The 288,358-nt window shown below is 39.9% G+C and overlaps 1 protein-coding gene and 1 long non-coding RNA gene across 8 annotated transcripts; one reads left to right on the top strand and one right to left on the bottom strand.

The window, feature by feature from the left end:
- Positions 1-83,975: 83,975 nt before the first annotated feature.
- Positions 83,976-227,221, bottom strand: HIVEP1 (HIVEP zinc finger 1). 7 transcript variants are annotated; one of them, XM_067751997.1, is made up of 12 exons: positions 223,082-223,357; positions 221,794-222,046; positions 220,597-220,730; positions 219,903-220,045; positions 154,034-154,087; positions 153,293-153,352; positions 115,674-121,642; positions 112,319-112,452; positions 111,429-111,604; positions 106,787-106,888; positions 87,319-87,830; positions 83,976-85,729 (listed from the first exon to the last, which is right to left on the bottom strand). In XM_067751997.1, the coding sequence occupies exons 4-12, from the start codon at positions 219,940-219,942 to the stop codon at positions 84,551-84,553; spliced, it is 8,226 nt and encodes a 2,741-aa protein (XP_067608098.1). In that variant the 5' UTR covers positions 219,943-220,045; positions 220,597-220,730; positions 221,794-222,046; positions 223,082-223,357; the 3' UTR covers positions 83,976-84,550. The 7 variants fall into 7 exon arrangements, with proteins under 7 accessions (XP_067608098.1, XP_067608097.1, XP_067608099.1 ...); XM_067751996.1 differs by lacking the exons at positions 220,597-220,730; positions 221,794-222,046; positions 223,082-223,357 and adding an exon at positions 227,055-227,221; XM_067751998.1 differs by lacking the exons at positions 220,597-220,730; positions 221,794-222,046; positions 223,082-223,357 and adding an exon at positions 223,600-223,737.
- Positions 84,678-101,913, top strand: LOC137231562 (uncharacterized). Its single transcript, XR_010946657.1, has 5 exons — positions 84,678-84,852; positions 89,368-89,488; positions 94,437-94,551; positions 99,674-99,765; positions 101,582-101,913. It is a non-coding gene; the product is annotated as an uncharacterized lncRNA (long non-coding RNA).
- Positions 227,222-288,358: the final 61,137 nt, after the last annotated feature.

Here is a 288,358-nt window from a genome sequence, read left to right as displayed (position 1 = left end):
AGATCCCCGAGCTATTGTTAGACCCAGGAACTTTGCAGGTGAGCCATAACTTTAAAACATATGGTCCTGCCTACCATTCTAGTTACATTTCTCACCAGTGTCTCAACACATCCCTTTAAAAGAAAAAAATATATATTGCTAAGTTTCATGTTGTCCTAGTCCACCTTTATGGTAATAGCCCTCAAGCATATGTGAATCATGTAGAAGATTCCCAATATGCATATATTGATGTTTGCTATTAAAATAAAGCCACTTTTGAGTTCTGAGAGAAGCACTGTGGGTTTCTTCCCTTGTGCTTCCTCCCACCTCTGAGAAAACACAAGATCCAGAAATACTGTTTTCTACCCCAGCCATAATAACCTACCTGTAGTTCCACAAGTCATGCACTGTCATCTCACGAACTTTTCACAGGCCTGAAAGACACCTCCACCTCTCTCTGTATTTGCCTAACCCCTGCTTTTCTCATAGGATTTGGCTTGGACATCACCTTTTCTGGGGAGGCTTCCTCTGATCAGCCCAGCAACAGGCAAGGCGTCCCTCCTCTGTGCTCTCTGTGCTGAACACCATGTGTTCCCGTCTTAGCACTTACAACACTGTAGTCAAGCTGCAGTTTATTTGTCAGTATTCCTCACTGGACTGGAAAATCCTTGGGAAGATGAGCTGTGTCTTTTGTGCCTGGATCCCCACTAAACAAATGAGAGCAATTCAAGGGCCTATAATAATAACTGGATCACCACCACTCCCATGACATTATTCTCTACAGCTCTCCTCTACATCCTTTGCCCATCTGGCAAAGCTCCCTCGGGCCACCCCTGACATTTAATTTAGAGCTTCCACAGTATCTTCTCCACTTGCTTTCAAGGCTATCTTTGCTACACAGTCCCCAAAGAGTACAACTCAATCATTATTAGCTCCCTTTTCTGCCTTGATGTTTGTTCTGAATTATTTTGCATATATAAAAATGCAGGAGGCAGTCACATGATGAATTTTCCCTGACTCCAGCTCTTCCTCTGGTCTCCTTATTTCCCGAACCAAGGCCCAAATTCCAGCTTCTCATCATCATCACCTCCCCCCGGTCCCATATGTGAAAGAGTGAGCTAAAACGATGGTCCCAATGTCTGCCTCCTCTTCAAATATGAGTCAATTCTCTAGGAAAAAATTCTGTCAAGCAGTGACCAGTCTCTGAGTCATTGGAAAAGTGTGGAAAGTGTTCCCTCAACTTTATATCCATCTCAATTACATTTTTCTGCTCCCCATTCATGTATGTCCCTATTTCTTCAACTTAATTTCTTCAACTCTCACCTAGCTTAGTCATTTAGAATGTTAAAAAAAAAAAAGTTGCTACCATGGGGATAGACAACAAATATAACTAAGGCGTAATTGTCATCTGGAGGGATATTAAATGAGAGGCGTGGTGTATTAGTTTACCAGGGCTGCCATAAACAAGTACTGCAGATTGGATGGCTTAAACAACGTAAGTTGTAGTCTTGCAGGTCTAGAGTCTGGACGCCCGAGGCCAAGACATCTGCTGGGTTGTTTAAGGAGAGGCCTCTCTCCTTAGCTTACTGATGGCTGCCTTCTCACTGTGTCCTCACACGGCCACTCTCTGTGTGTGCACATCTCTGATGCCTCTCTCTGTGTCCTGATCTCCTCTCCTTATAAGGACATGCTGGGTTAGGACTCACCCTAACAATCTCATTTTACCTTAAAAGCTCTTTAGAAGCCCTACCTCCAAATACAGTCACATTCTGACTAATGGGGAGGTGTAGGGCTTCAACATATGAATTCGGAGGGGACACAATTCAGTCTTTAACAGGTAGATTCTTATTTTCATTCATGCAACAAACTCAGAAATTATTACACGTCAACTCAGGCACCTAGCTTGGCATTGGACAAGGTCTGGTACAAAGCTTCCTATAATCCAGGCAGAGCCAACATCAAGACCTCCCATTTCTGTTGGCATCTAGGCAGCTTCCTCCAAAGCTCCGTCCTCCTTGGAGCCTGCTGCAATACTCCATCCCATGCTCATCTCCAACTCTGCATTCCTATCACCTTCATCATGAGGCTAAGTGCTACAGCCCTTTGTTCCCTCCTTGTTCCCTCGGTGATAGACTTTTCTCTTCCGATAAATGAAATCGAAATGGAGCACAGTTGAGAATATGGCTCACAAAGGAAATCCCCAGTTAGGAAATCAAGTTCTCTATGATATTAAATTCTACTGAAAAGATGTCATTATTCATATTATGAAACACGTGGGCAGAGAAGATGGCCTTAGTCACATTTTACTTTCTTCATCTCCTCCTATTCCCAACTCATCTTCCCTCCACTTCTCTCATGGTCCATGTCTGAGGCTGCTGACATGCCACGCCCTATATCTAGAACCTCCTCTCTTTAGTCACCTCCCTTCCAACCTGCCCACTGAATTTAAACAAGAAACTCAAATAATATCCCCTTTTAGATATTCTGCCCTCATTGTTAGAAAAGTGGTTCTCCTGTTCTTCAGGACCATTACCCAGAATCCACTTGACCACATCTCATCTCTCACACTGAAGCTCAGAGAGGCTAAGAAACTTTTTCAAGTTTATACAGTTATTGGAGCAGTGGATTCAAGCCCAGGTTGGTCTCACACTCATCATGATCCCATGCTTCTAACCACATTACTTCAGGTGCCTGGTTTCTTCTCTCACTACAGTCATGGGGCTCTTGATGAGCAGAGACCTAACCACAAGAAAGATGAGAATATTCGTACCATTATCAGAGCTTACCTACATCTCAATGTTACATTAGGACTTACTCTTTATTCTTTACTCAATAGAAACTCTTGGGTGTTACAGGTAAAAATAGTTATATAAGAGCCATTGTTAAATGATATTTTGTTTCTTAAAGAAAATAATACTAAATGTTCCAATGAGTTCAAAAGAAAAATTGTTCAGTAAGCTCATACCTAAGATTAAGGAGAGTTAGACCTTCATGATTACTTCTCCTTCCACTCATTTTAGAAATCAAGGCAACAGAGCTTAATATGCAAAGGTCAGTTCACAAAGACAATTTCTAAGAAACACATTTCTTTCTTTTTTTTAACAAAGAGCTGGACAGGATAGAGAAAATGATTATACTGAAATTAAGAAGCCACTCAGAAAAGGAAAACGCAGCAGAGAAATGTGAGGAGCATGTAACTGTCATGAAAGATGTCCAGAATTAATCCATTTAACCCTCTCTTCCAAGATCTCATAGTGTTTGTGTAACTTCAGGCCAAGCATCAATAACAGCCAAGTTGATTTATGGTGGTGCAAGATTTTTCCATGAGACCGCTGATGATGGAAGTCAAGTATGAGGAAGACAGAAGCCTCTGTGCAGACCTAGAGTGGTGGGCTGGACAATGTCAAAGGGGTGAAAAATGAGGCCACTCTGTGAATGCCCATACCGTGGATGAAGGCAGAGGTAACACACAGAACTTGGGTGTATTTTTGTTCTCTTTCAATCATTTGCAAATGTACCTCCTTTGTAACAGGTTTCTTTTGTGCTAAGCCCTCAAGGAAATTGTTCCCATTGGTTCTGGTAGATGTGTTTGTAGGTAAATGATACAGAATACGATTTCTTTCAAACACTGGACAAACTCTGCTCTGTAGATTTACCAAAACATATATTTACCAAGTCAAATTCAGAACTCAAGTGCAGCAGCTTAGGATTCTGGAATGAGGTCACATGCTGGTCCAAGAGGGTTTGAGTTGCTCTGAATCTTCTTTGTCAGAAGATGCTGTGCATTCGCTGTTATCTACAAGAACAATTTCTCAACACTTGGGCAAACGAAACTTTAACAATGCTAATGATTATAAGATGATAGGACTGTCTTCTTCACAGTTATATGGTTACTCTAAAGATAATTGTGCACATTGACCCTTTATAATCAGCCAGAAATATGAGAACACCTGTAAATATACCTCCCACCACCACACCCACTTTGAATTATGCCCTAGGTTAAACCTAAACACTTCGGGGAAGTAGGAAGGCAAAACGTCACCAGATGGGTGACTGAAACTTTTGTGTGTCTACTTCTAAAGCATGAATCCTTTTTGCTCCCTTTTTCGGTCTTCCTTTACTGTGTAACAGTTGCTCCTTCCTTTAGTCCAAAAGGAGAGCCATTTCTGAAAGATTTTTCCCTCAACAATGGGGTAAGTTCCATTCTGCTAGGAAGACAGATCCATACCTTGCTCCACCCTGACTCAGAACTAAGCCCAGATTTCACATAGTCCCAGAATATTCCCATGCAAGCACCCAGCCTGTCCCAGCTATCTTGAGCCAATGCTGGATTTTCCACCTTTTACAGGTGCACCTCGAACACTCTCTCATCTGTGCTTTTTCCTTTAATAAACATATAATCCTACAAACCTCTTAGATAGCCTCATCCACCAGAGGGCAGACAGCAGAAGCAAGAAGAACTACAGTCCTGCGGTCTGTGGAACAAAAACCACATTCACAAAAAGATAGACAAAATGAAAAGGCAGAGGCCTTTGTACTAGATGAAGTAACAAGATAAAACCCCAGAAAAACAACTAAATGAAGGGAAGATAGGTAACCGTCCAGAAAAAGAATTCAGAAAAATGATAGTGAAGATGATCCAGGACCTCGGAAAAAGAATGGAAGCAAAGATCGAGAAGATGCAAGAAATGTTTAACAAAGACCTAGAAGAATTAAAGAACAAACAAACAGAGATGGACAATACAATAACTGAAATTAAAACTACACTACAAGGAATCAATAGCAGAATAACTGACACAGAAGAACGGATAAGTGACCTGGAAGACAGAATGGTGGAATTCACTGCCATGGAACAGAATAAAGAAAAAATAATGAAAAGAAATGAAGACAGCCTAAGAGACCTCTGGGACAACATTAAACGCAAAAACATTTGCATTATAGGGGTCCCAGAAGGAGAAGAGAGAAAGGACCTGAGAAAATATTTGAAGAGATTATAGTCAAACACTTCCCTAACATGGGAAAGGAAATAGCCACCCAAGTCCAGGAAGTGCAGAGAGCCCCATACAGGATAAACACAAGGAGAAACAGGCCAACACACATAGTAATCTAACTGGCAAAAATTAAAGACAAAGAAAAATTATTGAAAACAGCAAGGGAAAAATGACAAATAACATACAAGGGAACTCCCATAAGGTTAACAGCTGATTTCTCAGCAGAAACTCTACAAGCCAGAAGGCAGTGTCATGATATACTTAAAGTGATGAAAGGAAAGAATCTACAACTAAGATTACCCTACCTGGCAAGGATCTCATTCAGATTTGATGGAGAAATCAAGAGCTTTACAGACAAGCAAAAGCTAAGAGAATTCAGCACCACCAAACCAGCTATACAACAAATGCTAAAGGAACTTCTCTAAGTGGGAAACAAAAGAGAAGAAAAGGACCTATGAAAACAAACCCAAACCAATTAAGAAAATGGTCATAGGAACATACATATAGATAAATACCTTAAACGTGAATGGATTAAATGCCCCAACCAAAAGACACAGGCTTGCTGAATAGATACAAAAACAAGACCCATCTTTATGCTGTCTACAAGAGACCCACTTCAGATGTAGCGACACATACAGACTGAAAGTGAGGGGATGGAAAAAGATATTCCATGCAAATGGAAATCAAAAGAAAGCTGGAGTAGCAATACTCATATCAGATAAAATAGACTTTAAAATAAAGAATGTTACAAGAGACGAGGAAGGACACTATATAATGATCAAGGGATCAATCCAAGAAGAAGATATAATAATTAATATATATGTACCCAACATAGGAACACCTCAATACATAAGGCAACTGCTAACAGCTATAAAAGAGGAAATCGACAGTAACACAATAATAGTGGGGGACTTTAACACCTCACTTACACCAATGGACAGATCATCCAAAATGAAAATAAATAAACAGAAGCTTTAAATAACACAATAGACCAGATAGATTTAATTGATATTTATAGGACATTCCATCCAAAAACAGCAGATTACACTTTCTTCTCAAGTGCACACAGAACATTCTCCAGGATAGATCACATCTTGGGTTACAAATCAAGCCTTGGTAAATTTAAGAAAACTGAAATCATATCAAGCATTTTTCTGACCACAACACTCTGAGGTTAGAAATCAATTACAGGGAAAAAAACATAAAAACCCACAAACACTTGGAAGCTAAACACATGTTACTAAATAACCAAGAGATCACTGAATAAATCAAAGAGGAAGTAAAAAAATACCTAGAGACAAATGGCAATGAAAACACGACGATCCAAAACCTATGGGATGCAGGAAAAATAGTTCTAAGAGGGAAGTTCATAGCAATAAAAGCCTACATCAAGAAACCAGAAAAATCTCAAATAAACAATCTAAACTTATGCCTAAAGGAACTAGAGAAAGAAGAACAAACAAAACCCAAAGTTAGTGGAAGGAAAGAAATCATAAATGTCAGAGCAGAAATAAATGAAATAGAAACAAAGAAAACAATAGCAAAGATCAATAAAACTAAAAGCTGGTTCTTTGAGAAGATAAACAAAATTGATAAACCTTTAGCTAGACTTATGAATTAAAAGAGGGAGAGGACTCAAATCACTAAAATTAGAATTGACAAAGGAGAAATTACAATGGACACCGCAGAAATACAAAGCATCATAAGAGGCTACTACAAGCAACTCTATGCCAATAAAATGGACAACCTGGAAGAAATGGACAAATTCTCAGAAAGCTGTAACCTTCCAAGACTGAACCAGGAAGAAATAGAAAATATGAACAGACCAATCACAAGTAATGAAATTGAAACTGTGATTAAAAATCTTCCAACAAACAGAAGTCCAGGACCAGATGGCTTCACAGGTGAATTCTGTCAAACATTTAGAGAAGAGCTAACACCCATCTTTTTAAAGTCTTCCAAAAAATTGCATAGGAAGGAAAACTCCCAAACTCATTCTATGAGGCCACCATCACCCTGACACCAAAACCTGACAAAGATACTACAAAAAAAGAAAATTACAGACCAATATTACTGATGAATGTAGATGCAAAAATCTTCAACAAAATACTAGCAAACAGAATCCAACAACACATTAAAAGGATCATACACAATGAACAAGTGGGATTTATCCCATGGATGCAAGGATTCTTCAATATATGCAAATCAATCAATGTGATAAACCATATTAACAAATTGAAGAATAAAATCCATATGATCATCTCATTAGATGTAGAAAAAGCTTCTGACAAATTTCAACACCCATTTATGATAAAAACTCTCCAGAAAGTGGGCATAGAAGGAAACTACCTCAACATAATAAAGGCTATATACGACAAACCCACAGCCACCATCATTGTCAATGGTGAAAAACTGAAAGCATTTCCTCTAAGATCAGGAACAAGACAAGGATGTCCACTCTCACCACTATTATTCAACATACTTTTGGAAGTCCTAGCCATGGCAATCAGAGAAGAAAAAGAAATAAAAGGAATACAAATTGGAAAAGAAGAAGTAAAACTGTCACTGTTTGCAGATGAAATGGTACTATACATAGAGAATCCTAAAGATGCCACCAGATAACTACTAGAGCTAATCAATGAATCTGGTAAAGTTGCAGGATACAAAATTAATGCACAGAAATCTCTTGCATTCCTATACACTAACAATAAAAGATCAGAAAGAGAAATTAAGGAAACAATCCCATTTACCATTGCAACAAAAAGAATAAAATACCTAGAGATAAACCTACCTAGGGAGACAAAAGACCTGTATGCAGAAAACTATAAGACACTGATGAAAGAAATCAAAGATGACACAAACAGATGGAGAGATATACCATGTTCTTGGATTGGAAGAATCAACATTGTGAAAATGACTATACTACCCAAAGCAATCTACAGATGCAATGCAATCTCTATCAAATTACCAGTGGCATTTTTTACAGAACTAGAACAAAAAATCTTAAAATTTGTATGGAGACACAAAAGACTCCGAATAGCCAAAGCAGTCTTGATGGAAAAAAACGGAGCTGGAGGAATCAGACTCCCTGACTTCATACTATATTACAAAGCTACAGTAATCAAGACAATATGGTACTGGCACAAAAACAGAAATATAGATCTATCGAACAGGATAGAAAGCCCAGAGATAAACCCATGCGCATATGGTCAGTTAATCTATGATAAAGGAGACAAAGATATACAATGGAGAAGAGACAGTCTCTTCAATAAGTGGTGCTGGGAAAACTGGACAGCTACATGTAAAAGAATGAAATTAAAACACTCCCTAACACCATACACAAAAATAAACTTAAAATGGGACTAGACGGCTTCCCTGGTGGCGCAGTGGTTGAGAGTCCGCCTGTCGATGCAGGGCACACGGGTTCGTGCCCCTGTCCGGGAAGATCCCACATGCCGCGGAGCAGCTGGGCCCGTGAGCCATGGCCGCTGAGCCTGCATGTCCGGAGCCTGTGCTCCGCAACGGGAGAGGCCGCAACAGTGAGAAGCCCGTGTACCACAAAAGAAAAAAAAAAAAAAAAAATGGGACTAGAGACCTATATGACTAGAGACACTATAAAACTGTTAGAGGAAAACATAGGAAGAACACTCTGACATAAATCACAGCCAGATTTTTTTTGATCCACATCCTAGAATAATGGAAATAAAAACAAAAATAAACAAACAAAAAATAAATAAATATATAATCCTAAATCCATCCTCCTTACTGCTTCATTCTCTTGCAAAGCATTCATTCAGATGACTAAGCCATAGGGTTTTCTCCCAGATATTTGTGCATGAAGTCATCCTTAAAGCCCTGGTAAACAATCTGGTGGACCTGAGAGAGTTGAAACAAAAGTTTGTGGAGGCATTTCCACAATTTGTTCCAAAGTTTCAGTTGGAATCCTGGGGCTGTCAGTTCCATCCTATTGGTTCTGTTGATGCCCTGGGTCTTTACCCTCAATTCCCGGAATTTCTCATCTTCAGGGGCGCTATGGGACAAATTTCTGGTGGCCCACCCTTATCTCTGCTCTTCATTCCATGCAGAGCATGGAATTCCATTCATGCTCTTCATTCCAGCCTGCCTGTCCTCCAGCACATCCTCCCCTCTGACCCTCGCTGCACCCTGTTCTGATAGCCAAGAAACTTTCAGAAATTTGGAAACTTTGCCTCAAATACACACTCCTCTGCCTCACCCCAGCTGAAACTTGGATTTCCCCCAATGACATAATTTCCCTTATCATTCTCAAGGTGAGTGTACTCATTCCCCACACACCTTTGCCCAGGACCTTAGAGCTTGGGCCATTGTTTGCGGCTCCCTGTGAACTTTCAGCCTTTCTCCAATAATACCTCTTCCCCTCCTTGTCAGTTTCACATACCTACCTAACTCCTCATACCCATTCATTCTCAGCTGTCTTCCTCGTTGTTTGGAAGCCTCACTACCATCATTAAATTAAAAATAAAGCCCCTGCGACCCACTTGGGGCGTGCATGCTGCAGAGGGTTGCCCACGTGAGTAGCCACACTACAGTGATTCAGGACTTAGGACTTGCAGACTTTCCTTGCTCTATCTAGGTTTTCCCGATGCGTGAAACACAGACCCACTGTTTGACAATCACGTGGTTTTCTTATCACATCTCCCTTTATTACAGTTTTAATATACTTCAATATACCTCAGTTTTAGATGCTTGAAGATAGCCACTTCTCTCTTTGAGGTGTTTCCCAAAAGTAGATTTCAAAAGCTGTTCTACTGATAAACTTCAGTAAATCCAGAATACTCCATAATCTATTAATAATTCAGGAATAAATGGACATTTAAGTCACTTCCAATATTTCACATAAATATCATTGAGTAGTTGTCCTAGAGCATAACTCTGTATTACGTCTCTGGTTGTCGTCTTGGAAGACATTTCTAGAAATAAAACATGGGGTCAAAGTCTTTGATTGTTTATAGCTTTTGACACGTATTGACAAGAGTGCTCTCAAGAGTGTTGTAACAATGTACACTCCACCAGGACTACTGGAGTGTCTCACCACACCCTTTTTTTCTATATAACCTTTTAAACAAATCTTTGCAGAGCAAGCAGCCCAGATTGGAGTAGAAAACTCTAGGATTCTGGGAGGGTAGTTTAAGTCCAGGAGAGGATTTGCTAGCATGCCTTGAAAGTATAAAGAGTTTGAAAAAACCTTGAGAGTATGATAAAGGCAATTACTGCCATAAAAAAATAAAAGCAATCAGAAATTCCAGGGGATCAGGGGGCAAAACTGTAAAAGACATATAATCATAAAACATTGCCTGGTTTTGCAGGGAATGACATTTACATGGTCATAACAATGTAATGATTTAACTTTAAAAAGTGATATAATTCCATGGGTAGGAGAGGAGAGGAAAGTGTATATTGTAAGAGAGCTGAAATTGTATTTGTTACTGTAGCGATCAATAACTGAGGTATAAAAATGATAAAAATAGGGAAAGCAATGTAATCTTATTACTCAGAGATATGAACATTAATATGAGAAGAAACAAAGAGTTAAGTACTTGCCTTCAAAGAGTGAGACTTGGAGTAAGGACGAGAAGAAAAGAAGCCTATTGATTTTAATTATGAGACCCTTTTAACCAGGAACATGTTTACTTTGATAAAATATATTTTAACAGTATTCTAAAATGTTGAGATTATTGGAAGTCTTTACCAATTTTTAAAGTTTTTATTACTTTAAATTCGTATTCTTATAAGTATCAGAATTTCATATTTCTTTTGTAACTTGTCTGCTCATGTACTTATTTATCAAGAGATGTTACTGGTTTTCTTATTGATTTGTAAGAACTTTTTATATATTTGTCTACCATGTTTGCTAGGAAATATTTTACCCAGCTTGTTGTTTGTTTTGTATTATGTTTCTGATGTTGGACAAAATTCACCAAGTATATCAATATTTACATTTTTGTATAGAAATTTCCAAATTAAATTGTATTTTCTTTATTTCTAAAGGTTTGATGCTTTACTTCAAGTTCTTAATTTATCTTGATATCTTATGCTTGTTTTTTTTTAATAGAACTACTATGTGCCAGGCACTATTATAAGCTCTTCTTAAACATTGATTCAGTTAATGGTATATGAGAGAGAGAAGGCACTTAATTGTTTCTCCCCAAAGAGCTAATTTTCCTATGGTATTAGCACAAACACCATTCCTTCTCCATAGGTTTGGGATATATTTCTGACTCTTTTGTTTCAGATCTATTTTTCAATTTTTTCAGTAAAATCACACTATTTTACTTAATGCTACTTTATAACATAGTTTATAGATGATAGAGCAATTTCTGCCCATCACTTTAATTTTTAAAAATATTCTTAGCCAATTTACCCACTTATTCTCTAGCTGATCTTTTGACATTTTAAATGTCAAAATAAATTCCATTGCAAGTGTGACCAGAACTTTGTTAAACCGACAAATTAATTAAGAAGTATTTACTCTTTACAGTGCTATTTTGTGTCGATAAAGTTATATCCTTCTAATTATTTAAATCTTATTTTAAAACTCTAAGCTGGGCTTCCCTGGTGGCGCAGTGGTTGAGATTCCGCCTGCCGATGCAGGAGACACGGGTTCGTGCCCCGGTCCGGGGGGATCCCACATGCCGCGGAGCGGCTGGGCCTGTGAGCCATGGCTGCTGACCCGCGCGTCTGGAGCCTGTGGCCCGCAACGGGAGAGGACATAACAGTGAGAGGCCCGTGTACCACAAAAAAAAAAAAAAAAACTCTAAGCTGCTAAAATTTTGAGTTGCTAGTGAACTCACGTTAATTCTAAGAATATTTCAGTTGGTGCTCATAAGATTTCTACCATTATATTTGTATCATCTACAAATAATGGTGACTTTACCTCCTCTCCTTCAGGAATTATACTTCATTCCTATTTCATGATTTAATGCCTTAACCAGTATTTTCTGAACCATATTAAATAGAGGGATACCGGCTACATATTTTGGAAGAATATAGAAAAGCCAAGTGTTAAAATTTGTTATTTACCCAAACCATGGCAAAATCATATATCATCAACATAGAACAAATTGCAGGAGTACAAAATTAATCTAAAATTTTTTTTTTTTTTTTTTTGCGGTAAGTGGGCCTCTCACTGTTGTGGCCTCTCCCGTTGTGGAGCACAGGCTCCGGACGCGCAGGCTCAGCGGCCATGGCTCACGGACCCAGCCGCTCCGCGGCATGTGGGATCTTCCCGGACCGGGGCACGAACCCGTGTCCCCTGCATTTGCAGGCGGACTCTTAACCACTGTGCCACCAGGGAAGCCCAAATCTAAAATTTTATTTTAAGTTATCATTATAATTTTATCACTAAAATTTTTAGTAGTTTTTTAAAATTTGATATTACAGTTTAGAACTGGTAATTCCTCAGCTCTGTTGGACACTACATTCCTCCTGTACTTACCACACTGCACATTGATGATATTAAATAAGTGCTCAGTTTCACCAAGACTGGTAGAGGAGAGAAATTTTCTGGGTAGTTATACAAGAATAGGCACTGCTGGTGGACATGTTGCCACCAAGCTTTCCTTCGTCTCTGACAGTTACAGAGTAGGCAGTTTCCTTCCCTTTAGCTCCTGGCCTTGGAGATTTGGTTGATCATGATGCTGTAGTTTCACTAAAACGATTGCACCAACTTAAGTTTTGTGAACTGCTGGAGTGAGAGCTTTTGAAATACTTCCATAATCACACTTGAGATTTTTACATTCACTTATGCTACATTTCTAATATACTTTGCATTCAGATAAATCATTTGATAAAAATCTGTCTTCAAGCTTTGAATCTAAAAATGCCGAAATGGAATGTAATCAACTTATGGGATAACAGAATAATCCCTGATTTTCCCTCTGCATCTCAGCTTCTATTGCCTATAAAGAAATTGCAACAATCTTTTCTGGAGTGGAGTAACAGGAGTATTTTTATAACAGGAATCATGTAATAAGTATTTGCACTCTTAAGACTCACCAGTTTGATTATTTCTTGAGAATGTTCCAAAGAACAAACTACTTTCTCTGAATAAAAAAAAAAGTTAGCAGCTAGTACCCCCTGCTAGGCTGGTATCATTAACTGTAACCTGCAATACTGAGGCTTTATTTGGTTCAAGCAGCCTTTTTATACATAATAGCTACATTCTTATCTTTTTAAACACAGCAAGCCTGTTCCAGAATCTCTTAAACATCATGAAGTTTGTCTTTGATTAAAGAACAAGAAGTCTTGTGGTCTTTCTTCTTGCGTAGATAATTCTGTTAAGATACACTGTGCTAGGATCAGTTTCCAAACATAACTGAAGGTTATGAATAAAAGAGTGTATGCCCATCATTCCTAAGTCAATCATAGCCTTCATCATGTCTGTCCATCATTGGTAATAATTATATTTACTGATTTTTCCATTCTATAAATATTTCTTCATCAGATTCATTAACTGTGTCCTCACATCTCTCATTCAGCACATAAAAGAGAAACATAGCTAATTCAGCATGAACCCACCACATTGTCAAATTTAAAAGGACTTCTGGTGGCTTCTGCATGTCCCAATAACTGAGAAACAAGATGCAGAAGTAGCACATTTAAAATGTCAATAAACTTGTGCACAGTAAAATGGAATTCCGGGAAATATTTCTTAGTAATATACATCCCAAAAGTGGACATTGTACCTAGGATTCGTAGATTGTGGAAATCTGAATAATCCTTCTTTTTCACATCCTGAAAATGATAGCAGTCTAGCAATCATTTCAACAAGATTTATAGTAAAACTTTTACCTTTGGAGACTCAGAGACATGAAGGATTATCTTCTTAGAGCATTCTTGTGAAATCTAGTTTTTGAAAGTAGATTAAACCACCATCAGTAGATTAAACCAAACCACCATCAACTGTGGTTTGGTTCCTCATTTTTCTCTTACATTCTTTTCTCATACTCTTCACTACATTATTCTAAATCATCAATATTATTGTTGTCCATGATTTTCAAGATTTACCTCCTCATGAAAATTTAAGGCGGTAGTGCTGACATTCTGCTGTTAACTCATCTTCACAAGAGATGAAGAATTCCTAAGCAGCACATTTCCTGAAATACCCACAGCTTACACAAAGTTAAACAACTGAAAATTCAGTACAGTTCTTTTTTTTTTTTTTAAAGAAGATGTTGGGGGTAGGAGTTTATTAATTTATTTTATTTATTTTTGCTGTGTTGGGTCTTCGTTTCTGTGCGAGGGCTTTCTCTAGTTGTGGCAAGCGGGGGCCACTCTTCATCGCGGTGCGCGGGCCTCTCACTATCGCGGCTTCTCATTGCAGAGCACAGGCTCTGGACACGCAAGATCAGTAGCTGTGGCTCGTGGTCTCTAGAGCACAGGTCCAGTAGCTGTGGCTCACGGGCCCAGTTGCTCCGCGGCATGTGGGATCCTCCCAGACCAGGGCTCGAACCCACGTCCCCTGCATTAGCAGGCAGGTTCTCAACCACTGCGCCACCAGGGAAGCCCAGTACAGTTCTTCATGATTATTTTATTCCATGATGTGAGTACTAGTATGCAAACAATCCAATGAGGATTACTAGCACTATATAATCTAATTCCATTATTCTCCTTATATTGTTATTTATTGTTTTTTATAGAATAGCTAACCAGCTAAGGCTGGTTCAAAATGGCTACCGTCACGTCATAGACTCAGGTAAACTATAGCCAGGATCACTCGGTGAAGGATGGAGCTCACAGGAAGAAAATCAGCAGTTTCTTATCCATCTTTTTGGCCTCTTGGGGAAGAAGATGCTTTCCCTGGTCACAGCTGCATGCACCCTGGAACTGTATCCCAGCAGAGGGACCCCATGCTTTGTTACTCTCTCTTTATTAGGTTGATGTTTCCTTGAGGAATGGAGTGAGTTGTGGGGAAGAATATTTTGAGTTCAGAGGACAAGCAGTCTCGTTTTGTGCCAGATTTTCAGGGGAGGGTAGGGAAACACTGGTTCCTAAGCACGCGGGTAAGAGAAGCTGAGTTTAGGTATAGACCCCTCCTTACCACACACCTGCTAACAATTTCTGGTTCACTCGTGAATTCCTGCTTATCTCCACAGATATAATGCTCTCCCTAAAGTTATTTAACAAACATATTTCTCTTCAATACTTGTATTAGACTAAACCATAAAAAAAGGCTGCCATTTGAACATTTTGACCTACAAGTGAAAAATCTCATAATCGCAATATTAACTGTCAATCATTGATTAAATGTGATGGTCATCTACATAAACATATAATTTTTGATCAGGCAGGATCTCAGGATGCCAGAAGTCCAGTTGAAGCAGGTATTTATCTATTCAGTCTTCCAAAACCAAAATCAAAGCAGAAGCATACCAGCAGATTTTGGTCAATTTTAAGTCAAAACTGATGTTCTGGGCATTTCTGCCCTGTGTACGGAAATGGTGATATTAGGCCTTCTAGTCCTAATCCTGGTTTCTTTTTTTTTTTTTTTTTTTTGAGGTACGCAGGCCTCTCACTGTTGTGGCCTCTCCCGCTACGGAGCACAGGCTCCGGACGTGCAGGCTCAGTGGCCATGGCTCAAGGGCCCAGCCGCTCTGCGGCATGTGAGATCTTCCCGGACCGGCGCACGAACCCGTGTCCCCTGCATCGGCAGGCAGACTCTCAACCACTGCGCCACCAGGGAAGCCCGCATTCAGTTTTTAAATCACTAATTTCACTGTTCATTGGCAATCTGTTTCTTACACAATTTAAGCTTTAATTTTATTCAATTCTTGGTTGCTATAGCATGCGTTCAAGCATTTTCTTCTTCTGAAAGAGAGTGGGGACATATTTTCTGTATTCTCTCACCAGAGAGACTACATATAGAGTGTGGTTTGATCACAATTCTATAAGTTGCTCCATTGTCTTTGGCATTTACAGTTTTGAAGAAAAGTTCTGAGGTTATCTGGATTTCATTTCTTTTTTGTACATTTATTTTATTGAAGTATAGTTGATTTACAATGTTGTGTTAGTTTCAGGTGTACAGCAAAATAATTCAGTTTGACACACACAGACATATATATATATATATATATATATATACTCTTTTCCATTATGGTTTACTACAGGATACTGAATATAGTTCCCTGTGCTATACAGGAGGACCTTGTTGTTTATCCATTCCAGATATAATAGTTGGCTGGATTTCATTTCTTTACACGTGACCCTTTTATTTTTCTTCTGGGATGCAAGCTGGATATTTTTCTTTATCTTTTAACTTTAAAATTACTGGTTCCTCGAGGACAAGTTCATTCATGTTTGTGTATCTTGCAGATCATATGGTTTATGGTAGCTGTGGAGTGAATATTGGATAAACACACACGAATTATGTTTAGGTAAACTTAAAACCGTGCCACCATTTCTCTTCCTGACTATCAATCTCAAGTTCAACTGACATTGATACAACTTAAGAGGAGTCAGGCATGCCACCTTCTGTTCCTGCAGAATTACCAAAACCCGAAAGTTCTGGAAAGCCATTATGACCATGCAGAAAGCTTCACCGCTCTTGGAATCCAAATCAAATTAGCCCCTCTTTCGATACCTTTATTATCTAATAAACTTCAGAGACCTACTCAAAATGCTTATTTATTTATTTATTTTTTAGCTGTACACGGGCCTCTCACTATTGTGGCCTCTCCTGTTGCAGAGCACAGGCTCCAGACGCGCAGGCTCAGCGGCCACGGCTCATGGGCCCAGCCGCTCTGCGGCATGTGGGATCTTCCCAGACTGGGGCACGAACCCATGTCCCCTGCATCGGCAGGCAGACTCTCAACCACTGCGCCACCAGGGAAGCCCCAAAATGCTTAATTTTTTACCTTAGAGAGTTGACATGATAAGGGACAGAAATGGAACCTAATTTTTTATTGCTTTTATGATTTGTATGAAACAAAACACTGTCCATGACACAAATTACGTGTGAAATTAAAATATCTTTCTCTTGTTTTCCTTTTTTATTCTTCCCTTGGCTGCCACGAAGTTGATTTGTGTAGTAGGTATAGAATCCCATCAGGATCAGCAGCGATCATTTATATTTACACAATATACCAAGAACTTTTTGTTACCGTCAGATTTTAGGAGCAAATGAGTTGGAGAACAATGCAAACTGAATCCACATCAAACAACACCTAACAGGTATATCAATCCGACCTACTATAAATGCAGAAAGCTAAAAGGCTACTTTAGTGGCATACTCATACGTGCACAACTGAAGACGTGTAAATGTAAAATGCATTTGTCAGTCATCTAATAGTACATTCATTTTAGACAATATAGTAATCTCTCCTAGGAAATCGAAAGACAGAAATCGCAAGTACGTCTTTTTGAGTAACACCTCAAGTTTGAGTGATATGCATCAAAGGCATGTGATCCACATTCATTAGTGTGATACGTGGTTTTACTTGCTTTATCGACTTTTCAGCAAGACCTATGTCATTTATGGCTTTCGTCGTGTAAGACTTTGCAATGTTCCTACTAAAGAGATATTCATCACTGGTCTATGCATTATATCAAATGATGAAATAACTCGTCAGTTGAATAGATTTTGTTGAGGATGGCTGAATACATCTTTTGGTTTGTTTTCATTTTAATATCTTTTGAGTTACATGTGAGTATTGTGATATGTATCCACCTAATATTTAACTTCAGAGGCACAGAAGCTAAGACGGATCTTCCCTAATTATGTTATTTTGCTGATTTTTGCCTTTCCTCAGTCCACTATCCTTTTATTTTGTACTTGCAGTAATTTTCGAGACATCTGCCCTAGTCAGATTCATGCTAACCTTTCGGTCTCAGGAAGCATGGCTTGATCTGTGTTACATCAGTTAGGCAGGAATGACTTGCTGGATTTCATTATATGTTTGAATGGTATTATAGGCAATGATTGTATGGATAACCTGTTGGTATACACACATGTGCTAGGAGCCATTGGAAATTTGTGCTTAGGGAGCCCTGGACTTACAGAAAAACAAGGGTAATTGGTCTCATTCTTTAATTCCATCTCCTAGAGAGAGAATCTTTTGAAAGAAACCTTTTAAAGGGGTACTATATTTTTTTTAAGGAATACTTTTATGAAGAGTCGAAAGGAGTACTTTTATGGTAAAATGAAATTTGGACATAGAGGAGATTAAATTCCTTATTAACAGTTGAAAAGTTTGTTTAGATGTATGTTTAATGTTTAAACGCTGTTTAACATTAACAGCGTTCCTTATAAACAGTTGAAAAGTTTGTTTAGATGTAAGCAGGAACAGGCATCCCCTAGGTTATGCAATATGAAACTTCCTCAAAGCTCAATCTTACCCAAAATTTCTCTCACAGAACATAACAACTTTTAGCAATGCCGAAAGTTTCTACTCACTGATAATGACAAACCACCCAGAACTTTGGAATCATTTGAGCAAAGAGTTGAAGTGAGCTGAGCCTGAAGATGCCTGCTCCCAGTCAATCATCTGCACAACTTTCAGTTGTTTTCACCACTGGCAGGTGTCATAAAGACCTCTTGGTAGAGTATCAATTCCAGGGTCAAGTCTAACTTACAAAAGAAAACAAAAACAAAGAACGACAAGCAAAATACAAAAAAAGTGCACCACCTTTATCCAACTTAAGCCACTGACAACAAATGTGACACCATATTATTTCCAACATTCAACAGTCTTACTTATAATCTGTGAAACTGATTTATCTTGTATACCTCTGAGGAATCTGGTTCAGTAGGAGTAGGAAGATAAAGCACATTTTTTTTCTGTCAAAAATGCTCTTAAATTTCAATTTTACTTTATGAATTATAATCTCTTACCCAATACACATACATACATATGTGTATGTACAGGTATACAAATTCTGAAAGGGTACAAAAGATTGCTTCATGGAGGAGTTTTAGCCTTCCCTTGACCCCTGGGAATTTCCTTGTTTCACCCACAGGCAAGCCTGGTTCTGGCAGTCCCTAGTGTCTGGAGGGAAAGAGGTCCCAAGTAGGCCATAATCACCAATAGGTATAATCGGCAATAGGAATTTGCTTGTCATAAATCACAATGAAATAAGCAATAACACACCCATATGCATACCAAACCTTGCAGATAAGGACTCCAGCTTTACTAGCTCTTGCCAAATTTTTCAATGCCTTTCCTTCACTCCAGGAGGTACCCAGTCATAAAATTATGAAACAAACCTTCCTTACCGTTTCCTAAACTAATTGCTCACACCAAGTGAAGGACTATTTGCAAAGGAGCCGTGGTGCTAGTCTCAGATTCGTCATGCTTTCTCACTGGCTCTTGCAGTGTTAACTTTGTCTTGTCTCTAAACGCACAGGTCTCTAGAGCCCCTACATAGGGATGTGTCATTATGTATCACTGGGAGACATTCATCACACATCTCTGAAGATCTACTTTCCGGAAATCAACTAATCAGTAGGTATGAAGCGGATTTTCACATCAAGCATTTGAAGCTCAAATCACTTTACAATCCCTATAACGTAATTCTTCAAAGTGGAAGGTTTGAACCATTCTTAGAGAGGAATTATGATGTACTACAAAAGAGAACAACAACTCAAGCTCACACGGTATTTTATTCATGGAGAAAAACAATACAGTTCAACAACATTCTGTCTAATACACAGTATACGTGATCTTCACTAGATCAGCGGCAGCAACAGAAACAGAAACTCGGAAATGCAGAATCTGGGGCTCCATCCAAAACCCACTGGATCCGAATCCATCTCTTAACAAGCCCTTTGTGTAATATGTAGGAGCATTAAAGTTTGAGAAAGACTGTGAGAGACTGACTCATTTATGTCCAACCTTTTCAATATTTGTGCTAAATAATAAGACTGTAGCAACAATCTTTCAAAAAAAGTTAAAAGTGGAGGTTTAAACCCGAGCTCCAAAAATTCAGTCTTCACACTTATTCTGTTACCATGTTATATAAAATACACCTTTTTCACTTTCCCAGATAATAATTTCCGTGTGCATGTACGCTACCAATACCACCTAGCTATGGCTTCAAGTAGTGATAGCAGTGGTGTGAGCAAAGTTGATTTGTCACAATTAACTTTGGTTCAAAAAACCTGATGCAAGAGAAAGTCATTGACCTTACACATGTGCTCTTCAGAAAATTCCACAGGCTACCTGAAACAATCTTTCACTCTCCTGAAGTTTAATGAAATATACCCAAATTATCTCTGGCCAGGCAGGTAACAGAGCTGCCCTCAATTTACTGTCATTCAGTGGATTGTAACTGTTCTCCTCTTTTCCATCATGCTTGGATCACAAGGATATTCTAACATACATTCAAGTCACTCCTGGACTGCAATGTGACTTTGCATGTGGGATGGAGACAGAGCTGTCAATTGCAGAGAAACTACTCACAAGTGAGCTGGAGAAACCGAAGGAGAGGAGGATTGTCTTCGTCCGCTCAGGCTGCCATAACAAAATGCCACGGACTGGGTGGCTTAAACAACAGAAATTTATTCCTCACAGTCCTGGAGGCTGGAATTCCCAGAAAAATGTGCCGGCCAGTTAGGTTCATGGGGAGATTTCTCTTCCTGGCTTGCCGACAGCTTCTTGAGTGATTCTCACATGGCTTTCCCTTTGTGGCACAAAAGTGGGGGGATTTGTGGGGAGAAAAGGCTGGAGGAGGCAGGAGAGAGAGAGAGAGAGAGAGACATGTGGAGTTCCTCTTCTTATAAGGACACCAGTCCCATCGGATTAAGGCTCAATCCTTATGACCTCATTTAATCTTTATTATCTCCTTATAGAAACTGTTTCCAAATACAGTCACACCGGGAATTAGGGCTTCAATATATCGATTTGGGGTTGGGTGGCAGGGAAATACTGCTCAGTCTATTTCACCCTCTGGCTTCCCGATACTCATGTCCCTCTCCCAAGCAAAATACATTCACCCCATCCCAACAGCCCCAAAAGTCTTAATTCACGCCAGCATCAACATTAAAGTCTAAAGTCCAAAGTCTCATCTAAATATCACCTAAATTAGAGATGAGTGAAGCTCGAGATATGATTCATCCTAAAGCCAAATTCCTCTCCAGTTATGAACCTGTGAAACCAGACCAATTACTTGCCTCCAAAAGACAGTGAGACAGTCAGAAGATAGACATTCCCATTTCAGAAGGGAAAAACCAGAAGGAAGAAAGGGACGTTAGGTCCCAAGCAAGTCCAAAACCTAGCAAGGCCAACTCCATGAGATATTAAAGCTCAAGAATAATCTTCTCTGGCTCTGTGCTCATCCTTCCAGGCCTACTGGGGCAGCAGTGTCATCCCCATGGCCTTTGGTGGTGGCCCTGTCCCTGAGGCTCCGGCTCGTTAATATCAAGACATAGCCCCACCCTTTGAAAGCGAGAAGGAACCAGCCCTGCTCCCCGGGCCTCTGGTGCTAATCCTGGTGTTCTCTGAATCACCTTTGGTTCCATTCTTCCCTTTTCTTGAAGGATAATTCATGTTTACAACTGACTAGCTCTATTGTCCCGTCCTGCAGAATCCCAGAAGTCTGACAGCCTTCCTTCACTCTGTTCTGTTTCTCTGTTTCATTTAGTCCCAGCTGGCAGTATTTCTGATGGTATAATCCCATTTCTATGCTGGGTTTCTGCTGAAATGGCTCATTAAATTTGTGTTTTACACCCATACTAATCTCCTTATCAAATGAATAAGAACACCTATCGTGCTTTCTTCAGAACGCCTTCCTCATTTTGTGCAAAATGGATAGGCTGAGAATTTTCCAAATCTTGAAGCTCTGGTGCCTTTTGCTTAACAATTCCTTCAACTCACCTCTGTCCTCTTTCATTTTACTATAAACCATAAGGAGCAAGTAAGCTACTTCTTCCACTTTGCTTAGACATCTCCTCAGCTAAATACCCAGTTTCATCACTCACAAATTCTACCTTACACAAAATACTGAAACAGAATTGAGCCAAGTTCTTTGCTATTTTATAAAAAGGATGGCCTTTCCTCCAGTTTCTGATAATAAGTTCCTCATTTCTGTCTGAAACTTCATTAGAACGGCCTTTAATATCCATATTTCTGCCAACATTATATTCCTGATGAAATATGTATTCCTTAAGATGATAGAGGCTTTCTCTATAGCTCTCCTCTTTTCTCTCTAAGGCCTCATTCAGAATTGCCTTTAATGTCCACAATTCTATCAACAGACCTTTCAAGGCAATCTAAGCTTTTTCTAGCATGCACCCCAAAACTCTTCTAGCCTCTACCTTTCACCCGGTGCCAAAGCCACGTCCACACTTTTAGGTATTTATTATAGTAGCACCTCACTTCTCCGTACCAAAATCTGTCTTAGACTGCTGTAGAAAAATACCGTAGACTGGGTAGCTTAACAGAAATTCATTTTCTCATACTTCGGAAGTCTAGCAGTCCCAGATTCAGATGCTGACCGAGTCACTTCCTGGCTTGCAGACGGTTGCCTCGTGGCTCTGTCCTGTCCTCACATGACCTTTCCTCTGTGGCCCCCAGGGGTGGGGGCTGGCATGGGGAGAGAAGGAGCTCTGGTATCTCTTCCTCTTCTTATAAGGACAAGTTGTAGAGGAGAACTAAGCCCTTATGACTTTGTTTAACCTCAATTACCTCTTTATAGGCCCTATCTCCAAAGATAGCTCCATTGGGGTTTAGGGCTTCAACACAGAATTTAAGGGGAACGGTATTCAATCCATAACAAGTGTGTAAGTAGGAATTCTTCATAAGAATACTTCTAAAATTCTTCTTTTTGCCATAATCCTGGTATTTACTATTGTCCCTTTTTTGATCTGGAACTCCCTTGAAATTTCCCAGACTAATAAAATTCCCACTGCCAGTATCTGTGTCATTCTGTGTTATATGAAAATGTGTTATGAACGTGTAAGGCCAACCCTCCTGGGGACCACCCTTTGCCCTCCAGCAACACATTTACATAGCAAATGTCCTTTATCGCAATCTGCTGGGCAGTGGTTCAGATCCACATGAGGAGATGGGATCTCGGAAGACAAGCAGATGCCATGGCCTGGAAAGAGATCCCTGCAACCCCAGCCAGGGCAGGACCCCGCCGGCTCCCGCACCACACATCACAGAAACAGGGGTCTAGAGCATTGCCCCCTACTAGGATAATCTACAAGAAGTATAATAAAAACCTTGTACAGTGCTTACACACTTTACAAAACATTTCTGAAAATAGTCATTCATTTAACTAATGTTTATTGAGCACCAGCTATGCACCGTTCTTGGTACTGGAATGAAGCAAATAAACAATGTCAGATAGTGTTACATAATATTACACAATAACAATTGATTCTTACATAGATCTTGGAAAGCAGACAGAGTAAGGATCATCATGCCCAGTTTAAGGTGGAAAACTGAGACGAAGAGATGTTAGTGGCTTTGTGTAAGCTAATAACTGACAGGGTAAAGTCCAGCCTGGGTCTTTTGGACCATGGTCCAGAGCCCTCTCCTTTATACTGTAAGATGCTTCTCGATCCTGCCCAGATTTTATATCACCGTTCATCCCAAAGGGCTTACACTTTTAAACTGAGAACAGTAAAGCTAGAAACAACAGAATCAAGAGATGGGGGGGGGGGGCGGGGGAAACGTCAAGAGATAACGTAAAAGGGGTGAGGGTGGAGGATAGAGGAAAACCAAGTACTGGCAGAATAATTCCAATATTCCTCCTTGACATTCACACTAGCACCAAGCATAAGGATTACACATGCTTGTACGGACATATGCCAAGGATCTCAAGAGAGAGGGAATTCTGAACTGACTGACATTCTTGGCACAGAAAAAGAATGTCCTTGCAGCTCCGAGGCAAATTGCTATCTGAGAAAATAGTTTTCCACCCCGGCAAGCTGTTTTTCATCGGTAAGAAGTGATTGCATCCGAACAATGTGTATTCTTGTGATCTCTCTCTGACCCCTGAGACGAAGGCTGCAGAAGGGCTCTTAGATGCTGCCCTGCCTGCCAGCCAGCTCGGGTCAGGCAGGTTCCATTCAAAAACACTTCGCCTGTGCCTTCCATTTATTTATATGTATTTATTTATTTATCTGTTTATTTATTCATTTATTTACTTATTATCTTGGCGGGGTAGGTGGGGTAGGTGGCCTGCGGGATCTTAGTTCCCCGACCAGCGATCGAACCGGGCCCTCGGCAGCGAAAGCGCGGAGTCCTAACCACCGGACCGCTAGGGAATTCCTATGTGCCTTCCATTTAGGTCCAGTGCTAGGATTTAGAGTGGAGGGAAAGATGGAAATAAGAAGGAAAAGTTACGGGTATTTTCAAGAGGAAAGGGCCGTATGACTTGGAAGAGGAGGGAAGACAGTCGTTCTTCTCTGCACACAACTGGAGGTCTATGTGTTTCTTTAAGGATTTTCCTCTGCCTTTGGGAGGTAAAATATGGGTCACAAATACAGCGTTGTTATGGCAACTACTCACTGGTGACAGGTAGGAAAGATTCTGTTACCTGTAACAGGCTAGGAAATTACGAACCTGACCACTTTAAAACTGCTCCTGCTTATAGGACCACCGGCTCCCATTTCCTTGTCTTTCACTCATCACCTGTCCCCACCCACGTCCCCTTCCCATTCAACACATTCTGCCTATATCTCGACATAGTGTCCCCATCACTCCCGAGGGCCAAGGGCGGCAGCCGTCTTAGCCAGGTTTGCCCTCTGGTTCCAAAGGGGAAGGAAACATGCATCTGTACTTTCAGAATGAGCATCTCCAGGACATCAGGAATGGAAGGCTCAGTCAGCTGAGGGTGTTTCTCTAATCTGGAATTCCAAATTTAGCAAGTGATGTGACCCCGGCTGAGAGAATTTCTTCCTTTCTATGAACTTCTGCCTATCAGCAGAAATGGAAACTGGAAAAATCTCATGGGAGTCACACTTTCCCTGCAGGTTTTCAGTTATTTGGCAAACTCCACCTTAGGGATTTCTATGGTCTCTGAGTTCATTGGAATCATCTCTTTTTATTGAAATGAAATATGGCTGCTGAGGATGGACACACCAAGTGGTTCAGGGTGGTGAAAAGGAAAGGGCTTTAAAATGTTAACCAGGAGGACCCCCCTGGTTCCTCCCCTCTTTCCCATTATGACTGTGGCTAAGTCTCATATTCTTAGACTCTTCACCTGCAAAATGAAGCTGATACAAAGCCCTGTGCAACCACATCACAGAGATGTTTTCAAGTTAAAATAAAATAATGTAAACCTTTAGGAAAAGAGCTGCTGAAAATGCACTCAAAGGGGATTTTGTAGTTATTTATTTATTATTATTATTGCCTCTTAAATTCTGAAATGTTTTCAGGGGTAGAAATTTTTTAAAATGTATTCTGAGGCTGCTTTTTTACATTAGTAATTATTGGTAGGATATTTCTTGTATGTTGATCAATTTTAGATCATAGCAGTCATCATAAACTTTTGTTAACAGTTTACTCTTGATTTGCTCCTGATGGGGTAGACAGTGCAGAAAAGACGCTTAATTAGAAGACCCTATTGTTGTAAATTTCATCCATGTAATGTTGATGAATCTTAATTTAATACTAGAATCGTCTACCACAGCCATTCTCAAAGTGTAGTCTGTTTCCCCCGGGATTCCCCGAGATCCTTGTGTGGGTCCAGGAGAGGAAAACTATTTTTATAATAATACTACAATGTTATTTGCTTTTTTCATTGCATTGACGTTTGCATTAATTGTGCAAAAGCAAAACTAGGTATAATAGCTGCTGCCTTTGTACCAACCGGGGCAGGGGCTCCAGCCTGCATCAGTAGTCACTGTATTTTTTTTTATCACCACAAACTTGTAGGAAAAAACGGTGGGGGGACTATTTCATGTCCTCAATAAAACAGGGAAATGATTAACTTAGTTAATCTTGACCCTTGACCAGATGTCTTTTCAATATTCTATGTGATAAAATAGGCAGTCTGCATAAAGCACGTCGACAACTATACTCCATCATGCATGCAGTCGTTTGAGTTGCAAGCTGAAATAGCCTATTTTTTCATGGAACACCATTTTTCCCTGAAAGACAGCTGACGGCAAACTATTGTTATTTGAACTTGTCTTTTGACTTTTTCCTGAGAGTGCATAAAGAGAGCTTGTCACTTCAAGGAAAATGACAGACATTCTTTGCTGCCAAAGATAAAATTTGAGCCTTCAAGCAAAACTTGGAATTTTGGAAAACTTGTACCTGCTAAATGTAAACCTGATAGCCTCCTCATGATTAAAGACTTTCCTAATGAGCTCAGTGATATTAACAAACGAGATTTAAAAAAAATATTGTATAGCCCGTATTTGGAAGCTCAAATATTCACTCAGTGAAACAATAGTTTCCAGTGACTGATGCATTATACGGCAAAATCATGCTTGGGCGAATGATCCATTAGGAAAAAATAATTAACTTCATTAAAATGGGTTATTTTTTGCTAACACGCACTGAGTTTGTCAGTTATTTGAAACAAATAAATATCTTAAATTTCTTTCAGTTTTAATAGCATTACAAATTATTTTATTTTAATGTACTGGGTTTCTTGTTATTTTAAACAAAAAATTAATATTTTAAATATTCTTCAGTATTATTTCTAATATGTTAAATATAACCCACATAAACAAAAGCTTTTGGGGGTCCTCAATAATTTTTAAGGGTATGAGGGATTCTGGGTTAAGTCAAAGCCCCTCACCACTCTTCTTTATGTCCACTTCTGTTCCCTGGGTTGGAAATCAGCCTGGTGAAGACTGGCTGTGAAACCGCACCATCTACTGAGAAGCATTTTCAATATCTTGAAAGATCGCCCACCTCCAGAAAGTGTTTGGTATAAGACGGGTGAGGGATTCCAGGTTTCCTCCTATGTCTCAACTGATGTTTCAGGGATAGCTTTGCAGCAAAGAGAAATATGCTCTTGAGGAAACTCTTTCAAAGCTGAGTCTCTCTTCCTCATTCCCCATAAATTATATTAATGCACAGCCTATTACCTAATGGGGTTGCAGTTTAACTTCCTTTTCTCAAGCCTTTTATGGGAAAGCAGTAAAGATAGGGGCGGCCCACAGCATACACTCGACTGCTTCAGGAGCAATTCCCACCACCACGCCCTTGCTTTCTTTGGTTTACTGAATTTAAATTTGTTTCAAGCATGTGTGATGATGCAATTTGTGGAAGTTGCTTAAGAAAATCCTTTGCTAGGGAATGTAAGAGAGTGGAAACAAGGATTGAGTCTTCAAAAAAGTGTCACTCCCGTGATTGTCTCCTATTGAAAGAGCAAGAGAAGAAAGACCTGGTTTCAATTCTGAACTATATTTAATTTCTGAACGAAGACAGGTGAGCAATTATATCGGTATTTCACTCACCATAGAGCAATGGGCAATCTCATCAGGAAGAAATGTAGACCCATGATTCTTGCAAATAATTTTTATAATGTGAGCGCTGAGCCTGCAGCCTTTTCTGAGCCATCTCTCCTCCCACCATGATTTTTCAAGGTGTCTGCTCAATATGTATATCCTCAAGTCTTCATAATGAAAATGTTTTCTTGGAGGAGTTGGGATCAGGTTCAACGGAGAGTGATTGAACAGTTAAAATAAAAGTGGCTTAAATGAGACGAAAATTTATATAATCTCTTTTGTGAATGCGGCTGATCCAGGACTGGAATGATGACGCCACCATAATCAGGGCATCCAGTGCTTTCTACCTTGATGTTCCATTCGTCTCATCAGGACCCAGCGCCAGCCATCACATCTGCATTCCAGGCAGCAGGATACAAAAAAAGGAGGCAGGCTAAGGCTACAATATCTCCTTTAGTGACACTTCCTAGATATCATACACATTACTGCTGTTTACAACCCTTGGTTCTTTCCCTGAGGATGATGGGGAAAACAGATATTGGAAGACAAGGAAATAGAGGTTGTCTTCTAGGTGGTCATGACTACTAGCATTCAGAGGTTTTATTACTGAGGAAGAAGGAGAACAAGAACATTCAGGAAAGATTAGCTGTTCTATGTGTCTTTTTAAAATGAGTTTAGGGAAATGAACAATTACTGCAGAGACTCTCATGTGTATCACGGCAAGAGAAGAGCAAGCAGTATTGAGGTGACATTCTGAAAGACATGCTGCTTACTTAGTTTGCCTAATCTGTGCCCAGAATTTAACAGTCATGGTTGATCAGGGCTCTTCAGCCAACCTGGGTCTTGCCATGCATCTAATTTATCCTGAAGAAGTTTCTAAAAGCTAGAATGTTATGCCAACTACTCAAAGATCAGTCGAGGATGGTTCAGCTGACCTAATTGAGATACACAGTTTTCCATACAATTGGCCTGTGCACTGTATATATTAATCGAGAAATGATACAGAGTATGGTTCTCACGTAAGTTCTAATTCCTCTTCACTGAGGAACTGGGAAGCTTTTAGTCAGGTGGACCCTAAGGAAATGCCTCTCGCAGCTCTCGCTGGCACGGTGTTGCGTTTTCCTCTTTGATGTCTCGTCTGCGTTAACACTGGTGAGTTCCTCACATCTAGGCTTGCAAACTGATTGCAGTAAAAGAGTCTCAGTATCTCTTCCTACGAGAGCTAAATGGCCCTGCTTCACCCACGGTTGGCATCAACCACAGTTCTCAGAGGAGGTTTCCTCTCCTCCTACGAGGATTCTCAGCAGCCTGAGGATCATGTTAGTCAACCCTGGCAAGGGTTTTCTCTCCCTGTGTGTTCTCTGGTAAGTCTCTGACAAGTGCTGTTGACCAACTTCCTCATGGCTCTGAGGGTCACGGAGTCCAGGGCAATTCCTGTCCGACGGTGCTGAATATTCCCTCGTCCGCTGCAGCCACGTGAGTGGGTGTAGAGTGGGCTTGAAGGGCTCTCCGCTTCCTCTACGTCGGACAAATGACTCAGGGCTTGGGAAGGGACCCCACCGGGGTATCGTCTGGTTTTTATCATGGCGTAAATGTGCCTTCAGACGCCAGTGAAACTTCTACATCCTCTCAAGTACAAACTCTCCTGAAAAACAAATGACAAAGAAATAGGGCTTCCCTGGTGGCGCAGTGGTTGAGAGTCCGCCTGCCGATGCAGGGGACACGGGCTCGTGCCCCGGTCTGGGAAGATCCCACATGCCGCGGAGTGGCTGCGCCCGTGAGCCATGGCCGCTGAGCCTGCACGTCCGGAGCCTGTGCTCCGCAACGGGAGAGGCCCCAACAGTGAGAGGCCCGTGTACCGCAAAAAACAAACAAACAAACAAAAAAGAAATAGAAGCATGGGCTACCTTTGTTTTTCTGCAGCAATTTGGCTTATTTTAAACTCCTGAAGTTGATTTCCATTCATTTGTATTTGGGCACATAATACATGTTTAATCCCAGGAAATGCAGTTTGGGGGTTTTAAGTCACTTTCTGGAGTGGGGATGATTTTCTGCACCAAGGTTAAAAGTGTAGGAAGAATCCTTCAGATAGAGCTCTGGTCCCCTAGGATAACGGTGTCTGCTTATTATCATCATAAAGCCAGGACAGGCCCAGAGCAGCAGACCATCGTACGGTCCCAGCTTGACAACTTCATAATGGAGGGGACAAGGAAAGACACTAGGGGTACCGCTCCTTCGTTGCAGGGGACAGAATCTCTTGTTTGCTCGTTGCCACCATAGACTCTGAAATGCATCAACATGCTTTCTCACGAGCGCTTCCGTGCATTTGTCAAAATTATTTACAGGACGTTTTAGTCTTCTCTTCCGATATAGGAGTCACTTTCTCAGGACTGTCACCTATCTGAAAACCTCTTTATATTTTTGAGGATAAAGGCTTTATTTTGAGATTAATGGGTATAATGTTACCCAATCTTTGTTCCAGTTGAGAAATACTGGACTAATTAATTAGAAACATACTTGGAATGTAACGTGAGCTTATTCAAGATAGGAGTTATATAATAAAGCATTGAGAATTTCACCAGTTTTTTTTTAATTTCATCCTACAGATCAAATATTTTAGGAAAAAAATACCTTATATATAAATCCCTACTTCTAAGGACAGGATCTATTTTTATTATTAAATGTTTGACATCAAAAATACTCATTAACTGGAAGATAGTCTAAGATTACATTCAAATTTATTCCATTATTAACCGGAAAAAAATCTACAGAGTGAGAAAATACTTCTTTTTCTACTTAAACTAAAGAATAATTTCTATTTCCATGGAATCAAACCAGAATTCTTTTTCTATCATTTAGGGTAAAATTAAGAAAAATTCAGTTATCTCAAAGATAGATATTTTACAAAGACTAATATACCATTACATTTTTTTTTTTTTTTTTTTTGCCTCTCACTGTTGTGGCCTCTCCCGTTGCGGAGCACAGGCTCCGGACGCGCAGGCTCAGCGGCCATGGCTCACGGGCCCAGCCGCTCCGCGGCACGTGGGATATTCCCGGACCGGGGCACGAACCCATGTCCCCTGCATCAGCAGGCGGACTCTCAACCACTGCGCCACCAGGGAAGCCCCCATTACATTTTTGAAACCCTGTTTTCAAGAAAAACAACACAGGAAAAGAATCTTTTAAAGGTCTGCTTATAGAGCCAGGATTAAGGATAGCTCTGTTATAATATATGCTTGATGTCCTAGAAAGACCACAGAGTCTGAAGCAAAGACCTGTGTCATAACAATGTTATAGAGCTGTACTCATCAATGTGGTAACAGCAGCCATATGTGGCAACTTAAATTAAGATTTAAATAAACTAAAATTAAATAAAATTAAACATTCAGTGCATCGGCTTTCGAACCTCATTTCAAATGCTCAGTAGTCACCTATAAACTGTTGGTTTTTGACTGACTGCCACATTGCAAAGCACTCATTACATTTTCAACATTACAGAAAGTTCTATTGGACAGCCCTGTCCTGGGGTCTACGCTAGTACAGATTACCTGTTAAAAGAAGGGCTCAACAAATAGACATCCAGAGTGAGAACACAGGAAGGAAATAGAAGGTGAGAGGCTTTGAAACGAACAGGCACAGTGTTGGTGTCACATAGTCCCTCCAAGGGAAGAAAATCCAGAGCAGTGCTTCCTCTTTTTATAGAACTTTAAAACACTGTTTGGATTGCTTTTTGGTGGATGAAAAGGGACTAGGAGGTCATAAACTATGTGGATTTACCTCCTCTGGAAAAACAGACGCATATGTCTCCCCAAGTCATCATCATTAGAAAATGTTATTGACCATCTCTGTGTGCAGGTCACTGTGCTACCAACATTAGCAGCAGATTCAGTTGAAAATAGGAAGGGAGCATGGGCAGGATAGACTTTCTAAGGAAATGGAGAAAGCTGAGGTTCTTGACTCAGATCTTCCACAGTTGCGTTGTGCACTATTTTAGAGCCATCTACCTTTCAGTCAACTCCAACTCCCTGTTCTACAAATGAGATCGTTGAGAGCCCGAGACAAGGAAGTGACTTGCCCAAAGATACTCACAACGTCACAGGAACAAGTCTGGGGCCAGGTCTCCCTTCTAAAAGTATTTTACCTATATTACTACTACCTACTCACCTTATATACTAACCAAACAGACTCTCCAACCCTCCCTTTAAAACAAACTACATGATAAAATAATGACTTTTTAAAGAAGATAAACTATCATGGTTCAGGAAAGCACTATAATTGTACAAGCGAATATTTGCCAAAGATCTCTTCCTGGTTTTGTTTCTTCGTGAAATGGTTTCGGGTCTGGTTGCTTGCTCAGCCACTTTCTGGCTCATCCTCAAAATCCCTCACCTCTGGCCATCTCAGAAGGTGGATGGGCACCAGTGGAGTCTCCGCGTCTGAGTACAGACTTTCCTTACCAAGTAAACCTTGGGGAATGGGTTACTTCCAGCCCCCTGAGTGAATTTCAGGTAAGACTCTAGCTGTTTCTGATTTGAGTCCAGAACCACAGTCCCCTAGGAGAGAGAGCTTGAAGTGGACCCTGGTCTTGGTCTTGGTCTTGGTTTGGGGATCAGCAGAGCAGTGGTTAAGAGCAGAGACTTTGTGTCCGAAGGGCTTGACCCCTAATCTAAGCTTTGCACTTAAGTGCGGTTGGATCATGCAGTGACCTCAGCTGCAACCTCTAAAGTTGAAATATTAAGACTCATTTCCCTGTGGTTTTGAAAGGATTAAATTGGTTACTCTATGTAAATAACATAGTATTTTAGTGTCAGAAACGTGAAACTCACGCCATGGAAGGTGATGCTGTTGTTACCTGATCCGAGAACCCCCAGAAGGAGCAGAAAGACATTTTGGGGCTCCTGCTACCTTCAGCCACCCTGGAGTCAGCTTTCAGAACTTGGCTTCTCTGCTGCCAGGTGGGGGAGCATTTCCAGTCTCAGCTCTCAGATTTTTGCCACTTTAATAAATGCATCAGACCACAAGGTGGTGCTTTATTCTAATGTATGATATTAGGAGGATTTTTCCAACCACAAAAAGTGAACAGCAAAGTGCATTCAGCATCACTACCAAGTGTCAACTTCCCAAACCTAACACAAACATCCAGATAGGCTCCTGTCCTCTGTGACTGATGACCAAGGAGCACAGGGCACTAGGGAGTACCGGGTCCTCCCCATTCTTCCATCTCCAGCTGGGAGGGAGGGGAAGACAGCCCCAGCAAAGCTGACAGTTTTATGGGGTTTCTTTTCCTATAGCGTTATGTAAACTCTCGTCAAACCGACACACACACTGTGTGATTTTCCCCGGTTTCCGTCTTACTCAATCTCCTGGTGAGCAGTGGTTCACAAAGTGCAGTGATGAGGGAGAGAAGGAGGGTCTCTTGGCGACATCCACCCTGAGGCGGTGAGAAGTCCGCTTCCGCCTTGTGGTGCAGTGACTGGAGCCTTTGGCCATGAGTCCAGATCACGGGGCTCTGGGTGCAAAGCGGAGCCACCCCTCTTCATTTACAGCTTGCCAACACGCATGCCACCCTGGTCTCATTGAGATGGCGTCAGGACAAGAACAGCAATCTTGCCCACTGGTTTAACTGCCTTAGATTAGGAGAGCAGCTGGACTATATAAAGGACTTTGCAACCAACGTGCAGCCATTATTAGAGGCCATGGAGAATGAACAGTTCTGAGTCCTAGTCTACGCTCAGCCACCACCTGGCTGTGTGACTTCGGGCAATTCCATGAATTTTGTTCACCTATAACATGGTGGACAAACAAGGCAGGTAGACCAGATGATCTTTAATACCAGCAATCTGGAAGTCAGTGTCTTTTCTCCCTCAGAAGAGGTTCTGCCTCAGCTAAGGTTTGGGCTTTTGTGGAGGCTAGGAGGGCTTTACAGGGAATCCCAGATAAAACCAAGCAAAGACAGTAAGAGGTCAGAGAAAGGCAGGAAGAGGACAGAGTGAGGAAGGAAGGGCTAGCCTTGGAGACCAAGATAGTACTGAGAAAAAGTGAGAGAGCTGGAGAGAGAAGGACTCGGATCCTGTAAACCTAGGCTAAGACATCAAGGCAAAGTGAGAAGCTTTTGTGGAAGATGACTTCTGTAAAGGGAAAAAAATGGCGGGGAAAAAAAAAGGTAAAGGGTTTTCTTTGGATCCAGGCAGAGGATTAGCTGGAAGATTGTTTTCTAGCTGATCCTCTGATAACAATGTTCTAAAGGCTTGTGTAGACGTCCCTTCACCAAGACCTTTGACCTTTTAATCCTTCTGAAAGTGACGTGCCCTCTCTTTTCCCTGAAGAGAACAGAGACAAATAAAAGAAAGTTTGCCAGCAGTCATTCCAAGAACATTCTGTTGATTTTCTCATTGCTTTTAAGGCTGCACCCAACAACCTTTCGTTATAAAATAACGAAAGAAAGGCCGATCCAATGAGTCACAACAGCTACAGTCAGTAAGCCACATCACTAATTCACATCTTACAGCGGTTTCCTCCAGTCTATTTATTCATAGTTTGAGTGAGAGAATCAGAATCAATTAGGATCAACTTCATTTTCATAGACTCACTTTCATTTTAACTAAGAAATCCATAAATTTTTCTCCCAACTATAAAAACTAACACTTGGTGGAAGGCACAGGAGATGAAAGATGAGCGTGACAGCACCAGGCTGCTTGGCTCAGAGGAAAGACAAGGCAAGATTGCTACATTCCACGAGTTACTGAATTTGGAGGAGAGCTGCATTTGTCCTTGTAAAATGATCTAACTCAGCTTCTTCGAATCTTATGAACACTCTGGTCATGTTATTTGGGAATCATCTGACCCTTATTTATTTGATACTGGACATTTTATTGTCTGTGAAAAAAAAATAAACTCAATTACTAAAAATATGAACAGACTTCCCAAACAGTGATCTAGTCTAGTATTAATGGAGACTGTGATCGTGTTACTAGAAATTATATATATATTGCATATATATGGCATATATTAAGATATATAATATATATTGAGATGCATATAGTATATATTAAAATATACATATATAAAATAAGATATATATATTAGACGTTATATTCTAAGAGATTATATAAAGAAGGTGAAGAACTGCTCTCTCTTGGAGGAAATGTCAGGATTTTGCCCTTTCCTTCTTTAATGCAAGGGTTAATGTGTTCTTTGTAGTTTTAAGTCTATGGATTTTTTGGAAAAACTTCTTTTAATCCAAATTCATCACTGAATACATCAGACTTTTATGAGAGATAAAACCTTACCAAAAAGAAGGGGTTACCACTGGTGTGCATGTGATATCTCTAAGTAAAAACTAAAGGAATAAATCAGACGAGAATATTATTCCAAGAAAACAGGGTCAGGGTTACAGTGTCTTTAAATTTCACCCATTCCCTTTCTGTTTAATAAAATAAATTTATAGCTTTAACCTACGACTCCACAGATAACCATGTGTTTTCTTTTGCAGTGGTTGTCAAATAAGCCCCTGAAATATTTTCATTTTGTTTCTGTTCAGAGCACAACCCTGGAAGAATCTAGAAATCAAATTATAGGCTAGTTCCAGTAGGAGGGAAAAAAAATAACTTTTACTAGTCGAGCTTGAGCAGCAAATGCATATGGGAACTACGAGAAGTACATGGTTTTTTGTTTGTTTGTTTTGCGGTACGCGGGCCTCTCACTGTTGTGGCCTCTCCCGTTGCGGAGCACAGGCTCCGGACGCGCAGGCTCAGCGGCCATGGCTCACGGGCCCAGCCGCTCCGCGGCATGTGGGATCTTCCCGGACCAGGGCGTGAACCCGCGCCCCCTGCATCAGCAGGAGGACTCTCAACCACTGCGCCACCAGGGAAGCCCAAGAAGTACATGTTTTGAATGGATTTCATGACATGATTTTTCCATCAGTTTTTAGCTTTGGGTCATCCCTTTAAATCAGCGATTTTTGTCTTTTCCTGTTAAGTATGGATTTGGCTTTTGATTTACTGAATTGGAGTTTTGATGTACTGTCCTTCAAGTGAAAGTACCCAGCAAAGAATGTGGCTCACAGGAGCCCTCACAGCCCATTGTGGGTCAGCGTGTCCGATCACCCAGCACCGGGCAGAAACTCAGGGCTGCCGTAGGGGCAGGAGGGCCGGGGTTTGATGGCTGAAAGTTCACAGCAGCTTCTGGGCTGTATAATCTCATGGCTCACTGTCGAGCTATTTTTTATTAAAATATAATTACACGTACAGGATGACAAAACTTGCATCTTATAGCAAGCCATTTTTCACACTAGGAGATCTGCAGGCAGATTGCTGGAGATGTAAGGAACGATATGCCTCCACCTCAGGCCATTTAGCTACTGTCCAGGTGCAATATCTCTCACAAAATCATTTTCAACAATCTTCTGGATCTCCAAAACAATGCCCAGTTCCCTCCTCTCACCCTTTTTTCTACCATCTGTAAAAGGCCCTGATCACTTAACAGAAAGGAACCAACACAGTCAAATCTACCTACTTGCTAAAATGTATTTGCAACCCCCAAAGCAATACTCGCAGCACTTTCACAGTGATTTATGGACACAGGCAGGACAGGGAAGCCTATGAGTTACCAATGTGCACGTTCCCAGCTTCTTGTTTCAGCTCCCATACTGATAAAGTGTCGTCTTTGCTATCTCTTTAGTGCCACGTTCTTCGCATTTCTGGGTCTTTGGAGTGGTTTCACTGTTTAAAATGTCCCCCAGGCATAGTGCCAAAGGGCCATCTAGTGTCCTAAGCACAGAGGCTGTGTGATGTGCCTTATGGAGAAAATCTATGTGTCTCATAGGTTTCATTCAGGTGTGAGTTACAGCTCTGATGGCCATGAATTCAATGTCAATGAATCAACATGATACTTGACATAAAATGTCTTTCGACAAAAACACACATAAAACAGGGTTAGGTATTGGTAGATTGATGAAAACATGACCAGAGGCTCACAGGAACCTAACCTTTATTTCCCCTGGGAGCAATGGTTCAGTCTTCATAAATTCAGTGTTCACAGCAACCCTGTAGAACACAATACCACCAAGAACAGGAATCACTCGTAACTACCATTGCTGGCTTTTCTGTTTCCCAAAACTCATATTCCTGCTTTTTTTTTTTTTTTCCAGAAAGGAAACTGGAAAGGAGACAGTTCAGAGAAGAGAAATGAACACTTTATAAAGAGAGAAAATGAATCCTAGGGTAAACTTTAAAAGGAACTGGGGTTTGTCCAGTTCAGAGAAGAAATACGTTTAAGAGCCTTTCCGACCTCCCTTCCAATAGAGGACCAAAGAAGGGAGAGATGGTCCCATACTCAAGATTGAGTTTGAACTCAGTGGAACATTTTACTGATCAGGCTGATGCAACTTTGGAATACAGAGTTCCTCCCCTAGAGAGCTTCCAGAAAAGAAGAGAAAACTGACATTAATTCACAAAACTGCTCAACTGAATTTGAGAGTTCCAAATCGGGTACTCCGACCGGCTTTTTACAGCTCTGGGCTCCTATGAATAGCATTCACTTTCGAGGGGCCCTGCTAAGCTGAGAGGCAAGGTCTGTGATTATGGAATGTTTTCACCCAGGACGGAATTAACTTGTCTGAATAAGTTCATATAGGGTTTAAAGCTAGGCCCCTGGCCATATTCTGACCAATACTTTCCAGACTGCATTTTCTGGAAAGTGAGGTTGTATTTCACTAGTGTGTGTGTGTGTGTGTGTGTGTGTGTGCTCAATTAGTGATTTATCTTGCTTATTTTCACGTTTAAATTTTTTTAAGGACATATACTGTTCAGCATTTTGCTTTTTTCTCTGTAGTGCCAGCCTGTGGGATTTATGACCGCAAGATATGAGTTGGAAACTGTGTAGCAGTGGGTAAGTTACTTCACCTCCCTTCCTTCCATTTTCTCATCTGTATAATGGGGATCACCATGTCTGCCTCACAGGGTTGGTTATAAGATTCTCTCTCTAGTTCAAGAGGCTCCTCCTACCTGCTGCCGTCCCCAAAGCCCATTTTCTCACCACTAAACTGTAGCTTCCACCAGTGCAGGTAGCTATCAATGTGAGCCTCTCACATAAGCAGGAGTTCAAGAAGTGTCTGCTGAGTAAAGTTCTGTGGCAGCGTCATTCCCAAGTTAAAGTTCTTCAAAAGCTCATTGCTCACAGAATGAAGTTCAAACTCCTTGTGGGGCCAGAAAGGCTGCCTGTGGGTCTGTCCCTGCTTATTAGAGCTAGCTCGGTTCTGGCCACCCACCTACCCATTGCCAAGGCTACTGGGCCAGCTGGACAAGGGGAAGACACAGTCAATCATCCTGGAAGAAAAGTGTCTTTTTTCTAATTGGTTGGTCTAGGGAGGGGGCGCCTTCCGGCAACTTATCCACCTGGTGATGGCGCCGTTTTCTGTTTTGCACTAAAATCCGTGGACAGAGCAGCAGCTCTGAGCTCCAGCTGCGCGGGTCCCAGTTCCAATGGGATGCGCGCTGAGCGGTCTCGCCTCCCGGACTTTAAGGGGTTTGCTCCTTCTTGTAGAATTCAGGCTTTGGTCTTCCCCAAAGCCTCCCTGAGCCCCGGGATAGAGTTAATTGTCCCTCAGGTCTCCATGCTTGCCTCTCTTCTAGCATTTGGTGGTTTCCTCGCTCGGATATTTAGCGATTATTTATTAAGTGCCGTGTGGAGCGTCTGCAGGACGGACTCAAGCCCTCTGCCTCTTGGAATAACAATAGATCAGGGGAGGCGTGTATGAAACAAATCACTTCCCCAAAAAGGTCTTTGGTTTCAATTTTAAGGAGGCTCTAGGATGCTGTGAAAGTGTGCATTAAACTGACATAAAAATCACACTTTTCAGACTGTGTGATAACTGCCTGATTTCTTGTCTGTCCCTCTGGTAGACTACAGTGTTTGTGAACTCTAAATTTCACTTTTTCTCAGAGCTGAAGCCCCAGAGCTGAGCGCAATACACTTCATATGCACTCAGTACATTATAAATATTACTAATAGCAATATTGCTATCTTGGAAACAGCTTCTAGAAGGCTCAATTGTGACAGCATGGGATTTGGAGTGCCTCTGTCCACAATTTTCATGTGTCCCTGAATAGATAGATAAAAGGGGCACAGGCATGGAAAACATTGTGTGAAGCTCAGCTCGGGGCATTTGGTTTTAGAGTTTCTGAGCCCCCTTTCTCCCTTGCCCCTCCCCCCAGCCCCCTGCACCTACAAAGCACGGGGCTGTCACCATTTAGGCTTTGCCTGAAGCTCATTCATACCAATGTGTCACCTCTCTCTGGTAGCTGCGTTTTTAGCCTTCCTGTCAATGTCTAGCATGAAAGCTTTTGTCTTCTATGAAAGGAATTTCAGGTAATTGTGAAAAGTTAGTGGAAACTGAGTTACAAGGTCCTCCATGGACATGTGAATCTCAGGCCCACAAGTATTTAGGTTATCATTTTGTGACAAAACTTACTTGAGTTGCACATATTCTTTCGCATGAGTTGAATACTACAAAAGATACAACTTTTAAATGAAAAGACCCCCAGAGCCTGAAGGCAATCTTGGTTTAGCAAGTTCAAGGTAAAAGGGTGTGAATTTTGGGGAGTCCTGAGCTGCAGGTGCTGGAGAATAACTGCGTTAGTTCCTCTCCATCATCCTTCACTGCTCCCTCCCTTCCCTCTCCCTGGTTCCCAAACACCCCGGGCTCTGGGGCTCAGGGTCTCTGTGCCCCCGTCTTTGTGAATTTTACCTTCACTCCTGCAGCTCAGCATGTGTGTGTCATGCCCTCAGGCAGGCTTCTGAGAGCACCCTCTAGATTCCGAGATCCCTGGGGAGCATGGACTCAAGGACAGGTGAAGTGAGTGTGTGTGTGTGTGTGTGTGTGTGTGTGTGTGTGTGTGTGTGTTGGGAGTCATGTGAAAGAAGATGGATGCAATGGGAGGACGAGGGCAGATGCAGGGTCCTCAGCTCTGGGTCACAAGAAAGAACATCAGAGCATTTCGGGACTAGGGAATCTCAACTATTGGTGGCATGAAGTGAGGATGTGATCATCTCTGCATTAATGGAAACTCCTAGACTCAGTGGAGATTTGGGGCACAAAAGCCGATTATAAACATCAAAGAAGAGAAAATACATTATTGATTTGCATAAATGAGCTCCACGTCATACATGCCTACTGTGTGTAGGATGAAATGTACTGCAAATTGGATTGGATTAAAACGGTAAAATCTATACTTATTAACGTAACTTATAGATCAGTAAACAAAACAGAATTAAACACAAGAAAACATGGCAGAAACATGTTTTTTTCCAGCCAACACCAGCCTTTGAGTAGGAACGTGTGACCACAGTGAAGAAACATGAACCTCTGTTTTGTCTCCTGGGGAGATGATCTTTCTGGAGGGCTTTTCTGAGGTCTGTGGTTTCTCCCCTTTTCCCTCTGTCCCCTCAGTTCCCACTCCCTCCTCTCTAATATTTATAATGGTGAGAGTCAGTCACCCAGGAACAACTCCAAACAATGGGTAACTTCAGAGCATATGAGCTTTCAGTTGAAATACCAGATAGAGAGCAGACTCAGGGAACAAGCCCAGCTACGGGGAGGGAGAGCAAAGAGAGCAAGAGATACACTTATTTGCTACTTTTAGTAGTTGATGGAAAAAACCACAGTAAAAGAGAGAGCCTACTACAATTAAAGAAGACTGTGTAGGCTGTAGAAAATATATTTTTACATATATGAGACAGGGATTGTGCGTTTATAATGTACATACACCAATAAGACGTAAAAAGAGATATATGATTCATTGATGTAAATATAACACTAACTTTAGTCCTTTATGAAACTCCTCAGAATTGATGCTTAAAAAGCATGCAGCTCAATCTATTTATTTCCTGGGTGCTGATTGTGTGCTAGGCACTGTGCTAGGAAGCATCAGGAACAGTGATTACTCAAGCCAGACATGGGTTCATGCCCTCATGGATCTGATGGTCCACTGGGCATGGCATGGCCAGTGTCTAATCAGGGAATCACCCAAGAGAGAAGGTGAGGCTGCGTCTCCGATGGAGCGTTCCATGGTTCTATGCCAGCATCTCAGATCAGAGTGTAGCTTGTCCTCTTGGGAGGGATTGGAAAGGGCCAGGGAAATCTCCCTGAGTAAAATTCCATATCCTTGGGAACATATGTATATATATAACTGATTCATTTTGTTGTGAAGCTGAAACTAACATACCATTGTAAAGCAATTATACTCTAATAAAGATGTTAAAATGAAAAAAAAATTCCATATCTTGAGAAACAAAATCATTATGGTCAGGATTATTATTTTATTTCATAACAGAGTTCATGTTCCCTGGTCTTCAGTTTGTTTGTTTGTTTTTTTAATTTGGCTGTCATACCCATGAGTCTGCCAGGTGAAATCAGCAAGTTGGAAATTCACTGTAAATGTTAGCTTCCTGGCTTCTTACACGTGGCTAGAGTTTCAAATATCATACATGTGACTTCAAGACATTATTTTTTCTTACAGCTTTATACGCAATGTCTGGTGTTTTTAAATCATTCATTTACCCACTCAATAAATAACTGTAGCCCTAGATACGTGCATACCCCGTGCTGATTGTTCAAGGCATAGAGGCTAGCAGGAGATACCAGGTAACAAGGCAATGTATGAATAGATATAAAATTACAATCACGGTGAGTATTTCTTTATGGGTCAGGTTCTTAATTACAGACAACAGGATCCACCCTAGACAACTTAAGCAGAAAGGGACGTGTTAAAAATTATAGCTGGCTCCACATTTGAAAGAGACCTAAAGAAACAAACTCTTCGCAAACATTCCTACATCAACGCCCCAAACCATATTGCAAAACTAGGCCACGAAGGGACCTGGTGCCTTTGTCAAGGTGAAAATCACATTTCCTCCTCCAGGTTCCCAGCCAGCAAATAGCTCCTCTAGCCACCACTCTCTGCTCATGCAACAGCGTGTGAAAACCATCTCTGCATGTATGTCTGATAGGCAGAATCTCAACCACTTCTAGAACCCAGCTTCCAGGGAGCCTGGAAAGGGCAGTTTCGGTCTCAGTCCCTGCCTTCTAGAAGGAGGTTGGAACGCACATTGAGGGAGCGCACCCCGTCAGCCATAGTCACCGAGGAAAGAGCAGGGAGCAGTCAGAAGGCATAGCATGCGAGATCTGCTTTAGATTGGGTAACAAAGCAAGGCTGTTATGAAGAAGCTGCCTTAAAGCTTAAAGCTAGGTGTAGAGGAAGGAATAGGATAGAGTCAATGTGTGCAAAGGCCCTGTGGTAGAAATTTGGCCAGGATGGAAAACAAGAAAGAAAAGGAGGATGTGGGTAGGGAACATAGGACAAAGTCTGAGTCCTTGGAGAGGTGGAGGGGTTGATGCACAAGGCCTGGTAACCCAGGTAAGGACTCCATACTTTATTCTACCTGCAATGGAAGCCCACCCAAGGGGTCTATAAAAGGGCACTGTGATTACACATTTCATTACTACATGGCATAATATGTTGCAATTTATCATGTTTTTTAAACATCTTTATTAGAGTATAATTGCTTTCCAATGGTGTGTCGGTTTCTGCTGTAATTTATCATTAATACTCTCTGCTGCAGGAAATAAAATATCTGACTAAAAAGGGCTTAGACAAGTTCATCTTTCTTACCTAACAAGAAGCCTAGAGACAGGGATTTCCAAGACTGGTTCAGTTGCTCAGCGATGTCCAGGATCTGGGTCAGCTTCTTCATGATCTTGGGGCTGTTTCCACATGATCACAAGACAGTGGCTGCAGTTCCAAGCATCACACGCTTCTTCTACGGAAGCAAAAAAACAAAGAGAAACCTCTCTTTGGAATTAGGAAACGTAAGATATTTTCCTGAAACATTCAAGTTCCTTTGGCCAGAATTGGGTATGCTTGCTCTGCTGAGCTGCAAAAGACACAGGGAAAATGATTATCTGCCATTGTCAGATGCTATAGTGGCAGGAACACCCTGCCATGAAACGGGGAGGAAGGAGTGGTTTTGATGGGGAGCTGTAGTGAATGTCAGAGCGGGATTTTATTACAACAGTACCCGCCATACAGCCGGGTCACCCACAGAGGATGAGCGTCACGGGGTGAGAGACGACCAAGACAAGAGCGATGGTAGCCTAGACTCACCTGGCTAGAGAAAGGCATGGAATGGGATGGTTAAAATACATCCACACTTGCATAAGTCGATCATTTTTGTTTCCTGTGTAGTTGTGCTACTTAGACACTTTGTTCATAAATGTCTCCATAGACTATCATACAGACTGATGTAAGTCAGAAAGAGAAAAACAAATACCACATGCTAACACACACATACAGAATCTAAAACAAAAAAGAAAATGGTTCTGAAGAACCTAGGGGCAGGACAGGAATAAAGAAGCAGACGTAGAGAATGGACTTGAGGACACGGTGAAGGGGAAGGGTAAGCTGGGATGAAGTGAGAGAGTGGCATGGACATATATACACTACCAAGTGTAAAATAGATAGTGGGAAGCAGCTGCATAGCACAGGGAGATCTGCTCGGTGCTTTGTGACCGCCTAGAGGGGTGGGATAGGGAGGGTGGGAGGGAGACGCAAGAGGAAGGAGAAATGGGGATATAAGTATACATATAGCTGATTCACTTTTTACACAGCAGACACTAACACACCATTGTAAAGCAATTATACTCCAATAAAGATGTTAAAAAAATAAAATAAATGTATCCATAGACATATCTGTAGGTGATGCAAATCAGTGATGTGGTGCTTGCAACACACTCTCCCAGGCAGTAGCCATAGGCCTGGGCAGGGCCAGGCTGACCTGCACCCGTGTCTACCTGGGGGCTTACGGACGACTCCCCTTAGTCTACTGCATTGCTGTTTGGTGCACACATATGTATGCCGGACGTCCTATCCCCTCTCTATCTGCCAGGGTGCCAGTGTGAGAGGATTCTACCCGCACGATTGTACTCTTCGCAGTTGATCTTAATAAAAATGAATCATTTCTCTTTCTCAGACCAGGAACAGCATTTGAACCTCTTCATCTAGCTCCATTCTTTCATCATCTCTTTCATCAGAACAGTTCCAAATTTCTCCCTCCCCTGTGGGATTGGGGGGAGTCATATTTTCCAGTTGTCTGCACAAGAGAGAGGCAGGCAGGCGCACCCCCAGGTACTTGTCACTTTCTGTTTCTTTCTTGTGCTTATTGGAAATATGCTAATGACCCTGCCAGACCCCAAGGTGATGACAAATCTGGAATGCTACACTCTTGCCCTCTAAGATGGAGTGGTGACCAGTCATCTGCCTCTTTTGTTCTCATCACAGACTCTGCCTAATGTATTCCCATCTCCCTCCACCAAATCCCTGCTCGGGCTGCTCTCCATCTGGGAAAGCAGGGTTTACAGCTGTCTCCACGTCTGACTGTGGTTTTGTGACTCCAACTGCTAGAGGGGCTTATTGTTAAGTAGAATAGACTCCACTCCAGAGATTTGTTTGTGAAATGTCCAGTGGAAGGTGTAGAGAAAAGGGAAGAGGCAGAGGGAGAGAGGACCAGAGAGGAGAGTTTCTACAAAACCCTTCAGTTCAATGAAAGATAAATCGGAGGATATCATCCTATGTTTTTAATGTTGCAGTGTAAGCGTTAGGTCTCCTGCTCTCTCCCCAGCTTGCTGCACTACGATTGGAAGCTTTAATGCTCAAAACTCAACCTGATATCCCCCCGAACTCTGATTCTGGAGGCTGGTGTGAATGGTGAAATGGGGGTAAGAGAAAGGAAAGAGAAACTGGAAGAGAGGTGAATAGAGAAGGGAAAATAAAAGGATGTTATCAAAAAATACAGTCAATGTGCCAGGAAATTTGAACTTAAAAGCATGCAAAACTAAACAATAGTGTGTAGAGGGATCTGCAAATAAAAGAATAAAGACATGAGTAGGAAAGACAAGCACAAAGTTCTGATAGTGTTTATCTAGGGTTACGGTTGGGAAGGCTACATAGTGCTGTTCAATGCTACTGGTAATGTTTTATAGTTTCACCTGGGTAGTAAAAATAAAAGTGTTGTATTTTCTTCATACTTTATATATATATATATATATATATATATAAAATTTATTTTTGACATCCAAATCCTGATATATTGCTACATTAAAGAAAGATACTTTCTCAAATAGAAATGTGGATGGTGAGGGTACAAAGGGGATGACAGACCCCCCCATAGACCCTGATTGTAAGGGCTACATACTATTCCATCCTATGGATATATCACAACTTACTTAGCTAACCTATTATTCCAAGAATTTAAGCTATTTCTTTATTTTTTGGTTATAAATAACAATGCAATGAATATTGTATTTTCCTCCAACAGTTTCCCTAGGATAAATTCCTAGAGGTGAATTATGAAATCAAGAATATAAACATTTTCATGAAACTTAGTTCAAAATACCCTATGACTATCAGATAGATACAGTGTGTACTCCACGGTAGGTGATTCCTTTCTGTATGCTTCCTCCCCCTCCCCCAGCCCTGACCCTAAGACGGGCTCTTGTCCCTTTCTGCTCTGCTTTGCGTCCTAGAAAGTTCAGCAACAACTTGATTACATCACCTGGGCTTTTTTGTATATATGAAATGTTTCATGATATATTTTAAAATAATAATAAAACATGATAAAAGAACACAAAGACCAATGGATTGATGGTATCTCCTCTTCGGCGTTCTGCTATATTGCCCCTTGCTAGCTGTATATGATCTCGAGTGAGTTACTTAAGCTCTCTGTGCCTCGGTTTCCTCAGCTTAAAAATGGGGATAGATGTGCCTAACTTCTTAGGGTGATTTAGGAGGATAAAAAGAAAAAAAATATATGTATACGTACTTAGACTAGTAGCTGGTTCCTGGCAAGCACTATGTAAAAGTTAGTTGTCATTATTATCATTATTACCTCTTTCTGGGAAATTGCTCAAAAGATTGGGAGACATTAGGTGATTCAAAGCACTCATCTAAGTTAATGGAAGGTGTCAATCAAGAACTAGAAAAAAGTAATTACTACTGTCCTGTGCCTCCTATTGAAATATCAGTATTAATGAAGCATCGACTTAAATAATCCTTATGGACTTTCCTTCTTTCAGGGAATCAACAATTGCTTCTTCAGAGGCAAAAAAATTCTATAGCCTTTCAGTATTATTATTGAGGGGAGCAATGGCTTCAGAAGGTATTTCTAAAAATATCACATAGTAACACCCTGTAGTGAGTAATAGCTGCACTAGCTACCTACCAGTTGAAGAGTGCTTGCTGGGTGTCCGGCACTTTATGTGTACTATCTCATTTAATTTTCAAAATAATCCCGACTGAAATATTATTATCATCCTTATTTTACATTTGAAGTAACAGAAGCCCAGAGGGATTCAATAACCTGACCAACAGCTCGTGGGTGGCACAGCTGAATTCAGATCAAGACCTGCCGTATTCCACACCATGATCCTTAAATCTAGATTGTTGATTACAAAGTAGTTATGAAATTACTAAGCAATGGATCAGACCTTAAGTTGTCCGCCCCAGTCTGCTTCAGAGGTTGCTTCTCAGCAGTTATGGGCAATGTAGTATGCATTTGTAGAAGAGTGTGCAAACTATAGGAATTCAGTGGAAACCTCTGGTTTATTAGTAACACAGGGAATTTAAATTGTCTATGGGAAGAGATCAAGGTTGAGGGAAAACATCAAGTGTAATAATGAAAATGATATTTATTGAGCACTTATATGCCACCATACTGCACAAACATTTAAAAATTAAATAAAGGCAGTGTCCCTGACTAGGTCTTTTTAATGGAGAGTTTAGTGTGGTTAACTCCATCTTCAGCAGGTGCATGACCTCTCGGTGTGCATGCTGTGGAGATCAGTTGTGGGAATTAAGATCTCAGGCTAAAATGAAACCACACAACAGGCAATTAAAATGAAGCGACTTACCAGGCTATCTACCCAGGTGCGGGCAATCTCTACTCATCAGGGATGATTTGTCCTACTTAAAAAGTCAGCAGAATCAGAACAGATTTTAAAAAATGCTTCTGATACTTTGATGTGACATTTTTCCATAGGATCCAATTTCCTCACGTTTTACTTGATCAATGTTGGCAACCCCCTAGGTTTATTAACAGGTGGTGTTGACTGGGTAATTACAGGAGGAAATGAGAGCACGTCAGAGACCTAGGTGAACGATGCCACTCGCCATCACCTTTAATTTTAAATGATTGGCTACAGCTTCTCAGTCACCTGTTGGACAAAGGGTTTGGACAGCAATGAAGTTGGATGCAACTCAGGCCTCTTAGCTGGGCAGGGAGTCCAGCACTGGGCCTTTGCTAGAAACTTGGCAAGGATTAATTCGAGCATATAAAATATTAAAGATAGCCTAAACACAGGGTATTAGTCTCCTATGGCCGTTGTAACAAAGTACCACAAGCTGACTGGCTAAAACCACAGAAATGTATTGTCGCACATTCTGGAGGCTAGAAGTCAGGATCAAAGTGTCGGTGGGATGTGCACCCTCTAAAACTGCTGAGGAAGGATCTTCTCCAGGTTCTCTCCTGGCTTCTGGTAGTTCCTGGGCTTGTGGCTGCAAAACTCCAATCTCCACACAGCCTTCTCCCTGTGTGTGTGTCTCTGTGTCCAAATCTCCCCTTTGTATAATGACACCAGCCATATTGCATTAGGACCAACGCTAATGACCTCATTTTAACTTGATAATTTCTGTAAAGACCCGATCTCCAAATAAGATCACACTCTGAGGTCCTGGGGGTTAGGGCTTCAACACTGGAATTTCGGTGGGGTGACAATTCAACTCATAACATGCAGTGTTACTACCCCATTAATGATGGCTCTAGCAGCCTGGGTTGCGGAGGGAAAGAGGCAGGTACCGTGTTGTATGGTAAAGTGTGGGCGTCAGGCTCATGCAGACCTGTATATAAATCCTGACCTGGTCACCTGCAAGTTTCGGCCTTAGGAAAGTCACTTGTAGTAATTGCTGAAAAATAGGTCAAAACTACCCTGCAAACGTTTTTAAAGAGATCCTTTAAAAATACATTTAGTTTATATATTTAACAAATGCATAGTTTATATACACATTAATTTATAGAATCCTTATAACAACCCCAGGGGGTGGGTAAAGTTATCATACAGAAAGCACTAAAGTAACTTATGCTCAGTCACAAAATTAGCAAGAAGCAGAGGCATGATTCAACACTGGCAGCCTGGCCTCAGACCTCAGGACTTAACCACTGGGTGATACAGTAGATCATATCCTACTTGCATTTGCTCAAAAATTTTTACTGGCTTTCCATCTGATTCAGAGGGAAAGTCGAGGTCCTTACCATGGCCTGCAGGACTGCGGGAGATCTCACCCCTGCCTGCTTTGTGACCTCGTTTCCCATTATCCTTCTCAGCCCTTCTGCTCTGGCTACACTGTTGTTCTTGAACACCCAGCCACTCTCTGACTCAGGGCTTTTGCCTTTGCTGTTCCCTCTGGCTACAATGCTTTTCCCCTTGGCTTCCACAGGACGTGTTCCAGTCTTTGCTCCAAAGGCATCCATCTCTCCACCGGCAACTCTCTATGCATCTCATGCATAGAGAGTTTTGTTTTTCTTTGTGTCATTCATTCCCGCCTGATGTGATATATGTTTACTGATTGTTTGTTTGTATATTACTTCTCTCTCCCACCCCCTGAGCTTCATGAGGATAGTCTTTGTTGTTTTTCTACTGCTGTAATCCCAGAGCTTAGTGGATAACAGGGGCATGATAAATATTTGTGAATGGAAAAATGAAGCAATGAATTAGGTGGCTACGACTGGGTCTGATCATGCTGAATATATAATCATTGCCAGTTTTAAAATGCAGAAACCGGGCTTCCCTGGTGGCGCAGTGGTTGGGAGTCGGCCTGCCGATGCAGGAGACGCGGGTTCATGTCCCGATCCGGGAAGATCCCACATGCCGCGGGACAGCTGGACCCGTGAGCCATGGCCACTGAGCCTGCGCGTCCGGAGCCTGTGCTCCGCAACGGGAGAGGCCACAACAGTGAGAGGCCCGCGTACCGCAAAAAAAAAAAAAAAAAAAAAAGCAGAAACCAAAATGTATTGAAAGTGGCACAGAAGTGGGCTGAAAATAAATTGCTTTGGCAAGGGATTTTTTTTTTCTTAAGATTTAGGAGGATGCCTGTTGCTGAAATTCACCCTGCATGAGGCTTTGCAAATTGTTCTTGAGCACAGTGCCTGGGATAGAAGGAAAGGAGTGGGCTTGGGGTGGGGGTGGGGGGTGGGCGGGCATGGAAGGAGAGAACAGGGAAGGAGGGAGAGAACAGCAAAGGAGGAAGAAAGGAAAGGGAGGAAGTTTGAACACCCACCATGCACTGAGCTGTGTACCAAGAAGGCGGCGACAAAGATGAGAAACGAGGGGCGCCCGTGAGAAGTCTGGTAGCCTGGGATGTGTCCTTGTCCCAGATGGTACAAAATGACAAGGCCACCTTACTTTGTGCTGGTTTGGCTGTCTGCTTGGAGCGCTCTGAGTGCCCCTGCTCTTCATTCCCATTTACGAGGAGAAAGGATATTCTCTGAATCCCTGAACTTCACTTGCCCAATAGTAGCAAGATGAGCAATGAAGCTTCTAGATGTGCGGTCACCTTCAGAGGCATCTTCTGTCCTCAGGACACAGTTGCTCAGCTCACTGGTTTACAAATGTCTGATACATTATTTTCTGAAGGGCTTTTTTATCTCCTCCTGCTGTTCTCAGCAAAGGAAGCAATAGCTCGCTAGTGACTCTGTGTACCAGCGTCACCCCTATAATAATAAACGGCCGCACTGAAAGGCACACTCACTCCATGGGATGCATATTGGCTGGCAATTCCAAACGTTTCAAAGGAAAATGGGCCCAGCCCAGGTCATAGTGTCTATGATGAATGAAAACTCTGCTGCTACTGTTCACGGGTCTGAAACAAGGACTATGTTTAATGGGTGATGGTGCTGCAGCCATCCTTCCTCAAGCCGACCCCAGCATCCATCCTCCTGTGGAATGTCCTTATCAGCAGTCGAAGTCATCACATTCCAAACCGATCTTTCCAACACTGGGAGTGTGAAGCGATGCTACTATATAAGGTCATTTCCAGCTGCCAAAGTGGTGCTCTCGGTGACAAAGCTTCATGTGTCAGACCGTCCTCCCCACAAGTCAAGGGCAAGAGGGAGAGACTTTTTCTTCGATGAGATCTTTTGGGAGTTGGACTGCAAAATGCAAAAATGTGCTGCCATTAATGATGTCTGACATCAATGTGCATTTGACATCCAAAAATGCATGCCCTTTTTTGGAATTTAGAAAGACAGATCTTTGGGGTTCGCAGTTCACAAATGCACTTTCTGTACTTACATTCATTACAGAGATTTGAAGGGGTGTCCCTGTGATTACTTCATTTTCAGAAAATTGAAGGAGGAGGGAGCGCTGATTTCCACGTAATTTCCTAGTAACTGTAACTTTTCTGACATTTAATTCAAGGTTCACACTGTAGACGATGGATCAAGGGAGACAGAGAGATGCAGCGTGTTTGGTGCAAGTGGCAGGGTGGAATGCACTCACCTTCCTTGGGATGCGTTTTTAAACAATATTACAATGAATTTGCATATTCTGGGTATGCGTCAACTCTTTGATATTACAATGAATTTGCATATTCTGGGTGTGCGTCAACTCTTTGATATTACAATGAATTTGCATATTCTGGGTGTGCGTCAACTCTTTGATATTACAATGAATTTGCATATTCTGGGTGTGCGTCAACTCTTTGATATTACAATGAATTTGCATATTCTGGGTGTGCGTCAACTCTTTGATATTACAATGAATTTGCATATTCTGGGTGTGCGCCAACTCTTTGATATTACAATGAATTTGCATATTCTGGGTGTGCGCCAACTCTTTGATATTACAATGAATTTGCATATTCTGGGTGTGCGCCAACTCTTTGATATTACAATGAATTTGCATATTCTGGGTGTGCGCCAACTCTTTGATATTACAATGAATTTGCATATTCTGGGTGTGCGCCAACTCTTTGATATTACAATGAATTTGCATATTCTGGGTGTGCGCCAACTCTTTGATATTACAATGAATTTGCATATTCTGGGTGTGCGCCAACTCTTTGATATTACAATGAATTTGCATATTCTGGGTGTGCGCCAACTCTTTGATATTACAATGAATTTGCATATTCTGGGTGTGCGCCAACTCTTTGATATTACAATGAATTTGCATATTCTGGGTGTGCGCCAACTCTTTGATATTACAATGAATTTGCATATTCTGGGTGTGCGCCAACTCTTTGATATTACAATGAATTTGCATATTCTGGGTGTGCGCCAACTCTTTGATATTACAATGAATTTGCATATTCTGGGTGTGCGCCAACTCTTTGATATTACAATGAATTTGCATATTCTGGGTGTGCGCCAACTCTTTGATATTACAATGAATTTGCATATTCTGGGTGTGCGCCAACTCTTTGATATTACAATGAATTTGCATATTCTGGGTGTGCGCCAACTCTTTGATATTACAATGAATTTGCATATTCTGGGTGTGCGTCAACTCTTTGATATTACAATGAATTTGCATATTCTGGGTGTGCGCCAACTCTTTGATATTACAATGAATTTGCATATTCTGGGTGTGCGCCAACTCTTTGATATTACAATGAATTTGCATATTCTGGGTGTGCGCCAACTCTTTGATATTACAATGAATTTGCATATTCTGGGTGTGCGTCAACTCTTTGATATTACAATGAATTTGCATATTCTGGGTGTGCGTCAACTCTTTGATATTACAATGAATTTGCATATTCTGGGTGTGCGTCAACTCTTTGATATTACAATGAATTTGCATATTCTGGGTGTGCGCCAACTCTTTGATATTACAATGAATTTGCATATTCTGGGTGTGCGCCAACTCTTTGATATTACAATGAATTTGCATATTCTGGGTGTGCGTCAACTCTTTGATATTACAATGAATTTGCATATTCTGGGTGTGCGTCAACTCTTTGATATTACAATGAATTTGCATATTCTGGGTGTGCGTCAACTCTTTGATATTACAATGAATTTGCATATTCTGGGTGTGCGTCAACTCTTTGATATTACAATGAATTTGCATATTCTGGGTGTGCGTCAACTCTTTGATATTACAATGAATTTGCATATTCTGGGTGTGCGTCAACTCTTTGATATTACAATGAATTTGCATATTCTGGGTGTGCGCCAACTCTTTGATATTACAATGAATTTGCATATTCTGGGTGTGCGTCAACTCTTTGATATTACAATGAATTTGCATATTCTGGGTGTGCGCCAACTCTTTGATATTACAATGAATTTGCATATTCTGGGTGTGCGTCAACTCTTTGATATTACAATGAATTTGCATATTCTGGGTGTGCGCCAACTCTTTGATATTACAATGAATTTGCATATTCTGGGTGTGCGCCAACTCTTTGATATTACAATGAATTTGCATATTCTGGGTGTGCGTCAACTCTTTGATATTACAATGAATTTGCATATTCTGGGTGTGCGTCAACTCTTTGATATTACAATGAATTTGCATATTCTGGGTGTGCGTCAACTCTTTGATATTACAATGAATTTGCATATTCTGGGTGTGCGTCAACTCTTTGATATTCAGCGCGCATTTACCTACAACCTACTCTGCTGACATAGAAGGTTTTGAAAGAAAGAGGGAAAATGCAGGAAGGGGAGAAGTGATCCAGAAATGTCCTAACTCAATTATGGGGGTAAATTAAGAGCAGACAATACCAAAAACAGTCAATAATTTTGCATCACTGGAAACATAGCAAGAAAATGAGAAATGTGCTCCAAGTTATGAAATAGAATAAATCTTTCAAAGTCATAAAATATGGAAGAAAAGACTCTCCATGTTAGAAGAGAGTAGACTATAAGAATTGTCTACTGTAGTATTTAAAGTTGTTTAAAATTTTTTTGACTCCAAGAAAATATGGATTTAGATCAGTGTTTTTCCCAATATCTGAATTCTAGAAAAATAACTTCTTAAGTGCAGAGGGGACCATTTTTGTTGGACACATTTGGATTTCTTCCCACTACCTTTTATCCTCCAAGTCAGCAAAAGCTTATTTTAGTGTCATTCTCATGAGACCCCTACACATAGCCATAAAACCAAACAATAAAAAGTTTACCAAAAAATCTTAGAAAGAAGCAATTAGGAAAAACTTTTTTAAAAGTAACTTCTCATATTGGAGATATATGAGTTATTTTTTTACCTCCACAAACTAAGCTTTCTTCAAGTTACCATAATGTGGGTGGGCCTCATCCAATCAGTTGAAGGCCTGACAAACAAGACTGACCATCTCTGAAGAAAAGGAGGATAATCTGCCAGCAGACTCCTTTATACTTGAACTTCAACCCTTTTCTGAGTCTCTAGCCTGCTGGTCAACTCTGTAGATTTTTGGACTTGCCAGCCTTCACAATTGTGTGCTCCAATTCATTAAAATCAATCTCTCCCTCTTTCTCTTTCTGTCTCTCTCTCCATATAAACACACACACACACACACACACACTCACACACACGCACACACACATGCACACACACACATGTACACACTCACGCACACACACACACACACACACACACACACACACACACACACTCACACCTTACTGGCTCTGTTTCCCTGAAGAACCTTGACTAACACAGCTTCCAACAATCTGTCCTCAGCCTCAAAGTGACCCTTTAAAAGCTGTCAGACCCTGTTCCTCTTCTGCTCACAGCCCTGCAGTAGATTCCCATCTCACTCGGAGAAAAGGCCACGCTCCTTACAAAGACCTACAAACTGCCAGCTACGTGATTTGTCCACAAGGCACCTCCCTGGTCTAATCTGCTGCCCTTCGTCTTACTCATTCTGCTGCAGCCACACTGGCCTCCTTGCTGTTCTCTGAGGCTCAGGGTATTTGCACTTGCTATTGCCCCTGCCCAGAACACTGGAAGTCTGCATGACTCTCTCCTTTACCTCCTTCAAGTTTTTGTCATCTCCCCAGGAAATTCTCCCTGATCATGCTTTAAATCACATACATATACTCTCCCCACCCCCACCCCCATCCTCCTAATGCAGCCTTATTTTCCTCTGTAGCATTTGTCCCCTTCTAACATACTCTATCACTTACTAAATTTTTCTGGCTGTCTCTCATCACGGTTGGAATGTAAGCTGCATGAGGGCAGGGGTCTTTGATTCCCAGCTTCGAGGAGGACTTCAGCAAATACTTGTAATGAGCAAATGAATGAAAACCTTCTGCTCCCTCCGGAAAATCACTCTGCACTTACCTGCTCTCTTTTGCCTCTTCAGACTTTCTCCTTCGGCTCTTTCCTCTCAGCATTAAAAGAAAAAAATCTACAAAAAAAAAAAAAATTCTTCAGGGGTTTCCCTGGTGGCGCAGTGGTTGAGAATCTGCCTGCCGATGCAGGGGACATGGGTTCGAGTCCTGGTCTGGGAAGATCCCACATGCCGCAGAGCAACTGGGCCTGTGAGCCACAGTTACTGAGCCTGTGCGTCTGGAACCTGTGCTCCGCAACAAGAGAGGCCGTGATAGTGAGAGGCCCTCACACCACGATGAAGAGTGGCCCCCGCTTGCCAAAACTAGAGAAAGCCCTTGCACAGAAACGAAGACCCAACACAGCCATAAATAAATAAATAAATAAAATCAAACTGCTGAGTTCCAACCCTGGCTCAGCTGCCTGCTTAGCCTTGGAGAGTTTGCCTAGCATCTTGAAAAAAAAAAAAATCTTCAAGAGGACCCATTTTAATAAAACAAAACAATAGAGACCAACCACAAATGTTTTCCTAGGGCTCCATCCTCAGAGGTCCTCTGACCTGATCACTCTCTACCACCTTCCTGGGTGATGTCATCAAAACCCAGGGTTCCAGCCACCATGTCTACGCTGGCCATATCTATTTATATCATTCTCTCTAGCCCAGCCCACTCATCTGGAGCTGCAGGTGCTTTAAGACAACTGCCTGATACGCTTCCCAGCCTCACACCCCACGTTTCACGAACATCTCAAACTCAACATTTCCAACGCTGAAGCCATTGTCATTCCCCGAAACCTACCCTCCTCGTGTATACTCTCTATATGACATCCTCGGCCACCCAACTTGCCGAAGCCAGAAATCCAGGTTCCCTTCTATCTCCTCCCTCTTCCTCATCCCCGTAGACAAATCTTCATGAAGTTCTTTGTTTTACCTCCTACGTCACTCTCAAATCCATCTTTTCTTCAGGAGCCCTATTCAGACCCCCACCACGTTTTGTTAACATTACTTCCTAACCCCTTAATCGTCCTTCCTTCCTCTTGCCTTTTCCCTACTGTCTCAACCTTCCATGGCTGCCAGGAGTGGTCCCTCCAATATGCAAATCAGACCCTGTGGTTCCCCAGCCTAAAACCCTCCCTTGCCTCCGCACAGCATTAAGACGTAGTCTAAAGTCTTTTAGGATCCAAAGCCAATCTACCTTTCTCACCTGCTTTCCCACCACATCCCCCCTGCTCTGTACCCTCCCTGAGCCAAACAGAATGCAGTTCCCAAAGCTTCACCTCCTCAGGCCTTCTTGCCTTCGTTCACATTGACACTTCTGCCTGCAACACCCATCGCCCTTTTATGTACACAGCCAACTGGTACTTACTGCTAAACATTCACCCTGTGGAACTCCCTCACCTGGATGATTTAGATCCTCTTTCTAGGAGTGCTCACAGCATCACCTATATACTTCTCATCGTATCTAGCATCTATGACGCTGAATTGAAGTTGATTTACTCACTAACTCCATCTTCCTAAACTTAGCATTTTTTGAGGGCAAGGAATATATCTTTCTATATTTTTATCCCTTGTTCTTAGCTCCATTCCTGGCATAGAAGTGTTCAATAAATCTTATTTAAATGAAATAGTTGCTTTTCTTGTCAGTTCCCAGCACAGCATAAAGCTAAATAAATCTTAATTAAATGAAATAAATGGATTGTGACAGAGCAACTTGAGATTAAGTAAAAGACTGAGGCTACTTTCACCAGGAGTCTGGGAAGAGGATTCGACCACTGGTCCTCTATCTCTACCGGGGCAACGCGCCAGAAGTGGAAAGAGCGATTCAGAGCTGTGATGGGGGATGGCAAATGCTGGTGCGGAAGGGGAGAGGAAGGAATGATTTGGAGCAGGGACTTGTGTCGATGTGACAGAGACTAAACCCAAAGTCAGTCTGATGTCACTTCCCTTTAGCAGGAAAAATAACAGAGCAGTGAAGATATTCCAAAGTGGTGCGATACAGAGAACAGGACCAGTGGCGGAAGAGAACGTGAATGCTTACCTCAGACAACACCTGGTCCACGCCCAAGAATTCTTTTTGGAGTAATGATCAAAATGAGGAAACTACGATTGTGCTGATTCTTTCTTGAGGGCTAAAGAGTGAAAAATTCCATTTAATGTGTGCTTAAAAATAAATGGATTAAATGCCTAAATATAACACATCGAGGTCACTTCTTGTTCTACTAGAGGAAGAAGTAGAAAAGAGGACATGTGTAATGGGAGTGTATTGGTTAATTGTCCATGTGTAGGAATTAATATAAAATCGTGTGATCAGATAAAAATGGGAATGTTATTACTTTCTCCAAGTCACTGACATTCTTTAACGCAAAAAGATCAGGAACAGAGCTTTATTCCCATGACTTCCTATGCGTTTCATGTCAATTTATTAATTCACACTACTCAGATCAGTGGTTCTACATACTGCTAATTGGTCTGAATGTCATAATCCAGCCTTAGTTGCGAAACTATTATAAGTGACCTTTATCAAATGCCCAGCTGAAATCTGATTATATGTTGTTTATGACAGTGGATTATACCATTCTGCAACGGTGAATGGATGGCTTTTTTTTTTTTCTTTTTTTTTTTGCGGTACGCGGGCTTCTCACTGTTGTGACCTCTCCCGTTGCGGAGCACAGTCTCCGGACACGCAGGCTCAGCGGCCACGGCTCACGGGCCCAGCCGCTCCGTGGCATGTGGGGTCCTCCCGGACCTGGGCACGAACCCGCGTCCCCTGCATTGGCAGGCGGACTCCCAACCACTGCGCCACCAGGGAAGCCCCATTATTTCCTTTTAATATTAAATTAATTCCCTTAAACTAATTCATTTAGTTTGTAAAAACTTTAACAAAGGATAAAAGTCCCTTAAGATCTAAAACTGAGCCAGGGTGAAGTAGTTTTTCACTATGAGCTCAAGTCTTATGACTTTTGTTTCCTCTTTTTCTCATAACCTGACTATTAATGTACCCGACAATATAATCTGAGATCATCATCACCTTGGTAGGGGTCGCTGTCACTTCTGCCTCTGTTTTCCTCATTTCTTGCTCTTCATTCTTTTTCATCTTCAGTGTCATAGCTTGCCTTAAAAAAGTATTAGATTAAGGCTTCCCTGGTGGCGCAGTGGTTGAGAGTCTGCCTGCCAATGCGGGGGACGCGGGTTCGTGTCCCGGTCCGGGAAGATCCCACATGCCGCGGAGCGGCTGGGCCCGTGAGCCATGGCCGCTGAGCCTGCGCGTCCAGAGCCTGTGCTCCGCAACGTGAAAGGCCTGCGTATCGCAAAAAAAAAAAAAAAAAAAAAAAAAGTATTAGATTAATCTAGGCTTAAAAGATATCAGGTAAACAAGTTGGAAAGTATTTGAGCTCAATAACAAGTAAATAAATGCAAAATAAAAGAACAATTGGGAGCTATTTGCCTATTAAATTAGAAATGTATTTTTAAATGAAAATACCCAGTGAGAATAAAACCTAGGGAAATGTTTCTCACACACTCTTGGCGATATTATCACATCCTTTGAAGGAAAACCCTTTGACAATGTGAGTCAATGACTTTAAAAATATTCATTTTATTTGGTCCTGTAATCATCTTTCAGAGAATCTGTCCTATAGAAATTATCAGAGGTATTGACCAAGGTATTGACATGGAATGTTTACTTCAGAATGGTTTGTAAAAGCAAAAAGTAAAAACAACCTCAGTGTCCAAAATAGAAAATGGAATAAGTAAATTACAGTACATTAATTAGGCAGCATATTAAATATGTATTAAAATTATGATTATGAAGACTTTTCAGCACTAAAAATGAGATAATAAAATGTTAAGTGAAAAGCATAGAATGAAATTTTATATACCTTTTAAATATATATTTTAAGATATGTATTTTTAATATATAATATTATTATATAATGTTACTGATATTAATGTATTTATGCAAATCAGAGAAAGATACTAGAAAATAATATCCCCAAATGCAAACTATGGTTCTATCTGGGTAATAGGATATAGATGATTTTTTTATTGCACTGTGCTCCATGTTTTAAGAGAAAAGGGTGCAATTTATTTAAATAAATAAATCTGTACATTTTTAAGGTCATTTGTATGATGTTAAGGTGTTGCAGGTGCACATTCAGTCATTTTCCAGTTGCCCAAGAAAGGACCTGGGTCCTGATCCTATTGAGCTGTGAGACTGGAACACACCTTTCTAATGCTTCTTGGCCTCAGTTTTCTTACTTATAAACTGAACAGAACTACATGACATTGTAAATTTCCCAGGTCTAAAACTATGATTTTACAAAAGCAAGGGCCAAAATCATCTCTGTTGCGTTTTTATAATGAGGATCTAATGAGATAATATTTATGAAAGCAATTTAAAATATGAAAAGCATCATGCCATTTACATTGGTACTACTCTCAAAATTCAGCCCTATAACTACACTGTGAGTTGAACTTGGCAAAAATAATCAAACAACATTGCATGTTAACTTATGTACAAATTTTATGGTTTCCTTTATGGGTTGGGCCACGTGGAAGATATTTCAACAAATTGATGTAGATGAAGTAACAGCCCCCCTACACAAGTGTGGTTCCTCCACATCTTATATGCACCAGCTTGCCTCTTACTTAGTTTACTGTTATAAGAAAAATTAGTTGAGAATTATGCTTCTTAAGAATTTTTTAAAATCACCACTGGAGTTAGTAGTCCATTTAGTAGTTGCTAAAATTACACTTTTCTGTGCTTTTCTTTTTTCTGATTTGGTTGTCAAAGCACTGAGATTGTTAAGAAAAATGAGCAATGTGCATGAAAGTTGAGTGTATAAAGCAGTAGAAAATATTGGACATCATGGGAGTTTTAAATACTAAACATAAGGGCCACATTTTTACACTTAAATACCAATCAGTAAGACAGTTCTTCTAACTTGTAATAAAACTTTTGGTTTTTCATGAATGAGTTAATTGACTCAAGAGATATTTGCATTCCAACCAACCTGCAATGTGTCAGGCACTATCATAGAAGTTGCTCAGAGAATAAAATAGAAATGGTACCACAAGGAGTTTACAGTCTTGAGGAGGGGTGTAGAAAGATACTAAACAAGCCAACACACAGATAAAGAGTAAAAAACTACTACCTGTGATAAATGTGACTACGAGGAATTAGATGTCCCATATACACACACAAAAAAGAACCCTACTTGAGAGTGGATGGTTCAGGTGGGGCCTCTCTGAATAAGTGACCACCAGAGATGAGACAAGGAGGTAGAGACAAGCCTGCCATGTAGAGTTGGGGGAAAGAAGTTGAGGCAGAAAGAAAGCAAGTGCAGACACTCTGAGGGGGATGACTGAGTCTGTTCAAGCAACTGAAAGAAGATAAGTACAATCAACCCTCCATATCGTTCCACATCCACACATTCAACCAAACACAGATTAAAAATATTTTTTAAAAATTCCAGAAAGTTCCAAAAAGCAAAACTTGAATTTGCCACATGCTGGCAACTATTTGCATAGCATCTGCATTGTATTTACCACTATTTACATAACATTTATATTATATTAGGTATTCTAAGCGATCTAGAGATGATTTAAAATATATAGGAGTATCTTTTTCCATACCTTCACTTTCAGTCTGTATGTGTCCCTAGGTCTGAAGTGAGTCTCTCGTAGAAAGCATATCTATGGGACTTGTTTTTGTATCCATTCAGCCAGTCTGTGTCGGTTGGGGCATTTAATCTATTTACCTTCAAGATTATTACCGATATGTATGTTCCTATTACCTTTTTCTTAACTGTTTTGGGTTTGTTTTTGTGGGTCTTTTTCTTCTCTTGTGTTTCCCACTTAGAGAAGTTTCTTTAGCATTTGTTGTAAAGCTGGTTTGGTGGTGCTGAATTCTCTTACCTTTTGCTTGTCTGAAATGCTTCTGACTTCTCCACCGAATCTGCGAGAGATCCTTGCTGGGTAGACTAATCTTGATTGTAGGTTTTTCTCTTTGATCACTTTAAGTATAACCTGCCACTCCCTTCTGGCCTGCAGAGTTACCCCTGAAAAATCGGATGATAACCTTAAGGGGATTCCTTTGTATGTTATTTTTTGTTTTTGCCTTGCTGCTTTTAATATTTTTTCTTTGAATTTAATTTTTGTTAGTTTGATTAATATGCGTCTTGGTGTGTTTCTCCAAGTGAAGGGATGGAAAAAGATATTCTATGCAAATGGAAATCAAAAGAAAGCTGGAGTAGCAATACTCGTATCAGATAAAACAGACTTTAAAATAAAGACTGTTACAAGAGATAAAGAAGGACATTACATAATGATCAAGGGATCAATCCAAGAAGAAGATATAACAATTATAAATTTTTATGCACCCAACATAGGAGCACCTCAATACATAGGCAAATTCTAACAACCACGAAAGGAGAAATCGACAGTAACACAATAATAGTAGGGGACTTTAACAGCCCACTTAAACCAATGGACAGACCATCCAAACAGAAAATAAAAAAGGAAACACAAACTTTAAATGACACAATAGATCAGATAGATCTAATTGATATTTATAGAACATTCCACCCCAAAGTGGCAGAATACACTTTCTTCTCAAGTGCACATGGAACATTCTCCAAGATAGATCACATCTTGGGTCACAAATCAAGCCTCTAAAAATTTAAGAAAATTGAAATCATCTCAAGCATCTTTTCTGACCACAATGCTATGAGATTGGAAAACAATTACAGGAAAAATACCTGTAAAAAACACAAATACATGGAGGTTAAACAGTACGTGACTAAATAACCAAATAAATAAATAAATAAAATAAATCAAAGAAGAAATTAAAAAGTACATAGAAACAAATGACAACAAAAACATGACAAACCAAAACCTATGGGACTCGCCACTCAAAAGCAGTTCTAAGAGGGAAGTTTATAGCAATTCAAGCTCACCTCAAGAAACAAGAAAATTATCAAATAAACAACCTAACCTTACACCTAAAGCAATTAGAGAAAGAAGAACGAAAGAAACCCCAAAGCTAGCAGAAGGAAAGAAATCATAAAGATCAGATCAGAAGTAAATGAAAAAGAAATGAAGAAAACAATAGCAAAGATCAATAAAACTAAAAGCTGGTTCTTTGAGAAGATAAACAAAATTGATAAACCATTAGCCAGACCCATCAAGAAAAAAGGTTGAAGACTCAAATCAACAGAATTAGAAATGAAAAAGGAGAAATCACAACTGATACTGCAGAAATACGAAGGATTATAAGAGACTACTACAAACAACTATATGCCAGTAAAATGGACAACCATGAATAAATGGACAAATTCTTGGAAAGGTAAAACTTTCCAAGACTGAACCAGGAAGAATTAGAAAATATAAACAGACCTATCACAAGTAATGAAATTGAAACTGTAATTAAAAATCTTCCAACAAACAAAAGCCCAGGACCAGATGGCTTCACAGGCGAATGCTATCAAACATTTAGAGAAGAGCTAACACCAATCCTTCTCAAACTCTTCCAAAAAATTGCAGAGGGAGAAACACACCCAAATTCATTCTCCAAAGCCACCATCACCCTGATACCAAAACCAGAGAAAGATATCACAAAGAAAGAAAATTACAGACCATCATCACTAATGAACATAGATGCAAAAATCCTGAACAAAATACTAGCAAACAGAATCCAACAGCACATTAAAAAGATCATACACCATGATCAAGTGGGATTTATCCCAGGGATGCAAGGATTCTTCAATATATGCAAATCAATCAACCACATTAACAAATTAAAGAATAAAAAACATATGATCATCTCAATAGAAGCAGAAAAAGCTTTTGACAAAATTCAAAATTCTCCATCAAAAGATGGAGAAATATACCATGTTCTTGGATTGGAAGAATCAATATTATGAAAATGACTAGACTACCCAAAGCAATCTACAGATTCAATACAATCCTTATCAAACTACCAATGGCATTCTTCACAGAATTAGAACAAAATATTTTACAATTCGTATGGAAACACAAAAGACCCTGAATAGCGAAAGCAATCTTGAGAAAGAAAAACGAAGTTGGAGGAATCAGGCTACCTGACTTCACACTATACCACAAAGCTACAGTAATCAAGACAGTGTGGTACTGGCACAAAAGCAGAAATATAGATCAATGGTAGACGACAGAATGCCCAGACATAAACCCACGCACATGTGGGCACCTAATTTATGACAAAGGAGGCAAGAACATACAATGGAGAAAAGACAGCCTCTTCAATAAGTGGTGCTGGGAAAACTGGACAGCTATATGTAAAAGAATGAAATTAGAATACTCCCTAACACCACACCCAAAAATAAACTCCAAATGGATTAAAGACTTAAATGTAAGACCAGACACTATAAAACTCTTAGAGGAAAACATAGGAAAAACACTTGTTGACATAAACCACAGCAAGATCTTTTTTGACCAACCTCCTAGAGTAATGGAAATAAAAAGAAAAGTAAACATATGGGACTTAATTAAACTTAAAAGCTTTGGCACAGCAAAGGAAACTATAAACAAGACAAAAATACAATGCTCAGAATGGGAGAAAATATTTGCAAATGAAACAACAGACAAAGAATTAATCTCCAAAATATACAAACAGCTCATGGAGCTCAATATCAAAAAAACAAACAATCCAGTTAAAAAATGGGCAGAAGGGGCTTCCCTGGTGGTGCAGTGGTTGAGAGTCCGCCTGCCGATGCAGGGGACACAGGTTCGTGCCCCGGTCCGGGAAGATCCCACATGCTGCGGAGCGGCTGGGCCCGTGAGCCATGGCCGCTGAGCCTGCGCATCCGGAGCCTGTGCTCCGCAACGGGAGAGGCCACAACAGTGAGAGGCCCACATACTGCAAAAAAAAAAAAAAAAAAAAAATGGGCAGAAGACCTAAATAGACATTTCACGAAGGAAGAGATACAGATGGCCAAGAGGCACATGAAAAGGTGCTCAATATCACTAAGTATTAGAGAAATGCAAATCAAAACTACCATGAGGTATCACCTCATGCTGGTCAGAATGGCCATTACCAAAAATCTAGAAACAATAAATGCTGGAAAGGGTGTGGTGAAAAGGGAACCCTCCTGCACTGTTCGTGGGAATGTAAATTGATACAACCACTATGGAGAACAGTATGGAGGTTCCTTAAAAAACTAAAAATAGAACTACCATATGACCCAGCAATCCCACTACTGGGCATATACCCTGAGAAAACCATAATTCAAAAAGAGACGTGTACCACAATGTTCACTGAAGCACTATTTACAATAGTCAGGACATGGAAGCAACCTAAATGTCCATCGACAGATGAATGGAGGGAGACGCAAGAACCTAGTTGCAGGGCAGGAATAAAGAGGTAGACATAGAAAATGGACTTGAGGATGTGGGGTGGGAGGGCGAAGCTGGGGCAAAGTGAGAGTAGCATCAACATATATACACTACCAAATGTAAAATAGTTGGCTGGTGGAAAGCAGCAGCATAGCACAGGGAGATCAGCTTGGTGCTTTGCAATGACCTAGAAGGGTGGGATAGAGAGGATGGGAGGGAGGCTCAAGAGGGAGGGGATATGGGGACATGTGTATGCACATGGCTGATTCGCTTTGTTGTGCAACAGAAACTAACACAGTATTGTGAAGCAATTATACTCTGATAAAGATCTATTAAAAAATATATACACATACACAGGAGGATGTATGTAGGTTGTATGCAAATACTACGCCATCTTATATGAACGACTTGAGCATCTGTAGAGTTTGGAATCCAAGGGCGTCCTGGGACTAATGCATAGCTGGAAACCACAGAGTGTGAGGAGGACAAAGGAATAAGAAGTGATTGAAGAAATGGGGGAAAAGTCAGTTCAAGGAGGGTTTGTAACTCTGGAAAGAAGTTTGACTTTTATTTTGGGTGCAATACTCCTCCACCCTGCTTATTCAACTTTGAAATTTTTTATTTTCTATTTTTTTTTAAGTAATGCATACAAATAGTAAATATTGTAATTCAAAGGGAGCAAAAGGTTATAGAGTAAAGAGCCAGCCTCTCCCATTTCTCCTTGTCTCCAATCCTGAGTCCCTGCTCCAGAAGATACAAATGCTATCAGCATTTTGGATCTGTGTATGGGGCAGGGGGTGGAGATGTGGGCCTACAAACATGTTTATAGTTTTTCTCAAATGGTAGCATAATATATACATTGTTCTGCACTTTGCTTTCTTTTTTATCTAATATGTCTTAGTGAGTGTTCCATATCAATACGTATAGATTTGCCTCATTTTTTTCTAGTGGCTGAATCGCATTCTATTGAAAGAGTATCTCATCATTCACTTAGTCTGTTTTTCATTTGGACATTTCAATTGTTTCCAACTGTTGCCATTACACATCAGGACACAACAAATATCATTGTTCAATTTTGTTCATGTGTGAATATGTAAGAATAAATTCCTACAAATAGGATAAATTCCAAGACATGTTATTTTTAATGTTGGTATCTAGTGTTAAATTGCCCTTTGAATTGGTTGGAACAATTATTTTATTCTAATTAGCAATGTATGAAACTAATGGTTTCTCCATATATTCCCTCAATCAGCCTTCTTTTTTCTTTAATTTTTTTTATTGTGGTAAGAACATTTAACATCAGATGTACTCTCTTAAATTTTTAACCATACAGTACACTATTGTTGACTGTAGGTAAAATGTTGTACAGAAGAGCTATAGAATTCATCTTATTCACCTGAAACTTTATGCCCAAATGACTCTCATTTCCCCACTTTTTTCAGCCCCTGAAAACCATCATTCTACTCTTTGAGTCTATGAATCTATAAATAGAATCATGGAGTATTTGTGTTTCTTTGACTGGCTTATTTCACTTATCATAATGTCCTCAAGTTTTATCCATTTTGTCACATATTGAAGAATCACCTTCTCTTTTTTTCAAGGCTGAATGGTATCCCATTGTATGTATAAACCACATTTTCTTTCATCTATGGATGGACGTGTAGGTTGTTTCCTCACCTTGGCTATTGTGAACAGTGCTGTAATGAACGAGTGCTAATATCTCTTTAAGATCTTTATTTCGTAGTGCATTATCAACCACTTTTGTTCTTATCGGTAATCATTTGTGGGGTGTAGTGTACAGTAGTTTTATTTATTTATTTTTATTATTTTTTAAATTAAAGTATAGTTGATTTACAATATTACATTAGTTTCAGGTGTACAACATAGTGATCCAATATTGCTATAGATTATACTCCATTTAAAATTTTAAAATATTGACTCAGTTCCCCCATGTTGTAAAATACACCCTTGTATCTTATTTATTTAAGAGGTACAGTAGTTTGTACCTCTTAATCCCTACCCTGTATCTTGCCCCTCCCCCCTCCCCTCTCCCTACTGGTAACCACTAGTTTATTCTCTATATCTGTGAGTATATAGTCATTTTAATTGACATTTCACTTATAAGTGAGGTGGAACATTTTTCATAGGTGAAAAATTTATATGTATTTCTCTTCTGATCAATCATTTCTTCATGTTTTTTTGCTGATTTTTCCATCAAGTTATTGGCTTTTTCTAATTAATGTGTAGGTGTTTTCTCCATTTATTGTTTATAACTTACTTTGCATGTTGTATTTTTTACCCAAGCAAAATTTTCTTTTAATTTTTATATCATCAAATTCACTAGTCTTTTCTTTTATAGTTGCTATATTTTGTATTATGTTTAGAAAGGGCTGTCTTACTCTCATATTATTAAACATACTTACACGTGTTATACCACTTGATATGTCTCATACGTCACTTCATTTTTAAGAAATCTTTCTCTATACTTAAGTTTTCTGTTGCCCTGCATTAAATTTACCGTTACGTCTTTCTGTATTTTCCAATCTGCTGATCAATCCGCCCAGCAAATTTTTCATTTCTGACTTTTCGTTAGTTCCAGATTTGCCATGTATTTAATTTTTATAGTTTTGATTGCTCTGCTGAAATTCACTGTACCTTCACTCAAAATGTCTGTGTTTTTCTTTTAAACCTCAGACAGATTTATAATACTCTTTGAAGGTTTTATTGCATAATTCCACCATCTGAATCATCTCAGGTCTGTTTCTATTGACATTTTCTCCTCCTGGCTATGGGCCACATTTTCTTGTTTCTTTACCTGTCTAGGAACTGTTTATTGCATGTTGGACAGGGCAGCTGCTATGTTGCTTACAGTCTGGATTTTGCCTCCCTTTAAACAATTGTGGGTTTTATTTCAGAGGCAGTTAATTTACTGGTGGAGCAGCTTGAATTTGGCTTTACTAGGAAGGCTCTAGATTGGCACTTACTCTATGGTTAGTATAGCCCGATTTTTTTTTTTTAACAATTCAATGATTTTATAGAATTGTGTCACCATCACCACAATCCAGTTTAAGGACATTTCCATCATCCCCAAAAACTCCTTTGTGCCATTTACAGTCAATTCCAGCTTCTATCTTCAGTCTTGGGCAGACACTGACCTGCTTTCTGATGATAAAATTGCATTTTCTAGACATTGCAAATAAATTAAGTAGCCCCTTTGTTTCTGGCTTCTTTCATTTAGCACATTTTTAACAATATATTTTGTAACATGCATCAGCAGTTCATTCCTTTTAGTTGCTGAATATACAGTTTCATTGTATGGATATATTCATTTTTGTTTATCCAGTCACCAACTGAAGAACATTTAGATTGTTTCTCATTGGTTGGCTATTATAAATAATGCTGCTGTGAACATTTGCGTACATATCTTTGTGTAGACCTATGTTTTTATTTCTCTTGGGTAGATTTCTAGAAGTGGATTTGCTAGGTTGAATGGTAAACTTATGTTTAACACTTTAAGGAACTGCCAAAATGTTAGTCATAGTAGCTGTGCCTTTTCATTCCCACAAGAACACATGAAGTTTCCGTTTTTCCACATCCTTGTCAACACTTGGTATTGTCTGACATTTTATTGCAGCCATTTCAGTGGGTGTGTAGTGGTATGTCATTTTTGTTTCAACACATATTTCCCTAATGGCAAATTTTACTCAACATGTGCTTATCAGCCATTCATGGATTTTTTTTTTTTTTTTTTTTTTTTTTTTTTTGTGCTATGTGGGCCTCTCACTGTTGTGGCCTCTCCCGTTGCGGAGCACAGGCTCCGAATGTGCAGGCTCAGTGGCCATGGCTCACAGGCCCAGCTGCTCCGCGGCATGTGGGATCTTCCCGGACCGGGGCACGAACCCGTGTCCCCTGCATCGGCAGGCGGACTCTCAACCACTGCACCACCAGGGAAGCCCCACGGATCTTTTAAAAATGAAATGTGTATCAAATCTTTTGCTCACTTTTTCGTTCGGCTGTTAGCCCTACTTTTAAGGTGGCTTTCCTATGATTTCAACAGAATGCCTGGGGGATTCAGTGAAATGACTCCACTCTGGTCAGAACTCCAGTACCCCCTTGCATAATGGTACCTCCAGGAGCCCACCCATTGCAACTGTCAGCCTGTCAGTGGCTCTTCTCTGCTGGTAATCATGGAGTGTCGCTCTGAGCACACCCAGTTTAGCACCTGGCAAGAGACTCGCTCAAAGGAACGTCGTCTATGAGAGGCTCAAAGGAATGTCTATGCAGGTTTCTGAAGCCACTTCTCTGTGCAGCTTTCATCTCTGGATACCCTCCTCCATGAATTACAGATGACTCAGCAGCCCTGAACTCTGGTATCTGTTTCCTCCACCCAGAAGACCACTGCTCTCAGCCTGGGTTAAATTCCTTGTACTACAGTTTGGACAGTGCCCCAGGCAGAAAGATAAGGTGAATGTAAGATGTACCTACAGTCCTGTGTTTTTCTTCTCCTAAGAACAGTAGACCTGTGTGGTATATTGTCCAACGTCTGAAAACAATTATTTCATATATTTTGTCCAGGTTGATAGTTGATTACTCAGGGAATTAAATCCAATACCTGTTACTTAGTCATATCCATAACCAGAAGTCCCTTCTTTTTAAATACTAAAAGGTTTATGTTTATCCTAGAAATTTTACTTTAAAAGTATGTATTCATAGAGAATATAAATATGTATCTCCATCTCCACATACATCAATTTTAGCCTGAAATATTTTGAAGACCTCCACTGCTTTTCTTTTTTTTTGCGGTACGCGGGCCTGTCACTGTTGTGGCCTCTCCCGTTGCGGAGCACAGGCTCCGGACGCGCAGGCTCAGTGGCCATGGCTCACGGGCCCAGCTGCTCCGCGGCATGTGGGATCCTCCCGGACCGGGGCACGAACCCGTGTCCTCTGCATCGGCAGGTGGTCTCTCAACCACTGCGCCATCAGGGAAGCCCTGCTTTTCATTTTTAAATAAATAATACTTTCTTCTAGGAAGATTTTTAATTTTTAATTTTTTTGGGCCATGCCACGTGGCATATGGGATCAAACCCACGCCCCTGCAGTGGAATCACATTGTCTTAACCACTGGACCACCAGGGAAGTCCCTAGATTTTTAATTTTTAATTTTTTTAATGCAATAAACTAATAATACATATCACCTTTCGCTGAAACGTCTACTGTATGGAACGATAAAATAATCACTTATAAAAGTTTTGGTCTTGGGGCTTCCCTGGTGGCGCAGTGGTTGAGAGTCCGCCTGCCGATGCAGGGGACACGGGTTCGTGCCCCGGTCCGGGAGGATCCCACATGCCGCAGAGCGGCTGGGCCCGTGAGCCGTGGCCGCTGAGCCTGCGTGTCCGGAGCCTGTGCTCCGCAACGGGAGAGGCCACAACAATGAGAGGCCCGCGTACCGCAAAAAGAAAAAAAAAAAAGTTTTGGTCTTATTGATGGAATTTAGTGAGTGTGAAGAGATTTTTTTTCTAATTCTAACTGCTTCATAGAAACAAAAAAATGCATGCTAAAAGATTCCATCTGTGACAACAGTTTGATGCACAAAAGGGCCACAGTTCAAATTGAAGAGGCTGTTCAAAGAGAAAATGGAAACATCAATAGCCTCATTATTCTGATGATAATGAAATTAAAATGTAAATTTAGTCTGCCAAAACTGGATTGTTAGTGAATGCCGTACTAATAGAGGACCACGAATACAGATCAAAATATACCTCGTGTGCACGGCTGCAATAGTGGATGTTTGTCCTAGTCTGTATTTGGTATGATGATACATGATTGTAAGTACGTGGTAAAGAAAAAAAAATTTTATATTTACGCCAAGTGTTATTACAGGGATTAATATCTCAACTTTGGGTAGCTAACATTCTAGAAAATTCCAGATTAGCCCACAAATGGATCAGCTGTCTTCTCAATACAAAGGTTTGCAGAGATCCCAAACTAGGATCTTTGCTGAAAACACTCTGCCTATAGTCTCTTGAAGGCAAAAAAAGCAAGGCAATCCCATTAAATCTGTAACTGTTTCCCAACTGCAAGTACTTGACGGGAGGATGGTAACAGTCCCCTTTTAAGTTCTGACAAATAGCTCACACATCCCCAAAAGATTATCAATGAATTCATATCAATAGTGTGATTTAGCCTACAATCCCTGCCAGTGTAATTTCTTAAAGTTATACTGAGCTTAATCATCTGAAATTCTTTAAAATTTATTTTTGCTAGCTACCTGGAGTTCAAACCTTTTTCGCTTCACATCAAAAACTATGAGCACAGATTCTACCCCTCGTGTTTGTATCTCTAATTTCAAGGGATGTAAGAAAATTATTAAGATTATACTTCACTTTTATTCATATCCCTATATAAGCAGTGTGTGCTGGAATATGATTCTGAGTGGTGGTGGTTAGACAGGGTTTCCAGAAATGAGCTGAAATCACTGTCCAATAATTAAAAGATCTTATCTTGTAAAAGTGAAAAATGATGAAAGTCGGCAAAAAGATTAGGAATCAGGGAACCTGAATTCTAGTCCAAGAAGGACAAAATTAAATTAAGTGATTATAACTTAGTTATCTCAGTATCCTTCTCATCTAAAAAGTGAGGGCTTTTATCTAAAAGATAATAGCCAAGAACTCCATAATGCAGCTTTGCAACCCAGACGTTTGCACAGAATATTTAATAAACAAGAGAAGTTGCTGGAGCCAGTTTGCTCCACGGCAGTCATACCCTTTAAATGTGCCTTTCTGTCTGTCTGTCTGTCTGTCTGTCTGTCTCTCTCTCAGCTTGCTTCCTGAGAATTTTGTGTCAATGATTAATACTGCAGAGGACGTTAAGACCAGTACCAACAGCAGCTTTGTTGCACCATGTTTATGAATTCATCAGCTCTCAAGTACTCTTGCTTCTCAAAATGATTAAAACTGGACTTGGTAGCCTCCCAACATTTCTTTTGTTTTCCTTTGGCTTCATACTTTCCTAAAAGTGAAAAAAAAAAATCCTCTTAGCTGTTCTAGTTGAAAGTATTTCATCTTTTTAAATTTTCTCTTTTTAAATGTCCTGCAGCAAAGTCTCCCCCATAGATAACATTATACTGCAGTTTGGTCTCTGGCATTGTTCCTTGTTTCTTCACTTTAAAAAATTAGGTCTCCTTCTGTGCTAAGATGTATATCATTTTCTGAGTCACTGGGGAGGGCCACTATCTGAGCTGACACCTCATCCCCGCGGCAAGGACTCACACAGTGCCACACTCATTAGTAATCACAAGGAAATTCTGATACGAATGGTGGCTACTTCTACTTATACAGCACTGCTTATTTTATTAGGCGATTCTAATACATCTTCATCAGCTCTTCCTCACAAGGCTCTTTCGAGGCAGGCATGACAGGCATTTCCTTTCAGAAGGAAGAAATGAAAGATCAAAATAGTGGGGGAGTTGCAGGGAGGACCCATTTTCTCCAGCCCCTGGTCAGGGACACAATCCACTAAGCCATTCTTCCTCCCTGAAGAAATAGGCGTTTCCTTCAGCTCTGAATTCAATTAAAACTTTGACATCTCTATGAAAATACTTGGCTTCATATTAATTCACACATGATCAGAACTTTTGCTCCTCGTTGGAAGAAGAACAAAAGATCTCTTAGAGGCGCCAATCATCTACCAGCGTTATGACCAGTGCACTGATGATTCTGATTTTTCTGCTTCACACCCTGAGGCATGGGATGAGGAAGTAATTTCTCAGTGTGATTCCTCAAATACCTTTCTTTGGCTCTTCTTTTTTCCTTTTTAAATGAAAGGGGAAATTTAAAGAACAAAATAGAAAAAAAGGGGTACGGCTATTACATGTGAATTGCTTTCTCTCTGACTTTTCAGCCTGACAGTTTCCTAGAAAAAATTTCTAAATATCTGCTTTAATCAGCATCTTAAATTGCTTTTCCCTTTGAAGTGATATTTTATTCCCTATTGTTAATACAGAAAGCACTTACGCTTTGTTCCTGGTGTATGGACTGTCTAATCCCCAAATCTTAGGAGCTGTGAATAAGCTACAGAATTACTGGATTTGGATATCTAGGGAATCAAGTTTTGGGAAAAGAAACACGAGGTATCTCATAGTTTCTATATCTTGGCTTGTCATAATCTCAGTGTGTTTCGGCAGATTTTAAAAAAAGCAGTTTTTCTTGTCTGTACTATAAAATACATTATCATTATCAAAAGAGGGGAAAAAAAGGATTTTTAAGGTGAGTCATCAAGATGTCAGCTTTCCCGTTTTATGACATGAGAAGAATCAAATCTGCACTAGACAAATATAGACTCTCACCTTTGCACACTTGCGTTAGCCCAATGGCATCCAGGATAATGCTCACATTTTCATGTGTTGATTTTAGCGAGGAAGTCCATGCTTTGGCATGTGGCTCTATTTCTGTTGGCTCAAGAAGCTACTGGAAGTCCCCAAATACTTTTCCTTTGCATTACCTCAGTTCTCTGCAGTAACAGCTTGGATCAGGTTCACAAGCCAAGCTAAACATACATACAATCAGAAGTATAAATAGTCTCCACATTCGGAGTATCAGCTCTTACCTTGAATCTGACCCAGTTGCCAGCATTACTATACTATACTTACTACTACTAAGGAAATCGTATGTTGTTTATACCTGTACTTGATATAGCCTTTCAAGCCTATTCAACGTTAAACAGCATTTACAATTTAAAACAATCCTTTGCTGCAAATGAAAACAAAGATATGTTCATGTATTTAAATATAAATCTGTGTAAATTTCTGACATTGCAGAGAAGATCTGTAGTAATCTAGAAGGAAAAGAATCTGCGGCAGCTTCCGGGATAGATTGGGCCCCTGGCGCGGCCTAACACTATTGCATATCACAAATGGAAATTGTGATGAATGGAAATTATGTGGTGTTTATGAAATACAGGAAACACTGAATATCTTTTCTCATTTTTCATACCCAAACATCTATTTATAATTACTTGTTAAGAAATTTAGAAAACAATAGTAATTTGGGAGAAGCTGACAGGGCAAATCTGTAAGTGCTTATTAAACACCTAGTATAAACAGATACATTTTTCCCTCTAAAAATATTGAATGCTTATAATTATAGTTTATAAGAATAAAGGACTCTCTCTTCTCAGTAGATGAAGGTTCAAGTTTGTGAATCACTGCAAAAGTATATAAGAAAACAATTGAACTTACTTGAATTTAATATGCATATATTCAGCTTACCCAGTGTTGGCCTGGCAGCTGGAAGAGTATATGGGTGAAGAAAAGGGAAGACAAATACACAGTTGAAATGGGCTTACCTTTTCTAGAACCTTCGGCAAATATTTATCCATCCCAAGTCTCCGTTTCCTTAACTGAAGAGGACTGCTCACCCCATAGTGCTACTAAAAGGATTAAACAAACAAACAAACAATGTAAAGTGAATAACAGAACAACTGGCATGCAGTAACTGTTCATATATTTTAATAATTATTATTTTTATTATTTCACAAATGCTGCTCAATTCTTGAATGTATATTGATGTTGCTGTAAAGCTTATTGAAATTCTACATGTTAAATTTCATAGAAATAATTTCTAGTCTTTTCAAAGAAAATTCATGTCATAGCTCATTAGCCTCCCATTCTGTTTTCTATCTTAATTTTTATTTTATTACATGAATGTAACATGAATACATTTTCCATTTTGGAAGCCTTAAAACATTACCTATAAGTGACTACTGTTGGGAGAAAAGCCTAAAGTCCATTGTAGAATTCTACTCAAATTTTGGTTTTGTTCACTTGTGCTACAAGAACACATTCCTTTCTAAACACATTACTTGTTAGTAATACTGTTAGAACAAACACCCACCATTCTCATGGAACAATAGGAAAAGTAACAATAAAAGCAGCAATCACGGGCTTCCCTGGTGGCGCAGTGGTTGAGAGTCCGCCTGCCGATGCAGGGGACACGGGTTCGCGCCCCGGTCCGGGACGATCCCACATGCCTCGGAGCGGCTGGGCCCGTGAGCCATGGCCGCTGAGCCTGCGCGTCCGGAGCCTGTGCTCCGTGATGGGAGAGGCCACAACAGTGAGAGGCCGGTGTACTGCAAAAAAAAAAAAAAAAAAGCAGCAATCACAAGAGGGCTCTTGGTTTCACACCCTCGCTGCTTCCTCCCTTCCATCCTCACCTCTCCAGAGGATGACAAGGAGAAGTAAGCTTGGTGGTGACAGTGTTGGTCTGTATTTTTTAAGTAAGGTGGGGCTCATCTATTAAAAGGCAATGAGACTAAGGAATCAGTCTCTTCACTTTCCCCTCTGGCTCTGACCAAGATGAAATTATGCAGAACTAAAGTTCCCTTCTCATGGACTGTCCCAAAGCCTGGCCTGGCGGGGGGACGGGACAGGCAGGGCAGGTGAAAGTGATGGGAGGTGAGGGAGCAAGACCCCCACAAGCCCATTTGGTTGTGAACCTAAGCCACCTGCTCTGCCCCAGCCTTTATAAGTCATAAAGTTGACATTTTTGTGTCCATCCATGTATTCATGTTTTACATAGTGGAAAACAGGTGTATTCTTTGCTGGCCCCATAAAACCCAAGCATCCCCTAAAAACCTTCCCCACAATCCTCAGCTCCTCTCCAGTGATGCCCAGTATCATTCCATGCCTTTTCCTGTGCTTTTCCATAAAGAGCTATGACTCCAAAAATCTATACTTCGTTTGTTTATGTCTCTCTATACATAATTTTAAAATAGATTTATTTATTTTATTTATTTATATTTGGCTGCGTTGGGTCTCCTTTGCTGCGCGCGGGCTTTCTCTAGTTGCTGCGAGCCGGGGCTACTCTTCGTTGCGGTGCACGGGCTTCTCATTGTGGTGGCTTCTCTTGTTGCGGAGCACGGGCTCTAGGCGCACGGACTTCAGTAGTTGTGGCATGCGGGCTCAGTAGTTGTGGCACACGGGCTTAGTTGCTCCACGGCATGTGGGACCTTCCCGGACCAGGGATCAAACCCATATCCCCTGCATTGGCAGGTGGATTCTTAACCACCACGTCACCAGAGAACTCCCACAAGCATAACTTTTATATCTCTTCTCTCAAGTACTTTGCTGACTTGGGAGACACACAAATTAAAAACAAAACCAAATACTCCTAAGCATAAAAATTCTCCTTATCATGTAGCCAACTCATTAGAGGTTTAGAGTGAAGGGATGTTGGATTGTCCGTCATTGTCTACTGGTGTCTAACTTTCATTTCCCCCAAATAATACCAATAAGTATAATAGTAATAATAGTAAGAGGTAACTGTGATTGAATGCTTATTACAGGCTAGGTAGGCGCTTTCCCAAACACCCATATGAGATCTCATTTAATCCTCACGCTGACTTCTGAGGCTGGTGTTCTTGTACCCATTTTATAGATCAGGAAATTGAGATACAGGGGGGCTCAGTGACCTCACATTTAGAAAGCTCATAGGTGGAGGGGGACAACTATAATCTCAGGCACCGTCTCTCCAGATCCCGTGCTGGCAGCCAGTGCGAATGTGGCCACTTTGTACTTTTTTAAAGGATGTATTTTTCCTGTTTGGACATTATTCTCCACATTTATTAAATGAGGAGATTGAAGGAGTTAGCTTGAGTTTGCTTTTTACACCTAAAATTCTGTGATTCTTAAAAACACACCCAAGACTTAAAAAAAAAAATTACCTAGAATTGAACCATATCGCTCTCTGACTAATCAGCTGTTTTCAATCCCCACTTAAGCATCTAATTTGAATCTTCTCCTATCCTACTCTGGAGTAAGCTGCCAGGTAATGAAAAACGACCCCAATTCCAGAATAACTAGAGATGCTGAGAGACACCAGCCTAATTCTGCTGATGGGTTCCTCAAGCCTCTGGGAGGTTTAATCTTTATCCTACGCTGGTCTCTGGGCAGGTCTGGGGACGCCTGGGCCCAGCTGTGATGTCTGCAAAGAAAACCCTTGGTGCCCACTTGCTGCTAGGCCCTACCAAGGATAAAGGTGACCACAGGACAGCCCGGGGAAATGGGTACCTTCCCTTTGGGAGTGTGCTCCATCATCTGCAAATGTCACACACACCTTTTTTGCCAGCTGACAGCCCCTCTTCTCCTTGAAAATGAACAGGGATAACTTCCCCTTTTTGAACGTTTAGACAGAAGAGTTCATGTAAGCTGCTAGAAATCACCTATTTGGTTTATTCATCTTACTTCGGCTTTGTCTGGTTTTCCTGCAAAGCAAAATGTTAGAAAACATTTTTAGCCTAATGCAGCATTTTAAAAAGGGTATCAGTGGTTTTCAACATAGTCACAGATAAAGATCTGACCATGGTCTTGCATGTGGTAAGTGCTTCATAAGTATTTGTTGGATGACTATCAGTATCTGTCCTATTGCAAAGCATTCAAAATCACTGAAAAACTCTAACAGTCAGAGCTAACATTTATTCAGATAATGTTATGCACCAGGAATTAACCGTTTTACATACTGTCTGCTTTAATCTTCCCCCAGACCCTGTGTGGTGGCTACTCACTTTTGCCCTAAATGTCAGATGAAAACCTTGAGGCATAGAAAATAAATCATTTGACAATTAGCTGATAAGTCATTGACCTGGAATTTAAATTTAGGCAATCTCTTCTTAAGATTGTCTGTTTCCGTATGCAATATGTTACTTGTTTCCATGTGTAATATTTAAAAATAAGAACAGAAAATTAAGCTTATGTTTTGATTGACAAACAAACTATAGGACATCAGTACTATCTGTGCTAATAACATTGTTGCAATGGGTAGATCATGAACCTGAGATATGTTCTGCAAATCCCTTCTCCCTTGTCCATACCCCACGTGATCATAAATTTGTAAGATGATTTACAGCAATAAGGATACAATCTTATGGCCACTGAACTAAGCCTTGAGCAGAGACTGAACCAAAATTCAAACACATTTCAGCCAACAGATCTAAGGTTCCCTAACTCTGGACTGAATTAATGAGATGTGGAGGTTTTACAAATCATTTATTTACAAACCTTTCACATCACAGATCATTTACAAATACTTTCAGCATGTATTCTACATGCCGCAGAGAGAGCTATTTAAATAGCAACATAAAAACAACAGCAACGAAAGCTTTAAGTGCCTCTGAGAGACAGTAATGAAAGTCTGTTATGAAATATTTAATCTATTTTGGCTGAAATTCTAAAGAATATATGTCCTTACCTACCTATAGCAGAAAGTTTAAATGTTTTGATGCCTGAATCTGTTTTGTCTTCCAAACCCCTCTTTTTTTGAAGGATTTAGAAAAATGACAACAAAGAGTTCGCAGGAATTTGTTTAGCTACAAAACAAAACAAACAAAACATTTTCCAGGATAGGCCCCTGGGGTCCCTGTGTCAGTTCTGATCTTTATCTCCATTTAAAGGACCTTCCGAGCATTGACCTGAAGGCATTCAGGGCTGCTTAAGCATCAAAGAGGACTGATGCACCATGTACTGAACATTTTACAACTATTTCCAACAGAGGCCGAGACAAAGAAAAATATATTTTATTAAACATTTAACTTCATGGCCATTAACAAAAAAAAGTCATTAATAATTTGGATCTGAAATTCATCTTTAAAAAAGTAAGTTTAAAAAATTATTTTATTTTTCTCCTCATAGATTAGTTTTTGGAATTCAGTTTCTTATCATCAAAATGATGAATTCAAAAGGTTGGAGCCCCTTTCTTACTATGAAGTGATGTCAGTTATTTTATTAGAATAGTTAATATATTCTTAATGAAGACTGGATCTTTCAATCAATAATGATTACGATTATACATGGCTGGTTATAAACGCAGACTCTGCTTGAAATCTTAAACTACTTCTAAGGAACCACTTTTAAGGAATATAAGTGTCAAAGTAACAAAAAATGTCTCACTGTATAAGGTATAAAGATGTTCTGAAATAACTAAATTCAAATGTATCAAAGGATACAACTGTTGAATCAAACCCAGTCTTAACATTTGACCCTTCAGGGGAAAAATAAGCCTTGCTATTAGCAAAGAAAACTAGGCATGCCTGGCTAATTGACTGATCCCAAAGCTGGCTTTTCTTTCCATGACTGACCTTCAGGAATGTGAAGTCTTCTTGTCTTTCACCTACAAGGTTTCCTTAGATCCCATTTGGCAACATTCATAGGTAAATAACTAAACACGCTGTCTTTCAAGTAACTGAAAACAATGAATGCAAGATGTCTTGTCTCAAGCAAAACCAACTTCCAACAAGTGTCTATTGGTCTTTATATCTTTATAAAACCCACGAATATCTGAACATCATAAAAGGTATCTAATTTTTCACTTCTATATTCCAGATACCAAAATTAAGAAAAAAAGTTAAATTTTATATAGTTAACCTCTATTGGTTTATCCTGAGATATGGAATCATTTGCTAAATAGATCAATTATTTTCCTCACGGCTTTTGTAAAAAGAATTTATAAATGTCTTCATTTCCTTTTAAATTCCTATCTTTGCTTTCTTTACATTATTTTTAAATCGGTACCTTGGAAAAATAGTACAATTTGATGTCCCCTCTCATAAGAGAAATATATTTAAATAATTTTCCTTTCTATCAAAAGTAATGGAAAATTGTTCTATTTCTTTCTGGAAATATTTCTGAAAGGATCAAGTTCAGAGACTTAATAACATTATGTTATGCTGTGCTCAGACCTTGTCTACACCCTAAACAATGTGAATCCACACTCAACTCTCCTCCTTTCAATTTAACTTTTATCATCATAATATGATATGTAACAGACTTTTTTCTCAATAATGAGTAATAATTGAAACCTAATACACTTTGGAGATTTACATATTTTATGCTTGATTAGAATTGTCACTTTAGATTGCCATTTATCTCCTGCTATTTAAACTAAATATTTCCTCACTAAATATTTTTATGACTCCTATTATATCAATTATGAGAAAGGGTATAGAAAAAGGTTATAAAATCTATTAGCTATACAAATATGCCTGGCACTGGACATGTTCATTTCAGTAAGAAATTTAAATGGGATGATTTATGAATACTAAGTAGACTTTCACCTAGAAATGAATACAATACAACCCAATTACTATAAATCATTACTGAAAGCAGCATGGTAGAGTGGAAAAAACAGACCTAGTTCTAAATCACAGCGTCACTACTTAACTAGCTTTGTGACCCTGAGACATTTTCTCAAACATAAAATGCGGATAACATAATATGGTATTCTTTGCAATTGTTAAAATTAGAAATACTGCGTTATATATAATGCGATTTACCCATAAAATACCATTATGGTGTCAATGGAGCATAACTGTGTATAATCTCAAAACTTAAATCTATACGAATACCTTTAAAGAAAATTTACCTAATTTTGAAAACTAATTTATCATATCCTGTTAAACCAGGAGATTTTCACATTTCATTTGAGGTTTCATCATAATTACCTGAATTCATTACGTCTTCTCAGAATTAGGTGTATCACCTGAGTGTGGGAGGGGGGAATAAAATTTTAAACTTCCTAGATCTTTAACTTCCGTTCTTCCATCATTTCCCCAACATGCACTCCCCACCTCTGCCACAATCAAGTGCCTCAAGAGAATAATTCTTCAGCGCCCTGAAATAAATCCTTATTTTCTAATGTAACCCTCAAGCATTATGGAATAAGAGAGCCCTAACTTCTCAGACAACAAAAGCAAGGCAATAAGAAAACTTTTGTTATTTTTCAGGGGGACTTTTAATTTAGAAAAGACTCAAACTACAAACTAAGCCACACTTGATCCATGACTTTGACAGAAACATCGGCTTGGTCTTTCTCCCTGATGTTAAAATGTGGGCGGATCACTGACTGGTCAGACTCTTGGGCTCTTCTTAGCTGCCTCTGTGCTTTGCCAGAGTACATCTGGTCCCCAGCACCCGAGCTCTTGGAAGTCGTGCTCTTTCAGAACTGGCTTCAGAATAAACTGGAGGGAAGAACACTTACACGTTTCCTCCCTGGTCGATCCTGCTATATCTTAAAGGATTGCTGTGAATAATACTAGAATTTTTAATCTTGCAGTCTCCCTTGACGATAACTATGTTCCTAATATTTATTCCTGGTTCTTATGCAAATGAGTTTTAGTTTGTGAGCCCTGAATGCCCACTAGCTGCTTGCTGTGAGGTTAATCCTGGTTTTACACAAAAATTAAGGGAGACACAGGATTTCCCTAGTAGTCTGACTTCTTTTTTGATAATCCCCAAACTCTCTCCCTTACTGAAAGAAAAGGTAACTTTCTTATTATTAGTTACTACAATTATTCCTTATATTTCTGCTGCTGGGACTCTCCTGATGTGACTTCGTGGCTGAACCATCAGGGTGAACCATCTGGGCTGTTCTGCCTCCAGGACTTGGTGGCCTGGAAATGCACTCATTTGTCTCTATCTTGTTCAAGCTTGGAGTCCAGAAATCCCCGTCAGAAAGGATACTCCCATGATGCTCTGTTCATGAGGGTATAGAGTGTGGATGCTTTTTACCTGGGTCTAAGTATTGTATTTCTAATATCTCCAAAGTGATGCTTTGGGGAGGGGGTGAGGATGGCATGTGCTGAACTTTGTATAAAGGAAACGGCAACATTTAAAGATACAGTTTAATTTTTCAACACAAGTGGCAGAGCATCTGCTCATGTCATCTCTCCAGTAAGTCCAGTCTTCTTGGATGCTGGTCCTTATTTATTTGGATCATCAACAAATGTCTCCTATAATATATTGAGTTCACCAATTAAAGAGATACTGTGGCCAGCGTGGCAATGGATAACGTATTTGCTTTTCACGGTCGCTGCATTACTCCCCTTTCCTCTTCACTTTTGCTGTCCTATTTCCCCACCCCCCATAAATTCTCAGCACATTAATGATATGGCACTCCCTTCCCACCAACTCTGACCCACTGAGTGCCCTTTTCACATGAAGAGCCCCTGCCTTTCTAATCATCTTTAAATTCAGCCCTTGTTCTCTATAATGTTATCATGGCTTAGTTACATGCTGTGCTAAGCCCCAATAATGTTGTCTATTCCCTTTGTCTCCATACTCCTTTAAGCTTCTTGCACCTTTCCTTGTGTGTAATGCTGTTGTGCGTACAATCCTGGATTCGAGTACCAGCTCCAGCACCTGCAAGACCAAGTTTCATAACATTGTGAGATGCAGCCTCCTTGTCTCTAAAATGGGAGAATAACACCCGCCTGGAGCATTGATGACATTACAAATGACACATAGTAAGGATGAATATTGGTCCCCTTCCACAACCCTTCTGTCTGGAGTCCCTTTCCCTTCTATTTTTCACCTTAGCAAAGCCACTTCAAGGTCAAGAGTAATGTCACCTGTTCCATAAGCATCCCCGGATCTACTCAGCCCCGAGCTCTCCCCTCTGTGCTCACCTCCTGCTCTTGGTTGTAGCACTTTTATGCCCCTTATGATACGGTACTTTGTGCCTGGTTGTGCTCCTCCACTAGAACATAAGCTTCCTGAGGGTAAACACCATTTAACTTGCATTAAATTAGCATCTCCAAAGTGCTTCCTACCTCGTTGGTGCTAAATAAATATTTGTTGAAAGTCTGAATGGATCCTCTCTCTTCCACTTAGACCAGTTCCCGGGCATAATTTTAAATAACATATTCACCTCCACCTTCATTACTCTATTGTTCTGCTGTTTGGCATCATCTCTGTTCTAGAGTCCCAAATCCTACATCATCTCCTTCAAAAAGACAGCAATCCCCAACATACACAGTTCATTCTTTAATTATTAAGGCAATAACTTTTCTACCTTTCGAAATGTTTATAGTCTGTGGTTTCTGAGATGTATGTGGTCTAGTATTATCCTCCAGTTTCTATGGCCTAAATCTTAAGAAGGCCTGCTCCTCTAGGGTAGAAAGTGTGCTTTCTAATTCCTTTTGTATCTTGCATAGTAATGGAGTTGGTTTATACTTAAACTATTCCTGGGTTTTGGATGCCTGAGTCTTCTTCAAATCCACTCCTGATTCAGAGAAGAGGGAACACCTGAGGGCAGGTACCTCTGCTTTAACTCATGCCTACACTGCCTTGCACAGAATCTTATGTATGCACGGTTCTAGATGAAACCAATATACGTAACAGCCTCATGATTTTCAGATGATACAATCTGTAGAGAAAAATATTTTACTATTCTTGCTTTAAATTTATTCACTGCATATCTTTGGGGAGTTATGACAGCAAGGAGTTACTGTCATTAAAATACATATTCATATTATATATTAAATATATTATATATATATACAATAACCTTTATTGAATATTAAATAGATAATTCTCCTAAGTCGTGAGAAGTCAGTTTGGGAGAAGATTCTTATTTTAGGGACATTTAATATCCCATGTTTCGAATGTATAGATGGTTTGGAAACAAAACTACTCCAACGAAAGTCACCTTTCTGGTGTTGATCTCAAAATGATCTCAAGTCGATCTCAAACTTCACCCTAAAACGTAATGCTAAAAACAGAGAAGTGAAGAAGAGCATGTACTTTGCCCTGAGCACGCATCATGAAAGAAATGTTACTTATCTTGACCGTCTTCCAAGGAAAATAATGATCCCTAATCTTTGTTAAGCCCCACCATTTAAAATTCAGGTCAGAGATCAACTAATAAGAAAAGTGTTGTTTATACCTTTTCCGTGAAAGGAAAATCATGCCTATATTATGAAAAAAGATGAGAAACAAAATCTCCATATAAATATTATCAGTTGATCATCTCATTCTGAAATAATTATTGCTGTAGCCTAAAACTTAGAGAATAAAAATAACTACTTTAGTGCCATTGATTTATGTTAACTCATAGCAAACATTCATAAAACAGATGTACTAATCTGTAAAAACTAGACAAATGAACTTTTGTTCTTTTGCTATTTCCGACACGTCTGATGGTTTCAGTGGATTCATACAAGAAGGTATTGAAGTTGTTTCACATTATGGGTTTCACCTGTTTTGATAATAATTTAAAGAGATTTGCTGGGTCCTTGCATTCTAGTTCTCTACTGACCTGGGTCTTTCATGAGAGTACAACAAAATAAAAGTCAAATGTAGTTTCCCAGCTCTCTGGATTACTTGTAAGTAATTTATTCAAGTCATTATTTGTAAGTCATTAATATCTGAGAATGACTTGCTCCTTGGGAAAAGAAGACTCTGGAGAAACAGTTCAGAATTATCCCCTTATGTTTTGCTCACGGGACTATTTCAAAATATAATGGCACAAACTTTGATAATGTTTCTGAGTTAGCTGCATATTTCAAATGCTAGCAAAATATTTGAAAGCCACATGAAGGCATTATAGCCAGTGATACTAAAGATATGTGTACAATGTGATGAATCTTAAAAAGTCAAGAGTACAAAGTAAGCCTATGGTATGTTACGGCATTCTGAAATTTTCAAGGGAGGATCCAAGCATATCACAACATTTAGTATTTGGTTAAATACAGGAATTCTTCAAATTAAGAAAATTCTATTTATATAAACTAAAAAACAAACAAACAAAAAAAACCCTCAATGCCAAAATTCTTAGCATTACTTTTGAATTTAGAGAAGTCATATGTACCTAAAATGTGACTAGGAAACAAAAATATGTTTATTATTCTGCTTTAGAACTTTAGGCAACAAAATTGTAATAAGAGGTGTGACACAAAGTTAAAACTTATTTTGAGAAACCTGACAGATAATGGACCTCATTTTCAACAACTCTATTGTTAGAGCAATACAATTCCTATGACAGAGTGTCCAGAATTCTTTTCAAATACATCCTGGAATATAAAACGTAGTTTTATTGTTTTTGAGAATTTTGTTACTATCTGTGGAAAAGTATAAATGTAAATTGAAGCAAGCATCAAAAGCATCACTGATCTATCACAGCCTACTGGGGTGGGGCACATTTTAGAGATCATAATTTAGATTAGAGCCCGCAGGCCCAGATGACAGGCACTTTTCCCAAAGTCCCAGATTTGAAGCAGGGGCTGGCTAAAAGGAGGACTCCAAATTCCTTAGAGTATTTCCCTCATGCACTGTTGTCTCACCAACTTCATATTGCTGAAATCTTCACAGCGTAGGCCTTTAAAAACATGAACACATTGCCTTAATCACGTGCTAAGTATTCAAATTCCAACATTAAAACATTTTTTTCACAAATGAAGCATCTACAATGCTCAGGTAATAATGCAAATCACTGCAGTGGTAATTGTGGGTACCCTCCCCATTTTTCTGAATAAGTTAAGCCTCTCAGGACAGGGAGTAATCATTTCTAAAGAGTCAACTGAAGTAATTTTGAAGTCTGAATTTGGTTCTTCTGTAAATCCCGGACCCCCTGTAGTTTGGTACTGGACAGAGGTCTCCGGGTGTAACGATCAGGGCTGAGGGAAAGAAGAGGCCAGGCTCAAGCCCAGACCTGGGGTGATACCTGAGGTACGGGGTTTCATGCACCTCACCCAAGCCGAGCTCTCCGGACGACTGTTTTGTAACTTAATTTACAATTCCCAGAAGCTGTCATATTCACCCTTAGGAACTTTGCCCATTTCTGTCCGTATGCTATGTATACTTACAGAAAGTGTTCTCAAGTACTGAATCTCCTCATAAGTTAACAGCTACAGAATTACTCCTCACAAGTTGGAAAAATTGGTCACTTGGCTAAATGGATTTCAGTGAGTTTCACACAGCAGTAACACCACTATAAAGCCCCCATTTCTCAAAAATACGGGTGGAGGGGGGCGAGTGTGGAAGGAATGTTAACCTAGGGCTATCTTCCGAATGTAGGTTGCTGGCCCCTACATGACATAAAGAAAGCACGACTAAAGCGATGGTAAAGTCAGTAAACGATATTTTACTGAAACATAACACAGAAACTCTGTCTGAAGTGTAAAGTTACTGTCTTACGCAAGAAGGACAGACCCATTTTCAAAGACTAATATGAATACAATAAATATGGAGCTCACGTACTAATTTATACACAGAAACTCTGTCCCACAGCCATAAAAATTTATATTTAACAGTGCAACATATAATTTAATCATTGGATTTATTTGACAGGTTTTTTTGCTAAACACAAATAACTACCTGGTTTTCATATACATATATAATATATATTTTATGTATATAGATATTCAACAATCTGTACAGTCTCTAAACATAAAACTCCTAAAAGGCACAACTGTCTATACAACATGTACAAAAATGGCTGGAGCTGACACAAAACAACGATTATTGGTCAAAAGTTCATGATTGCACAAAGATTAGTCATGAGTTTATGTCAGAAAAATGTGCTTTAAGGAAAGGAGGGTTTTCAAAGAAACCTGTAAGTGTTCTATAAAAAAAAAAAAAAAAAAATTCCAGAAAACCAAAACCCAAACAAAACCCCAAACCCGCAAATAAAACGCCCCTAGGTTGCGATCACGAGCCTGTCCTCGTCCTCGTCGCTGCTCACATCGCTGAACTGCGCGGCCTGCCTCCGGGCCGGGGGCGGGGCCGGGGCCGGGGCCGGGGGCGGGGCCGGAGGCCGGGCCGCGGGTCCCTCCCGGTCCAGGGGGCGAGGCTGCCGGCCGGACGGCGGGGGCCCGGATGCTGGTTTGCCCGGAGCCGCAGGGAGTTCGTGCCGGGGCTTCGGGTGATTCCCGGAGGCGGCCGTCCCCGCGTCCAGGCGACTGGAGCCGTCCCGCCTGGCGTGGTCTCTGGCCGGGGCAGGTGGGTCTAGACCCTTCGGTGCGTTTTCCCGAGGAACTCGGGGCGAGCCCTGCGGCGACGCGCTCCCACCGCCCGGGTGCGCAGCGGCGGCCGAGGGCTGCTTGGGCGGCGCCTCCCGGGCTCTGTTTGGGGGAGCGGGCCTCTCGGGGGCTCCCTGGGCGTCCACGGTGACCTGGCCGACGGAGGGGATCAGCGTGGGCAAGGCGATGTTCAGGATCTGGAGGCCCGGGATGGGGGGCGGGGGGGCGGGGCCGCTCTGGGAGGAAGGGCTGGCGGTCACCACCTGCAGCCCCACGGCGGCGTTCAGAGCGAGCCCGGGCGGGCGCACCTGCGGGCCGAGGTTCGCGCTGGCCAGGCCTAAAATGTTGACGGTCTCCATGCTCAGTGCCGGCAGGGGCTGCAGGGCCGGCGGACTCGGGTTCTGCAGGCCCGGCACGCGGATTTGGCCGATGGGAATACAGGGCACCACGCTGCTCAATTCAGCCACTCCGGAGGGGCTGGTAGCGCTGGACACTTCGGCGGTCAAGTCCCCGGGGGTGCCCACAGTTCTGTGAATGACGTTGACAGCGGGGATCGTGAGTTGCACTGGCCCAGCTTGGATGGGTACGAACGTGGAGTATGTGAGGCCGGCAGGGACCGCCTGGATCCCCCCGACCGGAAGCATATTATACGGTGTCCTTGACTGTAGCTGGGAATGCAGAGGAAGGTGGCTGAACAGATGCGTCTGGGGAGAAGGCAGGCCTGGAGGCGGATGGAGAGCGACTTGCTGCTTCGGCTCCTGAGCGCCGGGCCGAGGCGAGGTCGTGCAAGGAGGTGCCCCTGCCGGCTGAGGGCTGCGCTCAGTGCCCCGCGGAGGAAGGCTCACGGATGACGGGCCCTAAAAGACAAGACGGAACGGTCCTTGATGGCAGAGCTTCCTTATTAGTCACTGAGCTAAAATCTTTAGCTCCTGTAAAGTCTATTCCTCCTGAGGTAAAAGTATGTACACTTGTATTTTATAAAAATGATAAACTTGCTAAAAGTTGTATTTTGATTTAAACAATAAATTTCCAACTTAAAACCTATTACACTCTTCATCTCTTTCCAAAGGTCAGCAACAAGTTTTGTAGAGTACTTTACATTTTTCAAACAATTTTCCTGGATATCATCTCAGTTATACTGAAATTAACCCTGAGAGGGGCCATAATTCTTCTTCCATTGTTGTTGTTTCTATTATTGCTGCCACCACCGGCTCCACCCTATTTTAGAGATTAGGAGTTACTGAGAAATTCTGAGATATTAGTTGGCTATGAGTATCGACTCGGGGGAAAATTAACTGGAGGACTCTCCATTTATGAAATAAAGAGCTGCCATTAACGGAAAGGTCTGCAGTTTTCATTTGTTCATTTATTCTAAGTGTATGAAATGTCTACTGGAAACCAGATTTCCAGCCATTGGCAGGTGTGTGAGCGATTTGGGGATAGAGAAGGTTAGAGCACAGGTGACTAATGTGAGAGTAATGAAATGTTAGTAGAAGGGATAAATCTCACCAATCCTCCCTTCCACCCAAGATTATCATATAAATATTAGCTTTTTCCTGATATATCCGTATTATGGAACTACATTAATGTACATACTAATTTAATTAATGTTACTTAAATAGGAACGTAATTTAATTAAATTATGTTAATGTAGGATAGGCTACAGAAATCCAATCTTTTCACAGTCTTTTTAGTTTTCTCCAGTGATACCCAGCAATCCAAAATCTGCCGCATTTAGAAATAAATCCTATTACAATTATCAGTCCATACCAGAGGTAAGAGAACTGTCAATGAGAGAGAAGAACGGATTCCTCACAAGCCCACCAGGGTTTGTGAAAGCAGGAAATCATTCACAGCACACATGGAGGGTGACTTTCCCGAGGCCTGAGTCTGGCCCTGAGCTAGTTCTTGGGCAGGAAGCTTTCCTAAGCTGTCACAGCAATTTGATCATTCAAGCAAAGTGAACTTCTTAATACGTTTTTTGGGTCACATTAACTTTGTCATGGAAACTGGTAGCTGCCTGCTAACAGGGGCAAAATGCAAAATGTTCAGATAATTTAGTGCAAATCCACCACATCGATGCCAGTGGAAGATCATCTCAGAGGAAGCCGTGGAATACGTAGGTCCCAAGACTCACATTCTCTGTTGGCACACACATACTTTTTATTCCAAGATTTTTTAAAAAAAATCCAAATAATAACAAATGAGTATACTGTAAATATACTGGTTCTTTTACAGACTTATAATACAATATACAAACTCTGACTAAAATACCTAACAAGAATCCAAAGGACATAAATGTCCTTTGGCCTTAAATCAAACAAAAAAATAAGGTTAAAGAAACTGCCTTAGCTGTAAATGAGTAATTTAAGTGCACTGATTTCTTAAGTCAGTAGGTTCCCCATATTCAGTAGGTTAAACGAAAAGAAAACCACCAAGTTATTACCTGTGTTAAAGCAACAGCCTTTCCTGCCACAGAACTTCCCAGGACCTCTTCGGATTCGGGGTAGTCCACAGACATCTGGTGACACGGGGACCTGGGCGCAGCCTCTGGTGACCTGGCAGAGTCTCCAGGAGCGGCTGCCTCACCCTCGTCCCCCGCAGCCCGCTGCCTGGTCCTAACCGGAGACCCCGGCTTCCCGCCGTAGTCCGACTGCACTGTGCTAAGCACGGTCATCTTGGTGGGCAACGCTCTCGGGAGAACATCCATTGGGTCCGTGTGTCCCCCAGAAAAGCAATCAGGAATCCTGACGTCCTCGTCAGCACCCCGACAGTCCTGGAGGCCGCTTCTAGCCGGAAGGCGCTGCGGGCTGGCCGTGGCCGAGGGGGCTGCCGACAGGACCGACTCGGCCTGGCTGTCTTCATCCTCGTCTTCGTTCTCGTTCTCGTCCTCATCTGGGCCATCGGATTCTTCAAGATCATATCCAGACCGCTCGTAACTGAATCTTTGTTTTTCATCTGATAAAAACAACCGGGAGGGTATGTTACAGAATGTTTTGCAAGTGGTCGAATGCAACCTTTTCTTTTTTATAAGCTTGGCAATACTGTGAGGAATGTTCAAGGCAAGGGCTCTACCCATAAAAAGGCTACGGTTTAGTCGAGGAGAATGACATGCGGAGGTCAGTCTGTGCAGCAGGAATCAGAGGTGTGAGGCGCCGACAGAGTGGGGCGTGGCCAGGGAGGCTTGTTAGGGATGCAGAACGTGAAATGAACCTCGCGGGAGCAGACAGGCAGAGGGTGATACACAACGAAAACCAGAAATAAGGGCCTCAAATATTATACTCGTAAAACCTGCAAAAGAAAACTGAACTATATAAAGAAAATTAACAAAGAGTTCACTGCAACTCTTTTTCTGAGCTCTTTTTCTCTATATACTTGTTTGTATCTCCCTTTTATTGAACAAATGAAAACAAAACCAAAAAAATGATGGTATTTCATATTTGCAAACAGAATAATTTTCCTTTATATTTGAATAGTAGTTTAGGCATATTTCCACTGTCCTCTGAGTAGTAATATTCTGTAATATTTAATCCTTGTACATTTTTTTTTTTTAACTGAGAAAGGTACTAAATTTTCCCATCATTTTTTTCTATAATGACTCAACCCACTTCTCACAGGAAGGGGAACATTAATTAAAAGTCATTAATATCAGCCTTATAATGTCATGTGAGACTATGTTTAACAAGGAATATTCAAGATAATCTAGGGAGTAGTTTCAGATATCTCATAAGCTCATGGGAAATTGGATTTAAAACCTTATCTATTCAAAATCTCGCAAAATTAGAGGTGCTTTCCCTTCGAAAGCTAAAAAAGTTTAAAAAGTTAAATGGACGAGGAGTGCAAAATCCCTACCCCAGCTCATTGTCACTGAGCCTCAGACCAGGCCCAGCTGAGCTGTGACACAGCCTGCGTCGACATGTTCTTTTTGAAGAGAAAAAAACGTGAGCAGAGATAATTAATAGGTATATTTCCTGGGCTTTCCAAATGGTTTGCACAGTAATTTACTACTCTTTCTATATTACAAAGATGAGTTCTTAGAGAAAAGTCTTGAAGCACCAGCACCAACACCAACACATTTGAGGATGTTTATTTCTAGGAGATAGAACAGACTAGAACTTTTATGTTTTGTTTAATCTCAAGCATATATTACTTTTATAATTAAAACATTCAAACAGAAAACATATACGTTTAGATTCCTTTAATATGTGATTTCATGTCTTTTGATTTATGGGTTCTACTATTTTGCTGTAAAATCATACATAAAATAACACCAATCTGTTGAATCCCACCAGATGCCCATGCTGGACGTGGAATGGGTGGCTTCCGGGTAGATGCCCTGCCTCCTGCCTCACAGATCCCTCTCTGATACCTTGTCTGATGTCTGAAATGCTAAAATTAGAGAGTCATCCCCCATATATTTTGAATTTGCCACATGAATGCCGAATCAGATGTATTTTTAGAGATTTTAATATGAGAAAAAATTTTTCTTTCAAAGGAGAAAGTAAAAAAACTCAAAACAAAACAGAAGAAACCGGATGACTGACGAGAGGGAACAGGTTACTGGAGAGGGGGGCTGATTTCATCAGAGGCCAACCCTGCCGCAAAGCCTGACTAGGGTGAGACTTGCTTTATCGTAAAAGCTATTACTTCTTTTCTTTTTTTTTTTTTTTTTTAAATAACAGGCCTAACTTTAAATTTATGACTTTCCTTAAACCCATTATAAGGTTGAAGTCCCAGGCAATCAAACAGCCCAAACTCTAGAGACAGTGTCTGTAGGAAGAGAGGAGACACATGCTTGTGTCATCTGGGGCAGATGCAGCAGGACACGGGTCGGGGGAGGTCACCTAAATGGTTGACAGACTGGTTAGAGCCAAGCGTGGGCTGGGAGGGCTGTGTGACTCCTCTGGGGCTACGTTCTCTTGCAGGCTCTGTGTCATGAACACCATTCAAGCACTCACAGAAAAGAGCACTAAGTATCCATTGTGGTCCAGATCCGGGGGAGAGCAGCAGCATTTAGGAGGGGCAAGGAACTCCCCCTAGGTCCCTCTCCCCTCTCTCCACTAGGGAACAAACACTTTGTCCTGTGAAGAGGAGGGCAACAAGCATTGCTGCCCTTGGGAACTTTGGTGAAAACTTACTGCAGTAGGGAAAGGGAATGAATAAGAGAAAAAACACAACTCTACTCCTTAAGGAGGGACAAGGTTGCCAGCTGAGTCCACCACAACAGCTGAGCTAGGGAAGGAGAACAAGAGGGCCACAGTCCAGAAACCTGAGAACATGGTGCACGTAGAAGGCTGAGGCTGCATCAGAACAGAGGTGGCATCCCATCCTCCTCTTCACCCCCTAATGCCAAGTTAAGGAGCTTGAAATGAGAGGTAACAGCAAAATACTGCTGGAAGAGGACCAGGAGAAGAACAGAATGTGTAGAGCACCCTCTCTGAGGCATAGCACAAAGGAAACACCTAAAACTGGAAAGGAACAAGCACTTCTCTTATAACCCAACCCCCACCGCAAACAAGAAGTGGCTCTATAGGAATCTGAAGGCTTTGTTGCTCTGATGGTAGCCTTAACAACAACAAATCTCTCCAACCCAGTCCAACTCTTGACTAGAAACGTTCTAACTCCCACACAAAGGGCCTTGCTAGGCATAAAAACCGTTTACATTAGTCTCTACTGTCTTATGCAAGATGTCTAGCTTTCAACAAAAATTACAAGGCATACAAAAAGGCAAGAAAAAACATACGCAGAAGAGGAAAAGCAATCGGAACCAGTCAGATATGATACAGATGTTAGAACTTGCAGAGAATTTAAAATAATTGACCAATATGTTAAAGGCTCTAACGAGAAAGGTGAACAATATATACTACCAAGCGGGAATTTCATCTGTGAGATGAAACTATGAAAAAAAAAAAAAAAAAAGAAATGCTAGCAATGAAAAACACAGTAACAATGATAAGAAAAGAAAAGGAAAAAAAAAAAAAACAAACCAAAACCAAAAAACCCCAGAATTCTATGTTCTATGCTCATTGAAAATAATTTTCAAAGATGAAAGAGAAGTACAGACTTTCTTAGAAAACAAAAACTGAGGAGATCCACTGCCAGCAGACCTACTTGACAATAAATGTTAAAGGAAGCTCTTTAGGCACAGGGAATATGGTATCAGATGGGAACTCATATTTACCCCCAAAAAAGAAAAGCAATGGAAATACAATAAATGAAGATAAAATTTAAAAAAATTTTTAATTGCTTGTTCTAAAAGATAATTTAATGTCTACAGTAGTAAAAATGTGCTATATGTTTAGAGCATGTGTAAATGTAAATGGTATAACAATAATAGCACAAAGGATGAAAAGGAGGAATTGTGAACACACTGCTATATAAAGTCTTTACACTACATGTAAAGTAATGGAATATTATTTGAAGGCAGATGACTAAATTTTCTTAAAAGACACAAATAAGTCAACAGAGGAGAAAAACAGAACCAGAAAAATGCTTAATTAAGGCATAAGAAGAAGGAAAAAATGAAGCAAATAGGAAACAGCTGGCACGATGATAGATTTTATTCCAACTACATGAAAAATAAAAATAAAAGGAAGGGTCTAACACATGAATTTAAAGAGAGAGACTGCTAGACTGGGTAAAAAAGCAAGTCCCAAGTATATATTATGGATGAGAAATCCATTTTAAATATAAAGACATAATAGAAAGTAAAGTTTGTAGAAAGATATACCTTTAAAAATTAACTAAAATACAGCTGAAAAAACTACATGCTAATATCAGACAAAGCAGACATCAAAGCAAGGAATATTATCAAGGATGAACAGGAACATTACATAATGATCAAAGGGTTACCTTTCCACAAACATACAACAATCCTAAATGTGTACCAATGAAACCAGAGCTTCAGACTAAATGAGGCCAAAACAAAAAAGCAATAACCAAGTCCACAACTGCAGCTGAAGACTTCAACACTCTACCCAGTAACGGATGGAACAAGCATACAGAAAATCAGTAGGAACACGGAAGACTTGAAAAATACTGTCAACCGCCTAGACCTAGTTAACAGTTATGTTCCACCCAAAGAGCAGAATGTGCTTTCCTTCTAAGCGTACGTGGAACATTCACCCATGTGTATATTCTGAGCTGCAAAGCCAACCTCGACACATTTCAATGAATAGAAATCATACTTACGTTTTTGCTTGAAAACAGAATAACCTAGAAATCAGTTACTGGAAGATATCTGAACAATCCCCCAATATTTCAGAATTAAATAACACATTTCTAAACAATCCATGAGTCAGAAATGAAAGCCTCAAAGAAAAGTTCGAAATATTTTAGCTAGAAATGTAACTGGATAAAACCCAAAATATAACATTCAAAATTCGTGGGATGCAGCTAAAGCAGTGGTTAGTGGGAAATTTATTGTATCCAACACTTCTATTAGAAAAGAAGAAAGGTCTCAGATAAATAATCTAAGTTCTCAGCTTTAGAAATTAGAAAAAGACAATCAAACTAAACCGAAAGCAAGGAGCAGGAAGGAAATAACAGAGGCATCTTTCAAGTGGCCAGTGGCTGCGAAGCTATAGCACATCAATACGACGGAATACTACTCAGCAATAGAGAGGAATGAACTACTGACACCCACAAAAACATGGACAAATTCACATGTATTCTGCTAAGTGAGAGAAACCAGACCCCCAAAGCTCCTTATTCTGATTCCTTTCTTATGACACTCTGGAAAACGTACGAATACAGGGAGGAAAAGAGATCAGTGGCTGCTAGGGGCTGTTGGATGCAGAGGGGAGGTGTCTATACAGAAGTGGCGCAGAGGAATTTTGGGGCGATGGAACTGTTCTCTGTGGAACTGTGGGGCTGGACACACGATTGTACACATTTGTCGAAAACCACAGAACTGTGCACCCTAAGGTGAATTGTAGGGTGTGTAAATACAAACACAACTAACCAGGATGTGGTGGAAATCTAAGATGAAACGCAAGCTGAGACGGATGGCTGAGTACAAATGAACTCCACAACCATGACCTAGGTAACCCCGGCAAAGGGGGCTCTGACCAGACAATGTGAAGGCTAAAGACAAAAAGAGCTGCATACAAACACTACGCTGTGATTGTAAACCTGTTTTTCACAGGTGGGTCAGCATTTCTGGAACTAGTTTATTGGTATGCTAGAGTTGAACAAATAAGTGAACATACTGTAGATGAGAAGGTTTCTCACTGTTGGTGAAAGAAAAAAAAAGGAAGTGGAGCAGGCTAAAATAAACTCTGTGGGACTGGACTGGAACTGGAATTATCAGTATGGACTCATGTTCTCGTTTGTGTGTGTGTGTGCGTGTGCGTGTGTGCGCGCGTACACATACACAGATACAGAAATAAACACAGATGTACGTATATGTACGAGTTAGCATAAATATGCATATTTCCCAGCTCTATCCAACGAGAGGGGCTAGAAGCAGTGACAGGTTAGTAGCCAGAAACACACCACCTAGCGGCTAGATCTTGGTTCCTAAATACCATTCTCCAGTAACGTGAACCAGGGGTCCCTGGGGAAATAGTGAACTCCATGGCTGGAACATCTTGGGTGTCAAAAAGTAAGGAACTGGGATTCCCTGGTGGCGCAGTGGTTAAGAATCCGCCTGCCAATGCAGGAGACATGGGTTCAAGCCCTGGTCCAGGAAGATCCCACATGCCTAGGAGCAACTAAGCCCATACGCCACAACTACTGAGCCTGTGCTCTAGAGCATACAAGCCACAACTGCTGAGCCCACATGCCACAACTACTGGAGCCCACACGCCTAGAGCCTGTGCTCCACAACAAGAGAAGCCACTGCAATGAGAAGCCTGCGCACCGCAACGAAGAGTAGCCCCCGCTCACCACAACTAGAGAAAGCCCGGGCGCAGCAACAAAGACCCAACGCAGCCAAAAATAAATGAATAAATAAAATAAAAATTAAAAAAAAAAGTAAGGAACCACTTAAAGAAAAAAAAGAAGCAGGATGTTGAAAGGGCATAGGAACGGACCTCAAAGAGCTCTCAATGGTCAATGAGAACTTGAGCTGCACAATAAATAACTGGATTATAACCCAAAGAATAAAATACATAACCTTGAGTCCATACTGATGTAAATGAATGAACGGATGAATGAACTAATGGAGAAATGGTACCTTTTCCTTGCAGAAAAATTCTAACTGATAAATTAGAACCCCACAGCAATACTTACCACAGGCAAGATCCCTCAGTGCATAAACAGGATATCTGCAGAGTTTTAAAGTATCTCCGCAAATATGTAATATTTATAAGGGAACAACAGTAAGTTTACAGTAGCTAGTCCTGGCAGACATCACCTTAGCCGAGTAAAGAAGGTTAACGTGACCAGTAATACACACTGACATGCTGTACCCCCGATATGATGCACTAAGAAAAGCATAACCACCCTATGGCGCCTCCCCAATAATGTATACCCTCAATCCAGCTGTGAGCATATATCAGAAAACCCCAAATTGAGAACAGTCTACAGAAAAACTGATCAGGACTCTCTATAAATGTCAAGGTCATGAAAGACAGGAAAGACTGAGGGGCACGGTGGAGGAGCCACGACGACTAAGTGTGATGTGGGATCCTGAAGGGGAGCCTGGGACAGGAAAAGGACATCAGGGGAAAAACTGGTAAGTCCTATGCTTTAGTTAGCAATCCTGAGCTGACAAATGTTCTTGGTTATGTAAGATGCTAGCACAGGGGAGGCTGGGTAAAGAATATACAAGAACTCTCTCTACTAGTTTTTCGACTTTCTACAAAGACCAAAATAATCTTAAAAAAATGACATTAAGGAAAAACCTATTTGCCAATGCTCCAGGACCTTTATTTTACTCTACTGACACCAATATTCTGTCTCATTCAGATAAGCCTGCACAATCTCCATCTCCCTGCTGTTCTTATTATACTCATCAAGACTTCTCTTTCTGACAAGCAATTTTTTTCTTTCCCATTATTTAATAGGAAACTATTAATTGAAACAAATTCCAACACTTCTCTTGTTTAATTTAAAGGCACAGGTAATTTCTCCAAAATACATCCTAACACACACACACACGCACACACACACACGCTCTTTAAATATCTGGCACCTAACACTATTCTTACCTTGTATCTTGTACCTATTTTTGCAGTTCTTATTCAGTTGTCCGTATGATGCCTGAATGCCTCTACTCCGGTTCTAGCCATCGAGACTGCGAGAGAACCCAGCTTAGTACTACAGACAGACCAGTGCTATCTGATCATAACTAAAACAAGGACTAATTAAGGCCCTGACTTTTTATCAGACAATGATTTAAAAAAAATTTAAAAAGCAGTTAATTATTTTAAAGTGTGAAGCCCACAGCTCAGAAGTGTCAGAGCCAAGATTTAAACCCAGGTCTCCACATTCAGATGTCATATTATAAAAACCTAACCACAGAATGATCTGAAAGAAGGTCAACAATGAACTACCGTCAATAACCTAGCTTATAAATATGCATGAGTGAGTTGAATATTTACAGGTACAGACATTAAAAGCTTCAAGTAATTATTTCATTTTGAAGAGCAGAACATATAAAATACAATCCCCAAGGAAAATGTAAACTAATAACCTTTTTAATTTCACAACAAATACACTGTATTTTACAGTAAGTATGGAAGTTTAAGAATAATTAGTTATACTATAAATCTTTAAAGTTTTTAATTTTACATATAGATACAAAATTTCAGTGTATGCAGTGTATGAGAAGGATTTATAAAGAACACCATACGCTTTTTAGTGGGGAAGGGGGTAAAACTACTTGGCTCCATTTCAATGTTCTTTGGCCTTGATCGTCCCATACTTCAGATCAAGGTTTGAAGTATTATGGGTGGGAAGACGTACAGGCTGGTGTCCCTGGACCTTTCTTTCTCCCTGGACAGAGCCACATGCCTACGGCTCACAGAGGACTTGAGAAGAGCTGGGATTTCTTTCTGTAGTTTTCCTTCCCCAAGATAAGGACTGAATAATGTTTCTCTCTCTACGTGCACTGGGTCGTAAAACTCCTGAAGGGGAAGACCCCTGTCAAAGTTTGGGAACCTGAAAATGAATTTGGGGTCATTACATATTTGTTAAACAGGGTGGATATTCTAGGGTGACCGGAACAAGATACAGTGGATAACGTAAATGAACCGAAGACAATGGCATCTTTTAAAGATGCACAGCACCGAAACAAAGCCCAGACACCTCTGCTCTCTGGATGCGTGCTAAGAAAAGTCCTTTCGATTACTGCCCTGTCCCCTTAACCCCTACCCCCAGCGAAGACTGTTGCTATCCGGTCAGAAGTTGTGCAGGGTAGAAGACCCAGAAAGGAAAAGTGACCTGCCCAGGACAAGTCAGCGAGGTCAAGAACACAGACGTGTTAACTCCTCCAGAACCTGCCATTTTGCACTCTGTGATACTGCTTGTTTTGCTACAGCCTGTTACTGAGCATAGTAACTACGACGGCATACTACACTGAGTTCCTATTGTATCAGGGGCTGCCAAACCATAGTTGCTGGCCTCACGCGGCTCCCGCCTGTTCTTTTAAATAAAGTTTTACTGGAACACAGCCAGGCCCATCATTTACATACTGTCTATGGCAGCTTTCCTGCCACACTCACAAAGTTTAGTTGTCATGCCAGAGACTGTGCGGCCCACAAAGCCTAAAATACTGATTATCAGGCCCTTTACAGAAAAAGTTTGCCCACATTTTACTCGTTATGTTTAAACCTAACAGCCACTCGTGACAGAGCTGATACCAAACTCATTTTACACAGGAAGTTAAGAGACTTAAATACAGCTGGAAAGCATCAAAGTCAGAATTTGGAAACAGGTTTTTTTTTTTTGTATTTAGGAGTCTTGTCATTACTCCAGTAAGATACTCTATGACAACTGTTCCTTCCTTGCTTTGTACCATGTAGACTGTACTGTTCCAGCAGGGGGAGGGCTGTAGCTCACCCCTCTGCATCCCCCAAGGACCCTAGAACAGGCATAAGGAACCCATACTTGCAGAACAAATTCATAAATAAATGGCCTATAAAATTTCTATTTAATTTCTGTCCTCCTAGAGACATTCCCAACTCATTACAAATAAAATTTCTACTACTCAGTACAATTTTACATATGTGTAAAATTAATTCTTCTATTTTCTGTGAATTTAAATTCATGAGGGAAAAAGAAGGTAAACAATGCAGCAATATTGTTTTTCAAAAGTAATTTATGTCAAACCACTTCCCTGAAGATGTGTTTCAAAATCTGATTTCAGTTGGATGAACCCCAGGCTGCCCTCCCATCGCTGCCCAACAGTGACCCCTGCTGGCTGAGCCAGGAGGGGCTTCCCTCAGACAGGCTCCCCTGGGAGGTCAGCAGCACCTCCCTCTTCAACATTCTGCTACTGCTGTAATTGGTCTGCTTTTGTTTTCCTCATGTTTAGAAAAATTACTCTGAAATCCAGACAAACAAGGGAAACCTGGGGAAAAAGTCTTTTAAAGCATGCAACTACTGCAGTAGTGGGTTTTTGTTTGGGTTTTTTTATTAAACTATGTTTTCATCTTAACAACATAATGAGCCAGGGTTTAACGTTTGTTAACTTTAGGCAGTAAACCAAAAGGCAGTGGTATCTGCACTGTTCATTAACGACATACACACTTCTTTAACTGTAAGTCTCAAGACCTATCATGGTTTCTTATTGTGCGTGGAAGTTTCTCTTAAAAGAACTAATAATGTTTTCTGTAAACATCCCAGTGACAAAAACATATTCTACAGGTTTCATTTTGAAAGCACTTCATTTAGAAAAATTCATTAAATTTATTTTAAGGGTAAACGTGATACAGGTTTTAAATCCTGTGATCTAATGCCATCCTCTTACACGCATCGTCCTAAGTACTTAACCTCCAGCGGGAACAGTGTTTCCAGTTGCACCTTGCCACACTGAATGGTTCTCCCAGTCTGGCAGTGGAGGGCACATGTTAACATTCCGAGCAGTCTGTTGACAAAAACATTCTTCGGATCAAGGACATGAAAAGCAAATAGCCAGTAGCATGGTTTTTGACACAAAAGGTGAAAAAGAAAAAGTACTTACTAATACCCCAAGAACACAGGAACGCAATTCCTGAGACTGTATCGTTTTGCACGGCAAGAATACAGGGACACGTGCAGCTGGCTGGAGGGATTAGACTTTTCAGGAACACCTACTATAACTACAGCTTGAGTTGCTAGTTTTAAACTACACGGGAACTCCTTTGAGATGTCAAATGTCCAAATTTTAATGGCTGCCTTAGATAAATTTATAGTCCCCTCTGCTTAATTCAAAATAAATGTTTCCCAACATCTCTAAATTTACTCCATTTGAAAATTGGAACAAGAATTCATCTGCTGAAGGATAAAATGGGCAGGGCTTCCCTGGTGGCGCAGTGGTTGAGAGTCCGCCGGCCGATGCAGGGGACACGGGTTCGTGCCCTGGTCCGGGAAGATCCCACATGCCGCGGAGCGGCTAGGCCCGTGAGCCATGGCCGCTGAGCCTGCGCATCCGGAGCCTGTGCTCCGCAACAGGAGAGGCCACAACAGTGAGAGGCCGGAGTACCGCAAAAAAAAAAAAAAAGGGCAGCCATACAGCCCACTGTTCTAGGGGCAGTAAAGCATCAAAAAATCAGGGGTCTTTGCTCCTGCATCACAGCTTCTTCACGCTGACCTTTAATAAGCACTCTATCAACCAGGGAACATGCACATTCTGCTGGTGAATGACATTCAGAGTATCAAGTTGGTAGAGAGTAGAAAACAGGTTTAGGACATTCAAAGAAAGAAAAAGATTGAAGATAATACCAGGAAAAGAAATACTGTAGATAAGTAGAAATAAATATACAGTAAACCTTTGATGAAAATAAACAAAACAAGGCAGATATTAAGGAAAAATTAAATATGAACATAGAACAAAAAGACTTGGGACTTTTCCCAGAAAACCAGAAGCTGACCGAGACATTACCGAATGGTAATGAGTTTTCAAAAATAAATATGGTGGGATACTCTGTAGTAACACTGGCCTTTGGAGAGCCTTTAACAAATTTTGTTGAATAAATGAAAGCTCAGAGATGATATTTCTTGATGATTATGTATGTGCTACAGAAAAGATCAAACGACCAAGCCCCCTAATCTTTCCTCTAAACCTTAGAAACACTATCCTTAGGTTTCTGGTTGCTATTCTGCAAAGCCTGGCATTTAGAATCAGGGTGCCCAAATAATATCCTTGTGGGGTTCTTTTCCTTAAAATGTTTACCCCATTTCCCAGATGTCTGAGATAATCAAGGTGTAAATATCTGGAACAAGTTCTTGCATATCCTGTTAGCACTGGCTGTTTAGGTATATGTGACTTTCATATAAGTGTGCTGAATTGAATAGTCCTTCCTAAGGTGCTGCAGGACTCCACTTCTGACAGAACTGCCCTGCTGTCAATGTGAAATATGAAGGTGGCTATCAAAACTACTTAAGGATTTTATTCAGTATCTAGAGAAGACTTAATGTCACAAATTTTCGTATTGATCAAGACGATGTGTCAGTGTACTGGTTTCCCAAGAGACACGTGGCTCCTGAACCTGGCTACTTATTTTTCTTTAATCACCGTTATTTGGTAGCCATCTGTAATCTAGTTGCATAATTAAGTGAGAAACTTCGACTGTGTTTAGGAAAGCCTAGGTGACAAAGGAGATTCCGCTGATAAGAGTTTACTCAGTAATTTCATACTTGCGTATTTCACATAGTAGATCAGTCACGTCCCTGGATAAATGCAGCCGTGAGGGCAACATGAAAGGCATCGGAAGAGCCACTGGAATCACTACCTTTTGGGACGCAGGTAAGAAACTGCTGTGACACCTAACTGCTGGCCAAACCTTAGCATTTTCCTGAATTTTTACGTAGACACGCAGCAAATGGAATCTCAGTGCGGTTTCTAGCAGTGCACTGTGCAGTGGGCTTAACACCAGAGTTACATTAGATTAAAAGTATGAGAAATGACAGTATGACCCTAGGATGCCACAAAAGCACTTGATAAAACTGTTCATCATTAAAGGGAAGAGACAGCAAGTTATGTGTGGAAAGACCCTACATTACACGATGCAATTTCATCACTTATTTTCATTTGTTGGGCCAGGAAAATAGGGAATACACTGTCAGGCAGCCATCTCGAGCTGGCGGCTGAAGTCTCAGAAGGAACCGCTGCCATGAGCCTGATCCCTGAGAAGGGGGAAGCTTCCAGGTGTGATCAGGGAGGCAGGAAACTCCTACGGGCAGGGAGGAAGCAGGGGGAGAGAGAACCCAGCATGTCAGATCACTCGGCACTGACCAGATTCTGGACCCCAAGCTTCCTTCTACGAGCAGATGTACACCTCAAAGATTAAAACTATGATAGTTGAAAATATTCTCCCTCCTATTTTTTTTTAAAGTTAGTCACTACTTCTACTACTACTATATGGCTAATAATTTGTAATTTTCCTTGGAAAATTAAATTGATAGTAAAATGAAACACTTCGTAACACACGCCACTACTTCGTGCAACACCCTTATGGAATTGAAAAGGGCACGGTTTTAAAACATACCCGGAAACACTAAGGTAGGAAAAAATCAAGTCCTTATCTTTTATGATAGTCTAGTCTGTGGGGAAAGTTCTACCCCTTGGTGCTGCTCAGCAGAAATGAATTCCAGGAGAAATAATGCTCCCTAATTTAATAAATGAAGAGCAAGATTTCTAAATGAGTCATTATACACATATACATACAAAATTGGGTGTCACAAGGGAAAAAATCATACCAGACTTTCCACCCAAACCTGTAAACTCCATCTGGTAGAGAATGAGGGATGCTGAAACGCTGAGGTACTCTGTTCATAAAAACACCCTTTCAGAAAAAGATTAAAAAAAATTATTTATTTAGCTGCACCGGGTCTTAGTTGCAGCACATGGGATCTTTAGTTGCTGCATGCGAACTCTTAGCTGTGGCATGTGGGATCTAGTTCCCCGACCAGGGATCAAACCCGGGCCCCCTGCACTGGGAGCACGGAGTCTTAGCCACTGGACCACCAGGGAATTCCCCCCCAAAAGATTTTTGCTCTATCGTATTATTTATTATTGCTGCTGAATGGGACTAACCACTTAAAGAAATCATGCTTCTTTTAGTCATTATTGTCTAAATTCCCACTACAAAATAAAACAGCAGCGGCAGAAAGAAAAAACAAACAAAAGCTCAGCAATGAAAATTCCTGGGGACACAAATTAAAAGCCTACTATTTGTTGTTTGCTTGTTTAAAAAACATTTGAGAAAATAATCCAGATTAAAAGTCAGATGTATATGGGACTAAAGAGGTAGTGGCTTTAGATTACTTTAGATGATACAAGAAAAAAAAAAAATCCCTCAGACTTTCTTAAAGGAAGGTGCTAAAACTCCCCTGCATAGTAGGACCTGTCCCCCAGCGCCCTGCCCAACTCTCTCATCCTGCCCCACTTATACTCCTGATGCCCTATTCCCCTCTCCCAACCTCTGGGCTTTTGCTCAACAACTCCCTCGGTCCAGAATGCTTGCCCTCCTTTACCCCACCCCCTCATCAATACTTTTTCAAACAAAGCAATATATGCATAATTATATTTTGATATATTTCCTTTCTTTTCGTTCTCCTAGGACACCCTTAGTCATCCTTCTGTTCCAGACGAGGCCGTCACTGTCCTTCCCAGATCCCAGCCTTGAGGAGTGAACCCTGCCAAGTCTGAGCTCACTCCAATGTCCCAACATCACAGCCACAGGCGAGGAGCTCCTGAGGGCAGTGACTGTGGACATACTAGACAGTTGCTGCGGTGCTAAATAAATAATCAATCACAAAAAGAATAAACTCTTCTTCTCTGGAGCCACTGAAAAATGGAACAGATATTTATCAGTCTGCACAGATCATTACTGAGGATGAAAAAATGGAATCGTCAGGATAACTTAAAATATCTTCTAGTCTTCTGATCTAATAACCAATAAATAAATAAAAAATATCTTCTAGTCTTCTGATCTAATAACCAATAAATAAATCTAATAACCAATAAATAGTCTTCTGATCTAATAACCAATAAATAAATAAATAATCAATCACAAAGAGAATAAACTCTTCTTCTCTGGAACCACTGAAAAATGGAACAGATATTTATCAGTCTGCACAGATCATTACTGAGGATGAAAAAATGGAATCGTCAGGATAACTTAAAATATCTTCTAGTCTTCTGATCTAATAACCAATAAATAAGAAATTAACAAATGAGTGGCCATCATCACCTTGAAAATTCCTATATCGACCACGGCCAAATCATGTAAACACTATTCATAGGTAAAGGCATTAAATATTGTATTACAGCTACCACTGAATTGTAGTGAAGGAATGTAATGGAAAACTAGTATATCATAGTCTAAAAACAACAATATTGAATGATTTCCTGACAGATTATAGGTCATTTTTTTCCAGTCATCCATTCAATCTACAACTATTTACTATCGATGGTTTGCTGCTAGCCACAATCCCAGCAAGTGCTGGCGATACAGCAGTGACCACAGGGAGATCGCCGTCCTTATGTTCTATTTTCTAGTTGAAAGGAACAGATAATAAATACACACACTCATCTGTAAGTTGTTAAGTGGTTGTAAGTGCTATACGGAAAAATAAAGCAGGTCGGGGGCGTGAGTAATGCTGGCAGTAAGAGGGTGAGGTGCTCTTTTCTCGAGGGAGCTTCAGGAAGGCCTCGCTGATAAGGTGACATCTGAGCAGAAGAGCACTGAGAGATGATGGGGTGTCTTGCAGCACCTGGTGGAGGGCATTCCAAAGGGAGGAAAAGAGAAAAGGCCCTGGAAAGGGTCCAGCTCGGTGTGCTTGCCACCGAGGCAGGCGATCAGGGTGGCTACGGCTGAGGGGCAGGGGAGGCGGGAGTGGAGCTGAGTTTCAGAGGCGTGGTGCTCGCAGGGGACACAGACCACGGCTCCGAACGAGACAGAAAACCGATGGAGGGTTTTAAGCAAAGCAATGACGTAACTTGTAGAAACCACTTTGGCCGCTGTGTTGAAAGCAGGCTGTAAAGAGGCAGGGGCTGAACCACGGAGACCAGTGAGGGGCTACTGCAAGCAACTTAGAAGACGTGATGATAGCTCTGACCAGGGCTGGGAGGAACAGGTGGTTCAAAGCGGTAGGTTGCCGAATACGTTTTGAAGGAAGAGCCAAAGGTTTTACTGGTGGGTTGGAGCCAAAGGACACCAAGTACGACTTCAAGGTTTTTGGTCCAGCAGCTGCAAGGATGGGAGAAGGACTCCAGGGAAGCGTGCTTCTCAGAGTCACATAAGGGGGAAACCAGGAGTTTGGGGCACGTCACACTCTAGATGCCTATTAGACATCCAAGTGGAGATGGTGAGTGGAAAGATGGACATGCAAGTCTGGAGCGGATACTGGAATCATCAGCATATAGATGGTATTTAAAGTCGGAAGGCTACCTGGGGAGGGAGCACAGACAGAAGAGATGAGAGATTAGTGACCGCAGCCCTGGGCACTGCATTCAGAGGCTGGGGAGATGAGAAGGATCCAGTAAAGGAGAGTGAAGAAAGAATGCCTAGAATATTCTAGGCTGGTGTTGGACTAGAAAACAGTACACCCTGCGGACACGCAGCATCACACTGTGGGCTTCTGCGCTTTCCTCTCTAAAAACATAGACATCGAAAGAATTGCTAAGCAAGATCCCATCTCTTAACTACCATCAGTTTAATAGAGTGAATCTTCTTCCCAAAGAATAATAAGATCCAAACGTAGGACAGCAGTCAAGAAAATGTAAGTACAGACAGCAGACTACCATGCATCAAGGTGGCCCCAAACTAAAACGCGTGTAGCACCAGGTATAGTTAAGGATGTGCAGAAACAGAAATTATCCTAGGCAGCAATTAAAATGATAAGGCAAAATCAATTTCCTCGGTATCTACATACAAGGTGGTACTGTTCCTGCAAATCTGGAATACAAACCCAAACAAAAGCACACGCTATGTGTGGATATACACACGTATGTGAAATGAATTGAGAGAAAGCCCCTAAGTGCAGTTAGTGTTTGCCTCTGGGAGGGAGTGTGACGGGCAAGGGCGAGTTAGGGATACTGCACCTAATGTGTAATGCCTTACTTAGCTTGTTTTTTCCCAAAAATACAAATTTATGAAAATACAATTTTCAAAAACACAGTTTATGAAAAAGACTTGAAGCAAATGTGAGAAAATATTTATAATCCCCAACTCTGGTGTGAATACATGAGCGCATGTAATAAAACTCTCTGTAATCTTTCTGTATTTTTAAAAAAATCTCAAAATATTTTTAAAAGCACAAAAGACAACAATAAAGGGAAAACCAGACCATTCGTTTGAAACAGCGTTTGCCACATTTATACCTACGTTCCAAGCCTATAATAAAGCAAAAGTGGAGGAATATATTTTGTTGGCATATTATAAAGAACTGCGAGGTATGACAGCACTTGGCAAAATCCACCTATGTGCTATAATTTACTATTCAATTAAAACCGTGAAAAAACTTTGAGTATACCACGGATAAGTACAGTAACTTAAAAAAAAAAACAACAGAAAAAACAGGTAAAACTACCTAGAGTTTAATCAGAGGATCTCATCTGAATTGGGAATTAGGCTATCAAGTTTGAGTTATAGTCTAAGACCTGCTTCAAGTGTTTCTGGAATCAGGTGAGAAATAATAAAAATGAACGGATAGATATGTAAGTCCATCAGTCAGCTGGCCAATCTAAACGATGCATGATAATTAACGGAAACTGCACTTAATTCTCCTACGTAAATTTGGGATATAAACACTACCTTCCCTTGACAGTTTAGAAGATTCTACATTTTACTTAATTTTGATAAGACTCATCTTCTTAAAGAAGCAAAACACCTAAGAGTATATATTATAATAATAATGCTTTTAACGTTTATACATTTTTCAGAAATCAGTATTTCATATTATAGCCTCTACTTTGCGCCTTTTCTAGTCTCCGGGTAACAAATATACTCACTGAAAGCGTTACTCATTTTTCCTAGCTTTTTAATTCTGAATTGCTCAGCGTACCAGCAATAAAGCAAATAAATAATAAAGAGGGATTTTTTTTTTCACTTAAATAGTTATGGTAGTTAATTTACTGCATGACTACTAAGAGCAGAAAATAAATCAAACAGACTATTTACATTAGAAGTAAATTAATTAATTTTATTAAATGTGTGTCTTTATACAAAGACATCAACACAGAATTCAATTCCTAGCCATTCAAAAATCAGTTTTTAATACGTATGTTCCTAGGACAAAAAGTTACACATATGTTAATTTGATACTTTTAAATCCTGATACTGCCATCCCCAATATGTATCAGAGCATCAAAGTGTCTATAAAGCACTAGAAACCTCCTTGTTGTCCTAAGTTTGTTATGATTATATTTTCCTTCTACTGATAATACATCCACTTATTTCCCAAAATTCAAGTTAAAGGCAATCCTCTCCTTGTGCTTAAAATACGAAATCGTATCAACTGTAGCACTTAAGATGTGAGTCACTTCTCTTGCATATTGAGAAACAAATTCAGGCTGATTCATTTAGTGCGTTACTGGTTGTCCGGTGGAATGAAAAGCATTTGCTTTTTTTTAACCTGCATTTTCAAAGATGTCCTCACCATTTTCTCTTTGGAAATTTTTTCTACATCAAACTAGTACATACTAACCAAAACATAGCAAGCAGGTAAATGTTTAATTTAGGGTGTTTTTCAAAAAAGCAATAGGACAACTTTTTTTTAAAAAAACTTATCTCTTGTTGATAAATTCTTGGGTTAAAACAAAAAGTCTTACAAAAAAATAATTCTATTGTCTGACTAGTCGGAACAGATGAACAGCTTAATTTCCCCTCAAAATTGGTTAGAGATAAATACTTCTACTTGTTGAGTTAACATCACTAAGAAAACAACCAGTTAACCTTTTTTCAAAATAATAAACAATTTGAGGAAGCAAACAAATGTTTTATTCCCCAAATATTTCCAGACCAGCTGCCATGAGCAGGGCACTGCACTGAGGCTGCGGGCACAGCGAATATCACTCAGGCATCAGTTTTACTCATGACACGCTTGAGAATCAGCGAAGAGGTAAGGGAGGAAGCATGTAAATAATAAAAAAAAAGTTATGGCAGAAAGGGATTCAATACTCTCAGAGAGTGAACTCTAAAATATTACAGGCGTTGAGAAAAGGGAAAAATTGCTTCCCGCAAGTGGTGTGGGAAGGGAAAATCAGAGAAGGCTTCATGACGGCAGTGGATTTGAGCTAGATCTTGAAGGAAAATAAGATTTTGACCAATGCAGACGGGGAGCCACGTTTGTGTGGGGATTGAGGGTGAGGGCTTTACAGGCAGAGAGCCGGATCAGTGTCATGTAAGCAGGAGATTCAAGCATTAGGGCAGGTGAAAGAGAGAGAGAGATGAGGGATAAAGGTGAAGAAGTAGGCAGGCATCAGATTATAAAGGATTCTGAGGAATTACTTGAGGTCAAGTAGCTCATATTCTATTTGGTAGGCAAATGGAAACCAATGGAAGACCTGGAGCAGAGGAATAGTATGATCAGACACATGCTTCAGGAAGATTAACTTAACATCAGTGGGGATAGATGCAAAGGAAGGAAGACAAAGGGAAGGTGAGAAAACTGATTAGGAGTCTATCACATAGTATAAATAAGAGGTAATGAAAGGAGGAACTGAGCAGTATCAGTGGGAATGGAAAGAAGAGTATGGATGCAAAGAAAAAAAAGAGTACATTGTAAATAGCATTTATGAAAAATATGGAATAAAGCCTTACCTGATTCTTCTGTATCTTGTTCATCTATTAAACCTACTGAGACGCCTAAATCCACACATTTCTTGCTATGTGTCTTGGACTTCATGTGTTTTGTCAGATTTCCTTAAGGGAAAAGAATGTTTACTAAGCTTACATTGTATTATTTTGCTATTGCATTTGTCAACACTGGCAAATTCCATTCCTATTTCAAGTGAAAGTACAGATTGTGGTTATACAATTCCAATGACTAAAATTTGCTCAAAAAATAATACTGGTGTCTATAGGCTGTAATAACCTTGTTACTGGTAATAATCTCTCTCTCTTTCAAATCTGCCTCCTCAACTTTGATAATGTCTACTTTTGCCTATGGTTACTATTCTCTAGTCCCTATGTATTCCTTAGAACATTTTATATACACTTAAAGTCCCTTTCAGATTGCACTATGATCTGTGGTTTCTGAATTCTCCACCAGTTGTGTGCGCTGGCTTCCCCTCATAGTACTTTATTTCCTTGCACATTTTTTAGTTTTTATTGTAAACTTATATTCAGCAAGATTGGTTCCGTGGAGTCTTACGTACCCTGGGTTGTAGACACATCTCTATGGGTCAGCCTTCCAATTGCTTCTGCCTGGGACCTTAACAGTTTCATTACGCTAATCCTGGATCAGTTTGTGAGGTTTTTTTGGCATGGCACAGGTATAGGGTTTTGCTTTTTAGCAGGTAGCTTTTCCCCCACATGGTCCAAAGTCACTGGACAGGAGAGCCATGCTTATTTCAGAGGTCTCAGATGCCATTCCAGGACCAGCATTAGACCCCAGGCCCGTGGGCATATATCTGGCAGCATTAAATCCCAGGCCTGTGGGCATATATCTGGCTTGATGTCCCTATGGACTTTTTTTTTTTTAATATCTGTTCACCATTCTAGTTTGGAGTTTCCTTAGTTTTGGCGGCTGGGAGTCTTTCTTTCTAAATTTCAAGCTTGGCTATCTATTTAAAACTACAGTTGGTTGTTGTACTATAAATAGTAGTTCTGTGTGTTTGGAACAAGAAAAAGAATTTCCTACATTAATTTTACTTCACCATACTGACTACAAGTCTCATAATAGTATCCCTAGAGGTGTGTTTCCTCTGGCAGCTGGTGTACACCTCTGGAAGTATCACCAGATTAACTGGGAACCATTGGGCGTGCTGGCCCCAAGTGATCATTAATGCAGGGGGAGAGCTCAAATTCTCGAGGATACCAAGCAGCTTGAGTAGATAATGCCACACACACAGAATTGCCAAGAAGGGAAAATCGTCTCTTTCGAAAATAAAATCTAAATGCTGAGTTTGGCGAGCAGGGCAAATTAGTATTTCAGAATAAACCTTCAGCAGAGCGAAAAATGTTTGAATCATTGGTCCAGATTTGAGTCTGCAGTAGCTGAAAGACCTGCAAAATTGCACTATTTATAGAGCCTCACCTTCACTAAAATTGCACGAAGCCCGTGGGACTGGTCACACCCGTTTAGGCCAATTCTTGCACTAGTTAGTACGCACAGCATCCCAGAGCTTAGCGCTCAAGGGGTTCCAGTGTAAGAGAGGGCCCGGACCAGGAAATGTCTAAGATCCAGCAAACCTTGACCTCTGTGATTCTACAGGTAACGCCCGGCTTAAATGACTTGGCCATGTCTCACATTTACCTTAAATACACTTTAAAAGTAAACTATGAAGCAAATATGGCAAATTATTAACAATTATTAAAACGTGATGGGCATACTGGTGTTCATTATGCAAATATCTACTTTTCTGTATGCTTCAAAATTTTCACATTAGAAGTTATGAAAAATAGTTTTCCCATCTTATTGTAGCTGAAATTTCCACTTATTAGTCAAAACACTTTCTAGTATGATGACAATATTATAAACCAAATCACAAGGTCCACTAATAGTGCTTTCAAAATGCTTTTGTTCCCTAAACAGACAGCCATGAAGGTCACTTGCTTTCTGAGAAGTTAATGTATAATGGTAACTAGGCAAATTTGGGAATATGAGTTTTTAATAAGCATATTTTCTCATAACTTGGGCTATTACTTATTATTAACCAACTTCTTAAATAATTTAATATAAAACAATTTGCATTTCAATATGCAAAGTACGTACATTCAAATGCAAATATCCCCTAGCAAGGCTGTGCATTAACTTAACAGATAAATTTTTCAACAGACTTAATAAACAGTAATATAAATCCTCTGGAAAGCATGAAAGATTTTGTTTCTGGGTTCCTATAGCTATATATAAAGTCCAGCTTTCTGTGATATAAATGGAACTAAATCCTGCAGAGATGCAAGCTCACTGACGGAGCTGACTGACCTTTAAAGCAGAATAGTGAAAACAAACCAATTAAAATTATTTTGAACATGCATTCATAAAATAAACCGAGAGGACAAATGATGAAGTACAGATTTACGAGCATTACCATCAGAAGCGTCAATTTCTAGGAGGGCAGGTCACTCCTTTATAGTACCATGCTATCTTTGCATACTCCTATTTATATAGCATGCCATTACATCACTATTACCTTCTGTTAATAACCAGACACATTCAAGAATGGGACAACAAAGTAAATCAGAGTAGGGCAAAATTTACAGCCTAATCTAAAAACAAGTCTTTTATTATTTAGCTACCTTTACAAGGTACTATGGAATCTGTTTGACATATATTCATGAAAGGTAGACTTCTACAAGGAAGCGACCATAAAAAAGAACTGCCATGCTGAGAATAGGGAAATACTGAATTTCTAATATTTTCTTCACCAGTCTGCTTAGCTAGGGTAGCTTTCTTCAAATAAATATTTATCACATAATTCCAATGAATTATCTGACAAAACAAAAAAGTTAATGTAAATTCAGGTATCCAGCATATTTGAGAAATGAAAGACATGAAAACTGCTAACATATACTGCTCACTCTTCAAAGATCATTATGCCCTGTCCACCATTTAACAAACATTTATCTAATATTTTACATGATGTTGGCTTGAGTTATTTCATTAGGATTAACACTTGATGATTCATAATATTTTTCTTTGCCAAGAAATCTCTGTAGTTTCATTTGTTTTCCACATCAAAGTTTTCCTTCCTTTCTCTGCCCTTACTTTATAAAATTTCCTGATTCCTTTTCCTCCTTCTTTTGAGAAACACCCATTTCACATTATACCTGGATCCTCTTTTATGTGGTTTGGTAACATCATTCTGTAACTGGTAATGTTTTATTTGTAATATTGGCTCCTGGTCTCACACTGGAAATTATTCAACAGACGGACTTTTCTTAATCATAGGATCAACACCAGTGTAAAAGCAGTAAGTTGGGTTAAAAGATCAAAGCACTTAATCCTATCAAAGCCTTCACACAAGATCAGGAAAATTATCCTGAAATGCACCCTCCGTTTCCAGAAGAAGGTTCTATACCACAACCTGAGAATGACAGAATTAGGGTTCCTTCTGACTTATGATTTCTTGAAACTTTAGAAATATTCAAGGCTACCTGAAGAACAGTTTTGTTTTTTCCCCCATCATTCTTGTTTCAGATTTTACTGGCATTTAAGGAGAGCTAATTTGAAGCTATTTAGTTGCTATATACTCTTTAAATGCCAATAAATACTGGCCAAAATATAGAATAAATTTTGCTAAAGAGTTGATCAATTTTTAAAACAAAAACTGCAAAGACAACCAATATAATCAGAAAAAAAAGCAAATGTTAACTGAAAAGGTATAAAAATAATGTAGTTCTATTAAAAAATATTGATTAAATATTTTTCACAGATTTTGTCCTTTCAGACAAATAATTTTATGATTATATTGCTTTGTATTTGCGAGATTCTTACTTTCTAAAGGGTGGTATATGAAATTAAAGTCTCAAGCAAGAAATGTTTGTATAATGATTCATAACAAGGAACCTAATGGAGAAAGCAAACATTTTATGATAGTGTATTTATTCATTATATGTCACAGGAAATTTGTAGAGAGTAAAACTACCTTAACTATAATAAAGGCTTACAATTTAAATAAAAACATATAAAGAATACAGAAATGGTACTAAATATAATTTTAATTACTAGTTCTGAGTTCCACAAACATTAAATAGTACAAAATTTAGAAATTTTTTGAAGCTGATATTCAACAGTACTTCAGTAAAAGAGCTTCATGGGAAAGAAAAAGAAATGGCTCTGCATGAGTAAAATTAGATAATAAAACATGAATGTAATCAGTATAACTTTACTGCAGTTATTATTTTAATTTTTTCTTTAATCTTTTAGCACTGAAATGCATCTACAATGTGATCGCGAAAATTTCTTTTTTCTTCTTTAGCTCCAAAGTAAGTATTTTTGAAAACGTGTTAGTGATCATATTATACAACTCTAATTTGGGAAGTAAAAGAAAAAAGGGCAGTTGCTCCTTTTCAAATGTCATATTTATTACATATATTCTAAAAGTGTGTAATTTAAAACTTTTTCTCAAGAGGTCTAGAAATATCTAAAGAGATATAAGACTATGATGTTGACAAGATGTAATTTATATTATTCTATTTAAGCTACTGCATCCTTGGTCAAGGAATATGTAAAGTTGGGTCTTAGGTCTACTAACTCAGTGCATATAATAAAGGACCATGAAGCGATGTCATCTCATACCTTTAGTCTTAAAGGAGAAGTTACAGTAAGTGCAGTGGTAGGGGCGGACATCTGTATGGGTTCGTATGTGTTTCTTTAACATACTAGGTTTCTTACAACGGATTCCGCATTCTTCACAAATGTACTTTCCTCTTCCCCTGCCTCGGACATATACATACTCTTCATTTGATTTGTATCTAATTTAAAGAAAAGGAAAATGAATAGGGCAACTGGATACTATGCCTTTGAGAAAATACTGATGATTGAAATTCAACCTAAAAAATAAAACAAGGCACAATTTTTACACTCAATAAATATAAATGTTATGCACATGTAAGTAACAGAATATTCCAGCTTTTCACATCAACACAATATTCTAATAGCTACTTCTTATCATACAACTTTATTCAATACCAGGTTTGATTTTAAAATAGCTCCTCTAAGTGACTGCTCTAAAAGTTTCCTTTATTGTTAAATTCAATCACAGCTACAGGTACTGAAATATTTCTGAGCTTCATTTTAACTACAGTTGGCTTTTACAATTTTTCTCACAACCGAATTCACAGAAGACATCAAACAGGCAATGATTCGTCTCTTTTAGAGCAGATTTTTTCAGTTCACTCCTTACTATGAAGCAACGTGAAACCCAGGGTTCACTCTGAAAACTCAGTGCTCTGCTGCCTCCTAGAACCTACAGTGTTTTCTAAATAGTTGTCATTTTCTTGATCAAAATGGCATTAGTTAACATAATACCTAACATGTATTTTGCCATGAAGATTCTGTTAATAAGCTGAGAAACCTTGCAACGGTTATATAAAATCGGCACTGGTAAGTCTTCATTCACATGAAAGCAAATGTACATTTAAAAAGTAAGTTTAAATGTACATTTAAGAAGGAAAAGTTGTACTTGCCCTCCATCAAATATTTTAATTCTTCTTGGTTCACTTTTGATTAAGGAATTTTCTTTATCTTGCTCACTGTTAATTTCAGAGGCATCTTTATTGCTGAATTCAACTACTGTGGACTTTTGATTACCTAATGCTCTCTGAAAGGGAAAAAAAAAAAGAGAGAGAGAGAGACACTAATTTAATAAAACTGAAAACACAAACATGCTAGTGTTTCACTTGGAAATTAAAACATGGCCGAGTACAGTGCATGCGGTTAGCTTAATGGAAGGCATTTCAAGGACGTAACAGCTTTAAAGGTCATCGCTTTATCTCCTCCTTTATCTGTCTGAATCACAGCAAACTGACACAGCTCATGCTACTTTAAAATCCCACCACATTCCACTGACACCCCCAAATAAAGACTCTACAACCCTCCACCCTGGTATTCCACGAGTTTAATTTTAGGAATTTCTTTTAGTAAACTAAATATTCTTTCTTATAGCTAACGAACCACTCAGACTACAGTTTAAGTATACTTGTTAAAGAGTTTATTATTTAAAGATGGAAAAGAGCTAGCTACCCCATTATGGTACAATGTCTCATACTCCTGAGAAACATGACTAACTTCCCTTCAACATCAATGCAGTGTAAAGCTAGAGCCGAAGCTCCATTTCCCAGTATTTTATTTTCCCGTCTCCCATCATTTTGAACCATAATTACGTTTCCTCTCTATATCCTGAATATATCAAAAGTTCCTGAATACTGATAACTGTGAATTATAGGGCAGGTCAAAAGTTAGGTCTTGGCCTGATAATACTAAAATCTCTAGGAAAAAAGTAGTGAACATCAGAATAATAAACAGCGTGTGCTTTTCCTACGGAAACTCTGTAGTGACGCGACCTTATGATTTTATACAACCGCACTATTTACTACCTCTTTTCTCACTCCCCAGCCTACTCTGCTCTCACATATCCTTGTGAGGCAGCCAGCACTGGTGGATCACATCCCAGTGAGGAAGGACACGCATAGGGTTAAGTCACTTGTCCAACGTCAAGTGTTAACAGCAAGAGCTCAAACTCCAGTCCTCTGGCCAAGCCCAACACAAGGCACAACTTTTCTGATCAAGGTCCTCTTTGTTACAAACTTCCTTTAAAAATTACACCACCAAGTAGAAAGCCATCATACTGCGATGACATAACAACAGTAAGTGACAAGTGAGTATGTGCATCATGGACCCAGGGGCCTATGTGGCCTCGGGAAGAACCCCCTGGGAAGGCCCTGTCCTTACAAACCCAGGCGTAAAGAAAAGCTGCTGGCCTGAGTGTCTCAAAAAGGTGGTGTGAAGAGGTAATGACACTGACCCTGACATGTACAAGTGCAACTGTCTCCTCTTTTTCTGGCAAACACATCAGGTTTGGAATACACACATACCTTTCCTTGACATTATACCTCTAACAGTAATCCTATTTCTTACCTTCTTCTCAGTACCAAATTCCCACTTATCTTTTGCTCACTTTCTTGCTATCAAATCTGACTTCTATTCACCAACAAGCTAAATGTCAAAATATTTACTACTTCCTTAGTTTATATGTTTGACCGCTCTATACACTGTATGTTGTCGACACCTTGCTTCTCTTAGAAATGCTTTCACTTTACCATCGACCTGTTCTCTTCCATTTTGAATTATAAATACATGCACATTTGGGTTGTGAGTTAACAGTCAACCCAGTACCGAGTCCTCCACGGCCACTTGCCCATATAACTCACGTCTCTGGGACATTAGAACCCTTCAGTTCAGAAACCATGTTAGTCTTCATCTTTGTTTGGCCTCTTGGCTTGAACAACTCTCTTTAAAATATCTTCTTCCTTGATCTGTGTGATACCACTTTCTCGTAGTCCCCCTCCTTCCTTTATGAACAATCTCTCTCATCTCCTATGTGGACTTTCTTCATCCACTCAAGCCTTTGAGTAGTAGGGATCTCGGGATCCATTCCAGGCCCTTCTCTCTAAAGCCCTCATTAATTGCACCTATGCACTGAACGATCTCTACACCTTCCGCCCGGAGCTCTCTCCCAGCTCCAAATCCAGATGTGCATTCCCCAACGCATTTCTACCAAGGCACTTGGTACTGAAGGAGAGCCACTTTTCATAGGTACTTCAGGGACATACATACACGAAGCGCTGTTTAAATTCTCACGCTCAAGCCTCATTTTCCATCTGACTTAGTAGACGTAGAGCCTGAGCATTTAACAATTAAATTCTGAATGGTTCGGATGCACCCTCCTCCGCTGAGAAAGCATCAAAGGCTCTCTACCACCACGCGTATTCTTTGGTCTTTATCTACATTTCCAACTTCAAATTACGTCAGTGTTTCAAACTTCCAACACCTTCTAGCCATGTTGGACTCCTCGGGGCTCTTTAAATGAACTAAGTTCATTCTCACTTCCACATCACTTGGCAGACTATTAAAATTTCTCACTCTTGTTTGCCTGAAAAAAAAAAAAATCCCTACTTTTTTTTTTTTCTTTTTTAAAGACTCAGCTGAAGTATCACCACCTTTGGAATATCTTCCGTGTAACCACACCTCCTGCTCAAGCTACTGGCAGTGTTAGAGACTTCCTTCTTTTATTAAAGTTATGGGTACTTCTATTACCATACTGATCCTGTGATATTTTCTTATTGATAAATAAATATTTATGAACCTGTATTATGTGCTTGTGAGCCTATAGAGATCATGAACTTAATCTATAATTCTGAATGTCCAGAGTCCAACCTAATACCCTTATCTATTTATTCTTAATCATTTAAGTGATTTTCCCCATTTTATAAAGCCAACAACTCTAATTATAGTTTTATTCCACAAATAACCCCAAATCATCGTTTTACGACCTTACTGTACAAATCCTGACCAAACCAACTTAATTATCAAGTGTACAGTCATTTTGTGAACCTTCTCTCTAGTACTAAGATGATTCTCAGAGCTACACAGGAAGAGAGTTGGGATCAGCAGGGTGAGGGGAGAGTGGTCAGATTTGCATAAAACAAGGATGAATGGGTCTCTGCTTACATTTTTAAATGAAATAGAACAATCTCTAATATCCACACCTCTGTTCCCCTTCATTAGCAGGGATAAAGCATAAACATAATCTTCTCTCACCTAACAAGAAAATCAAACCTTAGAGGACTCTGGGTAATCTTTATCAGTATAACTCCCTGGGTAAACTTATCATTCTTTCTTTCAAATAACTGTACACTTCGAAAGCACAATTTGTCATTCAAAATTAAAATACAACCTCCCATCGAAATCTTTAAAGGCATCCAGACATGTTGGAACTAACTTGCACAGACTAGTTTTCAAGATAAATGATATTTCAAGTACCTTGCTTAAGCTGCTTTTCCATTTGCTTGAATAGACCAATAAATCTGACTTGAAATGGGTCGTTATTGCTTGACAATATAGAGATTTTCCGGTCTTCTGTTTTGAGTTCAGGAGAGAAAGAGCCACTTTGGTAGGCAAGCTGAGTGGATTTGGATCACTGGCGTTCACGGTCCAATCGGTGTAGGCCGAAGTTTTTTGGTCGTTCTGGGGCAGGTGCAGGGCCTTCTGCCTCAACAGGTAACACCACGTGAAGCTGGTTGCAGTCTTCAGGCTGGGGAAGGACGGCTGCTGTGTGTCACTGGCTTTACATGCGGAAGGAGTGGTGGCTGCTGGCGGACTCTGTTCTTGGACGTTCGCTTCGTCGCCTGGAGTTTTAACCCCTGGTGACTTCCTTTCTTGGTTATCGTCTACATGTTCCGAAGAAGAAACGTGAGTTTTCTCTGCAGGGACAGCTGAATTTCTAACTGTCAGAGTCAGCGATGTGGCCGACGGGATGCCTTCAAATTCCTGCAATTCTTTTACAGGTTCTATAACCACAGGCTTGGAGTGTCCTGATGACAAATTATCAGCTGGTGAAACATCAGTCAAACGCAGAGCCTCACTACTCACTTCAGGGTGAGAAAAAATATCCTGTTCCAATATCACAGCTTCAAGGGGCTCCGTAGTGCAAACCTGCCTCACCAGAACTGGCTTCTTCTGTTTACTGACTTCATGAGCTCTTGAACTCAATGCTTCCAACTGTCTAGTATCTGTGGCACAAACGGCTCCATTTTCATCCTTGGCCCGCTTCTGGTGCTTTTCCATGGCAATGTCTAAACTATTTGCTGGGGACAGCATCCTTTTGCTTGAAGCTGAAGATTCTTGCTGGGGGGAGAGTCTACCAACAGACATTTTCTGAGTTACAGGCAAGGATTCTGATGGCGACGAATTTTGGCCCATCTCGGAAATAACGTTCTCGCAGACAAGTTCTCCCTCTGGGTTTGGCAAAGCATTCCGGTGAGCGTATTGCGACTTTGGCACGGAATTTTGCTCTTCGCTGATTGGCACCATACTATGATTAGCCTGGCCAATCGGCTGACTGGATAGATCTTGGGTCACTAGGATCTGCGGCAGAGCTGTGGCTGTGGCGAAACAGTACGCTGGGACCCGACTCTGCAGATGCAAGGGCAGCGCAAAGGACGCCGGCACCTTCGGCACCTGACTGCCGAGAGGCCCGACCTTCAGTGGTGGCAGAGGACACGAATTAGACGTGGCTTCTACTAACTTGGCTGGTAATGTCAACGAGGTCGCACGATGGTTGGCCCCAGCTGGGTCTGAAAGAACTTGCTTTGGCAGAGGATGTACAGCGTTAGAAGTGCAAGGCTGGGTCGAAGGGACCACCTGACACTGAAGTTGGTACTTGGGAGCAAAGCAGTCCTCACTTTTAGAAGATACATGTCCACCGGGGCTTGCATCTGCTTTGACACTCTGTGTAGACACCTGCAGAGACATCTGTGTGTCTGGGAGGCTAAGGGGCACGTGGATTTGATTTAACAAATGGATACCAAGAAGCTGTTGAACAGGAAAGATGTTTGGAGAGTTGGAACTTGAAGTTTCTGCTTGCAGATCCTTAATCTGAGTCTGGGAGTCCAAAGTATTTGCAGGAAACTCAGGTGAAGGTGCATGAGTGAGCTGAGGCCCCTGAAATGGCACTGTGTTCACACCAGGGCGAGCGATAGTTTGGAAAGAGGATGGGTTCCCAGGAGATAGATGACCCTCCGGAGTGATGTTTAAAGAGATCTGCCGTATCAGCGGGCCTCTCCGTCTTTCCAAGAGAGGCACGTGCCCGGCGACCCCCATGCCAGAAGGGGATGTCGGAGGCTGCAGTTCAGCAAGCGGGGCTGGCTGAGGTGGAGTCATGCTTCCACAGTCGAATGATTTACTTCTGAAATCAGAGACCTCCATCGACATTTGCAGGCAGTGAATCTGTTCCGATGCAGCGCGCCTCATTTCCCGGTGACCCCCAGGAACGTTCAGGGTATTAGAGCCAGGTGGAATCATGAGAAACTCCGCTTTATTCGGAAAATCGATTTTGGGGGAGGCCTCAGTCTTAGAAACGTCCTCTACGTCTAAGGAAGCAGAGAAACTCGAAGTGTGAGATAAACTGCTCTCCCTGCTTAGACTCCTGGAGAGAGTGGAGTCCAAGCTTGACTCCGTTGAGGAGTGCTCGATCTCGGCAAGACGGAGCCGCTTCTTTTTGGGTGGCAGTTTCTCTGTTGGCAGTTTGGACAAGGTTTCGCTCCGCTGAGGCCAACTGAACTTCTCAGACTTCTCCTGATCGTGGGCTTGGCCTTCCGGGTCCCGATCTGGCTCTTCTGTGACCAGGATTTCTGGGACTTGGATGTTGTGCTGCCGAACGAGTCTTGAGGGCTGTCCTAACACGTGTCGCTCACCTGAGATCTTTCTGGAACCTTCCTGAAGTTCCCCTCTCAGAGCATCGGACAGTGCAGGCTCGGCGGGCTGAGACGTGTTCCGGGGCAGGCGGCCTTCCTCTTGGGAAATCCCTCTTATGTGCAGAGACCCGGGCTTCCCTGTTCTCAGCTCCTGGAAAGAAATGGGGGAAGCGCCTTCACAAGACTCCAGCTTGTCAAGCGCACCGGGTCTGCCCAGCGAGTTTGTGTGCTGGATGACGGAGATGCCGGCCCCGTGTCTCTTGGGCTCTGTCCTGTCCTGGGCAGCCGAGCTCACCTGCTCTTCCACGACGGAGGACGGCTTCGGGTCCGGGGGCTGTTCGGGGCCTCTGGCCACGAGCTGAATCGGGGAGCTTTGCAGCTGGATATTTCTAGGAGGCTGGTCACCAGTTATGGCAACGTTCTGCTGAGACAAACTGGGAACCGAGCCCCTCGCGCTCTGAAACCGGAGGCCCTCGGAGCTCTGGGGAGATGCTCCACTTTCGTTTTGCTGAAGTTCGTCGTCATCTCCGACGCTTTTCATTTTCCTCCTTTTTCGTATCTGGGGCGTCTGCTCCCAGACCCCGGTGGCACTGGCGACCCTGTAGTGCAGAATGGGAGGCTGTGCGCCGCTGGGCACCAGGCTGTGCTCGGGGTCCCTCAGAGCTACCTTGGTTTTTGGTCCGTGCAACTCTGAACAGTAAAATTTCTTATGGTTTTCAAAATTTTCCAGTTTCCTATACCTGTTTCTACAGGTCTCACACTCAAACATGGTCCCTCGCCCCTGATGAGACTTCTTCTTTTCCAAGTGTGAACCCGGGGCCGGGGGCTTGCTTCTTGCTGCTGCGGTCTCACCAGCGGGGCTGCCTCCGTGATGGCTCTCGTCCAAGGACTGCCCGGCACCCAGAACATGATTTTCATTTGCTGAAGAGTCTTCTACTGCTGCTTGTCTGACAAGAGTGCGGGGATGTCCATTTTGGGGCACAGAAGTGTTAGGCCCCGGTACGAAGACATCGTCGTAGAAAGCACCAATTTTGTCGTCAAAGGACTGACTTCCTCTCAGTGGGTGTGGGGGAGGGATGATGCTCGCAGGTACTGCTGAGTACCCTGTGGTAGGCATAGAATTACTTCTGGTGATGGGCAGACAGTCGAGGGAAGGTACAGACAGAAGAAACACTTGCTTTGATTTCTCTGTGGGAGTGAAAGGGGACTTTGGTATATCAGAGCTTGAACTTGTTCTCCGTCCCATTGGTTTTAAATCAAACTGGAAAGAATCCTTAAATATGTACGATTTGGGGGAATCGATGCTTCCCCGTCGTGAGAGAGAGGTTCTCCGTGGCTTTACACTATCCAGTTGCTTGTCATCTACCAAGGCTTCATTGTCTGAGATAAGCTTTGATATCCGTTCCTCAAGCGTTTTTGTCGCCAAAGGTGGGCGCATCTGACCTGGGAGGAGTGACGCTTTTTCACCTGCTGGAAGAGCCGAAGCTGCTGGTGTGCTGACACGAGGTGCAGAAGACCCATTATTCTTGTTAGAGTCCTGCTCTGGGGCGGGCAACGTTCTGGCAAAGGGGGTGGGTGGGCTCACTGTTTGGTCGGCACTCTCAGAACGTGAAAAGTAACCCGAGTCCGTACTTCCTAAACTGCGAGGACTCAGGAGAAGTTTTCCTTGCTGCTCTCGGGAGTAATCGGTGGCCTGCTGCCTTTGTAGCTGGGCATGTACCGTTCCCACGTGAGATTCCTGTTTTCCCTCGGGCTGACTCACATCGCCCTTCTCATGGGACTTGTTGTCCATCTCCAGGGAGCACGCCCAGGCTGAGTGGGACAGTATACCGGTTACCTGAAGGTCTTTCTGTTTCTGTGCACTAGGAGGTTCAGGCTTGGAATCCGTAACCTTCGGGCTGTCAGCTCTTAAAGGGGACACACTGATGGGGTGGACCACAACCTTGGGTAACTCTGTCACAGCCTGTGCTTCTGAAGATCTGTCCTGTAGTGAAAAGTCACCTACCACAGGATCTGGATTGCTTGGAATGGAACCCAATTTAGGTAGAGCTTCCGAGCTGGATACCATCTTCATTATCTGCACGGGCTGCAGGTCCATGGAGCCCGGGTCGTTCTGCCTGTCGTCAGCAGCACCCTCCTCCTCGCTCTCCCCACTGTCTTCCACATCCGAATGGATACTAAGTGCTTTGGGGGACTCGTGAGACATGAACAAGCCGCCAGCATCTGGCTGCAAGACGAGACCCAGTTTGATAGTATGTGCATGGGACTTTTTGTGCTTGTAGAGGTTACTTTTAGTCTTAAATGAAAACCCGCAGGTCACGCAGGGATAGGGTCGCTCTCCAGTGTGGGAGCGGATGTGCTTTAAAAGCACACTGGGCTTTGCACAGGCTCGATTGCAATATTCACAGATGTATTTTCCTTGTTTTTTTGGCTTCTGATCTTTCAGAAGAAGATTGCACATTTGTTCCACGCTGTGATTAACAACAGAGGCGACAGGAGTTGAGTTGTAAATTGGCGTGGGGGGTGACCGCGTGGAAAGGGCGGGGCTCACTGACAGCGGCAAGGCAGCATCCACTTGCTGGTTTGGAGGAGAAACCTGAGTTCTACTGGAGGGTGACGTCACACCTACGGATGACATCACTGCTGCGTTACAGACGTGTTCAAGTTGGGCGTTCTCCTGATTCTGCAGACTCGTGAGTGATCTGGTGAAACCCGAACACGCTGGAAGCTGCTGATTTTGTTGGCCAGGTTTAGAAACAGAGTGTTCGCGTGGATTATACGAAGGAGAAACGGCCTGAAGTGCCGCTTGGTCGTTCTTCTGAGCGGCAGACACGTGCCGGGCGTATGAGGTCCGAGGAGGCGGCTGTGATTGGGCAGCCGGTTCTTGCGGGGTCGGATCGGGGGCATCCATCGGGCTGTGGTTCAGGTGAGAAGGGGGTCGTACAGTTTTATTTGGTCTCAGTTTTTCGCTCTTAACCGCACAAGAGGAGCCCTTTTGCGACAAGGTGCTCAGTTCTGGCTCCATGGCCTTCAGTAAGACATCGAACGCGGTGTTTGCATACGAGGAGGGCGGGGGGCTGCAGTGAGAGGAGATACATTCACGGTGGTCAGTCCTGCTTTTACTGGACAGAGAACTGGAGTCACATTTTCCCTCGGGGACACCGGGCTTGGCGGGGTCGGAGCCTTCCGACCTCCACCGGCGCGGCTCGGATGGGGGCTGCAGAAACGAGGGCTTCTTCGGGGAGACAGCCTCTTGCAGTTTAGAGGCGTCGGCAATTATCCCAGGGGCTTCTCCATTGTGTTTGGTAAACTGCTTCCCGTTTTTTACAGGACTGTGATTCTGCTTCTTGTGGGACTCCGCCACACTCTGAAGAATGGCAAAAGATGACTCTTCTGTATTTTGTTTGTGTTTTGCCTGAAGAGGATTTCTCAGTGGGGATTTTGGTATTTTTTTCAGGTGATTCTCGGCTACGATCTTTTTTCGTTTCACACCTTTAAGTGATTCTGAAGTTCCTTTAATACCAGCCTCTAAGATTTCTGTTCAAAGAAGAAAAAAGAAAACCAATTGGTAAAATGGTATGTACACCAACTATGAAGTTTTTAGGTTAACATTACGATCACAAGGGTGTTATGACAACCGAAGAAGGCAATTTAAAGGAAAGCCGGTTTGGATAAAACTGCATTCCTACATTCTGGCAATATTAAGAAGGCTGGCCATCAACATCTGTTGAAACAATCATGCGAAGACCTTAGTGCACATTTCTAGAACACTGTGTTCCGTTCTTGACCCCCTATCTCACCACAGTCCTGGAACCTGATGTTTCAAAACTAAGTTATCCTCCCCCTTCACCCTTGCAGCTGAGGACCCTACACAATAGTCTTAAGAGAGCTGGCCCACAAAGAAGAAAATTCAACCTTTAATGCTGGGTATTTGTCTTATCACATTTAGTATCTTTTTTTTTTTTTTTTTTTTGTGGTACGCGGGCCTCTCACTGTTGTGGCCTCTCCCGTTGCGGAGCACAGGCTCTGGACGCGCAGGCCCAGTGGCCGTGGCTCACGGGCCCAGCCGCTCTGCGGCACGTGGGATCTTCCCGGACCGGGGCACGAACCCATGTCCCCTGCATCGGCAGGCGGACTCTCAACCACTGCGCCACCAGGGAAGCCCTAGTATCTTTTAAAGCAAATTTCTCAGCAAGTTTCTACATAACAGTATTGCTCCAAAATAGGCAATACTGATATTCTTACAAGAACAAAGGTACTATACAATAATTTTTAGACACAGATACCTCAGATGATCATGCGATATTCACTGATAGAACCGTGAAGAATTGCTAATATAGCAGTTATATCAATAAACAGAAAAATATGAAAGTAAAATAATACACTTACTTGTGGTTCTTCACCAACAAAATTTTAAAGTCCTAATGTTGTAATGGCCCTTAGTTTTAAAATAAAAATCACCATTTTAATTGAACAAAATATTCAATGGCTATGTTTCTTTGCCACTAATGATAGGTGAGTAGGTAGACAGACAGAACTTATAACAGGAGAGAAGAGATGAAACTACCTCCATTTCTTGCTGTGTTGAAATAAATCACCATTTAAATGGCATCAACCACCACAATCTCTGTCAAGTGTTGTAGTTTTGAGCAATAACTGCTTTTGCCATAATTTCGTTTGTTTCGATTTGTTGGATCCTCGGGCACGTAAACAAAAATTATTCAAGCTTATATTACTTACTTGTAGAAAAGCCAAATACTCTAATTCCTCATTATTTTCAAATAGCTGTTACAATGTACCTATTAAAAATTCATATTAGACCAAAATGTCTATACCGAAATAACCGCTTTGCATTAACAGAAGAATTTACATAAAATAAAATATTCTGGTCATCTTGTGACATCAGTTTATGTGATTTCATGTATTAATCTAATTAAAAAATTGCATACTAATCCACTAAAGATACATTTACCCACCATAATCAGAAGGGCAAATAAAAGGGTGGGGGGGGGTGTCTCATGATGAAACTATTTGAGCTAAAGAAAAATAGAAAAAAAAGTATCATATTGTTGATACCTCTACAAAATGATGTTGAGCAAACCTTTTTAATTCTTCAACCCACTCATTTATAAAATGATGTTTCCCCAGTGGTTTTCCCTCTTCTGGATGAATGCAATAAAGTCAGTGATGTACTTTATGCCTCTCGTTAACTATACAAGAAAGCAGGCAAAACGAAAAATGATGATCAGCGTCTCGGGTGCGTAGTTTCCCTATTCACTTCCCGGGAGCTCGGAGGTGGGTTGAAACAAAAGTGAGAGCCACTAGGCTGTTAAAATAAATACAAAAGCAGAGCCCAGCAGCCACCTGGAGGAACGGCAGTTCCCAACTCAGGCAACTGTCAGAGCAGAAACACAAGAGATTTTTAAAAAATCTGCCCATGCCAAGCCCAACCACCACCCTATGCAACCAGAGCCTTGGGTGGGGTAGATAGGTTTATTTTGTTATGTTTTACATACTTTCTGTAATAAGATTTTATTTTTAGGTAAAGTTATGTGTAAAAAAAAAAAAGAATTAAACAATGGCTTACACTCCAAAGAAAAAAATGCAAAAATTCAACCCACAGCTAAAACCAGAAATACCACATTAAGTTTTTTTTTTTAAGAAGATGTTGTGGGTAGGAGTTAATTAATTAATTAATTTATTTTTGGCTGTGCTGGGTCTTCGTTTCTGTGCGAGGGCTTTCTCTAGTTGTGGCAAGTGGGGGCCACTCTTTGTCACGGTGCGCAGGCCTCTCACTATCACGGCCTCTCTTGTTGCGGAGCACAGGCTCCAGACGCGCAGGCTCAGTAGTTGTGGCTCACGGGCCTAGTTGCTCTGCGGCATGTGGGATCTTCCCGGACCAGGGCTCGAACCCGTGTCCCCTGCATTAGCAGGCAGATTCTCAACCACTGCGCCACCAGGGAAACCCCACATTAAGTTTTAAAGGGAACATTCTATGTATTTTTTTTGTTTTAAGAAGTACAATTCAACTTTGTACTTAAAGAAAATGAAGCTGAAGTGAAAAGGAAGGAATGACTTAAGATCCCTATTTCTTTATAGACATAATTCCTCTAAAGATAAGAATTTGAAAAAACGCATTTTAAACAGATTTTACGAACCATGTTTCAATTTTAGATGAAGACGGACTCATCTCTCTTTGATGAATGTTTATAACATTTACATTCTATTTGCATAGCTGTTTACCCTTCGTTCTCTATTTGAATTTTAAGACCTGGTGCTAATATACCACTTCTTTCCTTCAAAACTTTGCACACTCCTTTGTTTTCTGGCAATGAAGCTTGTAGAGAGAAGCCTGCTGCCAGCCTGACTGGTAGTTTCTCCCCCTTGAGGTGACTTGCCTTTCTTCTGCCAGCGTATCTGCAAAAACCTTTATTTTCAAAGTCTAATAACATCACTAGAAGTCAGCTCAGAGTTTACCACTGTACAACGTTTCATTTTTTTCCTGGAACACAATGACCTCTAAAAGAAAATTCATTTAGTTTATTTCAGAAAAATTTTCTTTTATTATTTCTTCAAATACATTTTCTGGCCAATTGTTTTCTTTGGGGTTGGCTCTTTTACTTTACTGACATCAATTGTCTTTATGGGGTTTTCCTGGTGGCGCAGTGGTTAAGAATTCACCTGCCAATCCAGGGGACACAGGTTCGAGCCCTGGTCTGGGAAGATGCCACATGCCGCGGAGCAATTAAGCCCGCACACCTAGAGCCCAGTAGCCCCCACTCGCCGAAACTAGAGAAAGACCGCGTGCAGCAACGGAGACCCAACGTAGGCAAAAAAAAATGACCTTTGTGCAGGACCACCCTTATGATGATCTAAATCTCTTCAATCTTTTTGTTTTTCTCCTTTGCTCTTTCCAGAATTATCTAACGTTTCTTCCCTTACATCAGTAATTTGATTTTCAGGCCATTAAATTCCTTGCTGTTTCAAATTCGTTTATTGGTTTTGGACTGACGTTGCTTTGTTCTCATTTTGTTCCCTAAGTTCCACATTGCCCATATCATCTCCTTTTACTGTCTCATATTATATTTGAACTGTTGCTTTAATAAATTTATGTTCTTATTAAGTTCAATGCTTAAAAAAAAAGCTTCTGTTTCTGAAGTAATATTTCCTTTAAGGCTGAGTTTCTGGTCTGTCTTTTTCACATTCTCTCTGCTTTTCTATTGCCTGAGATCATGGGGAATCACAGGCAGTGGCATTCAATGGAGAATATGTTCCCAACAGTGTTTTTCTGAGTTGTGTTCACTCTTCTCAGATTTGTTGGATCTCCTTTACTAGGGTTCACTCCCCTCATTCAAGGGGTAACTTCCACTCCATCATGGGTGGTGGAAAGGGGATGACCTTCGACGCTGGATTAGTCTCTACAGGCAAGGAGCTTGTTGTTGCTGTTGCTGCCATCAGGAGGGGAGAGGGTGGTGGAGCAGGTGAGACAGATGTAAAGAGGGAAGGTACCAGGCACATCTGAGGTGAATCCCACGTTATTATTCTAGAGGTGGAATTAAGGCAAGTTGCAGGGGATCGTTACTCTCCATCCCTTGGCTGGAGTGCACAGAGTGCATGGCTAAGCCTTCTGGCTAGGAATCAGAGATACAAGCCTCCTCTGGGGAACCAATGCCCTGAAGTGTGAGGCAGCAGACCCTTGGGTCTTGGAGAATCATACACTCAGGATAGTTTTTTCAACTCCACTTAATCTTGATTAATTTCAAACCTATCAAAGCGTGACTGGAGTTATTTTCTCCCACCCTTACAGGAAAGAATGTAATAATCAAACATTGTGGCTACGTCGACAACATATGGTATACAGTTACCATAGGCCATAGAGTTAAGAGAGGGTATAGACCAGAATGCCTCAAAGCAGAAATACAGCCTGGGATGGAAGATGGGAGGGGAGCAGCTCTTTACCATCAGTGCTTAGGTTTTTCATTACTTTTAAGGGCAATTTGTTATTTTGGTAGACTAACGTGAAAATAAATTAAAGGAAGCAGAAAGAAAGACCCTGAGACAGCGGTGGAAGGTGTACAAGGGTGATGCTCACTCTCCCACCTCCCAGTGCACAGGCCTTCCCTCTGCCTCACGGGACAAACGCTGCTTTATAGTTATCACCATGTGATTCCAGAGCTGCTGCTTTTTACCAACACTAGGGCTGGACATCCTTGGGGGCCCATAACCCCCCTCTGTGTGAAGGATGAAGCACAACCCTCTTTCCTTACACAGTGAGCATGCACACTCAGACCAGGAAGTGGGTGGGAAAGGCTCAAAATCAAGGTCGACCAACTGCTGAAAATCATATTCTGGTCAGCATGCTGCTGGAAATGGCTGACAATCAGGCAGAAACTCTGAGGCATCAACAGGTCAGAAATCCAAATAGAAATTCATTTAAAAGACACAAATCGCACTTAGAAGAGGGACCAAAATTGGCAGCATAGCCACTGCCAGCATCCCTGACTTGTTGGGCTTTATAAACAAGCCAGCTCTCCACCAAGTAGGAGGTTGAGAACAGCTTGGAGAGATTGCAGAGGCCACCTGACTGGAAAAAGGTGAATGGTTAGGGAAATAGGAGCTAAAGTATGACAAAGGATATTCTCACATTTGGATATTCTCAAGTATGGTGAACTACAATCTAATAGTGTGTTTAAAACCCTGCCTTGACTGAAGGTGAATATCTTTTTCCAACTGACTCCACGACACATCAGTGTGAAAAGCTTCAGATCTCTCTTAGGTCTTGGGGACACAAGGACCACCTGTTTTCTAACAATTGATGGCATACTGTGTCAGAGCATCAAGAGATCAGAGGTAGGGGGACCGCTTAGAAGGCCTTTCAGTCGTTCATGCAAGAGTTAAAGTGCTACCTTGAACTCAGGTAGTGACAATGGGCCTCTTAGCTGATTCTCAAAGCAAGAAAGCCTGAGAAAGGTTTGCCAAAGATTCTGCTGAGGTTTCCTGTTCTCTGGGAGGACTGAGCTAGTTTGGGAGGGGGAAGAAACTCAACTCACTTTCCATTCCACCAAATCTCAAGCTCAATATCCATGTGTACAATTATAAATTGGAGCTGCAGACCCTGGATTAGAAATTTTCAGCAGGAAATGGACAGGCTAAGGCACAGCCACTTAACATTATACATCCATGTAAAATAATTACAGAGATTACACAGCAATGTGAAAACTATGACATATTAAGTATATATGCATATTCTTTCCTTTACCTACAGAGAAGTCTGGACTAGAGGCACAGATCTGGGAGTACGTAGTGAGTGCTGTTTCTATAAAAGTACAGAAACGATAAGCCACAGAGAATAGACGGCAGAGAGCAGTCTGGCATCAGAGGCTTGGGTCATCCCTATGTTTAAGGGTGAGCTAGAAACGACAAGAAACAGGGAGTAATAAGAAACTTAAGACAAAATATGTGACAGTGAAGTGCTCAGGAAGCCAGGGTTTAGAGACTTACAAGGAGGAAGATGTGGGCAACAGTGTTAAGTATCACATTCAGATAAACAGGCCGAGACACGAGGCTGCTGGGCTTGGGGGGCTGTTATCTCAGAGCAGTCGTCACTTGAGTCCGGGGGGTAAAAACCATATCACAAAAGGGCAAGGAGTGAGGGAGGGCCTGGGGTAGAGCAGGGCAAGCAAATACAGACCACGCGCTGGGAATCTGGCCGTGAAGGGAGGGAGAAAGGCAGGATGCCAGTACCAGAGGAGAGGAGGTCATAGCAAGGTTTCTGTAGGATAAGGGGTATTGAGTGGGCTTATAAACAGGAAGTTAAAGTCAGCAGAGAGAAAGAGACTGAAAATGCAAGACGGATAACAAATAAATTAATGTGCAATGAAGAACCACACTAGAAGCACAGCAGCCAGGGACCGACCACGTAAGATATGGAAACAACTGATTTCACTTAGCAAGCGACAGAAAGCCACATCCATCTCCAAGTTCTTCGCATTCCTCATGGAATGGAATTCAAACATCTAAGACACCAAAAGACAGCGTGGTCCTCTACCCAGCTTCCCAAGCCCCCTCCACACCGTTCCCCTCTCCTCACTATCTTTCAGCCGTGGTGGGTGAACTCTGATGCCTCAACAGGCCTGTCTCCTTCCTGCCCCTGGGAACTTGGACTCGCCATCTCTCGAAAAGCCTTCCCTACTCTCAACTCTAAATGCCGGGATCACTTTCAACCTTTAAATCCTAACATCAGTGTTACCTGCCTACATTAGTTGCCCCATATTGCCCAAACCCTGTTTATTTTTCATAATTATGATCACAATCTGAAATGCCCTATTTATCTACTTATATGTTTTGTCTACCTTCTGATTAGAATATAAGATTTATAAGATCTTATGTTTACTATTCATCCCTATACATCCGGCCCTTAATAGGTGTTAAAAAAATATTTGCTAATGAAAGAATTCTCTGAGTAAGAGAAAATAAGGGATGAATTTAATATCAGGCAACCTATTGATATACTTCACCACATCAGGAAGAATAAATGAGAAACTCACATGACCATTCTGAATAAGGGTGAATGATATTTAATAAAATTCAACATCCATTCTTGCCTGAGGATATAGAAACTCGAAAAGCATTGCCCTGACACAAACAGTAAGAAAAAGCCAGAAATATCACAAAAATCAGAACTTCTCTTGAGTTCACCATAAAGCAGAATCACAAAGCAACCAAACAGCCTGAACCCCACAGAGGGATGTGTGGACCAGCTCCGCTGGGGCAAGCGGGGAGGAGAATGTGGAGGAAGACGTGCCAGCCTCGCGAACGAGTGAGAAAGCATCACCCCGAATTGCAACAAACTGCTGGAGGCTGAGCGTGGGGTGGACAGGCCTGGCCTTGGACACAGGGGGCTTCACACCCACAGCCAGGCTCTGTTCTGTAGGCCTCCCCCAGGTGCTCATGGCGGGCACGCAGGAGGGGCTCAGCTGCCACCGCAGAAAAGGCGCCAAGCCCCAGGCCCTGCCTGAATGCTTCTCTGATGTGGAGCAAAAGCCTGAAGGCTTAAGCTGCCGGGAAAAGAGCAGCAGCCTTGGGTACAACCCACTGTGACTTGGGGGAGAGCAGACCAGGAAATCTCTATCCCAGGGGAGGTAGGAAACTGTCCTGGGACCAAAATCCCATTCCCGTACAATGAGAGGTCTGCTACCCTGGGAGAGCAGCAGGGAACACGGAACTGCCTCCGACTGAGGCTGCACCAGGATAAAGAGCAGTCCTCACCTGCCCGACGACAGCCTTGCACGGCACTCTACTACGAGCAGAGGGGCAAGGAGGGGGAGACTCCATATCCCAGCATTGCTATAAGCACAGGGAAAGGGCAGGCCACTGATAGAAGAACTGGAGGCCAGCATGGTGCACTGAAGATAAACACAGTGGACCAAAATCCTAATGCAGCCCCACTCCTGAGCAGGTTGCCTCAACTCCCCACCTGATGACCTGACAGAAAAGCAGTGCCCATTTCCAGCTATTAAAAACTACTGAACTCAGTATCTACTGTGAGGCACGCACTTTCCAAAATTCAATAAAAAGTTAAGATACGTGCACTATCAACCCACTGTCAAGAGACAGAGCAACCAAAAGAACCAGACTCAGAGATGATCCAGATGTCAGAACACTCAGGCGGGGAAGTTTAAATAACTATAATTAATATGTTAAAATATCCATGGAAAACGTTGACAACATACATTCACAAATGGGAATTTAAACAGAGTGGGAGGGTCAACCAAAAACGCTAGAAATAAGACAAAGGAATAGAGATAAAGAAAGCCTTTGATTGGCTCATTAACAGACTCAACAAAACTAAGGAATAAGTAAACTTACAGATAGGCCAATAAAAATAAACCAAACAGAACACAAAGAAGAAAAGTAACATGGGGGGGAAAAAACAAGAACAAAACATCTAAGAGCCACAGGACAATATCAAATGGTCTCATGTATAATTGGAATCACAGGAGGAGAAGAAAGAACAAACAGGGAGGCAGAAATATGTGAGAAATAATGGCCAAGAATTTTCCAAAAATAAACAACAAACCATAGATCCAAAGAGCTTAGAGAACCCCCATGGAATGAATAAGAATAAGAAAGATTAAGAATGAGGAAAGAAGGTGGAAAAAAAACAAAAAAGCAATAAAAGTTAAAAAAAAGAAAAGGAGAAAAACCACCTAGACAAATCATATTCGAACTGCTGAAAACTAAAGGTAAAGAGAAAAGTTGGGTAAAGGCACCCAGAGGGTAGAAAAATTATACAGAGAATCAAAGATAAAAATTAAAGCCAAATTCTCAACAGAAACTGTGGAGTGACATTTTAACACTACTGAAAAAAAAATAAACTGCCAACCCAGAATTCTACATCAAAAAATTATAGCTTTCAAAAAATGAAGGCAAAGCAGACACTTTTTTTTCTTTTTTTGCGGTACGTGGGCCTCTCACTGTTGTGGCCTCTCCCGTTGCGGAGCACAGGCTCCGGACGCGCAGGCTCAGCGGCCATGGCTCACGGGCCCAGCCGCTCCGCGGCATGTGGGATCTTCCCGGACCGGGGCACGAACCCGTGTCCCCTGCATTGGCAGGCGGACTCTCAACCACTGCGCCACCAGGGAAGCCCAAAGCAGACACTTTTTTTGGGAAAAACAAAAGCTGAGTGCATTCACTGCCAGCAGACCTGTACTGAAAGGTTAAAACTTTAATGTGGAGCTATACATATAAATAAAGAAATAAAGAGCTCTGAAAATGATAAAAACGAAAGGAAATTTTAAAAAGAATTTTAAAAATGTCATCGCTTTAAAATATAATACGACGTAAAGTTGTAGTGCACAATACAGTAGTTTGGTAGGCGAAATAATGGCTCTGTAAAAGTCCACCCTAATCCAAGGGACCTGAGAATAAGCCCCTTTACGTGGCAAAGGGGACTTTGCAGGTGTGATAAGGTTAAGGTACTAAAGTGGGGAGACTATCCTGGATTATCACAGGACCCCTTCAAACTTAGTCAATTGACAGAAGGGGCAGGAAAGAGATTTGAAGTATGAGAGACTTGACCTGCCATTTCTAGCTTTGAAGAGGAGGGGAACCAGGCTTCAAGGAACACAGGTGAACTCAAGAGGCTGGGAATGGCTTTGAACTGAGAGGAGGAACTCAGGCACACACAAGGATTTAATTCTGCCTAAGAGCAAGGAAACAGATTCTCCCCTAGAGCCTCCAGAAAGAAACATGGCCCTGCTGACACCTCGACTGCAGCCCAGTGAGACCATGTCAGGCTTCTGACCTACAGAACTATAAGATAAGAAGTGTTTCTTGAACTGCTAAGCTTATGGTAATTAGTTAGGCAGCAATAGAAAACTATCATAGGGGGCCACTGGCCACATATGACTATTTAAACTTAAAAACAAAGTCTGTTGCCCAAAAAAATAACTTTCTATGTTCTCTGACCACAACAAATTAAATGAGAAATAAACAGCCGAAAGACATCAGGAAAATCCCCAAATATTTGGAAATTGAGCAACATATTTCCAAATAACCTAGGGGTTAAAGAGGAAGTCATAGGGGAATTAGAAAAATCAAAACAAACATTCAGAGCACTAGGAAAACATGATAAAGAATATTTACCACACCAATGACAGGCAATACTCAAAATCAAACACGAGAGAAATCCCTAAAGTCTGGGACAACTAAAAGATTCTTGTAATAATCTCTATAATTTTTAATCATGTCTCCAAAGTATCTAGCTAATACAATAACAGAATAAAAAGAAATAAGATACAAATGACGGTAAGGAAGAAAACAGCATTATTTGCTGATAACATAATGGTCTCCTGGAGAACCTAGGAGAAGTAACTGAAACTCTACTACATCTAACAAGAGTTCAGTAAGTCAGCTGCCCACCCAAAACATACATGTATGAACCTTTTTGCTTATACCAAAAACAGTTAGAAAATACAATGAAAAAATATTCTATTTATAACAGCAATAAAAATAGAAAAATGCCTAGAAATAAATTTAGCACAAAATATTCAAAACATACAGAAAATTTAAAAGTCTTCTGATATGATTTCAAAAGGTACTTACAAAATGAAGAAACACATCATGCTCCTGGAGAGAATCAATATTTTGAGGATATCAATTCTTTCCAAATGTCTAAATTTTATACAATTTCAAACAATTTTTAAGATTTGCTCTTTAAAAAATATGACATGACTCTAATCTTCACCTGGGAGAATATTCTAAATTAGACAATAAAATTCTGAAAAAGAATTATATAAAGAAAGAGATTAAATAGTAAAGTATTTTCTCAAAATTAATGGTTAAGGGCTTCACTTGTGGCACAGTGGTTGAGAGCCCGCCTGCCGATGCAGGGGACACGGGTTCGTGCCCTGGTCCGGAAAGATCCCACGTGCCACGGAGCGGCTGGGCCCGTGAGCCATGGCCGCTGAGCCTGCGCGTCCGGAGCCTGTGCTCCGCAGCGGGAGAGGCCACACAGTGAGGGGCCCGCATACCGCCAAAAAAAAAAAAAAAAAATTAATGGTTAAACTGAAAATCCATAGAAAGACTATATATGCGTTTAGTATATGAAAAAGTGGCATATTTCAAAATCTTGGTGAAAGGATAATGTAGTTCTAAAATACGCAATGCAGGTTTCACAATGAGACAATAAAGTAAAGTAGATGTTAAGCAGACACCACGTTCCAAAATAAGTTAAATGAATTCAGTTAAGAAATAAAACCACAGAAAGAACTGGAAAAATATGGATAACTATTCAGCTAACTTTGAGAGTGGAAACACATTTACTAAGCAAAACAAACGAACGAACAAAAAACCCAAAAAACAAGCAAAAGAAAAACCACTTTAATATATAAAAGTTAAACACTCTCAGTGTATATCGAAAACACTTCAACATAGAAAAGCAAATGACAGAGAAAAGTATTGCAACATATAGGCTGACAACAAGTTAATATTCTAACTATAATAACATTTATAAGGGACTCCTAGTAATGACAAATTAAGTAAATCAAATGATCCTCCCTGAGAACATCAGAATAGTTAAACAAAATATGAACATTATCAGTTTAAAGGCACCAAACCACTAAGAAGGCAATGAAAAGGTACTCGGCCAAGATCTAGGGGAGGATAAAAGTCCAAAAAGTGAAATCAGCATCTGGGGCTCCTTTTGCTCAGAGAGGTTTTGCTTAACCAGAAGGAGCAATGAAAAGCTGAGCAGCTCTTTGGACAATCCAAAGAAGTGAAGGGTATAAATGACAGAACCCAGGGCAGGCCACGCATGGAGTCCCTATGAAAACCTACGTTTCCAGTCGAGATCTGGAAGGGCTTCATTCTAGGAACGCGAGAACTGATGTAGACCAACCTTTGCATGAACTGTAACTCACTTTCAGGGACCCAGAAAATCCACAAACCCCAAACTTGATTGAGTTGATACTGTATTGGCTAGTCCTCCTAGGAACCTGGTAGGAGCAAACTAAAATCTTCTTTGGAGGAAGATATCATCAACTTAGGCATCAAACTATTTCATTAGTTTTTCAAATAGAATGTCTAACTCATATTCAAAGATAACCAGGCACCTGAGAAGAGAATTCAACATGAAACAACCAACATTACAAATAAATTGACAGGGGTTCAATATATTGGAATTGATATAGAGACTTAAAAATAGACGTGCTTATTTTGTTCAAGGACAAGCATACTGAAAATTCCAGAGGAGAACTGAGAAGTATGAAAAGAGAGACAACATATTTGAAAAGCCAAATATAAATTACAGAACTGAAAAAATACAATCAAATTTAGACCTCACTGGAGGGATTTAAGTTCAGAACGTAACAGCTGAAAACAATGGGAAACTGAGACGGAAGTCAAAAGAAACAACACGGAATAAAGTATTGGGTTGGCCAAAAAGTTCGTTTGGGTTTTTCCATAACATATTATGGAAAAACCCAAATGAACTTTTTGGCCAACTCAATGCTAGGAGACAAAGGAATGCAAAATTCAGGAGCTAGATCTAAAACAAAGAGGATAAATTGCAAAGGCTGGAAATGAAATCTCAGAAGGTGAGGAGATAAATAATTGGGCAGAAGTAATATTTGAGGAGATAAGGTCTAAAAATTTTCAAAAACTAATGAAACACATGAATCTACAGATTTGAGAGTACTATAAACCACAAGCAAGATAAACACAGAGAAATCACACCTATGCAGCACATCACTATGAAGCTGCAAAAGTCAGAGACGAGGCCAAAAGCCTTACCAGTAACAGAAAATTTAATTATAAAGACAGATTACCTTCAAACAAGCAATAATTAGGCTCACACGTGTCAACTCAACAGCAACAATGTACTCAGGGAAATAAACTGCCAAGCTAGAATCCTATGCTTCTGTACTCAGAAAAAGTATTTTTCAAGAATGAAAAAGAAATAGACATTTTCTAATAAATGATACTTGAAATAATTTGTCATCTGAAATGTCACAACAGACCTGCACTAGTGGAAAACTAAAGACAATTCTTCATATAAAATAAAATTATCCCACATGGGAAACTAGAGATGTAAGACGAAATGAGTCCCAAAGTGATTAATGAGTGTGAAAAATGAAGATGAATAGCAACTGCATAAAAGTAATAAAAGATATATGTGGAATTCAAATACATGATAATAATAGCATGTAAGTCAAAAGCAGAGTAAATGGACACACCCATAAGAGAGGAAGGAACAAATGCTGTGGATGCAGAGCCCCAAAAGCTTGGAGCCAGTATCTGACACAACAGCAGCCTCTCAGAGCATCACCATGCTTCACTAAAGGCACATGGAGAGGAAGGTCAGTGTTCTTGCAGCACTGAGTGAAGAATAAGTTTAGTTTTACTAACCAAAATAGATTCAGAGCTTTGACAATATTCCTAATGGGGGAAATACACTACAAAACAATCAGAACATAGCAGCAACTCTGAACAAGAACCTCAGCCCTGAAAAGAAAAGCAGGAATGGGATATAAGTGGAATTTGAGATCAACTCCTCCAAAGTAACAACAAGAATCATTTAGTCAAGGGTTTACACAATGCAAGATACAACATTAAACTTTTACAGCATAACAAATAGGCAACAGAATACATTTTAAAGAACTGTTCATAAGAAATAGAAAAATAATTATGGGGTGAGGGAGGGAATCTGAATTCACCATTAACAGGTTATGATGTAGCAAAAAAAAAAATCAGGAAACAGAAAAAGAATATAGGTTTTAACAGAAAAGGAAAATGTAGGAGAATAAAGACATACTAAATTTTATACGTTACAAAATCTTTGTTAAAATAAAAATTTCGTTAAGTTTCAAAAAATTTAAACACTATGGGATCGGAGTATAGAGATGGCACACCTCTGTCACCTGGAGTTCTGTACTTTTAAATTCATCATGCACGGGTATTGTTCACATACAAATAAATGTGTAATGAAATACTCAACCCCAAAGCAGGTAGTGAGCAAATTAAGAACCCAACAAATAACTGCTTATTTAACAATAATTTAAAATATAGACCAAAACCTAGCAGATAGAGACAAAATAGGTACTCAAATATTTGTGTTAGTAATCATTCAAAGGCAAACAAATCTGCAGAACTTTTTTATATATAAAAGAAAATTTCTTAAGCAGTCAATATAATTTCAAAGAAAGAATTTTGACTGTAGGAATAAAAAATAAAAACAAAAATAAAATCAGAGATAAATCAAATTGAAAAATTTTAAAATACAATAAGTAACAACTATGTTTGAAAATTTTAATTAAATAAAAAATCAGGGCTTCCCTGGTGGTGCAGTGGTTAAGAATCCCCTGCCAATGTAGGGGGACGTGGGTTGGAGCCCTGGTCCAGGAAGACCCCACATGCCGCAGAGCAACTAAGCCCGTGCGCCACAACTACTGAGCCTGTGCTCTAGAGCCTGCGATCCACAACTACTGAGCCCACGTGCCACAACTACTGAAGCCTGCACACCTAGAGGCCGTGCTCCACAACAAGAGAAGCCACCGCAATGAGGAGCCTGTGCACTGCAATGAAGAGTAGTCCCTGCTCACCACTAGAGAAAGCCCGTGTGCAGAAATGAAGACCCAACGTGGCCAAAAATAAATAAAATAAATATATTTATTTAAAAAATCAATCTAATCAATAATAAATGTTCTCAGAAAGGAAAAAGGGGGACTTCCCTGGTGGTCCAGTGGTTAAGATTCTGTGCTTCCACTGCAGGGGGTGTGGGTTTGATCCCTGGTCAGGGAACTAAGATCCCGTATGCCACGCAGTGCGGCCATAAAAAAATAATAAAATAAATAAAATACATTTTTTAAAAAGAAATGAAAAAGGGTAGGACATAACAGAAAAAAAACTATTTAAAATTATAAGAGAAGGTTATACTCCATCTTAAAATATTTGGATACTTGTATAACATATAGAATATAAGAAGTTATAAATGCAATCGACCCAAGAAGGCACAAGCTTGAACAAGCCTCTAATTAAGGAAGAAAATAACAATACACCTACTGAAGACATATACATGCTCTTCTTCCTTTGCAAACATTCAACTTTCAAGTAAGTTACAGTAAACTTTCATATTAAACATAAGGAAAACCACCCAACACAATCAATTAAGTCCTGACACATCAAAACAGATTTAACATTACAGGCCAATCTCAGTGCATGGCACAGCCATTCCAAAGCCAGAAATTATCCTAGATCCATCCTTCTCTTGTACCCAGTGATCACCGCTGCTTGTTCTTTCACCAAACCATCATTACGCAAATATGTCCCTGGTGGACTTTGGATAGAAGAAAGCCTGGTTTTAAGTCCTGGCTTGACCACTTACTAGCTATGTGACCTTAGGGAAGCTCTGTCACTGTGCTTCTTCATTTGTAAAACGCACATAATGGCACCTCATAGGGTTGTGAGGATTTTTTGAGATAATACATGTAGAAAGCATGGTGTGGTGTCCAGAACTTCACTTTTAGCTCATTAATATTGCTATTGTTGATGATATTATTATTACCATTATTATTATTATATCATCATCATCGGTTGAATTGTGATACTAGAACACAATACGTAAACCAGTATTTTCGCATTCATTTTCTATAATACCAAACTGAATACTGAATAATACTGATTAACACGTGTATTTTAGCTTCAGTGAAACTAAATTTTAATACTCTTCTAATAAAAAATCATAAACATATATTTTGTTTGATGTCTTAGTTTATAAAAGAGCTTACATTATTCTAATATGTTCCATGTATTAGAATATAAAATAAGAATTATTATTTGAAATAAACTGAATACCATTAAAATAAAGAATATTAAATCAACGTAGAAAAATAAAATTATATCTCTTTCAGTAGTATATCCTTAAGAAATTATATCTCTTCAGTAGTATATCCTTAAGACCCAAGGTAACCAAACTGGGTCACAAGTTTATTTTTCTGCTAAAAGTTTCAGCAGCTAAGATGTTCTGACTCTATCTTACTCAAAAGAAAAGAGATGAGAGAGTTCCAAATATATTTCTCTGGAGTGTAGAACCAAATAATCCCCTTCTTGCCTCATTACTTAAGGAAATGCTTTAGAACAACTCTATGTTCTTTTGGAGCAATTGTAGTCTTTAAAAAAATTGTTAAAGCAAGCTGTATTTTTGTTTCAAAGAAAGTATTTCCAGTGGGCTTTATCTGTGTTAGCTTCCTCATGTGTAGACAGAGAATCTAATGTAGAATCCCTTTTATCAATTTCATAGCAATGTTCAGTCTACTTGTTTTGAAAATCTTTGAATCATCTGCACATAAAAGTTTTACTCTACTGACTACCATAGCATCAGAAGGACATTTTCAGATAAGTACAATTTTTGTTACTGATTTCTAATTTCATTCCATTGTGGTCAGAAAACAAACTTTATATTATGTCATTCCTCTTAAACTTACTGATAAAAATTTTTATGGCCTAGGTTATGGTCTATCCCAGAGAATGTGTCATGTACACTGGGGAAGAATGTGTATGTACTCTGCTGATGTTGGATGGAATGCTCTATGGATGTCTGTTAGGGCTGCTGGTTTATTGTGTTGTTCAAGTCTTTTATTTCCTTGTTGACCTTCTGCCTAGTTGTTCCATCCATTATTGAAAGTAGAGTATTGAAGTCTCCAACTACCCTATTGAATTGTCTATTTCTCCCTTCGTTTCTGTCAGTTTTATCTCATATATTTTGGGGCTCTGTTATGTTTATAACTGTTGTGTCTTCCTGATGGAGTGATACTTTTATCATTACAAAATGCCCCTGTTTATCTCTAGTAACATTTTAAAATTTAAAGTCTCTTTTGTCTGATATTAGTATAGCTATTTCAGCTTTCTTAAGCTTACCATTTACATGACATATCTTTTTCCATCCTTTTACTTTCAATCTACTGGTTTTTCCATCCTCTTACTTTCAATCTATTGGTCTTTTTCAATCTATTGATAGTTGTGTCTTTGAATCTAAAGTTTGTCTCAGCATAGACAGTATATAGCTGGATCTTGTTTTTTTATCCAGTCTGACAATCTCTGCCTTTCGACTGGACTGTTTAATCCATTCACATGTAATGTTATTATTGACATAGCTGTATTTATCTCTGCCACGTTACTTTTTGTTTTTAATACATGTTGTATCTCTTTTGTTCCTACATTTCTGCTTTACTGCTTTATGTTACATTAGGTGGTATTTTCTAATATAACATTTTAATTTCTTCAATGATTTTTTTTCACTATTTTTTTGAGTTATTTCCTTTGTAGTGCTTCAGCGCTTACCTTACATTTTAACTTATCTAACTTAATTCCAGTGAGACATGGAAACATTACAACTATATACCTCCTGTCTCTTTCTCCCTATTTCTGTGGAATTATTGTTATACATATCATATCCATAAACATTACACTCCAACAATACTATGATATAATTTTTACTTGACATAACTCTGTCTTTTAAAGATACCACTAAGAGAAGGAGAGCAAGTGCATACTTATAGCATTTGTTATTTGAACCTTCTTATTTGCCATTTTGATAAGCACTTTCAACCTGACTTTTAAGGAGCACCTCAGAAAAAATGTTAAGAACAACCTTGTACTTCAAAACAGGTCCTCTTTGGCTATGTTCTAGCCAAGTTAGCAAAGAAGGTAATAGAAAATTGACAACAATCGAGATGAGGTGTTACAAAATAAGTATATTTTCTATTTTTATAACTTGTTCTAATGTCTTATAATATGGTTTGTATGAAAATAGTGAGTTGAAACAAAAGATAAAAATGTGAATGTTGCCAACAAGATAGCTGACACTAATAAAAACCAAGTATTCTGATATATTTCTGCAGGTTTAAAAAGATTACCTGGTAGAAAGCTGATTCAGACTTTGATTCAAACAATAAGTTTACAAAATAACAATCATACTTCCCTGACCAAAGAGTAATACAAATTCATATCCTTTTGCTTCGTTTTCATTGAGAAAGATTCTAAAAACCTTGGTGATTTTTCTAAGAAAGTTCCTCAATTCTTCAGAACATCACAACTTCCCACCAGGTTAACTAAAATGTTATATAAACATTATAAACTACACCAAGAGTAGTCTTAATCTCAGTGTTCAGAAAAATCAAAAGAAAGGATTCATTTGTACTAGATGTCCACAGTCTCTACTAAAGACTAAAGAATGAAGCTTTTATTTTTGTTAGAGAGACATACAGAAATGATCTTTATATATCACTGCAGCTATATACAATTAAATTATATAGATTAAATTTTGGAGATAATTTGATATAATCAAACAATTTACTTCAGATATGCAGTCTAGATTACAGCAGGAGAAATAAAATATATCGATTTAAACACACTTCGAAAACAGAAGAAAGTAAAAGTATATATTGTTTAAAAGCCATGCCTGCTGTGTAAAGGAATCCATCCGTACCACACCTCCATCCACCCACCCAGCCATCCATCTTCATTTATTAATAAATATTTGCCAAATGCCTACTGTATGCACTACGAGCCATAGAAGGTGCCAGTATATGATGTTGGGCAAACTGAACTACAGCATTCATGAGGACACTTGTGTGGCAGCGGTGAGGGGAAGAGCTTAAGGGATGAGATCTCATAGGCTGTGTTAGGGAGCTTTGTCTTGTCTTCACACTGAAGAGATACAGGAAGCCATTAAAGAGGTTTGTCAACAGTTACTAAGTGGCTAACTTCATGCTAGGTGGTGGGCTTCAAGAAATAAACACCCATAGCAACACCCCCATTCTTGGTTCCCTTGCAGAGCTGTACTTCCAATACAATCTGTCAAATCCTTTCCACATTAGCTAAACATCCAACTAGGCACACGTTACTATACACATTTGCTCTCATTTAAATTTTCTTCAGTCCTCTTCCTGCCTTTTCTCACTCATCAAGAGAGTCTCATTTTCTTCTTCCAAATCTTTTCTTGAATGAAATAGCTACTATTGTATCCCATGCTTGGTGGTTAGTGCAAAATTCTAAATTATCATCCTTAAAATTTGATATTCTTCTTATATATAGCATAGCCCAACAAAACACACTCTGAATACTGAAACAGTAGCAAAAGAATGCCCTGTTTGGGTGAAATGGTACTTTGTTGTTTCCACAGCTGTTTGCTTTCAATTTTTTTAAGATTTATTTTCTAGAATTTCACACAATCGTTTACCTATCTTCAACTGATTCTGCCTTCCCATTGCTTTTATTTTCTATTCTTTCTTCCCCAGAATTATATCCCTGACTTCCACGCAACATGTGTACTGCTTTCTCTGATCTGACTAAACATGAGAAAAAAGAACAAGTCTCCATGTAGGCAATAAACATCTGAACCCGCCTCTCTTTTTTTTTCTTTCTTTTGCCCCATACATAGGATACAGAAGCAAAGCTGGAGAAAAGCTTAAATAAATCAACAGCAATACACACATTATCCTTTTAAGTCAGTCTGCAACACGATTCATATAAAAAATAATAGAGGCATATGCATGAGGTCAATTATCTAAGAAAGTGAAGATGGTAAATTAAACATAATCTGGGCTTTTTTCCTTATCATTCTTCCATGAATCCCCAAGTGAACCAACAGAATGAGACCCATTTCTTTGGTTTCCACAGTCCTGAGAGATGCTGTCCTCAAAGCAGCTCAAATCCATACATCATAATCTGAACTATTTCATATCTCTCTTGTGAAAAAATGAAGCAGTGGACATAAACACACACTTTATAGAATCTTAAACAAATGCGTTTTGAACATTTTAATCTCCCTGAAACCCTGGGTCACCTTCCAATCAATTATAAAGGCGCTGTGTCCTGACTTAACTGGCAGTGACTTTTTCCATTCCTAAATGGTGCATGAAATCACGTTGCATCTTACAATCAATAGCATTTTGAAGTCAACAGAATAGGCTATGAAACTGTAAAAGAATGCAAGCCTTTCAATGAATTCTATAACAGTTAATCTTGCTAACTATTTTAGCCTCTAATTTAATAAATGATTACACCATAGAGTGTAATCAGTAAGATTCATAGGAAATATACTGAGGGTTTTGGCCTCTCATAATTTGTAGGAAGCAAAGTTTTACGTTTTGCATTTAAAAACCGTGAACAGAATACTTACAGACATTTATTTTACATAAATGTACTAAAAGGTGCTTTGTTTATCATTATGCAGATCATCTTCCATAAAGCCGGCACCAGTCTAGTTGCAAAGCAATGATCTCTTGGGATTTAGTATTTTTAAATCTCGAAATACTGACAGCATTGACATATGATACCTTTAACTCATATACATGGCACAAATAATTAAAATAATACTAATTTTCCTGTTACGTGAGCCATTAGCATTGCCTATTACACTAAAAAAGAACACTTCAGGAGACCTGAATATTTAAATTTGAAATTCCAAGTAATATAGCGTGAGAAGAAAAAAGAGATGACTTTTTTTTCTAAAAAACAGAAAATCTGTTCCTGTTTTCCCAAGGGAAATTAGTTAGGCACTGCTGCCAGACTACAGAAAACCTCATGAATTTTGATTCTACCAATTCAGATTTTATGATAATTTGGGCAAGAGCTGAGTTAAACAGGTTCCGTTAAGGTACAGACTTTTTCTTTCCTATCTATTTCCTAGGGCTAAAAAGAACGGATGATGCATAATAAAAAATTACTGAATAAAAGAATGAACTAATAACAACTTTACAAGGAAAACATGATGATTTTTTGAGCATTTAATATTAAAAAGTAGAATTTATAAATATATTTATTTAAAATAAACAGCCATTGAGCTCTACCGACCACCAGTCCCTCCCATCAGGAAGCTTGCACAAGCCTCTTAGATAGCCTCATCCAGAAGAGAGCAGCCAACAGAAGCAAGAAGAACTAGAATTCTGTAGGCTGTGGAATGAAAACCACATTCACAGAAAGATAGACAAAATGAAAAGGCAGAGGACTATGTACCAGATGAAGGAACAAGATAAAAACCGAGAAAAACAACTAAATTTAGTGCAGATAGGCAACCTTCCAGAAAAAGAATTCAGAATAACGATAGTGAAGATGATCCAGGACCTCGGAAAAAGAATGGAGGCAAAGATCAAGAAGGTGCAAGAAATGTTTAACAAAGACCTGGAAGAATTAAAGAACAAACAAACAGAGATGAACAATACAAAAACTGAAATGAAAAATATACTAGAGGGAATCAATAGCAGAATAACTGACACAGAAGAACGGATAAGTGACCTTGAAGACAGAATGGTGAAATTCACTGTGGCAAAACAGAATAAAGAAAAAAGAATAAAAAGATATGAAGACAGCCTAAGAGACCTATGGGACAACATTAAACGCAACAACATTTGCATTATAGGAGTCCTAGAAGGAGAAGACAGAGAGAAAGGACCTGAGAAAATATTTGAAGAGATTATAGTCAAAAACTTCCCTAACATGGGAAAGGTAATAGCCACCCAAGTCCAGGAAGCACAGAGTCCCAGGCAGGATGCACCCAAGGAGAAACACTCTGAGACACACAGTAATCAAACTGACAAAAATTAAAGACAAAGAAAAAATATTAAAAGCAACAAGGGAAAAATGACAAATAACATACAAGGGAACTCCCATAAGGTTAACAGCTGATTTCTCAGCAGAAACTCTACAAGCCAAAAGGGAGTGGCACGATATATTTAAAGTGATGAAAGGGAAGAACCTACAACCAAGATTACTCCACCCGCAAAGGATCTCATTCAGATTCGATGGAGAAATCAAAAGCTTTACAGACAAGCAAAAGCTAAGAGAATTCAGCACCACCAAACCAGCTCTACAACAAATGCTAAAGGAACTTCTCTAAGTGGGAAACCTAAGAGAAGAAAGGGACCAAAAAAAAAAAAAAAACACCCAAAACAATTAAGAAAATGATAACAGGAACATATATATTGATAATTACCTTGAATGTGAATGGATTAATTGCTCCAACCAAAAGGCACAGGCTCGCTGAATGGACACAAAAACAAGATCCATATATATGCTGTCTACAAGAGACCCACTTCAGACTTAGGGACACATACAGACTGAAAGTGAGGGGATGGAAAAAGATACTCCATGCAAATGGAAATCTAAAGAAAGCTGGAGTAGCGATATTCATATCAGATAAAATAGACTTTAAAATAAAGAATGTTACAAGAGACAAGGAAGGACACTACATAATGATCAACGGATCAATCCAAGAAGAAGATATAACAATTATACATCTATACGCATAGACTGTATCCAACACAGGAGTACCTCAATACATAAGGCAACTGCTAACAGCTATAAAAGAGGAAATCGACAGTAACACAGTAAGGGTGGGGGACTTTAACACCTCACTTACACCAATCATCCAGACAGAAAATTAATAAGGAAGCACAAGCTTTAAATGACACAATAGACCAGATAGATTTAATTGATATTTTTAGGACCTTCCATCCGAAAATGGCAGATTACACTTTCTTCTCAAGTGTCCATGGAACATTCTCCAGGATAAATTACATCTTGGGTCACAAATCAAGCCTCAGTAAATTTAAGAAAATTGAAATCACATCAAGCATCTTTTCCGACCACAACGCTATGAGATTAGAAATAAATTGCAGGGAAAAAAACGTAAAAAACACAAACACATGGAGGCTAAACAATACGTTACTAAGTAACCAAGAGATCACTGAAGAAACCAAAGAGGATATCAAAAAATACCTAGAGAAAAATGACAATGAAACCACGATGATCCAAAACCTATGGGATGCAGCAAAAGCAGTTCTAAGAGGGAAGTTTTTAGCAATAAAATCCTACCTCAAGAAACAAGAAAAATCTCAAATAAACAATCTAACCTTACACCTAAAGGAACTAGAGGAAGAAGAACAAAGAAAACCCAAAGTTAGTAGAAGGAAAGAAATCATAAAGATCAGAGCAGAAATAAATGAAATAGAAACAAAGAAAACAATAGGAAAGATCAATAAAACTAAAAGCTGGTTCTTTGAGAAGATAAACAAAATTGATAAACCTTTAGCCAGACTCATCAAGAAGAACAGGGAGAGGACTGAAATCAATAAAATCAGAAATGAAAAAGAATTGACAATGGACAATGCAGAAATACAAAGCATCATAAGAGACTACTAGAAGCAACTCTATGCCAATAAAATGGACAACCTGGATGAAATGGACACTTTCTTAGAAAGGTATACTCTTCCAAGACTAAACCAGGAAGAAATAGAAAATATGAATGGGCCAATCACAAGTAATGAAATTGAAACTGTGATTAAAAATCTCCCAACAATAAAAAGCCCAGGACCAGATGGCTTCACAGGTCAATTCTACCAAACATTTAGGAAAGAGCTAACACCCATCCTTCCCAAACTCTGCCAAAAAACTGCAGAGGAAACAACACTCCCAAACTCATTCTACAAGGCCACCATCACCCTGATACCAAAACAACACAAAGATACTACAAAAAAGGAAAATAACACACCAATATAACTGATGAATATAGATGTAAAAATCCTCAACAAAATACTAGCAAACAGAATCCAACAACACAGCAAAAGGATCATACACAATGATCAAGTGGGATTTATCTCAGGGATGCAAGGATTCTTAAATATATGCAAATCAATCAATGTGATACACCGTATTAACAAATTGAAGGATAAAAACCATATGATCATCTCAACAGATGCAGAAAAAGCTTTTGACAAAATTCAACACCCATTTATGATAAAAGCTCTCCAGAAAACGAGCACAGAGGGAACCTGCCTCAACATAATAAAGGCCATATACGACAAACCCACAGGAAATACCATGCTTAATGGTGAAAAAATGAAAGCATTTCCTCTAAGATCAGGAACAAGACAAGGATGTCCACTCTCACCACTATTATTCAACATAGTTTTGGAAGTTTTAGCCATGGCAATCAGAGAAGAAAAAGGCATAAAAGGAATACAAATTGGAAAAGAAGAAGTAAAACTGTCACTGTTTGCAGATGACATGATACTATACATAGATAATCCTAAAGTTGCCACCAGAAAACTACTATAGTTAATCAATGAATTTAGTAAAGTTGCAGAATACAAAATTAATACACAGAAATCTTTTGCATTCCTATACATTGACAATGAAAGATCAGAAAGAGAAATTAAGGAAACAATCCCATTCACCATTGCAACAAAAAGAATAAAATACCTAGGAATAAACCTACCTAAGGAGGTAAAAGACCTGTACTCAGAAAACTATAAGACACTGATGAAAGAAATCAGAGATGACACAAACAGATGGAGAGATATACCATGTTCTTGGATGGGAAGAATCAATATTGTGAAAATGACTATACTACTGAAAGCAACCTACAGATTCAATGCAATCCCTATCAAATTACCAATGGCATTTTTTACAGAACTAGAACAAAAAGTCTTAAAATCTGTATGGAGGCACAAAAGACCCCAAATAGCTAAAGCAGTCTTGAGGGGAAAAAAAGGAGGTGGAGGAATCAGACTCCTTAACTTCAGACTATACTACAAAGCCACAGTAATCAAGACAGTATGGTCCTGGCACAAAAACAGAAATATCGATCAATGGTACAGGATAGAAAGCCCAGAGATAAACCCATGCACCTATGGTCAACTAATCTATGACAAAAGAGGCAAGGATATACAATGGAGGAAAGCCAGTCTCTTCAATAAGTGGTGCTGAGAAAACTGGACAGCTGCATGTAAAACAATGAAATTAGAACACTCCCTAACACCATGCACAAAAATAAACTCAAAATGGGTTAAAAACCTAAATGTATGACCGGACACTATAAAACTCTTAGAGGAAAACATAGGAAGAACACTCTTTGACATAAGTCACAGCAAGATCTTTTTTGACCCACCTCCTAGAGTAATGGAAATAAAAACAAAAATAAACAAATGGGACCTAATGAAACTTAAAAGCTTTTGCACAGCAAAGGAAAGTACAAACAAGACAAAAAGACAACCCTCAGAATGGGAAAAAATATTTGCAAACGAATCAATGGACAAAGGATTAATCTCCAAACTATATAAACAACTCATGCAGCTCAATATTAAAAAAACAAACAACCCAATCCAAAAATGGGCAGAAGACCTAAATAGACATTTTTCCAAAGAAGGCATACAGATGTCCATGAGGCACATGAAAAGCTGGTCAACATCACTACTTATTAAAAAAATGCAATCAAAACTACAATGAGGTATCACCTTACACGGGTCAGAATGGCCATCATCAAAAAATCTACAAACAACAAATGCTGGAGAGGGTGTAAAGAAAAGGGAGCCCTCTTGCACTGTTGGTGGGAATGTAAATTGATACAGCCACCATGGAGAACAGTATGGAGGTTCCTTAAAAAACTAAAAATAGAATTACCATACGATCCAGCAATCCCACTACTGGGCATATACCAGAGAAAACCATAATTCAAAAAGACACCTGCATCCCCAGTGTTCACTGCAGCACTATTTACAATAGCCAGGTCATGGAAGCAACCTAAATGCCCATCGACAGACGAATGGATAAAGAAGATGTGGCACATATATACAATGGAATATTAGTCAGCCATAAAAAGGAACAAAATTGGATCATTTGTAGAGACGTGGATGGACCTACAGACTGTCATACAGAGTGAAGTAAGTCAGAAAGAGAAAAACAAATATCGTATATTAACGCATATATGTGGAATCTACAAAAATGGTACAGATGAACTGGTGTGCAAGGCAGAAATAGAGACACAGATGTAGAGAACAAACGTATAGATGCCAATGGGGGAAAGTGGCAGGGGGGAGGAGCTGTGGGTTGAATTGGGAGATTGCGATGGACATGTATACACTAATATGTATAAAATAGATAATAAGAACCTGTTGTATTTAAAAAAAAAAATAAAAGAATGGGTAAGAGGATACAAACCCAAAAGGAAACAACCACACACACACACACACACACACACACACACACACTTTCTCTCTCTGTCTCCCTTACTCTCTCTCTCCCTTTCTCTCTCTCTCTCTCTCTCTCTCTCTGTCTTTCCCACTAACCAGAATTCATCTCACAATTGAAGATAAGAAATATTGGGGATTAATCATACTTTTGGTTAGGTTATAAAAATAAAATAAAAAATAAACAGCCATTAATGCTCATTTAATTACACTATTTCCTGGTAATTAATTTATAAACTAGCTAGCATTATTATAATACTGAAATAATTAAACTGTGTTCCTTTAAAAAATTCAATAGTTCAGACATCTCACTAATATATTACACTAGCCCTTCCATTGACTGTATCCGTGTGAGCTTTCATTTTATAAATTGCTAATGCCTTTCCAAGTTTATAACATTTTAAGTAACCCAACCAAGTTTTGTTTTATTGCACATACTTTCTCTCAGGCTGTTTTAAAACATTTTAATCTTATCTTATATTTAATTTTATCTTAACATTATTCATTTTAATTTAATAAAAATCAGTCCAACTTTTCCAGTATGCCACCTAAAGTTTAGTCTCACTTAGGAAGGACTTCATCATCCCTAATTATAGGAACATGCTCTTGTATTTTCTTAAGTATTCTTAGCAGAATTCTTAAGGAAGAGAATGTCACTGGCATTAAAGCATAACCTTATTAACATAAAATACTATTCCAAATGAAACTTCATTTCTTTTTTTTTAATATCACATGTGCTATTTAAAAAAGAAAAAAAATGGGAGTGTTTTTCACTCCTTGCAAACTTATTCATATTATAAGGAGCTTAAAAAAATTTAGGAAAGTAGGTGAGCAAACTCTGGCTTTCATATTTACCCACTAATTAGAGTTCACAATCTAGTTTTTTGCTCATTAGTCTGTCATGTTCACTTCTGAATTACTCAATCTAGTTTTACATAGGAACCTAACTTCCCTCAAGCTTCCCCAGATAACAAGAGGGTAATTCCAGGCCATTCATTATGCCTATGTTAACAAAAATCCTACTTGTCAAGTGACTCCTTGGAGCAGGTCTGAATATCACAGAGTTATTTCAGCAGGACAGATTCCTTAATGTATTTCTTAAGCCATAAACTGCTTATATCCTTAGGACCCATTAGTCTCATATACATGGTAAAATAGATGATTAACTGAAATTATCTTTTAAATAAAAATTTTCTGGTGGCTAGAGTATATAATTTCAGAGTGATGGCTTCTAAAAGGAAACTATAGGTATTATGGTGGTGATTTCAGGATTTTGCTGTTTGAGACAGAATAATATGAAAAAATCCCAGTGCAAGCTGACCTAAAATCTCCACCTTTTCCTATACCCACTGTTTGACTCCTATTTTTTCCTGAATCATTACAATATTCTTTTAAAAGGTGATCTCTTTATTCAACGGCTTAATTTAGAACAGGACTAACTGTACTACAGATTTAACTATCACTAGAATACAGCTCTCATCCAGTTATGATGCAGAATAATATTAGAATAACACAGACTAGAAAAGTCCTCATGCCACTTTCTGGTTGCAGTCCCTGGGATAAGGTTATTTAACAGTTTTCAACTTCAGCTTTTCCATCTTTGTAAAATGGTGAATTTATCTGTAAAATGCTGAATTCTAAATTTCTAACATAAATTCTAGGAGCATTTTTATAGAACATTCCCTGAAACTTTTGACTATACTGTATTCAGAAACAGAGAGTAAATTATTTTAGAAATACAAACTGGTTTTAAAAATCAATTAACATAACAATGCAATTAAGTCAGAAATCACTAACAAAAAAATAAAATCCCCAACCATCCCCAAGGGAAAAAAATTCTATCAAGAGAGGGAAAAAAGAAACCAGCACAGAAATTAATGAAAGCAGCGAACATGAAGTCATATTTAATACAGCTAAAGCAAGGTCTACAAGGAAATCAATAGCTTTAAATGATTCTAACAGGAAAGAATAGACTTAAAAATGAATAAGCCCAGTTTCCAACTTAAGAAATTTCATAACAGAATAAGCTCAAAAAAGAGGAAAAGATAATAAAGAGAAAAATGTAATGAAATGGGAAAGTATGATACAAGAAAATATCAAGAAACTCAGAAGTTGGTACAATAAAAGGGGAGTGAAGCAGACAAACCTCTGGCAAGACTAATCAAGACAGAGAGAAAAGGCACAAATGAACAATATTAACAGTGAGAAAATGGAGACACAACTACAGGTCCAGCAGCAATGAGAGAGAGTAAGAGAATACCATGAATGACGTTTTGCCAATAAATGTGAATGGTTAATAAAATGGATAAATTATAAGAAGAATATCTGATTGAAGAGAAAAAAGAAAACTCGAATAATCTCATATTATTAAATACATTGACTTGGTCAATTAATCTATGACAAAGGAGCAAGAATATACACTGGAGAAAAGACAGTCTCTTCAATAAGTGGTGCTGAGAAAACTGGACAGCTACATGTAAAAGAGTGAAATTAGAACATTCTCTAATACCATATACAAAAATAAACCCGGAATGGATTAAAGACCTAAATGTAAGACTGGATACTACAAAACTCCTAGAGGAAAACACAGGCAAAACACTGTTTTTCATAAATCACAGCGGTATTTTTTTTGGATCCATCTCCTAAAGTAAAGGAAATAAAAGTAAAAATAAGCAAATGGGACCTAATTAAACTTAACAGCTTTTGCATAGCAAAGGAAACCATCAACAAAATGAAAAGACAACCAAGTGAATGGGAGAAAATATTTGCAAATGATGTGACCTATAAGGGATTAATATCCAGCATACATAAACAGCTCATACAACTCAACATCAAAAAAAAAAAACCTGATTAAAAACTGGGGCAGAAGAACTGAATAGACATTTTCCCAAAGAGGAAATGCAGATGGCCAACAGGCACGTGAAAACATCACTAATCATCAGGGAAATGCACATCAAAACCACAATGAGGTATCACTTCACACCCATCAGGATGGCTATCATCAAAAAGAACACAAATAACAAATATTGGTGAAAATGTGGAAAAAGGGGAACCCTTGTACACTGTTGTGGGAATGTAAAATGGTGCAGCCACTGTGGAAAACAATACAGAGGTTTCTCAAAAAGCTGAAAATAGAACTACCATATGACCCAGCAATTCCACTCCTGGGTATATATCCAAAAAACCAAAAACACTAATTTGAAAAGATACATGTACCCCAATGTTCATAGCATCATCATTTACAATTACCAAGGTATGTGTCCATCAACAGATGAATGGATAAAGAAGATGTGGAATACATACACACAGAATGGAATACCACTAAGCCATAAAAAATAATGAAATTTTTCCAACTGCAAATAATATAATTTTATTTTTAAAGCTCAAACTCAGACAAAACCAAAAAGGATATTGTTTGAGAATACACAATTATTTTTAAGAAGCACTAAAATGATGATGCAAACTTAAGAACACTTAAATATCTCTACCAAGCAGATAGTGGGATGAAATGGAGACTAGCATGTAGGCTGATACAACAGTACATATTAGCAATGTGCCAGTTCTTAAATTGGGTTTTGGAATCAAAGATTACCATGTTATTCTTATGATTTATAATAATGCGTATTACATATACTAAGTATTATGTATTAAGTGTACGTGATAATATATAATATTACACATTATATATGTAATAATATATTATATATGTGATAATATATATTACATATGTAATAATATATATTATTTATATATTATTTTATGTGTCAAATATTGTGTGATAAAAATTTAAAACAAAGTATTAAAATTAAAGTTTATTCATGAGACAGCATATAAAAGCTTTCCTAACTGATCTATGTATTGCTTCCCAGTTTATTTCATACATATTCATCACTACATCTGTGACATTCACTATTTATTTTATTTAAATCTCGTGCAATAATTTTAGAAATAGTGTCAAGCACAGTGGATGTTTAGACCAAGTAAATAGTGCTGTAAGGAAGAAAATAAGGACATTATAGAGAACTGTGTGAATGTTGCATGCTATATTTATCCCCAAATTGGTTAAAATCAAAGTAAATCACATTCTAGTCATCTGACTTTCATTCATAAGCGGAGAGAAAGAATAAAAAAAAATATTACCATAATTTAGTGCACTTCATTATCCTATTGGTGTATAATGAGCCAAGTCAGTTTCTTTGCCACCGTATTATACTAAACAGATGAATCCTTCCTTAAAATGTTAGAAAACAGGAAAGATATCTTTTTTAATCTACCAATAAGCAAGGTTTGTTTTCCTTAAGAGCCTACCGGTATGCTAAATGCTTCTGAAGATAAATTAGTTACTTGTCCTAATGGTTAAAAAAAGAAGGGGAGCGGGAAGAACCTTGAATAGGTTAAGGACCACAGCATCTTCAATGGAGATGAAGCCTTAGAAACATGAGCAATGTAGAAAAAAAGGCAGATGTAGAAAAAGTTAAAATGTCAGGGGAAATAACCAAAAGCATGTTGGAAAAAATAGTGAAAAAGTGGTCTATTCTATATGACTTATCTTAATCAATAAAAATAAATAACTCTAAATTTTTAAAGTATATTCTTCGAAAGAATAAATGCATTTCCTTTCACCAAACAGACATCTTAGCAAGCAAAGACCTGAGAAATCTCAAGACGTTTATTACTCAAAAATTTTATCTCATGTTGTTAAAGACAAACTGATGTTACGCCTCAATTATATTTTGGAGGGAAACTATTTTATTTTTAATTTGCCCAGAATGCGTATGTAAAACTGAAAGCTGAGTAGAAATTCTAGGCAGTGAATTGCACAGAACAATGCTCACTTGGTATTCATCCTGGGTCTTAAATAAGTGTAGCCTGCCAAATGCAGCCCACTGGACTATTTTCAACTTCATTATCCAATTTCTTTTTCTAGAACCTCTGTTTCATTTCCCCCTTCCTATCAGACATTTAGTTCATGGTTTTTAAAGCTCTTTGCCACAGGGGTAGGAAAGAGGGGGAAAAGGAAGACAAGAACAGATTTATTTCCCTAACTGAAGCAGCTCTAAACCATCAGTAGATGTGGAAAAGATTGACCATGACAAAGAACTTTAAATTGTTAGGTTCTTATAGCCTGAGTGTCTCAAATGCTTCATGATTTCAGCAATGTGGGAAGGGATATTCAGTCAACCTTTCAAAGGAACGGTGTGGCTGTGGTGACTTCTCTGCTCTTCTTAGACTTGTGTTTCTGCAAGAGTGTCATTAAAGGGTCGTATTTGATATGGGCCTCCCAGAGATCCCATGGTGGGTGAGGGGAGAGAAAAAAGAAGGAAGACACTTTAAGGTGTCCGCGCATCACAGCGTCACTACTCAGAAAAACCCCAGACAACGCTGGAGACTTCACAGGCTGGTCCAAGGGATAGAGAAGCTGGACAACCGGAAATTATTTCCACTAATGATACCTAGTTAGGAAGCTAACTAGATTTTAAAAAATGACTTTCCATTGGAATCCTACGTAGCTAAATTACTCTGCCAAAATATCCCACTGTAATTAGAAGATACAACAAGGATAAAGCACTAAAAAATCATGAAATCTAAATGCCATAAAGAGAACCATAGATCCTTCTATTCAATTCTACGCATTAACAGAGAGTGTTGGAACTCTACCCACCTTCCTTTCTTCCTCCCCTCCCACAGGCTGTTGTACATCGAAAGCATTTTTTCGTATTACCTGGGAAAATAATCAGTATGCTTTCTGTGATGAAAACCGATTTCTGCTTTTAAGCTTTTTATTCTTTACACAAAATTTACCCATTATAACTAGTGAAAGAACAAAATCCAGATAAATAAAGGTTAATCACCTTCCTCTGCCCCTTCTCTCACCATTGCAACAAATCACCACAGTCAACTGAAATAATTAACATTTTTTTAAAAGCTGCATAACATCCCCAAATATGAAGGTACTACAATTGATGCAATTATTCCCGGCAATGACTAACATTTGGGTTATTTTAGTTGTCTTAGGTTTTTGTCATTTCACAAAGAATACTGCACCACGTGAACACACATATGCACACACATATGGGAACACAGTACCATCAGTACTCATTATACTGGTGACTTGATTGCTATGGGACAGTCTCCCAAACAGGACTTTCAGAAAAGCTGCAACCATCTTTCATATTCCCACCAGCAAAATAGTAACATGTGGGAAACAGTTACAGAATATGCTATGCAGTTAAAACATTTCACAAAGCAAAGTCCATAGACTTTTAGGTATCAATCAGTTTAAGGTGATTTTTAACTTTGGGATATGTTTACACTGATTCATTTAGAGAGGCTGTGATAATAAGATATTTATACAGGAATCTCTGCAAGAATAAAGCCTATACTGGGGTTGATTTTAATTTACCTTTTTTTGACACTTCTGCCCCATTGAGTTCTTTTTGTGCTTCTTCAATTTTGTCTAAGAAAAACAGCAACAAAAAATTATAAGTCAATTCATCATACACAAATAAGAATACAGTAAAACAAATATTATTACTTATGAACAGTACCTGACGCATAGTAATAAATATTTGTTGAATGAATTATTTATGAAACAAATATGTGTAAACTGTTAAAGTAATAATAAAGTCCTTTTAAAAATTATACTTATAATTTTATGTCTTAGTCACAGGGACTACTTCCAATTGTTTCCACAATGCAAGTAATTAGTGCATTTTAAATACTGAACCATAGTTTAAAAATGTTTAGCTGAGTAATAAAAGTATGTAAACATAATACTTTCTTTATGAAGACACACAGATTTTATTACAGAGATACAGCAAATGCCTACTGGCTTAGAAACAAGTCTAAGCAAAGTTCATAGATAGCCTCAGACCTAAGCCAAACACGGAAGAGATAAAAGAAAGGATGGAAAAATAAAGGAAATGATGGGCTGAAGAGCAGCAACACAATACCCATCACTTTTGCCAACCCTTGATTACAGAATAGTTATCAATGAAGTGTGAGGGTGGAATACTGCATTAAAGAGATACCAGATAAAACTAATGACTACAGAAGTGCTATATATGCACACAGTTTTGAAAGAAGCAATAACTAACGAAGAGCTGGGACGGCTGCCTCAGGAGTGGTTGGGAGAGGGAGGCACATGGGCCCAGAGCCTGTAGGTCTCCCATGTGAGCTTTGAGCACAATTAGAGTTTGTAAATAAGCACATGTTCTACTTTGGTAACAATTAATTTAAATTTTATAAGGAGATATATATTTGATGATTTATGACAGCAACCAATTCCAAATTTAATACAGTGGTCTAAGTGCTAATTATAATGGTAAAAGTAACAAAATTCCTAGGGTACTATTTTGTACTGAAATGAATACAGTAACCATAATTATGCAACATTTTAGATAGTCCCTTGGCGTACAGTTTAAACGCTTTTAAAATATTGGTATGTCAGCCATTCATGCCTCCCAGCATCCACCAGCAGCTCCCCAAATGCCCTCTACTGGCCATGGAAGATGCAGCCTCCAAAATGGCATCCTTCCCCAACTAAATAGGGCACAGATCCCACCATATGCCCTTCAAGTTCTGGTTCTATCTGCCTTTTCCCCATCAGCCTTTCCAGAAAAGCCAGAAATCCACAGAACCTTCGATTTACTGATCAAACTTCTTTCAATTGCATGTTGATCCATCCATCCTGCCATATCAGGGCAGCGGCGGGGGGGAGCATCAGAATAAAGGAAACAAGCAATGGTTAATCGTAACTAAATCTTCATCCTGACAAATGCACTCCCCACAGCAATGTCCTATTTGCTTCCTGCTAATTACCAGACCCAGGATAAGATTTGAGGGGAGAAGAGACTATCTTTGGAAATAATACAATTTCTTCTCATTTACAAACTTTAGTTATTTCTCCTGAAATGATGAGTGAAATTGGAAACAGTACTGAAAAAAAAAAACACAAACCCTTATTAAATGCAGAAAGTAGATCCTGCGCTTAGCAGTACTTTTACTTCAAAAGGAGAATTCCAAACGTATGGGTGAAACCTGGATTAACACAAGTAACAAAAAGACAAGGCCCACTTTTTCAAAAAATAAAATGTACTAAGTACATTGGAGACATTCAAAATGTAAATAAATATTAAATATACAGTCTTTGAGAAACATAAAAATGAAAAGCGCTATTATTTCTCTGCCAGCTGTTTGTCCAAACTTGAGAACCATAAATAATATATACATATATATTATGTATATTCATAGTAGTAATGACTGTTTAAGAGTTTATGCACACAAAATTTGGCATTATACAATAAAACGACTTCTTATTAATAGAACCAACGGGGGCTCAAGGCAGCAAAAACTCATGACTTGACATAATATTTAAAGAATAGCTTCTATTTAGTATACTGAGGTTTGGCCACCTTCTATTTGTACTTTAACATAACAAATTCTTGCAAAAATGACCTCAATTTACATTTGTGTATAAATCAGTAGATTTAGGATATCTAGTGTGTTAGGTATAGGCATCTACTTAAATGCCTTTACCTGGAGCTCCAGTTCAATAGGTAAATACAGTCTTCAATGAGAGAGCTTATAATAGCCATTATAAGATTTTGCCTCAATTTTTAGAGAAAGTCCTGTTTATAGTTAACCTATGTTTTATAATTCTCCTGATAAAAGATGATGTTTTAAAGACGCTCTCCAAAACTACAGAGAAAGTACTCATTTATTATATGCTCTTAATTGGTTCAGACAAGGCAATTCACTAGTATTTAAAAGCAACATTTATCATTTTTTTCACTATGACCCAGAGTAAGAAAGATATTTTTACATTCCAACCAATTACACATGTGTATCTTTATTATGTATATACATAATTCAGAAACCAGCTTACCCACACTCTAATTTCTATCCTTTCCTAGTAAAAATGGAAAATGCTGCCTTGCTCAAATACACTGATTTCACAACCCACTGCTGGAGCAAACCTGCGGCTTGAAACTCACTGATAGAAAGAGCAGTCCTCAACCAAGGGCAACACTTGCCAGCCAGGACATATCTCATTGTAAGCCCTGATTGGCAGGGGGTGCGTGTGGTTTATAATGGGATCTCAGATTCTGAGACATCTTCCATCATGCCTTCCCCAGTGTCACTGTTACCTGAGGTAATAATTTCACAAAGACTGCACATTCAGAAATAAACAGTAGTTTCTCTGTTGCTTAAAAATAAAAACAGATATATATGCAAAATTGACATTCACACCAGTGGTAAATCTAAAATAAGTAACATATTCTTACTGTAATGAGTTCTTACCGTATTTAAATTAAGATGTAATTCTAATTAATTCAGTTTTTACTAAATACACTTGGAGTTGTTACCTGGAAAAGATCCCAGCAACACATGAATGGATCCATAATTGTCCCTAAGATCCAGAAGGGCCCACGGCTGAAAGAGTGGCAGGCTGAGAGGAAGGGTACTGACAGTGTAGGTTAGACTTTGGTTCTGCAACTATTAAAAATGTACACCTTCTTACAGTTTTTCTTCTCTGGTAAAGCACAGAAACTATTTGTTAATGGTAAAGGCTATGAACAATCTTGTTTAATGCCTTACATATTTTTAAACTTTTGTTTGTACAAGAAAACAATGCAAAACATTTTGTTTTCATCATAGGTAAATAACTGTAAATAAAGAAAAAAATGTTTGATTTGTGGAGCATAATCTGAAACCACTGAGCCAAAAAAAAAAAAAAAAGTCCTGGAGCCCTTAGGAAACCACCGTTCTTTTGGGGTTCTGGGAAGAAGACTAGATAATTAAAAACAAATCATTTGGAAAAATAAAGCAATCTTCAAATGAGAGCTCACAGCAAGTGCCTGTCTCTGACCCTTTTCACCCTGCGGTGAAGTGGGGGCGATGGGCCTCCTGTACCGTCTCAGATCCTCGACACCACTCCTCAAGAGCCCTGCGACTCAGTACATACATCATAGCTTTGGGGACCGACTCATTAAATTGTTAGGATTTGGTTCAACAACTGCTGAGGGTTTTATATTGCACTGAATGTCTGCCTGGTGTCAGGTACAAAAGGAAGAACCAGAAATATAAAGCTAAAAGAATGGCTCCCCTGGAGGACCTTACGGATTATTCTACCTCTTAAACAAGCATTTTAACATCAATTTGACGGTAAATATAAAGCCTGATTCCCTGTGCAGCGAACACAGTTGTCTGTCATCCCACTCCCTCCTCTGCAGCTCCAGCCACACCCCTGGTGCAGGCTCCCTCAGGTCCCTGAGACTCTTCCAGCTAGCTGCCCTCCCACCCCATCCCTTCAGGATGTCACCTCCTCTAGGAAACCTGCTCTGACACCCTCCTCAGAGCCATTGCTTCCTTCTCTGTGCCACCACCCCTGCGTGTAGGATCCGTCTTTCCACAGCTATGTATCTGGTGATCATTAGTAACAACGACAGTAAGGCAGACTGAGTGATTTACTGGCCTTAAAAATGCTGACGATAACCTGCCAAGTGACACACAGAAGCAAGGGTACACTCTGAAAAAGGGAAAAAGGCGTATCTGCACACAAACTGAATCTGGCATTAGGTGGTTTCACGTAAGAGCCTGGCGTTTTATCTTCCTTAATGTTATAAATGATTCCTACATTTGGGAAATTGCATCAGTGCACTGAAAGCACCTGAATCAACTATTTATCACTCCATTAGATTATCAAGGAGTAAAATGATCTCTCCCCTAATTCTAGTAGCTCATGCTTCTCTCCTGCTGTTCTGACAGGCACCCATAACTTCTGCTCTGACACCTAGAGGCTCTCCTTCTTCACTGAGCCCTGAAAACATAAAGTGGAAACACTAACAGTAAATTTTACGAAGTAGATCCTAAGGAACTGTAAAAGGCTGAAGAGATACCATCTGATTGAAAAAAGATCACCACATGTGACTGCACTATTTTTACTACTGAATAAACCTAACTCCCATGTCCCTCATCACACGTCAGTACAAGCCCCCTGTTCTCACTGGTAACTGCTAGAGCTATTTCAATAAGACTAAATATATGACAATGACGTAATGTTAAAAATGCATCCAATACCCATAACCACGTATGCATGGTCGTCTAAATGATGATCCCAATGTTCACTACTAAATCAGCTAAGGAAACCTACCTTTATAAGTAACACGTTTTAACCTGTCAGTTACACATCTTTCCTATCTCTAGACCTATGTCTTTCAGGGAGGCAGACTCTACAATAATGCCGAAAATGATAGTCTAGACTAGTAATATTTCAAACTGAAAAATATTGCTTGAAATAAGTAAAAAAAAAAAAGAGAGAGAGAGACTCAACTCGGCACTCATGAATTTGAAGACTGTGATTTACTAGTAAAAATTCTAGAAAAAAATAACATTACTCAACTTGATCCAGAAAGAGAAAAACTCAACTAGAATAACGAGGGATGATTGAGAAAGTTACCAGAGAACAACACAGAATTACTTTTTTAGAGGTTAAAGGCCAAGATGGTTTTATTATCAAATTCTTACCAATTCTGAAGAATAAAGCATTTCCTAAACTATCCCAGAGTACAAGCTAACACAAAAGGTGTTCTAAACCATTTTTAAAAGCTGCTATAACCCTGATATCAAAATGTGACTGCAGGGGCAGAAGAATCAACACTCCATACAAGGCTCACAAATGAATATGGATGTAACAACCTACATCCAGAAGTACATTCCACAGTTAGAAAGCCACGTCCAAGGAGAGTGCACAGTAAGCATGCAAAGACATTTCAGTATTAGGAAGCATGTTATTATCATTTGTAACAGGACAGGACGGGGGTGGTGGGAAGGTAATTTAAATAATGTCCAACATGTACTTGATTAAAACACCTGTCTCTAGTGTAAACAAAAACAAAACAAAAAACCCTCCACGATAAATAAAAAAGGATATGCTTCATCATATTAACAAAGTGGTATTCTAATAAACACCCTAAAACAGAGAAATTAGCCAATAACCTATCACTTCCTTTAGGAAGCCTTCCCTGACCCTTCCCCCAGGCCCTGGTCTGCGCCCCCAGCACAGTGTTCTAAGGCCCAGAGCAGCATTCATCACGGGATATTCCGAGAGCCTAAATGCTCACACGCTTTCTTCATTAAAACTATATCTTATTCAACAGAGTACACAGGTGCTTAGATCACTAGAGCCTCAACACATATTTGTTCAATAAAGGAATTGCTATTGCCGTATTTATGGTAGCATTTATGTTAAATTAACTATTACTTGTGGACAATTTTACATGTAAAACAATAAAGGACTAGTTAAAGAACTATGGTACTTCCATACAACAGAATATTATTTAGCCATTAAAAATGTTTTAAAAATACTTACTGATAGAAAAAAATGCTCAAAGTGTATGACGTAAAAACATTTTGTGCCACATAGATGTACACACACACACAGATCTATAAAGAAATAGGCTCAAACGTAATGATTATCTGAGGGTAGAATATTAACAGTTTTAATGTTATTTCTATTTTCTTCAATTACTCAATTATCTATAATAAATATTTTAATATAAAAATAAATATTATTTAAATTTAATAAAAACTAAAAACCCTAAAAATATGCGATCAAATTATTTTTTTAAAATATGTCAGCTGGCTATAGGTTCTAAATTCCAAATTTCCAGATCATATGAAAGACTCTGGGTAGTTTCTAAAACATAAAAACATTAATATAGTGAATGGTTCATTCAGTTCAGAATATATTTATTAGCTCCTGTGGGCTAGCCCTAGGGATACACAAAGATGACTAATCTTACAGGTAGGAACTTATAGAAGTAAATGAGCAATCCCTCTACACGCAGTAACTGGGTGACTAAGTCCGTGGGGTCCTAGGGGAACACTGAAGGGTGTGAATGCGGCTGTCTTGGAAATAGGAAGACTGGTCCTGCAACACCTTCATGGAAGAAATAATACATGGGCTGAATACGCAGAGAAGAAAAGGAGAGATCTTGTCTAGAGGAGGAGGAAATTCAGGGAGGGAAGCATGAGGCGGATGGAGAGGCAAAGACGCAGAAAACAAGACAGAGTCAGGCACTCCCAGCAGTCTGCAGCATAAATCCGGAGACAACAGGTCTAAGCACACAGGGTTTGAGAGCTACCGTCTTACATAACTGGTTGTTAAAACCATACCACAGGGTAGGTGGAAGCAAAAATATAACTATTCTATGAAGTAATTTGGCCATAGCATCAAGATCCTTGAAACCCATCTCTGTATTTTAATATATTGATTCAACTATTGGAAATCTAGACTGAGGCTATGAAAGGAGTGGAACAAAAGCTATTCATCAGAGTACTTTTCATAACAGAAAAAAACCTAAATAACCAATGACACCCGAAATATAGCAGATGCTCAATAAATATGCGTTGAATACTTGAGAAATGGTTAAGTAAATTATGGTACCTTCATATAATAGAATATCAAAGAAAAACTATATTATAGGCTTCTAGAAGGACCTACTGAATCAGAAACTATAGAAATGGTGGCCCAGATTGTATAAGTTTTGAAAGCTTTGACAAGTGGTTTTAATGGGCCACCTACCCTCCAGTTAAGAATCCTTGGGATGAGAAGTAGAGAAACCCAAGAGAAAGACAAAGAAGAAAAAAAGAAAAGAATGGCTGAAAAAAAATTAGGAGAACCAAAAACAATTTGGCCACAGAAGTCAAGAAAACAGTGTTTCATTATCAAATCAGTAGATGATGCAACTGATAGAGACTGAAAAAGCTTCACTGGATTGAGCAATTAAGAGGTCCTGGTGATGCTTCCCGGAGCCTGCAGTGGAATGAGAGGGCGGAGGGCAGAGGGCTGAGAAAGTGATGGGACAGGAGGTGGAGGACAGAATAGAGCAGAACTGTCTTTCAAAACACTCAGCAAAAAACAAGAGAGTGAACTTGGGGGCCAGAGAGAAACACACGGTCAAGGGTGGGTTGTCCGATTTGATGTGTTTTTCAAAGATGTTTATAAACCCAAGGGAAGGAACCAATAAAAAGGGAGTAAAGATACAGGCGAGAGTGTGGGATGTGAAGGGCAAGGCACTGAAGAAAGTGGGGGCCAGCGTCAAGTCCGGGCGGAGGGCTGGTTCTGAATAGGGAAACACCCAGGGCGATTCCCTGAGGTCAGAGGGAAGAGAAGGAGAAGGATGTGTTGGGTAAAGTCTGCTGATGAGAAGGATGAGTTAGAGGGAGTTCACATCCAACTTCCACAATTTTATTGAGCTAAGAGGCGTGGTTGTCTACAAAGAAAAAGGAGTTTAGCGTTTATGTTAAGGGGTCTTAGAGACCGGTAAAAATTAGACAGAGTTATTGATGGGAATGGAAGAACTGACCAATATTAAGGACAAATAAAAGCACGGATGAATAGCAACTAGGGATCCATGAATGTAGAAATCCACATTCTTCCTTGAGCCCCTCCCACGAAGTTAGCAGACATAATACAGTCATTATCTGATGCACAGCTATGGGGACCTCTCAGAGTTGTCTTTAATTTTATCTATTTTGTCTTGTTTTCTCTTGTGAATTTTTATATCAAAGGGCATCCTATACTTCAAATCTGCAAATGTAGGTTGAAAGCCATAAATAGAGTGATGTTAGCCAACGAACGCACGTTCAAATATAATCTGATGATACCTAAAGAATATCTGGAAACTTAAAGCCACCAGTTAAAACAATTCTTAAAGCAATCTATTTATATATTTGCCCATTTAAGAATGAACCAATAATGAAAAATTCTACGAGACGAAAAACCTGGTTTCTCTGACAAATAATCTGCAAAGAAAGAGAATTGGAAATGGTACCTATAGATCAAAGAAACATAAAAGACATATCAAACTACAGAATATGTGGACCTTATTCGCCCTAACAAAATGTTTAAAAACTTGTATCACTGCAGAGAACTGGAAATTTAAACACGGATAGGATAACTGATCATTAATATGATCAGTTATGAATTACTTTTCTTCAGTTTCATAAATGTATTGTGATTATGTGAAAAAAATATTCCTTGTCTTTCAGAGCTTATATAATAAAAACCTATCAGTGAAATGCTATGTCTGAGGTCTTAAAACACTGTGGGAGGGGACGTGCCCAGAGGAGGCAAGGAAACCAGACTGGCTATCAGGTGTGAACTGCTAAACTGGACGATAGGTGAGCAGAGGTTATCACACCATTCTATTTGTAATCATTTTGAAACTCTCATAATCAAAGGTATAAAAAAAGGACAAAAGAGGGAGCCCAATCTGAAAATTAAAAAAACTAATTACCAAAGTATTCTTCACGTATTGCTAGTGTTATAGTTCAAATAACGATCACAAGCCAGAAACAATATAGAACAGTGGGAAGGAAATGAAGCTAAGTAGCTAATGGCCGAGCACACAGTAGGCCTTTAATCAAGGTCACTGCCCCCAGACATAATTGGAGCCAAGAGGAAATTAAGTAATTTCTAAGCTACCACTAGGAGTCCGGTTTGTACACACCAAAGTTGAAAAGGATAATAAAAAGAATAAATAATGATTTCTAGAAATATGATCTCCAGTGTTCTTAATTCCTTTTGGTGGGGCAGGGGGAGGGTAAGAATTTGAAGACTGTAAAGCTTTCCAAGATACAAAGTTAAAAAAAAACAACAAACAAATCAAAAAACAAAACCTAAGGAGCAGAACAATGTATACAGTATACATCTATTTGTGTCAAAATATAAAAATAGGTGTGTTTGTGTGTCTCTGTGTGTGTGGGAAATGACACTTAAATCACTCACTGCTGCTGGCGTTTACAGTCACCCCTGGGGAAAGGGAACCAGGTGAGAAAGACATATATTTCATTGTATTTTTTTTACTTTCTTTTCCGTTTGAATCAGTTAACCTCATGAGATTTACTTTAGATCTGAAATTTAAACAATGATATATGGTACAAGAAGGGAACAGTATTTCAACCAAATTAACCTGGGCATACTGGCACCTTAGGTTCCAAATCATTTTTCACATCTGTGGGCACACACACACACGCAGACACACAAACATGCGCGCACACACACACACACACACACACAAACCCCCCATACACACATCACTTTTTAAAATAAAATGACACAAAAACTATATGGACACTGTCTTTTTTTTTGTTTTAAAATTAGAACATCTCCATCCTATTCCAACACTGTTCCAATACTGATCCATCACTTTTTCAATTAAAAAAAGAAAAGCTAGTTTACTAAGAAGAAAATGAAACTTCAAAATGTCTCTATTAAAAAAAAATCCATATGATCACTGTGTATAGCCTCTCCTAGGAAGTGAATGATACACACACACAAACACACATGCTCTTTGCACACGATCTCAGGAACGGTAGGATCTATGGAGACCCTAAATCCAGGTTCTGATAGAGACTTGATCTACACTGTCACTGTTCTGCATTCTGGACGAGGATTCAAAGGTGCATTTTCACAGTAATAATGAACATGTTTTTATTTTTTCAGTTGTTAAATTTCTTAATTTCTCCCCAAATTATATAACAATGTATCTCTTACTAGTATAAAACGATTTTTATTTAGGCACATGAAAAAAAGAGGGGGACAAGTAGGTAATTAGAACAAATAATCTGTTCCTTTTCCTCATTTACCAGCCTGATTATATTTAACAGCAAGAGTGGAGGAGAGTAGACAAGAAAGAAAAAAGTACTGGTATCAATACATCAGGCATTGTGCTCGGCACAGCACATCTCATTCCATCCTTAGCACCTACCATGTGCAAAGCTTTGAGCTATAGGCAGTGTCTTCCCTTGAGAACCCAGGCTCTAGCGGAGATGAAAATACACTAATGAACTAAAATATATTAGTGTATAAGTACCTCTAATGTACAGTAAACAATGATACCCTCACAATAACAAAAGGAAGAAAGGACAAAGAAGCAAAGCTCTCATACTACGTACCCCACCATAATCAATCTACTTCTGCTCACAATGGTGTACAGTGCAAAGCACTGTAGTGGTGAGATCTCCCACTGGGTGTCCGTCATCCTGGGATAGCAAACTCAGGAACCAAAGGATCAGAGCGCTCTCTGATTCCTCCACCTCACCAGCCTGGGAGGCTTCCCAGAGTCTCTTAACTCTTTTAGACAACCATCTGCTTAACATTATAAAAACTTCCACTGATAGCAAGAATGTATTATCTACTCATTTAGAACTTCTGGCTTCTGGTAAGGGCAGAGCGGCTTATATGGGACTCTTGTATCAACACAATAAAACTATGCACAAAATATTTAAATAAATAAACAGGAAGGTACTGGAGAGTGACTGAAAGCAGGCAAAAATCGGATGGGATTTGACCCTAGAGGGATGAGAAGCAAATGACGTAAGACCCACATTTCCATGACTCTTTCCAGAAGGGCAGTCACCAGTCTGTGAAGAGCAGGCCTCAAGTAGAAAGCAGCAGGTATACTGGGCTGAGGAGGCAGAGCGAGAGTGTGGGGTGCTGCAAAAGCTGCAAATTGAGTGGGGAAAATCCCAGAAAAAGGGAGGCCCAGAGGAGAGTCCAGAATCTGGGAACAAGTCCTTCAAGTCTTTTGCTGAGTCTTGAACTGCTTGTGTGGAGGGTGAGACTCCAAGGAGCTTGAGGGAAAGCAAACACAGGCAGGCTGAAAAAAAACTGAGCAAAGTATCAGCAGAAGCTTTCAGTATTGGTACAGAGAACACAGAATTTGGAATTCAAGTCTGGCCACGAGAGACAGGCCAGGTAAAAACCCTGTTATTTCCACTGAAATCTCAGAAGGCCACACCTTAAAATTAACTTCGCATCCTGGAATCAGGGCAAATCAAACAGACGACTCTGAAAACCCTAAAATCCATCTTCTACAAGTTTCAGAAGATCTAATAGTAACTCAACCGTCTGCTAAAACAAAACTCAGCGATTTTCAGATGAAGATGACAGAATCCAGAGCCTATAAAACATAACCAACCACACTGTTCTTTATATAAGAAAAAATTACTAGGCGTGTGAATCATGAAACTCTGACACACAGAGTGAGAAAGCAGTAAAAAGAATTAGACCTGCACATGACAAAGATGTTGTAAATAATGACAAGAAATTTAAACTATAATATATACAGTAAAGAACTTAACAGAAGAAAAAAAAAGATGGATTTTGTGAAGGATAAGAGTAGAGGAATTTCAGAAGAAATATAGAAACTCTTAAAAGAATGGAAATAATATAACAAAAGCACAATATCTAAAATAAAAAAACAAATGAAACAGCAAATCTTAGTACCTTCAAGTTATTTCATATTATTTCAAATAAATCTTAAAGTACTAGATTGAAATGATTATTTTTTAAAAAACACAAAACTGAAATAGATGATTTTTCCCCCCAATCTATTCTCCAGTACACATTACAAATAGCAGGCAAATTATCAGCTCTGAAAATCTTTTGAAAAGCTGAAAGCACTCTTCTTAAAGTTCTTTTTAAATAAATTACTAATTAGTTCATCCTATTAAATACTGGCAAAGTGTGAGAGCTGACCTCAATTCCAGGGGAAGTGAAAAGGCTTCTGTGAGGAAAGAGCATGAAGAAAGTTATAAAGTAGAACTAAACATACAGTATATGGGGCACCATGAGTAGGTGTTAAATGGCAGAAGGTAAATATGCAGAGTGAGAGGAGAATGTGGTGAAAAGTCCGCATATTGAGTACGGAATCAGAGAGTCTAAAATGACATGGGAAATTCAGGTTTTGATGGCTGGACCAAAGATGGTACCAGTCTATGTGACACAAAGGCAAATGACCTGCTTTCACCACCATGTATTCACACCTAGCACAACACACACATACAACAGAGTGAGCATTTTATTAACATCTAGGAATCATTCAATCACTTACTATATGAACAAATGAATAAAGAACCAAAACTGGTCCTTTAGGGATGAGAAGTCCATCTGCAGACATGATACTGAATTTGCAACATGAGACCGAAGGGATTAGGGCTTATTCCAGGAAAGATGCTTAAAGAGAAGCCAAATAGAACACGATGGACTGGTTAAGGCTGGACATACAGATTTGGAATTGAGTCTAGACTTCTTTTTATTTTAATAGATTCTGGTTTTATCATGTTTGGTCACTAGAGAACACTGAAAGTGCTTTGTTCTCATACTATTTCAAGTGCATTCTGTAAATAACACTATTATCAGTGAAAAAAATAAAAATCAGCAATAAACTGAAAAAGACACCTCTGGGTGAGAATAACTGGGTACCTAAAATCACACAAGAGGTTTGGGTAGAGCCAAACTTTATCAGTTCTCACTAGTAGACGTTTTTCTACGGTTACGGATTTTGCTTTCAATTTTTGCTCCCAACTGTGGGGATTTGGGCAATGACTTTTTGGAGTGTGAAAATCTTAAATTTTAAAAAAGATCAGGTTCAGGTCAGTAGATATTATGTAATTCAATTTTTTGTGGACATGTGTGCATATTTTTAAAAATGATGTTGCCGTGTCTGCATAAACATTTCTGAAAAAGTGACAATGATTATAAATTTTAATCATTATTTATAATGATTAATATGGGTGGTTACTTCTGAGAAGAGGATAAAGAGCAGGGGCAGGAAAAGGGGGAAATGCTCATTTTTAAAACTGTATATGCTTCTATACGAGTTAATTTTTAAAATTAAGTTTATTACTCATATTGAAGAAGATGTATAACTTACTCATTTAAATATATATGTATGTATAAAAATGTATGTATGTATGTATAAATATGGGTAGCCAAATCAAAAATAAAACTTGAATGCCTCAATTCCCTAAAAGTATATAAGTGCTTATTTACTTATATGCTTAAAAAATACATATTATTACTTATGTATGTGTACATATATATACACACACATATATCTGTAGATACATATGTATACATATGAATATATATGCATACTTTCAGATTCCTTTTTTCAATATCTCACTTAAACTCTGTATTCTTTCAAATTATTTGATGCCTGTCTCCTCCTTCCAAATTGAGGCTATTTTAACATTTACCAATCAGAAATAATACCATTACAAATATTGCAATCCACTATTCTTTACACTTTAATTTACCCAATTCAACATGTTAAGTCAAAATATTCAGAGGTCAGTTAAGAAGTCTGTTTTTTCAACTCAAAACAGTCCAATCTGCATCCCTTCTAAAGGGTAATTCCCTAACCAGCAAGAATCAGAAGGTAAAAGGCTATGAAAAATTCGAAGTAGGTGGTGGAGGGGAAACAACTAAAGTGAAAACAGACAAAGTCTAACAGTTTTAGTCATCACCCACGGATAACGATCTTTATGGCGGGAATTACAGTCAAAATAAACTAAAACACCCTCACATTCTGTCGTTCATCAAGACTGTCAGGGGCCACTGCTAAGTAATTGTGTAGCACCTTACGCCGTCCCTGCCACTGCTGTCACCTCATTTTACTGTGAGCAATTCTTGTTTTAAGGTCTGACTCCTCACCAGCCCAGCAGGCCCACGAGGGCAGGGCAGGTAGGTGCTAACCCCTGAGTCCACACGCCATGCTGGACACACGGCAGGTAAGCTGTCCAATACTCTTAAAACTGGCATCAGATAAATGTCTTAAGTCCTAACCATTCTATACCTTATAAGGCTACTCAAAAGCAGGGAAGAATTAAAATTTGATAACCACAAGAAAAATAGACCTTAAAAAAAATCCAAACTCAAAAAGTTTAAATTAACTACATCTTTTAAACAATCTTTATTATCTCTTCTGTGCTATAGGTTCATAATTGGCCTAGAGTAACTTAGTTCCCCAACTTTTCATAGCTTCACAGAGAAAAACAGAAATAGAAGAAAATATACAGCATATAACAATTTCCAATTACTAATATTCTATGCTATAATTTTACATGTAAAAGATATGAACTACAGAGTGACCTAGTTCATTACAAAGACAAAATGTAAAGAAATCTATAGGTGGTCACCTGTGTGACCCACAATATTAATGGTCAACCACGAACTTAAAAGTTAGCCTTTTACCACTGGCCAACACATTCAGAGAGAGTCCCTAAACTGATTTTCAGAAACAAATTTAACACTTAGAAAACACATCATTAAATCTGCTGATTACATTATATTAAATTTTATTTTAGGAAAATACATTATTTGGGGACCATTCACATTACTGTTTGAGGCCATTAGCCTAAATAATCAAATAACAGTTCATACAATTTTGTATACGTCTGCAAGTGCACGTTTATAATGGATGTGTGTGTTTGTATAATATATAGTGTGTATGTATCTATTACCTGGTTTGAAATATACCCACCACTCCATTATATGCGTACATGCACATGTCCTCTATTTATTTGTCTTCACCATTACCTAGTATAACAGCTCACAGAAGATAATAATAGCATTGGGCCCTTAGTACAGTTAAGTGGTTACGAACAAACATTTATTTATGACAAATTTTACAATGCATAAAATTCCCAATCTGCAACTCTACAAACCAATCAGTAAAAAAAAAACCCATATGTTTGCAGCAATCATCACGACTGAAACAATGAACAAATGTCATTTTTTCCACAAAGGAAGTACTTGGCTACCTCCCTCGCTGGCAAGGACTCTGGCCAAAAATAACAGTGGTTAGGCTTGTGACCTAGTATGTATGGATCTGATCTGGTCAAGCCAAAAATAGCTCTGGTCATTTATCATCTGCAGGCATTTGTTTTAGAGGCTAACTCTATCATACAGACCAAGTTAGGCAAATTACGGTGAAAACACGCAGAAATATAATTGAGCTTGAGAAAACTTAAAGCTCTTTTCAACATGATTGAAAGCTCTTTTCAATAACATTGTAGCACATGAGAATACCCAGGATACAATTATTTTGGATAGCGAATAAGGTTAACTATTTCTTAAACTCCCTGAAAGATACGTTAAACAAACCAGCAAAACAGAATTAACACATTTACCCATTTCTGAAAGCTGGGGGAGAAACGACAAGTTACCTGTCCGTTACCTGTCCGGACGCATCGCCAGAATCCTTCCCCCTGAAAAGCTTCTTCTAAGAGGAGAAGCAGCGCTGCCTTTGGGGGGCGCCCACCTGCAGCTTGCCTGCCCCCAGCGCTGCTTCAAACTCGCCGGTTCCTTCTGGGACCCGCCTCCCCATGCTCCCCTCACACCTGCCTGGGAAGCCCTCATCGTCCTTCTGACCCTACTGGGGAAAAATCTATCAATACCACCTAAAATCTAAGTGCTTGCTGCTCTAAGGACCGGATGATACTCGCTCATTCAGCCCTCCCCAGAAAACCTGCCCAGGAGGGAGGAACCGCCCTTGACCTCTGTTTGACAGAGGAGCGAACCATGGGTCACGGATGCAAACTTCACAGAGCTAATAAGGAGAAGCCTGTCTGCCGCGCTGAAACCCAGGCACGTGGCTTCCAGGATGTGAACTGAACACTACGCTACACTACTTCTCCATATTATTTAAAAGGGTGTCCTGCCTGAGTTGGCAATTCCTCATCTTTCACGTTTGAGCTTGAACACCACGTACTCTTGAAGCCTTTCCTGATCCCCCGCGGGGGATCCCCCCCCCCCCAACAGCACCCTGGCTTCTCCCGCACGTGTGTGCATGAGGTTGCCCGTTTCAGGCCTGTATCACCTGCTAAAATCATAAACGCCAAGATAAACATCTATCACGGTCACCCAACATCCTGGCCTGCAGTATTTATCCATACCTTCCCAATTTTTCACGACCAAGCTTAAATCCCAACTCTCTGAAACTTCTATGCATAAATCCAGAAAAGCAACACTTTCTTACCTTCCTACACATCCCACAGAAGTTCATCTACTCCATACTACTGTATGGAATAAAGCCTCTATGTAATGGTATTTAATTGTATCCCATTTGCCTGTTGTTACTTGTGGTCTCACTTATTCCTTAAATTCTCGTGTAAATCTCTCTTCCGTCTCTGAGATGTTTAAGCTACCTAATGGTAGGAAAAGGGATTCCCCACATCACAAATGCAATCCTACAGACACAGCACGTGTTCAAACGTGGTTGAATTCACATCCTTCAGAGCAAGTGACCAGACTAAAAACGTCTCGACTACTTTTCCTCAGGCCCACTGGGAGGATGACAGTGGATGGAAACTTGAGTTGAAAACGTCTTTTCCCAGAGGAAAATGAAGCAGCCAATAACTGACCTAACTGATCAACAGAAGTGGAGTGGGGAAGTGGAGGAGGGGGGGGGGGCGGAGAAACAAGACTCCAGGAAGCTGTCAGGAGACGCAGCCTCTCTCTCCTCTGGCCCCTTTGTCCTCCCTTGGGCTACAGACTTCACAACCGACAGGCCTCAGTTCTGGCTCAAAATGAATTTCCATTTTACCGTGGTAGAAATCCCTGACAGACACACTCAGATACACACAATCCCAACAACCTAATTTCGTGGGGGAAAAAAAGGTTTTATCATCACTGCCGAGGAAGCGGGCATGACAATCTTGTAATATTAACATTTAAGTTGCAACTACAAGTCAGCGATTTTACTCACTACTATTAACAAAAGTTCATTAAATTACGCTTATGACGATCTTACTAAAATAGCACCATTAAACAGCCTGTTGAAGTTATCTGCTGTGGAAAGAGAGGAATTCCCATCAGGCCTCCCTCAATGCTGCCCACAGAAAGGGCCTGGAATGCCCTGCTCTTACCACTTGTTAAACCTGGGGTATATACTGGAGCCACCATAGGGACGCCCTGCTTTAAGGAGTCTGGAAACTTCACAATTGTGACTCAAAAGCAAGATAATCATTTGCTGTCCAAAGAACTGATTGCGTTACAAGCGGCTGCACTTGGAGGAGAAATCCCCGGGGCCAGGACAGAAACCTAGGTAGCGACGGCAGGGGCACGCACCGAGGCATGCCACAGTCAAGCGTGAGAGCTCTCACCTCTCTCAAGAGCACATCTGCTTGGTACAGCAGGGCAAAGCATTCAGGTTTTAAATATGCAGTCATTTGGCAGTCACAGACGGTAAGACTCATGGTTTCCAATATTCATGAAGGTCTAGGACATTCAGTAATTTCTAACTTTGCCAAGAAACACATGTGAGTCCCGTGCACAGCGAAGCAGGCACACAGGGTTCACTGGGCCGGTGAGTCAGCCTGCAGACTGCCCTGCGTCCACTCCTCAAACCACCCTTTGTTGTTACGGGTGCAGGATTCCAGCAAACCCCGAGCCCTCTGATTCTCCCTTTAAAAACCTCTCTAAACTGTCCACTGTCACCAGCGGGTCCAAGCCTGCGCCTCTCACCGAGACCTCGGCCACAGCCTCCACTCAGGCCTGCGCGCCTTTCATGCCCCTCCCTGCTGGACTCCACACGCAGCCACACCTGCCACAAACGCCAGTCTGCTCCCTCACTTTATTCTCAGTAACAGCATCTTAGCCTTGTCTATTAGCACACTCTGTAATTACATTATGTTTACTTATTTGATTAATGTCTACATAGCTCTAGCAGTGGTTTTCGGCCAGGGATGTCTTTGCCCCTCAAAGGGTATCTGACAATGTCTGGAGACTTTTTTGGTTGTCACAGTTGAGGGGGAGGGATTGGCATCGAGTGGGCAGAGGCCAGGGATGCTGCTACACATCCTACGACACACAGGACAGTCTCCCTCAGCAAGGAGTTATCCAGCCCAAACCACATCAGTGCCGAGGCTGAGAAACGCTGCTTTAAAAGGATACATACTTGTATGGGTATCCGAGAAAGGTTCAATATTACTTTAATCATATTCTCTACTCCTCTTTTATCCTAGTAATTATTTCCAAATGAAGTAATAAAACATAATTTGGATTACTATCTTATATTTTAATGTGATGAATGATAATACATTATAACAGTAACTACTACCATGGGGGTGAGGGGAAGCAGGCCTCCCATCTGCACTAGAACTAAAGTACTCGCATGTATTCTATCGTTAACGATCTATGAAAAACACCGAGGCACGGAGAAGTGCAACTTCTGCTATCAATCACTTGGCTAAGGTGTGGAAAGCTGGGATTCCATCCCAGGATACCTGGAATGGAAAGCTTTTCACACTGCCAGGCTACAGTTTTAACATGCAACAAACAGTGTGGTGGTTAAAAACTTTCATGGGTTCAAATCCTGGACCACCCCCTTCTTATCTCCGTGACATCAAATTACCCTCTAGACATAGCTTCCTCATCTATAAAATGGGTAAAAACAAAACAAAACAAAACAAAACAAAACCACCTGCCTCGCAAAGGTGTGTGAGATTCAGAAAAGTCAACAAGCACAAATGTTTAGTACTTAGCTTGTAGTTAACATTCATTAAAAATTACCTATTATTATCTAACGCATATGCAAATATTGTACACCTCATCGCCCTTTGGCTTCCATGAGTACTCGAGAAAACTAATTTTGGTTTCCTGTTGAATAGGTGTACCTGAGAATTAATTTAAAAATTAAGAAAATGTCAACTCCATCAACATCTGTACCTAATAACTTATTAACTTTTATGCCTTTAAATATTATATTTAAAAAGTAAGGAAATCTATCCTTAATATATAATATTCCAAACACAAAAGAAGTAGGTTTTAGTAAGCAAAATAAGGTTAACACTTAAGAAATAGTTTATATATATATATAATCTCTACATTTAGTGAACAATTTCTGAAATACCTTAATTTGAATTTGATACTTTCCAAGTAAATTCAGTAATAAAGCTGTACATCTTACAAATCTTTACAGTAGTACTATGTACCTCTATGTATGACACTATGTCTAGATTTTTACATAAATAACACTATCTTTATAAAAAAAAGCCTTGGTTTGGCATTTCCTTCATGGATTTAATTAGGCAATTGGTTATCCTTCTTAAGATAAGTTGCAACGTGCATTAAGCAATCAATGACTATCACAGCCGTACGATGTATATTCACGCAAACCATTTCTGACTCAACTACTATAAAACAATCATTCAGATTTCATCGGAAAACTGGGATGTCAAATCAGTTTCTTTATATTTGGTAAATTTAACGTATTATATGATTTCCTCAAGAGAAACATATTTTTATTTAGAAATATTCTAAATAGCAGCTCAGAGTTTAAGCTAAAATTACCAATCACATTTGTTTTTAAACAAAGGCGTTATCCACAATGACAGCCACGAGAAATCAAAAGACTAATATAATCATCATATTCAATTTATCACTGATGTCAAGAAAACAAGCCAGTAAGACCCCACAAAATGATCATACTACAAACTCATTAATAAGACTTTTCTATTTGACATAAAACTATTCCCAATAAAATCTATTAACAGCAATGACAAAATTCCTAAAATTCATCTCTTAAGATACAAGCATATTTATCTATAAAACACACAACTGATTTTCTTCTACCTGTTACACAGAAAAATTATAACTTTCATTGTTCCATTTTTCTCATATTATCTAGCTACACGGCTCTATAACACCCGTTCACTAATGATTCCAGGTTAGTAACACATTCATTTCTGGTTACAGTCTCACCTACCATATTAGATCTTTCTGAGTGTATTATTCCCATCAGCATTTATTTGACTTGCTGTTATGTCATTTCTTCTTATAACAAGGGCATACATTTGGTTTAATATGTTTACACTCTTTCCATCAAATCTTGAGTGTAAGGAATCATGAAGGGTGGGAATACATACAACATTACAATCCTTTCACTTCACATAGAGAATCCACAGGCACTTCCACAAACGTGTCTGTCACCCCCAGGGGTCTCTGCACCGTCACGTTACCAGCCATGACAGGTCAGCCAGCCCCCATGATCTGTGCCGCTGGCACACCTGAGCTCCCTGCCCTGCGCGTCACATTCTGCAGCAGCAGCGTGGAGACAGAACTGCTGGCACAGGCTGTGGTCCTGGGAGTCCTCCCCCACTACCTCTCCATGGCAACGCAGCTACAGAAAAGCCAGTCCACCTCTTACGCAAATGAAAAGAGGCCACAAATGTCAGCAGTCACAACATTCACCTCTTCCCTTCCTACTTAATTTCCTTCTTAAAGTAACAGCAGTGCATTCTTCTTATTTTTTATTTCTGAACACCTTCCACCGTTTAATGGATGGGAAAGCAATTTAGGATAATCAGAGTTAAAAATCCATCCGTATGACCACTTACATAACGTAACTGAGAATCCAAAGACGGTTATGATTTGCTGAGGTTCATTTACCGAGGCAGTACCTCAGCAAGTGCCCTTTTGTATCTGGGCATCCCAGTATTTGAGATAAGCATCCTTTAAGATATGAACTATCCTGTAATTTGGCTTTCTTAGAGAGAGACACAGAGAAAGAGAGAAAGAGAGAGGGAGACCAACCATTATGATTACCAGGAAACACTCAGCACTCAATATGCATTGTTTCTTCTGCGAGTTCATATTTATTTAGAAAAATTAAGGTTTGTTTTTACCTTTTGACCAAATAGTCAATTATCTATTAATCATGCTACAGAAGGGAAAAGCTGAACAGATTATCCTTCAATTGCTATCAGGTTTAGCTTATATTGTAATCCAACAGTTTCCTTTCCTAAATATATTTTAAAGAAAAAAATATATAATGGCTAGTTTACACTTCATATGGCTACAGAGATTGGAGAACAGAAGTAATTCTTGTCCATAAGACCATGACTAACAGCAACTGATAAATTTTAAAATACCTTATTTTAAAATACATGTTTTAATCCATAGAATGCGACAAAATATCAAATCCTGTAAACTCTCATCCAACGTGTGATTATTTATTAATAAGAATTCCAACTGAACTTGCATGGAGCAAGCTCCCATTGGTGGTTGATGAAGTATAAAATGTGCTTGCTTTAATATCCTCTAAAAGATGTATTTTCCAAGGAAAAACAATACAACAGAATAATCAGTAAAAAAATTTTAAATACACCCAGGTATGTGGAAACACTTTTACTGTCTCATGAAAAAGCCAGTTTTAAAACTTTTTTTCTTTTTAAACATGAGGCATTTTCACAAAGGACCACTCTGGGGTGGTCAGTGCTGTCCTTCAACTAGACCGGCCCAGGGTTCTGGAAGATTCCCAAAGGCGAAGCTCTCAGAAAGAGGTATTAGTCCACAGCAGAAGTGGAGTCAAGAGGTCCTGGGCAAAGCATGAAGGTTGAAAACAGCACGTCAAATCAGTTGAACCACAGGCAGGTAGGCATTTAGCCTTTCTGAAGTTCAAGTGTAAAAGAGGGATCACAGAGAAGGATGTGGCTGCAGAAGTAGGCAAGATCAGGAAGGACGAAACGCCACAGAAAGGGTCTGAGCCTTGATCCTGAGGTATATGGTCAGAGTACAGGATTTTAGAGAACACGTGACATGATCAGATTAAAAACTACTCAAATGATCACTCCAATTGCTTCTGGTTCTAAATGTTTAGTGGGAATTCCTCCCTCATCAAAAAAAAAAAAAAAAGTGTGAGATAAGAACATAGGAATACCTATGCATCTCAGTGAAACAGCTGTTAAGTGCACAGAGCAAGCTACTTTAAACAGAGGTGCGAAGTGTTCTTTTTCGAAGCCTAACAGGTCAACCCAGGGTGAACCAGATCATGAGACGTGTGTCAAGAGACCAGGAATCCAGACTCAGCAGCGCCATCACTACAGCACTCTGGAGCTGTGTGAGCCTGGGCTGTCTGCCCAACTGTGGGAGTGACACCCACAAAACCTGGGAAATCCACCTCCAGCCGAAGGGTTCCATTCCAGAATATACTATCCCCAAGTAAGCTCTTGATTCAGGTTATCTGTCTCTCAGGCTAGACTTTACAGGCAAGAGCCGTATTCTATTCATTTTTATAAACTTAACATCTAGCAAAATATTTGCTCCATCAGAAATGTCCCAAAATATTTTGAAAAAATACTCTCCAGGTTCCTTTCAGCTATTAAGAGCAATGATCCTAGAATTTTATTTGAGAAGCAACTTCAAAAGAGCCAGCCAACTTGCAAGTGGGCCTAAAATGTAATTTACGTCACCAATTGCTTTCTTTCACCTTCTTTTGACTATCTGTATTTCACTAAACACAGGACTGGGAGAAGGCTATTTTCAAAAAACTATAATTGTCAGAATTACTTGTAAGCACTTTATAAATGCAGCAAACGAAAATTTTACACAACGTTTTCCAAATCACCAGCAATACTGACAACTAGCACATGCTCCCAGATCAAAACCCCCTACGTTACAGCAGCATTTTGGTTTTAAATAATCTTCTTTCTACAATCCACGCATTTGGCTTATAGATTCTGTAAAAAGGGGAAAGGAATATACCCAGACATCGCAGAGATACGGAGGCATTTTTAAAAACAGACAATAGCTGTGAGAATACATCTGATCATCTGCATTCCTTCCTTCCCACACTAAAGACCTGACAACCCAACATTCGGGCTTCAGGGAGTTATTAACTCAAAACCTAATATCCTTCACATTTTACAATTACTATGTAATGACTATTGATTGTTAGGAGGGATTCTGAAGAAATACCAACACCCCTCCCATCCTCCAAAAATAAATTTCATATTCACAATTTAATCTATTTAGAAAATATAACTGAGATAACCTCTTAAAATCCCTTTTATGTCTGAGATTGTAGGATGTGCAGGTTAACTTTAAGACCATCTTCTAGACAACAGACTCATAAGCAAAACTACCAGGATGAGGAGGGCAAGGGTGAGCATAAGACCTGCTTTTAAGTTCCTAGATGACTGATCCCCAACCATTTCGACTGTGAGGACCTCTTTTAAACAAAAAATTCTGCAGTTCTCCCAGTGATCGTAGTTATACTTTTACTATCTGGTTGATGTTGGAATCTTATCAATGATAAAAATATACAAAAGTGGGGCTTCCCTGGTGGCCTGCCTGCCGATGCAGGGGACACGGGTTCGTGCCCCTGTCCGGGAAGATCCCACATGCCGCGGAGCGGCTGGGCCCGTGAGCCATGGCCGCTGAGCCTGCGCGTCCGGAGCCTGTGCTCTGCAACGGGAGAGGCCACAACAGTGAGAGGCCCGCGTACCGCCAAAAAAAGAAACAAAAACCAAAAAAAAACAAAAGTAACTCTTAAATGGATCTGTATTTCACTAGTCACAAGAGCATCTATATTCACTGATCTAATTAAAACAAAGTAGCACCAAAATACATTAAATGATCAAAAGATCACACCAAGTTGGATTTATCTCAATAACGTAAGGTTAGCTTGATATCAGAAAAATCTATCCCTACAATTCACTACACAGAAATAGTAAGGAAAAATATCACCATAGAAGTCAAAACAGTGCTAAAATTGCCTAACAATGCCTACCAAAAGGCCCAGAAAGTTATAATTAGAAGATAATTTCTGAAACTTCATAAATAATATGCACAAGAAGCTAACTGCAACCGTTGTATTTAACTGCAGACTATCGGGAGCATTCCCATCTAAGTCAGAATTTTATCAGTGATACTACTTACTACTTTGACTAGAGGTCCTGGACAATTCAATAAAATAGGAAAAGAAATTTTAAAGAGGCGTGAAAACTGTAAAGGAAGAAACAAAATCGTTTCTTTGCAGTGATGTGATAATCTAATGAGAAAAACCAAGAAAAGCAACTGAATTGTAAGAAAGAGTAAGAATTCAGTAAAGCGGCCGTATACAAAGTCAACTCACAAAAACAGACAGTTTCAATGTACTTTCAAATGTACCACAAACAAAACCAAAAATAGTACATAGAGAGAGAGATAAGGCAAATGTGGCAAGATGTTAACAGATGAGCATCTGAGTGAAGGAAACATGGGGATTTAAATTTTATTACTTTTAAGAATATCACACTCCTTCCATGCAAGGTTCCGTACAAGATGGGAAGTTTAGGGCTTCCCTGGTGGCGCAGTGGTTGAGAGTCCGCCTGCCGATGCAGGGGACACGGGTTCGTGCCCCGGTCCGGGAAGATCCCACATGCCGCGGAGCGGCTGCGCCCGTGAGCCATGGCCGCTGAGCCTGCGCGTCCGGAGCCTGTGCTCCGCAACGGGAGAGGCCACAGCAGTGCCAGGCCCGCATACCGCAAAAAAAAAAAAAAAAAAAAAATCTTCCAACGTTGCCCGGTTACCCTACTGGCAGTTTATTTATCCTGTTTTGCCTCCAAATAAATCTGAGGGCATTTAAACTTACTTTCTTTTCTGTATTCTTCACTCGGGCTCTTTATTAACTAATCACTCTAGGTCTCAGCTTTTCTTCCGATTTTTGCACAAGATGGAGGTTAGATCTAATCTGGATCCCTAGAACCTCCCACAGCCTTTCTAATCCAACACATGACTTCTGTTAACTAAATTGCTGAGCAATCAAATGTATAATAAAAGAAGCAAATGTTACGTCATTCTTTCCATGAGTATTCCGCGAGGCACAGTTCCCCTAAATGATGTACTGAGACCTCCACGTCTCACTGCATTACCTTTATAAACAGCACTGGTTTAATCGGATCCTCGTCTTGGGTACGTGTTTATCTAGGTCATTTTGCTCATTTTGTGTTTAACTTACTTTGTAAGCAGGTGAACGCTTTTTAATCATGATGATGAAATCTCATACTTCAAAACCACAATGCTGGCTGAAAGAATTCAACTTATACCCTGAAATTTGCTAACTCAGAGAATATTCCAGCTCAGAAGTCAAATACGCAACCAGAAGGATTAATGATTTCTTCTCCCCCAGACTGGGTATTTGGTGAGAGGAAAACACATAAATAAAGTGTCTGCTTTGTATCCTCTGGTTTGTGGCAGCTCCTCAAATCAAGCACAGAGGTTTTCTATTTTAAACAGAAGCCACAAAAGATAATAAAATTAATAAGAATAATTTTAATTTAAGAATCCTCTTTTCTTTCCAGTTCAGATTCCTCAAGTGTATGTTCTAATAGCCCACTGAGACTTTTGGTTTGTAACATTTATTACAACTGTAATTCTATAATAATTTAGGTAATTATTTCATACTATACTTTCCCACCAGGCAATAAGCTCTACAAGAACAGCAACCTTGTCCATCTAGTTCTGCATCATAGTCTGACTACTTGGCATGAAGACACTCGATCTGTATTTCATGAAAGAGTGCATGAAAGTACAACAGATCAAACTGAAACTAATAAAGATAAGTTTCTAAAAAAGGTATTTAAAATACAAAGTATTTTTCTTAAAATTATTGCAGGATAAATACAGAAATGGAATATTAACAGTCCTGAATCAGCTTCTCAAATGTTCAGACTTTTTAACGAACAAGAAGCAAGACATGTTTGATCAAATAATATGCTATGTCATTAAACCATGTTAATTAGAAAAGTGAAAAAAGAGGTTCCACGATAATGATTAGATTAAATGGAAATAAACCAACCACAGAACAGCATGAGAATGTTAATTATGGCAAAGTCATAGGATGCAATATCATGTTACCATTTGAAACAATGTCTAAAAGGAATAATGATGACATTGAGAAATACTAGCGACAGATACCATTAAAGGGGAGCATATGATCCTAAATGTGTTTTAAAATTTACACATATATAATTATATGTTCATATGCATATGTGTGTAAATGTGCATGTATATAGTCTGGATACGTGTATACATATACACATAGGAAATATATCATCAGATGGTTAGTAGTTATTTCTGGATGACACAATTATGAGTGACGACAAGTTTTGTATGTGGATCTTTCAAATTTTCAGCAATAAACATATCAACAAATAATACTTTTTGCTAACTCTATCTACAGAGGGAGAAAGAAAGATGGACTAGGTTCTGTTCTTCCTACCCTAATTTCCACAGCATAAACGTTGGTATCAATCTAATTATTTACAGAGTCATCAGTCAAATGTGTGAACCAAATATATAATACTCTAAAATACCGCACACCGGCATCACAACTGACTAAAGGAGCATCAGATTAAAGTTAACTGAATACAGAGCAGACACTTTATACTTGCTGCTGAGAGCTAAGAACTCTAAGAGTTTGAAAGCTATTAGCTTTCAAGTATAGTAGTCTCTTCTTGCAATGCAGAAAGAAAGATAACCCATTTTTTTCTGATTTTAACAAGACGTAGCTCTTATTTCTAATGGGGAATGATGAAAAAGTACACTCTCCTTCTGTTACCCTACTTGTGAGATTCTTCACTGAAAAAAAAAAAAAAACCTTAAATATGGAATCAGCACTATGCATCCACGTATCCATCATAATAGTATTTATTTTGGAAAAGAACAGGAAGCCACCACATAACAGAGCTGTGTGTCTTTATCTCTTATGCTCTTATGTCATCTCTTGTTTTGTGTGGGGTTTGGGAAAACTGGGAAAGGAAAACTGGTGTTTTATTTTCTCTCCAAACATATCCTGGCTGAAGCAGTCCATAACCCTCACACTCGTCCCCCTACTGCCAACACACTAGCTTCAGTGAAGCCCTCACCTAGAGCTGTAATAGTCTGAGAATTCCCTACAGGGAATTAGAACATCTCCCCAGGGTCTGAGGACATTTCTATTGGTCTCTTGCCCCAAGACTTGCAGCATCTATTTATGTTTTCTGTTATGTCCAAACATTTGGGTGAGTTTATAATTAAGAATGTTTTCCTATGATAAATCTTTTTTTTCCCAGAGCTTATAACACATTTTTATGCTATTTCTCTTATTTTTACCCTTGGTAAACTTTATCTTCTAACTTGACCAGGAGAAACCCTCACTCTCTTCTTTTAAACAAACCATAAATTGATATCAGGAGATCTCAATGTTTAAAGAGCAGAAAATAAAATTTGACTAGACCTGCCATAGAAAATTCCAATCCACACACAAAAAAAACTAGCACAGTAGAAAGTATTTGTAATAATTTTGTATCTCATCGCAGGCAAATCAGTATTCTAAAACGTCATATACTTGAGACACATATCCTTTTAGATCTTCCCCAAAATGGGTATGTGAATTAAAGCAGCTGCACAGAGAGTCTTGTGATCTAGGGAAAAATTATAGCTGTGAAGTATAATAGGCACATGGCCTAATTATAGGAACTATACAGCTTTTCCAATAATGAAAATCAAATTACTTTAAAAACTAGATTATTTTAAATATTATTTTAAAAATGAGAATCCCCACCTCTCACTCCAAGAAACTACTGTTTGAGTATTTGTTCCAAGTCTTCATGTAACATTTCCTAACCATTTTGCATGGTTTTCAACAACTGTTATGTCAACTAAACTTCTACCTAACAAGCAGTTACCTAATCTTAATCTGGTGAAATGAGATCCCTGGGTCTCATTTTAGGACAAGAAAGGAAATTTGAGGCAACAGTGTGCTGTGGGAATAGTAAGGGTTTTGTTTTCAGACAAACTGAGGCTCCATCCTGGCTCTGCCACCCACTGGCTGTGTGATACCAGGCAAGCAACTCTACTCCCAGCCCCACACCTCAGCTTTTCCATCAAAAAACCAAACCAAAACCAAAACCCCAAAATTAAAGCACATCATCTGCCTCACAAGATGGTTTTAATTCCTGAACGAGATAAGTGATGTAACATACCAGCCACCGAGGGGAAGGGCAATATCCGTCAGTCAGCTCTTCCTCCCTTCCTCTCAAATGCACATTTTATAAACTGTCAAATAACTTCACAGGCGTAAGGGTCAGACAATATCGAAACTATCTGATGTACCACGGGCAGTATATTTAGAACATTAATTTTTTAAAATGATGTTTCAGGAAGTTAAAAAGTATTCATAGGGCTTCCATGGTGGTGCAGTGGTTTAGAGTCCGCCTGCCGATGCAGGGGACACGGGTTCATGCCCCGGTCCGGGAAGATCCCACATGCCGCGGAGTGGCTGGGCCCGTGAGCCATGGCCGCTGAGCCTGCACGTCTGGAGCCTGTGCTCCGCAACAGGAGAGGCCACAACAGTGAGAGGCCAGCATACCACAAAAAAAAAAAAAAAAATCTTCCAACAAACAAAAGGCCAGGACCAGATGGCTTCACAGGCGAATTCTATCAAACATTTAGAGAAGAGCTAACACTTATACTTCTCAAACTCTTCCAAAATATAGCAGAGGGAGGAACACTCTCAAACTTATTCTATGAGGCCACCATCACCCTGATACCAAAACCACACAAAGATGTCACAAAAAAAGAAAATTACAGGCCAATATCACTGATGAACATAGATGCAAAAATCCTGAACAAAATACTAGCAAACAGAATCCAGCAGCACATTAAAAGGATCATACACCATGATCAAGTGGGGTTTCTCCCAGGAATCCAAGGATTCTTCAATATATGCAAATCAATCAATGGGATACACCACATTAACAAACTGAAGGATAAAAACCATATGATCATCTCAATAGATGCAGAAAAAGCTTTAGACAAAATTCAACACCCATTTATGATAAACACTCTCCAGAAAGTAGGCACAGAGGGAACCTACCTCAACATAATAAAGGCCATATATGACAAACCCACAGCAAACATCATTCCCAATGGTGAAAAACCGAAACCATTTCCACTAAGATCAGGAACAAGACAAGGTTGCCCACTCTCACCACTATTATTCAATATAGTTTTGGAAGTTTTAGCCACAGCAATCAGAGATGAAAAAGAAATAAAAGGAATACAAATCGGAAAACAAGAAGTAAAACTGTCACTGTTTGCAGATGACATGATACCATACATAGAGAATCCTAAAGATGCTACCAGAAAACTACTAGAGCTCATCAGTGCATTTGGTAAAGTAGCAGGATACAAAATTAATGCACAGAAATCTCTTGCATTCCTATACACTAATGATGAAAAATCTGAAAGAGAAATTAAGGAAATACTCCCATTTACCACTGCAACAAAAAGTATAAGATACCTAGGAATAAACCTACCTAAGGAGGCAAAAGACCTGTACGTAGAAAACTATAAGACACTGATGAAAGAAATTAAAGATGATCCAAACAGATGGAGAGATATACCTTGTTCTTGGATTGGAAGAATCAACATTGTGAAAATGACTATACTACCCAAAGCAATATACCAATTCAATGTAATCCCTATCAAACTACCAGTGGCATTTTTCACAGAACTAGAACAAAAATGTTCACAATTTGTATGGAAACACAAAAGACCCCAAATAGCCAAAACAATCTGGAGAAAGAAAAACAGAGCTGGAGGAAACAGACTCCCTTACTTTGGACAAAGCTACAGTAATCAAGACAGTATGGTACTGGCACAAATACTGAAATATAGATCAATGGAACTGGATAGAAAGCCCAGAGATAAACCCATACACATATGGTCACCTTATCTTTGATAAAGGAGGCAAGAATATACAATGGAGAAAAGACAGCCTCTTCAATAAGTGGTGCTGGGAAAACTGGACAGCTAAATGTAAAAGAATGAAATTAGAACACTCCCTAACTCCATACACGAAAATAAACTCAAAATGGATTAAAGACCTAAATGTCAGGCCAGACACTATAAAACTCTCAGAGGAAAACAGGCAGAACACTCTATGACATAAATCACAGCAAGATCCTTTCTGACCCATCTCCTAGAGAAATGGAAATAAAAACAAAAATAAACAAATGGGACCTAATGAAACTTAAAAGTTTTTGCACAGCAAAGGAAACCATAAACAAGATGAAAAGACAGCCCTCAGAATGGGAGAAAATATTTGCAAATGAAGCAGCTGACAAAGGATTATCTCCAAAATATACAAGCAGCTCATGCAGCTCAATATCAAAAAAACAACCAACCCAATCCAAAAATGGGCAGAAGACCTAAATAGACATTTCTCCAAAGAAGGTATACAGATGGCCAACAAACACATGAAAGGATGCTCAACGTCGCTAATCGTTAGAGAAATGCAAATCAAAACTGCAATGAGGTATCACCTCACACCGGTCAGAATGGCCATCATCAAAAGGTCCACAGACAATAAATGCTGGAGAGGGCGTGGAGAGAGGGAGCCCTCTTGCACTGCTGGTGGGAATGTAAACTGATACAGCCACTGTGGAGAACAGTGTGGAGGTTCCTTAGGAAATACCAATTTACGAGAGTTAAATTTTGTTGCCTTTGTAGAAATTTTTTTCTGAATCCTAGTACTCTATTAGAGCCCCAGATGCCCACTCCATTCTCTGCCTTTGCTGTCCTTTACTTAAAATGTGGTTTAGTTTGTATCAGGTTCAAGTTCTTGATTATTTTTCTGTTGTAAGGAGTGTGACTAAATGATCAGGGGTCAGGATTCCCTGAAGTGGGTTATGGTCAGTACTACTCTAGTAAGAGTCACCTCTCACTTTCTGTTTACGTTGTTCTTTCTGTTGTACAGGTAACATTTAATAGATTGTTACCCAGGATTTCATTTTAAAATATTTTATTTATTTTAATTGATATGATGCCTGTAAGTCATATAAACATTTGAAAAGGTAACAAATATAGAGTAAACTGTTAACGTAAATAGTTGGTGTTCACTTGCTTTTATGGCTTATTATCTGAAAGCAGTTGATAGATTTTACATCTTTGATATAAAGCACGGCCATATTTGTATTTTAAAAGAAATTTAGACCTATTATGTATAGCTCAGATTGATGACATTTTTCCTAGTTTGTCTTTGTATATTTTATTTAGATTTTGCTTTTCTGAGCTGTCTTTTTAACTTCAGCAAATCTTTTTAGTCATCTTTTATATACTTTTACCTCCATATGAAATAAATAAATGTTGTCCTTGTTAAAAACAAAAAAAGAAGACAGTGCTTTACTCAAGCACGCTGCACACCTGGCAGGTAGAGTTTCCAAAGGTGCCCTAACCCCAGAGGCTGCTTCCCAAGCGAGGAACAGCTGTGCGGCCCCTAGGGCGGGGCTGGCGGAGCACACACGCTCCGCTCACCGGCAAGTCCCCCCACGCGGTATCTGAACTCATTTGGAAAGCAGAGAGGACAGTTCCTCCTATAACTCATCTGGGCAAGTTTATAAAAAAGGCCAATTTTCAGAAAGCCACAGAGGTTCTCTCCCGAGGCTGCCGAAGTGTAATTATGGGCAAGGATAGTGACGGAAAGAGAAGGGAACCACAGGAAAGAAAGAGCCACTCGGGAAGGGTTAGGAAGGCTAAAAACGGACAACAACAAATAAAGGCTTCGGTCGCTCTGATGAGGTGACTTCAAAAATACGGACGCATGCACTCCTCCCCAACATCCTCCCTTCCCGCAGGAAAAACAGACAGACAGACAGACAGAACCAAAAATGGTTATAGTCTGCATGTTAACACGTAAAGTGTAACTAGGCTCGTTTCCTCTCCTTTGGAAATACAAAGCATGGGTCAGCGTACACACGTATATACCTACATTTTTTATATTTTACCTATAAATTATATAATATACACACAGTAAAGACAAAAATGGAAGAACCAACCAGAATATTTTTGAATGGCTACTTACTGCACGGGGAGGACACCGATGAGAGCTGAATTTCTTTGACAGTAGTAGCTTGTTTTCTAGATTACACTTGGGAACCACGTAAATGTTTTATGTAATTACAAAAGAAAATTTTAAAATAAAACCATCCCTAAAATTCAAAGACAAAATGTGATGAATGAATTTCAGGATGTACTGAGTTGTGGCATAACCATACACAGAGGAACAAGCGATATCAAGAGACAATACTTCAACGACATACCCCTAGTGATAGGTACCCTAAGGAAAAAGGAAAATGCAAAACCATGTTGATGGTGGTGTTGGCGTTATTATTCTGAAACTATCCTGGGTACATCGTGGGATAAAGCAAGTATGTAATTCTACCATTCCAGGAGTCACTGAGAATCAGGTTTCTCCTTGTGAGAGAAAGGAGATACAGACCCAAGATCAAAGAGGAAAAATAAAAACCCTACAGTCATGATTTTTGTCTTAAACTATATACATGTAACTTGTGTGTGTACACACACACAGAGTCTGCCGAAGAGGCCTGGGAACAACGGCCAGCCCAGCAGCGATGAACACACCCGGCACCCAGCCTGTGGTTCCCAGAGACTCCGTCTTCCACCGCATCTGGGGGTCATCAGCAGAGTGTTTCAGCTGCTGGAGCCCAAGAATAGGAGCACAGCGGACGGCGAAGGATGAGCAGAGACTGGAAAAACCGAAGGAACACAGTCTGTCGGATGAAGCACGTAGCCCTGCCAGGCCAGAGGGTGTGAGGTGAGCGCACTGCAGTGAGGCTGGTGGAGGGGAAGAACGTGGGACAGCCTGAGCAAGCAGCTCAACCCAAAGGGAAGACGGGAGGGAGGGAGGGAGGAAGGCAATCCAGATTCAACGAATACTCACCCACCCATTGTGCCGGCTCCTTTGAGGAACTGTAGTATTCAATCCACATCTGTGGCAGGCAGGACCCTTCCCCTTCACAGATGAGGATGCTAAGGCGTATCTATCACTCGGACAGTAAGTGGGGAAAACGAGGATCCAAGCCTGAAGATTCCTGAAGACAGGGCTGCTCTCCCTGGGCTGGTGGACCAGGTGCCCTGCGTTCAGGGCAGATAATGGGGTCACTGTTCGCACAGGTTAGAGGCGAGAGGCCCAGGCAAGCTGATGGGACAGGAGGCTTCAGGTTTCTCAGGAGCTGCAAGGCCACAGACACTGAGGGTGTCCTGACTTACACCCTACACCAGGGAGCTCACTACACCCAGCGACACCCCATCATGAGCATCCTCCCAACGAATGCCTGAGTTTACACCCTCATTTTAATGTCACAAACCAGGTCATCAAATTTCAGTTTTCTCATTATAACAGTTACATGTTAAAAAGGAAGCAAAATTTCACAAAAGAAATGTTCCCTCATTACATAATAAAAATTGTTGAAATCCCAAATAGGGCATGCTAGAAAAAGGAAGTTTATTCACTAGAACTACTCAAACTTGCTGGGAAAGTATATACTTCTTAGTTAGATAACAACAAATTTAATTTGTTTTTACATAATCCTGAGTCATCTGTAAATCATACTTCCATCTTTTTTTTTTTTTTCCTACATATAAGTGGTATTTGTTACCCGAGGGAGCAGACAGAAAACTATCTTCTTTAGCTACTTGTGTCGATTTTTTTAACAGAGAACTGGGTGAAGTTTATATATCAAAAAGCACTTCCTAGGTTTTTAATAGTCTATATAGTCAGTGAAAGAGAAGCAATTCAGGCAGAGCAACCGACATGATGGTCTGTGAAAAGCCTTACACACGCAGAAAGGCAGAAAATGAGCACGGTCACCCCACAGCTGCCTGAGGACCTCAGATACCACTGGCTCCTCTACCCCAGGGTGATGACCCGCCCACCATGGGAATCCGGGGGGTGGGGGGCACAAAGAGAGCCTCTGCTCTCGGTGAGGGGTGTGCACCAAAATCGCCTTTCACCTTAAAGACAAATGGATTCTGCCACAGTAAGTATCATGAATCCCCAACATCCATATACTGAAAAGATTCCTACATTTTAGCACCGGTTTCAAGGGTGCGCCTATTATTTGCTAATCTAACCCCATAATGAATGCTATGGTTATAAATGGTTTTGAGAGGATCACCCGCCCCGAGCCACACACACCTGTTTTTGTATTCACACCTCTGCCACCCTCCTTTGGACAACCAGGAGTTGGCTATTTGTTCGAATCCCGAATCTTATTCACAATGGATAGCTATCTTAACATCCTTTTACTGACATTCTTGTTAAAATGCAGTAAGCAGCCAGTAGGCATCACATAAACACTTCCAGGCGTGATTCTGGTTTGAACTGAGCAGACAGAGTAGTGCTGAGAAAATAATACAAAAATGCTCCCAAGCAGGGAACTATACTCAGTATTTTGCAACAACCTATAAGAGAAAAGAATCTAAAAAAGAATATAAATATATGTATGTGTGTGTGTATATATATATAACTGAATATATATATATATATGTCACTTTGCTGTACACCTGAAACTAACACAACATTCCCAGTACCTGGGAAGAAAGCGTCACAAAGCAACCCCGGGTGCCGGTTTCTCAAAGACTGAGGACATTTTTATTTAAATAATATTAGAAAGGAGAAAACTCTGTTTTTAACTTCTAGAGTTCTTCAACTCAACCGGAAAGATATTTTGAAAAATAAGCATTCTGGTTTGGACCCTGCACATTGACTTTCCAGATAGAGAGGGTATCCAGGTTCCATTAACAACAGATGCAGATGCATGTTTTGAAACATGCTGTGAATCACAAGTAACATCTTGACGACTAAGAAAAAAACAGCAGGAATTTTGGGAGGGATGGTGGACATCTCCAGTTGGAAGTAGGCCAAGAGCTGTTTCTAGAGAAGAAGTATTGGGAATATAAGCCACCTCTTCCAAGTACTAAATGCTCATTTAATGTCTGGGTGACAAAGTTCAGAAAAGTATGATCATAATTCTTTATTAAAGCAAATTTTCATACCATTATGGAAAGAAGTGGAAAAATGTGGACTCTTGGGCCTCTGTAATGTGCTCTTTTCAGGAACAGTGTTGAGGTGCCTTCCACGGCTAGTCACACGCTCTGCACAGCCCACCTGCCCTCACCAGTGGACCCCGAGGTACCCAAAATTCGTGACTTTTAAGGGAAACAAATAACTGCCCCGAATGGGGGTGCCTGCTTAACAGACAGCCTGGGAAAGGCTTAATACATCCATGGGCACAACAGCTGGTAAGAAAAGGAGGTCCCAGGTGTATCATGACTCCTAAACGGGAATGCGAAGGGTTAGCCGGCCTCAGAGATAAACTCAGAGGGTCCCTGCCATACCCCCAACTACATGAACTGCTCAGTTACTCAAGTGCAATGAACCCAAGATGGGGTCTGAAACTCTTTCCCGGCTGGCTCACTGAGACAACTCCGAGTTTCCCTCGGCTGCAGGCGGAGACAGCAGCAAGTTAAAATGTCACCTCCTCGGGGCATCCACAGGAGTGAGGCGGCCCGCGTGGAAGGACCCACAGCTCCATGAATTTGGGGGTGGAACCAGAAGGAAACACGCCCTCAGACTCCGCCCCCAAGCAGAGTGAGGGAAGGGCAGCCTGGGCAACAGCGATCAGCGACGCGCCATATGGAGAAAAGAGGTCTGGGGGAGACGCCCTCGTCTCTAACAACCCCGCCCCCCCGGCGTCTGAGTGACCTGGGACAGGTTACCGCCACTGCCCAGGGCTGTGAGGAGCCTGCTTCCTCAGCACAGCGCCCGCACAGGGCGGGCAGCAACACGACCCAGCTCCTTCACTCTCCAGGGATGCCTCCCCAAACCCCGCTGCACCCACTGGCCAACTGTGCAGCTCCCTGAATCCTTTGACAATGATCTTGGCAAAGTGCCTCCAATTGTTTAAAGCTGCACTGACTCTTGGCATCCTGGTACATCACTGGATGAGGGGTATACTGTACACCAGTACATCCCCAAACTTAAATCTTATAAGACGTACACATATCGCATAGGCATTCAGAGTTATGTCACTACTGTGTCATTTATATATTATTGCAGAAAGTATCTGAATAGCACTTTATGCACTTAGAAGTGTGGCAGCAGTAAGATGAGGGACAAGGCCTTGGGTAGGACAGACCAGAACTCTCTCTCCTGTCTCTGCTCTGCCACTCAGGCCCTCTGGGGCCTGTGGCTTCTTCCTCCTAAGCGCCTCAGTTTTCCTCTTTCTCAAACGGTGACAAGCAAGTATGAACTTGCTACAAAAATTTTTTGTAGGATAGAATGAGGTAATAAGATTAGGACAGGTCTAGAAATACAGTAAGAACTCAATAAATGTTGGCCACCATCCCTAACAACATACACAAAATATTATTACCATATGGTTAATTTTTAAACTACTACTCCAGTTTAGAATATCTATGTGTTTGAAAGTACATTTTTAAAAATTTAACACAATCTGAAAGTCTATAAAATCTACAGAAGTAGTTCAGATACTCAGGGCAACCAAGGAAAAATTTTTCTAGTTTCTATATGGCTACAATTATTTCTAAAAATCTCCTAGTGAATCCCGGGTAATTTAAATTACTATATGTATTTCATCTCTTGGGTCAATGTTTCACAAAAGATACTTAACATTCTTTTGAAAAATCACATTCATTTATAAAAAGAAACATCAAGTATTAAGAATACAATTAACTGCCGATTTCCAATTGGTAGAATTTAAAAGACAACTATAAAGCAGGGCTTCCCAATTTCTGCAAATGTTACAATCAAATTTTTACTAGGGATGTTTGCACCACTACAGGTGCTACAGAAAGCATTTAATAGGCATGCACTGTAAAAATCATAATGCATCTTTAATTGTTGTTTGAGAGGTGATAAAAAGGTGTTGGCACCTTTTTATGTAAGGTGTAAAAGGTGCCATGAACACACCCTCTGAGGCTCAGGTGGGTCAATCTCCACTGACCACGGGACACACTCCCTGACCAAGCATTAACTCAACTTGAATTTACTGAAGAAATTAAGGGGCTAGTCCCAGTCCCTGCCTGCTGCACAACCCCAGGGGTCACCATCCCCACGGACTTTTGGAGTTGACAGCACAGTACCCCTGGGCCACCTTTCCACTCTGACAGCACCTTGAAAAATGCGCCCAATTCATGACACGTTAAAGGAAGTACACAAACCAAATAAATCTCCCTTAACATGTCAAATCGATTCAAACATGCTCCACCTTCCTTCCAGATTACTCGAACCTGCCAGGAACCAATTCTAACGTGGAGCAAACCTGCTCCTCCCTCTACCAGGCAATTCACGGGACCCTCCCAGGACCAGGGACCAAGCTGCTGGTCTGAGACGGATGACGAATTTATTTGGATCCACACACACATATTCACACAATCTAACTTCTGACCAATGGTAGGTATAAAAATGCTCAGGGGACGATCAGGGTTAGGAACAGAGACGAGTGTGCCGAGAGCCACACGATGTCTCATCGCCCTGGTGACCTCCCTAGTCTAGTTCCTGACAACTCTCCTAAACAGCCACAAAAGCCCTAGAACCAGAAAACAAACGCTCCACAGACGCTGACAGGTAATAAACGCTCCATAGACGCTGACAGGTAAGCCTCAGAGCGGAGGCTCCAGAAGGACGGCAGAGGAGGGATGTGTCCAGTCTGCTTGGAGGAAGGAGGGGGGCGTGGACAGGGCAACCGAAGCTCCACTGTCTGGAGTCAGAGATGTGTGGGCTGAGAGGGCACCAGCGGGGCTGGGGGGCTCAAGCTTCCGGAGGTACACTTCAGTGACCCCACTGAGGCCCTCATTAAAATGCCACAGTTCAACAGAAAATCTTTTTGTTTAGAAATTCAAATATAGAGTCCCTCCCATCAGGGAACACAAACCTCTTAGATAGCCTCAGCCACCAGAGGGCAGACAGCAGAAACAAGAAGAACTACAGTCCTGCAGCCTGTGGAACAAAAACCACATTCACAGAGAGACAGACAAGATGAAATGGCAGAGGGCTAAGTACCAGATGAAGGAACAAGATAAAACCCCAGAAAAACAACTAAATGAAGTAGAGATAGGCAACCTTCCAGAAAAAGAATTCAGAATAATGATAATGAAGATGATCCAGGACCTCGGAAAAAGAATGGAGGCAAAGATCGAGAAGATGCAAGAAATGTTTAACAAAGACCTAGAAGAATTAAAGAACAAACAGAGATGAACAATACAATAACTGAAATGAAAACTACACTAGAGAATCAATAGCAGAATAACTGAGGCAGAAGAACGGATAAGTGAACTGGAAGACAGAATGGTGGAATTCACTGCTGCAGAACAGAATAAAGAAAAAAGAATGAAAAGAAATGAAGACAGCCTAAGAGACCTCTGGGACAACAATAAATGCAACAACATTCGCATTATAGGGGTCCCAGAAGGAGAAGACAGAGAGAAAGGATGAGAGAAAATATTTGAAAAGATTATAGTTGAAAACTTCCCTAACATGGGAAAGGAAATAGCCACCCAAGTCCAGGAAGCGCAGCAAGTCCCATACAGGATAAACCCAAGGAGAAACATACCCAGACACACAGTAATCAAATTGGCAAAAATTAAAGACAAATAAAAATTATTGAAAGCAGCAAGGGAAAAACGACAAATAACATACAAGGGGGGGCTTCGCTGGTGGTGCAGTGGTTGAGAATCTGCCTACCAATGCAGGGGACACGGGTTCGAGCCCTGGTCTGGGAAGATCCCACATGCCGCGGAGCAACTAGGCCCATGAGCCACAACTACTGAGCCTGAGCATCTGGAGCCTGTGCTCCGCAACAAGAGAGGCCGCGACAGTGAGAGGCCCACGCACCGCGATGAAGAGTGGCCCCCACTTGCTGCAACTAGAGAAGGCCCTATAAGGTTAACAGCTGATTTCTCAGCAGAAACTCCACAAGCCAGAAGGTAATGGCATGATATAATTAAAGTGATGAAAGGGAAGAACCTACAACCAAGATTACTCTACCTGGCAAGGATCTCATTCAGATTCGATGGAGAAATCAAGAGCTTTACAGACAAGCAAAAGCTAAGAGAATTCAGCACCACCAAACCAGCTCTACAACAAATGCTAGTAGTCTCTAAAGGACTACTAAAGGAACTTCTCTAAGTGGGAAACACAAGGGGAAAAAAGGACCTCCAAAAACAATTAAGAAAATGGTCACAGGAACATACATATCAATAATTACCTTAAACATGAATGGATTAAATGCTCCAACCAAAAGACACAGGCTCGCTGAATGGACACAAAAACAAGACCCGTATATATGCTGTCTACAAGAGACCCACTTCAGACTTAGGGACACATACAGACTGAAAGTGAGGGGATGGAAAAAGATATTCCATGCAAATGGCAGTCAAAAGAAAGCTGGAGTAGCAATACTCATATCAGATAAAATAGATTTTAAAATAAAGAATGTTACAAGAGACAAGGAAGGACACTACATAATGATCAACGGATCAATCCAAGAAGAAGACATAACAATTATAAATCTATATGCATAGACTGTATCCAACATAGGAGCACCTCAATACATAAGGCAACTGCTAACAGCTATAAAAGAGGAAATCGACAGTAACACAGTAAGGGTGGGGGACTTTAACACCTCACTTACACCAATCATCCAGACAGAAAATTAATAAGGAAGCACAAGCTTTAAATGACACAATAGACCAGATAGATTTAATTGACATTTTTAGGACCTTCCATCCGAAAATGGCAGATTACACTTTCTTCTCAAGTGTCCATGGAACATTCTCCAGGATAAATTACATCTTGGGTCACAAATCAAGCCTCAGTAAATTTAAGAAAATTGAAATCACATCAAGCAACTTTTCTGACCACAACACTATGAGATTAGAAATAAATTGCAGGGAAAAAAACATAAAATACACAAACACATGGAGGCTAAACGATACGTTACTAAGTAACCAAGAGATCACTGAAGAAATCAAAGAGGATATCAAATATACCTAGAGAAAAATGACAATGAAAGCACGAAGATCCAAAACCTATGGGATGCAGCAAAAGCAGTTCTAAGAGGGAAGTTTATAGCTATACAAGCCTACCTCAAGAAACAAGAAAAGTTTCAAATAAACAATCTAACCTTACACCTAAAGGAACTAGAGAAAGAAGAACAAACAAAACCCAAAGTTAGCAGAAGGAAAGAAATCATAAAGAGCAGAAATAAATGAAATAGAAACAAAGAAAATAGCAAAGATCAATAAAACTAAAAGCTGGTTCTTTGAGAAGGTAAACAAAATTGATGAACCATTAGCCAGACTCCTCAAGAAAAAGAGGGAGAGGACTCAAATCAATAAAATTAGAAATTAAAAAGGAGAAGTTACAACAGGCACCACAGAAATACAAAGCATCCTAAGAGACTACTGCAAGCAACTCTATGCCAATAAAATGGACCAACTGGAAGAAATGGACAAATTCTTATAAAGGTATAACATTCCAAGACTGAACCAGGAAGAAATAGAAAATAAGAACAGACAAATCACAAGTAATGAAACTGAAACTGTGATTAAAACTCTTCCAACAAACAAAAGTCCAGGACCAGATGGCTTCACAGGTGAATTCTATAAAACATTTACAGAAGAGCTAACACCAATCCTTCTCAAACTCCTCCAAGAAACTTCACAGGAAGGAACACTCCCAAACTCATTCTATGAGGCCACCATCACCCTGATCCCAAAAGCAGACAAAGATACTACAAAAAAATAAAATTACAGACCAATATCACTCATGAATATAGATGCAAAAATCCTCAACAAAACACTAGCAAACAGAATCCAACAACACATTAAAAGGATCATACACCATGATCAAGTGGGGTTTATCCCAGGGATGCAATGATTCTTCAGTATATGCAAGTCAATCAATGTGATACACCATATTAACAAACTGAACAATAAAAACCATATGATCATCTCAATATATGCAGAAAAAGCTTTTGAAAAAATTCAACACCCATTTATGATAAAAACTCTCCAGAAAGTGGGCACAGAGTGAACCTACCTCAACATAATAAAGGCCATATATGACAAACCCACAGCAAACATCATTCTCAATGGTGAAAAATTGAAAGCATTTCCTCTAAGATCAAGAAAAAGACAAGGATGTCCAATCTCACCACTATTATTCAACATAGTTTTGGAAGTCCTAGCCATGGCAATCAGAGAAGAAAAAGAAATAAAAGGAATACAAATTGGAAAAGAAGAAGTAAAACTGTCACTGTTTGTAGATGACATGATACCATACATAGAGAATCCTAAAGATGCCACCAGATAACTACTAGAGCTAATCAATGAATTTGGTAAAGTTTCAGGATACAAAATTAACGCACAGAAATCTCTTGCATTCCTATACACTAATGATGAAAAATCTGAAAGAGAAATTAAGGAAACACTCTCATTTACCATGGCAACAAAAATAATAAAATACCTAGGAATAAACCTACTTAGGGAGACAAAAGACCTGTATGCAGAAAACTATAAGACACTGATGAAAGAAATTAAAGATGATACCAACAGATGGAGAGATATACCATGTTCTTGGATTGGAAGAATCAATATTGTGAAAATTGATTACCCAAAGCAATCTACAGATTCAGTGCAATCCCTATCAAATTACCAATGGCATTTTTTACGGAACTAGAACAAAAAATCTTAAAATTTGTATGGAGACACAAAACCCGAAGAGCCAAAGCAGTCTTGAAGGAAAAAAACGGAGCTGGAGGAATCAGACTCCCTAACTTCAGACTATACTACAAACCTACAGTAATCAAGACAATATGGTACTGGCACAAAAACAGAAACATAGATCAATGGAACAAGATAGAAAGCCCAGAGATAAACCCTCACACCTATGGTCAACTAATCTATGACAAAGGAGGCAAGGATACACAATGGAGAAAAGACAGTCTCTTCAATAAGTGCTGCTGGGAAAACTGGACAGCTACATGTAAAAGAATGAAATTAGAACACTCCCTAACACCATACACAAAAATAAACTCAAAATGGATTAGAGACCTAAATATAAGACCAGACACAATAAAACTCTTAGAGGAAAACATAGGAAGAACACTCTTTGACATAAATCACAGCAAGAACTTTTTTGATCCACCTCCTAGAGTAATGGAAATAAAAACAAAAATAAACAAATGGGACCTAATGAAATTTAAAAGCTTTTGCACAGTAAAGGAAACCATAAATAAGATGAAAAGACAACCCTCAGAATGGGAGAAAACATTTGCAAATGAAGCAACCGACAAAGGATTAATCTCCAAAATATATTAACAGCTCAATATTAAAAAAACAACTAACCCAATCCAAGAATGGTCAGAAGACCTAAATAGACATTTCTCCAAAGAAGACAAAGATGGCCAAGAAGCACATGAAAAGCTGCTCAACATCACTAATTATTAGAGAAATGCAAATCAAAACTACAATGAGGTATCACCTCACACCAGTTAGAATGGCCATCATCAGAAAATCTACAAACAACAAATGCTGGAGACGGTATGGAGAAAAGGGAACCCTCTTGCACTGTTGGTGGGAATGTAAATTGATACAGCCACTATGGAGAACAGTATGGAGGTTCCTTAAAAAATTAAAAATAGAATTACCATATGATCCAGCAATCCCACTACTGGGCATATACCCTGAGAAAACCATAATTCAAAAAGACATATGCACCCCAATGTTCATTGCAGCACTATTTACAATAGCCAGTTCATGGAAGCAACCTAAATGCCCATCGACAGATGAATGGATAAAGAAGATGTTGTACATATATACAATGGAATATTACTCAGCCATAAAAAGGAACGAAATTGGGTCATTTGTTGAGACGTGGATGGATCTAGAAACTGTTATACAGCGTGAAGTAAGTCAGAAAGAGAAAAACAAATATCGTATATTAACGCATATATGTGGAACCTAGAGAAATGTTACAGATGAACAGGTTTGCAGGGCAGAAATTGAGACACAGATGTAGAGAACAAACGTATGGACACCAAGGGGGGAAATCAGTGGGGTGGAGGTGTGATGAATTGGGCGATTGGGATTGATATGTATACACTAATGTGTATAAAATTGATGACTAATAACCTGCTTTATAAAAAAATAAAATTAAATTAAAAAATTTTAAAAAATAAGAAATTCAAATATAGCCAAATGAGTAGAGTTACAAATATAATAATATCAAAAAAGATCTCATTTAATGAGTTCTCATCTAAACTCGAGACACACAGCATGGACCTTGAGGCCATCTAGTTGGCTTGGACTCTTTCACCTGTTGTTAGGTATCAATTAAAACCGTTACTAGCTAGCTGTTGGTATAAACATCTAAACTATCAAATAATCAAATTAAAATGTTAAACTATTAAAAATTAATCTCAGTGTATATTTTAAGCAACTCTGTTAATGGCAAGTCTATATAACACTTAAATTTAGTAAGTATATTCAAATACTTTTCCCCAAAATATTCAAAACATGTCCAAACTGAAAATTTTCCAAGTTTCTAAGACAACCTTAAACATATTCAAACTGAAAATCCACTCTTGCTTGTCTTTACCCTGAGAATGAAATATTTACACTTTGCAAACCGCGCCCGACCCCCCACCTTCTTTCTAAGCCACACTGATGGAAGATCAAATCAAGGGGCCTCTCCATTCAGCAGCGCTCCCTCCTGTGCTGATTACAATCCTACTTGTCATTTGAGCCACATTATGAGACAGTTAAAGTGTGACATGTCTGTTAAGATACCCTTAATCTTCAAAAATTTAAAACATACACATTTTCTGTCGAGCAAAAAGTTATAAAAATTGAGTGTTTCTGGCTTCTTAAAGAGCTTGAAACAGTCCGTATATTGAATATATTAATACCTTTTCCCAGTTTTCATATTTTTTTTCCTAGAAAGAACAAAACGAAATGGTGTGTTCCAGCCTCAAAAATCTATGGAAAATTTAAAGCAATGGCCAGCATTATAAAAATCCACTTATTTCTCCACGAAAGACAGAAAGAAGGCAAGAATCAGATCAACGATCCTTCATTATGCGGTAGAACTAAACTCTTAAAGAAAGAAAATGATTTAATTTAAAATTTTTCTTGTCTTGTAAGAAGATTTAACTTCTGTGAACATCATAAAAGATTTGCACCACCTGGTGGAAAAAGCAAAGATCCAAACACATTAAATCTCTTTATTATAGAGTGTTTCTTGGCTGCTCTGGGATCAAAGGCCCTTTTAGGACTCCGATGAAAGCCGTGGGTCCTCTCCTCTCCGAAAGCAGGCACGTGCATGCACATTCAGAGCAGGTACAGACTCAAACACACAAATCAGAGGCACTTTCGACAACCCCTGCATCCAGTAGTAGAAAACATTCATCTTTCTTTTTGTCTGTAGCTCCCCTTAGTTGCTCAGCATCTGAATCCCCACCCCATGGTTGGGGAATCCACCAATGGGTGAGGTCTTCCCTCCCCTCTCCAGGGCTACAGGGCCAGGTGCCTTGCCTCCCTGACTCAGGCTGCAGGAGCCCACCATGGGCTCCTGGACGCTGCACCCGCTGGGGCGCTCATTCACAGGGCCTCCCCACCAGGCTCTGTCCAGGGTCCAGGAGTGCCCCGCGTAGCAACCTCATCACGCTGCTCCTTGCCGTGACCTTGCACGTTCTGGCTGCACACACAGCTTCCCACCTGTCTTTTAAACACAGCTACCCACTTGTGTGGGTGATTATGTGAGCTATCCAATATCCTTCCAACAGATTCCTTCACTGACTTGGAATGTGCTTCTAACCTTTGCAATCAGGAACCCTGACTGTATACTCCTACTTTATCATAAGCCTATGCCAGCCCTCCGCCCACCCACAATCAACTGATCCTATGGCCTTTTTACCAACTTGGAGCCAAAGGAAAAAAGAAGGCCTAAAGAGCTATTGGAAATGAAGATAAGGGAGAGAGGGCGACCAGTCCCAAAATGCAAGAGTATGGCTGTTGGAACTGAAGTGGGATTCCTACAATCCACCCCAAAGACAGGCTTGTTTACCAGGATAACCTCCATATCGCTCTAGCTGGTATTTGAGGCAACAGGCATGGTTTCAATCAAAGGTGACTGGCAAACATCTAATGAAAGAAAACTGGTAAAGAAAAGCGAGGTGGTATAGAAGCGAAAAATAATGCTCATCTGTCTTTAATCAACAAAACAAAGATGTGTGTCTTCTTCCCATTAGGGGTGACACATAGAGACATGTACATCATTCCAATTTGAAAAAGGCAACCCTGAATTTCAAAATAATCTCATAACTTTTTTAGTTGAAGTAGAAAAAGACAAGTCTAAATCCATTTAGTTTAGAATAATGTATAACAAAGATCCAGAAATGATAAGGAATTTGCCCAAGGACACACAGCTAGTTTCTGGTAAGAGTTAGGACCAAAGGTAACAACATTTCTTCTATGGGACCGTTACCCTGCCAGGTATATTATATATGGCATCTGTTTTAATCCTTATCAGAACTTGTGATGTATGTATCATACCCATTTTGTAATGCAGAGAATGAAGTTCAAAAGTTAAAGGTATCATCCACCTGATGAGGGTCATGAAAGGCAGAGTAGAGATTCAAACGTCTATTTGTTAATTTCTATAGTTCATCCTGGTCCCTTCCATTCCTGGCTTTGAGATTTGAGGGATTAGGGGGTGGGGAGTTCTTAACATTTTTTGTGTGCTGTATACAGCTTGGAGTCTAGTAAAATCTATAGACTTCTTCTCAGAATGCTTTTAAATGCATAAAACACATAGGTTAATAAAAAAAGAAACCAATTATATCGACTATTAAAAAAATTCATTTTAGAAATTATGAAGATGTTATAGAAGCGCTAACAGAGCACGTAATAACTATTGCTATTTGCCTTCAACAGAAAGGACATCAATAGCTCAAATCATTAAAACATAATGAAGTTGCCTGACATTAACGCCTAAGAGATATATCATGTTCCTTAATCTTTTCTATATAGGACACTTTTAAAAAAAGAAAAAGAGTAAATGTCAGAATATATTAGATATTAATGTTGAAGAATATTTTTTAAAAAACAGTGAAACACTCCCTGCCTATTGCATACACAAAATTCCTTCCTATAATATCCAAAAAAGCTCGTTTCCCAACCACTTAAAACCACATGATCCACAAATATGTTTTAATTTAGCTGTAACCGATTACTCAGCAATAAACGGCCAAAGGGGATACACTTTCATGCATCAGGAGTCAGAAAATCTAATTTTTGCCACTGATTCACGTACAGTCTCAAGAAAATTATCAGGGCTCAATATAGGAACGACCACGACAGTACATACACAAAGAAACTTACACAGACGAGTGAGTATATTTTGATTCTGTGCACTTGACGGTATTTAGCAAGTAGCCCGACAACCAGGAGTCCAACACTTATGAGCATGGGGCACCACTAACAACACAGGTTGCTCATGCTCTACTCAGAAAGAAGAGCGAGCTGGGAGGTGAAAGTGAGGCAGTCCTTTCCAACCCTCGCGACACAAACACACCCTCCTTGGCCCGGTCCTCCCCACCCACTGCATGCCCTCTGCACCGCTCGTCACTGTTAAATTCACCCTGGAGACAAGACTGTTTCTGCATATGAACGCATCCCCCACGAGCTGCACATCACACCTTCATCTGCACCCCTGAAACCTACTCCATGTCACCAACAGCAAATGATTACACCTGTTGCACACAACCTCAGGAGACCTAGGTGTTATTCTTTTTAAATACCAAATGCATTGGTAAATAAAAATTATCTCTATCCCATTTTCACTTTTTATTACTAAGAGTAATTTTTCCAGATATTACTTTATCATTTCTAGTTTCCTTTGTCCATTTACCTATCATAGTTTCTTACATATTAGAATAAGCTACCTTTAACATTAACCTTGTCTATCAGCTCTGAGATAAATATTTTATACTTTTATATCTGTCATGCTTTTTATTTGAATTCTAACTCTTCAAATCTGAGACTGTAATCTCTCCAGAGGTCTCACATGTTCTTCTACATTTCCTACTTTTCTTTTTTTTAATATATTTTGATTTTCTACATGTCCACTCTTTTAAATGTTGACTTGTGGGGTGAAGTTTCAGCACCTTCCCTCCCAAGCACCTTCTCAGTTAAACCCAACATCATTTTTAAATGATCCTTCTCTGTTTGTGTATACGCATTCATATGTGTATGAAGAATAATTCCAAAATTGTAAATGTTAGAAAATAAGATGCACTTTAGAAATAGGTTTTAACACCAACTTTGTTGATATACACACGAGTCCACAGAGCAAGGGATACATGAAAAGTAAAATGTGCTGTATGTAATTTTCCACTGAAATTCCAGTCTCCTAGATTTACTTGTAAATGGGTCCTAACACTCTACTTCTCTGAACTGTTCTTATTGTTTCATTAAAAAGGAAGGGAAAAAGCATGATTGCAATCATGCCCATACGTTTGAAAAGGATAAGGCATTATTTAAGTACTACTTTGTCTCTACTTTCTCCTATAGGCAGAATTCTGCAGACCAAATCTGGGTACTCTTGGAAAGATTAAGCTGTGATTCCACTGAACAAAATATACTACAATTTATTTTATTTTTCAAATAACTTGGGAATATACTGAACTGCCTTCATTGTCACTGATTAAACTCACAGATCAATCTGAGCCAGGGCCACATAGTGTCCGGACTCACACACAGATAGACTCTGCTACACACACACACACACACACACACACACACACACACACACACACACACACTCTTTATGCAACTGAAAAAAAATAATATCCACATCCATGAGGTGTCAGTAGTTCTTCATACATTTGGTACCAAGGGCTTGATTCATGCAAACGGTATCGAGTTGTTTTTCCAGGATATTTTTGTTGAGATCCTGCACTTACAGGCTTTTCCAGTGACAGACATGTCAGGTCAGACGCCACATGCAACCTGGCCCATCAAGGGGAGGAACCACACCAAGCATCCAAGCTATTCTCCTTAACCAAGTCTCTCACCACGGAATTCCTCTTTCCTCTCTTTCAGGCTCCCACAATGAAAGGAAATTTAAAAAAAACAAACAAAAAAAATACACACACACACACATATATTTATATACACATATATGTGTGTATATGTATATACGTATGTATGCAGGTTTCATGCACTGAAAGGGGCTTGGAGAATTAGTTCGATCTGGACACAGGAGGTAAAGGGAATTCTTGGGGTTCAGGGGTAGCTTCCCCTCTGAACCAGAAAGCACTGCCTCCCTTCCCAGGCTCCCCCCAGCAGCTCCAGGGGCCCACGGCACTGACCACTTTGCACCTGTCTGCACAACTGGGGGCCGGTCCGGCCGCTCCTCTTGAGCCATGGGGGCTGGGTCCTACAGGCCAGGGTTCCTCTGGAACCCGCCACAGTGCTCAATGGGCCAGCACCTTGCACGCCTATTCATCAAATGTTCACTGAGCACACAGGACAGAACATCCAATCTACACAGAACAGAAAGTCTAAACTTTTACTTCATTTAATAAAACTCTTCTAAAATTGTTATCACAGACACTGTTGCCAAAAATATGGTTTCTAAAGCCTGAAGGGAAAAAAAGTAATCATTTTTATAGACCTGTCTCCAGAGACACGTTTGTACCAGTGTTTAACAGGAAGGACATGAATATATCACTCTGTCCTTTACCCCTGCAACAGATACGGATGCTAAAGGACCATTTCATGTTTACAAAGTCCATTATTTAACTCTAGAACTTGGGCTGTATCACGTATGTCACAGGCATGTATGGGTTGTTAAATCAGAACTCATTCCAGACAGCACACAGCTGCATCTGTCAGTGGGAGGGCACTGCCTATACAGTGCCTGCCTGAGCCTGTCCACCCTGTGACCAGCGGCTCCCTGACTTCACTTGACCATGAGGGAGCTCTGAATCCTGATTTCCTGAATTTCTAAATTCTGCAATGTCAATATTGAAAAATTTATAGTTATCCAAGTAGTTTATTTTCAAGAATTACTCTTGATAAACACATTATCCATACAAACATTCTTCAGAAGAAAATTAAAGAATTCTAAGAAGAGGCAGTGTCTAGAAATTTAATTTTAAAAAATTTAATAGAAAGTATTACAAAATATCCTGGCATAAGGTCCTCTGCCGGAGTTAAGCAGAATGTTAAGCAAGAGAATTGTTAACTTCTCGGTTCTGTGAATCACATGAAAGTATGGCTGCTACCAAGAGGATCTGGATATGCCACAGTCCAATCACATCCTCTCTAAAACCAAAGATGACACTAAAACCTGATGGAACCAAAGTCACCACTTCCTCCATATTAACAAAAATCTCACAGGACAGAGCCTCTGAGGTTGAACAGGGTGAGCTCTGATCCAGGAAGATCCAAGAAAATTTCTCTGTAAAGGTCTTTGATTCTCTCTACTAGAGACCTTGCTTTGCCCTTTCCAATCATGTCCTGAGAATGTCTAGATAATGATCCACTTTCTTTCATTTTATAGACCTCCCCACAAGACAGACACGCTTATATTATATATACACACACATATATATATGAGCTCATTCACAATAAAGTGGCTGTAAAAAGTTTCATGGCACTTATAAACACATAAAGTTTAGATTTTAGAAAGGAAATCACTATGAAACACTGGGAACATTTGGATATCTGGAAAGAGCATTCAACCAAAATGCACTCTGAAAAAAATATACTGTACATTTCAATTACCATATAAATACCAAAATTATTCAATAAAAGGAGAAGAAAACTTAAGAAGCAAAGCTAAGTAAAGCAAGAAACAGATAATCTGATAAAGAAAAACCTACCCAAACTACAAGCACAAACCTGCTGGGTAGGAACAGTAACATTTCCTGGATACCTACTATGTACCAGATCTTCTATCTGTATCATATTTAATCTTCACAATAACTCATCAGATAGGTACAATGAGCCACAATTTAAGGTGAGGAAACATAGGCTCAGAGGGATTAAATAACATTCTGTAACTCAAGGACCTAGTAAGTTATAGAATTAGGAGTCGATCCAATTTCACAGCCCCAAACTTGAAAGCCCTTGCTTTTCCCCCACCACCACTAAATCACACTTTCAGTGATAGAAGCTTTGATATAAAAGCTATCAGTGGGCTAATATTTATATGAGTAGTATGGATTTAAAATATGAATAATGGCTGCAATAGTATCCTAAAAACACAATCATCTCCCTTTTCCTATCGTTTAAAAAGCACTTAGATTTTCAGCCAGTTAGCTGGGTCTCTATGAGCAGTCAAGTAGAAGCTGGTTAAAACACATTGTGTGACTTGCCCAGGGCCCAGGGCAGGGCCTGACACAGGGGGACACTCAGAACACCTCCAGAGGAAATGCGGTGTCAGCAAAATGAGGAGGTCGATAAATTCTCTTCCTAAACACAACTTCTGAAGCAAGACAAAACCTCAAAACAACCAGTTCAGCACTCTGGTAGTCAATGAAAGCCATACACAAACAGAAATGTTTCTTCCTGAAAAGCACTGAACTTCAGGTAAGACCAGCACAATGCAAGCCCACGGCCGTTCTGCTCCGGCCTCTCCTGTCCCCCTGCCCTCAGCTCCTAACGATGCAACAGTTTAGCCAAGGGGTGGGTCAGTTGAGAAAACCAACAGCTTCACTGCCACTGCAGGCGAGGCTCATTAGATACGGGGCACTGTCAGCTAAGGAGGTGATGCCATTAGCAAGAGAACACAAAGGCCTGAGCTCAGCTAGCCTGAGGCTGAGGTCAAGGGAGGGTCAAGGAACAGACCAGCAGATTAGCCAGGATTTCAAGGGGAGTTCTGGGAGGTGAGGCAACTCTCCACAGACATCCCAGGCTGACCAGAGATCCTGCACACGCATCGCAGGTGTCGGAGTGGACACGTCCCCCCCCCGCCCCACATCCCTTGCTGGCACCCACACACAGATGCGAGGGGGTCTGACTGAAAGTAGGAGTTGGGCAGACAGGACAATTGCCTGGAATCTGAAGGTGCTCCTTGCCCACACATGGACCCATCGGCACAGAGCAAAAGCAGGTCAACCTCTGCTCAGGCTTTGGCTGAACACAAAACTATGCTGCCTCAAGGGTGACCCCTGGGGAGCTGGGCTTAAAAGTAATAACAAGAGGGCTTCCCAGGTGGCGCGGTGGTTGAGAGTCCGCCTGCCAATGCAAGGGACGTGGGTTCGTGCCCCGGTCCGGGAAGATCCCACATGCCGCGGAGCGGCTGGGCCCGTGAGCCATGGCCACTGAGCCTGCGCGTCCGGAGCCTGTGCTCCACAGCGGGAGAGGCCACAACAGTGAGAGGCCCGCGTACCCCAAAAAAAAAAAGTAATAACGAGAAAAGAAACAAAAAGACAAGCTGAACAGAGGCACCAGCAGTCACACAATGTGGGAGAGAAGGCTTCACAGATTGACTGCAGGCAAGTCACTAAACAAACGATTACCGAATAACAACTCTTGAGAAGACAAGAATTAGAATCCAGAGTTGCTACAATCTATTGTCTGAAATGTAAGATATTCAACAAAATACTTGGAGATGTGAAAAGAAACAAGAAAGCAAGACCCATACTCAGGGGAAAAAAAAAAGCAGTCAATAAAAACTATCCCTACTATCCCCAAATGTTGGATTTAACTGGTCAAGACTTCAGAGTAGCTATTATATGAAATATACGTTCAAAGAACTGAAGGAAATCATGTTTAAAGAATTAAAGTATTATAACTCAACAAATAGAGACTCTCAAAAAAAGAGATATAAATTGTAAAAAAAAAAAAAAAAAAGAGAACCAAATGGAAATTCTGGCATTGAAAAGTACAATAAATGAAACGAAAAACTTACTAGAGGGGTTCAACAGCAAATTTGAGCTAGTATAAGAAAAAATCAGTACAGTTGATGGTAGCTCAAAGGAAATTAACCAATCTGAGGAACACAGAAAAAAGATCAAAGAAAAATAAACAGAGCCTCAGAGACTTGTGAAACAACATCAAGCTTACCAACATATTTGTAATGGGAGAAGAGAAAAGGGTGGGAAAAATATTTGAAGAACTAATAGCCTACAACTTCCCAAATTTGATTTAAAAAAAAAAGAAAACCATTAATCTTCACATCCAAGAAGTTCAACCAAACTCCAAATAGGATAAACACAAAGAGATCCACACCTGAACACATAGTACTCAAGCTGCTCAAAGCCAAAAACAAGGAGAAAAACTTGAAAACAGCAAGCAAAAAATAATACATCACGCAGAGAAAACCAACACAATACACATCTGATTTCTCACCAGAAACAATGGAAGACCAAAGGCCATGGGATGTCCAGAGTGCTGGGGGGAAGGGGAGCTACCAGCCAAGAATTCTATAACCAGAAAACCACTCTTCAAAACAGAATGAGAGGGCTTCCCTGGTGGCGCAGTGGTTGAGAGTCCGCCTGCCAATGCAGGGGACACGGGTTTGTGCCCTGGTCTGGGAAGATCCCACATGCCGCAGAGCAGCTAGGCCCGTGAGCCATGCCCGCTGAGCCTGTGTGTCTGGAGCCTGTGCTCCGCAATGGGAGAGGCCACAACAGTGAGAGGCCCGTGTACCACCAAAAAAAAAAAAAAAACAGAATGAGAAAAGAAAGACATCCCATGACTTTTCGAAAAGATAAATGTATTACTAGAAGATCCGCCTTGCAAAGATGCTATATGAGTCCTTCAGGTTGAATGGAAATGACACAGACAATAACTCAAATCCCCAAGAAGAAACAAGGATTGCTGGAAGTGTAAATAAGACGCTATTAATATTGTTCCTTACATTCTTTTTTTTTCTCATTTCTTCCCTAAATTCTTTAAAACATAGAAGATTGTATAAAGCCATAATTTAACACTGTATAACTGGGTTTACAACATACAGGGATCACACATATATGACAATAATAGCATAAAGGGAAAGAAAGAGACAAACTGGAACAAAGTTACCATTGTTCAGTTAGCATGATTCTCAAGTAGACAGTGATACATTAAGACGCATATTATAATCTCTAAAACAACCAAATGACTTGGTCAAAGAAATGGACTCAAAATGATAATAATAACAACAACAATAAAAGCAATAGAGAAATCAAAATTGTACAACTAAAAAATATTTAACACAAAAGAAGACAATGACATAGAGAAAAACAAGATTATGAGACAAACAGAAAAGAAATAACAAAATGGCAGACTTAAATCCATCAGTAACAATAATTACATTAATGTGAATGGAATAAACACCACACTCAGAAGACAAACTGTCAGACAGGATAAAAAAGCAATTCCAACAACATGTCCACAAGAGATATATCTTAGGTTCAACAAGCCAAAGAAAGGTTCAAAGTAAAAGGACAGGGAAAGATATACTACGCAAATAGCAACCCTAAGAGAACTGGAATCGGAGATAATTGTATCAGGTAAAACATGTTACCAACTTGACCTAAGTGGCATTTAGAGAAACTCCAGCTAACTGCAGACTTGGGGATGACTGCTTACAGCAACATTATTCACAATAACTAAAAAATGAAAACCAACTGGTGAATGGGTAAATCAAACGGGATCTAGTCGTACAACAGAATATTACTCAGCAATAAAAGGTAACAAAAAAACAGATACACGTAAAATTCAAACACATCATGCTAGTTGGAAGAAGCCAGACATAAAAGTCTGTACATTGCATGATCCCATCATATTAAATGTCCAGAAAAGGCAAACGTAAAGAGCCAGAAAGCAGACCAGGAGCTACCTGGGGCCAGGAATGGGAGCGAGGACTGACTACTAAAAGGCCAGGGAAATTTGGGGCGTAGGATGGACATGTTCTATAACTGGATTGTGGTCAGGGTTGCACAACTCTATAAATGTACCAAATATCATTGAACTGTACACTTATAGTGGGTGAATTTTACTGCATGTAAATTATATCTTAACAAGTCTGTAAAAAAAATATATTGTATAGTGGTTTGACAGAGGCAATTATAAACTACTGTCTGGAGACTGACAAAGGCACTCTTTCCACGAAAGAGCATCAAACACAAACAGTGCAAACTCTGGCTCCGTCCAGGATGTTAGTGTGAATGTTAGGCATGTAACTTATCACTCATATGGCATTAATTTCATCAAAACACAACAAATCAACTTAAACTATCAACAAATAAGAGGCCAAATGATGCATTTAACCCTTGTCACATAGTCACACATCTGCTTATGTATGTTAATTGAGTATTACTTACATATTCACTCATCAGATGTTTGCACAGCTGTCTGAACTTGCATGTGTAAGCCATTACGGTCTTTAAACGTCGTCAACTATAAATTTCCCAGAAGACAGGGGCAGAGCTGTTGAACTCCACAGTGTGTCCCACACATCACAGCAGGGCCTGCAGAACTCCAGACAGAGGCTTCTGGGTCACTTCATGACCCTACAGGCTCTTCCTTTCACCGAGAAAGGCAACGCGTTAACAGTTCCCGATTCTCAGACCATTTTTGAGCCATGTGCTAACATCAGCCGGTACCAAAGTAAAGAGACTAAGGTTCCAGTGTGTTTGTGGAGAACTGACAGTGCTTTCAAAAGCATTTCTCAAACTACTCAAATAGTTATTATGAACTCAATCGAGCCTATCCTTAACATAGAGTATTTAAACTTAAGCAAAATAAAGTAAAATGAAACCAGAACACAAAAATATCATTTCCTCTATTCACCCCCATCCTACTCACTACCCCAAACCAACAGAAATAAAGAATCACTTGGAGATTAAAGAAAGTGTTGTAGAGAATACTGAGAATTCAGACCCACCAGGTATTAATCATGTTCTCAAACACCCAAGCACAAAGTGTAATGCCTCACGTGTTAGTACAGTCATTGCTCAGACGACCTGTCCCATCCTTAGGTCCGCTCACAAGGGGCAGGACTGCCTTTTCAAGCCCATTTTTCAGAAGGCCCTCCCCTCAGAGGCAGCTCCGCTTCTCTGCAGAACAATCCTTCACAAGATGTACAGCATGGGAAATCGTTGCTTATGGTATTTTTCTACGCTGTGAGTTAAATACAGTGGTGACTACGGGAACAACACAATCACAGAAAGGACAGTGCTCTACCTGACAGAGCAGCTGGCTCCCTCCCTGACGACCCAGGCCTTTTGGGTGGGGACCCACGATCTTGGCATCAGAACATCAAGAACAACAGAATTTTTCTGGCAAGACCAACTCAGCCTCTAAGGCTCTCTTCACCTTAGAACCCCCAGCAAAGGGACTCCTTCCCAAACAGATGTGAGGCGGCAGACCCAGACGTGCTAACGCAGCAGCTCTGGGCCCCCCTGCGATGCACTCCAACAGCGGAACTCTACGGAAAGACGGAGCTTTCTGACTTACTCCCAAGCAGAAAGGGCTTTATAAATAAATAATCTACTTCTCCTCTAGCTCCTGGACAGGGGTCAGCAAACGTTTCCTGTAAAGTGTTAGATGGTAAATATTCTAGGCCTTGTTCAGCCATTTGCAGCCCCTCGCTTTCGTAGCAGGAAAGCAGTCAGACAACATGTAAATGAATGGGCATGGCTCTGTTCCAGCAAAAACGTTTACAAAAACAGGTGGAAGGCTGGATTTGACCACTGGACTGTAGCTTGCTGACCCCTGCCTGGAATAACAGCTGTTTACAGCAAAAAAGGAAATTACAGATCAACATCACCCTGCCCCCGACCCCTGCCTACTCCCATGCCGTGTTCTCAATGAAGACACGAAATTCAAGTTAGTTGCTCGAGGTCACACATTAGTTTTTGCTGGTTTGTTCGTGTGCATGAAGATAATTTTCTGAAATAAAAGAGAGACAGAAGCAGGCGGGGAGAGAGAGAGAGAGAGAGAGACTCATTCTTTTAACCTATCACCCTACCTCCTGGATATCAACAAATCATACGGACCTAGGTGGAGGCGTTTTTGGATGTTTTTTTAAATACACTTTTTTTGAGCAGTTTTAGGTTCACAGCAAAATTAAGCAGAATGTACAGAGATCTCGCATATATCCCCACACATGCTCAGGCTACCCCACCAGCATCATTCTCCACCAGATGGTACATTTGTTACAAATGACCAATGTACACATCACATCACCCAGAGTCCATAGTTTACATTAAGGCTCACTCTTGGTGTACAATCTATGGGTCTGGACAAATGTAGAGTGACAGAGTGACGTGTATTCACCATTACAGCATCATACAGAAGAGACTCACTGCTTTAAAGACTCTCTGTGGAGAGGTTGTTTTTTAATTTCAAAGTGTTATAAAATTGTCCCTAGCCTTCTGTAAATATTCAACTTAGTATAAAAGAACTCAACTGGGTAATTGTACAATTATCATAAATAATTGGAAGTACACATATCAAATCTAAAAAGTTTCCTCTCTTCTTCTTCATTAAAGTTTCAAGTTCAGTGAGAAATCCACTCTCATCAGGCAAACTAGACCAACAACCACTTCTGTATCGTTTCCCCCCATTCTTCAAAAGCCTCAAAACTTACTTTCTCTGTCAATCTATCCTTCTCTTCTTTAAAACCCATCTCAAATCTCTGCCTCCTTTAGGTTTTCAAGGAGAACAAAGTTAACTTCTCAAAAAAGTATATTCTGATTGCTTTTATCCCACTCAGATTTTTTTTTTTTGCTCCATTTTCCCTTTGAGAATTCCATACTGCTTGTACCATACTCATCTGAAATTATATACGTGTTGCTTTATATTACCCTTAGATCTTTTTCATGTGTTCTAAAACTCTCTGAAGGAGGGTAACAAGTTTGTTGTTCACTGTTAAAATGAAAGACTAATAAAATCTCCTAACCCTGATCGCTCACCCCTCAAAGTGGTTCTTCATTTGCCCTGTACCTACATCTGCAATCTGGATATAGGTCCACATATATCTAAAACAGTACATCTTTTCTATATTCTTCTGTACCTACTGCATGAGAAAAAAAATATAAAATGTTTTGTTCTTTATTTTACTCAGAATTTTAATGTTGTCATTAATTTTCCCAGAAATAGTTTCTAAGCCGTTATGTCCGAAATTTCAACCTTTATGCCGAAACTCCCATTTAAATACTGCCACTCTCCACCTTAAGCAAGACATCTTTACTTTCAACTACATCTTACTAAGCAAATCATGTAAGTAAACATCTCCGATGGAACAGCTATACTTTCCCTCTTGAAGAGCTTGGAAATTCCCTTGATTGTTTGTCATAGCAAATCCAACTTGGACTACGGTCTACGTACACAACTCCAAAATGGATTTCCAACAGTTAAAGACTTAGAGGGGGGAAAAAGGTCCTTCAAATTCTGACCTGCTGAGTAACCTCAGCTCTATGTGCTAAGCTTGACAAGCTTTATTTTGTAACTGGGATGGAGAGCATTTCTAAGCTCTTACTCTAGTCAGGAAAGCTCTTTCTGCTATCAACATGAACAAGCATAACCATGACAGTTAAGAGCAAAGGCACTGGAAACTCCTAGCTGTGGGACTCTGGGCAACCAGCAACTTCTCTGTACCTCAGTCCCATGTCCATGAAATGCGAGCAGTAACAGCAGCCATCTCACATGGTTGTAAGGATTAAACAAACAAACAAACATGCAAAAAGCTCTTTGAATACAGCCTAGTACACAGACCTGCGAAGAGGCTAGCTCTTTTCTTTTTTTTGCGGTACGCGGGCCTCTCACTGTTGTGGCCTCTCCCATTGCAGAGCACAGGCTCCGGACGCGCAGGCTCAGCGGCCATGGCTCATGGGCCCAGCCGCTCCGCGGCATGTGGGATCTTCCCGGACCGGGGCACGAACCCATGTCCGCTGCATCGGCAGGCGGACTCTCAACCACTGAGCCACCAGGGAAGCCCGCTAGCTCTTTTCATCATCATAAAAGTGACATGGCACAACCTCCCTCTTGCTACCGGCCCACAACAAACTGTAACTGTGGGAAGCAATATGATAAGAAAAGATTTTAAAGACCATTCCACAAACATCATCTTGAACAAGACACAAATGAGCTGCTCAAGATCAATTCCCCTAAATGTCTCTGCCCAACTTTCTGATCTGTAAAATGAGGAAGATGAACTAAATACCTCAAAGGTCCGTCCTTCCCAGCTGTAAAACTTGGATAATTCTCTTGGAGAAGCGTATGAGAGACCAGCAACTGGAGAGATAACTCCTTGGCACTGTTAAACCACCTTCCAGGTCCCTGTGTAGCAGCTCAGTTCATTTTTTTTGATTTTTAAACTATCAAACACTGCCCCATTGTAGCAATATGTTTAATCAACTTCTATCTGGATACTGTAACATTAAGCGGCTACATGCTGACTGTACCTTTTTCTTCACTGGAGAATCTGAAAGAGTTGGAAGATAAGCATATATAAATAAGCACACTTCAAAATACAAACCTGTAAATATGTTTGAGCAAATTCATACTCTAATCATATAAGCACACACAAATAATATACACACATGAACACCTAGGTACAATAAAAATCAAGCTTTGTATCAATTAAGCGGCTCTAACTCTTAAACTACTATGGTTCCACCTCACATTTTGTGAGTAGCCACTCACAGTAGCCAGCTATTTTGTGATCACTATATATTTTCTGAATACTTTTGCATGGCAGCACAGCCTCAGAATATTTTCTAGAACAAAATTCATTATAGAAAATGTCTAAGAACCTTCTGAAAAGTCTTCATTTTAAAGTTATTTTAAAAAAAGGTCAAAGTTAACGCAATACTGCACCAACTATAAGCTTTAAGCCTAATGGTCAAAAAGAACTTCCCTCTAACATAAAGATTTGAGTACTGAGAAGAAAGGACCCTAACTGGTGATAAGTTTTTGTGCTATAGATGGCTAACAGTATTACAAACATCCAGTGCTTTATAAGAACAGCTTTGCATCATTTGTAATTCGTACATTGTTAATAGCACATTATTAATATGCAAAAATAGTTTAACTGTTTTAAAAGAATTCAATACATAAATGAAAAAATAAGGCACTTAATTTATTCATAAAATATTTTTTCAGATAACACAAGAGTCAACTTTAGCCCAGACTTACTCACGTTACACCGCGTTCTAAAATGTGCAGCTTTAACACCTGTGTATGTGACCAGGGGGGTTATGCATAGTATGTCTTTTTCCAGTCTATGGTAAGACAAAATTATACCTCATCAGAACATATTTTCTGCAAAGATGTTCTAAAATAAAGTCATTACTCTGATTAATCATATTATTACATCTTGTATTTGCTTTTGAAAAGAAAAAAGCATTTGGTTAATGTTAATAAGCATTCAAAAAGCATCAGATAAGCTCTCAACAGGAGCCAAAAAATAATTATCTGGAATAAAAAAAAAAACAACGAAGGCTTGCTATATTAAGTCTATTCTTCTATTTTTATCCTCGTCAAAATAAATAATATCATCTACTTATACAATAGTTCCTAATAAATAATATCATCTACTTATACAATAGTTCCTAATAACTGCAACTGCTTTTTCACCTTTGTCATCAAAACTATATTTTAATTTATTACTTACTTTATTTCTAGCTACAGTCATATATAGAATTTTTTTTTTGTAAGACATGGGGTGGTTCTCCCAACAAAATTTCTAACTTCTCAAATCTTAAGGCTGTGCTAACCTAACATTCAAATGTGAAAAGCAATGCATAAGCAGCTGGAATTCCATCTGAAAATCATCAAAATTAAACCTATTCTACAGATAAGCTCAACAAGATAATCCCCACATAACAAGAAAACATAAAATTATATTCACAGTAAGATTTTACAAAACAATCACTGGAGTAGGTTCATACACTGAGAGCAAATGAAAATATTCGCATTAATGAGATTATTTCCGAAATCCCAGCTGGGTTCCTGCGGTCTCACACAGGAGGGGGCCAGGGGATGGAGAGACGGTACCATATAGCGATGACCAGAGCACGTCACTTCTATCCCACGTGACAGTGATGTCAACATTTTTAACAACAGTTCAATTATAATAGAATAGAAGACCTCACAATCAGTTTCCTGAGAACTCCATGCAGACAGAACAAATAACATGTTTTACTTCATTCAACACTGTCAAAATATGAGGCAAGGTTTGAAAGAGTTGAGCGGCAGCGCACTGGCTAAGAATTTCCCTCCCCAGATGACTGTCCGCACTGACCTCTCTCTCCCAAATCCCAAGCCTTGAGGAGTCAGGACCAGGAGGCGGCACATCATTAAACAATGCTGGGCACAGAGGCAGCCTCCTTTATGCAGTTATCAAAGTGCAGTTAGAGGCTTCACATAGGGATTCCTCGTGTCCTCTGTTTGCAAAGAACATGTAACTCAAGAGTTGGACATAAACCAGTTTTTTACCGAAAGTAACAAACAGGTCTCTGGACTGAGTGTCTATCCAGTGTCAGGCATTGTCCCAACTGCCTACACTTGCCATAACCTTCACACGTTGTCTCTGTTTTACGAGGAGGAAACCAACACTCCCAGCTTGCCCAAGGCCACACGGCTAGTCCGTGACAGCTTAAAGCCCAACTCTTTACCATTATATTAACTAAATGTACCAAAGGGATAAACTCTAGGAATCCAACGGCAAAACCTCACATAAAACAAAAGTTAATAATAACTACTTGGTTTATCTGTTTAAGGCGATTCAAACTTTATATTAGAATAGGTTACTTAATCAGAGGTGACCAAATATCATAAGAAGCATTTGCTACTTAAAGTTCAAAAACATAAGCAAATTTCATGAGTACAAATCATCTTTAACCCTCTAGTTGGCTAAAAAGCTAACACGAATGTTATTTTGTTGAGCACAGATAGAAGACTAAAACAGTCTCTTTTGACATAATTTATATCCAGTTAAGATGACAGATCTGTAGAATAATCATGATGCAATTACAAAGTATAATAAGGCACCTGTAGACACAAGCAACAGAAGCCCACTGTATACGGGGGCAGTGGGGGGCAGAGTACAGGGGGAGAAGAGAGGAGGAAAGGGGAAAAAAGTCAAAGAAGTGGTGAAATCTTCTTTGGCAGACACACCTCCCACACAGAGTAAGAAAACAGAGTAGAAGTGAGGAGGGGGAAGAGATACTTTCCAGAAAGAAGAGCAACACAGAAATGCTGGGTTTGCACGCTGAGCTCCTGAAATGGCAAATGACTATCCATCAGATACACAAGAGAACAAGAAGGCCAGAGCGAGGCAAGTGTGTCCCAGCTAAACTCATGGCTTTGGACCTTATCTTCTAAGGCGATGGGCATCCACAGACCCCACCTGTGGATCTCAGCTATGCTCTGATCACCCTCCCAAGTGTTACTTCTCACATTATAATAAAGCTGGCTCTCAGAGGGGAAAAGAGCTCTCGTCTTTCACAATGTGTTCAGAGCCAAATGCACTCAACCAATAAAAATGAAAAACAGCCACACCAAATTCTCAAAATACATTTTGCAAAGGTTAATACTTAGTATTTTCCACACTGATTTCCAATCCTAAGGCCGATGACCCTTTGAAACCCTAGGCCCAAATACAACCCAAAATAGGTGACACCCATTTTTTTTTCCCCAAAGCTTTGAAACTTTCACAGTGACGAATGGCAAGGCACAAAAACAGCCCTTTATCTTAAAATGACAGATGGAGCCCCTGCAAGTCCCCAGTTCCTCCATTCCACGTTACCCAAGAGTCCCTGCGAAGACCTGGGAAGGAGGCGACGGGGAGGGAATGACTGCTGGGGAGGAAGGCGCCACCCTGCTGCACGCTCATATAGACCACACGTGGAGCTGGGCCTGGAGTTTGCCACACGGTGCCCAAGAGCCCCTCTCCAGGGAACCTTCAGAAATGCCTATTCAACCTCACGAAGGAAATGTCGCTGTTAGACGCTACCCACCCACAGTGTGCAAGTGGGCACCAAAGACAAAGGTGGTTTATGTGGCCAAGGGTGAAGAGACCAGAACTCGGCAAACCTCACTCTCACAAACTGTACAAGTCACCCATCAGCTCTAACTCTGACTCAGTTATGCCCCAAATTCATGTCCTGCCCTTAACATACCAGTTCCTCTCATGCTTTTCCACTAAAGAACCTCTAGCATCAGAGAGGTGTAAACTCCGCCTCCTATGGGAGCACACCTGCGTGCCTAATTTAAATCGTACTAACTTGGTATGCTCCTCCAGGATAGAGCCCTGCATGTATTCTTTCTACACTTGTATAATACTTTAACACGTGAATACACACACGCACACACACACGTGCGTGTATACATATGTTCCCCCAATCCTTCCACATGCCATGGAAGCATAATAAACATGTGATTTCAGATTTAAGGATAAAGCTTTAATTATTGACTTGATGACCAAGCACAAGACAAATTCTTCACAGGCTCTTTTCTAAGGAAGACTAAATAGAGGCAACGTGTTTAATGGAAACCCCTAAGATGACAGCACACAGAGTAGCAGCGAGGAGCTGGTCTTCTGACTGCGTCTCTCCCCACGGCAGAGCTAACTTTATGAGATAGCTCTTCTACAAGACAAAGCAGTGGGTCACAGGTAAAGCCAAGCAAACATGATACTCCAACTGTATCACACAACTGAGATACAAAATACAGTCGTCCCTCGGTATCCACGGGGTGTTGGTTCTGGACCCCCACGGGTACCAACATCCATGGACGCCCAAGTCCCTTAAATAAAGGCAGTTGGCCCTCCGTATCCAGGGGTTGAGCTTCTGAGGATTCACCCAACCTGTGGTTGAGAAACATCCACATATACATGGACCTGTGAAGTTCAAAACTTGCCGTTCAAGGGACAACAGTAAATGGTAAAAAATTCATTTTAGTACCTGTTGTTTCCCTGCTTACTTTAACCACCAAATTGCGCCTAGGGATAGAGTCCTCATACATTTTTAGAAGGAAAGAGGAAACTGTAAAGGTGTTCTTGCCTTTGTCCTTTGCTTACTTGGGTTTTCCCAATGGGAACAGCTTGGCCCTCACCCTTCTCAGCTGAGTGAGCTAACTGGCTCAGACACCACCCCTTCCATGAAGTCCCCCCTCCCCCGTGCCTGCCGAATCTGCCCATCCGCCCACACAGCTTTAGCAAAGTTGCTTTTGTCATCTTGCGCTAATCTACTTTGATCCTTTCTTTAGTGGCTGAGAGTTCATAACTGCCTTAGTCAAGCAACTTTTTAGACTCTCACCAATGGGCCAGAACCCAAGTTATCACAAGTTCTCTTCGAAAACTTTCAAAACATCTTAATTTCAGAAAACAAGCAAGTTTTCCTGCTAAAATTTTTCACTTTGCATACTAAATTTAGACCCAGACTTCGTGATCTTTATAATCTGACTCCTCCCAATTCTCCCACTCCAATCTCCTCCCTCCCTCCCTCATCTCCCCTCTGAGTAGAGCTTCTCATGCTCTGGTCATGGATGGTAACTTAGAGGAGCTTGGATTCCCCAAGTTGCTTCACAAGCTCCCACCCCAAGATGAAATGCACTCATCCTGTCTTGTCAGCTTCCTAGGTAATCCGTCAGCCTTAAGAACCCAGTTCAGATGTTATCTTTCCTTCCCACCCTGCCCCTCTCCAAACCAGCCCCTGCAAAATTGGAATGTAACATGATCCCCAAACTCCAGTGTCATCTCTAAACGTCTGCTCTTCCCTCACTACCTTCTCTTTGCAGCGTCCATGTCTGATTATCATTTCATCCCTGCCACCTGGAATGGCAGCACAGGAGGGTGTTCAACAAATACCTGCTGGACTTCCCTGGTGGCACGGTGACTGGGAATCCACCTGCCAATGCAGGGGACACGGGTTCGAGCCCTGGTCTGGGAAGATCCCACATGCCGCGCAGCAGCTAAGCCTGTGCGCCACAACTACTAAGCCTGCGCTCTAGAGCCCATGAGACACAACTACTGAGCCCACGTGCCGCAACTGCTGAAGCCCGCGTGCCTAGAGCCCATGCTCCAGAACAAGAGAAGCTACCGCAATGAGAAGCCCGCGCACCGCAACGAAGAGTAGCCCCTGCCCTCTGCAACTAGAGAAACCCCACGCACAGCAACGAAGGCCCAACGCAGCCAAAAATAAATATAAATAAATAAATTCACAAAAACAAAAAACAAGTGCCTGCTGAGTTGTACATTTATTTGATACAGAAAGGAAAAGTCTATGGCCTAAAAATCTGCATTTCTCTGGATAGCCATGTTATCTAGAATATAATAAAGGATATATTTTAAATATGAAAAACATTTAATGTTTATGACCTAATGAACGATACTTTCAGATCAATCATGCATTCTTTCTTTCAGTGAGTATCTGGGCTCCTAATTAGCTGCCAGGGGTTGTGCTGGGCTAGGGCCCCTGCCAGCCCCAAGGCTGCCTTAGAGCGTGCAGATCCATCGGAACAGGGTACCCTCTCTGGACAGATGAATTATAAAAGCTGAGCCCAGGACTCCAAACGCCCGCCTCAGCTGGCTGTGAGCATGGAGCCATTGCCTACAGAAGTATATGAGAGAAAGTCCGACTTCGGGGGCTCAGATTCTAGTAAAAGAGACAGGCAAATACAGTCAGTTTCCAACATTTTCTATGTGACCCTGAAAATCAGACTTCGACATACGACACTTAGCACACTCCATCTAAATCCTCATCTCATTGAACACTGGTACTAAAATCATCAATTTGAACTCAGGCTGAGGTATCCACCTGTGCTAGCAGAGAGTTCTAGTACGCTTAGGTAGGAAACGAGCACTGTTTGCAGATTCAAGTAGGCCACGTAATTGGCCACATTTTCACTTACCGCCTTACAGGGACTGGCCAAATTATTTCACCAAGGAACATTTTCAATTAAATTTGTCTGATTTTTAAGTCATTTCTTACCTTGCGTGTGCTTGAGAATATTTTTTCTGTAATTGTAAATATTTCATAAGATACTTTACTCAGTTTGGAATTATTTGCTTTAACAGTTCTTTGCTTAACACTGCTACACACTTTTACCTACTAAGTTAAATATAAAAGATAATTACCGTTCCCAGTGGATAAGGTACATTAGAATAATACAAATCTTTTAAAACAATAAGCTAAAAAAAGCTGACTTTCCTAATATTAAAATATCTCTTCACATTTAAGAGGAAATGCTGATTTTTTTTGTTTTATATGAAATGTATATCATATACATACACATTTTTGACCAATTGCTTCCCTATGGAAAATAAATCAGTATACCTACTTCCTGAGTAGTCCTGCAAACAACGGTCTGAGTTAACGTCGACTACAACTGTCTTCACTTCTTGTTAATCTAATGTATAGACTGGTACAAAAATAAATCTCAAAAGAAGTATGGGGGAGGGGTGAAAAAAACTAATTCATGGTGATCCAGTTGGCAAAGAATATCCAACCATTTATTTCAGATTCCTCATTCCAAACAAGGTGCCTGTTAAGAGACAGTGAATCTCAGACTTTAATACCCACACTAATGCTTGGGAAGGCACTGTAGTTTTGTCAGATTCAATTAATTCGTTCAACAAATATTTACAAAGCATCTCCTGAGAGACAGAAATTGTGCAGGGCAAGAGGAAGTGAACCAGAGAAACAGAACAGGGGTCCTGGAGCCGCCGGACCATGGAGCAGGGTCACCATCTAACAAGCTGCCATTCCTGCCACCAATGAGATACTTGATTAAAGACTGACTGTAAACCCTACTTCTATCTAATGCAGAGCCCTACCTCTTAGGTTTCTGGGATGAATCTGTTTAGTTCGAGGCATCTTCTTTGATTCAGGGGCCCCTTTTTCTTCTTAGAAACTGTAGGAAGAGCAGGTCACAGAAAGGCAGCTCCATAAACCCAATGTCCATCAATTAATCCATGTGCTGAAAAAGAAAAAAAAAAGTCACATTTCACTACCTTTTACTACCTTCAAAGGAAAAAGACACTTCAAAAGTTATGGCTGAATACTGCACTAGTCTAAACTCAACAAAATCTCAACTAATCTAATCAAGCTGAAGGCCACTGCAGAAGGTTACCTACTAACTTTTAATTCGATGTAGGACACATCATTTTGCCACTATCTGGGCTTTCCCGTGAAAAACACAGGGGAAAAAAATCACTGTACCTTTAACAAAAAAGAGTGAAAAAATTCAGTGAATTGTGTTTTAAAGCAACATTTCCAGGTACAATTAAAGTACATCAGGCTATAAAAGGGTTTTGCTGTATATAGTACAAGTCTGCCCGTTTATAAATTCTTTAGTGCATGGACCATGTCTCATTCATTTTGTCTTACTGAGTTAATTCAATTAATACATGTGGTTGCTATTGAGGCTGTTCCCCCATTATTCCAGTTCTCTCTTCTAGGCTCCTTTAGGACTGTTCTTTCTCCCTTCCGGTGTTTAGCTAGAATGCGTGACCAGTTCTGGCTAATTACCTGTGAGTGGAAGAAACAGGCATCGCTTCCAGGGTGGAGCATTTAGTTATCAAAGCCAGATCCCCCAGTGCTCTTCTTCCTCTGCCATGAGACAGGCAGGCACTGTTCTAGACAGCGAGTCTGACAACACAGAGCTGAGCTCCCGCCAACCCAACGTGATCATGGAGCAGAAACATAAAGGAGATCTTTGTTGTTTTAAGCACTGAGGTTTAGGAGTTATTTGTTACTGCAGCATAACCCTGTCCTGACATACACATTTTAAAAACAGCGATTTGAAATACAATGTGTCAAAACAGTAAGAATCCAAAACTTAACCATCTCTTTCCCCCATGAGATCCTCAAGGACCCCTGAGCTATAAAATCTTAGTTTTAACTTCCTGCAATAAGGCTGATAAGCAAAGCCCATGATGATGATGTTAAACATGAAATTATGTTTAATCACTAAGCAAAGACACAAGAATGGAATAGCAATGCTTTGTTTAATACTTTTAAAACATCCAGTACTACAGAAAAAAACAAAAGCACCTACTGTGTGCCTGTGTACTTCCTACACATTACCTAATTTAATCCTAATGATAACTGCTTAGGTAGCTATCATTTATCCATTTTAAAGATAAGAAAATTAAGACAGGAAGAGGTTAAGGAACCTGCCCACGGCCAACAAATAAGGAATGTGGCACCACCTGACTCACGTACTCTCAACGCTTATTTCCTGGCTGGAAATAGTACCTGCTCTGGGGATTTTGTTCAAGAGGCTGTATAGCACAACAAGTCATGACTATATATTTCGGTGTCAAATCACACTGGGTTCAAGGCTTACTGTGTGGCTTTGTTCAAGGTACTTAACCTCTCTGAAGATCAGATTTCCCAACTGTAAAACTAGGATATGGTATCCACCTCATTGGGTTGTAAGAACTAAACAATTCAGGTGCTTTGCTCACTGCCTGGCACACGGAAATATCAAATATTAATCCTCTTTAAGAATGCCTATATGGGACCATAGGGCTGTATCTAATAACCAGTATAAGGTTTTAGAAATTTATGGTTTCAATACAGCAGAGAAGAAGCAGAAGGAAAGAAGGCTATGATTAACTTTAGTATTTTAACCCCGATAAGGCTGCATGTGGGCACTGCATAAAAAATATTTGCAATTTTTTAACTGCATGGTAAAGAATATGAAATATGAAGGTTCAATACCGTGTACTTCATCTAGCACTGTGCTAAATGGTCTATAAAAGATATAGTTCCCCAACTCCCTGCACGAAAAACATCCACCATCCAACTGACGGAGCTTCCGATTCAAGAGAGAATGTAGAGACGTCAGGGCCAAATAAACTGTATGAAGGCTTAACTCCCAACTTAACGCTTTTAAAAGGTCACGATATTTAGAAGTTTTTAAAGCGACAACTCCGACTGTAATTCAATCACGTGACACCACAAGATCCGGAGCCTGCACAGAAAATATGCAAATTCCCAATCAGTAACAGCTTTCCGCTACCCTGTTCTCTGCCTACCCACTGTCCCTAGCTGTCCATCCCATTTTTAAATCCTTGTAGGGGGGAGTGAGTCTTTCCAACGACAGCAGCACTGTAGCGATGAAGACGAGTGATGAACCGTTCCTTTACGGAAAGAAATAAATACTACATGGAGCAAAAACATGACACGATCAAAAAGCGTAAAGACAGTTAGTTGCAACGAGAAGAAACATGAATGAATGTGGAGGGCGGAGCCTGGGAAAACCCCTCCGCAACGCTGCACTGAACAAAGCGCTTCGCATGCCAGGAGGAGGGGGGAATGGAAGTGCCAGCTCAGGAAGGAGCCCAGAGTGAATGCGGAGAGCAGGAGGAGGAGGACGAGGCGAAGCGAGGCGAGGCGAGGCGAGGCGAGGCGAGGCGAGCGCGGCAGCCCTGAGACTCCTCCTCGCCGCCAGCTCCGCCGCCGCCCCCTCCCCTCTCCAGCAGCAACTCCTTCGCCAGCCCGACCCCAAGGCGAGCCGGAGCCGACCCGCGCCCAAACCCACCGCCCTCTTCCCAACTGCTGCAGGCGCGTACTCCCAACCCGGAAAGAAACTACCCAGGTGGCTGGGAGTAAACAGGCACTTAGAGCAAAGAACGAAAGGAAAAGCAAGCCACAAAGCCGGGAGGTTGGGAAGCCGAGGCCTGGCCTCCCTCACCCCCCACCGTCTTGCAGAATGCGTCTGCGGCTGGAACGCGGGCGGGGAGGCTGGGTCCCTCCGTACCTGCTCGGCTCGCAGGACCGCAGCTCGGGCCGCTCGCGCGCGGCGAGGGAGCCCAGAAGTGGCAAGTGTCTCCCGCACGCAGCCATCCCCTCTGCAAGGTCTGCGGTTGCACACACACGCACACACACGCGCGCCCGCACGCCCCCCGCCCGCGGAGAGGGATGTGGTCCTGCCCCCCACCCCACTACGCCGGTCCCCCGCCGCCCTCCCAGCTGCAGCGCCCCCGCCGCGGAGCCCGCGCCGAACCTGCTGCCAGGACGCCCGGCGGGGCCGCTGCCGCTGCAGCCGGCCCTAGAGCTGCGCTGCTGATGGCGGCGGCCGCAGCTCGAAATCTCCTCGACCCCCGCGCGGCGGCGGCGCCTGGGATCCCTCCTTCACTTGACAACCCCAAACACAAACATAACCTCCTCCGGCTGCTGCTCCCGGTCCCCCCGGCTCCGTCCCCCTCCCCTCCGCCGCCGCCGCCCCCAGCAGCAGCCACACTAAAGGCCAGCGACTGGCACTCTCACCACCCAGCGCTGAAATATTAAACAGGGGAGCCGGCCGGGGGGCGGGGGGGCGAGCGCGGGGCGCGCGGGCGGGGGCCGCAAGCGCCGAGAGGGAGAGGCGGCAGCGCTCGCCGGCGCCCGGGGCCGCGGCATGATCGCCGCCGCCGGGGAGGGGGCGTCCGGGGGGCCGGGCGGCGAGGCCGGGAGCGCGCACCGCGGGAGGCGGGGCGGGGGGACCCCGGGGTCTGGGGCGAGGAGGGCAGGCGCGGGCTTTACCTCTCCCCGGGGCAGAGTAGGGCACGTTTAGAGTCTTTAGGGGTGACGGGAGGAGCGCGGGCCGGGTGGCGCGGGGTAGGGAGGGCGAAGGTCGGAGGCTTTCCCGCGGGTAGGCGGGGCAGCAGGGGATCCCCGGGGGCGGGAGGCGGGGAGGCCGTGGGCTGCGACGCGGGGGCGGGGGAGGGGGCGTCCCCCGGCGGGGACCAAGGCGGGGTCTTTGCGGGGGGAGGGGCGGGGTCACCCCGGGGGCGGAGGCCCAGCGGGACTGGCGCCGCCGCTTGCCCAGCCCTGCCGTGGGGTAGGGGTAGGGTGGGTGCCCCGGGTCCGGGCTCGCTCGGAGCCCGGAGTCCCGGGTCTCCCTGGCGGGGCGGGCCCGGGACCGCGCCTACCCCCGCTGCCCGCCCGCGGCTCAGCCCCGCCCGGCCGCCGCAGGGACGGGAGGGGGGACGGAAGGAGGGGGCGGTGCGGCCCGAGGGGGGAAGGGGCGGGGTTAGGGACGCGAGGGGCGGGAGCCCGGGGTCGCGCCGGTTCGGGGACTGGCGCCCGGCGTGGGCGGAGGGGCGGGCCCGCCGGTCACGCGGCCCAGGGAAGGCCTGGCCGGGTCGCGCAGTTGGGGGCGGTTGGTCCGGGAAGAGGGGCGGGGACGGGCGGGGCGATAGTTTCTCTTTACCGTCTCTTTACTTTTTAAAGCAGGATGTGGGCCGGCCCGGTGACGTCATGGGGTCTCCCAGCCCCGCCCCCCGCCCGGGCCGAAAGGGGGAGGGGAGAGGGAAAAGGGCGGGCCAGGGTGCGGGGGGACCCCAAGGGGGTTTCCTCAGCAACGCGTGGAGGGAAGGGGAAAGTCATTGTGAAACTTGAAACTCATTAACTTTGAAAAACAACTTTATAAAAAAACGGGAGGGGGGCGGGGTGTTGAGTTGAAGGGTGGAAGGGGACATATTTTTAACCCTGAACTGAAACTACTTTTTGGTGGCGGATGTTCTATTAAAAGATTGAGGAAAGCCAAGGTTATTCCAGAGGCCACTGCAATGCCCGCTGGTGGTTCCCAGAGCCGGAGCAGCGAGCGCAGTTAACCCTTGCCGGTCCGCCTGACAGCTTGGGGCAGGGAGGAGAGGGCTCTTTGGGGTCAGGAAAAGGGGGTTGCGGGCCTGGGCAGCGACCTGGCCACAGGGTCGCAAGGAGGAGAGAAAGGGGGAAGAAGGAGTAATTACCATAAGCCAGAGTTTGACCCCGGCTGCTAGAAAGCAACAGAGGAAGCAAGGAGTGGAAATCTATGGAAAAGAAATCAGGAGGGGCTGCACCAGGGTAATGATGCAGGTTTTCAGGGTTAGACCTAAATAAAGAACGTTAGAAGTTTGGGGCTCAGAAATTCCACATGTACACCGAAACAAGCAGGCACAAATGACTGGTTTAAGTAGCCACGCTGAACTTGGGAGGAATAAGGTGAAAGAACAATTTTGATGCAGAAAAAATTCTCATATACAAACCAAAGTGCTTTCCCCTTTTAAGGAATAAAAATGCTGAACGACCGTACACCCACTCTGCTGGCCATCTGCGCAAACTTGAATTGTTTTGTTCCCTGGGGCTTCCATAAAGAGATCTAGGTTTTTCCTCCTAGGGTTGACCCCTAAAATTCCCCTGAGGAAATCCTACCTCTAGCTCATTTGAGCTAAGAAAAGCTTAATGCACCAGAATGCGAATGATTAAAAATGGAATACTCAATAATGGCGAGCTTGTAACCAAAAATAGTGTCACGTAAAGGGGGGAATATGCCCATTAAAAAGTAGATTTGGTCATAAAAGCGAAGATCAGCCAACAACTGCCTAAATTTGAAATAATGTTTAGCACACTATGCTTCCAACCTTGCAATGAAATAATGCAATTTTTTTCATTTTCGATGTGATAAAATCATCTCTGGTATGGAATTAAATGACACTTAATGGACTGCAATCACAAAACGTATGTAAATGTAACTTTACAACTTGAATTAAAAAAAAAATAGTGGGAATCAGCCGCATAGCACAGGGAGATCAGCTCGGTGATTTGTGACCACCTAGAGGGGTGGGATAGGGAGGGGGGGAGGGAGACACAAGAGGGAGGGGATATGGGGATATATGTATAGCTGATTCACTTTGTTATACAGCAGAAACTAACACAACACTGTAAAGCAATTATACTCCAATAAGATGTTAAAAATAAATAAATAATTTTTTAAAAATCCATTTACATGTGAAAGTACACCTAATCTGTCAGACGATAAAGATTAAGGTAAGGCTGATGATAACTGACTCTACTCTGTGTCACCTGCTAAGTCAAAAATGCTAACTGAATACATTTTTAACCCAATAGTTGTTACCATAACGAATACATAGTGTGAACACAAGGTTTATATGGGATTTGGCATTGCTGTGAACTCTCTAACAAATTAAACATGCAATTTGGAGTTGTAATAGATTAATTTTGTCATTTCAGTTTGTTAAAGAACTTTTTTCTTAAATAGACTATTCACAGTTTAACTATCTTGAGCATCAAATTAATATTAATCTTTTTTTGGAAATATATATAATACCGAACATTTTCCCATTTTCAAGTTCCGAATTTTCCAAGTGCAATTTCTTTTCCTAATTCTGCCTACAATTCTAACTTCCTAGTTATCAGAATGCAGGGGAATCCAACTAAACTATAAAGTAGCTAGTTTCGGCTTTAATTATTTTGTGGCAAATTGAATACAATTTCTCAAATTGTATCTTATAAACGGAATTTGGGGAAAAGCTTTTTTTTTTTTTAACCACAAGATAAATGGGAATGGTAAACAGCAGTTTGAACTGTCAAAAATTCTGGAACACTGGGGGAGGTGACCCTACTCTGAAAAAGAAAAAAAAAACAAAGAGGGGGCTCCTAGGGCCCCCTTCCTCTCTGGCTGCACCCTCCCGGCAGCCAGAGCGCTCTTGGGGAGCGGGGTTCACGCGAGGGCAGTGTCACAGAGAGGCTCCGCACACATTTTCCTCGCAGGGCAGTTAGGCGCCAGCACAAGTCCTCCGCGGGGCTTCGTCGGGGGACCCCGCCATCCCGCCGCGTCCACGGGGCTCCGCGCCCCCGCCCGCGCGCCCCCTGCCCCGGTTCCCACGCGGCCGCCGGGCCCGCCCGGCTCGGGCTCCCCCCTGGCGCGGCCCCGCGGCCCCGGCCCTCCGCCCAGCGCGCGGCCCGGCAGCGCCTCCGCCACGCGGAGATCCCGGAGGTTCCTCCCAGCTGTCGGCCGGGTCACGCCGCCGCCCGTCCCTCCCCTCCGCCCTCCGCCCTCCGCGCGCGCTGGGCTTTCCCGTCCACCGGCCGAATCCCCTCCTCCTCGGGGCGACCCGGCGACAAAACCTGCCCCGCACTCTCTGCCAACTGTGCCCCACGCCCGGGCTCTTCCCCAGCCAGACGCCAGACAAAAGAGCCGAGGGAAAACTTACCCGAACTGCCACGCCAAACTCTGATCCAAAGCTTCCTGGGTTTAACTTTTAATTTTAAAAACAACAAAAGCAGAAACCAAAAGCCTCCTAGGTTGGAAGTGGGCGTGAGAGGAAATGCTAGGGGGAGGCGCTTCTATCCCTCGGCTGCTTTTGCCCCCCCCTTTCTGGCCCCTGCCTGGGGCTTTGATGTTATCTGGTGCACCGCCTACGTTGGGTTTATACCGTGGGCTCCGCGCCGAGAATGATACACAGATATTTGGCACTTTACGTGCTGGTTTGAAGAGAGGGAAGCAGGTGGTCACGGTAAAGTATTCCCACTTCTTAGCCCGCAGCGAGAAGGGAGCATTTGCCCCGCTTCCCTTTGTTACCTGGACTGAAATGAACAATCCGCCTATCTAGTAATCCTGGAGCGCTGGACCATGTGGCATTTTCTGTTAGACACACAGAAAAGAGGCCTTCTCAGTTAGATTCATTTTCCCTCCACTCAGCACAAACTTAGAACAAGGTGGTACTGTACGTTTTCTGAGGCTTTGTTTGGTTTTTAGATCTCAGTTTTGAAAGTAAATATTATTTCCCTTCTTAGACCTGCAGCCCTGAAGAGACAAGATACCTCTGAAGAAAAGAAATTCTGTAATAACATGCCTTTTATATACCATTCTTACAGGTCATAATCTCCCAGCACCCTCCCCTCCCTTTATGGAAAGCTTGTAACTGTTGATTTTATCTTCCTTAACTGGTCACTAGCAGAAACTGGATATATTTTTACATTAGATTAGCAGGCTCAGGACCATCACAAACAAAGCACTAACAAAGCATGCTTTTTTTTTTTTTTTAACAGATCAGTAATCAAGAAATAATGCAGTCTAACACTCAGCCCTCAGCCCTATCTGTCCATCCACTTTATGCCAACACCAACCTGTGTTCAGACCTTGCCCTCTTGGAGTTTACAAATTAATGGAGACAGAATAAACACATGGAAAAATACCTAGAGGGGAAAAGATACAAGAAGCAACTTATAAACAGAGCCAATTAAAGTTATACAGTTACTTACATGATTGCTGAGAGCTTTCTGGATTGGGTGGAAGGCAGGATTATCAGAGAAAGTTCCATCCTGAGGGTGAGCTCTGAGTAGGATTTTGAAGGAGAGAAAGTTCGTGATTTGGCAATAGTCTGAGAATAGCATTCCAGGTAAGGGAAATAGCTTGAAGGTGAGACAGCAAGTAAACTGTGTGTGATGGTTTTTCTGGCTAGAGCAGAAAGTCAAAGTAAATGTGAAAAAAAAAGAAGGGTGGCCATATAAATGCAGCCTGCAAACCAGGGCACTATTGAGAGGAAGTGGGAGGCCGTGAATAACTATACCCTGATGAGAGGCATTCACCTCTCCAGTCCCGGCCAAACAGGAATGGGTTCTCTGGTAGTGACCTGTGAAGACAGAATGGGCTGAGAAAAGCCTTCTTGGGCATTCTTAAGAAGGCATTAAGACATGATATTGCATGTCATTTGGAGACATCTGGACTGAGAAGGATCTTTTTAAGGAAAATTATTGTTACTGATGGATTTAGGATCTGTCATAGTATTTTTATGGGCAGTAGTAGTAATGGTAGTATTTGTATCAGCAGAAATAGCGATAGCACAGATCTTCCTTGATTTACAGTACTGTTACGCCCAGTAAACCCATCGTAAGTTGAAGATATCGTAAGGCAAAAATGCATTTAATATACCTAACCTGCTGAACATCAGAGCTTAGCCTAGCCTACCTTAAACGTGCTCAGAACACTTACATTAGCCGACAGTTGGGCAAAATGACCTAACCCAAAGCCTATTTTAAAATAAAACGTTGGATGTCTCATGTAATTTACTGAATACTGTACTGAAAGTGAAAACCTGAATAGTTGTATGTGTTTGGTTCTTTACCGTCTGGATGGTGTGACTGCCTGGGCGATGTGGTTTGGGGCCACTGCCCAGTATCATAGTCACGCGAATTGCTAGCCTGGGAAAACATCAAAATAAAGTAGAAACTTAGAAGTATGATTTTTATTGAATCTTGCTTTTGCACCGTTGTATAGTGAAAAAATATACAGTACAGGACTGTCTGTAGTGTCTGTATCAGCAAAAATAGTAATAGCAGCATTTGCATGGGCAGGAATAGTAGCATTTGTATGGGCAGTAATAGTAGTATTTATATGGGCAGTAATAGTAAATAGCATTTACACTGCAGAAGTTCTTATAGTAGTATTTGTATCAGCGGCAGGAGGAATACAGCAGTAATGGTGGTGGTGGTAATTGACAGTTACTGAGAGTTTATGACTCGCCACGCTTTCCTGTATAAACTCATTTACTCCCCCCCATAAATCCATACCACAGATGAAGAAAGAGAGGCTTAGAAATGCTAAATAATCTGCCTGCAGCCATAGAGCTAGTAAGTGGTAGTGCTGTGATTGGAACCCAGAGGATACTGAGATGCTAAAGCTTAAAGATTATATTTTCTGAAAAACATTACAATAACTCTATAACGTTGTACCTCCCTGAAACAAAGACGAAAAGGGAATGAAAAAAAAAGTCCACTGTTTCACACAGTTTTGAGAACCTGGTAGATTGTGTGGTGAAAATGGGGAAGTTGGTATGGTGTGATGCTTGAGGGGAAGAAGAGAAAATGGCTTTAAATGTAACCATGTCAAGGTTTAAGAACAATGACTTAATCCACATTAATGCCAATATTGATACCATTAACCTTACAGGATACGCTATTACAAGGAACTTAGTCTCTAACTTCATTTAAAAGCACCTAGTTTGGGCTTCCCTGGTGGCGCAGTGGTTGGGGGTCCGCCTGCCGATGCAGGGGACACGGGTTCATGCCCCGGTCCAGGAAGATCCCACATGCTGCGGAGCGGCTGGGCCCGTGAGCCACGGCCGCTGAGCCTGCGCGTCCGGAGCCTGTGCTCCGCAACTGGAGAGGCCACAACAGTGAGAGGCCCGCATACTGCAAAAAAAAAAAAAAAAAAAAAAGCACCTAGTTCAATGCCAACTAGTAGAAGAGTTTAATGAGTATTATTTGGTGTCCTATCTGTTAAAGAGGTGAAAAAGTACTAGAAGTGATTGATAGAGGTGATACTTGTGGTTCCTAAAAGAATTCCTCATAAGCAATGTTGACAAGTGCATACTACAGAACGCTAGAAAGAGCCAACAGCATTCAGTTAAAACAATACAACCTTATCCATGACCTAACAATGTGGAAAAAAACATATTCTTAGTGAGGAATGGAGGGGAGAAAACAACTAGTTAGTAATACCCCTACTACACTGGAGAGAAGTCACCAGTTCCAGGATTTACTACTAATGAGCAGCGTGTATTAAGCATTTGCGGAGAAAGGCAACCTATGATTAAAAGCATGAACTTGGAAGCCAGCCAGCCTGAATTGAATCCCAGCTGTGCCAGATGCATAATCTCGGGCAACTGATTTGACATTCCTGATCCTCGGTTTACGCATCTGTGAAGTGGATATAACTGGAGTCTTCATAGAATTATCACGAGGATTAGATGAGTTGGTATTTCTAAAGTGTTTAGAATAGTGCCTGTCATATAGTTATAAATATATATATGTGAATGTTGACCAATTCCTTATTGCATGGCCAGCACTCTACTAAGTGTTCTTTAACATTAATTACCTTTTAAATATTGAAAAGAGTCTCTGGAGACTGGGGAGCCCTGATAACTAAATGGGACATGGTGCCCTGGATGGAATCCTGGAATAGAGAGAGGTCATTAATGGAGAAATTCGGTAACATCCAAATAAAGCCTGGAGTTTAGTTGATAGTAATGCACTGATGGCATTTTCTTATTTTTGATCAAATGTACCATAATAATATAAAAATGTTTTCAATGGATGAGACTGGATGCAGATATGCAAGAGCTCTCTGTACAGCCTTGATAAATTTTCTGTATATCTAAAATATTCTCAAATAAAGGTTATTTTAAAAATAATAACTGGCAGCTGCAAGGTGTTGTTATCCACACCTTACTGATAAAGGAACTCAGGCTTAGAGAGGTTAAGTAACGTGTCCAAGGTACAATCACATCTGGCCTTCCAGGGACTCCCACCACCTGCAGCACAGACCACCTCCTGAAGCCCCGCACCTGCTGCCTCCTAGTCAGTCTGAGCTTTTCTTTACACTCTCACCTGGAGCCGTCGAGGCGCTGGGAGAGCACGTGGCGCCTAAACACAGTTCTGCAGCAGATAGTGTTTTTTTTCCAAGTTACCTTTCTCCTCTTTGAGATTTAATTCCCACCTTGATGGTCTATCTAGTAGAACCTGATTTCACGTTTAATATATATATATATATTTTCAGGTTTAAAAAATATATTTTATATCTCAGGTTCAAAATATGCCGGGTTATTAGGTTATTCCCGGCATATTTTCATTTTAATGGGGGTTATATCTATAATTATGGAATTTCAGCATCAACACAGGGGTACACTAGGTGTGTGGGCCAGGCTACAGGACAGGATTCAACACAGCGTTTAAGCAGTTCAAGTTTCCCTTGGATGTCATTGATTATAAGTAACCTTTTCTTCCTGTAAATAAATTGCCTACACCACAACTCCAAGCCTACCAGCTTTAAGGCGCCCTCTTTCTCCAACACATGTCCACTGCCAGTATATACTTACCTGCTACACTACCTTCTCTGCCACCCCGAATCTTGTCAGCTCCCAAACTCACCAGGTTCTGGCTTTCTACATATGTTGTCGGGCTCTAAAAAGTTTTCTCTACATGCCTGCTCCTTGGATGAAGTTTTGGAGTTTATCGGTATCTTCTTTTCATAGCAGTTCCTGTTATGCCGAAATGTCTATGGGTATCAGTGCAGCAGGGCCCAGGAATCAAGAGTCAAAGTCCACAATGGGACAAGTCAGAGAAAGAGCAATAGGCAGAACTGACTGTATAAAAGCCAAGGAGAACAAAAATAATATTAGTACACAGATAAGTGACCAGCAAGGAAATGAACGACAAGAGTTAGCCACTAATAAGAGGACAAGAACAGCTCATGGTAAACTTTAACATACTTTTTAAATTTCCGCTCTTTTAATTCTGCAGGAGGAGATGGAGCTTAATTTATAGTGGAAGATAGGAAACGGAACAAGGGCTATAAGAGGTCATCCAGGGCTTCCCTGGTGGCGCAGTGATTGAGAGCCCGCCTGCCGATGCAGGGGACACGGGTTCGTGCCCCGGTCCGGGAAGATCCCACATGCCACGGAGCGGCTGGGCCCGTGAGCCATGACCGCTGAGTCTGCGTGTCCGGAGCCTGTGCTCCGCAACGGGAGAGGTCACAACAGTGAGAGGCCCGCGTACCGCAAAAAAAACCACAAAAAGACAAAGAAAGTCATCTAAATAAGGCTGTGTGTGTGTGCGTGTGTGTGTGTGCGTGTGTGTGTGTGCGTGTGTGTGTGTGTGTGAACATCGGCCAGAGTGCCCAACCTAAAGAAGGTGTAGATATTATTTGTAAGATTTTTTGCTACTCGTGGATTACGTACACACGAGGTTCAGTAATTATAAAAAATACTGATGCAAGCAGGAAATCTTGGCACACTCGTGGTATGTAGTCTCCGAGCAGGAGTAACACGACACACATTTGTCTTCCACTTGCTACTCATACAACTGTCGTTCCCAACTGTTGTGGAACCTTCTGGTTGCAAGATTCTATCCCTCACATAGTAACAAGAGAGTCAAAGCAGTCCCTCCCTGAGCTCTGATCACACAACAGTTTCGTAAGCCTGCTCTCTCAGAAAGTTCCATGGTCCACCCCTGTGGAACAAATAAAATGATTTCCAGAAAGGTAAATCAGACATTTCCGTAACAGTAGATCTTTTCTTATTTGTCATGTTCTAAAGGCATAGTTTTCTATTACCCTAAAGTCTGTTTGGGGGAAGGAAGGTGGCTAGCTTCTGAATTTTCTTCAAAAATATATTTTTTTTACTGTCTCAATAATCATTCCTTACAAGTATCTATTCTGAGCATCTGATGATCTTGTATCCATTTTGGTACCATTAAAACAAAATCACACATTTCTTTTTTCACTCAAATCTCTGATGAAATTTCTTATTAAGAAACTTTTCATTTTCTTAGGAAAAAATAAGTCTTGTCCCAAACCAGTTATTATTCAAAAAAGTTTCCAAACACAAGTTATTTTATGACAGTGGTCTGTGATTCATATTCCCAAAAGGCCAAGCTGCCACCCTGCAACAAATCACAAGAAAATATTTCATTTGTGTCTGTTTTCACAAATTCAAAGAAAGCCAGAATAAATTTGGGCAGTACTTACAAAAGAAATTCTGGGATGCTGCAGAAATATTAGCAGATACTCATGAGTATGGATTTCTTGCTACTAAGATATCCTTGAAGCTTGCTTGATTTTTCTGGTAATGTAAAATATATGGTAGTACTGAGATGTCATCATGGGATACCGACCAGTTGTGTAGCAGATAAATCAAAGGAACCATTCTTCTAGGTTAAACTAAAGATCCCAGATAACGGAAAGAAATATTAGTGTTTCTGATCACGGCCAAATTACTATTTAGACGCTTTGCCAATTAGCAACCTAAGATTAATGTGCTAAAGCTTTAAGGGGCATTTTACAGTGTCCTCATCTGTAAAATGGGGTGATAATCATAACCTCCTTTCTAGGGATGCTTTACAAAAGAGCAATGAGTGCTTATTAAGTAATCTGGATGTATCCACTTCTACAAAAGTATCTATCTAAATAGTTCCTTCTCTTTATCCATCACAGTGTGTAATGTCTTTTATGTTATTCTTCCATGTCTCTTCATTGTATCCTCCTCTCTTTCTTTGTTTACATAGTACATAATGGGATTCCTTTTTAAGTAAGCATTTATTTCCATTCTTGTACCTACTTGTCATTCTACTGCTCTTCTTTGCTCCTGAATTTGAAGTGAATGGCTTATTCTTAAACCCAGGACAATATTATTTTTAGGTTCTACAAAGTCTGTGAATTGGACATTTGCCCTCTTAAATTCAATTACAATTACTCCTGTTAATATTTACAAGTGCACTGAATTCTCTGGATGAAGATTACTGCACAATCTCTCTTTTTCTTCTAGTTTGTTTTGACCTGACATCAAGCTTCTCGAATATAGATTCTCTGACTAATTAAAATCAGAATTATCTCTTTACAACCACCCATAACCCACAATTTTGACATCATTTCCAACCACATTTTCCAATTCCCTCAATTTTCTCTTAACCAACACCTCCCTGCCTGTTTTCCCAACACTAACTCCCTTCCCCCCACATTTAGAAGACTTGGGATTTCATCATTATCATCCTAAGATGTAGAGGTCCACTGTGATACATTAAAAAAAGTTTTTGCTCCCTCTTTTATTCAAAAGATTGCTAAAGATGAAAAGCAAGTACAGCCTATATTATGTTTAATAAGAAGCTTCTCCATAGTAGATTAATTCAGTAGTACTCCAGTGTTGCCAATATTAACATTGGAGTCTGGGGAAAGAACACAGTTGTCCATCATGAAAACAACTTGGAAAAGATAGGGCTAGAGTCCAAACATTCCCAGCTTCACTTAATCAGGCACTAATTGTCTCCTAAAAATAATGCTTCGATCATGTAACTCCTTGACTAAAGAAACCCAGTAGCTCCCCTCTAACTACAAGATGCAGCCCATATTCCCAGCTGCCTTTCAAACCACAGTGTGATCCAAGTGTGCATTTCCAGCATTTTCATCAGCTGCTTCCCCAAATAAAGTCTTCATTTCAGCTAAATGTTTCCACTTGCTGTTTCTGCAATGAGTTTGATGCTTCCTTTTTCCCCTATTTCCAATCACTGTCACTACAAGGAGTGCCCGCCTTCCTCCCCTTTGCTCATCCAGACCCTGCCCATTCTCTAAGATCCAGCTGAATGGTAGCCTTCCTGTGACCACTCCATGAGACGGGCCGATAGACTCATATAAAATTGGCATACTCTCAATTAGGTAGTTGATCATGTCTGCAACACTAAGTGCCATTGTTTAACTTTTTTTAGGTTTCTAGCTTCCGGTCTAAACTGTTTAGAATAGACAACTCTTATAATTCCACATACACCCCCCTTTAGTCTTTCTTACTAATTAATTAATAACAGACTCGATGTTATCCATGAAGCATCCTTACAGGGAAATATTGCATTTTGTGTCCAATACTTTATGTGTGTGTGTGTGTGTGTGTGCGTGTGAAACATAGGTAGGTAGTGACTTTCATCATTAACATTGATGCCTCATTGGGTTTTAGTTTTTACCTGTGAAGTGACTGTGCTGGACGAGCTCAATAAACTCCACTCTAGGGTAAAGAATCTACAGTTTTGTTGGTTCTACTTCAAAGACTGGTGAATTTTCTAATCAGATACTTTGTGATAATCGTCTTTAATCATGAGCCTCACCTTCTTAGACTTTCTTTAATACAATTAAAAATGGTAGATTAAAAAGCTATGGGTTCCACAGAATGGTACAACACAAGGAGTGAACTCGAGTGTAAACCATGGACTTTAATTAATAATACTATATCGGGCTTCCCTGGTGGCGCAGTGGTTGAGAGTCCGCCTGCCGATGCAGGGGACACGGGTTCGTGCCCCGGTCCGGGAGGATCCCACATGCCGTGGAGCGGCTGGGCCCGTGAGCCATGGCCGCTGAGCCTGCGTGTCCGGAGCCTGTGCTCCGCAACAGGAGAGGCCACAGCAGTTAGAGGCCCCCGCGTACCGCAAAAAAAAAAAAAAAAAAAAAAAAAAAAAAGGCTTTGCTTAGACTCAGTTTCTCAACCCTGTGAATATCCTGTTTCCACTCTTAAGGTTTTCTCTTCCTTTGTTCCACTCAATTTATCCTTCCTTAATGTATTGCATTGGTCAAAAAATTCATTCGGGTTTTTCCATAACATCTTACGGAAAAAACCTGAATGAACTTTTTGGCCAACCCAATATTTAGATATCCTTGAAAGTTACCTGATACCCTTTAGATAACAGGTAAAGGATTTTTAAAATTTTCTGATTTTACTAATAAGGAAACTGATATTCATAAAAGAATTTCTGACTTGTCAGGATTTTCACACACATTAAATGACAGAGACAAGTTTTAAACTTAGATTTTCTAACCCCAGACTTAGTATATGTACATAAAATCACGGCAAGCTTCTTCAATAACTGTTTCTTCCCTTCTACTTTAGTGGCTCCTGTATATTATTTAGTCCTTTATTTCTCATTTCTTCCCAACTAGCCTGACGTCTCTCATGTTTCCAATTTATCCTGAATTCAGCCATCAAAATTAGAACTCTGAAAATCTTCTCTTCAAATATTTTCTTATTCCACACAGTCTAAATTTCTTAACATGGCCTCAAGGCCCTCCATTACCAACTCTTCATTTTTCTTTCCAATCCTATCAAGCCACTCATTGGGCAAATGTTTATTGGGTATCTATTATATGCCAGGCAGTGTTCTAGGTGTTGAGAATACAGTGATGAACAAGACCCACAAGTCCCTGCTCCCTTGGAGTTAACACTGTCATTCCTTGTTCTCATTAGATCGAGTAATTTGCAACCATCCCAACTGGTTGAAACATTTCCTTTCTTTATGATTTTGCTCATGTTAGTATTATCTGATCTACCTCTTTGTTCAGTGTTCAACTCAAATTGCCACATCCAACAGGAAAATGTCCCAATCTGTTTCTTTTATACCGTCACATGTAGTTCCCCTACCACCACATCTTTTTTCATTTATTCATATAAACATGTAAAAACTTGTTTCACATCTTTCCTATTGTTTTCAAGCAACATGAGGAAGGAAATCATGAGTATTCCTTCCTATTTACCTTTTCCATGGTATCTCACATGGTACTTTGCACAAGCAGTCATTCAACAAATGTTCATTCACAGCATCACTGTATGAATGAATGAAGAAGTAGGGAGGTATGCTCTTCGTCAGATAAACGATCCACTTTAGCCACATCTTCAGGAATAATTCACTCAAAGATTTCTGGAGTATATTTTTTAACCCGAGCTTTTTTTAAAATTAATGTACAATTTTTCATCAAAGTTTAAAGTTTAAAAAGTCAAATATTATAACGCATGCTATGAAAAAAAGCAGATTTCGATCATCTCCATTCTCATATTTTCCCACTCCTTAGACACAAATATTCTCAGTCCTTCTGGCCAATTCTTTAATGTTGACATTTGTAACTATAAGTAAGAAATGCACATTGCTAATTTTGACCTTTCAATTTAGACTCATCTATTGACTTCTCACTCTGAAACATGAGCCTTTATCTCTATCACCACCACTCTATCCTGCAGCACGAACGGTTACAATGCCCCCCCCCCTTTTGCCCCACAGAGATTATCATTTTGCTTGGACCAAAAGTGTTTACAGATACATTATCACATGACTACATGTGTTATTCTGAACACTATTCACAGCTAGACCATATCACATACTACAATGCTGTCTCTTTTTATTTCCCCGGTGAAAATAATTGCTTAATTCGTGCCTTTGCTTTGTATTTGTTAATTCATTCTAAGATGGGTAAATGTCACCTTAATACATTCAAACTTACTCAGTACAGTATTAATTTGGTCTTAGTGACTAGCTCTGTCCCGCAGCTTCTTGACTTGTGTTCTGAAGAGTGACCCCAAGGCCTGACGTGTCACTGTTTTCCTGGGGGATCCCCTCTACCATCATCCTGGGGATTGCCTTCCCCTGGTTTCTCAACTGGGACACCACCTCCTGCATCTCTTGACTGCCTTATTTGGGTGGTGCCCACCCACCAGGGGGCTTCCTAAGAAAGGATTCATAGAAAACAAAACTTTTGGAGACTTGGAACATCTGAGAATGTCATTATTCTACCTTCACACTTAATTTATAATTTGTCAGGATAAGAATTCTAGGATGGAAAAGATGTTTGCTCAGAATTTTGAAGGCATTAATTCATTGTCTTCTAGCTTTGAGCATTACTGTTGAGAAATGTCCTGCCATTCTGAATCTCGATTCTTCTTATGAAATCTCTTCTTTCTAGAAGCTCTTGGTATATTTCGTATCTCTAGAGTTCTGAAATTTCACAATGATGTATCTTAGTGTAGGTTTATTATTATCTCTGGTGCTGGGTTTATTTTGATCTAAAATCACATGTCCTTGTGTTTGGGGAAGTATTGAGTTATTTCATTGGGTGTCTTCTCTTCTCTGTTTGCTCAGTTTTCTCTGTGGAACTCCTATCAGACAGGTGTTTGACCTCCTGGACGTGCCCTCTAGTTTTCCTATCTTTCATCCTCTATTTCCCATTTTGGCTCCACTTCTGGAAGATTTCCTCTACCTTATCTTCCAATTCTTCTATTGAATTTTTTATTTCCACAATTCTGTTTTTAATTTCTACGGGCTCTTTACCCCCCAAATATTCTTTTTCTAAAATAGCATCTTTGGGCTTCCCTGGTGGCACAGTGCTTAAGAATCCGCCTGCCAATGCAGGGGACGTGGATTCAAGCCCTGGTCCAGGAAGATCCCACATGCTGCAGAGCAACTAAGCCCATGGGCCACAACTACTGACCCTGCGCTCTAGAGCCTGTGAGCCACAACTACTGAGCCCACATGCCACAACTACTGAAGCCCACGCGCCTAGAGCCTGTGCTCCGCAACAAGAGAAGCCACCGCAATGAGAAGCCCGCGCACCGCAAGGAAGAGTAGCCCCCGCTCGCTGCAACTAGAGGAAGCCTGCATGCAGCGACGAAGACCCAACGCCACCAAAAATAAATAAGTAAAATAAATAAATTTATAAAATAGCATCTTTTTCTTGTCTCCTACATGCCATAGCTTCTCCCTGAGTGTATTAACATTAGTTTTCCAGTTTTATTCTCCCCGCAGCCTCTGTTTTCTCCCATTGCTGATTATTTGTTTCAGCCTCTCTCACAGGAGAAGTAGATCCTGGTGACCCTTGTCTGGATGTTCACACAGGGACTGCAAACTGAAAGCTCAATACATGAGTGTGTGACTAGTGTTTATTCACCAGGGACTTCACTGTATGCTGACCTGGCGTTGCTCTTCCTGGTGGAGCCCTCAGTGTCAGTATTTTCAGATCTTTTCTCTTATGCTGGTCAAATTCTCTAGAGAAGACTTCAATCACCTGCCTGGATGGATGTGCGTGTGTGTGTGTGTGTGTGTGTGTGTGTGTGTGTGTCCACCAGTGTTTCAGACCAGAAAAGGAGAAGGAAATCCTAGCACTCAGTATGTAAGCTCAATCCTGCTGTTTTTAGGACTGTACCCTCTGCATGTCTGTCTGCAGGAAATCATTTTCTCCAGTCACCTGCTGGGGTTGGCAGTTGACCTGTTGCATGGAACAAGGGAGGGGATCTGGAGGTCCAGCTCCTCCTTAAACAACTCCACTTGCAACAGAACTTCCAGAGGTATCTAATGATGCCCATTCCTGGATCTTTATTTGAAAATGTTTCCCCCAAATCAGGCTACTTCTCAACTTTTCCCATAGCTGACTTAGAATTTAGCTTTCTCAGATCTGTTCCCAGCTTCCAAATTTTTGTTGCTGTTGTCTTCATTCTTGTTTATTCTGTCTTCATAGATTTGTGCCTTTCAAAATGTTATTGTCATTTGAGTGGAGGAAATGAGCTAAATGCTAATGGTTAATCTTGGGGAGGAGCAAGATAGGGGTATAGGATTAATTATAATGTTTAGGATATATTGTACAGCACAGGGAAATATAGCCATTATTTTGTAAAAACTTTAAGTGGAGTACAATCTATGAAAATACTGAATCACTATGTTGTACACTCGAAACTAATATAATATTATAAACCACCTATACTTCAATAAAAAATAGATAAATTAAATACCATAGGGTATCTATTCACAGTGGAATAAAGATCCAGATTAGTTTTTAATAATGAATTATTTTTTAACATGAGCTTTCATAAAAACAGAACTTAAAGAAACATATTCTTGTAATTCCCTTTGGGTGGGGGGACTCTGCTACGCAGTTAGCATAAATGAGTAAAAATTTACGAAAAAGAAACAAGTTTACAAACTTTTTTAAAACCAAGAACGTATTTTTTTAAATCTTAAATTTTTGATAATAGTTTAAAAATACACCCTGAATCTTGTTTTAGTTAATTTGTTCCCTGTTAAACTGGGCCTTCTGGGTCTATGGCCTTTAAACTGGCTGGCATTGCTATTCTAAAATATACCTGTGCCTACGAGGTTCCTGTAGGTTAGTTTTTGCTGCTGAGAAAACTGCGATTACTAGCACTGAATTTCAATAACTTCCTGCAGGCAAACACCTGGAGGCAATTACCTGTACTTGTCTGCCAGCAGACACAAATATGCTTTAGAACCGAGAAACTATATGTCTGATTTTTGAAAAAAAAAAAAAAAAGACCAGCTCCTTTGTGTAATGTTTAACTTGTGTCTGAATGAAATGCTAGGTTATTCAGTCTTAGGAATTGTATCCTCTACCCTAGTACATGCTCATCAATCCGTTTTTTTCAGCACGGACTTTCCAGAGACTTTCTACTACCCTTACCCTCCATCTGATGCCACAGCTCTTTTGCTCTTAACAGGATATGGGTCAGTGACAGTGGGTGAAGAAGGAAGAAAAATCAATAACCTACTTTCTAATGGAAAATGACAGCATTTTAACTTGAGATGCTTTAAATAACAGACTTCCAAGTCTATTGAAAAAAGGTCAGGGTTCAGGAAGGAGTTCAGGAACATGTCAAATTTTAGCCTACTTTATTTTAATATGCATGTGGACTCAGTATTATTTAATATGCCTAGGGATGGTGTCTAGAGACAATCTGGATGATGACCACTATTTTAGCTAAAACATAAAAGTTTTGCACTTGGAGGTAAATGGAGATTTAATTACACCTTTAGAGGTATCAGAATACCATCAAAATACTTTTTAAATGTTTAAAATTATATGTACTGAAAATAATGTTTGAATATATTTTTATGATTTTATACACTACTGCAGTCAGGGTAGATTATTAAATCCTTATGCATGCAAGTATATCTCAGTTATTAATCAGTGTAACTTCAGAGTTCCACTTCTTTCTGTTTTTATTTTTTTTTAACATCTTTATTGGAGTATAATTGCTTTGCAATGGTGTGTTAGTTTCTGCTTTGTAACAAAGTGAACCAGCTATACATATACATATATCCCCATATGTCCTCCCTCTGCGTCTCCCTCCCTCCCCCCCTCCCTATCCTACCCCTCCAGGTGGTCACAAAGCACCGAGCTGACCTCCCTGTGCTATGCAGCTGCTTCCCACTAGCTATCTGCCTTACGTTTGGTAGTGTATATAAGTCCATGCTACTCTCTCACTTCATCCCAGCTTACCTTTCCCCCCCACCCCTGTGTCCTCAAGTCCATTCTCTACATCTGTGTCTTTATTCCTGTCCTACTCCTAGGTTCTTCATAACCATTTTTTTTTAGATTCCATATATATGTGTTAGCATACGGTATTTGTTTTTCTCTTTCTGAGTGACTTCACTCTGTATGACAGATTCTAGGTCCATCCAATTCACTATAAATAATTCAATTTCATTTCTTTTTATGGCAGAGTAATATTCCATTGTATATATGTCCCACATCTTCTTTATCCATTCATCTGTCGTTGGACACTTAGGTTGCTTCCATGTCCTGGCTATTGTAAATAGAGCTGCAGTGAACATTGTGGTACATGACTATTTTTGAATTATGGTTTTCTCAGGGTATATGCCCAGTAGTGGGATTGCTGGTTCGTATGGTAGTTCTATTTTTAGTTTTTTAAGGAACCTCCACACTGTTCGCCATAGTGGCTGTATCTGCTTTTATTCTTATTGAGACAAAACTAAACATGATTAACAAGCTCTGAAGCTTCCTTTTTAGCATAATCAAATTTCAACAAAAATTTCATTTCTTTTTCTAATTCCTCTTTCTATAATCAGTCTCATTTTTACACTTAAGTTATCATTTTACTTTTTTAATCTTTTTTTTCTTCCTAGAGCCTTTAACCCTTATTTTATAGACATCCCTAACAATTCAGTTCCCTCTCACACATTTTCCAATTTCTACTGTACACATTATTAATGCACAAAGTTTGTGTTTTGTTTATCATAAGGCCTTCCTAGAGCTCCTGTCAGAATATATTGTTGCAAGGCAAATCATATTTTCCATCATTTTAGTGTTATAATTAGCTATTGCATTCTCAAATGAGGATTTGATGTTAAATAAATCAAGAATGTGACCAACAATAGGCTGTGAAAATGAAACTATGACTACAACTCTATTTAATGACTTAAAATACAACGGTGTTTTGTTCCAAGCCCTTCAGAATTTTAGCATTGGCAGGAAACTTAGACATCAACTTTAACACCTGAATTTCACAGGAGAGAAAATGGAAGCCAAGACTTAGCGACTTTGTTGGGTCACATAGCTAGTTCTCCACTTCCTGCTTGGTCTTCTGTCAACCTTCATGTTGCCTCCTAAATATAAGATCTATGGACTGTGATTTAAGCTTCCTTCTTCAGTGTCTGGGCTGAAAGAGCCTCCATCTCCTCCCACCCCACGCTGAAGCCATTTCTTAATCCAGATCTTGCTTTTCCTTCAAGATCAGATGACTCCCCTTTGACGAATCATCAACTGATCCCTACTTTCCACTGAATTCCTGTGGAATTCACACTTCCAGATGGTACCCACCAATTCTGAGGATGTAGTACCATTACTGAAACATTATTAAAATAATATTACCAATATTAAAATATTGCCATATTAAAATACTTGCCTTACTCCCTCCTAGCCCACCTCTTCCTTGAGGAAAGCCCTCATTGAGGCCATACTGAGGAAATATCTGATTTATTATAATTATTTTTCTAGCTCTTAAAACTATACCACAAGTATTAGGCATTCAGTAAAACTTCCTGGCTTGAGTGAGTGGCCCCAAACTTTTGTCAGACTTTTCTACTGGATTGCATTGTAGAGATAACTCAGGCTTAAGGGGCTTGCAGTACAAAGAATCATCATTTGAAAGTTTCTCCTATTTTTTTGCTCTTTTGTTTGGATGTCCCATGCTCTTACATTCCCTTGATCTTCCTAGCACAACAGGTCAAATCAAATAGATGTACTAGTTCATGCTATGGATGTGTACCTGGAGGGCCATGGGCTTTCTCAGAGGCCACAATGCTATAGAAACAGCCCTCTGGCCCACTGACTTTCTCCTGATTACCACTTGATTACTGCTAGTTGAGGATAAGACCTACCATGGTTTACTGATCACCTAGCACCGTGTAGTCTTAGCAGGTCACTGAAACTCCCCATCCACCTGACCACCTCCCTACCTGACCGACTGCTGGATGCCTAAGCCTCCAAATTAAAACATGAGAAAATAAATCCAAACTTTTTTTTTTCTTCCTTTCTTCTGAGTCTAAAAGGTTTGAATAGGGATTTGTGCCTGTTAGCTTTTGCTGCATAATGAACCACCCCCAAATTTAGTAACTTAAAATATTTCTTTAGCCCACAATTCTGCAGGTTTGCAGTTTGGCTGGCTTATCTAGGTGATTCTTCTGGTCTTGGCTGGTTCACTTATGGGTACCATCAGCTACTGGGCTGGCTGAGGCTGGTTGATTTAGGAAGGCCTCAGCTGTGATGCCTCCTGGGCTTCACGTGGCCTCTCATCCTCCAGCAGGCTAGCTGGCTCTTTATGTGGTGGTTCTGCCAAATTCAAGAGAAAGAACCAAAATGCACAAAACCTCTTGAGGCCTTGGCTTGGAATTGGTATATGACCCTGCCATATTTTGCTTGTCAAAGAAAGTCAAAGGCCAGCCCAAATTGAGAAGTAGGGAGACAGACTCCAAACCTTGATAGGAGAAGTTGAAAAGCCATATAACAAAAGGCTGTGTACTCAGTGAGAGAAAGAGTTGCTTCCATTTTTTATACAGTTTAGCAAAGCAACCCACAGAGCTTCCAATAAAACCCATCTAGACTACCAATACTGGACAAATAAAAAGACCCTCCTCTATAAGGAAGAGCTAAAAAGAAACAGCAACAAATCACCAGACATACGAAAAGACTTGGAGGTTCAGAAAAGGGGATGAATTTGAGACAAGCGAGTCTCCTTTCTTCCTTACCAACTTCTTTATTTACTGCAAGAAACAAAAGCCTACTTTAAAAATCTCTGCTCTATATTCTCAGTGTGATCTGAGAGTACATCACATCTATTAAAATAAGAGTTGGGCTTCCCTGGTGGCGCAGTGGTTGAGAATCTGCCTGCCAATGCAGGGGACACAGGTTCGAGCCCTGGTCTGGGAAGATCCCACATGCCGCGGAGCAACTAGGTCCGTGAGCCACAACTACTGAGCCTGCGCATCTGGAGCCTGTGCTCCGCAACAGGAGAGGCCGCGACAGTGAGAGGCCCGCGCACTGCGATGAAGAGTGGCCCCCGCTCGCCGCAACTAGAGAAAGCCCTCGCACAGAAACGAAGACCCAACACAGCCAAAAATAAATAAATAAATATTAAAAAAAAAAAAAAAGAGCAGGTAGTAATAAAAAGGGAAGAGTCTGAGAACAGGACAAATAAAATGAAAGTGTTGTAATGTTCGTGTATTTTCCTGAAAAAGAATAAAAGTTATAAATTAGTATTAGACTTTGATAAGTCAAGAATGACTGCTCTAACCTCTAGGCCAATCCCTAAAAGAATAATTAACGAGTGTACTGCTTCCAAACTAGTAGCGGAAAAAGCAAAGAATAAAAATAATTAGTCCAAAAGAAGTTAAAAAATGGAGGCTAAAAAGGAACACAAAGTAGATAGGACAACTAATAAAGCACTCAATAAGACAGTAGATTTAAAAGAATATATTAGTAATTACATCAAATGGAGATGGACTAAATGATCCAATTAAAAGGTAAAGATGTTAAACTGAATAAAAATGTAACACTCAGCTGCTTAGACAAAACACATCTAAAACATAAGGGTATATAATGGTTGGAGATAAGATGATAGAAATAGATACACTATATAAACTGTCACCGCAAAAAACTAGTGTCCCTAGATTGACATCAGTCAAATGAGACTTTAAGGCAAAGTCTAATCTCTTTACTAGATATGAAGAGATGCACTTTAATGATAAAATTTCAATTAACAGGGAAGATACAAACAAATTTAAGCTGACATATACCCAATATTGCTCCAAAACGTGTAAAGCAAAACTGGCAGAACTGTAAGGAAAAACAGGCAAATCTTCCAATGTACTCAGAGATTTCAGCATGTCTCTCAATGCCGGATAGAACAAGCAGACTAAAAGTCCGCAAGAATATAGAAAATTTGAACAACACAATCGAAAAACTTGACCTGATGAACACATACGAAACACTGAGATCAAATGACTAAGAACACACATTCATTTTACACACGTGGAACATCTGCAAACTTGACGATCTAGTGGGCCATTAAGTAAGACCTGAGACACTTAGATTGAAATCACACAGTGAATTTTCTCTAACTCAGGGCAGTTAAGTGGTAACACAACCCAAAAAGATAAACAGAAAAAACTTATGTGTTTGGAAACTAAGAAATACAAAGCTATGTAACACATGGATCAAAGAAGACACCACAATGAAAATAAAATACTATGTATCAAACTTGTGGGATGAAGTTAATGCTATATTTAGAAAGAGTTTTATGGCTTTACATACATTAATTAGAAATAAGAAAGGCTGAGATCAATGAGCTAAACATCTACCTTAAGAAGTTAGAAAAAGGAAAGGTAAGCTACACGAAAAGAAATACAAAAGGAGGTGGAGTTGAGCAGTAATAGTCATGAAGAAGACTTTTTTGGTAACTGTGCAAACACAAAGATCATATCCCTGCCCTTTCCTTTCTCCAATGAAAAGGACACTCAGTTGACTGATTCTAGGGTTGGAAGATCTGGCTTTTAAAGAACCTTGATTTAAACAAGCTCGTTTTTGTTTAACCTTTGGTAGAAGGACAAGAACCTACTCTTGAGGAAGTAGATAAAATATGTCTAGGCTACCCCAAACTCTACCTATTTACCCTGCTCTGCCCCAGCTGTACTGGACTGTTTAACTGTGAATGAATGATAAGGGAAGGTGAATCTTCTTTCCAAAGACAGATTTGGGTTGGGTCTTGCCCCAAAGCTAAATAAAAGCCTTTGGATCCCAGTGTGTCCAGTGCAACACTGGACGCAGTCATCACTCTTCAGCTTCAGGATTTCTTAACTGTTCCCTAATGGCCCAAATTCCAAAGGTCACTGAAGAAATCCAAGCGGAGTTTCAAATTGCTGGATGGAGTCCTGCCCTCCTGGAGCCTCTCCGAATGGAGACGCACTGCAAGAGACGAGCTCACACCAAACAGGCCTGATGTGGGGTGGGCTGAGGGGAATGCACAGCAAGCAGCCTGGCCCGTGGTCCCAGGGCTCCATGGGCTCCACTTCCCTTGAAGGTGTTCTTGTCCCTTGCTGTCTTTACTGTCCCAGTGTCACTCTCACTCCATCTCCAGAGCCTCTCCCTAGAATTTCCAGGATAACTGAATTTTAAAGGTATATTATTTATTCTCTAATGTTATGGGGACCTTATTTTCAGAATCTTTTTATGTTTAAATTTAATCTTTTGCTAAAAAAATAGTAGTGCAATAATAAAAGAGAAGATATTAATGATAAAAAAAAATACAATAAAGAAAATCAAGAAATCCAAAAGCTAGTTCTTTGATCAAGGATAAAAGGGAGAAGGGAGAAATAACCAATGTCAAGTAAAAAAGATAAAATTATTTATTTAATCCTGAAAAATGTCAATGATTGTAAAAATGTTAAGAACAACATTATCCCAATACTTTTGAAAATGTAGATGAAATAGACAAATTCCTAGAGAAAATATGAAATAGAAGAAGAAATAGAACACCTTTGCAATCCTTTTTTTATTAAGGAAATTGAATCCATAATTAAAAGCCTTCCCATAAAGAAAACTCCCAATGATTTAGGGGAAAAAAAAGACATTAATTTTACCAAAATTTTATAAAGAATAGAAAAAGGGAATATTCCTCATTTTATAAGGCCAAAACAACCTCGATCCAAAACAAAACAAAACAAAACACAATGAGCAAAAAATTACAGGCTAATCTCACTCATGAACATGGAGAAATGTAAGTTCATCTTTAAAGAAACTACTCATAGACTTAAAGTAGGTTATATACGTTCCAAATGTTAAGCAGGGGTGAAAAACAAAATTTAAAAAAAAAGGAAAAGTTCAACAGTAATATTCCGGAAAAAGAAAAGTGGAAGATATCAGATATTAAGCAGAAAACATTAAACAAGATGACAGAAACAAGTGAAATTCTATTAGTATCAAATTAAAAATGTGAGTGGATTAAACTTTTGTTAAAAAGAAAAAAATACAAAGATTCTCAAATTTGATAAAAGACAAAATGTAATCTTTTACTGTTTACAAGACACCTAAAACACAAGGATTTTACTGGGGGTAAAAATAAAATGGTAAATGTATGCTAGGCGAAGATCAATATAAGGACTACTATTTGGCAATAAAAAAGGCATAAAGTACTGATAAAAGCTACAATATGGATAACCTTCAAAAACATTACGTTCAAAGAAGCCATACAAATTGTATGATCCCATTTATATGAAATGTCCAAAAACAGGCAAACAATTTGAAACAGAAACTACATTACTTATTGCTCAAGACTGGGGATGGGAAAGGGGAATGATGGCATGAGGTTTGTTTTTCGGATGATGGCCATGTTTTAAAGTCACGTTTTAGAGATGGTTGCACAACTCGGTAAACATACTAAAATTCATTAAATTGTATATTAAAACAGATGAACTTTATGATATGTAATTATGTGTCAAAAAAACTATTCAAAAATATCAGTTTAAGATGTTAAGTATAAGGTGAGATCCAAATAAATTATTTTATACTGATACAACGAAAATTTTAGTCAAACTTTTATATGCTAAGCTAAATAGCACTGCATATTATACACATAAAGAATATTAGAAAATTTTAACTTCAAAGAAAATTGTGGGATTCATATCTATAGCATGATTCCATTTTAAAAACCTTGATACTTGTTTGTATGTATTTGTTAGAAGAGAAATGTGGAAAAGCATACCCCCAAATTTCTAACATTGAGTTAATACTTCAGGAGGATAGGAGGGGAGGGGCGGGGGTAAAGACGTTTCATTTTCTATGATCTCTTATTTAACTTTTTCAATGAGCTTTATTACTGTTGTAATTAAAATTCTCAACTCAGTCTTTGAGTTGAGGAAAGCAATAACATCAAGTAGGCAATGATGTGAGAATAAATAGGAAGGCCCTAATAATATCATTAGTAATGATGGCTTAATGGATATAAATAAAACCTGTCCCTTAGAAAGAGCGTGTCCCTGCTTTTCTAGTGCCCACAGAATGGCAGGATGTTTATATCAATTATGGTGAATCAGGTCCCTGTAGTGATCTGGTAGGAGAGAAACCCTGGGTTTGTTGAGTCAATGCTCTTTCCCCCAGGCTGGATGTTAGGTAACCAAGGATCTCCATTACCTACTTCCTACTGGCACAAAATAGATTTAAAAAATAAAATAAAGGTTTCTTTTATAATAAGTTCATAGAATTTTTGAGTAGGTGTGTTTGGAAAGCTTGTATTTTTGTTTCCTTTAGCAAAGCTGATTTTGAGAATATTCATGCCATGTATAGGCTGTATTACCTTCCAGGCCAGGCCAGTCTGACTCTGGTCACAGCTGGCAAGGCATTATCTACAGGTGGGTGAGATGACTAAGCAGTACAGTCAGGTCTGTGGTACCAGTCATCAAGACTTAACCCCATTTCTCCATCCCCTAACCCCACTGGCTCCAAGGTAAAAACAAAACAGCCCGGCACACAGGGAGGATGTCCACACTGCTGTTCTTCTTGGCTTCTCAGCCAATTGCCAGAGTGACGATTCCAAGGAAATCTGGGGCTTATCCTGTCCTGTTCCGGGAAGCAGAAGAACCCATTTTACCGTTGCTGATTGTGTTTCTTTGGGGAATGGAAGTTTTCTTTGAGGGTGATCTCAAGAAATTATAGTAAAGCTAATTTGCTATTGATCTTGAGAGCTTTTCTGTTAAGAATTATGCCCTACCTAGACCTAGTAAGAAAGGACTAGAGATTAAATACAAAATCCAGGACCCTTCCCACCAAACCCACGACAACCAGTTCCCCAAATCAATAATTGAAAACAATCTCAATAAACTCCCCAAAGCAGAATGGTACAGATAGATTTTTTCAATCATAGTGCTATAAATGCAACCAAAGATTTAAAATTGAAAATAAAAGCCAAAATCCTCCTTCTTTCTTTAAGTCCAACTGATTGAAAGTATTAAAACACCTATCTAAATATCATTTGAGTCAAAAAAAAGAAATCAAATGCACTATATAATTACAGATTTAAACATTATGAATATAATTAGACATTGACCATAAGGAAAACATTTATTACCAATACAATGAAAGCTATACTCTAAGTGAAAATATAATCATCTTAAATGCTTTCCCCGCGGATTTACTGGGGTATAATTGACCAATAAAAATTGTATTTAAGGTTTCGAATGTGATGATTTGATATGTGTATACACTGTGAAATGATTACCCAATCATGCTTATTAACACATCCATCACCCAACACAGTTTCCATTTTTTTTATGTGGGTGGTGAGAACACTTAAGATCTACTCTCTTAGGAAATGTCAAGTGTAGAGCATAGTGGAGCCTCAGAACTCACTCATCTTGTAAATGAAGTCCTAAATATATTTTGATCACTAAACCAGAAAAAATGAAACTAAAAAAGTATTTAACTCACGAAGCTAATATAGCTCACCACAACTAGAGAAAGCCCACACGCAGCAACGAACACCCCACACAGCCAAAAACAAATAAAATAGATAAATAATTTTTTTTAAAGAAGCTAATATCACAATAAAATAAACTTAAGAAAAGGAACACCAAATAATTATTAAATATAAAAGTGTAATAATACATAAAAAAAGAAAATTGATCAATACAAAAGACCATTTCCTAAATAGTCCAAAAGAATTGATAAATACCTGACCAAGTCAATTAAGAAAAACAAGAACAAAGTTACAAATGCCTAAACTTAGTAATGATAGAGAATACTTAACTACAGATTAAAAGAGATTTAATTTGAATTTAAGAGCGAGTACTCTCAGTTTTCTCTCGTGTGTTGTGGATGCCTCCTTAAGAATGATCCACAGTGTTCTGCAAATAAAATATTGGAAAATTTAATTTTAGGTATTTTATCTAAAAAAATGAAAATAAACTTTCCTAAAGCTGAAAGTAGTATATAACAGAGGATCCTCACTTGATATGTGTGTCAGGCCCGTGTCTCCCTGCTAGGCGAGAGGAGGTGAGGACTTCACTGTGCTGAGGTGTTGACATTGCTGCCTTTGGTTTTTCTTCACTTTCAGTGTACTGGCACAAACCTGGTTAATATATACTTAGCTAAGTGGGGTTCAGACTAGATTATTTAAAATGATAGAGTCTTCAGAATTCTCTGAAATGAGATGAGGAATTATCATGAATGTCTTCTGTTTTCCATTGAGATTCCCCAATTATCTTTTGGAAAAGTATTTAAAATATGTGTTTTATTAACGGATGGTCTATCTTGTAAAAAGGGCACACAATGTGGATAGTTTAAAGGACTGACTATGCAGAGCACAACTTTGATATATCTTCTTACTTAGTGTAATATGGATTCCCTTCTTTCTTATCTCCCCTTTCAAAAGAGCCTTGTCCTACATTACAAAAGAAAGTTGAATTGGTCAGGACGCTCTGGGAAACAAGCCACCCCAGAATTTCGGTGGCTTAAAACAGAGATGTTTATTTCTCATGTACGCTGTACATTCAACCAGGGAATTTTTGGGTCTTTGTATCATGTTGTTCTTACTCTGTGACCCAGGTAGTCATTGGATGGAAGGTTGCCAATCATCATGGCAGAAGGAAAAGATAGCTCTGGAGGGTCTTGCAGTAGACTTAAATGCTCCAGCCTGGAAAGGACATACATCATTTCCCTTTACAATGCAGTAGGCAGAACTAGTCCATTGGTCTCATGGAGTCTACCATGAGCCTAGAAGGTAAAGAGCTTGGACACGTTCAGTGAACAGCAGTAACACTATCATGGGAGATCTACCCCTCAGCCCTCCTGAACTTCAGCATGGTGGTGTATTGTCCCATAATGAGAGGAAACTTCAGGGCACCACACCAAAGGACTTCTGGAAATACCATTTTCTTGAAAGCCTCCTTTCATGATTAGTCCATGGATCAATAAAAGTCCATAGGGCTGCTAGTCTTTCCCGCTCTCATACATAGTTCCTTTTAAAAGTACAGCTGGTGGGGCTTCCCTGCGGCTTCCTTGATGGCGCAGTGGTTGGGAGTCTGCCTGCCGATGTAGGGGACGCGGGTTCCTGCCCCAGTCCAGGAAGATCCCACATGCCGCGGAGCGGCTGGGCCCGTGAGCCATGGCCGCTGAGCCTGCGCGTCCGGAGCCTGTGCTCCGCAACGGGAGAGGCCACAACAGTGAGAGGCCCGCGTACCGCAAAAAAAAAAAATTTGCCCTTGGTAGGTTGTTCTGAGACCCAGCGTTTCAGGGAGAGGGGAGTGAGGGTTATTTCCTTTTACAATCTTGCTCCTTACTTCTCACAAGGATTGTCACGAAGTGCAATGCGCCCTGAGGGAGAGTTTAGTGTGGACAAAGCAAAGGGGACATTGATTAGACATATGGATGCTACAATGACTGTTTCTTTTTTCTTTCATTTATTTAAACACAAGCAATTTTCTTCAGCTGCTCCCAACACCCATCCCTAGGATGTGTCATTGACTGGAAAGAGAAGCATATTCAAAGAACAACATAGATTGATAGTACTATTTGCTTTTGAAGTAATTGGGGTCCACATTTTTCAAGTTATACTGTATTTTCTTCTTTTTAGACTTGGTATATATTATTCAATTATTGATTAAAACTTGTTTTATCAACTCATGTCCTAAAAATACTTTTTCATCGTCTACATTTTTACTTTTTTCCACCTCTTATTAAATTTCAAATTAATAGGATAGTTGCTAGAATAATTAACTTCTAGGAGTATATAAAACTTCTTTCATTAAATGTAGAAAATGGTTGCTCATGAGGTGAACAAAATTAATAAAGCTATTTTTGTATTTTTACACATGACTTTTAGTTAATTATTGCAAAAGTGAAATGTCAAATTCCTTACATGTATGCACACAATATTTAATAAACACCATTTTTTATTATATTTCTCCCTTCACAATAACATCATTTTAGCTATACATTGCACTGCATTATTAGATGTTAAAACATAAAAAATAGTGTACAGATTTATTCTTACTTTTTAACTTATAAAGCAGATAAATTCATCATATTGAATCTACACAATTATAACCTTAATCACTTTTAGTAAACTGTATTACAAAATGTGTTCCAAAATTTATTTCACAGTGGTTTTTAAATAACACTCTTTGAAATAAATATTAGCATATTTCTTTGAACTGAAAAATGCAGTGAGTGTTTTTATGATGCAAGGTAAATCTGATTTAGTTGATAGATTTGACAATGAGAAATGACGTAGCTAACTAGGTTTCAGAGCAGACATTTTCCATAGGTTGAATGCCTTAAATCTACAGCTCTAAAGACATTAATAAAATACATAGTTAAAGATCGTGGTAAATTTTAAAAGATCCTTATAAAACTCTTGCACTGGGAAAGATTTCAAAATAAAAGAGAATTTGTTTGTCTCAACTCCTTTTACTAAAATGAGCTTTTATTTGAAGTATAACATACTTACAGAAAAAGTGCCCAGATCATGAATGTACAGTGAATTATCACCAAGCAAACTCATCTGCGTATCTACCACCTGAGTAAAAAAACAGAGCCTTTACCAGCATCTCAGAAGCCTGCCTCATGCTTTTCTTAATCTACCAACACATTTTAATATATTATTTTGAGCAAAGTTACCACAAAGCAAAAATTAAACCCAATATAAAAACAGACAACAATAAAGAAGCAGCTAAGAGATGTGGTAGACTAGATTATTGGTTAGCAAACATTCACTCCTCTACCCCAGGCATCCATGACAATAATATTCACGGTCACCTGATTTTCTTTGGCCAATGGAATGTGGGCAGAAAGGGCAGTGTGCCAACTCTGAGCCTAGGGTTTAAGATGCACCACCTGCTTCTGACCGCTGACATGACGAGGTCATGCCCACTGTGCATTCATACTGGATTCCAGGAGGAGAAACACGGAACAAACCAGAATTGACCCCCTGCATGAACCAGAGTTGTCCCCATTGACCTACATACTTGCCAGGGAGAGAAATAACTGCTTTTTGTTATATGCCACTAAGACTTTGCTGGTTACACAGGAAAGGCTGACTAATATAATCATCATTTGGTAGATCTCAATAAAGCTTAAGTGAATGAATTCTAATGACTGGGTAACATATCCATTCTTTGCTTTCAACAAAGTTGAAGAATGAATTAGAATCATCAAAAGATAATTAGAAGTAATTTCATCAGTAGGTGACTTTTTGGCATATGATCCAGAAGTGGTTAAATAAATTGAGCAGTATTGCACTAACAAAACCTCCATTCCTATCTATTTATATGAACAAGGTTTCTCAGGGCTCACATACAGAAACATGAAACACATGAGCAGAACTGATGTTGAGCCCTGTCTCATTCAAGCCATAGGCAATATTTATCCATGGATACATGAAAATAACCCAACCTCATTCTTGCCATTAAGAGTTTTTTTCCCAGTAATTAAAAAAATGTTGTTTAATGATTATTTATGGAAATTTGTAATATAGTTAAGTTGTTCTGACCAATTATGTACTACTAACAATTGTAATGATAGCTCTATCCAAGAGGCAATTAACACTTAGAGCCTTATGTTCACAGGTAATTACAAAATTAAACATTCAATTTATATGCATATTCTTCATTGGAGAAAATAATGGTGATTAACATAGAGTTTCAAAAATAAACATATATTAAAATAAATGCTCTGGGGGAGGAGGTAGTGGAAGGAGGATAGTAATATAGGGAGAAAAATGATGAAGTACAATTTCCCATTGTTAAATAAGATCTGATTCATATTTTTTTAAATTGAAGTACAGTCGATTTACAATATTGTGTTAGTTTCAGGTGTACAGCAAAGTGATTCAGACACATATGAAAAAAATTTATATATATATATATTTTGTATTATTTTCCATTATAGGTTTTTACAAGATATAGAATATAGTTCCCTGTGCTATGCAGTAAATCCTTTTTGCTTATCTATTTTATGTACAGTAGTTTGTATCTGTAAATCCCATACTCCTAATTTGTCCCTCCCCCCCTCCCTTTCCCCTTTGGTAAACTTTGTTTTCTATGTCTGTGAGTCTATTTCTGTCTTGTATATAGATTCATTTTTATTACTTTTTAGATTCCACATATAAGTGGTATCATATATTTGTTTTTCTCTGTCTGACTTACTTCACTTAGTATGGTATTCTCTAGGTCCATCCATGTTGCTGTAAATGGTAATTTTTCATTCTTTTTTATGGCTGAGTAATATTCCATTATATATGTGTGTGTGTGTGTGTGTGTGTGTGTGTGTGTGTGTGTGTGTATATATATATATATATATATATATATATATATATATATATATATATATATATATATATAGCACATCTTCTTAAACCAATTGTCTGTTGATGGGCACTTGGGTTGTGTCCATGTCTTGGCTATTATAAACAGTGCTGCTACGAACATTGGGGTGCATATATCTCTTTGACTTAGAGTTTTCCTTCTTTCCAAATATATGTCCAGGAGTGGGATTGGGGATCATATATGGTAGCTCTCTTTTTAGATTTTTAGGAACCTCCATACTGTTTTCCACAGTGGCTGCACCAATTTACATTCTCATCAACAGTGTAAGAGGGTTCCCTTTTCTCCATACCCTCTCCAGCATTTATTTATTATTTGTAGAGTTTTTGATGATGGCCATTCTGACCGGTGTTGAGGTGATACCTCATTGTAGTTTTGATTTGCATTTCTCCAATAATTAGCAATGTGGAGCATCTTTTCATGTGCCTATTGGCCATCTGTATGTCTTCTTTCGAGAAATGTCTGTTTAGGTCTTCTGCCCATTTTTTGATTGGGTTGATCCATATATTTTAAAAAATGGATGGTGGTAGATATCAAATTATTATGCTATTCGGATGCCATTAGATATGATGTGATTTGTTTTATTTTTTAAATGATGACAGTTACCAAATGCCACAAATCATATATTTGCAAATTTATGAACTTTTGATGGAAACTATAAGATGTCAACCTAAAAATTGGTGGGATTTCACTTCCTCTTAGAGGACACCTGAGATTTAAATTTGAGAACACAGATTCAAACTATCAGTGAAGCATGCATGTTTCCTTTATTGAGACAAGTATTCCAAATTCGCTGACCATTTCTGCAAAGGTAAATGGCCATCAGTTGTATCAACTCAAAAGTCACTGAAAAACATATTAGCACAAACTACCACTCAAAAGTAAAAATGATGATGTCTTTTCAAGGAAATAGAAAGTGACTGCTTTTGAAAGAAATTTCTGCTATGGAGACATCATTTTGTAGAATCAATGTTTGGAAATGTTTCTACCATTATGTAATTTTGTTGCTGAAAACAGAATTTGTTACTTATAATATTTCTTATATCTGCATACTCTCAAAACTTGGACACAAAATGACCTAACATGCTTTAAAATATTCAAAATATACAGTCCCAGTGGTTTGTAAATTCATTTGTTAAAAATATAAAAATTCAACAACTTCTGATTATTTTAAAAGACCAACTGATTGGCTTCAGGAGAGGTGAACATTTCCTAATATTTTAACCGATACCTATATAATTGTATATAATTAATTCAAAAAGATGAATATAGTGATTTAGTAAGCTTGCCAATGATGTACTTATTTTTTTTTCCAATTTGGACTGATGTGTTTCTGTGAGGTATCTTTGTAGCTAGGACAGTTTTTTAAAAATAAATATCAAAATAAATTGAATTTAGAATAAAGATATTTGATCACTGTATCACAAAGTGTTAAATCAAGATTTTTTTTTAAAAGTCTATTTAATCACATAACTTGTACTAAAATATTAAGCCTACTTTATGCTGGAGGCTGGGGGTGGTGGTAGAGGAAATGGGGACGTGTTGGTCCAAGAGTGCAAACTTCTAGTTGTAAGATGAATAATTCTAGGGAGCTAATGTACAGCATTGCGGTTATAGCAAATAATACTGGATCATATACTTCAAAGTTGTTAAGTGAGATCTTTTTTTTAAATAGATTTATTTATTTATTTATTTATTTTGGCTGTGTTGGGTCTTTGTTGCTGTTCATGGGCTTTCTCTAGTTGCGGCGAGCGGGGGCTACTCTTTGTTGCTGTGCGGGGTCTTCTCATTGCGGTGGCTTCTCTTGTTGCGGAGCATGGGCTCTAGGCGCACGGGCTTCAGTAGTTGTGGCACGTGGGCTCAGTAGTTGTGGCTCGTGGGCTCTAGAGCGCAGGCTCAGTAGTTGTGGCGCACGGGCTTAGTTGCTCCACAGCATGTGGGTTCTTCCCGCACCAGGGCTCGAACCCGTGTCCCCTGCATTGGCAGGCAGATCCTTAACCACTTCGCCACCAGGGAAGCCCATTAAGTGAGATCTTAAATGTTCTTACCACAAAAAAAGAAATGGTAATTCTGTGATGAGATGGAGATGTTACCTAATAATTTTGTAATATATAAGTGTATCAAATCAACACTTGTATACCTTAAATTTACACAATATTATATGTCAAGTATATTTCAAAAAAGCTGGGGAAGAAAGGAACTATTTTAGAGGAGCAAAAAGCGTTATTTTTTTTTTAAATTCTTTTATGGAACAAAAAAAGTGAAAACTGTTTCAAAATAGTTTATTTCACCTTTATCTTACCCTTTAAATTTTTCTATTACCAAGTTTGTTTTATAATGAATGTAATCCATGAGTAAAGTGGTAAATATATACAATTCTTAAATAAGTAATTTGTGGTGCTTACTGAAATATTTTTAACTGATAGGGTACATGGACAAAACATTGGGAGACACTTCGTAAAACTTTATGCAAGTGAGTTAGAATATCATGATGAAGTACATTGTCAGCATGGAATATATAAATAACCAAAATTGGCTCAATATGTTGAAGATCCACCATGAATAAAATTGAAAAAGATGATAATTAGCCCCCAAATTTGCCAAAACCAGATGATTTTATAGATGTTATTTTAGACTCTGAAATTATAGAGTTCTTCTGCAATTTAAAATATCCCAGAGAATAAAGGAAGATGGAAATCTTCCCAGTTTATTTTAACCTTATACCCAAACCTGATAAAATTATCACAATGAAAGAAAACTACAGCTAAATTTCACTTATGATTACAGAGGAGAAACAATTCTAAATAAAATATCATCAATTCAGATGTATTAAAAGAACAACAAATTACTACCATAGTAGGGTTTATTCTTAGGATGGTTTAGCAAGAAATCTATTAACGTAATAGATGCAAATGATAAAAATAAAATGATTATATCAAAAGATATCCTCCAAAAGTGCCCAGTTTAGTTCAACATCCATGGTTGATAAAGTATTTAAGGAAACTAGAAAAAAATAATTCCTTCAACATTTCATACATATGTGTGAGTATACATACATACATATACAAACATATACACAGATACACAGATACTTAGATGGATCTCTTTCTCTCTCTGTCTATCTCTCTGTTTCAGAAGCATTCCTATAGAAGTCACAAATACTTGATGTAAACAGTTTATTACTATTTTGTGATGTTGGAATCTTAGCCAATATAATAGAAAAGCTAAAAAAATTGTAAAATATTCAGATGAAAGAGTATCATTGATATCAATGTTTGCAGCTGGAAAATTCTCTAAATAAACAAGAAAGTTCAGGAAAATGGTCATTTACAACACACACACACACACACACACTGACATATTAATTACAAAACTGTTTTCCAATAATAACCAACAATAACCAAGCAGAGAGCCCTTCACAACAGCAACAACAAGAGTAAATCATCTAGACATATACTTAGTTAGAAATACATAGGATCCACAGGAAAACATTTACAACATTTTCCAAGGAACATGGACAACTACAAAAACTAATGCTCCCAGACAAGAAGACTCAATATTAAGATATCAGTTTTTGCTAAATTAATTACAAATTTATCAGAATTATAATGAACTTTTTATAACACATGACTTGAGTGTTTTCAAAATTCAACTAGAAAAATAAACAAACTGTAATAACCAAGAAAGTTTTGAAAACTAAGAAAGAGATGAGATTTTATCTCATATTTTTCAAAATAAATGATCAAAATATAATAATTAAAACAGTGGTACCGGAATGAAAGAACAATGAACAGAATAAGAATCCTAGAATTTCAAGCATACTTAAGAATTTAACATATGCTAAAGTGACTTTTGTTAGCAACAGGAAAAAAATACATATTATTTTAAAATGATGTTGAAACAACTGGTTAACCGTTTTGAAAAAAAGACAAATTTCCCACCCCGTACAATAATCAAAAATAAATTCCTGATAGATTAAAGGTTTTGAATATAGAAAATCATGTTTATAGTCAAGAATTCTCCACACATGATACAAAGGTTGTATCCAAGTTTTGTGACACTTCAAGCTTAATCAATTTTAGAGTTTTCATTAAACAAAATAATGTAAAAATGTGAATGCAAAATTAGGAACAAAAATGAATACCTGTATGAACAAGAAAACAAAATTGATAAATATCATAGACATCACAAAATCTGGAAAAAAATAAGATTTTTATTAATTAACTGCTTGACACAGTCTGTAACACCTTTCTCCTATATTTTTTTGGCTGTATTGCCTCTTCATATGCCAATAACTTTTTAAATATCATTTTCTAAAGAAAGAAGAAAAAGATAATCCAGTCTTTTCATCATGGCCGATCAGAGAGCTTTCCTTAAATTGATAGGTTAGAAAAATTTCTTATAGCTTCATAACTCATAATGGATAACATCATGCAAATTTTTAATATTGTTGAATTTGGGAAAAGCTTTAACAAGTTTATTTCATATATAAATTGGAAGGCATGGGATATTGCAAGTTTTTTTCTGTAGGGTATAATCTTAAAACACTTTTTGAATTGGTTACACTCATTTAACCAATTGTACTTGATGGCATTGTGGTGTCATATTATGTTATCGTCTTAATGTTAGTATTTCCTATAGAAACAGCAAAAAACATAAATCTTTTTTCCAATTTGTTAATATTATTCACTTCTCTTCCTTAACCGGAACAACCCTAGGGCTTATTCACTACTTCCATTTCTTTGTGTTAGTGAATTATGTTTTTAATATTAACTGAGTTTTTTAAATTACAATTTGCTCCTTAATGTCAGAATAATTTCTATTGATATCATATAGAAATATACAACACATAATTTTATTGCCTGGACTCTTAAAATTACATATTCTGCATTATCAATTTTTAATTATTTATACACATTACCAGGAGAAATTTTCTGTTATGACCGGGCATCGCTGAGAACCAAACTCGGTGCTTATCATTTTACATGGAAGGATTTTCCACAGACTCGTTCCTGGCTCTGTACATTTCAAACATATTGTGCCTATTCCTGGAAGCCATTCCTACAGAGACACAGTAGCAGTAACAAAACTATACTGAGAAATGAGAGCAAACCACATAAACACATTGAGTTCTGCTGAGCTCAATGTGTCCGGAACTCCACTTTCCTTGGTTGGATTCCTAAATGTACATGGTCTCTATGACTGCATTTTGACATGAAGTTTAGTGTATGTAATGGAGAGGAAATGAGAGTGAAAAGAGACCGAATATGATTAATGCATTTGATTTTTGATACGTTTTATGACCATGTTAACATATTATTAGGTTCCCTTCCAGAACTCTGAAAAGGACACATATATGTGAGGAGCCTGACGCTTACAGCTTCATGGCAAAGCCTTCTCTATGACACAAAGGCAAGCCAGTGAAGAACAGTATTCATCAGTTAAATAACACAAGCATTATAAATAACTGTAAGTCAAGTATGCCATTCATAGTTATAAGGCAAATTTCAGATGGGAAAAATTTTTGCCACCTATATGACAAGTTATAATTCATATCATAATATAATATTGAATATAGATCATATAATTCAGAAGAAAACACATCAATTAAAAATGAACAATTACTTCATATAGATTACTTGTTCTCCAGTTTGATCATTTGATCATATCTATATTCATCTATTTGTCTATCTAAACTAACGCGAACATAAGAATTTTAAAAGATCTTAACAGATCTTTAGATCTATTGTATTGTATCATAATAGATTACAATTATCTCTTAAAAATAAAGGTATGTTGCCTTTAAAACTTTAAATTACTTGAGGTATTATTTTACTAATTATTTTTCCCCAGCTTTATTGAGGTATGATGGACCAAACTGTAAGATACTTAAAGTGTGCAATATGATGATCTGACATACATATACATTGTGAAAGGATTCCTCCCATCGACTTAACACAGCATCACCTCACATATCTACCTTTTTTTTTGATGAATGCATTATTTCTTGAGCAACGTGTATAAAGTAATTGGTAAACCCTGTATAAAGATGCTTGAACTCATTATTCAAAAATGATGTATAGAAAATTCTGAGTTTTCCAATTAGTCAATTTGAAATAAAGAAAGCCCGTTATCGTATACAAAACAACACATCGAAATTGAAGAGGAAATGGACAAGGTCACATAGAGAGAATGACAGAAAATGCAACTCAGGAACATGTAGAGAAAGACAATCAGAGACTGAGAATTGAAGCAAGAACAGGTGTACACCAACCAAACTCGTTACTGTGCTGTCCAGGCTTGGCCAGGAGAGGTGTGTCTGATGGCAGAGGGAAGACCTGGCCTAACCAACAGTTGTCTTGTGATATATGTATCAGAAAGATCCTCATACAAAAACTAAAGGGCAAGTTTTGGAAAAAGACAGGACCTGAGCTGGGATAAATAGTAGCATGCCAGGAATTATTTTCTTTTTCCTTTCATCTATGTTTATTTCTTTTCCTGATATTTGCTTTCTGTAAATCACTGATTCCTTCCCTTGGTTTTCTCTTTTTACTATATATCCTTTGGTATATTGTAGGGTGTACAACTGCTGAGATGTAGGGAGTTGGAGTAGGCCTCTCCGGTATTTCATTGCCCACCATCACTGGTCTGATAATGCTGGCGGTAACACTTTACCCCACAGGGGGTTGACAGGTTTGAAGAATGAAGAACACCAGCCAAGTTACCCTTAATTAATTCAATTAGTTCCATCCCATTCCACAAACGCTTATTGAATCCATGAAGCGTCAGAGCCTTTGCTGGTTTCTGGGGGCACATAGGGCAGGTCTCCCTGTCCACGTGACGGTCACACATAATAACCACAGTCCCGTAGGATAAGAACTATAATGGAGACATCTTGTCAGTGATAGGACACCTTGGATGAGGGAAAGGGAGAATGCTTTCTAAAGGGCCGTGGCTGAGCCGTATGGTAAAAGAATAAGGTATCACATGCCCACGATGAGGGAGAAAGGTACACAGGAAGTGGAAAGATGGAAGCGGATGATCACAATGCACTCAGGGAATGTTCTAGTGTGGATGCAACAGAAAACAACGTGAGCTGGTCTTACAGTCATCCGGAGTGGTTATCCTCTTGACTCTACAGAAATCAAGGGCACACTGAAGCCACTTTCAGAAAATCAGTGGAGGCCAGAGAACAGTCTTTCCTTCTCAGAGTGAAATTTCTTAAACCTGCATCTTGTATCTTGGGGGGAGAGGAACTAGGGCAAGAGGAGGACTCTGTCATTTTCTATCCAAAACCTTTTGGGTTGTTTCTTTGCCTTCAGAATACAGCCCAGCCTCCTGAACTCAGTGTACAAGTCCCTTCATAATGTGCGACTAAGGTAGTATCTACTTGCTGTCTTTTCCAGATTTATCATGGCATGAAAAATCATCATTTCAAGAACTTCTTGGCAGAAACTACGGTAAAAAAATAACTTTTATATTTGAACATGCTTGCCTTTAGTAAAAACATCCAATTCAGAAATAACATGTAACAAAAGTTGCATGTTTCAGAAGTTGAGGCATTTGAAAACTTCAGACTTCACAAGTGACTGAAATTGGGAATGGCCAGGACAAAACCTCCAGCCTACCCTCCCTGGAGGCAAGAGCCAGGGGCTGAGCGCTCTCAACTCGCAACTCTCAACCCACTGAGCAGAGCAAGAGCCCTGTTGCTGTGACAGGTCCCCTGGAGCACTGTGGTTGATGGTGATATTGAGAAAAGCCTATGTGTATTGGTTTGTGTGTTAGCTTGGAGACCAAGAAACATTACTGAAGATTTGGCAAGAAGCAAATCAAGAAAAAAGATGACTCAGTAGAGAGCTGAAGAGATAAGCGGTTACTTTAGCTATAGCCCTGGCAGCAACTTAAATGTGGTCGGAGGAGCAGTAAATAGACGGTACTCTGACCACAGAGGAGATGACAACCTTCGATGAAGACACAGAAGTTAGAACAGCTGCTTCGTACTGTGAGGGGACAAACAGCCACCTGTACTGAACTACAGACACAGTGTCCTTTGGACAGGAGTAATGTGTGACTGTGTGTGTGTGGTGTTTGAATGACTACATTTCATTTTATAACAATAAGTCAAATGCCCCAGATGCATGCTAACATCAGTGACTTTTTCAATTTTAGGGCCACTCTCAGGGCCATATATCCCACACCGTCTTCGTTGTCATTGACAACAACTCACAAATAAGCTCGTTATCATCCCCTAAATCCTTGTTCCTTGTGGAGCATTCCCATTCCCTTCTCAGCAAATGGCTCCACAGTCTACACGGAAACTTGGACTAGAAACCCAGAGTCCTTCTAGATCTTTCTCTCTTTTGTACCTCAACTCTAACCTCTGGACTATTTTTAACTTGTTTTCTATATACATATCGTTATCTACTACTTTCCATAAAAAACGGATACCATGTCTTCTCCATGGGAGTGTAGGATCACTGAGAAAAAGCCTAATTCCCATTTTTGTTTGTCCAATGCTTATGCATTGCCTTAAACGCACAACAATAAACGTTTTGTGAGCTGAAGTAATATTTATATACCTTTAAAAGGGTTCATTATATACTACATAATGTATTTAAGCACTCAAACACTTTCACATTATGTTTTTTATAAAGGTCAAGGATTTAAAATGTCAATACTCAAAGATCAACGAAACTGGTCTCTATGTACGGCTTGTTCCCTAATGGCTGTGCAGAGTTCAGTTCTACGGGACTCTTTCTGGTGCTCTAGTGAGTCCTCTGCTATGCTATAGGCCACATGGCCACATTCACTGGCAGGTAACACCCCACAATGTCATCCTAGCCTGTGGATGGTGCCCCCTCAAGTTGGGATGTGTTCAGACCATCGACGATCTCAAACACATTCATTCCAATAATTACTCCACACTATGCATAAGAGGGCAAAATCTAATCAATAACTCTAGGCTAGGGCAAAGGGAAGTGCTTCTACATTATACACCACATTTCTCTGTTAACATATAATAAGTAAATTATAATCCTTGGGCTCAATAATCTTCTGTTCTAAAAACAGATGAAACAGACACACCTAGAGACAGGTAAGAGTGTAGCCAAACAAAATGAATATTTCTGACTTCATTCCAATGGAAACATTCCAAACTAAATTAGAAACTCCTAACTCTCTTCTTTCTCAAAGCTTTGTTGTTGTTGTTGATTAGTTTTCATGGACAGAAAGAGAATCATTGGTTTTAATTTTACCTTTTATCTTTTCATTGATCCCATTCTTCCTCCATCATTCTTTTTCCTCCATTATTGTCATGGCAGAAAGAGATTAAGTGGAATTTCTCAGTGCAAATGAGGCTGTGGTTAATTTTCCATCTCATTTTGACTCTTTTTTTTTTTAACTTTCATTATCACTTGGAACCATCATTTATTTTCATTAATTAATTAATTTCTGGCTGCATCGCATCTTCGTTGCTGCTCGAGGGCTTTCTCTAGTTGTGGCGAGTGTGGGCTACTCTTCATGGTGGTGTGTGGGCTTTTCTCATCGCGGTGGCTTGTCTTGCTGCGAAGCACAGGCTCTAGGCACACGGGTTTCAGTAGCTGTGGCGCATGGGCTCAGTAGTTGTGGCTCGCGAGCTCTAGAGCGCAGGCTCAGTTGTTGTGGTGCATGGGCTTAGCTGCTCCGCCGCATGTGGGATCTTCCCGGACCAGGGATCAAACCCGTGTCCCCCGCATTGGCAGGCGGATTCTCAACCACTGCACCACCAGGGAAGTCCCCATCCCTTATTTTAATTTTCGTTGCCTTTGTTCCATATTTCCCCCTTGAAATAAACTTATTTTGAGAAAACAAAAGCACTAAATATCATTCTGGAATCACTTTATTGTATTTGGTTTGAGTAGTTGAGTCGCTTGTGAGTTTCTTGAGCCAAACTTCCTGTGTTTAGCATAGATTATATACAGGATTCCTGAAACAAGAAAGCATGTCCCCTCTCATCCTACGTAAAGTTTTGGATGCCACGTTTCTGTAGGGTGAGTTGCACATGACTGCTTATTAAAGGTAAATTGCAACAGGGTATTTGCTTGATTGTTTATGACTGACTAACTTATAAATAATTAATCAGACTAGAACCAGCTGTATTGGAGTATAACAAAAGAATGTTTTCATGACTTTCTGATGAGTTCATCGTGGTTTGATGAAGTGAAATATTTCTTTAATAAAATCATTTTTCACACGCATTTACTGTTTTATTTTCCCTTGAATGCTTGGTTTAGCTCAGTAGTAGTCCACATGGGAAATACGCAGTACAACCACTTATGGTGCTCGAGTACCAGTGAACAGACACCCATGGGTGGCTTCCTCAGAAAGAGAGGAAACAAGCTGCCCTTTAGATTTGTTCAGCTTGCATTTCATTTATTCTGTAAAGAGCCAACAATGACACATACATCTAAGTTCCAATTTAATTTATGCTGTTTGTGGTTTGAAATTTCACAGTGTCTGTTCTGTTTACCAGGGCCTACTGTACAAGGCTGGCCAGTTCCTTTTCAATCCCAGTACCTCCATACTCTGGTGAATTATCCCAGAGTCATATTTGCCCAATGTCCCATCGTCAAGGCTGTTCATCCCTTGATACTCCAACAAACATCTGGTATGAGGACACAATTCGGTTAAAAACAACAGCAGCAAAAACAACAAACTGGGCAGTAGCTGGCTTGCAATTCCACTTTCATGTTTGTCAAATGTCTTAGTTTGGGTTCCCCAGCACAGCTGAGATAAGAAATTGGGGCTTATTTACGGAGTCATTGCAGAAGGTACAAATGAGGGTAAGGTGAAAGGGAGAGATCGAGGAAGAAGAGTGCAGGGGGAGAAGTAATTTATCCCCTTATTTCCACCCCTGAGTGGTTGAGTTTCCCCCGGGGGTGTTACATCCCCAGTATTTCCAGCTGCCCTGCATGCCAACTGGACAAGCTGGCACAGTTTGGGCATCTGAGAAAGTCTCTGGCGGACCAGCTATGAGAAGCTGTCAGGAGCTCAGGAACTGATCACTGCAGATGAGCTCAGGTACATTGAGGATAACAACCTTCCTCACAAAAATCTTGGGATTATGACAACTACTTGGAAGTCATTGCACAATTGGATGTTAGCTTAACAAGGGCACTCATCTAAGAAACGCCTATCCTGTCTGGAAGGAAAAAGATAAGGGATTCGGCAGAGAAGACCCACTGCATCCCTGGCAAATGACAGACACTGGGGAGAAGCAGTGTGGTCTAGTGCCTAAGCTCAGGGCTCTGACCACTTGGCCGTGAATGCCGACTTGAACACTTGCTCCCTGTATGACACTGGGCTAGTTGCCTAACTGCTCTAGTCCTGTGTCTTCATCTGTTATATGGAACTAATCCTAGCACTAACCTCTCAGAGCTGCTGTGAGGACCGACAGAGACCTCAAGTATGAAGCTCTCAGCACACTGACCGGCACACTCACGTACATGTTAACTATTATCATGATGACAAAACAAAGTGCTTTGGCGGCTTCTCAACTGAAGGAATGTGCAGTTGAGGAACTGGTGTTACGGACTTGGGGTTATTATTAAAAGCATATTTAAACAATCACAAAAAGACAAAGACTGTGTGATCGTACTTATTCTACTTATATGAAGAATCTAAAGAAGTCAAATTCGTAGAAGCAGAAAGCAGAATGGAGGTGGCCAGGGACCCGGGGAGGAGAAATGGAGAACTATTGTCAATGAATACAGTTTCAGACTTGCCAGATGAAAAAGACGGGGAGATTGGTTGTAAAACAGTGTGAATGTACTTAACACTACTGAATGGTATACTTAAAAAATGGGTAAGATGATAAACTTTATATTATGCATTTTTAACCACAATTAAAAATAAAATATTTTTGAAAAGTGTAATGTTGATAAGCTCTATCATTCATCATTTAGATGTTTTATCTATCAGATGAACCCACAGCCTGTTGCTCTTATGGGGAGGACATCTACTTCATCACTGAAATCCAGAAGACATATTTAGAGCATCCTTATTTTTAGAATCCATGTCCCCCAAAATGCCACTTCCTTTTGGACTCTAGCCAGTAAGAAAGCTTTACTCCCTGCCAAAGACATCAAAGCATTTGTTTCTAATATAAACACTGCCTCTAAACAGCAGGCTTCCAATAGGGACAGGAAGTTACAAGAAAAACGTAATTCAGAGGCTTTGCCAATCAACACAGATAACTGATTTCAGCTCCATGGGGGTAGATTCAATTTTCTGATTGCAAATTCAAGGATGGGGAAAGCCAATTCTCTAAGGAGAAAGACCGTTGTAAAAAGGAAGATGTCATACAAAATCAACAAGTGTAGTCTAGGAGCTGCACTCTGTAGTTTCCAGGGTGAGAAGCCTCATGATACTCTAAAAAGCTAAAGTGGCTAAGGAAGGAGTTATTTCAGTCATGACCTATTTACTAGTATGCCCACTCTCAAAGAATGTTCTCTTAGGGCTTTTTGCAATTGGCAAAGTCACAATGCTTTCATAGATGGGGCCGAACAATCTCTTTGATGATGGTAATACTGGACATTGTCCCCTTTCCCCAGGTTCTGGTCCTTAGCTGCAGAATCTAATTTCTTTACCACTCTTTTAAATCTAGGGACCAGACACTGGGATACAACCATGCCTAAATTTTAGCATCTTGTAGGATTTTTCCTAAGCTGACTTCCAATTTAATAAATTGTCTAGAATCCAGACCCCAACTTCTGATACTAAAGTCAAAATATTAATCAGGGCTTCCCTGGTGGCGCAGTGGTTGAGAGTCCGCCTGTCGATGCAGGGGACATGGGTTCGTGCCCCGGTCCAGGAAGATCCCACATGCCGCGGAGCGGCTGGGCCCGTGAGCCATGGCCGCTGAGCCTGCGCCTCCAGAGCCTGTGCTCTGCGACGGGAGAGGCCACAACAGTGAGAGGCCCGCGTACCGCAAAAAAAAAAAAAAAAAAAAAATTAATCAAACATTGCTGAGGTACATGGAATTAGAAATTTTAAAAGTGGGGTAATTTTAAGAGAGACTTCTTATGGACCAGGAAAAAAATCATCTTTGTCTCCCAGTGGTTTATATCTCTCTAAATGACTTAAATCTCTGCCTCAGTTGGCTGTATTACATTAACACTAACAAAATGATCTCTATTATAATATTTTGTTGTTAAGCTCTAGCCAGACCATCTTCTCTTCTAACGCCTTTGTGCAAACAGGGTATATTGATAAGTTTCCAGCTTTCACAGTTACAATCCTATTCTTTCCCTGATTTTTTTTTTAATTGAAGTATAATTGCTTTACAATGTTGTGTTAGTGTCTGCCACACAGCAAAGTGAATCAGCCATATGCATACACACATCCTCTCCCTCTTGGACCTCCCTCCCCTTCCCCCACCCCACCCAACTAGGCCATCACAGAGCACGGAGCTGAGCTCCCTGTGCTGTACAGCAGGTTCCCACTAGCTACCTATTTTCCACATGGTAGTGTATTTATGTCAAATCTAATCTCCCAATTCATCTCACCCTCCCTTTCCCCTCCGTGTCCACACGTCCATTCTCTACGTCTGCCTTTCTATTCCTGCCCTGCAAATAAGTTCATCTGTACCATTTTTCTAGATTCCACATATATACATTAATATACGATATTTTTCTCTTTCTGGCTTACTTCACTCTGTATGACAGACTCTAGGTCCATCCACATCTCTGCAAATGACCCAACTTCATTTCTTTTTATGGCTGAATAATATTCCATTATATATATGTACCACATCTTCTTTATCCATTCATCTGTTGATGGGCATTTAGGTTGTTTCCATGTCCTGGCTATTGTAAATAGTGCTGCAATGAACATTGGGGTACATGTGCCATTTTTTTTAATAGATCTTTATCGGAGTATAATTGCTTCACAATACTGTGTTAGTTTCTGTTGTACAACAAAATGAATCAGCCATATGCATACATATATCCCCATATCCCCTCCCTCTTGAGCCTCCCTCCCACTCTCCTTATCCCACCTCTCTAGGTCATCGCAAAGCACCAAGCTGATCTCCCTGTGCTATGCTGCTGCTTCCTATTTTACATTTGGTAGTGTATATGTGTCGATGCTATTCTCACTTCACCCCAGCTTCCCCCTCCCCCCACCACGTGTGCTCAAGTCCATTCTCTATGTCTGCGTCTTTATTCCTGCCCTGCCACAGGTTCATCAGTACCATTTTTTTTTTTTAGATTCTATATATATGTGTAAGCATACGGTATTTGTTTTTCTCTTTCTGACTTACTTCACTCTGTATGACAGACTCTAGGTCCATCCACCTCACTACAAATAATTCAATTTCATTTATTTTTATGGCTGAGTAATATCCCATTGTATATATCTGCCATATCTTCTTTATCCATTCATCTGTCGATGGACACTTAGGTTACTTCCATGTCCTGGCTATTGTAAATAGTGCTGCAATGAACATTGTGGTACATGCCTCTTTTTGAATTATGGTTTTCTCAGGGTATATGCCCAGTAGTGGGATTGCTGTGTCATATGGTAGTTCTATTTTAGTTTTTTAAGGAACCTCCATACTATTCTCCATAGTAGCTGTATCAATTTACATTCCCACCAACAGCGCAAGAGGGTTCCTTTTTCACCACACCCTTTCCAGCATTTGTTGTTTGTAGATTTTTTGATAATGGCCATTCTGACCAGTGTAAGGTGATACCTCATTGTAGTTTTGATTTGCATTTCTCTAATAATCAGTGATGTTGAGCATCTTTTCATGTGCCTCTTGACCATCTGTATGTCTTCTTTGCTGAAATGGCTATTTAGGTCTTCCACCCATTTTTTAATTTAATTGTTTTTTTGATATTGAGCTCCATGAGCTGTTTGTATATTTTAGAGATTAATCTTTTGTCCGTTGTTTCATTTGCAAATATTTTCTCCCATTCTGAGGGTTGTCATTTCATCTTGTTTATGGTTTCCTTTGCTGTGCAAAAGCTTTTAAGTTTAATTAGGTCCCATTTGTTTATTTTTGTTTTTATTTCCATTACTCTAGGAGGTGGGTCAAAAAAAATCTTGCTGTGGTTTATGTCAAACAGTGTTTTTCCTATATTTTCCTGTAAGAGTTTTATAGTGTTTGGTCTTACATTTAGGTCTTTAATCCATTTGGAGTTTATTTTTCTGTAAGGTGTTAGGTAGTGTTCTAATTTCATTCTAGCTGTCCAGTTTACCCAGCACCACTTATTGAAGAAGTTGTCTTTTCTCCACTGTATGTTCTTGCCTCCTTTGTTGTAAATTAGTTGACCATATGTGCGTGGGTTTCTCTCTGGGCTTTCTATCCAGTACCATTGATCTATATCTCTGCTTTTGTGCCAGTACCATATGGTCTTGATTACTGTAGCTTTGTAGTATAGTTTGAAGTCAGGGAGCCTGATTCCTCCAGCTCTGTTTTACTTTCTCAAGATTGCTTTGGCTATTCGGGGTCTTTTGTGTTTCCATACGAATTGTAAAATTTTTGTTCTAATTCTGTGAAGAATGTCATTGGTAGTTTGATAGGGATTGTATTGAATCTGTAGATTGCTTTGGGTAGTATAGTCATTTTCACAATATTGATTCTTCCCATCCAAGAACATGGCATATTTCTCCATCTGTTTGTGTCACCTTTGATTTTTTTCATCTGTGTTTTATAGTTTTCTGAGTACAAGTCTTTCTCCTCCTTAGGTAGGTTTATTCCTAGGTATTTTATTCTTTTTGTTGCGATGGTAAATGGGATTGTTTCCTTGATTTCTCTTTCTCGTTTTTCATTTTTAGTGTATAGGAATGCCAGAGATTTCTGTGCATTAATTTTGTATCCTCCTACTTTACCAAATTCATTGATTAGCTCTAGTAGTTTTCTGGTGGCATCTTTAGGATTTTCTATATATAGTATCATGTCATCTGCAAACAGTGACAGTTTTACTTCTTTTCCAACTTGTATTCCTTTTATTTCTTTTTCTTCGTTAATTGCCGTGGCTAGGACTTCCAAAACTATGTTGAATAAGAGTGGCAGAGTGGACATCCTTGTCTAGTTCCTGATATTAGAGGAAATGCTTTCAGTTTTTCACCATTGAGAATGATGTTTGCTGTGGGTTTGTCATATATGGCCTTTATTATGTTGAGGTAGGTTCCCTCTATGTCCACTTTCAGGAGAGTTTTTATCATAAATGGGTGTTGAATTTTGTCAAAAGCTTTTTCTGTGTCCATTGAGATGATCATATGGTTTTTATTCTTCAATTTGTAAATATGTGTATCACATTGATTGATTTGAGTATATTGAAGAATCCTTGCATCCTTGGGATAAATCCTACTTGATCAGGGTGATCAAGGATCCATGATGATCCTTTTAACATGTTATTGGATTCTGTTCGTTAGTATTTTGTTCAGGAATTTTGAATCTATGTTCATCAGTGATATTGGTCTATAATTTTCTTTTTTGTGATATCTTTTTCTGGTTTTGGTATCAGGGTGACGGTGGCTTTGTAGAATGAATTTGGAAGTGTTCCTCCCTCTGCAATTTTTTGGAAGAGTTTGAGAAGAAGAGGTGTTAGCTCTTCTCTAAATGTTTGATAGAATTCGCCTGTGAAGCCATCTGGTCCTGGAGTTTTGTTTGTTGGAAGATTTTTAATTACAGTTTCAATTTCATTACTTATGATAGGTCTGTTTATATTTTCTAATTCTTCCTGGTTCAGTCTTGGAAAATTGCACCTTTCCAAGAATTTGTCCATTTCTTCATGGTTGTCCATTTTAATTGGCATATAGTTGTTTGTAGTAGTCTCTTATAATCCTTTGTATTTCTGTGGTTGTGTTTTCTCCTTTTTCATTTCTAATTTTATTGATTTGCATCCTCTCCCTTTTTTTCTTATGAGTCTGGCTAAGGATTTATCAATTTTGTTTATCTTCTCAAACAATCAGCTTTTAGTTTTATTGGTCTTTGCTATAGTTTTCTTTGTCTCTATTTCATTTATTTCTGCTCTGATATTTATGATTTCTTTCCTTCTACTGACTTTGGGTTTTCTTTGTTCTTCTTTCTCTAGTTGCTTTAGGTATAGGGTTAAATTGTTTATTTGAGAATTTTCTTGTTTCTTGAGGTGAGCTTGAATTGCTATAAACTTCCCTCTTAGAACTGCTTTTGCTGCATCCCATATGTTTTGGGTTGTTGTGTTTTCATGTCACTTGTTTCTATGTATTTTTTTACTTCTTCTTTGATTTCTTCAGTGATCTCTTGGTTATTTGGTAGCATACTGTTTAGCCTCCATGTATTTATGGTTTTTACAGTTTTTTTCCTGTAACTGATTTCCAATTTCATAGCGTTGGGGTCAGAAAAGGTGCTTGATATGATTTCAATTTTCTTAAATTTTCTGAGGTTTGATTTGTGATCCAAGATGTGATCTACTCTGGAGAATGTTCTGTGTGCACTTGAGAAGAAAGTGTATTCTGCCACTTTTGGGTGGAATGTTCTATAAATATCGATTAAATCTATCTGGTCTATTGTGTCACTTAAAGCTTGTGTTTCCTTATTTATTTTCTGTCTGGATGATCTGTCTATTGGAGCAAGTGGGGTGTTAAATTCCCCCACTATTATTGTGTTACTGTCGATTTCCCCTTTTATGGCTGTTAGCATTTGCCTTATGTATTGAGGTGCTCCTATGTTGGGTGCATAAACATTTATAATTGTTATATCTTCCTTCTTGGATTGACCCCTTGCTCATTATGTAGTGTTCTTCTTTATCTCTTGTAACAGTCTTTATTTTAAAGTCTATTTTATCTGATATGAGTATTGCTACTCTAGGTTTGTTTTGATTTCCATTTGCATGGAATATCATTTTCCATCCCTTCACTTTCAGTCTGTATGTGTCCCTCGGTCTGAAGTGGGTTTATTGTAGACAGCATATATATAGGTCTTGTTTTTGTATCCATTCAGCCAGTCTGTGTCTTTTGGTTGGAGTATTTAATCCATTTACATTCAAGGTTATTATTGATATGTATGTTCGTATTACCATTTTCTTCTTTGTTTTGGGTTTCTTTTTGTAGGTCTTTTTCTTCTCTTGTGTTTCCTGCTTAGAGAAGTTCCTTTAGCATTTGCTGTAAAGCTGGTTTGGTGGTGCTGAATTATCATAGCTTTTGCTTGTCTGTAAAGCTTTTGATTTCTCTGTTGAATCTGAATGAGATCCTTGCTGGGTAGAATAATCTTGGTTGTAGGTTTTTCCCTTTCATCACTTTGAATGTATCCTGCCACTCCCTTCTGGGCTGTAGAGTTTCTGCTGAGAAATCATCTGATAACCTTATGGGGATTCCCTTGTATGTTAATTTTTGCTTTTCTCTTGCTGCTTTTAATATTTTTTCTTTGAATTTCATTTTTGTTCGTTTGATTAAAATGACTCTGACAGAGGTTTTTTGAGCTTGGATCTTGCCCAAACTCTCCAGTCCTGTATTTACTGGAAATCTCTTGGCTTATTTTCACTGATCCCATTCAGGCCAATTCATCTACTTTCACTTTTAGAGGGGAATAAGTCCTTAGGATACCTCCTTTAAAGATTTTGAGACCATTTAAGACCATTCTCCCCCAGAGCAAGACAGCAAGGAAACTAGCACAGTCATAAACCAAGAGTATTGTTTTGTTGCCTTTGGCATTTCTGGGATTTAGCACAGTGCCTGAAGCACCTTGGTGGTGGGTATGCTGGATGTGTCTTTATTACTGCTACCATATTCACAGAGCTCACAAAAATCCCTGTTCACCATTAGTCCTTCTCTATAATGAGTGCCCACTAGACCATGGATGACAGAGCAAAGAGAAGCAGATATCTCTAGCACTGTGTATAGTGCCTGGTATGTAGTAGGCACTCAAGAAAATTTACTGAATAGAATTAGTATAATTGTCATGGATTCAGGGCTGCCTCTGTTAAACAATGGTGGAGCCATCAGGAAACAGCAAGACAAGGTTATGCCAATTGAAGTCACATGAATTCTAATTCTAACTCTGTCACTTTACTAGGGATGTAAGCAAAGATAAGTCATTTATCCATTCCGAGTCATCTCCATTTCTGCATCTGTAAAATTGAAATGATGGTACCTAATCTTATAAGGTGGTTGAGAAGAAAATGCCTATGCAAAGAACCTGTGATGATACTTGGTAAGATGTAGAAACTCAATAATTATAAGTCCCCCGCCCTAACTTCCTGTGGTTTTTCTCAACTGTCCCGTGGTCCCCAATCTTTCCAGCCCCACTATGTTGTTGGACCCTGGTAAGCCAGCTCAGTGGCTCTCAGCATTGGACAGCAATTAGTTGGATAGCAATTACTGCTATTACTGCTATTACTGCTATTCTCGTTCCTCCTGCCAGGCCTTCATCCAGCCCTGGCCTCCCTTACCCACTCACAGAATATCACAAATGGAGTCGCTGTGTTCTTGTGACTGTGGGTGTTTCCTGCCCAAGCTCCACCTGCCCCTTCTTCATACCTGGCTGATCCTGGCAGTAGTGAGCGCCTTGCTATGCCATTGGATCAGCACTGTCAGCTGCTCTATCTATAATCTACAGGCTTCTCCACTGGGCCTATTTCTAGCATAGCCCAATGGGAATGAAAAGACCCTATAACTTTTGAATTTTATAAATATCTAAAGGTCTATTTCTAGACATGGAACTTAAAGAATTTCTGTCATTTCAAAACATCAGATATCCAAGGTAAAGAGAAAAAAATGTGAATTTGCAACATCCAGTATCATCATTTTGGGCTCTCACATCAATGCTGTTGGTATTAATTCCTTTTAAAGTAAGGAAGAGGTGAACCTAATTCAAAAACCAGGGCAGAAGTTCCGGTTTTGCAAGGGTACTGCATATCTGCAGCGTTTTCCTTCCATAAAACTAAGCCTTGACCAGTCCCACCCGTCGCCCCCACCCCCAGACAAACAGGAACCCAGTATGCTTGGTACAGATTGGGATTCAGAGTTCTAAGAACATTAGCCTGGTCCTGGAGTGGGAAGTGGCAGGAGCGGGTTGGTCGTTGCAGGTAAGGGACTAGTTTAGTCCTGGTGTGAAAAGTGCAGAATCAAGAGCGACTCAAGGAGTAGCAGCCTCCATGTGAGAAACCAAAGCCCAAACACATAAAATGTCCATCTCGGCTAATAGTCAGAGGAGCTAAGGTAGAGGGGGTGCTGTTAACTAGGGAAATAGGACCACAGGGACTGAGGGCTTGGAGTAGAGGGCAAAAGGTGGAATCTGCCTTTCCCAGAGGCTGCAGGGATATTCTGTAGCTACTTTCTACAGGCTAATCACCTTGTCTGGGAGGGCATTCTATGGCCTATTTGCCAAGCACCCCTTGTTTTCAGCCAATGGCATCTGTATGTTTTCTATTGCTGTGTAACAAATTATCACAAATTTAGAGGCTTAAAACAATACCCAATTATTAGCTCACAGACTGTAGTTCAAAAGTACAGCACGACATAACTAGGTTCTCTGCTCAGGGTCTCAGAAGGCTGAAATCAAGGTGTCAGACAGAGTGAGTTCCCATTTGGAGGCTCTGGGTAAAAATCTGCTTCCAGGTTCATTCTTAGTGTTGACAGAATTCATTTCCTGTGGTTTTATAACTGAGGTCTCTACTTCCTTGCTGGCTGTCAGCTGCGGGGGGTGTGGGGGTTCACACACAGTTCCCAGTAGCTGCCTGCAGTTCTGAAATAAGGCCCCTTCCATCTTCAAGTCAGCAACAGCATGTCCATGGACTCTTTCTTGTGTTTCAATTCTCTGACTCTTCTTCTGAGACCAGCTGAGGAAAACTGTCTGCTTTTAAAGGGCTCATGTGACTGGGTCAATGCCACCTTGATGATCTCCCTTTGTGAAGTCAGTTGTGCCATATAACATGACCTCATCATGGGAGTAAAATCCATCATCTTCATAATTCCAAGGATTATGCGGGGGTATGTACACTGGGGAGAGAAGGAGAAATCTGGGGGACCATCTTGGAATTCCACCTACCACAGCATCTCATGTGATTTGTTTCATCAGTAAGATGCTTTCGTCTGTTATTGATTAACGAGCCTGGGCTACATTCTGCTAAACAATTATACATTTATTTCTTTATCAGTGGTAATTTACCCTGCTGTCCTGAATTTGCGTTTTACCGCAACATCCCAGCTATCACTGAATGTATCTATTTCCTTTTGAGGGATGATGGAGGAGATCCAGGCCAGTGCATTAGCCAAGAAAGTCAGGAGCTGGGCCTGAAAGAGCTGGAAATAGTGCAGGTCATGCAACTCTCAGGAGCTAGTTGCTATGGAGAGGAGTCCTGGCCAACGTTAGTAGGGAGTATTGAAATCCAACCAGGGAAACAGGATCCAAGTGCCAATTCTGAAGGGCCAAAAGATGACCAAAATTTGAGATGAAGACCAAGGGCAGGAGCTTGGTAGCATGGAAATGGAATAGAAGTAGCTTAGAAACCAAACACAGAGAGGGTCCTAGCTGATTGCTTCAAATGCCCCTGTGGTGTTTGTCTTTCTGAGACAGTCAAGGTGAAAACATATGTGCCCTTTGCCTTCTCATGAAGGAAAAGGTTGCCTACGGAACAGAACTCTGAACACATCAACAAAGGAGCATTTGAAGTTACCAAAGGAGAAGTTCCACAACAACATTTACTTCTGCCTGCTCTGACCCTGTAAAGGCAGCCAGCCCTTCGACAGCATCACAGCAGTACATCAAGTGTTACAGGCAGCACATTTCTGCAGTGTTACTGCCCTTCACCACAGCTGAACTAGCCAAACTCCTCTGTAAAGATGGCCGTTCTTCTCCTGCACTAAATCCCATCTGCTCTGATCTACTCCAGCAAGTGTCTCTTCTCTCTCTTCCAACATCATTTCCCCTTCCACTGGGTTCCTCTGCTGTAATTTCTTCTCCCTGACAAAAGCTCCCTCTTCGCCTCCTCTCTTACCTATGGTCCTGTTTGTTTGCTCCCCTTTGCAGCAAAACTCTTTGAGTTATTGTTACTTGCTGTCTTCCAATCCTCTCCTCCAGTTCCCTCGTTACACATCCAACCAGGCTTTGATCCCACAACCCCACTGAAATTCCTCCTGTCGAGGTCACCAGGGGCCTCCACGTTGCTAAATACAATGGTCAGTTCTTGGGGCTCTTTCGACTTGATGTCTCACCAGCATCTGACACTGTAGATCACTCCATCCTGATACGCTTTCCTCATTGCTTTCCAGGACTCCACACTCTCTTGTTTATTCCTTCCATGCTCCTAATTGCTCTGTCTTCTTCTCCTTTGCTGGTTCCTCCTCTTCTCCAGGCCTCTTCCAGTTGGGGTGTTCCAGGGCTCAGCCCTTGCCTCTGTCTCCTATTCACACTCACACTTTTGTTGATCTCATCTAGTGTCATGGCTTCACCCTCTACATGCTGATGGCTCCCACAGCATATTTCCAGAGATTTGTTATAACAAATGCCTACTTGACATCACTACTTGGATGTCGAATAAAGACATCAACATCAACATATCCAAACATGAACTGATCTTTGCCACAAACCCGCTCCCTCTCAGTCTTCCCATCTTAGCTGATAATAGACTCCATTTCTTCTTTCACTCCCTACATCTGATTGTTCAGAAAGTATTTTCGGCTCTATCTGCAAAAGATATTCAGACTCTTATCACTTCTCACCACCTTCACGGCTACCACCAAAGTTGAGGTACCATCATTTCTTGCCTGAATTACTCAATAACCTCCAAACCAATCTCACTGCTTCTGCTTTTGCTCCCCTATAGTATTTTCTCAATCCAGCAACTGGAGTGATCCTTTAAAAGTGAGGCAAGTTCACATCTCTCCTGTGCTCAAAACCCTACAAAGACTTCATCAAATGTTCGTTGAGAGAAATGTTGGGATATGGAGACGAAAAACATAAAACAAAGTTCCTACCTTCATGGAGCTTATCAACTTCAACAGTCACCATCTATCTCAACCAAGAAATTATCTAGTTCAGAGTTTCTCCATCTCAGCAGTATTAACATTTTGGACTGGATAATTCTTTGTTTTGGAGGACTGTCTTGTACATTGTAGGACATTTAGTAGCACCCCTGGGCTCTACTCACTAGATGCCAGAAGCAGCCCGAAGTTGTGATGACCAAAAATGTCTTCAGATCTAGAGAATGAGAACACAAGCTACATATATATTGGGAGAAAATATTTACAAAAGACATATCTGATAAAACTGTTATCCAAAATACGCAAAGAACTCTTAAAACTCAACAATAAGAAGACAAACTACCCAATTATAAAATGGGCAAAAGTCCTGGGCAGACACCTCACCAGAGAAGATATACAGATGGTAAATAACGCATATGAAAAGATGCTCAGCACCATAATGCATTAGGAAATTACAAATTAAAACGACAATGAGATCCCACTACAACCTATTAAAATGGCCCAAATCCAAAACGCTGACAACACCAAATGTTGATGAGAGTATGGAGCAACCGGAACTCTCATTCATTGCTGGTGGGAGTGTAACATGATACCGTCACTTTGGAAGACAGTTTGATGTTTAAAAAAAAACCTAACTATACTTTTACCATACGATCCAGCCATCATGTTCCTTGGTATATATTTACCTAAATGGGTTGAAAACTTCCGTCCACATAAAAACCTGCAAATGGATGTTTATAGCAGCTTTATTCATAATTGCCAAAACTTGGAAGTAACCAAGATGGCCTTTGTTAGGTGAATCGATAAACGCTGGTTCAGCCAGACAATGGAATATTATTCAATGCTAAAAAATAATTAGCTATCAGGCCATTAAAAGATATGGAGGAACCTTAAATGAATATTACCAAGTGAAAGAAGCCAATCTGAAAAGGCTATGTACTGTATGATTCCAACTATATGACATTCTGGAAAAGGTAAAACTATGGAGACAGTAAGAAGTTCGGTGGTTTCCAGAGATTATGTAGGAGGAGGGATAAATTTGTGGGGCACAAAGGATTTTTAAGGCAGTGAAACTGTTCTGCATGATACTGCGGATCATATGTACAGTGGATACATATTATACCTTTGTCCAAACTCACAGAACGTACCACACCAAGAGTGGACCTTAATGTAAACTATGGACTTTGAGTGATAATGATGTGTCAATGTAAGTTCATTGATTGTAACAAATGTACCACTCTGGTGGGGGATCCTGATCCTACGAGAGGCTGTGCACATGTGGAGGTGTGGGGTATGTGGGAAGTCTCTGACCTTCCCACTCAATTTTGCTGTGAACCTAAAACTGCTCTGAAAAACAAAGTCCATTAAAAAATATAGTATGTTTAAAAAAAATGTTTCCAGACATTGCCAAGCAAATTTGCCTAGGGTGGAGAATCACTGATTTAGGTATAGACAAGTGAATAAATAGTGATTACAGATAGTGATCAGCTGATGAAGGAGATAAGCATGTGATACATAGGTGGTCAAAGAAGGTTTCTCTGAGGAGAGAAAAGATAGCTGAGACCTGAATTCTAGAATGAGCTCGCCACAGAGAGGGCAGGAGAGCAGGCATTCCGTGTGAAGGAAGAACACTTGCAAGGGTTGTGAGGCAGGAGAGAGCTTGGTATGACGGAGGTACTGAAAGAAGAGCAGAGTGACTGTAGAACAGTGACGAATAGGGCAGCAGGAGACCGGGCCAGAGAGGTGGGCCTGAATCATATCCGGTTGAGCCTTTCCATCATGGTAGAGAACTGGGAATTTAAGCTGACGGTGGTAGTAAGCCTGAGACAGTTTTAAGTAGAGGAATGACATTATCTTATTTTAAAAATGAGGGGTTTAAGTTGAACCCTTGGGGTGAAGGTCAATTTTGTGTCTCTGTGGCTAGGCTATGGTGCCCAGTTGTCTGGTCAATCACTAGTCTGGATGTTGCTATGAAGGTGTTTTGTAGATGTGATTAACATGCACAATGAGTTGACTCTAAGTAGATTACCCTCCATACAGTGGGTGAGCCTCATCCAATCCTTTGAAGGCCTTAAGAGGAAAAAGCGAGGTTTCCTAGAGTGGAAGAAATTCTGCTTTAAGACTCAAACATAGAAATTCTGCCTGAGTTTCCAGACTGCTGGCCTGCCTGTAGACTGTGGACTTGCCAGTCCCCACACCTGCTAAAATTAAACCACTTTACACATCCATCTATATATCTCTACATCTCTATCTCTACTATCCTCTACCTCTATCATCTCTACCTCTATCCCTAACCCTATCCCTATCTCTGTCTTTCCTGTGGGATTTTCCATATCAAGGCAGGTCTAAGGGAAACCAACTTCCAGCCTCAAAGCTGGTCCATGAAAGAGACTGGCAAACCTGCAGCATCACAGACTCATCTAATATCTAGTTATTTCAGCGGGTGGCTAGGCACAGTTGTTCCTTACACTGGGTCTGCATGTACTTTAGGCGTGTGATCATTTATTTACCCATTCAGTCATTCAAAGTATTTCTTCGGTATCTGGTATTTGGGGGGTTTTAGTTTAGGTCCTTGAGGGTCAGAGTAAACAGGAGAGAGACAGTCTCTATTTTCATAAAGCTTCATCCTAGTAAGGGTGACAGGTAGGAAAGAAGTAAACTGAAAAGACAAACAGAATGATCGCAAGTTGTGCTAAGTGCTATAAGGGAAGCAAAAGAGAGGCTGGGATAGGGGTGTGCATAAAGAGCAGTCAGGGAGTGCATCTTCAATACATAAGTTGAAATCTAGAAAACAGGAAGGGATCGTCCACGTGAAGGGTTGAGGAAGCACTCCAGGCAGAGGGAGCAGGATTAGAAAGCATCCAAGGGAGGAAGCAGCTTGTCACAGTGAAGGGTCTTGTGGAAATAAACAAAGACCAACCAAAAGACAACAAGTGAAGGCCGTTTATTCAGAGCTGGCTATAGGCGAGGCAGTCAGCCATTGTCACGTATTTTGGCAGAGATTCAAAGGCTATCAGTTATTAACAAGTCTTGGTTGTTTTGGTCTGCCTGTTGAGGGATTATTGTTTGGTTTCCTGGATCAGTTGTTCTGATCCAGAGAGTGGTCTGACTCCCTACCAGTCTGATTTACAGATAGCAGGCTGGCTTCCTGGGCTGGTTACTGCAGGCTGTGGGTCAGAGTTCTATTTTTATACACGGTCTGGCTGTTATCCATTTGTATATTCCGTCTCTCAGTCTGAAAGCACATGAGTGTACTGGGGCGTCCAGAGTGTGGGAAAGGGGCTGCTGATGAGACTGGGGAGGTGGCAAGGCCCAGATCACACACAGCCTTGTAACCCATGAGTAGGGGGCTGGATTTCCTTCTAATGTAATGGAGAACCACTGAAGGGTTTTGAATAGAGGAGTGGGGTGACTGGATGTATGTTTTAAATGGAACACTTTTACTGCTGTGTGCTTCATAGATTGGAGAGGGGGACGTACAGAGAACAGGAGACTGTTGTAAGAATTCAGGCCTAACACGATGGTGATGGTGCCTCTGTAGCATAAGTTATTTGTGGCCAGGAATCTTTTCTGAGCTGCAGTTATCATCTGGATATAATTTAGCTACCTGACTCTCTCCTATGGAGAGCGATGGACAGAGCTAAACAAGGGTTGAGAGTCAGGTTAACTTGATGGTTATACTTTCTACTGTAAATTAATGAGTTGGCTTTGTAACGTACACATAAACCTGACATGGTTTACTCAGTACGAGTCAGTTGTTAATCACCATGGGTGCACTGATAAAATTATTTCTAGACCCAGTAAGTGAGGAGCAGACATGGCGGCTATACTGAGTTCCTAACACACTCTCTGGGCAGCCATTTGACTTCCCTAGAGGAGGCTGTATCTATTCCTGTATCATTTTTTCTTTAAATCACACAGATAATCATTATTTCTATCAATCTTCATCTTGTTTGGTATTTCCATCCCTTCAAAATATGTCTGGACATGATTATTCTAGCTTGTTTACCTATTCATTTATTGAATGAATATTTATTGAATTTAATGATGCATGCCAGGTACTAGGTGAGGCACTGGGAATATAGAAGTGAATGAGGTAGACATAGTTCCTGCCCTCTTTGAATCTATATCGTGGGGAATATGTACATTAAATAGGCATGTATTTGAATGAACATATGATTACACATTTCTGTAAGCACTGTGAAGAAAAAGATCAGAGGCCAATATGGTGGAGGGGGGTTTATTTTAGATTGTGCGGTCAGGGAAACATCTGTTGGTAAATATCGTTGAAGTTGCGGCCTGAATGGTGAGAAGTAATCAATCAGGCAACAGTCTGGGGAAGGAGAGCATGAGGGCCCTGAGGAGGGATGCAGGGAGAGAAAGGAAGCAAGACCGGCTTAGTGAACAAGGAGAGAGACTTACAATGAAGATGGATGGGTGGGGGAGGGGAGCATGGCAAGTACCTGCTGTCTTGAAGGTCACAGCAGGGCAGCCCCGGTAGGTAAGGAGTCCTAAACAGAAAGGGACAGGACTATTTAAGTTTTTAAAGGATCACCCTAGTTGCTATGTGGATGGGTTGGCAGGCCAGGAGTGCAGGCTGGGGAACGGTTAAGAGGTCATTGCAGCCGTCCTGGATAGTGGTGACACCAGGGTGATGGCACTGAAGGTAGAACACAGAGGGGAGATTTGAAAGCTATTTTGGATGTTGAATTGATGGGATTATGTTTCTTGTGGTAATGAATTGGATGTGGCAGTGAGAGAGGGGAAATATCAAAAATGACCTCTAGTTTCTGGTTTGAACAACTGGTGGATGGCTGGAAAATTATGTTTCTATATTTCCTCCATAGGTTTACTTACATTATCAGAACTCAAACAATTGTTCTAAAATGGTGTAACTCATGGCCTCATCATTCATTCACGGCTTCTCAGGTATCTCCTCTAACTTTGTTTTGGTTGTATAGTCTTACTCTTTCATATCACCCAATAGTTTTTTTTACATCTGGCTTTGTAGACCTTATATCTTTTTTTTTCTTCTTTATTCATCCTAACATTTATTTCCATTAAGTATAAGAAATACATTCAAGTGAGTAAGTTTGTTTTGCTGTTACCATTCTAATTTAGTGAACTCTAAGAGTGAGGCTGTACTGGTCCCCAGAGTATACTGTGTGAACAGCTAGGCTATTAACTATAGCTGGGGAGATTCCTGACCTTCTTCCTGATCTCATCCTCTGAAATAAAGATGCAAAAATATTCCTTCCAACAAATTATCTGACCTATAGCTCAATGAGTTGTGTTTAGGAGGAAATCATTCACATTCCCAACCTTTACTATGAAAATCTATGCTTAGGTTAATCTCAGGAATACATATTTTTGGTTGAATATTCTACTTCTGGCCCATTTTTTTTCTTTTAAGTGTGACCTTAAAAGTTGGACAAAATAACTATTTTACATTAAGCTGCTCTAAATCTTATGGAAGCTTATTTTTTCACTTTATATTTTTAGCTACATATGTCATAAATGAATATATTCCCAATGTAGAAATTCAAACCAAGAATTATATGAAACAGCTACAGGTAAAATATGTAAATTCTCTTTCATCTATCTATCTATCTATCCTCTATCATACTCTTATCGATTGCTATGCAACCTGCTGCTACACATAAAATGTCTTGAAGATCTTTCCATGTTTATACATCAACACTACCTCATTCTTTTTTAATAATTGGAAAGCATTTCAATGTCTGCATGTTCTATTATTTTTTAACCATTCCCCTTTTAAAGGATGTTACGACAGTTTCCAAGGTTTTGCTGTTACAAATAATTCAAATGTTCTTTTGTATACATGTTTCTTGTGTACACATTTATTTTTGATAGGTTCATAGAAATTAAATTGTTGAGTCAAAAGATATGGGCATTTCATTACACCAACGGTCTATGTGAGTTCTTGACTTCACATCTGTCTAACCATTAACACTGTGTATTAATAGTCTTCAAAAATATTTGCCAATTTTGTGAAGATAAACCATTATTGTTTAAATTTTTATTAATTTCTTTATTTAAGGGGTTGAGCATATATTTTTGCCATTATCCTTTTTTTGTAAATTGCCAGTCATATTCTTTTCCCACTTTTCTATTCAGTTGTCTTTTTGTTTACTTATTGGAACTTGATATATTTTACATTCTAATTCATCATTTTTATACATGTAAATGTTTTCTAGCCTGTCCCAATTCTTTAGTTTGTTTATGGTATCTTTTATCATGCAAAATTTTTAAGTTTTATGAAATTAAATCTTTCAAATTTTCCCTTTATTGCATATAGATTTTCTATCCTGTGTAGAAAGGTCTTCTCTCATATTTTATATTAATATTTTTATAGATTAAAAAAGTTAACTCTTTATTAACTCTGGAAATCTAATTTTGTACGTGAAGTTGCTTAGAGAACTAATTCCTATTTCTAAAACATGTAGGCATTTAAATATTTGTTGAATGAATAAATAATCCTAATTTGTTCCCAAATGGATTCTAATAACCCAGTGGAAATTACTGACAAAATAACCTTTTCTTCACCAGATTAAAATATCATCAGTATCATCCATTCTCATGGATGGATGAGTCTGTTTCTGGTATTTTGTCATGTCCATTGACCTCTTCTTGTCACACCACTTCTTATCACACCACTTTAATTACTTCTGATTTAAAGTTTGTTTTTATATTTGTTAGTGCAAGTTATTAAAATTTCCTTAGATATTCTTGCATATTTTATCTTCTGGATGAACTTTAGAATTAGCTTATGAATCCCCATAAAATTCTGTTGGGTTTTTTTAATTTGAAACACATAGGATTTGTAGATTAATTTGAAATGTTTATTCTTTATTACTCTTGTCATAATACTGTCATTATAATTAGAGATGTTTGGTGCTAACTTCTGGAAAAATAAGAATTCTTGTCTTAATATTGGTGATTAAGAATTACTTAAAATAAGTGGAAATATATACATGTGTGTGCGTGTGTGTGTACTTTGCATCTTTAAATGTCTCTTAGTATGGTGTTTGGCACTGAGAGGTCATTCAATAAATAATGAATGTCATTATCATTTAAAATCTGTAAATTTCTACAACTATGTCATTTTTCTAGTTTTTAAAATTAGAATGATTTCAGACCTACAAAAAATTTGCAAAGAGTTTCTATATATCAATACCTTTGCCCAGCTTCTATAAGCATTTTACATAACCATAGTACAATTATTGAAAGGAGGAAATAACATTGATACAGTACAATGAACTATTTCACAAGCCTTATTCAAGTCTCACCAGTTTTTCCACTCATGTCAAGTTTGGGGTCCAGGATTCAATCCTGAAATCAACATGTCATTTAATTGTCATGTCTCCTTAATCTTCTTCAATCTGTAACAATTTCCCAATCTTTGTTTTTCATGACCTTGACATTTTTGAAAGGTGCTGGTCATTCTTTCGAATACCTCTTAATTCATATTCATCTGATCTTTTCTCAGGATTAGACTGGGGTTATTTATATAACTTTGGAGAGAATGGAGAAGTGATTTATGCCCTTCTCAATGAATCATATCAGGGAGTTCATGTTGTGGATATGTCTTATTACTGAGGACGTTAACTTTGACCACTTGATTAAGGTGGCATTTGCTGCTTTCTCCACTGCAAAATTAAGATTTTTCTCTTTTTAATTAATAATTATCTTGTTGGGAGATACTTTAAGGCTATGTAAATATTCATCTCAATTTCTCATCATAATTTTGCCCACTCATTTTAGTATTCTTCCATGGCTCTTGTGTTTGCCTAAGTTGGTTGTATTCTATCTACCTCATTTCTTTCATATTAATTAATTAGAATTCTACTGTAAAGAAGAGTAGTCTCTTCTCCACTATTGATTGATTGGTTGATATAAGTATGGACTTGTGGATATTTATTTTAGTCTATGGGTTATAATTTGATACTATTATTATATATTTTGTCACTCAAATTATTCCAGCTTTGGCCACTGGGAGCTCCTTCAAATTGGCTCCTGTGTTCTTCTGACACGGCCCCATCATTTTTTAAGCACATCTTTACTTTTTGCCACCACAAGATGTTCTGAGCATGTCTTATACGTTCACTGCCACAGGCCTGGAATCAATATTTTCTGCAAGGAGCCTTGGTTCCTTTTATTAGAAGATAGTATTTAGAACCAATATCTGAGCTCTAGGTATGCTAATTGCTACTGGGTTGTCATTGCTTCTAGGCCCTCTCAGCAGACAGAGCTGGGAAATATGTCTGTATACTAATCTATGCATGTGCACATATCTATATTTCTTTGTCTATCCATCAGTATATATATTAAAAACCATGAATTCATACTAACACCTTCAGTTCAATCCAACACCACAGAGTCTATTCTTTTCTTTCCTTTACTTATTTGTAACTTTTCTTTTTCTCCAAAAGTGAAAAACGTCACTCTCATTATCCACAATATATTTATGTATTTGTTCAATTCTAGTATAAACATAAGTAGTACTACAGACTTTCTCGGTTAGAAAAACTCTTGGATATTATTTCGTATAATTCCCTCATTTTACAAATAAGAAGATCCAGGCCCCTGGTGATTAAGTTGCCAAAGGAAAGAAGCAAATTACTAGAAGAGAAGAATTATAAATGTTAGGATTTAAAATTTTAATATTGTGTATATATCACTGGAGGGTTTAGAAAGGACAGGAAATGTAATGTCAGGTAACTGCTAAGAAGAAGCATTAACTCACTTTTTTTCCCCACTACTGATATACAAGTAAAACCATCCTGGCTAAAAAAGTGAGACATTTGGTCAGCATGGCTTGTGTATATATTATGGCCAAAGGCCAGGAAAACAAGACACAATACTCATGTGGTGTTAAGACAGCCTCTGGAAAATGGAAGAACCAACTGTTCTATTACCAGGTCTAATTTCTACAATTATGGATACAGCCAAGTCCTCAGAGGTTATTGAAGTTTATAGATCTTATTACATGAAGTAGATGTAAAGGAACGATTTTACTTCTTTCTGTTATGAACGTCATCAATATTTTGTCTTTTGTGACTGTATTTCAGTCACAGGAACTGAAATTTCTAAAGTTGAGATGAACAGACTATTAAGCCTCCTGGAAAACCACTTGTTTGTAAGCCTGAAAATTGACAATTACATGCCACATGTTGAAAACCGATCATCAAACCCCTTCAGTGTTTTGTCTCCTCTCTGTAATGGAGATTTGAGATGTCTGTGTTACTGATCCCTCAGAGTTTTGGTTTTTCTTTGAGCAGCCCAGTGCTAGACTTGAGAAGAGGAGGAGTTTGCCCTCATCGTCAAGATGGCAATGGGAAAGATGTGCCACCTTGGGAACTGAAACATGGGCTTCTTTTTCTGTAAAACAATGTCACGTGTGATGGTCAGGGTCTAAGGTTCATTAGTAATACAATATATGTATGTTGTACAATAAACCTAAATTCCACATATGTTAATTCTGCAGGCAAATATTTCCAAGCAATCAACTTGGAACTGAACTCACACGTTGGTGACACTCTGTCGAGCTCTTGTGTCTACAGAAGGATCGAATTGCTAAGCATTGTATTTGTTAATTATTAAATCTTTATTCAGACTCTGAACACATTTCACCCTGCCTTGGCTAGAACAAGCCCTCGGAAATGGCAAATTGAGTCACTGCCTTGGGCTTTGATGAGCTAAGCAAAGCTGGTGAGTAGGATTCTTATTCTGTGGGAAGAACACAGGAACCCAAGTGAAGTTAAAAAACTTCATGCATCTACAGTAATCTCACAAATTATCTTCAAAGCAACTACTTCTTCCATTTCAGACCTCTGTAGTTGCCCTTCTAAATTTTTTTCTCCTTCCATTTGTTCTTGATATATATATTTTATCTTCATTTATAATCAAATATTTAAATGGAGATCAGTGTGTAGAATGATTATAACCAAGACCACACTCTGGGGACATGAATTAGTCACATGCTTTTACCTTGATTCAAGATGTTAATAGATATTAAATTAAGAGACGTGGGAAGTATGCACTTCAGTGATTTAAGCAACTAGAAATTATTTCTGAATTGTCTGATTGAAAAAGAGATCTATAAAATTGCCATCTCACAAAACATTGACGGGTTTACTTCTTAACTAATCATGAAACAAAAAGTCTTACCATGGAAGGAGCAGTAGCATCCTCAAAGATGATCTTCATACTGCAGAAGACATTACGATAAAACTTTTTTAGAAAATGTACTAATTTTTCATGTTTGAATTCTTACTGAACTCTTTTTCTTAGTTATCAAGGGCAAAAATATGTCTCAGAAGATGTCGTTACTTTCAACCCAACCAAGTCAAAACATTTATAACAAAAGAAATAAACTTGCGACAAAAAACAGATACTTTTATTTTGAGGAATCAACCAAGATGAGTTGTGGAGGGTGATGAAGAACTGATTCAAACACATATATTTTCACTCATGGTGAAAAAAGAATAGTCCCCAGAGTATGTCTAAATGACCTTCTGAAATGAGTCCTATAAATCTTATGGTACCTAATTTTTGATCCACTTCACAT

The sequence above is a fragment of the Pseudorca crassidens genome, chromosome 10 (assembly GCF_039906515.1).
Source record: "Pseudorca crassidens isolate mPseCra1 chromosome 10, mPseCra1.hap1, whole genome shotgun sequence".
Lineage (NCBI taxonomy): Eukaryota > Metazoa > Chordata > Mammalia > Artiodactyla > Delphinidae > Pseudorca > Pseudorca crassidens.
This window is presented reverse-complemented; position numbering and strand designations above follow the sequence as displayed.

Excerpts from the sequence above, each read along its gene's own strand:
- HIVEP1 (XM_067751996.1), bottom strand. The coding sequence starts at position 219,942 with ATGCCTCGAACTAAACAGATTCATCCCAGAAACCTAAGAG. Across the intron at positions 154,088-219,902 it reads TCATCCCAGAAACCTAAGAG|ACAAAATTGAAGAAGCACAA; the intron begins GTAGGGCTCTGC and ends TGTTTTTCTTAG. Across the intron at positions 121,643-153,292 it reads GAGGGGAGGAAGAAAGGAAG|AAATCTTAGAGGCTGGTATT; the intron begins GTGGGTAGAGTT and ends TTCTTTGAACAG.